Source organism: Mirounga angustirostris, unplaced genomic scaffold (genome assembly GCF_029215605.1).
Source record: "Mirounga angustirostris isolate CCGP_5_RB_7025 unplaced genomic scaffold, mMirAng1.0.hap1 SCAF_7, whole genome shotgun sequence".
In the NCBI taxonomy this organism is placed as follows: domain Eukaryota; kingdom Metazoa; phylum Chordata; class Mammalia; order Carnivora; family Phocidae; genus Mirounga; species Mirounga angustirostris.
Window position 1 is genome coordinate 139,047,565 of NW_026991715.1, and position 288,358 is coordinate 139,335,922.

At 35.7% G+C, this 288,358-nt stretch overlaps 2 pseudogenes; both read right to left on the minus strand.

The window, feature by feature from the left end:
• Positions 1-43,994: 43,994 nt before the first annotated feature.
• Positions 43,995-62,043, minus strand: LOC123835940 (keratin, type II cytoskeletal 8-like; annotated as a pseudogene).
• Positions 62,044-76,061: 14,018 nt separating this feature from the next.
• LOC123835951 (SWI/SNF-related matrix-associated actin-dependent regulator of chromatin subfamily E member 1-like) lies at positions 76,062-165,812 on the minus strand (annotated as a pseudogene).
• Positions 165,813-288,358: the final 122,546 nt, after the last annotated feature.

Below are 288,358 nucleotides of genomic sequence, written 5' to 3' on the forward strand. Positions count from 1 at the left end.
GTCCTGGGATCGAGCCCCGCATCGGGCTCCCTGCTCAGTGGGAAGCCTGCTTCTCCCTCTCCCATTCCCCCTGCTTGTGTTCCTTCTCGCTGTATCTCTCACTGTCAAGTGAATAAAATCTTTAAAAAAAAAAAAAAAAAAAGGAGACGCAGACTCACTTGACTGGAACATGGGCCACAGTTACCATTTTTATCACAACTCAACTCCCACATTCAAGCTCAAGAATATGATTCTTATACTTTATTTCTACATGCAGTTTCCTGATTGTGTTAGTCCTCAAACTCTTAGTTGTTTTGCACTCCAACTGCTTCTGTAACTGATAGTTCCACATTAAACAGGTGCATCAAGAAGAAAACAACACTTTTGAACACAATCTGCTTTAATTACTAGAATATTGTCTCCTCTACCAAGGACAATTTTATTTGCATGAGCCTGTCTTGGAATTGTCAGGGATGATGGCAATCACCTAATTCCACATCTTCTACAGTGCAGTTCCTCTCCAGCTTCTGGTTGTTCCCAATGCAGGAAAAATCTCCAAGCCCCAAGCCTCCTTTACCTAGAGATTGCTTTGGGTTTCAGCATACAGATGATTTACTTTGGGAAGTTTTCCCTGACTCCTCAAGTTTAATTTATGAACCCCTCATAAGTACTATCTGCTATATTTCTTTAGTAAAATCCTGCTTTACAATTAGCTCTTTCTTTCAGTGTTGCCTGCTAGATGGATTTCAGATTCTATAAATAAGGACATTTGTTGATCTTGTTCTTTATGATAATCTGCTTCCAGCACAATATCCCTCCTATAATAGATGATTAATAAATATTTTGACTTGGTCAATGAATAGTACTATAACCTCAAGTGTGACAAATCTTTTGAAGATAGTATTGAAGTCCAAGGGTCAAAATTATTTCTGAATTCTGTACCAAGAATAGTGTCTTTACACAGATGGCATGATTACTTGTATAATTAATAATGTTTTATATTTTAGGTTGGATTCTTGGAAGATTAGAATTAAACATTTGATTCGCACATGAAATATGATTGTACCCACCTTATTGATGGGCCCATTTTAAACCTTACCCTTGTTTAGTTTTCTTTTTAAAATTTCTCCTTTATAATTCTCACATTTCTCTAGTTATCTTGACATTAATGAATATTGCACATCACCATGAAGTGCCTGAAATTGATATCGAAATAAATTCGGAGTATGTTTTAAAAACTTAGAAAAAACCATAATGCCAGAAAAAATGCATTGACTTTTTTCCAGTAAAACTAGTCAGTTTCCTCTTAAAATGTAGAATTATTTATGAAGGTTTTTACATTGTTCCTAGGAAAATACTGAAACTAAAACTGAATAAAAGTTAAAATTGACCTTTGCAAAAGACATGAGCTAGATTTTGCAAACAAAAGGGAAAAAATCCTGTTTTTAGTTTTTTCTTAATTTTTTAAAAAGTTTTTATTTAAATTCCAGTTAGCACACAGTGCAATTTTAGTTTCTGGTGTACAATGTAGTGATTCAACACTTGCATACAACACCCGGTGCTCATCACAGCACATGCACTCCTTAATCCCCATCACCTATTTCACCCATCCCCCCACCCACCTCCCTTCTGGTAACCATCAGTTTGTTCTCTGTAGCTAAGAGTCTGTTTTTTGTTTTGCCTCTTTTATTTCCCTATGTTAATTTGTTTTGTTTCTTAAATTCCACATATGAGTGTAATAATATGGTATTTGTCTTTCTCTGCCTGACTTATTTCACTTAGCATACTCTCTAGCCTCATTCATATCATTGCAAATAGCAAGATTTCATTCTTTTTTATGGCTAATATTCCATTGTGTGTGTGTGTGTGTGTGTGTGTACCACATCTTCCTTATTCATTCATCAATGGACACTTGGGTAGTTTCCATAATTTGGCTGTTATACATAATGCTGCTATAAACATAGGGTGCATGTATCCCTTTGAATTAGTACTTTTGTACCCTTTGGGTAAATACCTAGAAGTGCAATTGCTGGATGGTAGGGTCGTAGGGTAGTTCTGTTTTTGACTTTTTGAGGAACTTCCATATTATTTTCCAGAACGGCTGCACCAATTTGCATTCCCACCAACAGTGAAGAGGGTTCCTTTTTCCCACATCTTCACCAACACCTGTTGTTTCTTGTGTTGTTAATTTTAGCCAGTCTGACAGGTATGAGGAAATATCTCCTTGTAGTTTTGATTTGCATTTCCCTGATGATTAGTGATGCTAAGCATCTTTTCATGTGTCTGTTGGCCATCTGGATGTGTTCATTGGAGAAATGTCTGTTCATGTCTCCTTCCCTTTTTTACTTGGATTACTCATATTTTCAGTGTTGAATTTTATAAGTTCTTTATATATTTTGGATACTAACCTTTTATTGGATATGTCATTTGCAAATATTTTCTCCCATTCTATAGGTTGCCTTTTAGTTTTGTTGATTGTTTCTTTTGCTGTGTAGAAGCTTTTTATTTTGATAAAGTGCCAATATTTTATTTTTGCTTTTGTTTCCCTTGCCTCAAGATACATACCTAGAAAGAAGTTGCTAGGGCCAAAGTCAAAGAGGTTACTGCTTGTCTTCTCTTCCAGGATTTATATGGTGTCAGGTCTCACATTTAGGTATTTAATTCATTTTGAATTTATCTATGTGTAGAGTGTAAGTGGTCCAGTTTCATTATTTGTATGTTGCTGTCCAGTTTTCCCAACGTCATTTGTTGAAGAGGCTTTTTCCCATTGGATATTCTTCCCTGCTTTGTTGAAGATTAACTGACTGTATAATTGTGGGTTCATTTCTTCTATTCTTTTCTATTGATCTATGTGTCTATTTTTGTTCTAGTACCATACTGTTTTGATTGCTATAGCTTTGTAATATAACTTGAAGTCTGGAATTATAATGCCTCTAGCATTGTTTTTCTTTTTCAAGATTGCTCTGGCTATTTAGGGTCTTTTGTGGTTCCATAAAAAGCTTAGGATTGTTTGTTCTAGTTTTGTGAAAAATGCTGTTGGTATTTTTATAAGGATTGCATTAAATGTGTAGATTGCATTGAATAGTATAGACATTTTAACAATATTTGTTCTTCTAATCCATGAGCATGGAAAGTTTTTACATTTCTTTTTTTTTTTTTTTTAAAGATTTTATTTATTTATCTGAGACAGAGAGAATGAGAGAGACAGAGAGCACATGAGAGGTGGGAAGGTCAGAGGGAGAAGCAGGCTCCCTGCCGAGCAGGGAGCCCAATGCGGGACTCGATCCAGGGACTCCAGGATCATGACCTGAGCCGAAGGCAGTCGCTTAACCAACTGAGCCACCCAGGCGCCCAGTTTTTACATTTCTTTGTGTCATCTCCAATTTCTTTCATCAGTGTTCTATGGTTTTCAGATTACAAATCTTTCACACCTTTGGTGAGGTTTATTCCTAGGTATCTTATGGGTTTTGGTGCAATTGTAAATGGGATTGATTCCTTAATTTTTCTTCCTGCTGCTTCATTGTTGGTGTATAGAAATGCAACAGATATCTACATTGATTTTGTATCCTACAGCTTTACTGTATTCATGTATCAGTTCTAGCAATTTTTTGGTGGAGACTTTCAGGTTTTCTGTATAGAGTATCATGTCATCTGCAAATAGTGAAAGTTTGACTTCTTCCTTACTGATTTGGATCCTTTTATTTCTTTCTGTTGTCTGATTGCTGTGGCTAAGACTTCTGGTACTATGTTAAATAACAGTGGTGGGAATGGAAATCCCTATTTTGTTCCAGACTGTTGAGGAAAAACTCTCAGTTTTTACCCATTGAGGATGATATTGGCTGTGGATTTTTAATATATGATGTTTATTATGTTGAGGTATGTTCTCTCTAAACCTACATTTTATTGAGGGTTTTAGTGTGGATAGATGTTGTACTTAGTCAAATGTTTTTTCTGCATCTATTGAAATGATCATACAGTTCTTATCCTTTCTATTAGTGTTATGTATCACATTGATTGACTTGTGAATATTGCAGGTAATCTTCCTGCCCTAGAATATCCTGCACAATCAGCTAAAAAATAGAAAAAAAAAGTACTAGTAAGAAGAAAATAGTGTTTTGATATGGTATATGGCATAACAAGGGATAGCTTTTTTAGACTATTGTGACTTCAGGAGAAATTTAAAATTTAAAGTGATAGTATGTGTGCATATATATGTACATGTGTGTGTTTTTCAATAATTTCATAAGCTGTTAAAGTATTTTTGTCTTGCTAATCATGATGAGAAGAAGATTCCTGTTCATGTATCTCTATTTTGTTTTGCTTATTTCCAGGTATTATGTCTCTTTAGCCACCAGATTTCAAAAGGTAAGTAATCTCCTGGCAAAGTATTTCCTATGACACACAAGATCTTTAGTAGTTCCCAAAATAGCCTAAATTTCAATGAGGAAAACATACTTCATTGATTTTTCATTTTGTGTGAATTTTCAATAGCTGTTGTTTTGTGTATGTTTTAATGTAACTTCTGTGACCATAGAGTGAATTGGGGGATGATAAGGAAAGTCATTTACAGTTTTTCAGCCTGGAAGTGTCTTATTCTTTAAAACAACAAATGGAAGGTCAAAGAAAGACTTCACATTGCCTAATTACTATTTATTTGTTATTATTATTATTATTAGTTTTTTTTTTTCTAGAGGGAGAGAGAGGAGAGGGGAGGGGCAGAGGGAGAGTATGAGAGGGAATCTTAAGCATGCTAGGCATGGAGCTCAGTGTGGGTTTGATCTCACATCACTGAGATCATGACCTGAGCTGAAATCAAGAGTCAGATGCTTAACTGACTGAGCCACCCAGGTTCTTCACTTAGTTACTATTTAAAACAAAACACTTTTTTAAAGATTATTTGACAGAGAGAGAGAGAGAGAGAGAGAGAGCTCAAGCAGGGGGAGGGGCAGAGGGAGAAGGAGAGAATCTCAAGCAGACTCCCCACTGAGTGTTGAGCCCGATGTGGGGCTTTGATCTCATTGAGCCAAAATCAAGAGTTGGATACTTAATTGACTGAGCCACCCAGGCACCCTTAAAACAAAATATTAAAAGTCAGTTGCATTACACAACATTGCCTAGTATGCATTCACTGTAATAGCTCTTTATTTCACATATCTGACTGTGTTAAGCTAAAATCATCACATAAGTTATTTTCTTGTTTTCAATACATAATAAGAACTTAAAAAAATAATAAATGAGGGGCGCCTGGGTGGCTCAGTTGGTTAAGTGTCTGCCTTTGGCTCAGGCCATGTTCTCAGGGTCCTGGGATCAAGCCTGGAGTCAGGCTCCCTGCTTGGTGGGGAGTCTGCTTCTCCCTCAGCCTCTCTCCCTTGCTCATGCTCTTTCTCTCTCTCTCTCTCAAATAAATAAATAAAATCTTAAAAAAATAAAGAAATAAAAACAAATGATATAGCAGTGAGCACACTGCATGCCCAAATTATGGTTCATATTACCATTCTTCAATGAAAGGAACTAGTGCTCCTTAGAGAAAGATCTGATTCTAGGACTGGTGTTAGAATATACAAGATAAGTAAAAATATTTTATAGTAACTGTAAGGAAGTGCTAGAATACACACACACTAATGGAGATATGTCAGAAGGACAGAGATACCAACCAAGAGAATTGCTAATGGCAAAAGAAGGAAAAATTTGAGCAGGAAAATTTATAAAAATCACATTGGGTTAACCCAATGTATAAAATAAACATCCTTAAGTCTATATTGTTATAAATGGATGAATAAACAAATAGGGGAGAATAGACTAATCTCCTGTGCAGAGAATTACAACCAATTTATGACAATCATCCTCAGGAAGGTGGCACATAACTCCCTACTCTTGAAGTGTGGCCTGCAAAGTGGTTTCCTTCCCAATAATACAGTATGGAAAGGGAGAACAAGATCTAACTACTGTGGAGAAACCTGGCAAACCTCATCAAAGGAATAATGGTTAACACTGGTCATGCATGATGATTCCTGTTGATAGTATATACCCTTGAGATGATGTGATAAGAATGGCATTTTCCTCTGTCCTTCCTCCCCCAATATCCCATGACCACAGTCTAATGATAAAAAGAACATCAGACAAATCCCAGTTGAAGGATATTCTACAAAACAACTGACTAGTAGTCCTCAAAACATAAAGTTATCAAAAACAAGCAAAATCTGAAGAACTGTCATAGCCAAGATGGGCCTAAGGAGACATGACTAACCATGTGTGGTATCCTGGATGGGATCCTGGAAGAGAGAATGAACATTAGGTTAATGATAAGAAAATAGGAATAAAGTATGGACTTTAGTTAATAAAAACATATTAATATTGATTCATTAATTGTGATATACATTCCCAGTAGTAAAATGTTAACGATAGAAGAAGCTGGGTGTATAGTATCTGGGAACTTTCTATACTATCTTTATCATTTTTGTGTGAATCTAAAACTCTAAAATAAGAAGTTTATAAAAATATAAATGATGAGATGGCATTTAGAATTATACATTATGTGTTGAGCTCTTAAGATTGGTTACTGTGGGCTACGAAAAATAGGCATTTTCAATATGACATAATAGTTTGGGTTTATTTAAACTTAAAATTATTGGGCGCCTGGGTGGCTCAGTCGTTAAGCGTCTGCCTTCGGCTCAGGTCATGATCCCAGGGTCCTGGGATCGAGCCCCGCATCGGGCTCCCTGCTCAGCGGGAAGCCTGCTTCTCCCTCTCCTGCTCTCCCTGCTTGTGTTCCCTCTCTCACTGTGTCTCTCTCTGTCAAATAAATAAATAAAATCTTAAAAAAAAAAAACTTAAAAGTATTAATAGAACAAAACAAAATGCTCAAAATGATTTATGATCTATACTAAAGATAAAATATGTGATAACACAAATTCATCAAATTAAAAAAATAAGATAAAAAAAGATTTTTGACAGCCATTTTCAAAATGAAAATTAGAGACAGATAGACATGGTACAACTGGGCAGAGATACATAAGAGATTAAATGGCCAGCCCCAAGCTGGATTTGATAATGTTGGTTTGTTAAAAATGTCAATACTCTATCTGCCCTGGATTGAAGAAGATGAGGCAGAGTACATATAGACCTACTAACATTTCTTTTTTTTTTTTTAAGATTTTATTTATTTGACAGAGAGAGAGACAGCGAGAGCAAGAACATAAGCAGGGGGAGTGGGAAAGGGAGAAGCAGACTTTCCAGTGAGCCAGGAGCCCGATGCGGGGCTTGATCCCAGGACCCTGGGATCATGACCTGAGCGGAAGGCAGACGCTTAACGACTGAGCCACCCAGGTGCCCCTAGACCTACTAACATTTTAACATCATAAATAAAAGTTTTACAAAGTTGGAAAATAAAAGAAGATCCACAGGGCGCCTGGATGGCTCAGTTGGTTAAGTGACTGCCTTTGGCTCAGGTCATGATCCTGGAGTCCCTGGATCGAGTCCCGCATCGGGCTCCCTGCTCAGCGGGGAGTCTGCTTCTCCCTCTGACCCTCCTCCCTCTCATGCTCTCTGTCTCTCATTCTCTCTCTCTCTCAAATAAATAAAATCTTGAAAAAAAAAAAAAAAAGAAGATCCACATTTCAGCATGAAAACTATGGAAAAATCATTTTTTTTAATTGTCAATTTTTTAAATGATAATTTATATCACCCTGACACAAAAAATTAATTTGAAATCAAATTGGTCTCTTCTTGACAATGAATTCTACTCTCATATCAAAGCTTTGTCTCCGATAAAAATAGGAAAAAATAGTGTCCCATAGGATTTTGTGGGGATTCGTAGTGCCTGGCTAGATAAGATTTAATAAACACATGCCTCACTGGATGAGACTAATTGCAAAGCAAAGAAGGAGTGTCCAGAAAACTGGGCTCCCTTTAAGGTTTCCTGGCTGAAAACAGCCGGATCCTCGTTGCAACTCAATACACTCATCCAGGGAGTAGATGGTTGACTTAGAAGAGACATTTATCTTTGGAGGTCATGCACTCCACGCACTCCCTGTCTGCACACCCATCAGGAGCTCAGCTTGTTCTATTCACACAATACTCCTTAGACCACTGTCCTGATTATTACAGTTTCACATTCCTTCTTGTTTTTCTTATTCCCTTGTTGTATTGTTAATCCTCACAATAAAGGTGGAGGCAGAATCTGGCTCAGTACCTTTCACCGCTAGAGCCTCTGGCCCCCACACCCTCTCCTTGCTCCTACTAAGGTGTCTGGAGTAATCTTTTCATTCACTGCCTCAGGGTTTGTTGGCCAAACCCGATAGTATTTGAAGTTATTTCCAAAGCAGAGTACCACAATCCTTCTGAACCTCGCACAATTATTGAGTTTACCTACGCTCCTTTATGGAGACTTTAATGAAGGTCATCATGTATTTGGAAGGAAAGATTATATCATAAAAATTTAGAAATAAAAGCTTACTGCATAGATATCCTTGTGCTTTGGTTGTGGAAATAGATTGCACATAGTAAAATTTGACATTAAGGCTATGTCCTTTATTTGCATGTCTTGCATAAAGTGAGAAAAAAGAATACACACTCCAACTAGTCAGCTAGTCATAACACCTTGGCTATTGTAAATACACTTTTATCTACTTTATTCAGAACAAGTGTGGGTAACTACAGAAACTGAGAAAAATCTCAACTGTTTTTTTGTTTTTTGGTTTTGGTTTTCCTGAGAACTATTTTTCTCTTATATTGGGATTTTTTTCATGGCACAAAGGAAGGTGAGTTTGATTATTTTGTGACCCAAGCAAACTGTCAAGGGCTCTTTCTATAGACCATTTCCCACAGTTTGCAAAATATAAAAATATATATGTATATATACATATATATATTTTAAGATTTTATTTATTTGACTGAGAGAGACAGCAAGAGAGGGAACACAAGCAGGGGGAGTGGGAGAAAGAGAGAAGCAGGCTCTCCGCTGAGCAAGGAGCCTGATGCAGGGCTCGATCCCAGGACCCTGGGATCATGACCTGAGCCTAAGACAGATGCTTAACGACTGAGCCACCCAGGTGCCCATATATATATATATATTTTTTTTTTTTTTTTACAGAGAGATACACTTAAATGTATGGGCATTAATATAAATGAGTACTTAATGCAGAATAGGGGTGAATTGGTCTTTATCATTTTCACTTTGTGACTCCTTTTATGCCTCATAGTTTATTGAACAATTTGTAACATTTGGTATGATTCTCAGGATAACAAAATGAGCAGTAGGTTTAAGGAAAATGTAATTGATTTCTGTCTGTGCTAGGAATCAGAGGATAGCAGCCCTCTACCACCGTTTGAAGGAGATGACAGTCAGGGTAGAAGGGTTCATGTGGAAAATGGAGAAGAACGGTCTTCCTACAAGGTCATGTTAAATCAAGACAATTACAAAGTAAAAGCCACTAAACATCCTACTGTATTTGCTCAGTGGGCCCTCAGTTGGTATCAGAAGCCCTGAGATTATTTTTCGTGTGTACATCTCCCTGCCACTCATCTGATTTGCATCCATAGAATAATCCTTTCCATCTTTATTTTTTAAGATTTTTATTTATTTATTTGAGAGAGAGAGATAACAAGAGAGAGCACAAGCAGGGGTGGCAGGAGAGGGAGAAGCAGGCTCCCTGCTGAGCAGGGAGCTTGATGCAGGGCTCCATCCCAGGACCCTGGGATCATGACCTGAGCTGAAGGCAGACGCTTAACTGACTGAGCCACTCAGGTGCCCCAATCCTTTCCTTCTTTAGTGAAAACTGAATATATATATAGCTTCCCTTTTAAGCTTTTGAACTAAGTTTGAAAATCTTTTTTAAAATTTCTACTTATAGTTATTTTTTTTAAAGATTTTATTTACTTATTTGAGAGAGAGAGAATGAGAGAGAGAGAGAGAGCACATGAGAGGTGGGAGGGTCAGAGGGAGAAGCAGGCTCCCTGCCGAGCAGGGAGCCCGATGCGGGACTTGATCCCGGGACTCCAGGATCATGACCTGAGCCGAAGGCAGTCGCTTAACCAACTGAGCCACCCAGGTGCCCTTCTACTTATAGTTATTTAAACAACTTTTAGGTGACCTTTGAATAATGTTTGGTTCCTTTATGATCTAGTAAGTTTCTTGCTAGGTTAGGATTCTAAGCACACTGCCTCCACTCTCAAGTTTTTGCCACCTAGACTTACTTTAAGGAATAATTTCATTTTTTTTATCTATTAATTTAAATTATATGGATTATTTGTTATTATTTGACCAATTTGACCAAATCAGCAATTTCATATGGTTCGGCTAAAATTTCCAATTACTCAAGTGTCCCATATCTTTTTTTTTTCCAAGTGCCCCATATCTAATAGACAGTTAAATACTGCCCTGTGCATTCTGAGTTAATTAATCTTGGTCTTTATTGAGAGAGCCTCAAGAATCTAAACTGTGCACAAACAATGAATCATGGAACACTACATCAAAAGCTAATGATGTAATATATGGCGATTAACATAACATTAAAAAAAAAAAAGAATCTAAACTTTGTCTAATGAGCTTGAGAGAAGTACTTCTCTCCCAGAGAGGTTAAATTACTTTAAGTGATTGAGGGGAGGAGCAGAGGGGGCTTATACACCTCACTTAATACACCTCCCTTGTTCCTGACTAGGTGTTTCAACTAGAGACAAACACATGTGTTTGAGAACCTATACAATTTCAAGCTATCCCCTGTATACCATTTTCATTTTTGTAAAAACCTATTTTACAGAGCAGGACCATAATAACAGAACACAAATTGAACGGGATGAGACTCCACTACTGGAAAGTAAGGTATCTGTGTGAACTTGATCTAGCCTAGGAAAAAGCAAAACAGAACATTAATTCTTTTTACAGAGAGCTGTAGATAAAATATTAATGGCAAAAGAGGGGTAGCAGAGAAGTATAGGCAGAACAGCTCAGTTTATGGTCCTGATAGAAAACAGTGTCTTCTGGACTGACTACAGTTCAGCTTCAGAGATAAGCTGTAGTAGTCTACACAAAAGGGAAGTAATACGGAGAAACAGAAGGTCAGACAAGAAGCCTGGAACCTTCATGCTGTTCTCCTCCTAAAATTCTTCTTGCTCCAAATGATATCAAGATCATGCTAAATTCTTAAGAAATAAATACTACAATCTCAACATTTAAAGGAAACTTCATCTTGTCTAGAATTCTGGATACAGATAGGAGCTCAGAGTGTGGAGATTTCTGCCTGAGGACTGTCTGCTTGTTTTTCTATTTTTTCTCTTTTCTCTCACTGATGTTAAGGTAACTGATGAAAGAAAGGAAGAAAATAAAGAAAGAGAGAGAAAGAAAGAAAAAAGAAAGAAAGAAAGAAAGAAAGAAAGAAAGAAAGAAAGAAAGAAAGAAAGAAAGAAAGAAAGAAAGAAAGAAAGAAAGAAAGAAAAACACTGTTGTAAATTTAGTCTGAGGTTTATATTGTGACAAGATAATGGGGCACCCGGCCCTAATCCTGTTGAAGAAGGAAGAGAGTGCATAGTAATCATCAAATATTTTGGGAAGTGCAGCAAGAGTCCAAATGGTTATCAGTTCAATTCTAGACCAGTTATTTAAAAAAAGGGAAAAAATGACAAAATTTTGAGGAGAAACAAAAAGTAAGGCACATCTCCATTAATCTCAAGGTGACCACTGGAAAGTGTAGAAGATATAGTTATTCTTTAAAAAGCGTTTAAAGCCAACAAGATTTATAAACTTAGAAAGATAGAAAGAATAAATATTTCTCAAAGGCTTTCTTGCTTTTTATTAAAATGAGAAAGACAAGGAAGAATTAGAAACATGACTGAATATGAAGAGAATTTCACTCACTGCAGTAAGGAAGAAACTACATTTAATATATTAGAATGGTTTATTCCTTGGACAGAAACTTCTAGAATTAATCCCTGTTAGAATATCTCCTCTGCATAACCTTAATACATTAGTTGAAATTTCTGATACCGGAACTGGAGACAAGAACAAGCACTAAAAGTACAAAACTCTCCCAAACAGTTATAAAAGAGTTAACATCTCTGTATGCTCATCTCTTTTCTTTACATTGTCTCATTGACTTAACGTACATTTTATTTACTGTTGAACAAATCTTATCTTACGAACTATATGTACACCTTTTAAGAGCAACAACTGAGCTTTATATTTCTTCCACAGTTTATTGACCATAATAGAACCTTCTTAAACTTTTCTGAAAAGCAATTTATTTTTATCTCTATAATGCTTTCTATAAATAACCAGTAGGTTACTGCTAAATAATATAATGTTGATATCAATTATAGCAGGAAGTTTACTTTATCTTATTAATAAATAGTTACAAGATTCTTAAAAATGAAGTAACAGATTGGAGTGCTCTTCAAGGGACTTGAACATTGGTATAAACATTTAGCAAGATTTTTTGGAATTCTAATGCTTTTCCAGATCATTTATCTTCATCCTAATCCATGAAAATTATGCATCAAGATGATTATAGGTACTAGAGGCAATTACATGTGCCTAACCTATTAAGAGTACTCTAAATTCCACATAAATTAAGTCTCTTTCAAAGTGTTAATTAAATGTATGAAAACTTGATTATAATTTGGCCTCTGGCATTTTGAAAATTATTAATCCCCTTAAATTATCTTCCCTTATTACTTCCCTTTTACTGAAATTCTCTAAATACAGTAAAAGTATAATTCATATCACCACCACCAACAAAAAAAAGACAATTTGCCTCTCTTGGATTTGGAAATTACACAGTTGCTTTCAACTAATAGTACTTATCGTCCAAGAAAATCAGTTAATTACCCAAAGCCAAATTTTAGGAAAACAGTGTATGAGACTTTTAAAGTGGAACTTATTTTCACAAAAAGGAAAGCACTGTTTATTTCCAAATTCACAATTATGAATTTTGGTCATACATTATGGTTTGAAAAAATTTCCCTAGGAAGGAATGTGAGAAGGTTTAGCCAATGGCAACTTACAGGAATATCTTTTCTCTTTTATAAAAGGAGATTCTGGGGAAATAGACCCTACATTCTCTCCATTATAGCTCTTCAATTTATGAGCAAGGCCATAAATTATCCCCCACTTAAGTAAGGGCACATTAAATAAGCATTAAATAATGAGGAGAGGGGGTAGTTCCTTTTCTTTTTTTGTTGAGTACTTGAATGATCTTCACCTAACTGACAATTCAGATTAATTGCATATTTGGTATATTTCTATCTCTATCCATAATTGAAAGCATCAGTGTAACTTTCACAAGTCAGTTACATATGATTAGAGTCATATTCAGGGGTGCCTGGGTGGCTCAGTCGGTTAAGCTTCCAACTTTTGGTTTTGGCTCAGGCTGTGATCACACAGTTGTGGGATCGAGCCCCACATCAGACTTCACACTCAGTGTGGTGTCTGCTTGAGATTCTCTCCCTCTGCTCCTCCCTCACTTGCATGCTCTCTCTCTCTCTCTCAAAATAAATAAAATCTTAAAAAAAGAATTATATTCAAATCATATTATGTGATCCCTTTAAATGTGTTTCTATTTGTTTTTAATTTTTGAAAGATTTTATTTATTTATTTGACAGAGAGAGAGAGAAAACGAACAGAGAGAAGGACAGAGGGAGAAACAGACTCCCCACTGAGCAGGGAGCCTGATGAGGGACTTGATCCCAAGACCCTGTGATTTATGACCTAAGCCAAAGGCAGATGCTTAACTGACTGAGCCACACAGAAGCCCCTTAAATTTGTTTTTAAATGTCCATTTTTAATTCTTACATTAATTTATATTTGTTGTAGACATTTGGCAAATCATGTGAGGTCCAAATAAGAATACAGAATACCCATAAACTCAATGACCCAGAAATAACACTTCTAACAACTGTTGTTAGTTGAATGTCTTCCCTGAAAAGAGCTATTGAAACCCTCACTCTCAGTACCTCTGAGTGTGACCTTATTTGGACATAGGGTCTTTGCAGGTGTCATCAAATATGAGGTCATTTTGGATTATGGTGGCCCCCAGACACAAAGGAGAGCATCCTCTGAAGATGAAGACAGAAATTTGGAGTGACATGTAAACAAGCCCATGGACTCCAAGGATTACTAGCAACCACCAGAAGCTAGGAAGAGGTCAGGAAGGATTCTTCCTTAGGATTCAGAGGGGTATGGGCCTATAGACCCTTTAATTTCAGACTTTTAACCTCCAGAACTATGAGAAAATCAATTTCTGTTGTCTTAAGCCACCTAGTTTAGGGTACTTTGTTACAGGAGCCCTAAGAAGCTGATACTTAGTGCATGCCCTGCTGAACACTTATGGACACTATTATCAATGCTATTTCATAACTTGATGTGTTTATACATTGCTATAGACAGAATGTTTGTGTCCCAAAAGTTGAAATCTAATCCCAGTGTGATGGCATTTGGAGGTCAGACCTTTATGAGTTTATTAGGTCATCAGGGTAAAGCCTTCATGAATGGGATTAGTGCCTTATAAAAGAGACCCCAGAGAGCTCCCTTTCCCCTTCTTCCATTTGAGGACATCAGACCAGGCACCAAATCTGCTAGTGCCTTATCTTGGACTTTCCAGCTTACAGAATGAGAAAATTGAATTTCTGTTGTTTATACATCATCCAGCTATGGTATTCCATCATAGCAGTGGAATGGACTAAGATGTAGGTATATCATAAATACTAGTTTAGGTCATCAAGTGTTTTCTGTAGAAATAAGTATTCATGATGACTACTTTTAAATAAAGAGGTCATCCTGTGGTTATATGGGCATTATCCATTCATAGAATTTTAAGATTTTTTTTCTTTTGTATGGTACTTTATTAAGTAGATTTTTTTTTATTATTATGTTATGTTAATCACCATACATTACACCATTACTTTTTGATGTAGTGTTGCATGATTCATTGTTTGCATATAACACCCAGTGCTCCATGCAGAACGTGCCCTCTTTAATATACATCACCAGGCTAACCTGTCCCCCCACCCCCCTCCCCTCTAGAACCCTCAGTTTGTTTTTCAGAGTCCATAGACTCCCATGGTTTGCCTCCCCCTCTGATTTCCCTCCCTTCATTCTTCCCCTCTTGCTATCTTCTTCTTCTTCTTCTTTTTTTTTTTTAACATATAATGTATTATTTGTTTCACAGGTACAGGTCTGTGATTCAACAGTCGTACACAATTCACAGCACTCACCATAGCACATACCCTCCCCAATGTCTATCACCCAGCTACCCCAGCCCTCCCACCCCCCACCACTCCAGCACCCCTCAGTTTGTTTCCTGAGATTTTAAGTATTTTTTTTGATATTGAAGAATGAGTCTTAATATTTGGGGAACTACTTAAAGCCTAATTAAATTGAAAAATATTGATTATTTCATTATTGACAAGTACATTTGGCTTTGGAATTAAATTTAGTCATAGTAGCATGTTCAAATTTATTGGAGCTGATTAATGATACCTTCTTGGATTATTTTATTTAGAAATTGTTGATTATTCCATCTTTCCAATTCTGAAAGAAGTTTATTAAAATATCTGACTATAATTATAATTTATTGACATTTACATATCAAAAAATATTTTACATTTTATCCCCTTTATGCATTTTCTATGTAGTTTTATGCATATATGATGTGATGCATATCTCCTTTCTAAATTGTGCTTAAAATTATATAATTTTAAGTTATATAACATCTATCTTGGACACTTTTTTTAAAATTTTTATGCTTTTTTTAGTATTTCATTTCGGTATCGTAGCCAATGAGGTTTATCCCAGGCACAATTATTGCTAATTGAAAGCATTTCATTTCTTAAAGTTCCTGTAAATAATATAAAAATGAGGCTTTTTAAAACTATCTGACAGGGGTGCCTGGATGGCTCAGTCTATTAAGTGTCTGCCTTTGGCTCAAGTCTTAATCTCAGGGTCCTGGGATCGAGCCCCACAGCAGGCTCTCTGCTCAGCAGGGAGCCTGCTTCTCCCTCTGCCTGCCTCTCTGCCTACTTCTACTTCTGCTTACTTTTTCTCTCTCTCGGCCAAATAAATAAAATCTTAAAAACAAAACAAAACTATCTGACATAACTTTTTAGGGGATTTTAACAAGGAGTACTTATATCTTATGTAACATTATTGTTTTTTGCTTGCTTTAGGTTTATTATTGTCTTCTGTTATACCGTATTATTGATTTGATCAACTTGCTATTTATGTCATCTCTCTCTCTCTCTCTCTCTCTATATATATATATTTATGTCATCTCTCTCTCTCTCTCTCTCATCTCTCTATAATTTCTCCTATATATTTCTTTCTAATTTGCATACTTTCCTTTCCCAATGGCCATGATGAAATATATTTCTACATTACTATAAGCAAAAGAGACATAATATCTTCCCCTACCTTTACTCTCCCCAGCACACCCCAAACCACCACATAAAATGAGCTATTTCCTTTTTTTTTTTTTTAAGATTTTATTTATTTATTTGACAGAGAAAGACATAGTGAGAGAGGGAACACAAGCAGGGGGAGTGGGAGAGGGAGAAGTAGGCTTCTGGCCGAGCAGGGAGCCTGATGCGGGGCTCGATCCCAGGACCCTGGTATCATGAACTGAGCTGAAGGCAGATGCTTAACGCCTGAGCCACCCAGGCGCCCCTAAAATGATCTATTTCAAATACTTCTCTTCAACACCTATTTACAAAGCAATTTTTAAGTTAATTTTCTTTCTCTTTTTTCTCTTCCCATATCCCATAATTCTAAGGTTTGGCTACAATACTAAGTAAGACAATTAGCTCTCAGCCTTAACTAGGCTTTACCTGATGATGTCTCTTCTTTTTTATACGTTAATTTGTTAGTTACACAATTCTATTCTTCCTAGCACTGCCTATTTCCAGTATCTCTATTGTTATGGATTGAATGTTTATATCCTCTCAGCCAAATTCCTATGTTGAAGCCCTAAACCCCTAATGTGGCTGTCTTTAGAGATGGGGACTTTAAGAAAGTAGGTAAATGGGGTCCTAAGACTGGGGCCTTGATCTGATAGGTGTAGTGTCCTTAAAAGAAAACACACCTGGGGTGCCTGGGTGGCTCAGTCAGTTAAGCCTCCGACTCTTGACTTTGGCTCCCGTCATGATCTCAGGGTCCTGAGTTGGAGCTCTGTGTTGGCTTTGTGCTGACAGCTGGTTGTGGAGCCTGCTTAAGATTCTCTCTCTATCTGTCCCTCTGCATCTCCCCAGAAGACACACCTGAGAGCTCTCTTTCTCCAACCAACAGTACACCAAAGGAAGGCAACTTGAAAACAAGCAAAAAGGTGGCTGTCTTGAAGACAAAAAAATAGCTTTCACCAGAAACTGGCCTTGCTAGACCTTGATCTGGGGCCCAATAACCTCTAGAACTGTGAGAAAAAAAAATTTTTGTTGCTTTAGCTACCTAGTCTGTGTGTGTGTGTGTGTTGTTGTTGTTGTTGTTGTTGTTGTTGTTGTTTTTCCCCTTATGGCAGCCCTAGGAAACTAACACATCGATGTTCCAGGCTCTGTTAAAAAAAAAAAAAAAAAAAAAAATTAGAGGACTGCTAGCTAGGCACAAGATGCTTCTAATTGAATTCTTTATCCTTTTTACCTCTCATTTAAGATGTTCCCCTTTCAAATTTCCATTGTTATTAATAAAGCCAATCTGCATATGCAGGCCTATCTTTGAGGAAAAAAAACTTCTTCTAATATTAGAGCTACCTCGATTCTACTTTCTGGAATACTTTTTATTAAGGTTTCCTGATTCTGGCTTCCAAAACTCTAATGTTTTGTTTTTTCTTCAGGATTGTTCTGGCTTTAATATATTCACTCCTTGTTCATCTAGTTCAAGGGTTGATAATCTACAGCTCAAGGGTCAAATCTGGCTCCTTGCCTGTTTGTGTCAATAAAGTTTTATTAGAACATAATCATGCTCATTCATTCTTGTCTTATCTATGACTTCCCCAGGGTTGTGAAGTCACCAAGAATTGGTGCACATTGGCCAGAAAGACCTCATTGCCAGAAAGGGCTAAAATATTTATTATTTGGCTTTTTACTGAGATATTTTCAACCTCTGATTAAAATCACTAATTAAATTGTGTTCAGTGCAAACAGAATAATCATTAGGAAATGAATTTCCAAAGCTCTCAGAAAGCTCTTATTATTTTAATTTAATGTTGTTGTTTTTCATCTGGTCCTATTTCACCATGTGCTGATATTACTGTCTGAAGATCCACTTATAATTTCTCTCTTCATCATTCAGCCCTCTTAAATGTCTCATTCTATTTTTTTGCCTACCCATGATGTTAGTCAACTTTGAGGTTCAGGTGAAATTGGTCAGGTAGCTTTACTGGTAACAGATATTGAAGCAGATGGGGATGTTGTGTGCATCAGATGCTGGTGATATGTTAGATGGTCGGACAAAAGGAGAATTTCTAAACGATCTAAGATAGGTGAAAAATTAGTAGTAGGTTGTAGGGTTTTGGGAATTCATAATTTGTGGTGGGAGAGCATACATTTCTGGAAGTCATAAAGGACTTTACTGTCTCTTTCATGAACGTGGTGTTGACTGTAGTCTCCTTCCTTTATTTCTGAAGTTTCTTTGAAAATCTGAATGTAACATTGATGTTTATAGAGTATTACATATAAGGTTTTGGACTTTCCTCCTTGGTTACAACTGGTCAAATCACTCCTTAATGTATTGCCACAATATATAAGACAGGCAGTGTCCATAGCAAACAGTAGCATACATTTTATTTATTTATTTATTTATTTATTTATTTATTTATTTATTTATTTATTTATTTATAAGATTTTATTTATTTATTTGACAGAGAGAGACACAGTGAGAGAGGGAACCCAAGCAGGGGGAATAGGAGAGGGAGAAGCAGGCTTCCCGCGGAGCGGAGAGCCCGATGTGGGGCTCGATCCCAGGACCCTGGGATCATGACCTGAGCCGAAGGCAGATGCTTAACGACTGAGCGACCCAGGCGCCCCAGTAGCATACATTTTAAATCAAGATATGTATGGTCAGGTTTTACGGAGTGTGAAGAATGGATGGAAGCAGAAGTGGGATATCAGGGCACCTGGGTGGCTCAGTTGGTTAAGCGACTGCCTTCAGCTCAGGTCATGATCCTGGAGTCCCTGGATCGAGTCCCGCATCGGGCTCCCTGCTCGGCAGGGAGTCTGCTTCTCCCTCTGACCCTCCCCCCTCTCATGTGCTCTCTCTCATTCTCTCTCTCTCAAATAAATAAATAAAATCTAAAAAAAAAAAAAATATATATATATATATATATATATATATATATGAGAACTGACACATTGAAGAGGGAGAAGTGGTTCTAGAAGGATGATTATCTCACTTTTATATCTCTTTCCCTAACCTCTATCTGTAAGTCAGCTACAGAATTCCTGAACTAGTAGAGAAGCTGTTGGGAGCAGGTGGAAATGAAGAATTGGTGCACATTGGACTGAGTATTTGGACAGACAGGGTGAGTGCATTTTCTTTGGTGTGAATGTAGAACTGGACCAGATATCCTTGGTGCAATGATCAGAATCCCACAATTCCTAAAGAGCACTTGACCTAAAGAGCTCCATGGATCCCAGACAAAGAAGGTACACCAATCTGTGTGTGTGATAATACATCAATCTGCTCATGATCTCCAGGCTCCCAAAGCATCTCCAGGATCCTATTAACACTGTGGTTCAGGGGCGCCTGGGTGGCTCAGTTGGTTAAGCGACTGCCTTCGGCTCAGGTCATGATCCCAGGGTCCTGGGATGGAGCCCCACATCGGGCTCACTGCTTGGCCAGAAGCCTGCTTCTCGCTCTCCCACTCCCCCTGCTTGGGTTCCCTCTCACGCTGTCTCTCTCTCTCTCTCTCTGTCAATTAAATAAATAAATAAAATCTTTAAAAACAAAAACAAAAACAAAACTGAGGTTCAAATTCCACCTTAACTCTTAGCCTGAGTTAGTGTAAGGCTTTGAAAAATATATATATATTGTAAACACAATGTAAGGCTAGCTTTATGCTAAATACCAGGGATCCAAAAGAAAAATAAAATAAAATTTAAAAAGATACAAATGTGACCTACAGATAACACAGGGAAAAGACATACATCTAGAGTCACTTTTCAATGTCCTATAATATGTGCTGTAGTAAATGTTTGCTTAGGTGTTATCAGAACATCAACTCAGGGCTTGATCAAGTCAGTAACTTTGCTGAGAAAAAAAAATCCAGTGGTTTCATCTATTTTATTTAATTTTCTTTGCCTAGGTTTAAAAGCCATGATAAATTCTCAACTACACAAAGTCTATCTTTCTAATAGAATAGAATTTAAAATCTGTCACCATGTATTATCCAAGATTTTATTTATTTTTCTTTTTATTTGATCTTGATGGCAAATTTCTGAGGGAAACGTCATATCCTACAATCTTTACTATCACCTCAGAAAACAAAACAGATCAATATATCAATTATAATTCACTAAATTATCTGTAAACCAGCTCTGAACAAAGGATCCAGTAAAGTTAGCTTTTGTAATAGAGAAATTATGGGCAGAAATAAAAAGGAAATTTCTATGACTGCCTGGAAAGCCAGAATTTTATTTAACTTTATGTTACTGGGTGAGACAGATCACATTACCCTTTTAAGTAAATGAAATTCTCATGTCTTGATTTGTACAAACTGACAGAAAAAAAGATGGAATTATTTTGATGGCTTTTTTTTCCTGCCTAGAAGGAATGAATCATTGAAAGTATGAGATCAAAAAGAAATATTGCAAATAGAATTTGTAAAGAATAGAAATAATAAGGCCATTGTTTCCATAAACTAGTGGAAAACACTCTTTTTAAATGTTATGAAGTTCTCAGTAGTTTTAAAAATAAAGTGAAAACTAAATCATATTGACTTCATAGCCTGCAGTGGAAAAACACTGAGCCTTAAATATTAACATTTGGTGCTTTTTCTTGTCCTATTAACGTTACAATGAAGACCAACTTCAACTAATCTGTCTTCACACAGTTCAATTTTACAGTATAATTCCAGACAAATGGACTAAAATAAACTAAATATCTGTACACCACTTCTTCTCAGCAATGATTTATTTCTCTAATAAAAAGTCACCAGTATTCTCTATTTTGAACAAATATGATATAAATAGCATAAAGTACGAAAAACAAAAAAAAAGGAAAAAGGCCAACATATTGTATATAGGAAATGGTTTTGGTATCATAGGTCTAAGAATCTGAGGGATTGAAGTTCATTTCAATCTACACTTGGGTGAATTGGCCCAAGAACCTTGGGGGTAAAACAAAAACTTATTACTGCTAGAAAATGGAATTGGCTGCACTATTTCATTTTAGTGAGAATTTGTTAGACATGATAAAGTATACACCATAAATGATTGTGCTATCCTGATTACCAAGACTGTAGTTCTGGTTGTTCTTTAAAATTGTAAAACAAACAGAATTATGTGTTCCTTCTATTCAATAGCATTTCTGTTATAAAATCATATTAAATTTGGATTATACTGTTTTGCATTATCATGCATTTTCATCATCACATATATATAAGCAAAATAGGAGTAGGATGTTTGCCAATTTGTTTCAGTCAGTATTCATATTTTAATTAATACTTTTCTCTCTCTACCACTTGGTATAACATATGCATAACACGTTCATACAAATAAATGAAATATAGGTATATTAGTTTTCTATGGCTGCCATAACAAATTGCCACAAACTTGTCTAAAACAATGTATATTTATTACCTTACATTTCTGACACAGTATTAGCAGCTAAAATCTAGAATGCAGGTCCACATTCCTTGTGGAAGACTCCATTTACATTCTTATTTCCTTGATGGCTGACAAGTGAGGGCCCTTCTCAGCTCCTAGAAGCCACCAACGTTGCTCAGCTTGTGGCCCCCATCTTCATCTTCAAATACACAATGGTGAGTTGAATCCTTCTCTCACTTCAAATCTCTCCTGCCTCTTCTTCCATCTTTGTATTTCTTTTACTGAGTCTTCTGCATTCCTCTTCCACTTTTATGAGCCCATGAGATTACTTATATTGAACCCATGAAAAAATCCAGGATAATCTTCTGCCTTAATTCTATCTGCAAAGTTAATTGTGTCATTTCAAGTAACATATTCACAGGTTTCAGGGATTAGGGTGTGGACATCTGACAGAGGGGCATTATCTTGCCTACCACAACAACTTTCTTGAAATTGTTAAGACTTCTTGAGAATCTAGCTTTAGATTAAAGAAAGGGAAGTTTGTCTTTTAATCACACTCTTTTAACAAGCAATTTGGGCAAGTTGCTTACTTTTCCAGAGGTTCAATTTGTATACTGATACAGACTTATAATGTACCTCTTAATGTGGGTTTGAATATATTAAGTACTTTCAAAATCTTAAGCACAAGATGGCAGCACAAAGGAGAAATAATCATTTTTTCCATCCCACCTATTCTCAATCTCTTTCTTTCTCATTCCTTAATGTGTGCTGTCCCCAGAAAATAGTATTTTCCTCTTCCTTTTTTTTTTTTAATCTAACAAATTCTTCTGTCTAAATTCATTAATTCACAAAGCTGGCTGGCCTCTACTAAATGGCACACAATTAGGTGCAATTTGATATCAAGCTGAACACATAATTTAACCTCCATCTTCCGCATCTATCTACCTCCTGCATTTGATGCTTAGTGAACGACATTCATCCCATGACCAAGGCTATCCGTGACATTTTCCCCTCCATCACCAGTCTCAGCCAGTTGTTAAATTTCCATAGATGCTACCAAGTAAGCTCTTTTTAAATCTGTGCATTTCTATGACTGTTGTCTTATACTGGACTTTATCCTGTTTGTCTAAACTCATACTATTATTGCTCACTAACACAAATAAATTTAAATGATGCTTTTTAGTACTTGAGTTATTTGACTTCTCAGGATTATTCAACACTTTTGATCATTCTGTCCTCCAAACACTCACTCTTGGCCTCCGTGTACCAAGATATCCTGCTTCCTTCATCTATCATGCTGTGCTCTTGTGATGGTTATTTTATGTGTCAACTTGGCTACATTATGATGGCAAGATTTTGGTAAAACACCAGTCTAGATGTTGCTGTAAAGGCTTTTTTTTTTTTTAGATGTAATTAACATTGACAACCAGTTGACTTTGAGTAAAGCAGATTACTCTCCACAGTATGGGTGAGCATCATCCAAAACAAGAGAAATTTCCTATTGAGGAAGCAATTCTGTTTTCAGTCTTCGAACTAAGACTGCAAAATCCACTCTGACCTGAATCTCCAGCCTGCTGGCCATAATACAGATTTTAAACTTGCCAGCTTGCAAAATTTGCTTGCATCATTTTTTAATTAGTCATTTTATTTTATTTTATTTTTGAATATATTTGCTTGAGTTGATTTCTTCTATCATCTATCTATCATCTATCTATCCAAAATAACCTAAATACAGAAATATATATTGTTATAGAATAAGATACATTAATTTCCCCAAGTAGGAAAAGAGACAAAGCTGGCTATACCATCTAGAGAAAAATAAATATAGTCTTGAAAGTTAAAAAGAAATTTTTTCTCATTTTTTCTCTCATTTCAATCACCAATTCCCATTCCTGTTGATTTGAACACCAAAATATCTAAAAATTCTTTACCTCTCCCATCACTTCTGACATAATCATTGTCTATCCTAGTCCAAGCTTTTAACAACTTGTTCTACATTCATTCATTATTTTTCTCCTTTAATTTATCTTTCCTTTTATAGTATCTCTTTGACTTCAGAGAAAATTCTAATTCTTCCCAGCCTGTTTTTCCAGCTTCATTCCTTACTATTTCTCCTGTCCCATTCTACTAATTCAGTCATTGTTCTTTATCCTCTTCTTAAGGTTTGCTTATGCTCTACCCTTTGCCTGGGGACTCTTTTTTCCCCTCCACCCACTTCACTTCTACTGAAATTTGTATCTCACTGTACACTTATATGTTTAGATCAGTCTTTAGGTTATTCTGTCATGCTCATTGTATTAATTTCTGTTCATTTTTAGCACTCATCAGACTTCATCTCACTAACTCAGTATTTCTCTGCCCTTTTAGACTATAAACCTCACAAGGCCAGGGGTTGAGTTGGCCTTATTCTCGCCTGTATTCCTGTGGCTAGCACAGATAACTACATATATTTGGTGCTCAATGAACTTTTGTTCGAGAATGAGATAATACATGCATGAGTGTGTTTCTCTCGATTTCTTCTATGTTGATTCTCTTCAATTCCGTCTTTGCTCTGTTATTAGATTCACTGTCCTGACTATAAAATTTAACTTATCAACCCCCTTATTAAAATAATTCTATGGCTCTCCATCAATTTATTTTTTTAACATTATTTATTTATTTATTTGAGAGAGAGAGAGTGCGCATGAGCAGGAAGAGAGGAAGATAGAGAAGGAGAAGCAGGCTCTCTGCAAAGCAGGGAGCCCGACGTGGTGCTCGATCCCAGGACTCCGGGATCATGACCTGAGCCAAAGGCAGACACTTAACTGATTGAGTCACTCACACGCCCCTCTCCATCAGTTTAAGAATAAAGTTTGCCTAGCTTACTATGGCACATTTGACCCTTCATGGTTTAACTTAGGAGAAGAAATATATATTTAAGTAATAAAGAGCCCTACAGCTTCATTTATTATTTTTTTTTAATTTTAAGATTTACTTATTTATTTTAGAGACAGAGAGAAAGAGAAAGAGCAGAGGGGCAGAGGGAGAGGGAGAAGAAGAGAAACAGACTCCCTGCTGAGCATGGAGCCCGAACTAGGGCTTGATCCCAAGACCCATGAGATCATGACCTGAGCTGAAATCAAGAGTCAGGTGCTTAACCAACTGAGCCACCCAGGGGCGCTTTTATAGCTCCATCTTTTACCTTGTAATTCCAATAAGGATAAAGCAGACAAAAGAAATGACAGAATTGAAATTATGAAAGTAGCAGGTTTCTTAATAGATTCCTCTGAACCTGAACAACTTTCCTGGGCACTGAGGACCCAGAAAAGTTCCCAGATCTGAGGAATCATAGAGTAGAGGTAGTTTTTTTGTCTTATTTCTTTTGTCTTTAACTTTTCTTCTCTATCTTGCACAGCCAAGCTTATCTGTCAATTTAGAGATAGGTAACCAGGAAGGCAACACAGACCTCAATACTTACATGGCCCTGTCTACACACCATCACCTCCTGCCTTCTTTTATCACACTGCTGCCTGAACACAGCAGAGCCAGTTCTTGCCCTACCTATTTCTTCTTCATTAGTACCAAACTGATTTCAGTTGCTCAGATTCACCATATTGTCATTCATTCAACAAATATTAATCAGATGCTTACTTCATATCAGATAATTTTGTATGCTTGAGATACTTTAGTGAATAAGAGATCCCTCCTAACTTGCATTCTAGTATCATTCATAAATATCTTACCTGGACTAATATCTTTTAATAAGATACAAATTCCCCAGTTCTGTATGGATAACCCATACCACCTTCAAAACTCAGCTTAAATATGATCTCTCATGGGATATCTTGCACATCTGTTCTTTCAGTTTGATGCAGAACATTATTACAACACATAATATGCAAAACTTTAATTACTGAATTACCTTTCCATCCAAGACTATGATCCTTCTGTGTGAAGACTTTGTTATCATCATCGTCATATCTACAAGCTCCATTCCTGCCTCAGATGAGGCTTTTTCTTAAAATTATAGACAACACTAAATCACCTTTAAGTTCTACATTTCTTCCTGATCACAGTCATGGAGAAGAGAGAGTAGTACAGATAGCATGGGTAATAGACTACTAAGGGAAATGTTAAAAATGTGTGTGTTGTTGTTGTTGTTGTTGTTGTTTGAGGGATAATAGTAATAGAAGTGTCTTTAATAAGACTGAAGCATGTGTTTTTAATAGACCTAATTTGAACAGACCTTAATTTGAGACTATAAAGAAGAAGAATTTTCCTTTTACACCTCATCTCTCAAAGTCTTTTTTTGTTTTTTTCTTTCCCCTATGGATGCTTACATTGGTATTTTTATCATAGACAATTAGTTCTTTTTATAGACTTATAGACATAATAGTTGTGATTTCTTCTCATGTTTGAAGGCTGAATGAAAGACTAAGTCCCTAGACATTTCCTAATGAGCAGGGAGATATATACATAAAATTTTCCTTTAGCTAACTCAGTTTCATAAGTTCACATCTTCATTTTTTGGTCTCATCTAGCAGATTAAGGTATAAATTAGCATAATAGAGTGGGCAGGAAGAGGATGAGTAATTTCAGGAGGGTTTCACTTTTATCTTCCCAAGGGTAGAATTAACCCATTCATCACCAGCTAAATTTTCTATGTCTACTATCAAAATATGGTTCAACTGGTAAACCCAAATAATGAAATCCATATTTCAGAATCTGGCAAAATTGTGTGTAGTTTAAGTATAAGAATCGACTCACTTTAGCTCAGCAATATCCATGGTTGAGGTCATTTTTTCCTACCTGTTTTGTGTAAAATAAACAAATATAAATGGCCAACTAGTTTCCCACCACTAGTGAAAGTACACAAAACTATTAGTGCTTTGCCCTGGTGATTATCCATCTCAAAATAAAAACATAGTGGAGTCACAAAGTTGACCTGTTGATACTAAGAACATATCTACATCACAAATAGTATAGCTGTTAAAAACACAGAGTCAAACTGACTGGGTCCAAATCCTGGCCCTACCCCATATAGACTGTGTCTCCTTGGGCTTAGTTTCTTCACCTATAAAATTATGAGATTAGTGAAAACTCTATGGTAGAATAAAGTGAGGATTAAATGAAATAATCGATGGGAAGTTTACAGCACAGTGCTTGTAACCGAAAAATACACAATAAATATAGAACTTTATGATGTAAACTGTGACTATTAAAACCGAATTGAAGTGAACTTGTTTATTCTGCCTAATCCTCCAATATATACTGGTGAAGTGACATCTCCTTTTTTTTGTCATTTCCAGACTTTGCTAATAAGGACCCAATAACTGTTGATATTAAATGTCTGTATGAGATCCTTTAGAGGAAAAAACAAATCTTATTAATGGTGATATAACCTACTTATATATAGTTATCCATCCTGGTCTAACTAAAGCAATCTAGATTAATGTCTGTTTTCATGGTATGATAATAGCATCTTTTTATATTCTAAATATGATTTTATTTGGATGACAAATTATATGATCACACTAATTTTAAAAGACATAAAATCATATTAACATTCTCTAAGCTCTCAATTAATTTTCCTTTTGTTCTAGCATATATTCCACAGATAGATTTAAACAAACTATAAGAAAAATCTGTTTAATAATCAACAATTCAATTGGTCATGTGACTACTTAGGTGGAATTGCCTCCAAATTATGACCTATTACATTATTATTGGCAGTCTAATTTCCATAAGGAGATTCCAAATCAAATATTCCGAGTCAACATAGTTCCAACTCATGAACCAACAACCCACAAAAAAAATTTCATTAATGCCATTCCACTAATAGGGGAAGCATTTTTGTTTGTTTTAATAACAGTGACCTGAATAAAGGGAGATATTTCAGAATTACATTTCTATGGTAATAAGGCTAACATATTAATGTCAAAAGCCCTATATCTAGGGTTGTTTTATTTATTTTATTTTTTTATTTTTTTTAAGATTTTTTATTTATTTGACAGAGAGAGACACAGAGAGAGAGAGAACACAAGCAGGGAGAGTGGGAGAGGGAGATGCAGGCTTTCCGCGGAGCAGGAAGCCCGATGTGAGGTGCGATCCCAGGACCCTGGGACCATGACCTGAGCAGAAGGCAGACGCTTAACGACTGAGCCACCCAGGCGCCCCTCTAGGGTTGTTTTAAATTCATGGGTTACACTGCTATTGCTATTAATGAAATCCTCATGTTTTCTTAAGAAAATTAGATGATTGTATTATGTATTTATGTGCATAAATGCACATTTCATGTTTTAAACTGGGGAGTTAGAGGACTATGATCTATGTTGGGAGGCAATTCTCCATGGTTCTCTTGCATTTCTGCATATCATATGACCAGAGACACTGATAGACTTTTTCTAGACTATATTTCTTGGATGTTTATATAATGACTAGCTTTATAAGACAGAGATAGTGTCTCCCTCTAGAGCAGAGAACAAGTATCTTAAAGTTTAATAAAGACAAGGTCTACCCTCTGGCAAAGTTTGGGAAGATTTGATGGCGTCTCATTAAAAGTTTGGTGTGTCCTAACCTCAGGGTTTCTCAGCTATGATGCAAATAATATTTGGAGCATCCATCTACACCAACCTGCATAGCTTCCATGGGATCTGTGGTGCTTGGGAACAGCATGAATATGAAGCTCATGTTGCCTCTTCTTTTTTTTTTTTTTAAAGATTTTATTTATTTATTTGACAGAGGGAGACACAGCAAGAGAGGGAACACAAGCAGGGGGAGTGGGAGAGGGAGAAGCAGGCTTCCCGCCGAGCAGGGAGCCTGATGCGAGGCTTGATCCCAGGACCCTGTGATCACGACCTGAGCCGAAGGCTGACGCTTACCGACTGAGCCACCCAGGCGCCCAATGTTGCCTCTTCTAATATAGTAATACAGTCCATTGTCCCTGACCCAGGAGTCTTAAATTTTGGAAACTGCAGTACTTGATTAGCTTACAAATCAGTAAGTTTCTCTCCATTGAGTCATAATAAGAAACATATTAATATTATGTATGTGACATTTAAATTTTTATGACAAGTACATTTACATATTCCTAGGGATACACACAGCACAAACATATCTGTGTGTGTGTATTTGCAATATATACTTTTAAATAAGTTATATTATTTAAAAATGAGTTCTATTCCACAACTAAAAAAATAGGAATTATGATCTTATATAAATATTGCAAGAAATAATTCTGATTAGATAACAGTGATTTTTTTTCTTTAAGGTCTAGCACAAATACAATTTACTAACAGCATTCTGAATAATTTCCTGTAATAAGCTTAAAAAAGAAAATCCAGACACCCTCCCATGAATTTATCACCATGCTATTAATGGATAGAAAAATTCTATGAAGCAATTTAAAGAAAATCGGGAAAGTCTATAAACTAAAAAAGATATATTTGTTAGAGACACTTAAAAAAGAAACTTGAATGTTAAAATCCTAATTTTCACAAAGATATTTAATTGTCCTTATTAAATTTTCTCTTACGTTATATACTCTGCCACTTGTACTACAAACTGTTGCCATTTCTTTGCGAATGCTTGTACCATTAGTCTGTACCAATTCTTAGGCTAATATATACCCTTGCATGCTTTTAACTCTCAAATGTCACTTCAAATTTTGGCAGACATACCTCTCTGGTATGTTAATCTAAAATTATAATTCCAAATATTGGGTTTAACCTTGGCATTAGATTTAATGAAGAAAGAAAGAAAGAGAGAAGAAAGAAAGAAAGAAAGAAAGAAGAAAGAAAGAAAGAAAGAAAGAAAGAAAGAAAGAAAGAAAGAAGAAAGAAAGAAAGAAAGAAAGAAAGAAGAAAGAAAGAAAGAAAGAAAGAAAGAAAGAAAGAAAGAAAGAAAGAAAGAAGAAAGAAAGAAAGAAAGAAAGAAAGAAGAAAGAAAGAAAGAAAGAAAGAAAGAAAGAAAGAAGAAAGAAAGAAAGAAAGAAAGAAAGAAGAAAGAAAGAAAGTAGAAAGAAAGAAAGAAAGAAAGAAAGAAAGAAAGAAAGAAAGAAAGAAAGAAGAAAGAAAGAAAGAAAGAAGAAAGAAAGAAAGAAAGAAAGAAAGAAAGAAAGAAAGAAAGAAGAAAGAAAGAAAGAAAGAAAGAAAGAAAGAAAGAAAGAAAGAAAGAAGAAAGAGAAAGAAAGAAAGAAAGAAGAAAGAAAGAAAGAAAGAAAAAAAGAAAGAAAAAAGAAAGAAAGAAAGAAAGAGAGAAAGAAAGAAAGAAAGAAAGAAAGAAAGAGAGAAAGAAAGAGAGAAAGAAAGAGGAGGAAGGAAGGAAAGAAGAAAGGAAGGCAGGAAGGTAGGAAGGAAGAAAAGAAGTTGTTGAAACAATTTATTTTGCAATCTCAAAGTACTGGGTTAGCTTTTACTCTTTGTTTAGAACCAGAAAACATGGAAAAAGCTTGAGAAACTAGAAATTATTTATATAACACCATAAAAGTAAAATTACCCTTACATGTTCTGAATCTTCTCATCAAAATTAAACTGATTCTTATTTATTAAATTGTGTAAAGTTCTTCTGCTTATTCAGAGTTTTCAATAATAGCTTTATTCTAGGGATTATCTGGTAAATGGAAGAGGGGTATCCTTTACCATTCCTTCCAACAATTGTGGGTTCTACTTCCCTTCCTTTTGAAGTTGGCTAGCAATGTGACAGCCTTCAACCAACAGAAAGGATCTAAAAGGATGCTCTGTAACTTCTGAAGCTGGGTCTTAAGAGATCTGCATCCTCTGCTATCAGCTTTCTTGGAATGCTCCATTTAAAAAACTCCACCATGCTGTGAGGAAGCCCAAATAGCAACATAGAGAAGTCTTAAAAGCCCATGGAAAGTGAGGAGTTTAGATCTACAACCCTTTTCAACTGAGAGTCACCAGGCTTTCCTGCTGGAAGAACCAGGTGAGCTAACAAGCCAAGATTAAGAACCAATTCCTGATCATGTGATTCGGGCCATTTAAGACCCTCTAGCTCCATTGTGGCCACTGCAGTCAAAGCCATGTGAAGCAGTGAGGAGCCATCCTGTCAGGCCCTGTCTGAACTATAAAATCATGACAAATGCTTGTGGACACTTGAAGTCAATGGCTACCAAATATTTATGGAAAGGTGCATATGTGAGCCACTCATGATCTTTGTTGCACATTTCCTTTTTTTGTTTTTTTGGTTTTTGGGGTTTTTGTCTTTCATAACCCTTTAAAAAACGTAAAACTTCTTTTCACTTACAGGTAATACATAAAGAACCTGTAAGCAGAGTTTGACCCATGGGTCATAGTTTGCCCTCCCCTGCTTTAAGCCACTAAATTTTAAGGTTGTTTGTTATGCAGCAATACATAGCCCAAACAGACTATATCATGTAACCTTTGGATTATTTATGTTCTAAATGATGCACTTGTTAAAATGTTTCTTGTAGAGAATTGATTATATTCACCTGAAGATCTAAACTGAATTTTTATAGCAGGTTCAATATTATCACCCACTTCAATCAAATCACTCCCACTTTTTCCTCATTCACCAAATAAAAATATTAAAATAATATAAATTCTTTTACTGGTTAAAGATGCTTTACCTTTTCAACAAAAATTTGTTGAAATTAATAAATAAGAAAATAAATAAGAAATATATAAATAAGAAAAATAACTTGTTATTCTAATAGATTTATTTTAACCATAATGCTGCGTATCATTTTTTCACCAATCTTCAACACAGCGTTTTTCTCTTTTGATTTTAATCATGTAGATATGTATATTTTTAAGCTATTATCAGTAGATGCTCACCACTTTTGCTTGTCCTCTTTTGTATGCTATCTCTGTTAATGACATCACCATCCTTGATTTTCTCAAGCTGGAAACATAAGGGTTAATTATCCTCAACACTTCTCTCTAACTCCATATAGTCAAATGATTTTTGTTTAGCTTGATATGATTTATAATTCTTCTTCATCATCCCAACTGCCATTGACTTTCATTTAATCCTTCATTATTTTGAACCGAATTTTTGATATATATTATCTCTGGCCACCAATGTAGATGCAACACAGAAATTCATGGGAACTTGCCTTAAAATTCTTAACATTAACTAATGGAAATCCCAGTCCTTATTTATTAGACATGGCTAAGACCAACTATACATTGAATAGATTCAATATCCCTTGCATGCAGGAAACTCTTCTTCTCTTTACTTTTTTCTTTAATTAAGATTTTATTTATTTATTATTTGAGAGAGGGAGAGAGGTTGAGAGAATGAGTGGGAGGAGGGGCAGAGGGAGAAGCAGACTCCCTGTGGAGCAGGGAACCCAATGTGGGACTTGATCCCAGGACCCTGGGCTCATGACCTGAGATGAAAGCAGACGCTTAACAGACTGAGCCACCCAGGCACCCTCTTCTTCCCTTTCTTTTTCCATCATTTTTGTTATAACTTGAGAGTCTGTTTATCAGCTACTCACTTTTATCTACCATCTCTCTCATATCATCCAGGAAGTCCTTAGACATTAGGCAATGACAACCATTTTTTTTTTCTTTACTTAAATTTCTCTAGATAAAAGTATAAATACCTACTACTTTTTATTTTGTCCCAATCTATAAATCCATTACCTTTAAAATAACTCCCAGCTAATTAATTGCCTTTTTAGTATGTAGACATTATCCAGCCACCACAAATCCCTGTTGCCTAAGGTATATAGTCCTACTCTATAGCTCAAACTGCATGCTTTTTATTGAATTGTCCCCAATGTAGCTTAACAATTAAATCAATTAGTCTTCTCTGATTGATTCCTAAACATCAACCATAATTACCTCTTTAATATACCTCAAGTAAGACATTTTCTTTCAATCTACTAGCCTTTGCACAAACTGATTCATTTCCCCACCCCCCTTTCTCCACTTAACCAATCCTGATATATTCAGTCTAAATTTCACCTCCTTTTATAAACTGTCAGGACACATATGAGCAGAATTTGTTGTTCCATTAGATTTGTTTCCACAATATTCTTTGCATTTCTTATATAAACTCTATATTCTGATTAGATTTTGATTTCCTCAGGGAAAATGGCAGTGTAGTATTTACAGATGTTTGCACTGATTATTATTCACAGGTTCTCTCTCAGTGAAAGAACCAATACAGGTTTGTTTGTTTGTTTGTTTGTTTTTTCCCTCAAATATCAACTTGCTTTGGTCAAGTTGTTAAAAAAGAACACTGCAAAAAAAAAAAAAAAAAAAAAAGAACACCGCATTTTTACTGATGTCCTATACAAGTGGAGTTAATAAATAAAATAAACCTCTTTGTACACTAAAGTCAAAAATAAAATAAAATATACGGTGAAATACTCAGGGATTCTTTCCTCATAAAGATTCTCTGTTTATACTAATGAAAGTCAAATACACCTCAAACTTGATTTTTTTTTCATTCAAATGTAATCAGATTTTACCTGACATCACTGGATACCTGTATGATTTCTGTTATTATAAGGTAATTTTAAGAAATTACAAAATCACTGCAAATCAATAATCTGCATACTGTTGTAGGGAGAATTCTAAACCGTTCCCTGGCTATCCTTCCGCTGATGATACACACTGTATAATCCTCTCCTCTTCAGTGTGTCAGTGTGGGGGGAACTGTGACCTGCTTCTAACAGTAGAATATGGCAAGGTGTTTGGATATTATGCCCATGATTAAGTCTTACATTGCATAAAACTGTTATCAGAATAAAGACAGAGAATCTCCTGCTGACCTGGAAGAAGTAATCCAGCATGCTGTGAATTGCCTATGAAGAGGGCCACATAGCAAAGAACTGAAACTGACCTTTATTTTTACTTATTTATTTTTTTTTTTTTAGAGGGAGAATGTGCATGCAAGCAGGGTGGGGGGAGGCAGGGAGAGAGGGAGAGAGAGAATCTTAAGCAGGCTACAGGCTCAGTAAGGAGCCTGAGGCACGTCTCGATTTCATGACCCTGAGATCATGACCTGTGCTGTAAATCAAGCCAGACACTTAACCAGCTTAGCCACCCCCACACTCCTGAAGTTGACCTTTAGATGTTGAGGGCCATAGTCATGCAGCCAGAAGGAAAATAATTTTCCTAACAACCTGAGTAGAACTGGAAACAGATTATTTTCCAGTTGAGCCTGCAGATGAGAATGCAGCTCAGTTGGCCACTTTATGACAACCATGTGTGACCTTAAGCAAAGGACCAGCTAAGCTGTTCCTGGATTCCTTACCCACACATAGTATGAGATGATACATGTATATTGTTTTAGGGCACTAAAATCTTAGCAATTTGTTACGCAGTTTTAGAAAACTAAGAGCAGTAATAGGATTCTAATACATATGCTCTTGGATGCTAAAGTAAGGTGAAGTGCCCTTCTTTAGACTTCACCTAATCTAGAATTTTTTAAATGCTGCAGTATAAGAACTTCAGGATACATGGAATCCCAGAGACTATTCAAAGTTTACTTCAATGACCTTTCATCCCCACTCAAAATGTTATTTAAATAAATTCATATTTGACCACATTCCTTTCAGTTTCCTGCTTATAAGATTTCCCCCCTTTTCCTTTGTTTTATTGCTTTTGACCCCTCATTGCTGAAGCTTATTTACTCTAAAGCTAAGTGATCCTAGCCATAGATTCACATAAGCATGTTCTTTATAAAATATGCAAGGGTGAAGATTTTAGCCACAATTGTTTAAGAATGGTGTCTCTCCATAACTTTGGCCACTAGTCTTCGCAGTCTCCTCTTGCAGGTGATTTTAAAATGGCTACAGTTATTTTTGGGATCCAGCTGTGGGAAGATGATTTAGGGCACAGTTAGTATTTAGCCTGATATATTTATGATCAGAGTAGCTTCCATATATTTTAAAGTTACTGCCAAACTTCCTTATGTTGGAATGTCCTCCAGAAACATTTTTATGGCCTGGACTTTTGACTCATACAAAGTGGTGAAAGAAAGGTTTGTACAATGGAGGCTTACACCACTCATTCTCTTAATTTAATCAGAGAAGAAGCTTCTTTCACAATACCTAAATTTGTTGACTCTTGCTACCTTGTAATTTTTTTTTTTAAAGATTTATTTATTTATTTGAGAGAGCGAGAATGAGAGAGAGAGAGTACATGAGAGGGGGGAGGGTTAGAGGGAGAAGCAGTCTCCTTGCTGAGCAGGGAGCCCCATGCGGGACTCGATCCAGGGACTCCAGGATCATGACCTGAGCCGAAGGCAGTCGCTTAACCAACTGAGCCACCCAGGTGCCCCGCTACCTTGTAATTTTTAATATATTTTTATTTCAAGTTCATCTAGCTGCCAATTTGGATTTTTTTTTTTAAGTGTAATGAGATTATCTGCCCACTATAAAGCTGTTCAGGCATTGCATTATGGGAATAAAACCACTTTAAGCATTCTAAAATGTATTTTCAAAATTTGAGAGATGAAACCCACACAAATGAAATGCTAAAGATTATTCCAAACGTTGATATGGCTCAAATATGTCTTTCAACTGCAATTCTAAAAGACATCTTGTAATCTTTAATAGAACCCATGAGAAATAACAGATGCCTGATTTGGACACTTTATGAAAGGTATCTCTTTTGTTGGCTTTATATTTGTTTATTGAAGAACAGAAAAATTTAGGTTAAAAATAAGTGGAATATGAAGCAATAATGATAAATATAAGCAGTAAAATAGGAAATATTTTGATTTAAGAAGTAAATTGTAACAAAAAATAGGTAATATTAAGTACAGTAATTCATTAAGAAGAAGAGATAAATTCTAAAAATAATTAATGTATAAGGTCTGGGTTTTGAGAATCCATTTATCTAAAATGATTAATCATAAAACATATAACAAAATTTAAAATGCATTGTTCATTTGGTGTACCGATATCAATGGCAGTAACATAAAACTAATAAAATGTTATCCCCATAAAGATATTAAAGACAAAGTAGTTAATGAGTGAAAACTTAAAATTAGTCACTGAAGAAGAAATTTTAAAAGACCCTGAAATCTTACAGTTCATAAGTCAAAAATGTTTGATAAGGATTTCCCCAAATTTAACAACTCTAAAAAATTACATGACATAAAAATTATTTGAGACCCAAAGCTACTTTTCTAAACAATAATATTAACAATAAAAAATATGTCAAGTATACCAAAGGAAAGACTTTTCTCTTTCCTTTAAAAAAAATATAAAACATTTTCATATTAGGAGGTGATCACAGTGTGTAGTTAACAATATTATAAAAAAAGTAATATAGAGGCATGTCAGGCAGTTCATTAATAAAAATATGCTATTTTTTCTAGCTTTTGAATGTATGAGCCTCTTAAAATTTTAATGTGTTGTGATTTCTTTTCTCATATAAAATATATAGTCACTTTCATAATACTTGTATAGCTTTTTCTTAAAATAGACCTCTTATATACCCTTGGAATCTATACCAACTTTGGTGTAGAAAGTGAAACCAAATGTTTTCCTTATAACTTCATGTTTTTTTCGGGTAGGAGGCAGTGGATGTTTTTCTGTTCACACTTTGAGCAAATACAGTTAGGAGTAAGGACATTCAGTCTGGGATTCATTCCCTCCTTCCAAGGCAGGTCAACTGTTTTCCAGCAATCACATTACACAGACACAGGGACAGTGTTGTTCAAAAACAAAAGTTTTTGAATAGAGGGTTCTGAAGGGAACTTCACAAGTTTTTAATATTCCATCTGTTGCAATAACATGAAAGGGAATGGATGACAGGCTGAGACAATGATTTACTTGAGCATAATACATAACAGTCATTGTTGGGATTATTTTTGTGTTATTTTTCTTTCTTTCTCTCTCTCTTTCTAAAGGAGGAGAATAAGTAAATTTCTGGTGAATGCTAGGGAAGCTTCATGTCTCTGAGGTGAATTTTGCAAAAATTCTCTTGAATCATTGATACCCTTAATTTAGTGCTAATGGATATGCTAGAGAATTCTGTGAAACATGCCATCAGAAAAGTCAGACCCAATTTCTGAAGAAGCTATCGATGCATGAATTCTTGAAGAAATAGAGAAGGCAACAGTTTGTTAGTGTTTACTGATTTCATGGTATTCACTAGTTTCAGCCAGATTTAGATTCAAAAGGAAATATTTACAATGACTTCTTTGGCTGTTTTCATCGGTATATAGTTTACATGTGATAAAGTTCACCTGCTGACATGTACAGTTCACTGATTTTAAGTAAACTTATGATGCAACCATGATCATAATTTAGCTACACTTCCCCATCACACACTCTCCCCCCAACCATGTCTTAGCCTTCATCAGCCATGGGCAGCAACTAGTCTACTATCTTTCCTGATAGATTTTCTTATTTTGGATACTTCATATATAGAGAGAATCATGCAATGTCATCTTTTGTGACTTCTTTCACTTATCATAATGTTTATCCTCACTGTAACATATATCAGTTCTGCATTCATTCTATTGCCAAATAATATTCTAATGTATAGATATGTTACAATTTATTAATTAATCAGTTAATGGACATTTGGGCTTTCCAATTTTCAACAAGAATAATGCTAGAAAGTTCCAACAAAAGTGTGGAGGCAAAAAAAAATAATGCTGCTATGAACATTTATACACATATGTTTGTGCAGACATATGTTGTCTTGTCTATTGGGTAGGTGCTTGGGATTAGAATTGCTGTATCACATGGCAACTCTATTTTTAAACTGCCAGTTTTCCAAAGTAGCTTGCACCAATTTATTCTTCCACCTGCAACATATGTGGGTTCTAATTTCTCTCCATCCATGTCAACACTTGTTACTGTCTGTGTTAGAGTTCTCTAGATTAACAGAACTGAGAGGCTATAAAAGGTGGTTTATTGTGAGGAATTTGTTCACACAATTATAGGAGCTGAAAAACCCTATGATCAGCTCTCTGCAAGCTGAAGACACAGGATAAGCTGTGATATAATCCAGTCTGAGTTTCAAGATCTGGAAGCAACGGGAGCTCATGATGTAAATCCCAGTCCATGAACAGGGGGAAAAGAAATGTCCTAGCTCAACAGTGAGTCAGGAAAAAAGGGACCAATTCCAACTTCCTCTGCTTTTTGATCTATTCAGGCCCTCAATGCGTTGGATTATGCCTACTTATATTGGAGAGGGCAATCTACTTTATTGAGACTATTGATTCAAATACTAATCTCATACAGAAACACCTTTACAAACACAATCAGAAATTAAGTTTAACCAGATAGCTGGGCATCCCTGATCCAGTCAAGTAGAAACATAAAAGTAACTATAACATTGTCTCAATTTTATAGCCATTCTGGTGAATGTGAAGTAGTATATCACTGTGGTTTTTATTTGCCCCACCCTAAGTAATGTTGGGCACCTTTTCCCGTGCTTACTGGCCTTTTGTACATTTTTGGATAAATATCTATTAAAATACTCTGACATTTTAAATTGGATTATTTATCTTTTTATTATGGAGTACAATACTTTAATATTTTTATTAATAGATTATATATTTTTAGAACAGTTGAAGGTTTACTGAAAAATTGAGCCAATAGAACAGAGAATTCCCATATATTCCTACCTCCCCTTGCAGTTCCCTTTATTATTAATACCTTATCTTAGTATGATAATTCTGTTACCATTAATAAAGAAATATTGATACATTATTATTCACTAAAGGCCATCATTTACTTGGACTTCTTTTTAAAATATTTTTTCCTAATGTATGCAATTTTTGACATCAAAATTAAAGTAAATTTTTCAACCATTTTATTTTCCTGTGGTTTCCCCACAATTCCATCACAAAGAAGGGAGCAGAATATATTTCTAAAGATAATAATATCAGGGGTGGGAAGGATGGGGTGACTGGGTGATAGACACTGGGGAGGGTATGTGCTCTGGTAAGCGCTGTGAATTGTGCAAGACTGTTGAATCTCAGATCTGTACCTCTGAAACAAATAATGCAATATATGTTAAGAAAAAGAAAAGAAGAAGAAGAAGGTAGCGGGAGGGGAAGAATGAAGCGGGGGAGATCGGAGGGGTAGACGAACCATGAGAGACGATGGACTCTGAAAAACAAACAGGGTTCTGGAGGGGAGGGGGGTGGGAGGATGGGTTAGACTGGTGGTGGGTATTAAAGAGGGCACATTCTGCATGGAGCACTGGGTGTTGTGCACAAACAATGAATCATGGAACACTTCATCTGAAACTAATGATGTAATGTATGGGGATTACCATAAGAATAAAAAAATAAATAAAAATAAAAAATAAATAAATAAATAAAGATAATAATATCAGCAGGACTTTTAATATATTTGGATATAGACCTATAGCAAATGAAGTTTGAGCTTTGTGGTCACTTTCATGAACCCCTACCTCTCAATGCCCTGAGTGAAGCTCTAGCAGTGTGTTCATGTGATCATAATTTTTTTTTTAACTTAGAAAAGTTAGATACATACATATTTTTATAAAGAAGACTCCAAGACCCCCAAAAGTTGGATGAGCCCCCCCAAATTCTTTATTATTCTATAACGTATGACAACACCAAATAGGTTTGGCATCAAATTTGCCATTGTGCATTAAAGATTTCCAGTTACCTATATTAACTGGCAGTAAAGGTAAGGGATTCCAATCAGAGAAATCCCATGATGTGGGGCTCAAAAAAGAGTCATAGGAAAATATGTCATCTTTAATTATCCCTAAGGGGAAATGCCATATGCTTAGGAGAAAATGGAGGACAGGACGGCATCAAATGCACTCTGCTTGTTTGGGTCATTCTGATTCTGTTTGAATATTATCACTTCTTATGATTAATATTAGTCCTCTAAGGAATAAAGGCACTTCATATTTAATATTTATCAATACATTTTTTATTAGGTCTTTTGAGCACATTTTTTCTTACATTATTCATGTCTACTCAAAGACTCTTGTGAGAAATTCCTCCTGAGTCTTAGTTTAAGAAAGTATAATGCTATAGGGCATATAATTTTATTTTTATCTTATGAATATGGCCAACTGTATGAATTATAAAATTTCTGAGATGGTTGCTAGACCAATTGTCTTAACCCTTGCTTGCTCACCTTCTGCACCTAGATTTACAGTATGTTATTTTATTTCATATGATAAGCTTTTTCAAGGCACCTTAAAATATATTTTAGAATATATTGGCATGACATAAATAGAAGTGTGATATAAAAAACATAGATAATAATTAAATAATGAATACAAATGAAATTAAGTCATGAAATAAACCTAGCTTTATGGGTATGTCTCACTAGTTTTCTGGCATAGTTTAGAAGTTGGGAAAATTTACCTTAACTCTATTATGCTATTTAAAATAAAGCTTCTTTTTTAGTGAGAAATTCCGTGCTATTTCACATTCTAGAATTTGTTTTACCTAAATACTACTTCCATTTCACCCAAGTTCTATGACCTTGATTTTTATTTCTTGATTGGTTGATTGATAATTTATTGTTTTCACATATTAAGATCTTTTCACTACAACTCAAGACTCACCTGTCCAGCACTAAGATTGATCTTGAATCAATCCTGAGGAATATTTAAAGCATTTTGCCTATATATTTAGTATGTCTTGATTTGTTTATGTTTTCAAAAATCTATCAGTATATCTAACATTGTTATATTAGCACTCTCTGTTTTCTTTTTTTTTTTTTTAAGATTTTATTTATTTATTTGACAGGGAGAGACACAACGAGAGAGGGAACACAGGCAGGGGGAGTGAAAGACAGAGAAGCAGGCTTCCCACCGGGCGCAGGGAGCCCAATGCGGGGCTCGATCCCAGGACCCTGGGATCATGACCTGAGCCGAAGGCAGACGCTTAACGACTGAGCCACCCAGGCGCCCCAGCACTCTCTGTTTTCTTAAAGTTTTTCTTGATTTTGTAACTCATTTAGTTTGTGCAGAAATTGAAGGCATCTCCTTAATTCAACCCTTCTTGGTGCCCTGTTCCACCCTTACTAAAACACTCACTCTAAACTAGATTGTTTCCCATACTCCCAGCCAGACATTAGATGGTTTATACAAAGCTTAATCCCAAGAGGTTCCCTACCTAGAATACCTTGTATGTCCTGTCTAGAAATGAGTTGTTGTCTTGTGTTCATTGAGTCCTTAAAGACCTGCCCCCAAAATAGATTAGTGCTATTGGTCCCAGCTTTCCCATCTCCATTGACCCAAGCCACTAGGTTACAATAAGCCCAAAGAATTATGACACTGTCACCAAATTGTCCTCTTTCTTGAGGAGAATAAGCAAATAATGGAATTTATTCCAATTGTATAAATTTCTGTTTTGAAACGAGAGAGTGTTTCCATGTAGGATGGCAAAGAACATTCACAAGTTTAGGGAAACTTGATGTTTCATCTCAAAACTCTAGTTAAGGGGCCATGGAGTTCATCAAGTTACAGGAAACATCCTGATAGTCTTTTTGTCATTGTTTTTGTTTTCCATTTTTGAGGACAGAAAGATGATGAGAAATATTTTTCTGAAACTCAGACTCTCTCTTCAAAAAGTAAAACTGTAATAGCAATGATCTAGTCCAAGTTCTTCTTAGCTTTTCTGTTAAACATGTACATTTGTACATGAGAGCTCTGCTTCTGTGGAATCTCTGTATCTTTTACACAAGAAATTTAGAAATGCTCTCACCACCAAATGTTTCCACAATTTAGACACTTTTTAAATTCTATATCAAACACTGATTTTTCAGAGAGAAAATGGCATCACTAGAGGCTTACTTATTACTGTCAGGTCAGATTTGTGTGTTTTTACACCAATGACGAAAAATCAGGGACCCTGTATTTTAGAGACAGTGATGAGTACTAGGAATAAAAACACTCTTGCCCATGAAGGCAGATGTGCTACAAGTAATAGATGACAACATTTCAAGACTGAGCAAATACCATGGAGTGGAGATTGATAGATACAAAACCTGTAACAGGCAGATCCTTTAGAGAGTTTATGTATTGAACAGTCCATAGCATTTTTATATCACAGATCGCTACAGTCATCATATTAGTCTGCTGCTATTATGGAAAACTTTCATAATTAATCATCAGAAACTATGCTAATAAATAGAAGAGGGAAAAGGATATTTTCTTCAAGGTTGTGAAGTATATGATAGCATGGTAAATACTGGAATGGCCACAGACCTGAAAACAATGTCGTGTCATGACCACAATTTGTTTCTGGGTGTTCCATCATAAAAACTGCCCTTTACACTTTGCACAGTCTACTTAGTAACAAAATTAGTACTTGTTGTGATATATTAAATCTTAAAAAGTTGAGGACCCAGGAGCATGCAAAATAAATTGTAAGACCTAAATAAATAATTTGTTCGTCGAGAGACCTGGTAATATTACAAAAGCAAGCATCAGTGGTCTAATTCAGCAGTGGTGTATTTCTTGCTCATAACGAGTACAGTCTGAGTTTTGTACCTTTTTTGTAATTTTTTTTCCAGGAATTCAGCTGCTTCTACCATATTGCTCCTCCATCTCAAAACATGGGCTCTTGGACAGCACAGGAGCCTGAGAGAGCACTTAGAATGCTCACACATTTTCTTAAACAAATCATCCTAAAAATGACACAGTTTACTTTTTTTTTTTTTTGACACAGTTTACTTTTGTTTACATCATATTGGTAAGTACTGGGCAAGTGTCCCACTAACTACAAGGGGGCTTAGAAATGTGGGCCACACAGATGCACAGAAAGCTGAGAGCTAGAAATATCAATGATACTCCCAGACAGAAACCTGAGATGGTTTTCGAAGTGAGGTCCTGTTGATAATATGATATCAATTCTGTCTAAGATATTGCTATTTTTGCTATCATGTTTTTAGATTTTATTTTGTATTATAATACTTTTTTTTTTTTTTTTTTGGTCAATCCTGCCAGGGACTGAACTATTCCCTGATTGAAATATATATTAACTTCTAGGTCCCTAAGTTTAGAGAAATTAATTTACTTATATAAGAAATCGTAAGATAATCTATGAGTGTAATACATGCTATCCAGATATCAGCATTTTCTGTGTAATTTCTACAGAAAACATGCTTTCTCACTGTACTTTCCCACCCATGGATTGCACAGAGATGGGACAGAATTAGGTATATAATAAAAAGGCAGTGATGGACAAGATTTAAAACCAGTCTGAAGCAACAGTTATTTCACTCTGCAGTATAATTTCCTCACCTCACCCCTACCACCAAAACAAAGGCTGCTAAAATTCAGCAATTCTACAATTCTGTCCAAGCATTAACTATGAACTGCACTGAGATACTTACATTAATTTCCTAGCCAAAGTTCTGCTTTCCTGATCACTGGTCAGTCATTCTCTCCGAACATAATAGAAAGAGATTTAACATTTTTAACACCATCAAGAAACATATAACTTTCATTCTTCTTAAATTGAATCCTTTCATAGTGTTCCATATCAGGAATCCGCAAGGTTACTTAAATTGAATAAGGTTCTTCAGGGAAAAAATAATCCGTTATAAAAATTTTTTAGTTTTTATTTCTCTTGTTTTTTCATGACTATAATATTAGGACTAAACTTATTTAATTAATCCAAGCACACAAATTTTTATTTCTATTTAATTATGGTGTGAAGCATTTTAGGTTTAACAGTGTTTTAGGATTTAAAAACTGAGTAAAAACTTTACTTTTCAAAAATCATTAAATATTAATTTAGAAATATCTCTATATTGGGGTGCCTGGGTGCCTCAGTTGGTTAAGCAACTGCCTTCTGCTCAGGTCATGATCCTAGGATCCTGGGATCAAGCCCCACATCCAGCTCCTTGCTCAGCTGGGAGCCTGCTTCTTCCTCTCCCTCTTCCTGCTACCCCATCTGCTTGTGCTCTCTCTCTCTTTCTGCCAAATAAATAAAATTTAAAAAAAGGAAATATCTCTATATCCAAGGAAATTTTGCTTTTAAATTGATGCATAACCAAATTTTGCTACAAAAAGCGTATCATGATACATTGAACCATGCTCTAGTTTCAATTTGGAAAATAACCTTGGGGGGAAGAAATGGGGAGATGATATTGGCAGAGCCATCTGAAGCTTTATTTGGGAAAGGACATTTGAATTGGCTTTTAGTTGTGGGCATAGGCAAGAAGGGGTAGCCAGGGCAGTAGACTCCCCACAAGGGTAGGTTGAGCACTGGGACTGAGCCTCTCAGGTGGGTCTCCTCTTCCCAACCTTCCCCTGCACAGCTCCTTCCCTCAGAGTCTCTGTGGCATCCACAGAAGCAGGAAGGCTGAGAGAGACCACAGAGGCTGTTCAGTTGAAGAGGACATCAGACGACTTGGACACCAGCTTCCCATTGAGGATGTCTATCTTCTTCACAACCGCAGCATGGGAGTAGCTGACGCGGCTGAAGGAACTGGAGCGAACCTGGGCTAGAAGGAGCTCAGGCTACAGGTGCGGCCAGGGCTCATGAGGCCCCCGTAGGCTGAGCTCAGTCCACCTGAGTAGCAGCTGATGGCTTTAGTATGGATACTCATGTTCTGCATCCCAGACTCCAGTCGAGTCTCCTCACCCTCTAGTGGCTTGTGGTAGTGGCGATCTCCATATCCAGGGCCAGGGTGACGTTCAGAAGCTCCTGGTACTGGCACAGTTTTCCTGCTGGGTCCTGCTTGGCTCACTGCGGGGGCGACCTCTATCTCGGCCAGCTTGGCATTGACGTCCTTAACAGCCAGCTACCTGTGCTGCTCAGTCAGCATCATCGATGCTGTCTCCAGGGAAGCCCTCTGGCCTTTGAGGTCCTCAGTCTTATCCTGGTGTTGGCTAATATTCTGGTTCATCTAAAAAATCTGTCTCTCTGCGATAGAGGTCATCCCAGTGCTTCCTAACCAATGTCTGCAGCTCCTACTACTTGATCTGGTACATGGTCTCCGCCTCAGGCCGGCTGCGGTTGGTGATGTCCTCCTACTGGTCCTTTGCCTCTACAATGATGCCGTCCATGTCCATGTCTATGGACAGCACCATGGACGTGTCAGAGATCCGGGACTGCATCTCACGGATCTCCTCTTCATATATGTGCCTTGAGCTGATCTCATCGGCCAGCCCTTCCAGGCAGGATTCCAGCTCTACCTTCGTTCACATCCTTCTTGATGAGGACAAATTCATTCTCCATGAATGTATGCTCTTTGATCTCCTATTCTACTTATTCTTGAAGTCCTCCACCAGCCCTTGCAAGTTGCCAAGCTCCATCTCAGCCTTTCCTGGCCCAGTGTGTCCAGCTGCAGCCAAAGGTTGTTGATGTAGCTCTGGAGCATGTTGTCCATGTTGCTCTGAGCTGTTTTCTGCTGCTACAGGAGGCTGCACTTGGTCTCCAGAATTTTGTTCTGCTGCTACAGATGCCGTACCTTATCGAGGAAGGAGACAAACTTGTTGAGGGTCTTGATCTTCTCCTTCTCCTGAGTATGCACAGCCTGGATGTTGGGGTCCACCTCCAGCTTAAGGGGGCTGAGAAGGCTCTGGTTCACTGAGACAGCTGTGATGCCCCCCATACCCCTGTCCCCACCATATCCCCCAACTATCTCATGCTGGTGCCCAAGCCACCCCTGAAGCTGCCGCTCCTGCCCACCTGGGAGAAGGCTGAGGAGCTGATGTGGGAGCCAGGTGTGCACGTGAACAAGCAGCTACTGAAGGCCTAGGGTCAGAGGTGGACACCGTAGGACTTCCGGGTCACCCTGATGGATGTGGTGAAGGCTGGAGTAGAGGCAAATAAGCTCAACCTGACAGAGGTTTGAGAAAGAGTCAAGAAGCTGCTTCTAGGTCAACTTTGGAAAAATTTTGAGCAATAGATATCAACATTATAAGTGATTTTTTTTTAATTTAGTAAAAATTTAAATTAAAATATATTCTTTATAACTGAATTTTTCTTAGTTAATTTTGGACTTGGAGTAATTGTATTGCACATTATTTAGCACCTTTTTATATATTTTACTGTTCTTTATTACTTTGGGTTTTCTAATACCACCTTTAAGTTTAAAAACAATAAAATCAAGTCTGATATTAATGTTCTAAATTTTCGTTCCATGACCATTGGTTTCTCCAATCCTCTATCCTGTAACTTATCTATTTGTATGTAAAAGTTTTCAGAGGACTCAGACTGTAAAATACAACACTACATGTGTCCAGAGTTTTAGAAGTAGTTTATGTGTAAAACAATGGTGATGTCAGTTGCTGATTTGGCAAAACTAGTTGTTAGTAAATTTATCAATCTCTTTGCAAAAAAAAAAAAAAGCTGAATTATAAACAAATTGATGCAATCACTAAATGTTTATGGTAGTACACTGTTGAAAAGGCATGTTTCCCCCCACGTCTTTGTGTCCATTTTTTATTAACACTGACTCCTCCCATGCATTTTACCAAGTGAGGAAGCATTTATTTTAATGCTAGATCTGAGAGGCAGAAATGGGAATGCAGATTAACATTAGCAATATCTACCTTCCCGAAGAAAATGAGATCCTTTTTTTATTTTAACTCCTTATGCGATAGATAATATAGGGGCATCCTTCTCTAGAGATGTTTGTGATTCATCTGCTTATAACTGGTAACATAATACTAGTATTAGTAAACCCAGTTACCTCTTTCTAACGCAAGGTAAGCATCAATAAAGGTGACCCATTGCCATGGATCTTGGAAATATCTCTATTGATCTCAAATTTGAATAAGGTCTTTTCCTTGAAAAACTGAGATTTCTGATGGAATTTTAGAAGTGTATTTATTTGTTATTGGGTGCCTGGGTGACTCAGTTGGTTAAGCAACTGCCTTCGGCTCAGGTCATGATCCTGGAGTCCCGGGATCGAGTCCCACATCAGGCTCCCTGCTCAGCAGGAAGTCTGCTTCTCCCTCTGACCCTCCTCCCTCTCATACTCTCTGTCTCTCTCTGTCTCTCATTGTCTCTCTCGCAAATAAATAAAAATCTTAAGAAAAAAAAAAAAGAAGTGTATTTATTTGTTCTTTCTGATATGCTACTATAAATGATTAATTTATTAATGGCATTTTTGAAAACATTATCTGAATGAACTTTCCACTGATAATTATTATAGGTGATTTTTTTCAACAAAAAATTTTAGGATATAAAGAAAACTTAGAAATGTCTTGAATACACCTCAGATTTTATAGAATGATTTTCTTTTCAGGGGATTCGTTTTATATTGCATATATTATGCTCATGGAAACATATACTAAGTTTGGCAAAAATTATTAAATGTTATGAAAATCTATAAAATTATTGAGGATTTAATGCATTTATTTTCTTATACAAAAACATTGATTGATGATAGATACAGATAAAAGCATGTGTTTTTTAACTAAATATGCTTTGTTTCTATGCTATTTCCTTACACTGGGTAATTTAAATATAAATATTTTAAGAATGAGAATATTTTTCACAAATATTAATGAGCAAATATTTTAAAAAACTTTTCCAAAAGTAAAAACCTGAAATGCGCAAATGTGCGGCTTTATCCACAAGTTGTAGCAGTTTTAGCAGTAGTAAATAGTTGCTGTTAAACCAACCATTATGGATATTGAATCAAACTGTGCCAAAATGTCCTACACTTAGAGTATATTGTTGGATTTAGTCTGCCAATATTTTTAGAGTTTAGTTTCACATTTGTTCATAAGTGTTATTATACTGTAATTACTTTATTTCAAACTGTCTTATTAGTTTCTGGTATAAAAGTTTTTGCTAGTTTTATAAAATGACAAGGAGCATGATTTCTCTCTTTCAACTATCTGGAATGATTTATAAAATTTTGGAATTACTTGCACCTTAAATGGTTGATAAAACCTCGTGATAAGATTATCTAAGCTGTATGTGTATGTTTGATTACTAATACAATTTATTTAATTGTAATAGGCTTATTACATTCAGGTTTTCTATTTCTTTTTCATCTGTTTTTGAAAGGTTTTTTTTTTTAATAGATATGTGTCTGTTAGATCTACATTTTCAAATGTTGGCATAATTTGTTTATATCCTCTCTTTTTTTAAAAAAATATTTTATTTCTTTACTGGAGAGAGACAGAGAGAGCAAGTGGGAGAGAGAGCACAAGCTGGGGTGGTGGTGGGGGGGGGAGAAGGGGCAGAGGGAGAAGCAGATTCTGCACTGAGTTGGGAGCCTGATCCAGGGCTCCATCCCAGGACCCTGGAATCATGACCTGAGCCAAAGGCAGACATTTAACCGACTGAGCCACCCAGGCACGCCTATATTCTCTTTTATTATTCCTGACTTAGTTTTTGTACCTTTGTTCTCTGTCTCTGCCTCTCTCTGTCTCTGTCTCTTATCTCATAAAAAATATGCTTGTCTTATAAATTCATCTCAATTTCCAATATTAAAAATATATATAAGGATAATATTAGCCAACATATTTTTATTTTGTAGAAAGTTGTGAGACAGTAGGATAAAGGGCCAAGCAACATTTGCAGATAAAAGGTGAATGCAAACCTCATACAAATTGTTAATCCTATAAATAGATGAATAGATGATAGATCAGATAGAATTTAAAAATATAATAAACTTGAAGTTAGAGTAATGTAGTTTTAAGCTACTTTAAATCAGTTTTATGACAATTAGCTTGATAATGTTCCTTTACTAAGATAATTATGTACATTTTACACGGGAACTCACTCCTGTATCCTAAACACTTCAGCAAAGATAAATGCATTTTTTAAATAAATTCTATTATTAATCTATGGAATTTTATCTTTCCATAAATTAAGTTGGTGATACTTTCACTTAAGTAAGTAGATGTTTCCACCAGCTTCTCAGTAGGAATAGAGCTAGGACTAAGAATAAGGACTCTGTTTTACCAGATGATCAGGAATGTGCTAGAATTCCTTCGGGTCATGAAGATCATTGAACTCTTAAAGGGAATTGGCTTTGTTTTCTTTTAGAGTCTTTATTTTTATGTCTAGCACAGGAGGGCTGAAGAGGGTGAAAAACATGGCTTTCTCTTTAACAGTCAGTTAGTTCACCATTCAAAATCATTTTGTTCCATTTTCTTCAGGCAATGATAGGCCTGAAAGAAATGTAGGGTTTTCCACCTAACTACCTTTATTGAATAGTTGGAATGATTGACAACTCAAAAAACTTTTTTCAAATATAGTAATTAACAGCAGTAATCCTTCCACACAGATGATCTGCTATCAAAAGCATCACAAAAAGGCTTCCCAAACTTGAAATGATGGCTTAGTTAAGTAAGGTATGAAAGTCAGAACAAGCCAGGCACTTTATCTCTCAAATTTTAATGATGGAGAAAACACACTTTGAGCTTTCCTTGAGAAATAGCAAAACCTTAAAAGAAAATTTTGAAAAAAGGAAACTTTGAGATGGTTCTCAACAGATATGCGATGGTTATGCTCAAAATACTCTATCTTATGTGATTAAATATTTCAAAATAAATAATGAAGCAAGTTCCCTTTTGTCTGAAGTCTTTATTTGTCCCCATGTTATTGGCTTTCCTTTTTCTTTCCTTTCTTTTTCTTTGGGATTTGCCAAGATGTCTGTTTGCCATTTTACTAAAGTTATCATCATTTTGTTTTTCCATATACTGTCACATGGACAAACTCTTTTATTTCTGTGTGGACCTTATAATCATTACAGTTTAGGAAATGAATTTACCTTTTTTCATGATGAAAAAAAAGAACTCTTCTCTTTCTATTAGGCCAACATTCTACTGCACTGAATGCTTGCACTTTCAAAATACAAGTTAAACTGTTCTTTATTTACATGGCTGTTTAAATGATGCATGGTATTACATATTGAAGTTTGTGGTGAAATTAATTGCATGTTTCTAAATATGTGATTGCTCTATCACTTTCACTCCTGTAAAAATGAGATGTTGATTTTTACCAAATTTCCCTTGATATTAAATCTTTAGCATAAATGAATATAATTGCTTTCTCATCTAATAGAGCTATCTCCATAATACAGAAGATATTCTTTGGTGTTAAAATAAGGTCATCTAGTGAACTTGGTCTAACACCTCTTTTCTTCAGTAAACTCTGACAAATTTAAGCTTTGGTGCAAGTAGGCTGTTTCAATTTCTTTCTCTTCTTTCAGTATTTTGCTGTAGTTGCTGAATAGTTTCTTAGCAAGGAAAGAAAAAGGATTAACTTGACTAAAACCCAGTTAAAATGCAAATGAAATGAATTTCTGGGCAATAAAGCATGCATTAAGCTGGAACTCTAATGAGCATAATAGTAAAAAGCCCCTGGAATATTTTATGCACCTCTATCTATTTCATCTTTATGTTCATTTAGATGTAAGTCTTCCGATAATTTTAGAGGTTTTCCATTTCTGTTTGCCACAAACATGATTAACAGCTTTATTGCTCCGTTTTCTCCAGAGAAGTCTTCAAACCTACTTAATTTCACTCTCCTGAAACCAAACCACGAAGCCCAAAAAGATTCTTATCTGACTTCTACGATTTATGCTTATTTCATAGGGATGACTGAAATTCAATATTAACGGCAGTATGTAATGTACAATAGTTAAGTGTAGTTAAGAGGCTCTGACATTTGTTTTGCGATGAAATATTTAAAACAAAAGAAATTTAATGTTTGTATTATATTGGTGTGTTAATTATTAGGGTAGAGATAAGAGGGAATGATTTCTTTACAGAAACAGAGACACTAGTTCCTCTTATCAGCCTGCAGATGGAGGATAGCCTATCCAGGAGGGCTGCAGAGGAGGGGTCATTTTGGTGATAGATTTTGCTGAGTTAGGTATTCCTTTGGTTGAGCTAAGCCCAAGTTTAAGCAAATGTAACTAGGTCGTTTCTTTTACCTCGTTAGGCCTATTCACATTGTTCTCAAAAGCCTTTTAAAAATTCAGAGGATTTTAATATATTATCCTATAAAATAATTGTATAATCTATTATTATAATAGATCATAAAAAAGTATGGTTATTATAGAGTAAGTACTATTCCAGAATCATAAAATGTTAATAAGTGTTCAAGGTCAAGAAAATATAGGATAGGTTGAGAGTTAAGTCTATAGAAGCTGGTACATTACGAGTTGAAATAGCTGCAAAAGATTCATGAAGTCTATTCTATGCCAAGAACAGTATCCCTGAAACTAATTTAAATGATTAGTTTTACTTTTTTCATGTTCATCCTTTAGAAAGCATATGGTATAGCCTCAATGATTACAGCAATAAAAAAGGACCATTTGCTACTCATGGCAATGTTGTGACTATGAGATATAGGGTCAAATAGAACAAAAGAAAAGCAGTCTTAAAACTAAAAGCCATAGAAATGTATTATTTAATGTGCATTATCCACTTTCCATACAGTATGCTTTTTGATACTGAAAGAAGGTATTTTGACCTCAACTCTATGTTCCCATATTAGATATATAGAGTTGGTGGGGCAAATGAGTTACTGAGTAGGTGGCCCTCTCTACTAATCCTATTTGATCGACTATCTCTGGACTCTTTCTTTCCAAAGCCAGATTATTAACTTTGCCAATGGCCCCACAAATGAAAGAGCCTTCATCAAGTATATGCTCTGTCCTCTAGGAAATACAAAATGCAGTGCTGCCTGGTGACTCAGAAAGCACTTTAAATACTGAGGAAATGTAACTCTTTTACTATCCTATTTAAATTATTCTTTCTACAGTTAAAATTGAACTGTTATTCTATCATAAAATATGTACCTGTATACTCATTTACTTTCATAGAGTCATGGAGTCCTTAATCTTCACTTCCTTGAAACAATTAATTCTATTCCAGTCATGCTCTGGGTACTGCTCTTTCCTGCCATCCCTATCTGGCTCCACCTCTGCATTCTTTTTGAGTTCTTCCCTATTATTAAAGAGAACAGAAACAACATGAATATGCACTTCCTGTGCTTATCTGAGGCAGCAGTGCTCTGTCTCCATGAGATGTTTCTTCTTCTAATTTGTAGTGTAGTATTTATTCATTAAGGTAATGTACTATTTTAGTCATTCATGGTGGTGGTCGACAGTCTACATTCTTGCAGAACTATGTAGATAGATTATTGGCTCTGACACAAGAAGTTTAGGTCACTTGACTAAACACCACCATTATCGTTTGGCTGTCCAACACTTTTCCCTCTCACATCCAAGTGTGTATAAATCACCCTGTATTTGTTAGAGAACTTCTATCTTCATTGAGTAGGCTATTCTTCTAGTAAACCTTCAGTCATGGTGCCAACATCCTGGCCGACATCGCCCACTGCTGTGATCAATTCAGGGATGAGCACATGATTGGTGGCTTGATCAAACCCTTCCTAGTAGCTATTCTACTACAAAGGGAAGGGATAATTTTTTCTTTGTTTTGATGTAATTTATTTGTATAACCCAATGTCAGAATAAGAAGTCTTTGTTCTCATATTTTTTCTATCTAGAAAAATAGCATAAAACACACTGTTGGTTTGAAAGTACCTAGGAGGTAATGGGAAATAGGTCCTGTATTCAGAGGGAGGGAGAGATGGAAGAAAGAGGTAGGCCACCCCATATTGGTAGGTTGCAGGTTTAACAAGCAAGGGAACTTACATACAAGGCTTGCCTTGGATGGCAGTAAGACAAATAGATCTCCCCACCTGCCTTCCAAATCTTAAAAGTTTATATAGAAGTCTTAACTGGGTTCAGTCACATATACTGTCCATATGGCCTTAATACCACATCACTATCACAAGGCTATGTCCTTGGAGCACTTTTCTGGGAGCAAGGAAAGCAACCAGAACCCACATTCCAAGGATAGGGTCAGGGTGAGGAGCCTCCAATTGCCCACAGCCAGCTCAAGGGTCAACTAGCTGTCACTTCCTCTCCTTCAACACTCTACCTCTCATGACTGGCTCTTATAATCCTACATGCCCCCTTTTCCAAAATGTGTCTTGAGCAGTCAGCAAAGGGATTCATTAGCATAGAGGTGGCTATCTGGCTACATTGGAGGCACATGCAAGAGAAAACTTGGATTAAGACAATGACTTCCAAAATTAGTGACAACTTTTTCAACCAAGATCCAGGATCTGAAACACTGATTTATTAAATTCCCTAGGCTGGGGGTTGGATCACTCATGGCTTTCATATATATCCTTATGTGATTTAATAAAGATAATAAATTAGCAGACTCATCAAGTAAGAATAGACAATATTAGGTTAGGGTGATGGCACAGGTGTCCCATTGTGAGCCCATCCTATTTTGGAGGACAGCTTTTCGCATTGGAGGCATTTCAGTGTTCAATAAGGACAGCCTTTGTTGGCTATTACTCAAAGCTTGATGAGTAAATTTGGTAACGGTTTTGTATGTGCTATAACATCCTCTACATCAATGGAGGGAACAAAGATGGCGGCCAAATGATCATACCAGTGAAAGACACAATGTGTGTACCTGGCTTTAAAAAGAAAGCTTGACATCCAATGTTATTGTGGAGCAGATTCCACCTCTGTGTCCAGGAAAAACCGAAGGTGTGATGGTCCAACCACTCAGGTGCAAACTACATTTTGTGCTGCACAAGCATTGGATTCCATTTAGAGCTACCAAATAAATATCTGGAAAGTGCAACCAGGCAGTGCCAAATGAGTCAGTTTCCCTTAATGTGACAGAATGACTACACAGTGATATCCATCCCATGTTTCCAGTACAACTGGGTTGATTCTGTTCAGAGGGATTTTTCTGCTCCCAAAATAGGAGTTCCCAAGGTGCTCAAATATCCATGACATGGAGTAAGCCATTCCCAAACCTGAGCATAGCCACCCAAGGTTCCAATGGCGTTATTTCCAGGACCTTTTTAGTTTCATTCCAAGCATCGCTTGTTTCAACAGGTCTGGCTATAGCAGGACAACAAGATGTGACTGGATACTGAGTAGTTTCCCCTCATCCAGGAGTCAGAAGTAACTCACCCATCTCGGCAGGACATCCCATTGCAATGCCAGTCGATAATTCCTTTTCCAAGGGTGATGACACTTGGGTGTTCTCAGCAGCATAGCATGTTGATCCATGTTGAACTGAGGCAATGGCTGTCCTCTGTGTCTTCCACACCTTAAAGGTGTTGTGTGCCTCGGCAAGGGTCCCCAGTCTAGCATATGGGGCAAGCGGGCCCTGCTGGTCAATCATTCAAAGCATTAAAGCCTGGGACAGTACTTTTGTCTGCCCAGCCAAGGTGGTTTTACCTGTTAACAATTTAATTTACTGCTTTAATATTTCATTTCTCCTTTCAACCAACCCTGCTACTTGTGGGTTATAGGGGAAATGGAACCTGCATTCCATGGCATGCTATTTTGCCTAGTCTTACACATTATGACCTTTAAAATGTAATTCCTGATCACTGTGTATTCAATGAGGGTATCCACACACAGTGTTCAGTTTCTCTAGTCCCCTAATGGTAGCAGACTAGTCAGCACGAAGGCAGGGAAAAACTTGCGTTAGGTTAGATGTTAGTGTCCACAACCAAGGCATATTTAGAAACCTCACTCAGAGGGAAGAGGCCAATATAATTAATTTGCCAATCCCACACCAGCTGGCAGCTCCAATGGATAGCCCCAGATGCTTTTGGCAGTTGCCTTGGGTGTTGTTTAGAATACACTAGACACACTGTTACTGCATTAACCAAAATACTGTACTTCAAGGACAATCCAGCATTGTTGGCAATATGCCATCTTACATGTGAACTGTGATGGTCACTCTTTCTATGCATCCAATCTGCAATATCTACTTCAGGGTCAGTAAATAGACTCATACTTGAGCGAAGGCATCAGCACCCTAATAACTAGGGGATGTCCAGTGCCTTATGAGCTGGGACATGAAAATGTGAGCACTGCCTTAGTCTCTTGTAGATGGACCCAAATGTCTTTGCACATATCTTGCCCCCATAAGGGATTATTTATGATCATCCACCCCTTGGCTTTCTCTTGCCCAAGCCTGAGGGCTAATCCTCTTAGAGCTGCTTAACTCTCAGCATATAGGGTTAACAGCCAGGGCTCATAAGTAGTCACCAGGAACACTGCTCTGAGCTCAGCCCATTGGCTTCAGCACTTGTCGCTATGTGAGAAGCTCTACATAAAGGAGCACCATGCACACTACTAGAAACTGTTGCTCTATGGGGGTGTGGGGTTTCCGCCCCCTTCCAGAGCTGAGACCAAAGTCCCAGGGTCACTTGTGTTTTGCCAATCACAGCTTCTGGGACAACAGGGTCTTGCCCAACCAGATAGCTCCCCAAAACTTCATGGTGGTGTCTGGGCCTTGAATTTTCTGTGGGTCCACTGCCCATCCTCTCCCTCTCAAATGCTCCAGCAAAGCCTGCAAGGTGTCCTGCAGCAGAGGCAATCTTCACATGTTAAATCTGATATGATCAATATAATGGGCCCATTTTATTGATGTGGGGACAGAGAACAGGATAGGTCACAGGCTACCATCGTATGACGTATGGTAGAATTATGCAGGTAACCTCGGGGGAACACTGAAAAGGTCCATTGTTGTCCCTTCATGTGAAGACAAATTGATCTTGTGACTCAGTGCATAATGAAAAAGGCATTTGTTGGGGCGCCTGGGTGGCTCAGTCGTTAAGTGTCTGCCTTCGGCTCAGGTCATGATCCCAGGGTCCTGGGATCGAGCCCCGCATCGGGCTTCCTGCTCAGCGGCAAGCCTGCTTCTCCCTCTCCCACTCACCCTGCTTGTGTTCCCTCTCTCGCTGTGTCTCTCTCTGTCAAATAAATAAAATCTTAAAAAAAAAAAAAGAAAGAAAGAAAGAAAAAGGCATTTGTTAAGTCCAACACAGCATGATACACTCCTAGGACCATGGTCAAGATACCTAAGATGGTGGCAATGTCCGTCACAGTCATATAGATGGGGAGAGGGCACTACCTTATTAGTTCTTGGTAGTCCACTGTCATCCACCATGAGCCATCTGTTTTTTTTATTTTCTAGACCAAGCTGTTGCAGTTCTTGGATGGTTTCCCTTATGTCCTCTAGGCAGTTTATATTATTTGTCAGTAACCACTCTACACAGGATTATTGGTTTTCAGTTGGTGTTTCCCCTCAGCACTGGTTTAACGACTCTAACCCAGAGGCAGAATTCACCGAGAGAGGTTTGCAGAATTTGACCTTGTGGGATATCAATGTCCAATATGTTCTCTGGTCTTGCAGAGATAAAAACACATTACTGGGGGGATGCCCAATTTTTTGGTGTCAAAAAGACCTTCCTGACTATAACTGTTTGTCCTCTGTAAGCACCAATGTCGCTGAGGGGGCCAGAAAGCTTCTGAAAGTTACCATGTATTAGACTACATTCAGCTCCAGGATCCACCAGAGCTATCACCTTTGTGCCCTCACCTGGAGACAATCTTGAACTGCATCCTATATGCAGGGTGTGGGAGGCTCCTACCCTGAATGGGACTATATCCCTGAGACCTCTGTGGGAGCAGGTGGGGCATCAGGGACGATAGGGGCAGGTGAGGAAGGTCTGAACTGTTTTTCAGGTTTTAAGGCTTTCCACAGGCCAACCGACACAGTGTTGTTGGTCATCTCTTCATGTAGGGTCACTGCAGCAATGAGGTCAAACCACAGTTTTTTCTGGGTTATTTTTACCAGACCCTTTACAAGTGATTGGGATAACCTAGATCAATAATGGATCGCTCAACATTGTAAATATCTGTCCCACAACTGGGCTCAGCATGGATACCAGCATCCCATACTGCCTCTTGGGGGTTAATAGGATAATCTTGGCTCTCATTCTTGCTGTGATTATGGCCCAATCAGGGCTTCAGAGGTGTAAACATCCTGCTTCATTCTCAACTCCCTAAAAATGTGTTGTGCCTCCTTTATATATTTCCAGGGAGATCCCACATGCTCAGGGAGATCCCCCTCATTGGGCCATGCCTCATAGCAGGCTAGAACGATCCATTCCATAAGGGAACAAGTATCTTGAATCCCCCAAGCACCATGCAGGTGCTACCGGAGGGCAGGGTGTGTAGAGATCTTTCTCACTTTCTCTGCCTCTTATTCGGTCAGAGAAATACCATCACCCCCAGTATCCCACAGCTGCCCTAACTGAGCCTGGATACTTGCCCTGGCCTTTTCTCTGGCAATTAGCAGCTATATCAATAATCAGTGGGAGTATATTCTCTCATCGTGAATGTTTCCTAAACTGAGGTCTGTCCCACTGGCTGGGGTTGCTATTGCTGTGCTTTTGTTTTCCTTATAGATCTGGGGTAGGAGGGCACAGGACGCTCTATCCCTCTCACTTTTAATTACCACAACATCCTCCTCTTCACTCTCATCACTTCCCCAGAGATTCCACTTCTTAGCGTCCCAGTCAGGCTTAACCACAAGTTCTATGACCTTACTCCCTGGTATATGTGCCCTCCTAGCTTTGCAAAACTCTACACTGAGGTCTCTGATTTGTCATCATTCCCACCCAACTTGTCTGCCAGCTCTGAAGCTAACAGAGTAGTTGGATACCTGCACGTCCTTCTCTAACTTCAGCTTTTCTTCCAATTTGCTAACTCAAGGGTCAGCCTCTAGCTGGGCATAGGTGGCTGCCGATCTACCCATTGTAGAGGTCAGCCCATTGTGGCAGCCATGTATTTCTCTTCTTTGCTGCAGGGTGCTATGTGTAGTTTCCTCCAACAAGTGGATCAAACTGGCTGGTGTTGTCAGGCATCCCCATACTCACGCTGTGGTCCACACATCTGACATAAAGACCACACCTCCCAATGGCCAACTCGGGGTCTCCCCAATAGATGCCTCATTCCCAAGGCCCATTTATTTGGTCTCCTGGCCAGCTTGCCAAATGTTGATTCACAAAAAGAAATTTCCCAGGTATAATCTGAAACTGACCCTGGAGAGGGTAAGGGATAGCTAAAGAGAAAGACCACTCCAGATTGGTAGGTGGCAGGTTGAATAAGCAAGGAAACTTACATATGAAGCTTGACTTGGGCAGCTGCACCTGGGCACCTGGGTGGCTCAGTCAGTTAAGCGTCTGCCTTCAGCTCAGGTCATGATCTCAGGGTCCTGGGATCAAGCCCCACATCGGGCTCCCTGCTCAGCGGGAAGCCTGCTTCTCCCTCTCCCACTCCCCCTGCTTGTGTTCCTGCTCTTGCTATTTCTCTGTGAAATAAATAAATAAATCTTAGAAAAAAAAATATGAGTAGATCGCTGCATACCCACCCACCCACCCACCAGAATCTTTAAAAAGTTTGTATAGAGGCCTTAGCTGGGTTCAGTCACAAATACCATCCAGATAGGCTCAACACTACTTTACTATCTCAAGGCTATGTCCTTGGGGCAGCTTCGGGGAGCAGGGAAGGCAAGCAGAACCCAAATTCTAAGGGGGAGCGGGGTTGGTGAGGAGCCTCTGATTGCCCAGGTCCAGCTAGCAAGTCAACTAGTGGTCATGTCCTCTCAATGACCTCCTCTAACACATGTAGTTTTATTTAATAGTATACCTGTTACACTTTGGAATGTTAATTTAATACGTTATAAGAAGTAGTACAGGTTATAATTATTAACATAAAAATTGATGCACACAGTTTGGAATAAAATATATCTCAAGAGGAGTTAAGGAGTGTATGAGAGTGAAGGAATGCATGATACTTTTCTCATAAACAGATAAAATATTACTTAAAATTAAGATATGGATCATTCTTTCGATTAGTGAAAACAGGGTGATAGTTAGCTGGAATGGATTCAAAATATTACAACAACAACAACTTATCATCCTGGCGATTCATAAAAACTTTTAATCAATATAATTCCTCTGTAACTAATGGGAGGAAGCTAAATTTAATTTAGAGATCCTTTTTCAAATATCTGATACAGCGTATCATGTTAATATATGCTTATTATGCTAATATATGGAATATAAAGCCTAAGAAATGTATTTAACTCAAGATTCCTTTTTTTAAAAGATTATTTATTTATTTGAGAGAGAGAGAGCAGAGAGAGCAAGAATGGGAGTAGAGGGAGAGGGGAAAAGGGAGAGGGAGAAGCAGGCTTCCTGCTGGACAGGGAGCTCATGCAGTTTGATCCCAGGACCCCGGAATCATGACCTGAGCTGAAGGCAGAGGTTTAACCAACTGAGCCACCCAGGCGCCCCTAACTCAAAATCCCTTATGAAACAACACCATTGCAATGAGCAAGGAATCACATCACCATTAAAAACAGGAAGCTTGCTGGGCTCTGTCTCATAGTGCCAATGATCACAGGGGGTCCAACATTGTCACTGCTGTCCTTTACCTTCTCTTTTTCACAACTGTCTTTTCTTCCTCCAAGTCCCAGCCTTCTACACAGAAAAGACCACCGTGTCCTAATTGCAGGCATCTCCAACTCTAATGCTTTTAGCTGGAATCTTCTTGGATTTGCATCAAATGGGAAATGGAATCTTTGCTCCTTGAAAACCACAACATGGGCGCCTGGGTGGCTCAGATGGTTAAGCGTCTGCCTTCGGCTCAGGTCATGATCCCAGGGTCCTGGATCGAGTCCCGCATCGGGCTCCCTGCTAGGTGGGGAGCCTGCTTCTCCCTCTGCCTCTGCCTCTCTCTCTCTCTCTCTCTGACTCTCATGAATAAATAAATAAAACATTAAAAAAAAAGAAAGAAAACCACAACATGGGGTGGATGACAGTCCTCGACAGGGGCTCATCTTCCCCCGAGTGTGCCTGGACTGTGTGAAAGGTCACTCAAATGAGGGAGTGACACAAGGGTGTGGATGTCAGGGAAGCCACTCATGGATGTGGAGGATGTAAGCAAGTTCTCAGTCCTCTGCGGGTAAGGATGTTGCAGGGCACTGACATATACAACCACGCCCCAAAGGGCAAAAAGGTGGGCTGTGTTCTCTGGCTGTGCTACCACTCCTGAGAGAGAAATTTAGACTGAAAAAGAGTAGTTGAGAGTCTTCAAATGTACAATGTGAGAAAGTGTGAGTTGTATATTAATGGATAATGATGAAATCTAACAGTGAACACTCTGAAGGAAAGAGAGAAGAAACAGAACTTAAACTTATTTAAATCACATAATTGTCAAATGGAATGCATTTGTTTGAAAAAAATTATTTTAATATGTGATAATAACACTCAGGGGAGAGAATCCAGGTTGCCCTGGTTGCTTTTCCATCTCCTGTTACCTATGCTTCTCACCTGCACTCACCTCCCCTCACTGTTGGGACTCGGCCAACACCGGCCGATGCTTTCTCTCTATGAAATGTGTCTTCTTCTAATGTTAATGTACTTTTGTTCTTTGTGTTAATATGTCACATGGCTGTATGAATGGTGGCAGTCTATATTTTAGATTCTAGCCGAAATATATGTGGGTTAGTAGCTAGAAGGTTGACAGGTTAAGTCACCTGACTGAACAACATCATGGCAATGGGCCATGAAAGCCTATCCTTAGACAGGTTTCACAGCAATGTGAATTGCTATTTAATGAGAATAAAAGAATAAAAATATTATTCTGATACACCACAGGAATTTACATTTATTTAGGAAAATCTTACATTGAAAAATATTCCAATTCCAACTGATACTGGGTCTGAAGTGAATGATAAATGTCCCCACTCTATCCTCATTATAAATAAGGCTGAGGCAGATTTGTCTCATAGTTGTGAAAGAGGGAGAGATGTTCTTTTCTTTGCTTGACCTACATAGAACAGTTATACGCTAAAAGACCAAATTAGGTCTGGTGAGGACTTCTCAATAATAAACAATTTTTGAAATTTTAATGGTAAGATATAAATTGTGGTTTACAGGATTTTCAAGAGAACAGATTACTTCTAACTGTTAATCATATAATGTTTTGCCTCTAAAGCAGGATGGATTATTTTATTTTATGAGCAAATTCATCAAGGATGTTGCAGCTGCTAAAAATTTGCTCCTTCTCTAGGCATTTCTCTTTTGTCCATAACTTTACACTGATTAAATTTAAGTACATCCTCTCCCACCAGTTGCAAGATCTGATTCTGTCCTTTAGTCCTCTGAATATTGAGAGGCTTAACTCTTGTCTGACATTACTCACTCACAAAATGAAAATTCAAATTAGGGGGCGCCTGGGTGGCTCAGTCGTTAAGCGTCTGCCTTCAGCTCAGGTCATGATCCCAGGGTCCTGGGATCGAGCCCCACATTGGGCTCCTTGCTCCTTGGGAAGCCTGCTTCTCCCTCTCCCACTCCCGCTGCTTGTGTTTCCTCTCTCGCTGTATCTCTCACTGTCAAATAAATAAAATCTTAAAAAAAAAAAAAAAGAAAATTCAAATTAGTAGTTTGGCTGGACTCCTCTATCTATTAACATAATATTGCTGGAGAATATACCCTACTCATTAAACCTTACTGCCATCATCCAAGCTTCCTGCTAAGGCCCTTCTTTTGTTCTGTTACTTCCCATCTTTCTTCCAGAGATCTCGTTCATGTGTTTGTGGACGCTATACTTTTTTAACGAACTCTTCAACATTCTTCACTTTTCTTCACAAGTACTTGTAATATTGAAGTACTTGTGTATCCCCTCAGAGAGATCTTTAATGACGCATTTATATAAGTGGACCACTCCACCCCATCCCAAATAGAGACTGCCTTGGGATGAGCTTTACAAATTTTACAAAGTGGTGCACATCGATCATAGTCAGCATGGGGTAGCCCAAATTCAATTCTTGGTTCTGCAATATAGAACTCTTTGACTTACACACCACCTGTAGGAGACCCCTCTTGCACCATTTCCGGTCCTTTCTTCCTCAGTCATCTCTTGTTGCAGATGTGGCCACAGTAAATAGCTCTGCATGACTGTGACCTACTGCCCCAGTCACCACCTGGCACGCCACACTGTGCTTCAGTGTCACAAACTTCTTGTTCCAGAATATCTTTTGGCACCACTGTGAGAACTTGCTTGGTGTCCACGCATGCACACTCTGAGATTGTGAGGTCTTCATGCCATGCAGGATGAAACTTGGATGAATAGGAAATGAGAACCAGAGGACAGACAAATCCTGCTCCTTTCTGTTCTCCAAGTGAAAGTCTTGAGATGATTTTATGCAGTTTCACTGGGACTGTGTAACGCTGTGAGCAGCTCAAATTATATCCTTGACCCTTACACCATGAAATTATACATCCAAGTAAAGTAATAGCACACATGTCATTCAGTTTAAGTTCTACTTAGTAGGTAACCTATGCAAAGACAGTATCAGAAATGGTCCTAGAAAGCAGATCCTCAGGATAAGAGTTTGTACCTGAATTAGTAACAAGCAGAAGAGCAATGAGGTTGTCTGTGAAGGAGGAGTGTGGTGAGACACCCGGCATCCGATGCCATCTCAACTAGTGTGGGTTTTACCTGTGCTTACACCAGGTGGTATAAGGAGGAAAGTGAACCATCGTGATGTCCATTTACTGTGCCCTTGGCCAGTATGGGAGAAACAAATATAAAGATGGCAGGCTGGCTTCAGTTAGCTTACTGAAAGCCTCAGAAATGAAAAATGTTCGGCTAGAAGCAGCAAAATTCAACTAAATGAGAAAGCCATAAGAATTGTTTTAAGTTTTTATTTAAATTCCAGTTAGTTAACATACAATGTAATATTAGTTTTCAAGTGTACAATTTAGTGATTCGACACTTCCATACAACACCCGGTGCTCATCCCAACAAGTGCCCTCCTTCATCCCCATCACCTATTTCACCCATCCCCCACCCACCTCCCCTCTGGTGACCAGCAGTTTGTTCTCTTGAGTTACGAGTCTGTTTCTAGGTTTGCCTCTCTCTCTCTTTTTTTTTTTTTTCTTTTCCTATGTTCATCTGTTTTGTTTCTTAAATTCCACATATGAGTGAAATCTTATGGTATTTTTCTTTCTCTGACTGACTCACTTCACCAGCATAATATCTTCTAGCTCCATCCATGTCATTGCAAATGGCAAGATTTCATTCTTTTTTATGAAAGCCATAATATTCTTTAAGGTAACTTTTAGCAGATACTCATCTTCTATAGTCATGGAGAAATCTGTGCTGAAAATCAGGCCCAGTTTCAGAATATAAGTGTACTTGACATGTAAAGTTTTGGCAGATCTCTTATGTCAAAGTCAGGCTACCCTGGAAAAGAAATGAGACTCAAACCTGGAATAGGCATGTGGATGACAATCCCAAGACTCTTAAATTCCAAGTGTCCCTTGAACACTCAAGAGTATTCAAAATATGCACATTCAAATCAGGGTAATGAAGGACTGTATTCTTTGAGGGATTAAGGTCTATATATCCTTAACAGGAATATATATTTGCCCTGGCCAGGCAAATTACCGACCAAGATTTAGGGTAATCTAGAACCTGTGGTGGAGGCAAATGGAGATGACAGATATTAATTACAGCCTGTAACCAGCTGAAATGCTGAGGAATGTAGCTTGCTGAAAGTTTTTTGGTTATTGCATATGGTTACTACCTTTGAAAAGACGCTGTGGTTAATTCAACTTTTACTTTCACTCTTGTAAAATAATTGTGAACCTCTTATTCTCATTAAAATGGTATCCAGATATTGTACCATGGGAGCCTAATATAATAAAGGAAACATGGTACAGGGGCTAAATTGCATCCGTCACCTCAAGTACAGCATTTCATATATACTCTGCCTTACCTGTCTTGTGACAGCTACCCCAGTTATCTTGTTTTGCTCTAGCTAGCCCTTTCTGGACACAGGGCAACCTGGCTGCACCTGACTTTTTGCCAGTTCAGCATGAGTCTCACCTAATTTCCTAGATCTCACCCTTGATGCTGTTATAGGAACTCCTAGGTATCCACTCCTATATTTCCTTGGAGGGTAGAGGAGTTAATGGCAAGACGATATGTCTTTTACCAATGGAGGAGCAGAGCCAGTGGATAAATCCTTCTCCCTTTCTTTCCCAGGATCAGTGTCCCTGAGGTGTACTTTACCATGGTACCTGCCTGTGGTTGGGACAATTGCTCACTTACAGTGGCATCCATTTTGATAAAGTGATCTTATATTGGGCCACCCTCCTCTTGTCCTTTAGTCTCCTGGTTATTCCTTATGTTTTCTGGGATTCTGATTAGTGAGATGACAGCACCAGAGATGTTTGCCTCAGATTCCACTTTCTGAGAAACTCAGGGTAAGATATAATTTAATAAATACAATTAAATACATTACCTTAAATTAGCAAATAATACTAGTGTGTAGAGAAGATATTAAATCCAAATTTGTCTAATTTTTTTTTATAATTAAGTTTTTGTAAGCAACTCTGCTGTTTCTGATTTCCTAATATGCTGCTCCCTTCTCTGAAGACTAATTTGAAAATAATTGTCAAACAACCCTTTGTTGCAATAACTGTACTAGCAAAAAATGTATCCAAAGGATTTACTCTAAGGAGCATACAAACCATTTTATAATTGTGATTCTTATCTCATTATGTATGATAGGAGGCAAACATCAGAAACAGATGTATAGAGTCAAGATAAATAATTTAAATAAATTATGATACACATAAAGGATGAGATGTTATATAATAATTGAAATTCACTATCTGGGAGTATATGTAATTATCTGTAATATGTTCCCAGGAGAAAGTTTGTTAAAACTTGGATATAGTGTGTGACTTTCATTTTAGAAATATACCAAAATATTAATAATAGGTACTTATGATTTTTGTACAATATTTTATTGTTTCAGAAATGCTTTTTTATGTTTTTCAGTTTTGTATGGTAAAATCATTACTTCTAAATCAGATAAGTAAATTCCTTATTGCCATAAATCATCTGATCCTTATATTTGTGACATTTTATCTTTGAATACATCAGTATTTTTTATAATAAATGATTATCTCTTTAAATATTTCACATTAAATAAATGTCCATGACCTTCATTAACCAAGTGGTCGCCAAATATTTTTTTTTCTCTTATCAAGGAATTCAAAACAGACTGAATCATAGAGCTCCAAAAACACTGGTATGTAGTTTAACCAACATTTCCCAGAATCCATAATGGAAAACAAGTGGCATATTATAAGCCTACAACAACAAGTTGGCATATTCTAGAAATATGTATGCAAAGATTATTAAAATATAAGGAATAATATCAAGACATTGGTTTTACATTTACTTTTCATATATCTATCTGTCTATCTAATCTTCCACATGGCTACTAGGAGACAACTTTGTAGGAAATTAGATATAGTGTTGTTCAGGGACAAAATAGAAAAAGGGAGGTACTTTTCTGATTTGCTGAAATCACATGTATAAAACATGCAAACTAGATTTAAAAAGGTTACTCACTTAATTGCCATATCTTCCACACCAAGATTATGGTAGGGAGGTTGCTTTAGCACATACCTTAGTTTCTACTTTGTAAGGAAATATCTACATGCCTTCAACTACCAAGGGTAAAATCCAGTGATAGAGATTAAGGTCAGTTTGCAGAAATTATAATGATTGCATTCAACTGTATTTGCTAGCATCTTTCTAGCTTTTTCTCAGCCAATAAGAAAACCATAATTAATAGCTGCCTAGACCTTTGACACATTATTTTTAGAAATGTCATGGTCAATAGCAACCAAACCCAGATAGAACATTTCTTGATGCTTCCTGAACCTCAGGCAATAGGAGAGTTAACCGACAATGGATCTGAAAACCAATATTACGTGCTTAAAGCAGTTATTACAGAAATATGTATCTTTTGTGCAAATATCTTAAAAAGCCAACTGAAGAAGTTACCACATTTGGCATTGATTGACATTTCAATACTACCTACTAGATTAGCAGAACCTTAACCCCTGCTATCTTTTCTCAAGGACTTTTGAAGTTCAGACACCTGACCAAGTATACATTTTAAGATTAGCATCATTAAAAAAAAAATGTATCCCTGGGTAATATATTATCAAAACAGAGCAGTGAAAGCTCTAACCTTAGTTTCCTAAGTAGGATCACAGGTTACAATATAATATTCTAACCAATCTGATTAGGTTTAGTGTTTTTGTTTTTAAGATTTTATTTATTTATTTGAGAGAGAGGGGGAGAGAGAGCACAAGTGAGGTGAGGGGCAGAGGGAGAAGCAGACACCCTGCTGAGCAGGGAGCCCAGTGGAAGGCTTGATCCCAGGACTCCAGGATGATGACCTGAGATAAAGGTAGATGCTTAACTGACTGAGCTACCCAGGCGCCCTGAATAGGTTTAGTTTAGTTAAGAAAGCCATAGTTTGGTTGTAGAGAATTGAGGTTTTTTTTTTCTTTTTTTTAATCCACTAAAAGAAAAAAAAAAAAAAACAACATTCACATATATTTCTGAAATGGGTGCAACACTTTATTTGGAATGTCTATGATTAGAACAATCAGTCACAAATCCCCAGCAATTGTAAATAATGGTATTAATAATAACAAGCTCCCAGAATTAAGCTAAGTGATTTTCAATATTTAAGACTATTAACAATCTTGTTAAAAATGTTGGCTCTGTAAATCTAGAGTAGGGCCTAGGAAACTATCTTTTAATCAGGAAAACAAGTAATTCTTTTTATATAAGTAGCTTAAAGATATCATAAAGAAAATTAGACCTAAGTTATTTTTTTGTGTATGGTTCCCAATTTACTATGATTATATTTTTCTTAACCAGATTGAAAATATTAATCTCTATTTGCATTCACAGGTTACTTTTAGCATAATGTTTGTAGAGGTGTGTAATGCTATATGGCTATTTATTATTATAACTCATCATCTATGTATTATACTTATAATTACCCAAAGTGCATGTACATATAATGGTCTTTTTCTAAAGTAGAGCTGATAGCAACTCTGCCAGGTTCATAAGGCAGAGGCCAACCTCACTTTTCATATAAAAATAAAAGTATAGGAACCTTAAATAATATACTTATAACTTCACTTGCACTTTTTACTACAGGGAACTACATTGTTAAAACAAAACCAGCTTATGTTACTGTGGTTTTATGTCTTCAATTATTGGATTCACACAAATCTTGGTTATTTGTGTGAGGGTGGGTGCTATATCCCTAACACCTAGAATTATGCCTGGTAACAACAAAAAATAAAAAGAAAGAATAAAAGTAAGAAAACAGAATTTAAAGGAAAGAAGTGTATCTATATGTGTAATGATAAAAGTGAAATTTTCTGGGGCGCCTGGGTGGCTCAGTTGGTTAAGCAACTGCCTTCGGCTCAGGTCATGATCCTGGAGTCCCAGGATCGAGTCCGGCATCGGGCTCCCTGCTCGGCAGGGAGTCTGCTTCTCCCTCTGATCCTCCCCCTCTCATGCTCTCTGTCTCCCATTCTTTCTCTCAGATAAATAAATAAAAAACCTTAAAAAAAAAAAAGTAAAATTTTCCAAGGATTTTCCCCCCAAAGGAGAAATATATTCAGTGTACCTCATGTGTTTAAGTAGTTATATCTTCTTATCCAAAAGTATTTTCCTATACTTAAACACCCTCAGATACCTATTTATTTTCCATTATAATCCAGTATGAAGCACTTTTCTTACCCTACAGTGAATTTGAATTAAAGTGTCATATGCTGTTCTGAAGAGCTTGTTTCTAGAAAGTATTTGCTACAATTATGGGCACCCTTTTCAATTTGTGTTGCCACTCCTATAGTAGAACTGGAGGCAAACCACATAAATGTGATTGTATGTGTTCATGTATATATGTGTGTGTGTTTTACTGACCTATATCTGTACCTTTGTATATGATTAATATTTTACCTATATCAAAGACGTGTTACTAAAGTCATCAACTTATTTTGTTCAAATGATTAATCAAATAAAATGAAATAGAAATGTAGATATATTTTAATAATCATGTTCATAATTTTAGAACATTAATTCTAACTATGTGTAAAAGAACAGCATAAAAATACACGTTTGAAGACATGTAAAATTTGAATTCACTACTCATCTTCTGCAATAACAAACTGGATTCTGTAGGAATTTTTCAAACATTCCTTGGTGTGCGTGCGTGTGTGTGTAAATTAATTTTCCCATTTGATTTTAAACAGGGAATATTGTGTTGTCATTCATTTGCTATTACACAGTCCCAAATCACCCTGAGTTATTTTTTTCTTTCCCGAAAAATTTTAGCAGATGCTCCTTCATAGTAAGAGGAGTTATATTAACATTGTTATGCTTAAAAACTATTTATGAGCCAAACTGTGGAAAGAGCCAAGATGTCCATCGACAGATGAATGGATAAAGAAGAGGTGGTATATATATGCAATGGAATATTATGCAGCCATCAGAAGGAATGAAATCTTGCCATTTGCAATGACGTGGATGGAACTGGAGGGTATTATGCTAAGTGAAATAAGTCAATCAGAGAAAGACATGTATCATATGACCTCACTGATTTGAGGAATTCTTAATCTCAGGAAACAAACTGAGGGTTGCCGGAGTGGTGGGGGTGGGAAGGATGGGGGGGCTGGGTGATAGACATTGAGGAGGGTATGTGCTATGGTGAGTGCTGTGAATTGTGCAAGACTGTTGAATCACAGATCTATACCTCTGAAACAAATAATACATTATATGTTGGAAAAAAAAAAAAAAGAAGAAGATAGCAGGAGGGGAAGAATGAAGGGGGGGAAATCGGAGGGGTAGACGAATCATGAGAAACTATGGACTCTGAAAAATAAACTGAGGGTTCTAGAGGGGAGGGGGTGGGAGGATGGGTTAGCCTGGTGATGCGTATTAAAGAGGGCACGTTCTGCATGGAGCACTGGGTGTTATATGCAAACAATGAATCATGGAACACTACATCAAAAACTAATGATGTAATGTATGGTGATTAGCATAACATAATAAAAAAGAAAAAGAAAGAAAGAAAGAAAGAAAGAAAGAAAGAAAGAAAGAACCTAAAAAAAAAAAAAACAACTATTTATGAGTCTTGTAAAACATTTACTTAGGGTAAGGAGAATGGCTTTTGGGATTTCATCTTACTGAATTTATATATTTTTTTAATCCACATAATCCAAATGTTTCACAACTTCATGATTCAAAGCTTTTAAAACAACTCCTATGAGTGTTTTGTCTCAGATAGAGTATAAATATTTTTGTAGAGCAGATATTAAATGTGCAGTACAGTTGAATAAATGTTTTATCTGGAGACTGTGTGTACCTGTAAATACATTTCTAGTCATGGGCTGAATTAAAGTAATTTGGAGTGGGTAGGGAAAAAGAGAAGAATTATACAGACTTGTACTACAGAAGGACGGTCCATTGAATTAATTTCTATGCCCTCTTCAAATCCACAGGCTGTCTTCCCAACACTTATTCATTAGCTAAGGATTTAGGTACTGCCTTACCTCAATATTTGAATGATCCTCTCTTCTCCAGAAACACAGGGGCACTTTTCCTCATTAGGAGTAATCAGAGCTGTCAATCCCAAAGTCCTGTGACTTAAACAAGAAGAGAACTGTTATTTTTAAGTGAAAGGATATTTCTTACATGCGTCCCTGAAAGACAGTTTCCAACTCATTACCAGACTGACATGACCCCGCTCCTTGGTGAGTTACCCATAGAGGCTACAACACGTGGCATTTTTGCACAAATAATCTTTATTTGCAGCAAATAAGGAGATGACAGGGAATAATTTCCAAAGTCATGACTCCCTGAGCAAGGTGAGTGGGTTCTTTTAATTCAGGGTTTAGGATGAATATTTAGAAAGGGGAACTCTGCCATCGCATGTAAAGGTGGAAGTAGGTTTATGCAGGCATATTTTGAAAACACACTTTGAAAAGTTCACCCTGTGCATCCTCTGTTAGGTTAGTAAAGCTTGTGGTCCTCTTAGGGCAGAGACTTTAACATTATAATGAAGCAGAGGTAACTTCAGACATATCTTGGTTCATGTATGCAAATGTTGAGTTGGTGACTGGGCTGGAGCTGGTTTAGGCTGGCCTAGGCTGGCCAGTTCTTGGTCTGCCAATAGATAGTCTGGGGCTAATCTGTGGCCTAAAACCATTTGGCCTAAGGAATGTAGGGCCTTGCTACTTATAGGCTAGAACCACATCAGTTGACCTTCAATCCGGGCTCCTGCAGAGACTGCTAGTGTATTTGTTAGTGGGGCCTAAAAAGAGACAAGAGCTGTTTAGGGAGAAATAGTTCTCTAAAAAACAAGCTTTACATTTTCTGTAGTTTTACCCTTATTAATTCTTTTTTTTTTTTTTTAAGATTTTATTTATTTATTTGAGACAGAGAGAATGAGAGACAGAGAGCATGAGAGGGAGGAGGGTCAGAGGGAGAAGCAGACTCCCCGCCGAGCAGGGAGCCCGATGCGGGGACTCGATCCCGGGACTCCAGGATCATGACCTGAGCCAAAGGCAGTCGCTCAACCAACTGAGCCACCCAGGCGCCCTACCCTTATTAATTCTGTCAGGCATGGTTTCAGTGCCTCAGCTCTAATAGTATCTTTTTGTGTACTTTTTATTGCTTCTAATAAAGTAGAAATTTGCTGGTACAAAAGAGCCATGGCTATATAGTCAATAGATTATTCTTGCAATGGCTAACAATTAAAGAGCTAGTGGTAAAATGAGATTTGTAAAAATATGAAATAGAAGGTAAATTCCTGTATTGCCTGCTGACTTTTATTGTGAAGTTAAACACTGATTTAAAATATGGCGAAGTATGGGGTGCCTGGCTGACTCAGTGGATGGAGCATGCAACTCGATCTCAGGGTTTTAAGTTCAAGTCCCACACTGGGTGTAGAGATTACTTAAAAATAAAATCTTAAAAATATTCAAGTTAAAAAAAATAAGAGGTAGAAGGGTGTTTTGTCCCTCCTCTGTGTCTCCCTCTGACAGCTACTAAAGTAAAATTAATATAAAGCACAGTTAAAGATAACATAGACATTTCAATTAACTAATGTGAAATATGGAATGAAAATGATATTATTTAATATTTTTCTATCCCAAGCTAGATGGACTATACCATATATATTTAAGACAAGAAAAGGGAAGGGGATAGTCACCAAGAAGAAAATGTATGAAAAATGTTCAGAAGAACTATTATTTTGATAAACTAAAACTATTAAGGCAAACAGTTCTTAATTTTTTCCCAAATTGTAAAAAGCGTCAAAAATGAGCAAAAGTTTATTCAATGTCCTGTCTACTGTACTCTTTTAAATTATCTCTGCTTTTCACTGTCTTTAGACATGCAAATCACGACCAGTGGTACTCAGTGGATTATTGCCCTATGAATACTAACACATTTTGTATTAACTTGTAAATTTATTTATTTTTACTTTTTTTAAGATTTTATTTATCTGAGAGAGAGAGCAAGGGGGGCAGGCGGGAGTTGTGCCGAGGGAGAAGTAGACCCCCCCACTGAGCATGGAGCCCCACTGCAGGTCCTCAAGGACCCTAAGCTCATGATCTGAGTCAAAGGCAGACACTTAGCCGACTGAGCCACCCAGGTGCCCCCATAAATTTATTTTAATGCCACTAATGGGGTGTGTGTATGTGTGTGTGTGTTTTGAAATTGCCTTTGAACCAATTATAATATCTTCCTGGTTCCTTCATTCATAAGTTAAATAAAATATTTGACATTTATTCAACTTCTATAAAAATTATTATTTTACTTTATCTTTAACAAATATCATAGACCACATAGACATTGTAAAGTAATCTTTATTATGATAAAACCACAAAAAGATATGACAAATGATCTGAAGAGTATAGGAAAGAAATTAAATAATACCAAAAAAACTGTAGTGACATAAACTGCGGTAGAAGCCCACAGAATTGAACCAATAACACTGAAGTCAGAGTCAGTAACATGGAGAATACCTTGAGAAAGTAATGATGCAGAAAAGGAGGAAAGCATTAAATAGAACAAATGAGATATTTGGAATGGAAAAATTTTTATAAAATAGAGATATCACTGAATTTTAGAATGGAATTAAGTAAATAGGCCGACAATATTTAAAGAATATTAATAATAAAGAGGAAGTTTTCTGCTGTTCAGAGACAGAAATCACATCTCTTGTGTGAGGAAAAAAATCAGAGTGACCTGAGTTTTCACTGGGGAAAAAAAAAAAAAAGCAGCAAAAGACAATAAAAGAGAAGTTAAGAGAGTGATGTAAAATATAGAGAAATTATTAAATTTCAGAAGAAAATGATAACAGTTTTCCCAATGAAAGTAATGACTTGAGGATATAAGTGCAGATGTCAGTGGAGTCAGCCCAGGGCAGAGGAGCTAAGATAATTAAACAAAGTAACTCCCTGACAGATGACTGGATATGCCAACCAAGATCTTTGTGGTATCAATATCTGTGCAGAAGAAAGCAGACTTAAACAAATGGGCCACATATACACCTGTGGCTGGGAAACAGGCCACATATACACCCCCAAAAGAACTAAGAGGTACTCACAGGAAAGTGTGGGGTGATCAATTTAAGATCAGCAGCTGATAGGGTAAAGGCCTTTGCATACTCCAATCCATGGAAGTGGGTGAAGGAAACTTGGGGATATCATAAATATGACAACTAGCAGGATTTTTCAAGACAGGACTAAAGAGAAAAGACAGAAAATCAAGTTCAACCTAAGCAGGACAAGGACCATAAGGGCAAAAGAAATGGAACTTTCAAATAAAAGAGGATAGAAAGAGAAGAGGACCTCTCCCAGTGCATTGAGCTGTCCCTTTGAGTATTGATGAGCCCAACAGAGGCAGCTCTAGCATTGTGGAATTGAAAGTCTATCCTTACCCACACCACTTCCTCCTGCTACAACATATTTCTTCTAAAATTTGGGAACATCAAGTCCCTGTGAAATAAACAACAGAAAAGGATTGCATTTAAATCCCATAAAGATTTTCTTTTGTTAGAGAAATGTAATTAAAACAAAATCTCTCCCCAACCCCCAAACCTCTCCAAGGGTAAAAGAGAAAGAAAATAATTTCATTATTGAAGAAACAAGCCAGGATGTGAAGCACATCTGGGCAATCTGCTCAGAGAAGGCAAGGCAGAAGGAAATCTCACCCTTTTATATCATCAAACAGCTGCAACCCATTACACACATGTCCTCAAGATGAACAATAACTAATCCTAAAGTAAGAGGACTTGACAGCACATTTTGCCACCCATAGGTCCTCTTGGATTTTGGGTAATCTGGGTGGACCATCTGCATTAAGTAATTGGCCTTATGCAAGGGAAAAAATACAAACAAAATGCAGTACTGTAAGTTGGAGCAAGGCTCCCACAGAAATCAGGAACTGAGAGAGAGAGTCTCTATCTCCCTTGATGATTACGTATCAAAGAGATGATTCTAAGTTCTTGAAGAAGACATTCCTGTGTTCTAAAGCTGGGAAGAGGTTTATTTAGCTTTTAAAAGGTTTACATACATTTCAAAGACACAGAGAAAATGATCAAAGAAAAAAGAGGAGGAGAGTATCTTCCCTTTATTCACCTGGGAGAATGAAGTGTCTTTTTCTGTTGTTGTTTGTTTTCTTAGAGCTTTCTACCTCCTACTCAATTTTTAAATCCAAACAGCAATCACCTACATGTAGAGAATCAATGATAAATGGGTGTCATCTAGGATTTTTTTTTAAATAACTACATTTTCCAAAACATACAAACAAAAATGATGAATGTAATGTCACTGTTTTACATTTTTACAATTCTTTTCAATGCCTGGCTTAACAGAAAACTGCTGCATTGCCATGCTGAAGAATTTGAAGAAAAATACATGTATTGTATATGCTATATATTAGAATGGGGTGGCATGTTTGTCTGGCCTTGGATCGTGGCAAATGTCAGGTTGGGGACCCAGGCTTCAGTGCCAGAAGCCCAAAATGTTGCCCCTTGTGGCTCCTGGAAGGCTAGATTGAAGCCCATGCAGGTGTGGTTTACCCCCACGTTCTGGTCTCAGTGTTTGTTCCCTACCCTACACAGTCTTTAGGCCTACCCTCGGAATCAAGTCTGGGGCTCCCAGGTGAGTCACCACAGGACTGTGACTCTGGGAGGAGGGATGGGGAGGCACGGTGTCCAAAGCATTGGGATTCATGGGTGGTGTGAGCCAGACTCCTTACAGGCAAGTCTTGGGAGGAGGGGCCTTCAGAAGCAGAGGCAACCAGATATTTCTCATCCCAGGACTCTCCTGTTAGCCTAACAGAGTTCCTAAGAGCCCATGAGATTGGGCTTCCACTGGGAAGAGGAAAAAAAAAAAGCTGTATATTATATAATATATATGATATAATACTATATAATGGATAGTGAAGGTGGTTCTCTTGATTACAAAAACAAAACAAAACAAAAACAACACACGGAGAAGTTATTTAAGCCAGAATAGGTTTGTATCCAGGATAGGACCATGAGAAAATAGGGTAGGTGTGTGGGTTCGTGAATGGGAGGAAATAAGGAGAAAAATTGTTTTACTCTAGGTATTTGAGTGTCCGGAATGCTCCTCTAATTTTGTTCAAATGCAAAGAATTTTAAAACTAATCACAATGCACTACACTGTGCTAGATTGTTTTCCCAGGGTACTGATAAATGTAAGTGTTTAGCCGATAATCAGAATGGCAGTTCACATCCAGAGACTCTTCTGCTGTTCACAGCCAAGAAGATAGGGGGATACATGAAGTGGGAAGAAACTGGCATTGACCTTAATACACACTTGGAGGTTTCCAAATAGATCCAGGATCACGTCAGATTGGGGACAATGATTAACTGTAGAATTTCTTTTTTATTTTATTATTATTTTTTTAATTTTATTTATTTATTTGACAGAGAGAGACACAGCGAGAGAGGGAACACAAGCAGGGGGAGTGGGAGAGGGAGAAGCAGGCTTCCTGCCGAGCAGGGAGCCCGATGCGGGGCTCAATCCCAGGATCCTGGGATCATGACCTGAGCCGAAGGCAGACGCTTAACGACTGAGCCACCCAGGCACCCCAACTGTAGAATTTCTTGATTTGGCTTCCAGGTGGTTCTCCAGTGGATGAGGGGGAGAGTCTTCCAGGAGCAAATCTCCCAACCGATTGATTTTTTTCCAAGTTTCTTTCTGCCATTATTCTATCTTCCTTATGAAATCTCAATGATCAATAACATATATTTCTGTTTTCTTTTCAGTATGTTATAATGAATAGGTCTTGAAACAGACCACTACTAAACACATTTTAAAGACTAATATTCAATTTTTACATCAGAGACTGTGTATCTGTGTGGGTATGCGGTTATGTGTGCAGAAATACAATTTTTACACTTTGACATAAAAACACAACAATTTGTATACCTCTAGAGAGGAAGATGACATCACTTTAAAGAAAATAATGAAAGCAAGTGTCTTAAAATTTTCAAGATGGGACATATAATTACCATTGTCATCCACTAGAAATATTATTGATAGATATAATTTGTTTACTTTGGAAACTGGGCAGTGGTTATGGAATTTAATGTAGGGGAAAATATTTCAGAAACAGACAAGAGGCATTAAATATTATAGTGTTTAACAGTGAAGTACTCAATATCCTAATTATATAGTGATTAACACTCCCAAAAATCATCATTGCAAAGTGACATTTCTCATTACATGTTGGCTTCTGTGCATGTGTATTTCACAGAATATAATATACTGATTATCGTAGACTACTCTCAAATTATATTTAGTTTTATATCTTTATTTAGCCAGCATTTAATAAAATGTTTTAATTTACACAGTTAATTTGAAAATATCACTCCACTGAAAATAAAAAAAAAAAGCTATATAAAAAAATAGAAACTATGTTTGATCCTATCATGTAGGTACAACCATTGTTAATAGTCTTCTATTTTCCCTTTGGGTAAAGTTTACATGCAGTGCCAATTGCATTTTATGAGAATTGACTTATGCCAATTTTTATTAGTATATTATAAAATCTCAATCACCTCTCTAGGCACAAAATTCAAAATAATGTGAATCCCTGCAAATTAAAATTTTGTTAAAATTAATTAATTTTGAAGTAGTCAGCCTCAACAAATTGCAAAATTTTTTAGATGTTGCCATGTTACACCACTACTTAAGCTGAAATAGAGAAACACCCGGCTTTGTAGGATAAACCTTGAATTAGGGAAGGTTTGAATTGAGCCAAGTATTCAGACTTGCATTTCTCACAAACATGCCACATTCCTGAGGATATTTCCATTTCTTTGTTTACATGTATAGACTATGAGGTTCCCAGTGGAACCTCAGTCAAATCTCCCTGAAGATCTCCTGAGACTTACCAAGTATTTTTTTTTTAATTTATATAATGCATAAGAAGGTATACTTTAAAACTATGACTATTATCCAACTTACATAAAAAATGATTATAGATATTTTAACAAGGTAGTAGATATCATGTAGTATTTAACACAATATCTGTGAAGACTCACTTTTTTCTAGAAATGCTACTTACTTGTTTTTACTATTTATATTGGAGAATACAGGGTGATGTGTCCATTGAACTTGCCTCAAGTGATGTAATAGAGTTGTGATTTTGGATGGCTCTGTGATCCACAGTTTACAGTCTCATTGGAAGTAATAAATAGTCTCAAAACACCATTTACAAAAGCTACCTGTTGGTGAGCAAAGAGCTTGGCTATTGGTCCTAGTAAACCTGTTAGAGAAAGAAAAAAAACAAAAAACAAAAAAGCAGCTATGCTTTGTTGCCCTGAATTGCTTTGACATGTGAACAAATCCTATCATTAACTGATGGATGAAAAAATTATAATGTCAACATGTCACTTGACATTTTCATAGCAAAGGAAAAAAGAAAGAAAATATACACAAAAATCCTCCAGTAGAGTTTGTTTTCTGATATATGAAGTAATGTTCATGTTATTATGCTTTGAATTATGTACACATATTTCTTATGCTTTCAAGAAGCATATTCAAAGTGTATTCCAGCTTAAGGAAGTAAGTCTTACTGAAATTTGACAAGGTGCTGATCTGTTCTATCATCTGTTTTTTTCACTTTACACGATGGCATGAGCGTTTTCTTCTGTGACAACCTGATTTTTGGAACACCACCACTACTCCTATGGCTGGCTCCTACCTCTGTCATCACCCTTCTCCCTCAGTTCAGGATAAAGACACTGAGGCACAGGGGATGTATGACGTGTCAAGCTAACATATCTAGTAAGTAGTGAACCCCAAGATTTCAGTTCATGTGAGAACTCTCAGTCATAATTACTAACGGTGTCTCACTAATGACTCCTAAAATTCTCCTATAAAGATGTACCATAGGGCGCCTGGGTGGCTCAGTTGGTTGAGCGACTGCCTTCAGCTCAGGTCATGATCCTGGAGTCCCAGGATCGAGTCCCGCATCGGGCTCCCTGCTCGGCAGGGAGTCTGCTTCTCCCTCTGACCCTCCCCCCTCTCGTGCTCTCTCCCCCATTCTCTCTCTCAAATGAATAAATAAAATCTTAAAAAAAAAAAAAAGATGTACCATAATTCATTTGAATGGATATTTAGATATTTTTTCAAATTAACCTTTTGTAAATAATATAATATATAATTATACATAATATATCATATATATATACATAGCATATAGCCTTTCTTTTGTTTCCCTTTTTTTAAGTGAAACCAAGTTAATGCAGATTTATATTCCAGGATGATAAGCTTTATCTCTATAATAATGTTTATGTACTTTACTTAATATATGGTTTCTTTTAAAGTGATAAATTCTCACCCCATGCTGAATGCTATTTTTGATGAAATATGTGCAAATGGTTTATTTTATATACTTGTGAAAATAACACTGATTGCAGACTAAGTACTTTAAATATGATGAGCATCCTACTGCAAAAACAGGAAATGTGGAGTTAAAATACTTCACAAAGTAAACATAAGAGCTGGAAATTAAATAGGTAGAAAATTCATATTCTTTTTATACACATTAGATTTTTGAGTCCACATTGGTCTTAAGCATTTTGACAAAGTACAGCATAAAGGATGATTAAAACTCTCCACAGTGTAGGTATAGAGGGTACATACCTCAATCTCATAGAAGCCATCTATAGAAAACCTTCAGTGAATATCATTCTCAATGGGGAAAAACAGAGCTATTCCTCTGATGTCAGGAACACAGCAGGGATTTCCACTATATCCACTGCTATTCAACATAGTACTAAAAGCCCTAGCCTCAGCAATCAGACAACAACAACAACAAAAATAAATAAATAAAAGGCATCTGAATCGGCAAAGAAGTCACACTCTCACTCTTTGTAGATGAAATGATACTTTATGTGGAAAACCCAATAGACTCCACCCCAAAACTGCTAGAACTCATACAGGAATTCAGTAAAGTGGCAGAATATAAAATCAATGCGCAGAAATCAGTTGCATTTCTATACACCAACAAGAGTGAAGAAAGAGAAATTAAGGAGTCGATCCCATTTACAATTGCACCCCAAACCTAAGATACCTAGGAATAAATCTAACCAAAGAGACAAAGGATCTGTACTCAGAAAACTATAAAATACTCATGAAAGAAATTGAGGAAGACACAAAGAAATGGAAAAACGGTCCATGCTCATGGATTAGAAGAACAAATATTGTGAAAATGTCAACGCTACCTGGAGCAATCTACACATTCACTGCAATCTCTATCAAAATACCATCAACTTTTTTCACAGAACTGGAACAAATAATCCTAAAATTTGTATGGAACCAGAAAAGACCCCGAATAGCCAAAGGAATGTTGAAAAAGAAAACCAAAGCTGGTGGAATCACAATTCCAGACTTTGAGCTCCATTAGAAAGCTGTAATCATCAAGACAGTATGGTACTGGCACAAAAACAGACACATAGATCTTTGTGCCTTAACAAAACACACCTTTGATGTTGTTTTTTGATGTGTTAAAAAAATTTATTATTAAGAATAAGTTTTAAACAATGGCTTTATTGGGGCGCCTGGGTGGCTCAGTTGGTTAAGCGACTGCCTTCGGCTCAGGTCATGATCCTGGAGTCCCGGGATCGAGTCCCGCATCGGGCTCCCTGCTCGGTAGGGAGCCTGCTTCTCCCTCTGACCCTCCCCCCTCTCGTGTGCTCTCTGTCTCTCTCATTCTCTCTGTCTCAAATAAATAAATAAAATCTTAAAAAATAAATAAATAAATAAATAAAATAAACAATGACTTTATTATGTCTGTACCCTCATCATTCAAAAGACAAAATGATATAAAAATGTACAAAGATGTAGACAATTTTATTAAGAATAAAAATGTATAACTGTAAGTTTATAGATTTTAGTAATAATGTAACTTTTTTGTCTACACACACACAGAGACACACAGACACACACACGCACAGCCAGGTATAATTTGTACTCTCTAACCTTTTTAAATATTTTTCATCATTCTCCTATTCATTCATTTTGTGCACGTTTCTATTTCTTGCCTCCATCTCATTTTTTTCTGTTCCAATTCTAATCTCTCCAATTTCTGCACATATTTTTTAATTTTTGTATGAATTTTTGAAGTTTCTCTGAATTCTTTCAGAACAGATGGAGTATAAATCGAAGTTTAACTCTGATGGAGGAGTTGTCAATCACTGTCTCCATTCTGAAAGTCCCAAGACTAATTCTGTTGCATCAATTACAGGTGCAGGTGCAGGTATGAGTTACCCATCACCCTTCCATTAGGTTTTCAGGATACAACTCCCTCTTACTTGATAATAAGGGGACCCTGAGGTATTGTGTGAGGAAGCAAGTATTCCAATGGTGAGAAAAATGGTAGGACAGGAGGTATCATTAACATTATGGTGAGAAAAATGGTAGGACAGGAGGTATCATTAACACTATGTATTCAGATAATGAGCTGCTGATGCTTAGAAAGGAAGCAATAATGTTAGGCGCAGCTAGCCCAGTCCTTGAATTTTGGCAGTGTCTTTTTCTTGTGGGAATAAGATTTGGGAGATTTATGTGTGCTGACTCAACCATCGCTTTGCTCCTGGGCTATCAAATACCAGACTCTACGTGATTATTTGCCATCCTTTCTTCTTGTGACAACATCTTGCTTCTCCCAATATTTAAACCCTAGAAGTTAGCAAGAAGAAATATATATACATTCATATTTCTACAGAAGTAAATAATGGGGGGGGAGGATATATGTCACTATAGCAATACAGTCTGAATGTACCATATTTTACAGAGCTGTCATCTGTCACTATAAAACAATCATCTTCTAATTTTTTTTTTTTTAAGATTTTATTTGCGAGAGAGACAATGAGAGACAGAGAGCATGAGAGGGAGGAGGGTCAGAGGGAGAAGCAGACTCCCTGCTGAGCAGGGAGCCTGATGTGGGACTCGATCCCGGGACTCCAGGATCATGACCTGAGCCAAAGGCAGTCGCTTAACCAACTGAGCCACCCAGGCGCCCAAAACAATCATCTTCTAAGCCCACCTCACATTAATTTCTCATTCAAACTTCAATATTGGGGATTTCAAGAGATATATGGATATTTTCATTTGGGAACTCAAAGAATGAGACATTATTTTCTATACAATAATGTTTTTTTTCTTGTTCATGTACTGTATGAGCTCTGTATACCTTAGAAAGATGTTGTTCCCCTGTGCCTTGCCCAAACACAATCCCATTCCCTTTGTGATGAACCAAAACAAATTATAATATTCCATAAATCCTTTAATCATTATTTCCTCTGGGACCAAAATAAAGGGTGCTGGCTGGATACGTGTGTTTTAAGAGATGTAAACACAATAAAAATACTATTTCATATGCTCGGTGGAATTGATTTGAGTGATCATAGTAAACCAGAAACCTGAAAGAACCTCAAAGTTATAATTAAAAAATACATTTGCAAATTCTATTAAGTTAATTTGTTCTCATGGTTGTGTCATTGATCACATTATCAGAACCTTATCTATCAAAGGACAAGGCAAAGTCACCAACTGCAAAGACTACCAACACAAACATTTGTCTGCACATGAAAACTTTCCAGTATAGATTATGTGCAAACAATGGATTTCAGTGGAATTCCCACAGAGCTGCCGTGTGGCAATCATGGGTCAAATGCAAGCCCAAAACAGATCCCATGCTGTAATAACAGGATGGCACAGATCTTTAGTTAATGTTGGCTTTCATCCTGCCCCCAGGTTCCCATATAGATGTAGGTGGAGGCAAAGCTGTCAGTTATATTCATGTTAATGAGAAATCCAAGATGAAACAGACACTAACTTTTTTCCTTTGCTTCTCTATATCACAACTGAAAAAGCAAATTCTATCACTAAACAGAGAACTTATGAACTAATGATGAAAGTTATCAAGAATAATCAGCTTATAATTTTACATAGGGCATATAAAATGTATTAAACAGGTATTACTCTTGTTTTTTAAAGAATGTTATATTTAAAATGCAAAAATGTAACAGAGTTTTAGTTCTTTATATGAAAAATGTTAAAATCTCTCTTCCCTAACCCATTTATGGGACATGAGATTTGACAAATTTTTTACTAGAATGTTACATAATGACGATACTCTAGCTTCCCATAATAACAATTACACAAAACCTGGTTTTAGCATTATGGTCTTTGTTTAAATGTTAAGAGTCTTGTGACAATTGTCTGTAGGCGCATCTTGACACGGAACTTTTGATGACACTATGAGTTGTGTTGTTTCGGGTCCCTATATGAACATCTCAACTCAGGCTTTATTACTCCATGAAAACGCTGTCTTTCCCTAAAGGTTTGGTAAGCATCTTTTTATAGGATAATTAGACTCCTGAAACTCAGCATGTTTATGTTCTTGCTTTCCCTGTCACGGAACCTAGCACAAAGATCTCTGTTCATTTCCAGTTCCTCCTCTCGGGCTAGGTTCTTCGGAAGAGTTATTTTCTTCTCACTCCATAGCTTTTTTTTAATCATCATTGGATTTTTGCCTCAATTGCTCTATGATTTTATTATAATTGTACCCTCTGTTACACACTTCCTCAAACAGTTTGACAGTATGCTCACTCTTTGCTGGTCTTATCTCATTTATTTATTTATTTTTTATTATGTTATGTTAGTCACCATACATTACATCATTAGTTTTTGATGTGGTGTTCCATGATTCATTTTTTGTGTATAACACTCAGTGCTCCATTCAGTATGTGCCCTCTTTAATTCCCATCACCAGGCTAACCCATCCTCCCACCCCCCTCCCCTCTAGAACCCTCAGTTTGTTTCTCAGGGTCCATAGTCTCTCATGGTTCATCTCCCCCTCCGACAACCCCCCTTCCTTTTTTCCCTTCCTGCTATCTTCTTCTTCTTTCTTTCTTTCTCTCTTTTTTTTTTTTTTTAACATGTAATGTATTATTTGTTTCAGAGGTACAGGTCTGTGATTCAACAGTCTCACACAATTCACAGCGCTCACCATAGCACATATCCTCCCAAAATCTATAAAGAACTTATCAAACTCAACATGCAAAGAACAAATGACCCAATCAAGAAATGGGCAGAAGACATGAACAGACATTTTTCCAAAGAAGACATCCAAATGGCCAACAGACACATGAAAAAGTGCTCAACATCGCTCGGCATCAGAGAAATCCAAATCAAAACCTCAATGAGATACCACCTGACACCAGTCAGAATGGCTAAAATTAACAAGTCAGGAAACAACAGATGTTGATGGGGATGCAGAGAAAGGGGAACCCTCCTACACTATTGGTGGGAATGCAAGCTGGTACAGCCACTCTGGAAAACAGTATGGAGGTTCCTCAAAAAGTTGAAAATAGAGCTACCATATGACCCAGCAATTGCACTACTGGGTATTTACCCCAAAGATACAAATGTAGGGATTCGAAGGGGTACATGCACCCCAATGTTTATAGCAGCAATGTCCACAATAGCCAAACTATGGAAAGAGCCAAGATGTCCATCGACAGATGAATGGATAAAGAAGATGTGGTATACATATATATATATATGTGTGTGTGTGTACACACACACACACATATACAGTGGAATATTATGCAGCCATCAAAAGGAATGGAATCTTGCCATTTGCAATGACATGGATGGAACTGGAGGGTATTATGCTGAGTGAAATAAGTCAATCAGAGAAGGACATGTATCATATGATCTCACTGATTTGAGGAATTCTTAATCTCAGGAAACAAACTGAGGGTTGCTGGAATGGTGGGGGTGGGAGGGATGGGGTGGTGGTGTGATAGACATTGGGGAGGGTATTATCTCATTTAATCCACAAAGCATTGCTTTGCTACAACTATTATTATTTAGGTATTCATATTATATACATTTTAGAGGAAATTGGTGGTAGCAAAGTTAAGTAATTTGTCCGGGATTGCATGGCTAATGTTGCTTAGGTCTCTGGCTGGATTCAAAAGCTGTGACTGTAAATTGTGCTCAAACTCTACTGGAAGTCAGGAAAATAGCATGTATTCTGTTGTAAAGGAGAAACCTGCTCATTTTCTCCCTCACTCTTCCCCTTCCTTTCCTTTTTCTCTTTCTTTTCTACCTTTCTTGTTCTTTCATGTTTCCTCCTTTCTTTCAAGAAATCTTATTGAACCAACATTCATATTATGTGTCATCACCGTAAGTCCTGGGGGAAGAGTAGATGACAGAGAATGAACTAGGAGACTGGGTGTTTCCACAAAAGAGAAAGGCCTATTTCACCCTATTCATCCTCATCTTCAAATAGGAAAGTTAAAACTTAATACACACCCTCTTATAATTTCTTTAATTTTGCATTTCTAAAGTATGGCAAACAGCTTTTCTGTTTTACCCTTGAGGGCATTTTGGTATTTATGAAACAGTTTTAGAAGATCTAGGTAAAGAAATCAAAGATCCAACCTTGCAGTGAAAACATTTCCCATGTGGACATGTCTAACTTACAACATAGCAGCCAGTGAATTACATGGTGGGTAGAATTTTTGGTTGTCATATGACCCTTGCCATTCTTATCTTTTTACCCCAAGCCGAGAATATAAAATGTTCAAGTGTCATGAAGGCTTATTGAGTAACAGGAGAGCTATAGGTTTAATGTTCCATTTGCGGCCTATTCCTTCTGCAAAATTCTGACAAATGTGGCTAAAGGACCTTGCCCTACATTAATAACTCTGGTTGAAAATTCACTGTCATCTTGTGATTATGCATAAGCTCTTGGTTGCTGTTTTCTCTCCCTCTCATTTTCTTTGTTACTTACTTTGTTTCAGAAAGCATTATTTTTGAAAATTGTTCCTTCAGAATTTCATTTAGCCACTGACAGCTCATCTCTAATTTTTAGATTCCTTCTTAGTAGTGATAATGTGTCTTCCTGGATATTAATGAGAATATTCCTTTGAGTGTCATTTCACAATTTAAAAATTAGTGGCCTGCTGCACATGCCTAATCTCTTCATTCAAAACATTGACTCAGTGTTGTGTATTTTTTGGCTCTCTCCAGCCTTTGGCACACTATTTTGTATTTTTAATATGGGATTTTTATCCCCTTGAAATTGTACATAACTGACAAAAATGATACCCAAATACATTTATATTTTTTACAATATATCTGATAAAAATCTATGATTACTCATATATGTATCATTAAAGTGATCTATTTTATTGAACTCCGTGTAAGGGTCATAATAGTTACAGTAATAAATATTTATTGAGTTTTTATAATTTTTATAAAGTTTTAAGTGTTTGTGTTTATTAACTCGCGTGTTAAGCCTGTGGTGTAGGTCTGACACCTGGTTACATTTTACTGATGAGGACTGAGTCAGAAAGAGATTAAATAGAGAGCAAGTCCCAAAGTTGGTAAGTCAGAGACCTGGTTCTAATAGGCTCCACCTCACTGCTACACTATGCTGGGTCTTTTTTTTTTTTTTTTAAGATTTTTATTTATTTATTTGACAGAGAGAGAGCGAGAGCAGGAACACAAGCAGGGGGAGTGGGAGAGGAAGAAGCAGGCTTCCTGGGGAGCAGGGAACCCGATGCAGGGCTCGATCCTAGGACCCTGGGATCATGACCTGAGCCGAAGGCAGACGCTTAACGACTGAGCCACCCAGGCGCCCTACACTCTGCTGGGTCTTAAGGCACTGAGTTATCCTACTCCAAGACATATGCTTACTCTACACAGTGTGTTGCCACACGGAGTGAAGTCAGTCACTAGCTTAAACTAACTTTTGAAAATTCCATGTTGCAAATGATTTAAGGAAAGGAAAGAACACCACTATTCTCATTTCAGAAATGTTAAGTGCTCAGTTTGCTTCCAGATAGCAGATACATAGGATCATATGTAAACATGACTACATAGAATACTTGCTTAGTTAGATCTTCCTTTGTAATTCTGTAAGATTTTTCCATTGAATCTTTCTTCTTTCTTTAATGTTAATGATCTTTTACCTCAGGAAAGGCCTGACGAGATTAAAATAGATATATGGCTCCACAGAGGAAGTTTCTATAGTAACGGAAAATACATAAAAGAGAGAAGCACCAAAATGTAACATTCAATTCACACTGAAAGATGCATTTATTCTATTTATAAATCTAATACCATGTTGGATTCAATGTTAATTCCCATCTTCAACAGTCTCTAGTTAATTTGTCTTAAAAGCCGATACATTGTTGGTTCTTGAAAGATAACTGATGTGAATACATTTTCATTTTCTACCATGAAAGGGAAATGTGGAAAACTAAAAGAAACAATGTTGAGACATGCATTTACATTCTTCATAAGGCTCTCTCAACACCCCTGCTGAGCCATCTATCCTCCCCACCCCTCATCCCCTACTTCCCCTCTACCCCAATCCCCCCGCACTCATACATCAAGCTCAGGAGTCTACTTTAAAGACAAAAAAAAAAAAAAAAAAAAGGAGTCTACCTTCCCTTCTGCCCTTAAGCACTCTGCCTATGAGGACATTTAAGCTCATTTACCACATTTCTGACCAGATATGCAAGATTCTCTTCCTTGCAGAGCACTTACACATCCTAGTTTGACCCAATCTTACACTCCTTTTTTTCCTCAAATAATCCTTCTATTTTCTGGAACTTAAAATCTGTCATAACTACAATTATTAAAGTGATCTCCATCTGTTTTATAAATCCCCCTTTAACTTTTCCTTTAATTAGAACCTAGTTATGCCCTAAGAGCAAAAATTCCCTTTTTTTGAAGTCTTAGCTGGTGTGTGGGGGGGGGTGTGTGTGGGTGTGTGTGTGTGTGTGTGTTCATTCTCCATGTGGCTGAAAATGGCATAGGTAAATTCCTTACAATGCATTGCTACTTCTTGGATATTTTTCGTCTTCAAGAATACCACTCTCTTTGAGACTATACTTGAAACTATGTATGGACTACCTCTCTTTGCTGTACTAATTAACAATCTTTCCAGGGATTTCTTCATTTTATAAAATATTTTCTCTCTTGATTTACTGTCTTTATCTTTATTTCTCCTGCACACTTGGATTACAATTAGGAATGCCTCCGTAATTGGTCCAACATATGATCTTATATACGTGATACTCTCCTCTAAATTGGTTATCTTGATCTTCCACATCTCAGTTAAGGACCTTATCATTTATCTAGTGAGATCACAATCTGGGAGCCTTCCCTGACTCTTCCTTTACTTACACCTCATTACTTACTCATCAGCAAGTCCTATAATAGGTAGACATGTAGACGCTTTCAGCCCATTTTAAGCAGTTTGTATTTTATTCTGAATATGATTATAATCCACTGGAAATTTTTGAATAGGGAAAAGGATTTGCCTTATTAATCCATAGAGAATTGACTGAAGTGGAACCCTCATGGAAGCAGGAAGGATTCAGGGAGGTTATTTCAATATCAAAGTGAAGTAAAATATTAGTACAGATTTGGGTAGATTTCAGTAAAATAGGAGAGACCTGGATGCCCTTCCAGATGTCCATTCCAATCTGGCCATCTGGGTTTTCATGACAATCCTCAAATACAAGGAGCTCACTCTTGCTTTAGGGCTTGTCAGTTTGTTGTTCTCTTGCCTTTGAGATATTCCCTAGCTCTTTTGCAGGGCATCAACGCACTTCATACAGTCTGTTCAAACATCTCCTCAGAGAAGCCATCTTAATACACATTTAAATACTCCCCATCTGTCACAGTCTGTTTCACAACCTGATTTTACTTTATCCCACATATATGATATATGTAACATATACATATAAAATACATCAATCATATACATTTGTGTATACACACCCTTATATATTATTAATATTATTATGTAATGTATTTATTTCTTTCATACCATTTACAATCAAATGACTCATAAACTCTGGACTTCTGATTGTCTTTTCAATCACGAATCTTTAGCACCTACAACATTGACTAAATAAATGGAAGGTTTGTCAAATTTAGAGCTTGGAGAAAAGGGTAGAATATATTCAAGTGGGTGTAATTTATACCAATTTATACCAATTTATTTCTTTATATACTAAAATAAATTTTCAGTTCCAAATCTATACTACTTTACAATGCATTAAGCAGATGGACATTTTATATATGTTTCAATGGGAAGATAATTGGCCATGAAATGAGATGCATCTGTCTCAAAACTCTGTAACCATCTTTTATTTAAACTATGAGATCTTGGGAAAATCATTTAAATATTTTGAGTTTTAGTTCTTCAATCTGTTAAATGACAGTAACAGAATTTCCCTTGCAAATTGGTGGCAGGATTTACCAACTTTCTATGGGAAGTGCCTAATAGTGGACACATGTCACAACAAACTTAAGTGATAGTTTTATGGTGGTGTTGGTGGGGCTGATGGAGTTGCTCTTGATTATCACTGCTACTTTGAGCCCAATTTGAAATGGTCAAATGTTTTTATTTACAGTAGCCCCTCCCCCCCCCCGATCCACAATTTCATCTTCCTTGGTTTTAGTTACCCACAGTCAACTGTGGTCGAGAAGCAGATAATCGTTTCCAATGCACTGCAGAAGGCCAGTCGTAGCCTAACACTACATCACAATGCCTATGTCATACACCTCACTTCATCACATCACGTAGATATTTTATCATCTTGCATTATCACAAAAAGAAGAAAGGTGAGTAATAAGATATTGTGAGAGAGAAAGAGAGAGACCACATTCACATAGCTTTTATTACAATATATGGTTATAATCATTCTATTTTACTATTAGTTATTGTTGTTGATCTCTTACTGTGCCTAATTTACAAATTAAACTATCACAGGCATGTATGCATAGGAGATAACATAGCATATGTAGGTTTCAGTACCATCCACGGTTTTCAGGCATCCACTGGGGGTCTTAGAATGCATCCCTTGTGGATGAAAGGGACAAGTGTAGTTAGCTCTCTAATAATGGACCATACTTCTCAGCATGGCTATCTTGTAAAATTGTGCCGGGAATGAATGACATATTACTCATAGAAAAAGCAGTTTCTGTTTTATTATGAATAAAATGTGTTTCTATTTATAAAAAAAAATTGTATCTTTGCTTCTAAGTCAAATAATCCTTCTGTCAAGAATTTAATCAAATCATATTCATCCCTTTTCATTTGAATTTTATGCTATGGATTTATTCAATCATATTAATGTCTAGTCTATTATTATCTAATTCTGACATTTTTCACTAACAAATAAATTGCCTAAGAGTATATATACTCATATATATATATGTTTTTTTTTTTTTCACAATTTCAGATGTGGAATTTAATTTAAATTAATCTCAGATTATTTTTCCTGGAAGTATCTCCTGTACAATATATTTAGGGCATTTGTTTTAGCCTTCATGGTGCAGAGCTCTCCCCACACAACCCCAGCTGTCAGAAAGCAGCCATTTCATTGTATGTGGGAGTGTTGTCTGACAGCCTAATGGGTAAATGACATAATTAAACAATTTTATTATATTAAAGATTTGTGACTAAAGTGTTTTAGGGTTATTTTATTCCCTGTAGTAAATGATATATTTTAGAAACTTGGAGTTGATGTTCCTTGTTTAACCTGCCAATTTTAGTCCCAAAATCTACAGTGTTCAGAAGTCAATGCCATAAGCAAAGCTCTTTACATATTTTGTACATTTTTTCTTGAATTAATAACTTCCGGGATTTGATCACACACTCGTGCCTAACTTAAAAATATTGATTAGTGATATTGGATTTCTCATTAAAGATATCCTTAAGAGGGAGTCAAGTTAAATATAGCCTGTGATTGACATTCTTCATTAAAAACTCCTCTATTTCTTTTTATTCTCTGGAACTACATAGCTTTCTTCCCCTTCAAACCTCACAACTAACTCTTCTGATTGGCTTTCTCTTCCTCTTCCTTAAAGATTCAGTGTTCTTTTCTTATGTTCTTTATTATCTGCATTCCCTCCCACCTCCAGAAATTATATTTGGGCTTGAATGTTTAATAGTCACCTCTCTGTGGGTGAAAAATTGTACAATAATAGGAAGACTAGGTTTTACTTCCATCTCAAAATATTTTCCAGTGCTCCATATATGAATAACTCTTGTTGAGAAGGGATGAAGTCCAAGGAACATTTCCGGGAGCAAAACAATTACCACCACAGCATAAGAAAAATTACCCTAAGCATTCCTGTCCACTGGTAAAGTAGTATTGCTGGTAAATTCAGGAAGCAGATGCTTTTGTTATCTGTTATCAATGTGTCTGCATTCCTTTAGTAAACTCTCTTTTCTGAGGACACAAACATATGTATGTATATGTGCATATATACATATATCATCATGCATGTATTCATTATCTATTAAATACACATTCATACTCATACTGCATTTCATTAAATGTAGGATGCCATTGATTTTAAGTTGTGCCATTGTTTTATTTAGCATTATAAGTATCAATGTATAATATTAATAAATATTTATTATCAATTATAACATTAATTTATAATATGAATACATAATAATATACTACATTATGTAATATGGCATATATACACACTATATATATTATATGTACATGTATTATATGTAATATATACATATTTATATATATATTATATATAAATACTAAACTATGTATGTTAGTGTAGATAATTCTACATATATAAACACTATATACATATATACTATCAATATATATAAATACTATATATTCTATTTCCACAGACAGTTGGGAATTCTACAAGCACTGGACATTTTTCTGGCTGGAGGTTTTTTTTTTTTTTAAGATTTTATTTATTTATTTGAGAGAGAGAGAATGAGAGAGAGAGAGTACATGAGAGTGGGGAGAGTCAGAGGGAGAAGCAGACTCCCCGCCGAGCAGGGAGCCCAATGCGGGACTCGATCCCGGGACTCCAGGATCATGACCTGAGCCGAAGGCAGTCGCTTAACCAACTGAGCCACCCAGGCGCCCTGGCTGGAGGTTTTTTGTTTTGTTTTGTTTCGTTTTGTTTTTTTAACAGGAGCTTGGGAAGATGGGATGATGGAATTAGGTAATAGATAAAAGAGCTATGTAGCAATTCAAAGTATATACTATTTTGTGGAAAGATGGAATTCTATGCAGTGTATTGGGGAGGAGGATGGAGGGAGAAGCTGATGTCTTTCAGCAAGATACTGGAAAAATTAAAGGATGTCACAATACATGTAAAGTCAGAAAGAGAGAGGAATAGTAAGACAGATTTAGACCTTGAAATAATTACTTAGGTTATGGTCAAACGACACTGGATGGATATTATATTCATTTTCTATTGCTGACGTAGCCAGTTCTCACAAATTTATTGGCTGAAAGCAACACAAATTAACTATTTCACGGTTCTGATGTTCAGAAATTCCAGGTGAATCCAGGTGGGCTCAACTGGTACCTCTGCTCAGGGTCTCTCAAGATTAAAATCAAGGAATTGTCTGGCCTAGAGTTTATCTGGTAGCCTGAAGAAGCTACTTTCAAGAAAATTCAGGTTGTTGGCACAATTCAATTCCAAGCAGTCGTAGGACTGAGGTCCTGTTCCTTTGCTGGCTCTCCACTGGGAGTTGTTCTCAGCCATTTGCATTACCTCATTTATGGTCTCCATCTTCTTAGTCAGCAACAGCAAGTCACTCCCCTCCTGCCTTATCATTCTCACCTCCTGCAGGAGAAAGTTCTCTGCTTTTAAGGATCATGAAATTAGATTGGGCCCAAGGAAACTGTCCCTATCTTTTAAGTTCCATAAACCTAATGGCAATCTTCAAAGTACCCCCTACATATTTGGAAGGACCATTCTGCCTATCATGTGCATATACATCCTGCCAAAATTGTAGAACCAGAATTTACTGAAAAATGCTAGTCTAGCTTGACGTTAACACAATGAATTTGAGTGCTTTATTTCTTCTCATCACTCTGTCATTTGAGTCCCCTCCTCATTCTCTAATGCTAATATAACTGAAATTATAATTTTCTGTCTTCTACACTTCATTTTGCTCTCAGGAAGACTGGAGGTAGCATCTTGTAGAATATGAATCATGTTTGCATATTTGCCTGAAGGGAAACCATGCCCTCAACCCACACTCTATTTACATAACTATTAGAGTTCTGCACTTTGGGGATGTTTGTCATTAAATAGCACTAGTGCATTGATAGAATATATCAGCACCTTTGCATTTTTGTTTGGTAAGTTCTTACACACTTGTGGAGCTAAATGAAAAATATATCTTTAAAAATTTGGCATATGTTTATTCATTTTTGAACAAATACTTATATATAGCACCTGTCATGGTTTCTACCCTGCTCTAGCTATAGGAGGTTCAGCAGTTAGATAGATAATGTGTCTGGTCATTTGGAATTTACATTTTAGATATCAATTTTTGATAGATTAAAGCAGTGAGGGAGAACAAAAAGGTTTGTGGTTTTTTTTTACTTCTTAAAAATCAAACGTTTGATGTACCAGCTAATAAGTAAAATTAGTTTTAGAAGCACTGCTTTTTTAAAAGTGCAATTAAAGAAAAAAACTGGCAGTTTTCCCTCCACTAGCATTTCAGAGGCTATTGACTTATTGCTTGAGGCTACAAGTAGCAATTTAATGATGCTGAAGGTATTTTGTTGTGGCGATTAAATTGTATCAGTCTAATTGGTGTCTATTTAATATTTTCACCCAGGGTTTTACATACTGGTGGAGGAGCCTAGGTCACGAGCCATAGTATAATATCACAGGTAAGGGGAGCCTAGGTGGCTCAGTCGTTAAGCGTCTGCCTTCGGCTCAGGTCATGATCCCAGGGCCCTGGGATCGAGTCCCGCATTGGGCTCCCTCCTCGGGGGGAAGCCTGCTTCTCCCTCTCCCACTCCAGCTGCTTCTGTTCCTGCTCTCGCTATCTCTGTTTCTGTCAAATAAATAAATAAAATCTTTAAAAAAATATATCACAGGTAAGTCTTTAAAGAAGAGCAATGTTGGACAGCACATGCTACCATATATCAAGCTTTATAATTCAACAAGAATTTTAAGAAATTTGCATTGGTATAAGGGTAAAGAGATTTTTTATTTTTTATTTATTTTTTTATTTTTTAAGATTTTATTTATTTATCTGAGAGAGACAGCACAAGCAGGGAGGGAGGGGAAGGGAAAAGCAGACTCCCCTGCTTAGCAGGGAGCCTGCCTGATGCAGGGCTTGATCCCAGGACCCTGGGATGATGAACCAAGCTGAAGGCAGATGCTTAATTGACTGAGCCACACAGGCGCCCCAGATTTTTAAAAATTAGAACTATTAGTCCACAAATAGACCCATACTTATGTGAGCCCTTGATTTATTAAAAAAAAGAAAAGAAAAAGATGGCACTGCATGACAGTGGTAAAGGATAGTCTCATCAATAAGTTGTTTGGGTTCATCCATACCTATATGAAAGAAGAGAGATACTTTACCTCACACCACACCTGCAGACAAACAATAATAAATTCAGTAGACTATGGGACAAAATATGAAATATAAAACAGTAAATTATAGATATTTGAAGATAACATACATTTCATGACCATAAGACTGGCAAAGACACCAAAAGGAAGAGATTGATAAATTGAAGATTAAAGATAAGAACTTCTGTTCATGAAATTACACTACTAAGGGAATAAAAAAAAGCCCCAGGGTGGAAAAATATTTTTGGAATAAGTATTGCCAACAAAATACTACTATCCAGATCATATTGAAAATATATGCAGAATGTCTTCAAATAAATTAGAAAATAGAAAACTAAATGGTCAAAAGGATGGAAATGGCAGTTTACAAAATAAGAATAGCTAAAATGTCAATGAATGTATGAGAAGAAAAATGAAACTTGACATGACGTGTCACTACGCAATCACTGGAACGTGAACACATGGAGTATGTGGGGTAGTGGGGTTGGGGCTGAAAATACCAAGGGTCGGTGAGGAAATGGAGCAATCAGAACTAACAAACATTACTGGTGTTAATAAGTCAATAGTTTGACAACTCCACTCTAATGAATATATGTATAGCCTGTGACTCAGAAATTTCACTCTGGATATAATAGCAATGCATACAGACACAGACCACACAGACCAATAGATATGTACAGGGATACTCATAAAAGCAGTATTTGTATCATCCCCCATCTGGAAAAATATATTTATCATAAGTACACTTGATAAATACATTTTGGAATATCCATTCAATGTAATACTAAATAGATTTTAAGTGGACTAACTAATCCAACTATGGCATGAATAAATCTTGTGAAAGATCTTGATACACAATAATAAATATTGTATGATCTAATTTATATAAAGTTTAACAACAGGCAAAACTAAGGCATGGTGGCTATCCCAAAGGAGAATTTGTGGCAGGCTACATAAGGAATGCTTTGGAGTTCTGGAATGTTCTATTTCTTTGTAAGGGCAAAGGTTACATAGGTGTGCTTACTCTCCATTTAGAAATTGTTACTGTATACTAATTTGCGTAAACAATGGTACATATGATTTGTTACTTTATATGTGCTTATGTCTGTGTGCCTATATTCATGCCTTAGTTCAAATTAAAGCAAACAAAAATGTACAGATTTGGGGCTTGTATGAGCCAAGTAAATTTTCAATCCCTAACCACTTACACATTATTATAACATTGGAGAAGTTACTTTAACCTCTCTGAGCTTGTTTCCTCATGTGTGGAATCAGGAATATATTACTTAACTAAAATATCTGTGAATAATAAAATTACTAACATCTTTACATCTTCTCATCTTTTCTTGTGTATTATGTGCAGAATTCCATCTAACACTCATGATGATACCATGAGGAAAGAGCTAACATAGCCTCTACTTTAGGCATGAAGACATGTAGGCTTCAAAGTAATTGATTATCTTGCTTACAAGTCTTACAGTGAGCAAGTGAAAAAGCCACGATCTTTTTTTCCTATACTGTTTATCATACACCTAAATCTCATATTAAATGGTGCATGCTTTTGTATTACCAAAGTGATCAGGAATCTTTGGGTGGCAGGTAGTAGAATAATAGCTCAAATTGGCATGGGCAAATGGTGGAGATTTTATAGCTAGTAACGAAATTTGCAAAATAAGCAAGTGCCTACCTGGGATCTAGCAATGCCTGGAATAAAATAATATCCCACTAATATGTATCTCACTGCTTGCTGTTAATCCACAAAGAAGAATTCTAAGCACATTGGTTTGGGTCCTAGACGCACAGCATGGTAGTATTATGACTAGCAGTCTCTAGTGAGACAATAGGGGGGAGAAACAGCTCCTTAAATGTATACGTGTGTGTTCCCTGAATTGTATTTGTATATTGGGGATGGGTTCTGGGAATATAAATCATACATGCCCACCACAAGCACTAGCATGGAAAGAGTCAAGAAGTGTCAGCTTTTACCATTATTTGCATCGTGTTCAGAAGAAGATATCCTTATCTTTATCTTCTAAGCCTTTTTCATATTTTATTTAGTATTTCATATGTCTTTTCTTCCATCGTATTCTGTCACTTCTCTACAAATGCTGTGGATACGATTTTTATTTCTGGAATTCCCAGAATTTAAGGGTCTTTTAGACATTTTCTTTGTGGTCATCTGTCTTCAATTGAAGAATACAGAGAAGATATAGATGGGAAATTATACATCTTAGGAGGTAAAATTGTGATCCTTCCCCCACAGACTCCATTTTATCCAAGATGAGTGAAAGTGACACTCACCTGGTAGTAAGGACGCTAAATAGGGCTCATCTCTGATAACATTTTTATAAAAGATCTATGGCTTTCTCACTCTCTTTGTCATTAAAATGTGTTTCAAACTGCTGACAGTAGGGCTAAATCAGGAATGGAAGTCAGATTGATCATATAATTGCTTTTATATAGAGCTCCTTGGCATGTCTCTGTTTGAATATGAATCTCAAATTCAAAATCCAAAGACAAATACTCTTTTGCTTATTCATTATCAGAGATTAGGCATGTGGGTTTAGCTAATCTACAGCTGTCTCTAATGTCCTAATGGCCTAAGGAAATTAATGACTTCCTAAATAAGTCAGAACAGTAGGGGGATGTGTTAAAATAATTGTTCTCATCCTTGGCTGAGCAGTAGAAATGCATTGGCAGCTCCTAGAAATATGATGCTAGTCTTCATAACAGACCAATTAAAACATAATCTCTGAGAGCATGTCCTGGAAATAGCATTTCCTAAATTGCTCCCTAAGTGATTGAAAATTTCCCCAAATATTACCTAAATTTTAAGAGAAATAGGATATCTAGTTATAAACCACTGCATTAATGCCAGGAAGAATTGAGCTTAATAAATACTACTTTTTTTTTTTTTACCCGTGTACTCTAACATAATTTGGAAATATTTTTATTTTATAGCACTTGAATTTTTAAGCAGAGAGGAGAAATGGTTTGGATTTCCCTCCTCTTCAGTTCATGACACTAATGAATCTGAGCACAAATGCTGAGTCAAACCTCTGTCTTTCCATCATTTGTCTCAGCTGAGTAGAGAGAAAATGGACACCAGTTAGGGAAAGGAAGAAAAAAATTCCAAAATGCTGAACTTGCTTCTGTTAAAAGTAGAACTGATTACTGGCTTTCCTACACACATAAATGGTAGCTGATGCTCAAACAAGTTTCAAATTACAGGCACGAGCTGGTCTTACACGTGAGTCTTAATCACCTGTGACGGTGTCATTCCCAGGTCATAAACATGCTTTGTCAGCAATTACTTATTTATTTTTTCTGAAGAGCCTGAGACTATCATTTACAATATGCCTATAATTGAGAAAATAATAGAAGAGACAAGAAAGGAGAAATTCATGGTTTATCTTTGGATCATAAATCTTAGTGTTTTAAAAATGCTGGCTTTTCCTATTTAATCTTAAAAGCATTCATTGATTCCTTGAATTTTCCTTTAGAATGCAAGCTCCATGAGAATGAGAGCCCAGTCTCTGTTCACTACTGTATCCAGTGCAGATTTGGTGCTTAGTACTTGCCGGGACTGAATGACACTTTAAGATGGTGTGATTTTGTTGTTTGACGATCTAAGATTTACCTAGGGACTAACAACTATGGAATAATTCATTAAGTTTATTTGTTAGACTAATTCACCCTCGAATAAATAATAGATATTCTGTAAGAACATCAATAAATAAATGGTGTATGGGCGCCTGGGTGGCTCAGCTGGTTAAGCAACTGCCTTCGGCTCAGGTCATGATCCCAGGGTCCTGGGATCGAGTCCCGCATCGGGCTCCCTGCTCAGCGGGAAGCCTGCTTCTCCCTCTCCCACTCCCCCTGCTTGTGTTCCTGCTCTCGCTGTCTCTGTCTCTGTCAAATAAATAAATAAAATCTTTAAAAATAAATAAATAAATAAATAAATGGGGTAAATAATGGAAGAAAACTGACAGCTGTAGGTCATGAGGAAAAGTTATAAATGTTAGGAATAAATTTAGGTGCAGAAACCATATATATATATTTTTTTAATTTGAGAGAGAGAGAGAAACAGCATGAGAGGGGAGAGGGTCAGAGGGAGAAGCAGGCTCCCCGCTGAGCAGGGAGCCTGATGTGGGACTTGATCCCAGGACTCCGGGACCATGACCCGAGCCGAAGGCAGTTGCCTAACCAACTGAGCCACCCAGGCGCCCAGAAACCATATTTTTTTATATTAAACACTCAATTAAGGATCTATTAAGAGAAATGTACAAATGGAAGAATGGACCTTACTCTTGCTTAAGAAATCTCAAGGTTTTAAAGGTGTTTTAAAATAATGTATAATTTCAAATCCAGCCATTCAAAATACCAGACCCCCCCCTCACATTTATATTTATATTTTACATAGGAGTTTATATACTTATTTTGTCTGACAGAATGTACTGGGAAGGAATAAATAGGGAGGGGGTTACTTTTTATCGTTTGGCTGGCTGATTAACTCAATTTTCCTTTTAAATGCTTTTAAAAATGTCTAAGTATACATTTTATTTTTTTTAAAGATTTTATTTATTTATTTGACAGAGAGAGAGACACAGCGAGAGAGGGAACACAAGCAAGGAGAGTGGGAGAGGGAGAAGCAGGGTTCCTGCGGAGCAGGGAGCCCCATGCGGGGCTCGATCCCAGGACCCCGGGATCACGACCTGAGCTGAAGGCAGACGCACAACTGACTGAGCCACCCAGATGCCCCTGTAAGTATACATTTAAAAAAAAATTAAAACATAGTATGACATATAAGTCCAATGCATACTTTTATAAACATCCAGTTGCATCAAAAATATCAGACAGTAGCATATGATTTTCTAATTATAATGAATATGCAATTTAATTTTTTTTTTCACTTTAATGCCTCTTCATGGTAATTTAATTATGAGAAACTGGGTATTCATCTCTAATTAACAAGGCACATTTAAATTGATTTAAAGATAAAAATGGATGATATTAACGTTCACCAAGTTCATGCTTTATACCTGAATTCAGATCCAGATAACATATGAGAAATCTTTCAGGGTAGCCATTTGTCTGAGCTTTTAACTGGCCTTGAATTATCTTGCACAGATGGCCAGGTTGTTAAGCAGATAACTGTTTCCTTGACCTTTAAAATCTTTGTTTTTCTTTTCATAATTACCTGTGATTTATAATGGACCAAATTCTCCATTTTCTATAACTAGCTTTTCTATTTCCATCATGTGTTTGTTCTAAAATATTACCTAAACAAGGAGAAAGAGCACACATATTTATAAGTAGATTTCAATAAAATGCATTTTCTATTGGGTAGGGAATTTTAGAGTGGAATAACTTTTCAGAGTTAAAAAACATATCCATTCCCTAGCACAGTGTGTGGCTGGGACAGACACCTTTCCTCTTCCAATTTCCTTAAACTAAAATTTATATGTGACAAGAAGGGAGAATAAGAGGGGTCATAGTGAGAATAAATACCTTATTTTTCATAATGAAGACAGAGGACTTTTTATAAAGGATCTACGATTTGATCTGGTTATATAAAGGATTGTTTTGAACACTTATCTAGGCAGTGTGTCCAGGTGTGTCCTAACATTTCACGGAACGCCTGTGTTTGCTCACTGATTGTGCAATGCTCAGTGACCATGTCAAGTGAAGTCCGAGAAATAGATTGGTATTTCGTGTCAATTAGGTATTCCTTGTCTACATGTTGATAGAAGTATTTGAAATTTCACTCTAATGAGTTAACTTTTGCAGATTCTTGGGTGATATCTAAGCAAAGCAAAAGGTGACAAAAACTATGACTTCGAGGGATTTGGGAAATTTTCTGTCATGAAGAATCTAAACTAATAAACTCTCTCAGTAATGTCTCCCGATCCCAGGTCCACCATTTCATATGACACTGTTGAAGCAGGCCGTGAGACTATGAGAATCATAAGGTCTACATGAGTCACTTGGCAGCTTGAAAGGACACTGTGGATAGGATCTACCTCACTAAAGTCCGTGGGGAATGCAGGGGAACAATGCAAAATAAACCCGTTAGAACACTGGAAATACACCTGGCAGAGCATGCCTCGGTATACCCTTTGACTCTTATTTGTGCAGTCCCAGGCCAGACTTATTCTTTACTCATCTTTACATTCTGCACCTTGCCATCTCCTCATGCTAGTGCTCACATCATCTGTTCCTGGTCTGTTCTATGGTGGAGACTGGTCCCTAGCTCTTCCAATCCATATACACCTCTTCTGCTCTGAATCCTGGCTCATAACCCAATTATCTGTGTTCTTTCCTTTCAGGTAGCATCCAAAATACAGCAGACTAATTGCCTATTTCTCAAGTCGTATGATATAATTGTTTTCTCAAAATTTGATAAGCCAAAACAGTTAGTATTAAGATTTTTACATTTTGCAAGATATCAAATTAACCCTTTCAACCTTAGTTGCCTTATCTTTAACAAAATACATATAAATACTTATCACCATCTTTTTAAAAAGATTTTATTTATTTGACAGAGATAGAGAGAGAAAGAGCACAAGCAGGGGGAGCAGTAGGAAGAGGGAAAGGGAGAATCAGACTCCCACTGAGCAAGGAGCCCAATGTGGGGCTCAATCCCAGGACCCTGGGATCATGACCTGACCTGAAGGCGGACAAAAGCCACCCAGGCGCCCCATCACCATTTATTTAGCTGCACGCTTCCATATAACTTAATTTTTTAGAAATGGACAATTTGTGGTAAACATCACAAACATAGTATTTTATCCTGAATGATGTTGGGTTGCTTAAGTAGACCCATTTAAATGTACTCACCTTATGGTGCCTGGGTGGCTCAGTCGGTTAAGCATCCAACTCTTGATTTTGGCTCAGGTCATGACCTCAGGATCATGAGATCTAACCCGAGTCAGGCTCTGTGCTCATCCAGAGCGTGCTTGAGATTCTCTCTCTCCTTCTCCCTCTGCTGCTTCCCATGCTTTGGAGCTCTCTTTCTCTCTCTTCTCTAAATAAATAAATAAAGTCGCGGGGCACCTGGGTGGCTCAGTCAGTTAAGCATATGTCTTCATCTCAGCTCATGATCTCAGGGTCCTGGGATCGAGCCCCGCAGCAGGCTCCCTGCTCAGCCGGAAGTCTGCTTCTCCCTCTCCCTGCCCCTCCCCCTGTTTATTCACGTTCTCTCTCTCTCAAATAAATAAAATCTTTATTTATTTATTTATTAAGATTTTGTTTATTTATTTGACAGAGAGAGACACAGCAAGAGAGGGAACACAAGCAGGGGGAGAGGGAGAGGGAGAAGCAGGCCTCCCGCGAAGCAGGGAGCCCGATGCGGGGCTTGACCCCAGGACCCTGGGATCACGACCTGAGCCAAAGGCAGACGCTTAACGACTGAGCCACCCAGGCATCACCAAATAAAATCTTTAAAAATAAATAAATAAGTGCACTCACCTTCTCAATAAGTAATATCACAGGGTGGTGAGGGTCAGAACTTGGGAGTCTGTCTGGGTTTATATACCAGTTCTGCCTCTTAGTAGCCGGATGACTTTTGGCAAATTATTTAACATTTCTGCTTTCAGTTCCCCGTCTGTAAAATGTGGACTCTAATAGAGGCGACTTCATATAGTTCATGTGATGATAGCATTAGGCATGAGTAAAGCACTCGGGCCGATACCAGCACACAGAAGGTGCTGTGTTTACAGTAACCGTATCCGTTATTCAAATTCCTTTTTGTTTAATGCCTACTATAGATCTACATTATCTCTTCTCATACCACAATCTATCAGATAAATTGGGATTTTTTGATTCACAGATACTCAAGCCCAGAGATATTAAGAGATGTTAAATGGTGAACTCCAAAGTCTGCCTTTTGTCTTCCCATTTATATTTATAAATTTGTTTAGTTTCGAAATAGTTTTCAAGTCTTCAGTAAACTGTATTTTCCTGCTTTATTAAGTCCACTGCTGAAAGCTTTCAACTTTCTAAGAGTTAGTATTTAACTTGCTGGTGAAACCAGATTGTCTTGCACACTTCATGCTGGAAATGCAAAGGTACTTTTTTTTTTTTTTCCTAAAGCAAGTTAATCCTTATTTTGATCTCAGTTTCTTCAATTGTATAATGAATTACTTTGAATGGATGATTCTTAGATCCTTTCTAAGCCTAATTATTTGTGCTGATATAACCTATATTTGTATGTGTCCTCCCCTATGGTCTTTGGTTAAGCTCCACCTGCAGTTTGGGTGGACTCATATCATATCAGTAATCATAGCATATCAATGTGTGATAATTGGCAAAACATTTCCACTGGACATTATAAGCATTATTTATGTTAGCCTTGATCTAAATGAGGTTTAATCTTTTATATAGATACTAACATATATATTAATACATATATAGGATGGTTTTTAAAAAGCTATTTTATTAAATATACATTCTTGGAATTTGCAAAGAAAAAAGGTAAAATTATTATCATTACATTCATTCTCAATATATGCTTTTTAACTCACTACAGAGTTGTTTACTCATCACTGAATTATAATTACCTCATCCAAAATAGTGTAGTGTACTATAATGCTATAATGTTATAATATGGACTTTTAAGTCATTTACCTCTTATACATTTATAATGTGATCTCTCTCATCTAGTTGCATGGTTTTAACAACATATATGTGGTAATGCTTCCTAAATCAAGAAAAGTATGAATATATATGTATATATTTTTTTAAGATTTTATTTATTTATTTGACAGAGAGAGAGACAGAGTGAGAGAGGGAACACAAGCAGGGGGGAGTGGGAGAGGGAGAAGCAGGCTTCCCGCAGAGCAGGGAGCCCGATGTGGGGCTCGATCCCAGGACCCCGAGATCATGACCTGAGCTGAAGGCAGACGCTTAACGACTGAGCCACCCAGGCGCCCCTATATGTATATTTTCTCTATCACATACTCTTCTCTGGCTTATATGTCCTAATGCCTAAAAAATATGTCACTTGGATGTATGAGAGTGTCCAAACATTACAGCCAAAATTTTGATTCCACCTCAAAACCTGTTTTTTTACATTATTTCCCATTTAAATAGTAGCACCATCTTTAGCTCAGGTAAAAATCAATGGTTTTTGTTTCCTTCTCCCCCCTTCTCATACACAAATGATCAGAAATTTCTCACCTCTCTCTCTCTTTTTTTTTTTTAACAAAACCTACCCTATTATTTTTAAATTCTGGTTTTTTTTGGGGGGTTAATCATTTTTTAATTTAAATTAATTAACATAGTGTATTATTAGTTTCAGAGGTAGAGTTCAGTGATTCATCAGTTTATATAATACACAGTGCTCATTGCATCACATGCCCTTCTTAATATCCATCACCCAGAAATCTCTTTTCTCATGGTCCAACAACATCTGACCCCATCTTGCTACCTCTACTGCTGTTATTCTGGCTCAAGCCACTATCTCGCACTGGGACCATGGCAATAGCCTTTTACCAGAACTTCCCGATTCCTCCTTTGCCCATCTCCAGTTCCAAGTTCTCTATAGAACAGCCAAATCAACTTACTGAAATTGGGAGTTCTTTGCACCAAGCATGCCAAATTTCCCCTTTAAAATTAGAATGAATTTGAAATGTCTTACCATAACCCGCCAGTGAAATCACCTAGGATATAGTCTCTCCTTCTTCAACAACCTTGTCCTCCATCGCTCACCATCGTCCAATCATCCTTCAATGCTTAATATGACAAGAAAGTTCGCATCTCTGAGTCACAGGTATTACCCATTTTTCTAGCATGCAACACTTTGCCTCTGTGTCTCCTCACGGTTACTTCTCATCACATATTCTTTTAAATGCTCCCCTTCCTAAACCCAGTTTTATTTATGTCCAAGATTTCTCACAATGTGAAGTTCACTTAATTTATCTCTTTGTTTACTTGGGTGTTTTATATCTTCTGCTAGAGAAGGAAAGTTCACTAAGATCAGTGATTATCTTTGTCTCAACTTTAGCACTTTATCTCCAGCATCCAGATTAGTGTCTCACAGAAAACAAGCACTCAAGATATATTTATTGAATAAATAAACCACTAGCCTTTTATTTCTGTAAATTTATAAGCTATTATTCGGTTTCTTTTTCCAGATAACTGTCCTAAGAGTACTTTGAATTTCTAGGTGATTTGGGCCATTTTCTAAATTATTGTGTTCATATGGAATCAAAATTCTATTATTCTAATATGATGGTTGCACTAATATTATGATGTATATATTTATGATAAATTTTATTTTTATCTCATGACTCAAACATTTGTAATAGTGCCATTATAAAAAAATAATAGGTGATATTTATCTTCTAATTATGATCATTTTGTCTATGGGAAGAACATTCTAAACACTAATACACACCTAGATTTGTTATGTTGTACACAATTATTCTTCTTTTCAGATGAATTTTATTATATGCAGTAAAGTTAGAGAAAATGAAATCTATTTCGGGTGCCTGGGTGGCTCAGTTGGTTAAGCGACTGCCTTCGGCTCAGGTCATGATCCTGGAGTCCCGGGATCGAGTCCCGCATCAGGCTCCCTGCTCGGCAGGGAGTCTGCTTCTCCCTCTGACCCTCCTCCCTCTCATGCTCTCTGTCTCTCATTCTCTCTGTCTCAAATAAATAAATAAAATCTTAAAAAAAAAAAGAAATCTATTTATACCAGAAGATTTCTCATTAACTTAGCCTTTTGACTTTAGAAATAATAACAATATAATAAAACTACAAATTTTATAATAGTCCCTAAAAAATAAAAGTTGGCTTTTCTCCTCCATAAAAAGAGGAAAATGAAAAAAAAAAATTAGTTGTAACATTATCTTGCATGTTTCATGAAAGCCACCATTAAACATTGGGAATTAAATGGCTTAGACAAATGTTGTTGGCAAATACATACATACATATCAGGACAATGCCTTATTTGGATCTGAAAGACTAGGATCCATTTCTATATCAACCAGCTTCTAACCATGTTGAGTTCATGCAAATCTACTTAGCTTTTCATTGGTTAAATTGTAACAACACAACCTGTAAAGCTCTAGAGAGGATGAGGGGGCGCCTGGGTGGCTCAGTCGTTAAGCGTCTGCCTTCGGCTCAGGTCATGATCCCAGGGTCCTGGGATCAAGCCCCGCATCGGGCTCCCTGCTCTGCGGGAAGCCTGCTTCTCCCTCTCCCGCTCCCCCTGCTTGTGTTCCCTCTCTCGCTGTGTCTCTCTCTGTCAAATAAATAAATAAAATCTTAAAAAAAAAAAAAAAAAGCTCTAGAGAGGATGAATCATGGGCATAACACATGTGACACTCTGCCTATCGCAGATATTTAGTAAAGATCCAATTTGTATTATCTATTATCATTAGTTTACTTTGCTGGAGGCATCGCCTGTCATTGGATGTATGCTATTGGTTGTACAAAGATCTCATTAGATTCTCATATACAAATGATCAGAAATCTCTTCTCAAAGTCCAACATCACGGAGTGACCCCATCTCACTCCATCTACTGCTGTTATGCTGGCTCAAGCCACTATCTCATCCCGGGACCATGGCAAACGTTACCTTAAATAAAGTTCAGATCAAAGGCAAGCTTTATGGAACCAATGCCAATCATCACTAGGCAGTACATATGACACATGGACATAAAAGACACTGGGCGGTTTGTTAGCAATGAGCAACTAAAGAAAACAAAATGACCACCTAAGGTAGTTCAATTCTCAGCTGAAGTCAGAATCTGAAACCCTGCAACAATCCTGCTTTAGAGAATTTCTGGTTGTTATCCCTTTACTGAAGCAAGTGAATACAGTTCCTGATACTTGATGTGCAACTTGAGAACACAGGAAGCAATTAAACATAGGTCACAGTACTCCTTTGCTCTGTGACTTAAGTTGATATCACTCTCCGTGTTTTATTAAAGAGAGAGATTGATTATCTTACCTGAATGTCACAGAATCCACTTCATAAATGATATTGTGCTTACAGGACCTGATAGGCAAAAAATATGAGGTATTCCAGCTACCTTCCTTGAGTATATGCTTTCCCCCCACCCCCCGAATAAATGGGCCTGTTACCAAGTTGGAAACTGACTTGTCAAGCCAAAGGAAAAATCTCGGTGCTACACTCTGTGCTGATTCTCCTACCAAAAAGAAAGAACGATTATTTGAGGGCCTCACTGATTTTTAGGGGAATGTTTGCAATGTTTGGTTGTACTGCTCTGACCTATTTAAGGCTTTGAATAGGTCCCAGAGTAAGAAAAAATTTATTTAACTGGTCTAGGGTGCAATTCAAAGAAATTTTTCACTTGGCCCTTGTGACCAATTTGATCCAGTTCTACTCAAATTGTATGTGGCAAAATGCCAGGCAGTATGCAGTGTAGAGTCTGTAGCGAGCTATGATAGAATATGCACAGGTCAAGTGCCTGGGTTTTTTGGAGAAAATCCATACCCTCTTTGGTAAAAACAACAATACCCTATTCTTATAAGAAACTGCTTCTGGCTTGTGCTTTGGCTCGGATAGATAATAAGCACCTGACCACCAGAAAACAAAAATTCATGCAACCTTATCTTTCTACTGGGAATTGGGTTTTAGCTAACACACAAAGTCATGTGTTAAGTATATCTAACAGAATTCTATCACTTTGTGGTTGTTAGTCATCCTGTGTGTCCAATTATCTCAACGTTAGCTGAGGGGACTCAAGAACAAAGTGCCATGGTCCCAGGAATAGAGGTGTCAGACATGATACTGAGGTACCGAGCCTTCTCCAGACACTTCCTGAGGTGTTGATTGGTCTTTCAGTATACCAGTCAGTATCCAGTAAGGAAAACACAAACTACTCTAGATATTTTAAACAGATATGGATTCAATATAGGTGCTGGGAGCCAAAATATTGTTGATTTCTATGGTTTGCAAAGAGGAAACTTGAGTGGTAAATGTGTATTTTAGGGATATTTAGTGTCTATTAGATACAGGTACCATTGGCATACATTTGTTTCATCTTGTATACATTTTTTTTTAATTTGTGATTCAGTATTTTTTTTTTAAATATTTTATTTATTTATTTGACAGAGAGAGGCACAGCGAGAGAGGGAACACAAGCAGGGGGAGTGGGAGAGGGATAAGCAGGCTTCCGGAGGAGCAGGGAGCCCGATGTGGGGCCCGATCCTAGGACCCTGGGATCACGACCTGAGCCGAAGGCAGACACTTAACAACCGAGCCACCCAGGCGCCCCTGTGATTCAGTAAATATTTTTGAATATGTACAGAATATATTTCAGGATCTGTGCTGAATTGTATAAATGCAGAAGTGAACATGATAGACACTGCTCTAACTGTATGCCTTTCTGTCAGTTGTATTAATAGTAGTAGTACTAGCAGCTGTTTTCATTGTCATAAATTTAGAGTAGGTTTGAGGAAGTAGCTACTATTTTGGTTCCAGACATGGTGAAAACGCAGAACTTTTGAGACAGCATGATCCGGAGTCCTGAGCCTCTTAGTATGGAGCTTAGCAAAGCTGGACTAAAAATACAGATTTGAGGGTATAGACTTCTCACTCATGTTTGATGGCCTGATTTGGGATCAGAGCAACCAGGGAAAATATAGAATGACTTTCTCTCACTGAATGAAAGCAGGGGGAGGACTGAGTCTTACAGAACACTAACATGGTATGGGAAGGAATTGTGGAAAAGTCAGGACATAACCAGGGAGAGGGGTGTCTAACTCATATTTCAAAAGCATATCAGAATTTTAATCTCCTGGAAAGCATTTCTGATCCATCAGATACCAAAAATTTGATTTGACTCAATCTGTGCTAGTATATAAATATCTCTGTTGGGGAGATGGTATAACATAATGATTAGAACATGAGTTCTGGAACTAGATTGTTAGCCTTACCATTAACTCTGTGATACTGAGCAGCACATTTTGCTCTTCATATCAGCTTCCTCGTCTGTGACATGGGGATGTTAGAATGCCTACATAGTAGTTTCTTTATAACAGTTACAGTTAATATGCAAAACATGCTAAAGGTCATTTTGATTCCAAGTAGATTCTCAGCATGTGTTAGTCATTAATTTTGCACTTTTACCTACAGGCGTTGGCTATAAATATCTACCTTTAGATTCATCTTCTCTAGTGTAGTGACTTATTTATGGTACTTGTTCAATAAATCCTTGTGGGATTAGGTGATTTATAATTTTAAAGTTTATTTCACCATGCCATTTAAGATTCATGGAGCTAACATTTGGAAGAAGTCATCATGGAACAGCACCATTAGCTAAATTACCAGGAAAGTGGATTTACAGTAGATCATTATGAATCCAAAATAAAGAGGAGCTCTATATCCCACATCATCACCTCTAACTACAGTTGTGATTTCTACATCAAACAGCCACAAACTTCCGTTTGTTCCTGAGTTGTTGACTGACTATAGGCAGAATTTCTTGAGAATGTTTTACCTTTATTCCTGGTAAGTGCCATACTGTACTTTGAGCTTACATGTTTTCAGTCTAGCCAACAGAATTTATATCTGTTACATTTATGTCTGTTACCTTGTCAAATTTAGCTTGTTCCTTATGGCTATGAAGATCATGGGGTATACTAATTCTGTCAGAATATCTTTGAAATAAAAGATAACCTCATAAGAATTAAGGTTCTTTATCAGGTTTACTTTCTTGACTGCTTTGCTAAGAAACATTTCTGAGATTATAATTTATTTTCAATACCCCAATATATATGGTAATACAACTGTTACTGATAGGAGGCCTGAAGTCATAATCTTTTTTTAAAAAGAAGCTAGTATTCTCCATGTAAAATTATAAATCAATATTGTGTTATATAATTATATAATTTTTATTTCCTCTCCCACATCTTTTGTCTACCCTTGTCCATTTTTATCAATGCCCAATGCCCTGTAGACTGACTTCTATAGACTATATTACCCAGATACCTGTCTCTAGCTTCCAATTGGATTGGGCCAATAGAAGGCAGTGGCAGGAGATTGGAGGGAGAGAGAAAGAGAGAATGAGAGAGAGAGAGGAAGAGAGAGGGAACAAATTAGGTATTAGGTGTTAAGGGAGAAAACACAGTATTAATCTCCCATGCTTGCTCTTATCAGACCATTATATTCATACTGACTATGTTCGTCCATCTCCATCTCCATGTATGGCCAGAGATTCCAGAGCATCCCTTGCTCCTTTAGACCTAGTTGTATTAATGGTTTCCTCAGGTATTTCCACAGGTATTTCACCATCTTCTTGTTGGCCTATAATTCTATAAGTGGTCCCTTTAAAAACTGTCTTAAGTTACAATTTTTCTGCCAATAATCTGATTGCTACAACCACCAATTTATGTAGGTGTATATATACGTATGAAGATATTTCTGTTGAGGATCCTGGTATCCTGAATTTAAGCAATATATTATGTGTCCTGTGAAAATGTCTTTATATAGCATTACATTTTTGGAAAGGAAAAAAGAACTATTATGTAAATTATATTTTACATAATATCCCATTTTTAGACAGTTTAATAGAAACAAGTTTGTTATTTGTATTTTACATAAGGTCTCATATGGTGTGGTGACATATTTTGATTACCAAATCATTTTTTTGGACTCTCTATTCAGTAGACTTTAGAGTCTTTGCTAAAGACATTTTCCTACAAAAGAAATATAATCTATATGGATGTATAATTTAGGAAAAGAGAGTTAATATTTTCACAAAACTCAAGGGAAACAGGAAAAGTACACGTGGACGAAGATAATAAAAGGAAAAAAAATTAACTTCCACCAAGAAAAAAGATAGCTGAGTTGGTTTAGAATGAAATCATATTTCACAGCTGAATCATTGGCAGGGGAATATGAGATAGGTCACGACGACTCCTCATTACTCATTCAAATTCATATGACTTAAAACTAGGCTCACACTTCTAACTGGTGTGGGATAAAGTTCTCTGCACAATTGCTAATTTATTTTTATTCTAAGATTTACTCTTGGGTTTTTCTACTTTTATACTTTTAATAGAAATAAGGAGATGAAATCCACAGAACTTGTTTTATTAACCAAAAGTGACATATTCTACTTATAGGGAACTGAAATGATCTTCTTCTACAAATTTTTTTTCTCAATTCTACCATTAATTAATTGTATACTTTTCAAGAATATGAGGTAATGAGTAGATAAATATGTTGTAAAAATATATACATTTATTAATATAAACATATTCATCTGTTTCAATATTCCCCTTTCATTTTTAAAATGTGAGAGAGATGGGGAGGGAGAGAGAAAAAACTTAAATATTTTATCGAACCAACTTTAACCTCTAAAATAGACTTAAATAGATTAAATTATTGTTAAAATCAGTAGTATGACTTGTATTACACATAAACTGTGGGTCCTTTCTAGTATCCTGAGTACCTTTCAAATGGGATTGTCTCAAAAATTTAAAAAGGGAGGGATATATAAGTTTCATCTTTCATTCAACTTCCTGAAATTTTAGCCACATAAATTTTCTAGTTGATGTCTCTTTCAATAGATGGGAATAACCCTTTCAATACAACATAGAGTGAGGGAGATAACTGAAAAAAACACAACATATCTGAAAATATTTACCTTGCAATTAGATCTTGATAAAAATGCATGAGGGAAAAAATGCCTAATTTTTTTTTTATGTCAAAGGTATTATGGTGATACTCTAGCAACAGTATGTGAAACCCTAAATTAAGTTTAAATACATGTAGAATGGGATTAAGAGTACAGAGACTGGCTATAGGATAGCATCATTTACTTTGCAGAGATGTTTGAACTTAATAATTAGATCCACTTCATTTACCACTGTATATCATGCAAAGACTGACCAGATTTTTTGAGAATTTTTAAATTAATTTTTTATGAAGAGGGTACAAATAAAATCATATAGGATGGCTAATGTTATTATGCCAAGAAATTATGCTTTTTTATTGTATGGGCCTAATGAAATATTTGTTTTTAGAGTAATTTAATATTACATGATAGAACATAACAAAAAAAATGCTGCAATAAAAAATAGACGAAGAAAAATTCTCATAACAAAAATTTCTAGTAACATTTATTTGCATGAAAATATATTCATTTGTTATGAAAACCATATCATTACATTAAAACATGTTTTTATTTTTTTTAACAATTTTATAACATGTTTTTAAGTTTTGAGCTGCATGGCATGTAATTACATTTATTGAAACCATTATATACACTACGATTTATAGATGTGAAAGATACTGGCACAAGAAAGCTCACTTTCTACAAAACTATCTTCGTGTATAAAAGAACCATCCGTTGTATTCTTCTTAAGTTTTTCATCATCTGCAAATAGCTTTAAAATAGAAAGATTCCTAGCAATTAATTCTCTTGTACTCCAGAAACAAGCAGTCTAGGAGTTAATTTATTCTAAATGACACACTGGGCTTGTTCAGTGGAAATTACTACTGATATAATTCGCCGTGTGTAATTATTTTATTAACATGGAATAATGGGGAAAGGCAGGGGCAAGCATTCTTTAAAAAACAATTTAAACAATACAGGTTTCTGTATTTATTCTTGGTATTGAAAGAGCTAACCTTTTCAAATACTTTAAAATCCCACCACAGGAGAGAGAGAGAGATTTCCACAAAAAGAAGTTCCAATTTTGACTGGCTGTGGACCAGCTCAAAATAATAGTTTAAGCCAAGAGCAACATGAACTCAGCATAAAATATTATGAAAATATGATATATTGGCTCCTTCAGTTTTTTTCTCTTTTTTCTTTCCAAATTTTTATTAAAATATCATTCAGTTAACATGCAGTGTGAATTTAGTTTCATGTGTTGCATTTAATGATTCAACACTTACAACACCCGCTGTTGGCTCCTTTCAATATCAAGTGATCATAACAAATCCTCAAATCTACCTGCTGCTCCCTTACCTGTTAAGTCTTGAATCTTTCCAGAGTTCTGGAGGGTTGAAATTTCCTACTGTGAATTTCTCCCTATGTATATTTAATTTATGATTCACTCTTTCCGCACCTTCAATCTGATAAAAATTTGTATTAATATTTAAATCTCATCTACTGGACCCAATCATTCTTTTTTTTTTTTTTTCTCTTTGTAAGTATGTGATTGTTTTCATTTTTATTTGGGTTGGTTATCTGGGACTTAGAAGGAATAAGCAATTGTGTTCAGTCTTCCCTTTTTAACTCAAAGGCCAAAAATATACTATAAAATATGTAAATTAAATTCTAGTTAAATAAACAGTTCAAATAATTGAAAGTTATTTTAATAATAATTTATTATTTGCTACTGAAAAAATGACCTCTTCAATTTTCCCCCATATTTCAACCTCAATGCATACGTGTTTAGTGAAGTAGAAATTATATAGTTATATAATTTTTCTTTACAATCCTCCCAATTGTAACACCAAACTTTATCATTAAGTTAAGATACTGGTCAATAAAAAGACCTTAAAATGAAACCATTTGCTCTAAAATGATTGCCATCTGAGCAGCACTAGAATTAAACACCTCAGATCTTCCCTATAGACTTAAATCTAATAAAAGACATTGACACCTTAAATAACCATCACCTGCACTTTTCCAGTCTTGGTACAAATCCTACATACCATATATGACTTTTAAAATTTTATTTACTTATCTGACAGAGACAGAGACAGCGAGAGAGGGAACACAAGCAGGGGGAATGGGAGAGGGAGGAGCAGGCTTCCCACTGAGCAGGGAACCCGATGTGGGGCTCTGTCCCAGGACCCTGTGATCATGACCTGAGCCGAAGGCAGATGCTTAACAACTGAGCCACCCAGGCGCCCCTCATATATGACTTCAAACAGAATAATTAAAAAAAAAAAAAAAACAACTTAGCCTTCTCCAATATTTCATTTCTAAAAATCAGTTTCTATTCCTTAGAAAATAAAAAAAAAAGTTCAAAAATTTACCTTATATATTAGATATAGCTATTAAATTGCAACAATAAAAATTTAAAAGCCTTGTATTTGGTAAAATATTTGCCCTGTGTTAGGCTAGAACAACTATATAAATAAGATTCATTGCTAGATCATATATCTACCAGATAAATCCTAGAGGTTCAATTTTTTTATCTCAGTAGTTTAGAACTACAGCATTTTTTTATGTTGAAATTACAAATGTAGAAAGAAGAAATCTTTTAATTTGGAGTAAATCAAAGATAAATTGGTTAAAGCATTTGGACTTTGAAAATTCTCATTGCCTTGGACAATTTTATCCTTTGAGGGAGACATTTGGCCCAATCCATCCTAAGTGGTTCTCTTTCACTGTTCCTCAAACCAAGCCATCCTATTATAAAATTCAAATGTGTATTTATGTCTCTAATTATTAGTCTTAACTGACTTACTAAGGATTTTTCCATTTGTCTCCATGGGATCTATTGGTAAGTACATGGTACCACTATGGTAAGAATAATAATTTATTAAAAAAATTTCACAGCTATCTAGAATTCTAATCTCTAAAGCATTTTGAGTAAGCTGTATTCTTATATTAATAAGGTCACATCTTCTATTAGTCAATCAATAACCAGTTGATTAGTTGGCCAGTGTTGTGAGGTTAAACATTTTACTCAAACTATATTCAGATACTGGAGAACATGTAACTTATTCTTCATAATTGATCTAATATCCTGTATAGTCACCATCACCAGCACAAAAAGAGAAGAAAACATTAAGTTAGTACAAATCACTAATAGTAATTTTGAAAAGTATTTGCTTGGTTAACTTATTGGCTCTCTATTCCAATTATACTATGCAAGATGATGTGTAACACATATGAGGTTGAATGTAGCTTATGTGATCTTGTGACACAGAAGATAGGGTCTTCAGAAGCAAAGGATATGTCCTTGCTCATTCTGGTCTCAGATGATGAATAAATAATTACTCGGTGTTTAGAACTGTAGCTACTAATCATGACCGTGTCCTCGTAGATCTCTGGGTTTGTTGGACTTCTTCTCCCTGTTGCTCTGTGACTTTACCATATTACCTGTGAACTTGAAGTCCTTACTCATCAAGTCCTCTTCATTCTGACCCTGAATCCTCTTGCTAGATACTGGAACTTTTGGCAGTTGACCATCTCATTGTGGTCATATATCAGAATCTTTGTTTCTCTTCTTATTGAACTCAGGCCATAGGCCAGTCATATTCATATACTCTCACCAATAGCTATTTATAGCTATTAAACTACAATAATAATCATTTATTATTGGTCACAGGGAGTTTTGCTAAAGTCTCCCAGCCTCCTTCCAGAGACCCATGGAGCCACACTCTTAACCATAATGTTTTCATTCCATTCCATTCATATCTTAAGATTCTAAGGTGTCTCTTGACCCTACAACTACCTCCCACTGAATAGAAGGAACAAGGAGCTTGACATCTGGTATATTTTATTTCTCTCTTTCTTTTTCTGCCTATAACCCATCAAGAATGGAAGAGGTAGCTTGTCTTCCTTTTTCTTCATGCCTAGTAGAAAATTCTCATCTACAACAGTGCATAGAATATCAGGTTTTTAGGGTTTTTCTTATACTAAAATGGGTAGCAGAAGTGATAGTTAAAAAGAAGAAACAAACATTCTGCTTGTTTGTTTTTTTCTCAACAATGTCTGGATATTATGTCTTCTTTATCACTAAGGAGGTCAAGAATGCAAGCTTCTTTCTGAGCTGTGGAAAGGAGAAGGGACAGGGCAGGAAAGCTGTGATCTGTGGAAAGCTGTGTTTAAGAAAACATGGCTTAATTAGAATATTAATATGCAAACATTTAATATTTGCAAAACTGCAGTTTCCTTGCATTTCTTCCCTTAGCAGTTCCTTTATTCACTCAATGGCTATTTTGCAGAGTTTACTGTTGTCAAAGCATCCTGCTGGGCTTTGTGGAACATACAAGTTGAATAAGATCTAGTTCACCTTCTCGAAGAGCTTACATTTTTTTTTTTCATTTAAATTCGATTAGCCAACATATGGTACATTATTAGTTTCTGTTGTAGAGTTCAATAATTCATCAGCTGTGTATAACACCCAGTAGAGCTGATGAGGGAACAGAAGGCAAGCTGAGGACAAAGCAGAAGCTGATACCCCACAACGACCCCCCCCCATGGGTTATATGTGACATTCCTCAGGTACTTCTGGCTGCCCTAAAGCTAAGGAAAGGAAAAACAACTTATAGAGATCACAATCCTGCAAAACATGAGTCTCTCTCAGTTTACAAATGTCTTAGCGATCCACAAGAACAAAGCATTTCTATCAATAACCTAGCTTCCAGAGGAAATGTAGATATAATTAAATGTCCTTATAATCTGCCGCGCATTGACAGATACTTGAAGCCAGTAGAGTATAATGCTCCTCCAGGAAGTTCCCAACTATCTTCTTGTTAATGCCTTGCTAGAGGGAAAAACAACCTTAACTTGACAATGGCAAGGTCCAGGTATCCTGTGAGCCTTTAACATATGAAAATCCTTTTGAAAACCTTCCTTTTCCTTACCCCTCCCAACTCCCAGTATATAATCAGCCACCCCTCACAATCGCGGTGCAGCAACCCTTTCTGCTCATGGGTCCTGTCCCAGTGCTTTAATAAACCACCATTTTGAACCAAAGATGTCTCAAGAATTCTTTCTTGGTCGTCGGCTCTAGACTCCAACCCACTGAACCTCACCTATATTCCAAAACCCTATCAGAGCTTACATTTTAGAATAAATATACAATCTAGAAAATGCATACAAATTTTATTCTCAGAAGAAAACTAAATACAAAAATTTGTTTTTCATCAACTCTATATGATCATATATTCCATGAATTTCTTTTTATATTCTTATTATAATCAAATTTGTGAATTATCACTTCTGTAACTCCTCGATGACAAAAGTGATATGCTAACAAACCTCATTTTGCATATATTTTTCTAAAAAGAGAAATTAACTTTAGAGTCATTAATTAGAACAATGATCTGTGTGTGTGGAGAGAGAGAGAGAGAAAGAAAGAGAGTTGTTTCATTGCTTTTTTTTTTTTTTCTTCCCAAATGTGGCAGTGAACTTCAGACACCCCCTTAGGTATCAATTAGTACTTGGCAATATTTATCTATGTTTCTAATGCTACTTGACTCAGTTTTACTTAGTTATATTCAGATGAGGACCAGTAAAGAGCCCCATGGGCAGAAATTCTTTGAAATACTGAAAAGACAGTTTCTTATTATACACAGCAGAGGAAGCTTAGATAAATTAATATAGGATAGTGCTGATGAATTAAACTTGGTTATGGTTTTGTCTGAAAATGTTCATTCAGTTTTTCAAATACTTGAAGAAATAACATAGTCAATATGACATTTTCAATATTCTAGTACCTTAATTGAAAGGAATTAACTAAGTACATTTTAATATGTATGTGTTTCTAATTACTTTTAAAAGCTCATATGGATTGTCTATATGACATTTTTTTCCAGAGGGGTATAGAAGCTTCAAGAACTTATCTAATTTGATTACAAATGAAGATGTTATATTCAATATACACTATAGAATTTCTAAGAGAACCATCTTGTATATTTTACTTTCTTCAATAAAAACCTAGTGGAGGGGGCAGTCTATGATGGCTGAGTGGGAAGATCATAAACTCATCTCCTCCCACTTTAATGTTGGATTCTGTGATGTTCTTAAGCTTCTTCTTGATTATCTTCTACCACTTCCTTATTACACAAACACATTCTTTACTTAGAAACAATGATATATACATGAGGCCATAATGTGCGGAAAATAGAATTAACGTAAGCCACTGTTACAAATACACATGCTGAAGGAGCCACGGATTGAATTTCAGCTGAATACCCCAAGAAGGAAATAAGGTTTTGTTTTAAACACAAGAGGAGACAGTTAAACTGAGAGCTTTAGCACCTTTCTCTACCATGGATATGAATACTAGTTTCCTGCCTCTTACCGGCATTTAGGAAAGGGCTATTTTGTTTTAGATTAAGCTGGGAAATGGTACGCTCTTGAAGAGGGGTGAATTGGCATGTATTCTCTCTTTGAAGGATAGTCTTTTTATTACTATACACAGCCACGCGAGTTGGAAAGAAAAGGAAAAAGAAAAACACTATTTGGATTAGCAGTAGTCAAGCAGAAATAGGAAAAAAAGATCCCTCAGTAAATCTAAATATGAATACTCTGAGTTTATGATGATTTACCAACTTTTGTTTGCAAAAAATAACATGTATCTGTACAAATTATACTAAATGTTGGATCCAGGAAAAGTGCACAGCAGAGAGGTAATAATAAAGCTCCCATTTTTTTTTTTTTAAGATTTTATTTATTTATTTGACAGAGAGAGACACAGTGAGAGAGGGAACACAAGCAGGGGGAGTGGGAGAGAGAGAAGCAGGCTTCCTGCTGATCAGGGAGCCCGACGCAGGGCTCGATCCCAGCACCCTGGGATCATGACCTGAGCCAAAAGCAGAGGCTTAATGACTGAGACACCCAAGTGCGCCCCATAAAGCTCCCATTTTGAGTCCTTACAGTATCACATTAATAAATATTAAGTTATACATGAATGCACATATATAAATTAGCTATATGTAGGTCAAAAGATAAGATATTTACGTGTTCTAAATTAATTAAGCTATGCAAGATAAAAATTAAATTATTTGTGACAAAGTAATTGCTGATGTCAACATATTTAATGTCTTAGAAAGGTTTGGAAATATGTTTGATGTAGCCTGAAATACAATTTACCCCTTTCTCTCCCAGGGTATTACACAAAAGTAACAAGGAAAATAGAAAGGGGGAAAAGAGGAAACAGAATTTTAAGAAAACCTAGATTCAAACATGTATTATGGCTTCTGGAATCAATTGAGATTTGTGAGAAACAATAAAGATAAATACTCTTTAGGAGAAATAGTCATATGTTTACATGTATTTTGCATGCTGTAACTAGCAAATATATACAGATCTATATAGATGCTTAACATGGGTCTATAAGCTTTTTATATACCAAGGTATTTAATCCTTGTATCCTCTCTATGAGATAGGTGGCATCTTGCACATAGGGAAATTGAGGCATAGAGATATTAAGGAACTGGATTAAAACCATATAGTTCAATGGTAAGCCAGGGAAAGCAGGATTCAAGCTCTAACAGCTTCACTCTAAAGGCTACGCTTGCAACCACTGAACAGATTGTCCTTCCTAAGGTTGATGTCAAAGGTTATCCAAATACTAAATTTAATGATTTTAGTAGCAAAAATTAGCAAAAGCATAAATGTTATTCCTAGACAATTTGTTTTAATCAATCATGCCACACTGATTCAATGGGAAACTGTGAAATAAAATGAGGTAGATCGACATGTACTAATGAGGACTAACCCACGAAGTATATAGTTAAATAGAAAAGCAAGGTTCATAACATCGTGGGGTAGCATGTTTTTGGGCAAAAAACACATCTGTGTGTGTATGTGTGTGTGTGTGTGTGTGTGTATATATATATATATATATATACACAAATATATATATATATATATTTTTTTTTTTTTTAATGTGAGAGATCTCCAGAATAGTTTAGAAAGGACTCATATCCATGACTGCCTCTGAAGAGGGAAACTACTTATCTATATATAAGAGATTGGAAATATTGTGAACTTTCAAAAAAGAATTCTAATTCTGCACATGATCAAGTATTAGACCAAATCTTTTTATTGTTTTTAATTAATAGATGTTATTTTTAAAGCAGGTTTCAGTACATGGAAACAAGGCTCCACATTAAAGAACAAATAGACTTTAATTCTCACAAAAGAAAGCCCAAGTATATGTGATGAATTCTATCAAATATTGTAATAAGAACTAATACCAGTTCATCATGAATGCTTCAAAAAATATATGTGAGGGAACACTTCCCAACTCATTCTGTGAGGCCAATATTATTAAGATATCAAAACTATGCACAGTCTTGTAAATATACTAAAATCACTGAATTTAACATTTAAAAGAATGAATTTTATGATAGGTAAATCATATATCAATTTTTAAAAATGAGATCAATTAGAAGCAACCATAATATGGGAAGTAAAATAAAATTTAAAAAATCTTCATGCTCAAATATGGCTTTAACAAAGGAAGAAATTAGTAAATAGCCCCAATATTGACAGATAAGATAAATATTTTAATTTAAAAGTACTATAGCATATTGATAAAGATTTAAATATTTATTGAGAAATATATAAAGAAATAATAGAAAACTACATCTATAAAAATCAATTGCTTAAGCAATAACATCAAGTATTAAGAATCAATAAGTACTAGAGACGGAAAAAAATCTAAAAACTTCCCACAGAGGAAAATCCAAGCCCAGATAACTTTACTGATAAGTTCTGCTGTATATTTAAAGAAGAATCAATACCAATTCTTCACAAATTCTTCCAAAATACAGAAGAGGAGGGGGACATTTCCCAACTCTTACTATGTGGCCAGTATTATCCTAACAGCAAAACTAGATAAAGATAACATAAGAAAAGAAAAATAGTTCTTAACAAATAGCTAACTGAATCCAGCCACATATAGAAAGGTTTATAGATCATGATAGTAGGATTTATTCCTCGAATGCAAGCCTGCTTCAACATTTGAAAAATCAATGGAATCCACCATGTCAATTAACTAAAGAAGAAAAATCACATGATTGTGTCAGTTGTTGCAGAAAAAATTATTTGACAAAATTCAATGCCCACTGATCCTAAAAAATTCAGCATGCTAGAAATCTAGGGGGATTACTTCAAATTAGTAAAGACCATCTACACCAAAACTTGAAGCTAACATCACGCTTAATGTTGAAAGACTGAATACTCCCCCCCACTAAGATTGGGAACAAGACACGCATGTCCACTCTCACTATTTATTTTCAAAATAGTACTAGAAGTTTTAGCTTGCAGCAATAATGCCAAAAAAAGGAAATAAAAAGCATACAGTTTGGAAAAGAAGAAATTAACCTGTTCTTATTTGCAGATGACATGATTGTCTATGCCTAAAAAAAGAGGTCTCTAAATAATAAATGGGTTCAGAAGAGAATTTTTTTTCAAGCTTCCACCATATGTCTACCCATCCTTGAGCATCTACACCTGTGTATTTTACTTTCCCTCCTGATACTATGATAAATGTGCCTCCTCCTCTCTAGGGCCAACCTATTTCTTGCACACCAAGTCTCATGCCCTGCTGCAGTTATGAGGGGCATCACCAGGTTGTTCTGTATTTTAAGTATGTTCCTTTCTACTGATTCATTCACCTCAGCATAAAATCATGACATTTTGGTCTTCAAATAGCCTCTCTTGTCTCTACTACCTCTCCAGGCACCAGTCCATTTTTTGGCTTCCTTTAACATGCAGACACCTCAAAAAGTTATTTATATTTACTGTTTCCAACTCTTCTATTTTCTCTAAAAGTCTCTTAATTGCAATATTTTGCCTCTAGCATGCTAACAAATATAATGGTCACGAATGCCAATACCGTGAAGCCCTGTAACCATTAAGTCTCAACATTTTTGTCTAACCAGCAGTATTTCTTGAGTTGAAGATTTCATTTGCCTTGAAGAATTTTCTACATTTGGCTTCCTGGATATTACATTTTCATGATATTTTTAATCACTGGTCTCTATTGTTCTCTCTTTTGCTGGTTCTTCCTCATCTTTCCACTCACTTAATTCTAGAGTCCTCAAAATTCAGACATCGAACTATTTTCTTTCCTTCATCTTCTTTTTTTTTTTTTTTTTGGTCCACATTTATTGCTGAGTGATTTCATCTCATTTCCTAGCATTAAACACTATGCACACACTGGACTCTGCCTTTATTAGTATTGGTTCCCCAAAAAGAGATCTTGAGGAAAGGATTCAAGTACAAGTAGTTTATTTGGGGAACAATCCTGGTGGTGGTAGGGGGTGGGGGACATTAGGCAAATAGAGAAGTTAGTTAGGAAAATAATGGAGGCAAATAAACTTGTCATTAAACAAGTTTTCCATGGAAATAAAAATCCCATTGGGGAAACCATGAGAATCAGAGAAGCGCATATGCCCAGGTTGTCCCACTGGAGGGGTGAGAGAACAAGGGAGGATTTATTCACTCTGATCTGTCAGTCCTTGACTGAGGGCTCCTCCAAGAGGATGTTAGTTCCTCCACAGTTTTGACCAATTTGGGCTTCTGCCTCCATCTGTCAAAGAACCTAAGGCAAAAAAATCATAGCTGCCAACAGTTGGAAACTGTGCGAGTTTGCAAGTATATGAAAAATGTAATCTCTACTAAGATTTCTAAGGCATCTCAACAGTATGTTCTTCGTGGATTTCCTGATCTCATATATGCCCCACATTTATTTCTCCTGCAATTCCCCCATTTCATGAAATGGTAATTCCAACCTTGCAATTGCTCAGGCCAAAAAGATTGGAGTCACCCCTGAGTCTTCTCATTTTCTCACACTACCTTTCCCAACCCCATCCAATCTGTCCACACATCCTGAGGGCTTCTCTTCCTCTGTCTCTCCCTTTCTCTTCTCTCTCAATCTCTCACCTTTCCTTGGCTACCACCCAATCGGAGCTAGCATATGGTGACAATTTTCTAACTCATTTGTTTCGTTCTGCTATAGCTTCCTGTATAGCATCCAAAATGATTCTAAAAACTAAAACCCATAGTGTAATTCCTCGGCTCAAACCTTCTAGTAGCATTCCATATCACTCATAATAAAAACCAATATCTGCAAAATGCCTACAAAAACCTTAATAGACGTGTCCCCAGGGTAAACTCCCTAAACTCATCTACCACTTACCTATTTGCTTGTTCCAATCCAGCCACGCTGATCTCTATGTTTTGCCTTGTACAGGAGAGCACAATCCCTTTTGGTACCTTTGCATGTGTCAATCTCTTCTCAGAATATTCTCACCCCCATCCACCAGCTCCTTCACCTCCTACCTATTTGATTATAATACTTTCCCCAAAAAACACTTAAAAATTCTAAATCTTCCCCAGTTCCCAATTCCCTTTCCGGTATTTTATTCTCTTAGCACTTACCACTGAATATAATATTATATAATATTTAAATTAAATACTTTATGTCCTTCTTCATCTTAGAATAAATGTTGCAGGCAAGTAGTTCTTTTTTCTGTTTTATTCATATATTTATTCTCCAAACCTAGAACAGTTTTTAGTGCTAGTGGGTCCTCAAATAAATATTCATTTTGGGAATGAATTCACTGAATTGTATATTTATTTGAGGATTAACTGGAGGACTCTTGAAAAACAAATAATTTTATTTCATCCACCAGAAGAAAATGCTTTATATTCAAAGGTGTTTATAGAACACACAATAATCTTAACACCAAAAAGCATATGAAAACAAAAACACCTCTGCAATTCATTTCAAATTCAAAACAATTTTGCATCTTATTATAACTCTTTTATATTAGTGTGTCTGGTTTCCTTACACTTTCCATTACTATTATTGTGGTTTTATAAGCAGAGATTATACCTAGAGTGAATTCACAACACATAAAAAAAGTAGGCAGTAAAGGAAATCAAATGAGGGAAATTTCATTCACTGTTATCATCTGATCCTGACTAGGAAAGAATTATAAGTTATGTTTAGTGATAGTAGAAAAATATATTTAATATATTTGCTTAATAGAAATATTAATCATTATATTACATCTCCTTAAAAATTTCTCTCAGAAGTAAATGTGCCTTCCCCTCCCCCCTCCATTTTGTCTGGATTGTGTTGGATAGCTCTGTGTAGTGGAAAGCAAAAAAAAGCAAAATATATATGCCGATTGATCTCTTTGGGTGAATATCTTTTTAAAGTAACATGCCTTTAGAAGAGCAAATATATACTCACACCAGTGGCACTTTTATTATAGAATAAAAAGCAATTTATTCACTAGTAAGTGTAGGTAACCACAGTATCTGACCCATGGTAAGCTTGATAAACATGTAAATGCATAACTGAACAAGAATTGTTAGATGCTAAAGACACTGGCAAGGAGGGAGGAGAATGACATTGCCTATTCTATCAAACAAAGATTTATTTAGTTTAACAAAATCTAGCTTGAGTGAATTAATTCAATCAAATAATCTGATCATTTATTTCTGTTCATAGGACACTGACTTCTCCATTATAAACCTATCAAAATAGCAAATAAACAAGAACACTTGCTTAATTATTTAATACTATTTCTCAGCCCCTAGACTATATGTTTGTTCGTTTTTTTAACCTTTGTTTTTACCTTGGCAACAGGCAGACTATTCTGCACCTGAGAGTAAATACCCAGCAGAGCTTTGCACAATTACAACATGAATAGGGCATACAAATTTGTAGAAATGTGAGTTTTGATAAAAGGAAGAGTGGTATGGATAGAAATAAATTTTGTGTGGTACTAGAGGGGCAATTTTCAGTTTACATAGACTGCAAACAACAACAGCTAACCCTGGGAATGAGGAAAGGTAAAATTGGGGGCAAAAAGGGAAGCTCAGGTAATAAGGAGTAAACAACAAAAAGGTAGAAGAAGACAAAAATACCTAGAAAGAACTTTGCAAATGTGCCTATAGCGACATTGTCAGCAATCATTAGGAACACTTCTGACATCTATAATGCAACCCAGAGAATCCTTGAGCATACTCATGTGTCTGCTTCATCTATCATGGGGTAGTCTAGAAGCTCTAGGTGGTGTAGGTCCTCTGAAATCTTAAGACCCTATTTTGTTACTATGTTTGTATTATTTCTGGAAGTATCTAAAGCCATTGAATACTAGTGGGAATGATTTTACTAGTCCCCAAATCACATCACAGTTCTTGTACTAACTGGACAGATTAATAAAACAAAGTGAATTGCCTACTTACTAGTCCTAGTGATAATAAATTAAGAGGATTTTTTTTCTTGCAGATTAACTCCATAAAATTGAAAATTCCTTGAAACAAAAAGCTTGTCATTAAATATTCTCTGGATTCATGTTAGGCACAATTTATGAAATCAATGACTAGGCTCTTGAAAAAACAATAAATACCTTACTAAAACATATTTCCTTTTTCTTTTGTATGGTCTCATTATCTTTAAAAAAATGTGTTGAAGGAGGTGGGATAGTGTTGAGTTTGTACACAAGATCATCCCACAGAGCACCTAGTTGGTTAATAGAAACGTTGCTAAAAGTTACAGTAGTGCAGGATTTTCCCTTAGGCTATAAATAATAGATTACTTTGGTGTTTAATCCAATGCTGACAAGAAGAGGAATGAGTTGGCATCCATATGGTGAATATTAACTACATTTCTAGCTATTGTTGCACTTAAATATTTAAGGCCTTATTTAGAGATTGCAATAAAATGAAATAAGGAATTAATATATTGAATATAAAATTGTAAAGAAGATCGTGTGCAGTAAAGGCATTATAAAACATTTCTTCTCTACAAACCCTGCCTTGCCTGATTAATAGAGAACCTGCAAAAGCATTGCTTAATTATTGAAAGCTTGAATTTATCTCTTTGCAAACAGTTGGGATCCTGATGTAAATATTCTTTAGGTGAGAGGGCATGGCATGATATCATGGAGTCAAAAAATTGTTTTGGTGTTCTCGGTTCTGCCACTCTCTGTGTCCTACATGGAACCCCTTTTGCAAAAGCTTCAGTCTTGTACATACAATAGGGAGAGTAATATGTAGTCTACATTGATGGTACCCTTATAACAATTAAAATAAATATTTTTCTAAAAGAATATGTAGATTGTAAAACATTTTAATAGTATTTTTTTTCTGCTTGTTTTCTATGGACTGTAGTTCCTTAGAGAGAAAGATCTGTATTCTTTCCATCTTTATATAGCTTCCTTGTGCTTTATATATAAGAAATTCTCATTCAATATTTATTAAATGAATAAATAAATGAATGCACAATTTTGATCAATGTGCTATGTTTTCCATTGTCTATGGTAGGAAAATTCACTATTGCCAGTGAAGCCCACTGAAAATTTTATTCTCCATAATAGCAGTCATAGAATTAATTCTGATTTCCAACAGAAACAAAGTTATCTCTGTACATCCTATTGTGGTTTTGAAATTGGTTTAATTATATCCTGCTCTATTTGTACTTCATTCTTCTTTGGGGCATTGTCATGTGAGAGAGGCTGAAGAAAAGTTATAGCTTCACAGAGATTCTCATATTTCATCTCAATTTTCTACACTATAGTGAACTACACTATATATATATGTGTGTGTGTGTATTTCACTAGAAGGTGTACTCTATGTGGATTCATATGAATTCGGTATTACACCTGGACCTGCCACATACTAGCTGTGAGGTGTAGGTGACTCATCCTTTATTCATTAAGTTAGGATATTACTAACTCCTACCTTACTCACTGAGAGTGGTAAGTACCAACTGGGCCAATGTACATAAAGGGACATTGCAAAAAACAAACATTTCTAGAGATAAAACCAATTACTGAAATTAGACACCACATGATCTCTAGTTTTTGATTTTTTTTAGCATGCTCTTTATTCTTTTTAGTTTATTTCAAATAGTGTATTCTTCATGCAATGCCCAATATAAAGCTCTACATGAGGCAGTGATCAATATTAATTCTTAGCTTACTATATGAATGATTAAAAATAGTCTTGACTTCAACAAAGATTAAACAAAAATGTCATCATGGGAAGAGCAAGCCATCTGAAATGTGATTTTTTTTATTGAAGGACAAAAATGTAACAAATACAAATGTAAAAAATATTATAATGCCAGGCCATTCTATTGTAAAAAAGAGTCGCTACCTTGTTTGTGACCTAGTATAAAACTTATAGTGATGGATACTTTTTTTTTTAAAGATTTTTTTAATTTATTATTTATTTGAGAGAGAGAGAATGAGAGAGTACATGAGAGGGGGGAGGGTCAGAGGGAGAAGCAGGCTCCCCGCCGAGCAGGGAGCCTGATGCGGGACTCGATCCCGGGACTCCAGGATCATGACCTGAGCCGAAGGCAGTCGCTTAACCAACTGAGCCACCCAGGCGCCCGTGATGGATACTTTTAATTATTTTATTGTATTTTCTGATTATGTCTTAAAAAGTCATTGAGTAGTTTCTCAATTAATGCTCTATTAAAACTAAGCTAATTTTTATATTAAAACAAGGAAGTTCACAGTGAGTCTATCATCTAAGTAAAACTCAGTATCTTTGAAATGTTACAGATTTACATATTATTATTATAAAAATTAAGATATAAAAATTTTATGGCTATGAATATTTTCTTTTTATTTATTTTACATGACACATAAAAGATTCTATTAATGTCTTTTTTTTAAAGATTTTATTTATTTATTTGACAGAGAGAGACACAAGAGAGGGAACACAAACTGGGGGAGTGGGAGAAGGAGAAGCAGGATTCCTGCTGAGCAGGAAACCCCATGCGGGGCTCTGTCCCAGGACCCTGGGATCATGACCTGAGCCAAAGGCAGATGCTTAACTGACTGAGCCACCCGAGTACCCCTATTAATTTCTATTATTTATTCCACTTAAGGCAAATAATTTGAGATATAAAAAACACAATACAAAACTTTTCTATTGGTTGTTTTTTTTTAGTATACATTCCCAGATGAAGCAGGTTGCCTGTGAAGGATGGTTGTTTTTCATTTGTTTTTGGTTTTTTATTTGGTTTTTTGTTGTTGTTGTTGTTATTTTAGTATTTAGTTTTGGGTTGTTATTTTAGTTTTGAGTTGTTATTTTAGTATTACATTCCCAGATGAAGCAGGTTGACTGTGAAGTATGGCCTATAATGAATAGTATTTAGGCTTCCAAAGTCATCATCATCAAGAAATATTTCATTTATGATGACCGAGGCAGGAACATCATGAGGAATAAGGCATGTAATTACATACAATGGTTTCAGACACTGTTTCTATTCAAGAAATAATATCAGAAACAGACTTTGTTCATTATCAATGATATGATGAAGGGAGGGAAAAACAGGGCAACTACCCCAAATGGATCAATTTCTGTGGTTCGAAAATATCTCCTGAGCACTTTCCTATTAGACTCACTACTACACTTCTCCTCTTTCAACGTATTACTCTGCTAGGCAATGTTCATTGGGTGGATTTGTCAGAGCATGATGTCAGACAAATACTTCCATCCTGACACGGTCCATATCTTTCAACCTAGAAACAGAAATTGGACCATAATCTTGAAGATTTCCCTCATATATGACACTAGCAGACTGTATTGGTCACCCTGCAAAAGCAGGGAACCCATCACCACAAAATTTTAATGATATCACACCTGAATTAAGAGGGTATGAAGAGATTTATTACTCACGTAATGAAGCTTTCTGAGGAGAGTAGGACAGGTCCCCAGCAGTCCAAAATAGCTTGGCAGAACTGGGAGGGGTGACTTGCTTGGGGTTTTATGGTTTTTAACAGATGAGACTAGAGTAAAGATTCCCTTCCATGGATCATGACTTTTGTGGTTTGAGCTTCTTATACCAGCACCAAAAGAAGCACCCAGTCTTTCTTATCTGCTTGTTCAGATGTGGGGCAGAAGGGAAACAGGAGTGATAGGGCTTAGAAACTTTAGTCAAACATCAATAATAGAGTCAGACAATTTATTAAATTTAACCCCCGATATTTAAAAGAAAACTGAAATATGTCATGTTTCATTTAATTTAATTTGAACTTGCTTAATTAAGCCATTATGGTGCACTATGAGGCCTATAGCCTGATGCTGGTAAAAGAGACAAAAGTTCCATTGAATGCCTCATTTAAGAGCCCAGCATTTTGTATCTTGAGAATTTAAATGAGTGTCTTGGTAACTGTCAATAATGCCTAGAACTCCAAAAGGCATAAGTAATATCTTGAAGAGGACTTGTACAGGTGTGTTAGAATGTGTAGAGACTTGTATGACCTCGATTCATATTTTGAGTAGCTGTAAGGCAAGAGACTTTTGGAGTTCTGTACCCCGGAGGTAGCAATCTTGAATAAGGAATTATTGTTGCTGCCATTAGACAGACCACCTAGCCAGACCATTGGCAATGGTTGAAGAATATGTAAAAATTTGCAAATGGATTGTGCTTTTTGTTTTGTTTTGTTTTGCATGGGCATTTGGGGCTAAGATAACTGCCTAAAATCTGAAGAATTTTGCTGACCATTGGTTCTTATTTATCGGGGACATCTGATCTGGTTAAGGCAAGAAAACCAACAGCTCTTCAACAGACTCCATCACATGTGATTTTGGTGCTGCTGTCCACTAAGTATACAGATTCCTTTTGCTGTTGATTTAGTTGATCTCAAAGGACTACCAAAGAGTTTGGGAGAGGACTTACATCCACAAGTACCACACGGTAGGAGATACCCTGCTCTTCTGGAAGCAGCATGGGAAGAGGGCTCAGGTTTGGCTCTACCCTCTTGTTACAATTTACATGTTAACAAAGAGGACGTGATGAATGCATCAGCTTGCAGGGTTCTGATTTCAAGTCCCAAAATATAAAGGGAAGTTAAATATGGAAGTTCAAGGTCTCAAGGCCTGGGGAAATCTCTGTTCTAGGAGGATAAAATACGAGTTCCCTTGTCATTCTCACAGCATATAGCATGGGACAGTGTTTTGACTAGAAGTTCTTGAACAACTTATAGCCATCATGGATAGTCAAGAAACTCCTGAGGGTATGAGTGGAGTTTGCCAACTCTGTGTCATGAAGAAGTCTCTGGGATATTAATGGAAGTGACAAAAAAGCCTAAAAGATGTTGGATTAGTTTAATATCGTAAGTGCTGAGTGGGTCAATAGTTGTTTCTTAACAACGTCTTGACAAAGCTGCTGAAGAGCTAGGAGTTTTTTGTATTTCTTAATTTCTAGCTTGAAGAAGACCTACATAATACATAATATTATTCTGATTCTTCAGGTAAGAAATCTAAGTTATACTTGCATGCTTTTGATTTTTCAGGTCCAGCACTCTCTCATAGGCAATAAGGCTCTTCCTGAGCCTATGATTTCAGCCTCTAAATTATGCCATGTGGAAAATCTTTGATAGATGGGGAAGAAGTGATGAATTCATAAACAGGGCAATACAATATTGTATAGATTTTAGTAATGTACACAACTTAGTACAATATAATTCAGTAATATTAGTGGACTTGATTAATAAAACTTTATATTCACTTGTCTGAAGTCCACTTAACTTTATTAGAGTTATATATGATTTTGATTAATATATATTCCTAAATCCTTATGGGTTAGTTGCCCTCTTGACATATAGATATTTTTAAAGATTAATATAATATGCTTTTGTTTCAAGCAGCTTGGGGTAACCTAAAAATCTTACCTCCCTCTGTCGTTTCATCCAATTTCATCCAATTTCATCAGAAAATCCTATTAGCACTACTTTTTTTGTTTCTATTATCACTACTTTTTAAAATATGTTCATATGGCTTTAAATAAATAACTACAAAAGCTAAACATGAATAAAGTATTATATAAATTCATTGAAGAACTGAAAGCTGAAACTGATTTGCTTATTTGTCATGTAAGGAAACACACACTAACAAAGAAATTCACTGAGTGGACCACTAAGGGAGAAAAGCCAAGGATTTTATGGGTAGGAAGATGAGGTTCATGATCTGTTAATTAGGGTTGAGAAGTTTGTAGTCTGGATGAGGTGGAAAATGTACCTGTCTGCACCTGGTTGGTTCAAACGAATCCCGTTGTTCATCGGCCAGGGAAGACTATTTGCATAGGTCCGTTGAGGATCTGGTGAATGGGCTAAGTAAAAGTACCCAGTCATTGCTCAGCCTCATCTGGTAGGTTGCTCAAAGTTCAACATCGTTTAACAGTTTGAGTACACTAAGACAACATTCAGTTCTGTTGCCCCCTAGACAACTGCTACTGTACATGGACATTAATCTTGTTATAAATCTGAATTTCTCACTAATTACTCTGCTGTTGCCCTATATAAGATATCATCATTATCACCTGGATAATTACAATAGCCCCCTAACTGGTTTCCTAGCTTTTGTCTTTGTTCCCTTACAAAAGTGATCACTGAGAAATGTAAGTCAGATCCTGTCACTTTTCTGTTCAAAACCCAGATTTAACTACTCATTTCAGTTGTAGTAAAAGCTGAATATCTTACAATGGTTTATAATACTCCAAAGTTTCTATACCACCCCCTATATATCTGAATTACATTCTAATATCCCCCCATCACTTACTTGTCCCCATGCACATCTTTTTTACCCCTATAATACTGCCACTCTTAGGCTTTGAACTAGCTGCCCCCACTGCTTGGAACTTATACCCTAGATATTTACTGGCTTACCCCTTGACCTTGCCAAGTGTTTGCTTAGGTATTATCTTCTCTAAGGGGGCTAACTTGGCCACCCCACATAAATTTGCAAATTATTCACTGTGTACTCAATTTTTTTTTCTTAAGAAACTCATAATAGTTATCACCTTCTAATATACTATATAATTTACTTATTACATCTACTTACTATGCATTATACATTTCTTATCTCCCCACGGAGGAACTTAAACTACACAAGAAGTATAGACATATGCTTTCTGTTCAAAAATATTTCTCAAGCATGCAAGTGATTAACAGATGTTTCAGCAAGCTCTCATAATTTAGCAAAACAGCATAGATGAGGTCATATTGTAAGTCCCCAAATTTAAATAATTTAAATTATATTCTCTGACAATAAGCAATAAAACTGAAAGTTAAAAACAGAATACCAAAGCGAACTTCCCCAGATGCAAATTTATTAAATAAAACAAGTCTTACTTAAATGAATAAGAAAAATAAATTAGTAATATAAACTTAATATGTATGTTAACCTTTTTTTCCCTTTGAGATACTTCTTTTTGTTGTTGTTATGTTTTTATATTTAAAATTTGCGGTTACTTTTTTGTGAGTAAACTTAACTACATCCAGTTTCATTTTTTTTCCAGATATTCTGATATGTTTGATTCACTTTTAACTTGATCCAAATGTTGCTTAACAAATTTTTAAAACTTTTTGCTGGAATATATTTTTTTAATATTTCAGCTATTAATTTCTACAAGTAGTGTACCATGATTAAATAATCTCTACTGTTTCTGCTTTTGATAAATATTAAGTCTTTTGTGGCTTGATACCTAGCTATTTTTGAAATAGATATTCTAATGGTCACTTGAGAAGAAATAGTGACTTCTGCATGGTAGAACTGTGGAGTGGGTAATGGGACATGTGCTTGTTGTATTTAATGCATCTTATTTGGTATGTTTGAAAAAATGCTAATTTGGTAATCAAATGACTAATTTTTAATTATGAATTTTAAATTAAAATCCAAATTAAATTAGATTGAGTTAAAAATTATCCATATTAATTATAAAAAACTAAGTCATTAATAGGAAAAAACCCCAAGTTTGTTGAACATTTCTTGTTGTTGTTTAGCATTATAAAAACCAATGCCTGTGATTTATGGAAATATGAATAAAAGGTATTAAACTTAGCCTTTGAAACCTAGGACCTTTATGCATATCAAAGAAAGTTACCATAATCTCTTCAGATTTTTTTATTTATACAAATATGTTTAATAAGGGGATTAAAGCTTCTTATATATAGTTTTAGAGTAATATGAGAAAAATTTTCTTTAACTCATTGTTATTTTGTTCCCCAACTGTAGTAAATTTAAAAATTCATAGCATGGGGGCTCCTGGGTGGCTCAGTTATTAAGCATCTGCCTTTGGCTCAGGTGATGATCTAGGGTCCTGGGGTGAGCCCTGCGTTGGGCTCCCTGTTCAGCGGGAAGCCTGCTTCTCCCTCTTTCTCTGTCTTCTGCTCCCCCAGCTTGTGCTTGCTTTCTCTCTAATAAATAAATAAAATCTTTAAAAAAAATTTAAAAAAAATTCACAGCATGAAAATAATATGTATAGTTAATAAGAAAGTGTATGAGCAAGAAAATCTCTAGAAATAAAATTCAAGTCTTGGGGCTCCTGGGTGGCTCGGTCAGTTAAGCATCTGTGCCTTTGGCTCAGGTCATGATCAGGATCCCTGTTCAGCAGGGTGTCTGTTTCTCCCTCTCACTCTGCCTCTCCCCCCACCCCACTCATGCTCTCTCTCTCTCTGTCTCTCTCATACAAATAAATAATATCTTAAAAAAAGGAAATAAAATTCAAGTCTTAATTGTTCAATAGAACCTGACAATATAAATATAAAATTATGTTTTAAATGGTGTGTGTGTGTGTGTGTGTGTATGGTCCTATATTGCATTGTATACATTATCAGCAACATGAACAATTGACAACTGTAATTTGTTTCATCTCTTCTTAAAATTAAATGATCACCATATATTACAATAAATTATCACCACATAGTGATTTGCAATGGCACCACTGAAAAATACTTTGTTAGAATAATTATATTTTCCTCAAAATTAGCCCACAGCTTGATCAGGTCTATATTACTTGTATCTTTCTAGAGCTAAAATACACTCTCCCTTTCTCCCAGATGTGTAGTGGAATATATTTCTGCTTTGTTACTTCTGGTACCATCACTGAAGAGGCATAGGAAATAGTTATTATCCACCCAGGAGATAAACAAAATTCTTGCTAGAAAAATATTGATTTACTTAAGTGAATGAGCTAGACCTGAGCACTAAGGGGTCAGCATTGGAAAAATCAATTAAATGATTATGTACAAATGAAAGAATTGATATGATAATAAAAATAGTATTTACTCAGCAATTTCCACACATTTTCCTAAACTGTTATGTGTGGATTTGAATTATATTCTGTCTGAAACTTAGCATATGCAATTAAACTAAGATATTACCTTTTATTTGTCTAGGAGCCCAAATTGTCAAGTAGTTCACTTTTCAAATAAAGACTGCCCTGGATTTCAGTTTCCATTTATAATTTGAATGATCATTAAATGTAACTAGATTGAGTGAATAAGAGAATCAATAAAAAGAGGATCCCTTCTTATATGAGCTTTTTGTTCAGAATTAAATTCATGAAGAAAAATCACTGATAATTGAAATTCTCATTGAATATGAGCAAGCCATATTAAAATAAACTAAAAAGTCTAATCCATCTAGCTTTTCTCTAGTATTTAAATAGTTTGCTGTATGCACATATATGTGTGTGTGTGAGTGTGTATATTTTTGCTTGATAAATAGATGAAGTTATTGTTTTGTTTTGGGTAGCCTTACTGAATTGGAGAAACAATAACTAAGGCAAAAGAATCAATTATCATACTCATGATGTTTTTTTCTGGTTATTACATATCCCCAGGGCTAAGATCAGCTGAAGAAACTACTGACTCTTTTTTTTAATTAATTAATTAATTTATTTTTTAAAGATTTTATTTATTTATTTGAGAGAAAGAATGAGATAGAGAGAGCATGAGAGGGGGGAGGGTCAGAGGGAGAAGCAGACTTCCCGCCGAGCAGGGAGCCCGATGTGGGACTTGATCCCGGGACTCCAGGATCATGACCTGAGCCGAAGGCAGTCGCCCAACCAACTGAGCCACCCAGGCGCCCAAAACTACTGACTCTTGAGTCTGAGGTCATGTTTACTTTCATACAACTCTCATTACGATCGCATACAAACTCTCATTAAAGGGTGCAGTGAGTGAAAGTATTTGCATATTATTTTATTTCATAGTATGTTTGGCCTTTTCTCCTCCATAATTCCAGGATGACATTTTCATCAATTAAAAATATGTTGAGAATACTATCAGGATTTACAAAACAATGTAGTCTGTTAACATTTGGCCTTCAAGCGTATACGATACCTGTTACTGTAATACACTCCTAAGTGTGTAGAGACTTAATCTATTTAATAGAAATCAATCTGTGATTTGGGAAGGTGGGAAAATAAAGGAAAGGATTAGTTCATCTATGACAGAATCTGAAGGGAAATTACACCAAGGGACACAGTAATAAGTGAGTGTCCCAGTACTAGAACACTGAATTTGTGTTGGGAAAGAATTCTGAATTTAGTGAGTTCTCATGGGAGAATTTTGGAAGGGGCCAATAGATTGGGAGATTTAGTTATTAACAGTATTATTAGAAAAGATGGCAGGTGGCGAAAAGGATAATAAATCCTGGTTGGTTAGTTTCAAGATTTCTAAGGACTTCCCAGATAATAATCATCCATTTAGTTATGGAAAATATGCAAACAAATATGTCTTGAGACACGACACAAGGGTCATGCAATATTCAATCAAGCTACTAACTTCAGCCAAGATTCAATTGAATGCAAATTTGCCTCCATCTGTCATTAAGGGTGATTAGCAAAGATTAGCACATCCCTCTTCACTAAAAATCAAGTACGTAAAGGAGACACTGTCGTTTAGCTGCCTCCTTTCCAGTTTCCTTTATTTATGAAAATAGACCAAAAATGCTAAAAGAAAGAAAAGCAAACTTGACAATGTACACAATAAACTGTCACATACTGTTAATAACCACTCTCCCTGACTCATCCCCAGGCTTATTTGTCTGTCAAGTCACACATTCGTCTGTAAAGGAATATCTTCTATGTAAGACAGGAGTCACATTTCCTAAGTTTTACACATTTCCTTACCAAGATGTGATCACAGTATTCATATCAGTTGGCACTTTGCCTTGTCTCCCCCCAAATTTATCATAGGATTTTTTAGATTAATAAATATAAGCTGCCTTGTTTTCTTCCATTGGCTGCCTAACATTCAATTGTGCGGATAAGATTTGATTAATGAAATTATTCCTCTTCTGAATAACACATAAGCTTTTTGCACAGATTAGCTATTATAAAAATACTGCATTGGCTCTATTTATACATATATCTCATGTTCTGTTCTACACAAAATAAATATTTCTAAGGGGAACTGTTGAACACTAAGAAATACACATTTAATATTTAATGAATAATAGTAAGTTATTTTTCAAAGTTGTGATTAAATTATACTCTCATCAGCAATGAGAGATACTTCCAATCATTTCCCTAATGTCTTTCCAAAAGTATGTTCTAAGTACTTTTTTGAATTTGCCAGTATTTTCACTTAAAAGCTTTCTCTATGTATTTACATTCTAATGTTTAAAATAGTTGAGAATAATTTCAAATATTTATTGACCATATGTATATCTTCTTTGACAAATTGCCTCCTGTTTTATTTTTGCTTGTTCTTGATAGTTCAGGCACAGTATGCAAGGGATTGTCATTAGAAATTACTTTGCTTCTAAACCAGAAAACATTCTCTTAACTATAGAGAACAAACTGATGGTTATGAGAGGAGTGGGGTGGGGATGGATGGGTTAAATGGGTGATGGGTAATAAGGAGGGCACTTGTAATGAGCACTGGGTGTTGTATGTAAGTGTTGAATCACTAAATTCTACTCCTGAAACTAATACTACACTGTATGTTAACTAACTGGGACTTAAATAAAATCTTGGAGAAAAAACAAAAACTAAAAAGTAATATGAAATTACTCTAAAAAAAAAAAAGAAATGTACTTTGCTTCTGAATTAAAGGGAAAGAATTCAAAAATGGATGGATTGATTGGGACATTCAGTAGAGATACTGACTGTAACTCCAGGTCCATAATCTACATTAACATTTTGGTTTCTCATGGTACCGTACACTCAACCTTCAACCAAATGTTAATAACTTTTGCAAAGAATAATAGGCTAGAGAATTAAGCAGGGGTCAAACCAACTAGTACTTTGTAAAGCACTTTAAATCATACTAAGGACTTTAGTTACATTATGTGGAATATCAAAATATATTCAGAAGAGATATATCATGAGTAGGTGACTAATTTTAAAAATTCATATGTAAAAAATAAATAGATGGTATATGATTTAGAAGGAAAATATACTTGCCAGTGAGAAAATTTTACCTATGCAAATAAATTAGGCAGGTGACTTGGAGTCTGCTAAAGGCAATGGAGATCAAGGGAATTGGACTGGGTTTGGACAAACTGAGAAAAAATTGATCAGCAGAGTTTGTATATGGGATGAGAGGAAGAAAAAGAATTAGGAGTGATACCTCGCTTTATGGTTACGTAACGGTATTATTTACTAAACAGGGCAAGTTCAGTAGAGCATATAAAACAAGTTAAATGGGTAGACATTTGGATAGGTTAATGTGAGCTATATCTAAAACCTATTTTAGTATTCTGTAGGGAAATGATTAAATATATCAATACAGATTATTTCTTAACTTCACAGAATCACTGATGGTGAATTCATTATAAGTCATAAGATGTAAGACAATCTAATTAATTAGGTATATTTATAGATTAAATTACATTGCTGACCCTGACTTCAAAAATGACAAGCATTTTCCATTAAACAAATTACATTTTCAATATATATCTATCCATACATATATATATTTATAATGCCACTGTCCAAATAATTTTATCAGATATTTTAATATGAAGGACACAAAAATGAAAGCTTACAGAATTCCAAGTAAATAATTATCTTTACAAAAGTTTTACATTTTTTCTGAAGTCTTTTGTTCCTTGGATTTTTTTCTTTTTTTTCTTTTGCAGTTCAAGTGACTATATTTACTTTGTTAAAACAATTATCTTTCAACAAAGATGTTAGGGATATAATCAAAGTGATTTTCTTCTGTAATTTTATTGAGTATAAAAAATGTTTACATTACCATTTAGTCACCAAAAAATATTGCAATAGGAAAGAGAACACATAACATGTCTGCATACCTGGAAAAATAATGGCAAAGCTTACTAAAATATTTTAAAGGTAAAGAAGTAAAGATAGGAGGAAGAAAAGAAGGAAAGGAAGAATGGAGGGAACGAAAGAAAGGGATATATATAGAGAGAGAGGGAGCAAGTGCAATTGTTCTTTAATATTTCTTTAATAGAACTTTACTTCTTTATGACTCCTCTTGAACATCAGCTTTATAACCCAGGGTGCAGTTAAATATTTTAAAAGGATATAAAACAGATCAAAAAGGTTCTTCCTGAAATTAAAATGGAATAGATCAATGAACAGGATTTCTTCTTGCAAATCCCTTGCTTTATAGTTTATCATTTCATTTTGCTATAAAATTACAGTAGCCTTTGAGAATTTGATGTCATTTATGCCTAGTCTCTCATTTACCCTTGGTTTTTAAATTCTATTAATCCTATTTTATGCTGTGTTCTACCCTACACATTATTTTATTCTCAGCAAATTTTCTCTGTGTAAAATTATGTATTTGCTTTGTTGTCAGTATCTTTCTATTTCCTTTTCTTTAATGTGTACTGATAAGTTTGGGTTCATATTTATTTAAATAATGAATACCTTTAGTGCTTAAATCACTTATTTGAGATATTAAAAGGATCCGTTTACTTATAATTACTTATGTTCTGTTTGTACTGACTCACCTTTGGAACAATCTTGGACTGAAGTGATTAAATGAGCTCACAGGATTTTATTCTCAATGGATTGTCATTTAACTATTGACATTGTAGTTCACATCTTTTTAATAAGTCATGGTCTCACTATTTAGTGTGATATGACATGTAGGGTTGCCCTAATATGACCATGGACATTTATCTGGACTGCCTGGACAAGGAACTAGCTGGAAGCACTTCAATTCTCCCAGCAAAAAAAGGGCGACCCCCAAGCTAGTTTCCCACATGACTAGTGACTTGTCCCCATTGTGTGTACCTAAATCCAACTCCCAACAGATTCCTAGGTCCATAGAAAGCAGGGCAGCTGTCACCTAAAGCTTTAGTTGCTTCATTAGTACATTTGTCCTCCCTACAAAGTCACTGTCCTTTTGAACTAAATAAAGAAAGGAAAGGAACCAGAGGCTGGGTTTCTTTTTCTGGAATGCAAACCCATGCCTTTGACCATCAGCACACCCTGACCCTGGCTTATGTCTTTCTGATTATAAGGAGAGTCTAAGACCTAAGTCATCTCTATTTTACTACCCCTGATTTGTAAGTTTCTTCACTAAAGCCTTTTTTTCTTAGTCCTTCAATACAGGGGAATCTGACTTGTGAAATACACAGGATCATAGTAATTGGTGTCACCTGAATGATAATTTATGTAAAGTGAGTCATTACTCATCCTGTTAATCTATTACTTTCCCTCCAAGCATCAACACTTCTCTCCATGCTCAGACCTAGCCATTCCCTTTCATTTTATTTTACTGAGTAAACTGAATTATCAGAAAAGAACCACAATCTGTGCCTGTGAACTTTGCTTTCATTTCTATTGTGAAAACTTTCAGTGACTTCCATCTCCACATAGCAAAATGCCTATGAGTTTCCAATGGCCTGTAGGGCCTATAAGATCTGGCTCCTGTTACCTGGCTCAACAGTCATGGGATAGATATCTACCTTTATTGTGCCCTTTGCTTGGAATATCCTTCATCAGATATCCACATGCTGCACTTTCTCATGTCCTTGAAGCCTTACTCAATGTCACCTTCTCAATGACATATCTGACCCCTTTCTATTGAAAATTATACCCTTCAGTCTTTCTCTCTCCATATGTCTTCCTCTCAATTTCTACATAGCACTGAAAAGCCTCCATAAATATATACATTTCCTCTTTCTCTTTCTCTTTACCTGTCTCTCTCTCTCTGCCTAGTTTTCTGTGTAACTCCAAAGGGATCTGTAATTATCAATTTATCCTTGGTCCTTTTATAGAATATTGCCTAGTACTTAAAAAAGATCCTCAATAAATACTTTTGATTTTAATGTTACTATTTTTTCAACAGAATAATTCAGCATTTTTTTAGTGACTGATACAAAATAGCAGTAAGCATAAAGGCTCACACTAAATTTTATAATTGTTCTCATATGATGATTTCATATGTTTGATAATGTCACTTATTTTCAAGTTTTTTTAATTATTTTTATTTATTTATTATTTTTTAAAGATTTATTTATTTATTCATGGGGGGGGAGAGGCAGAGGGAATCTTTAAGCAGACTCCCCACTGAACACAGAGTCCAATGCAGAGCTCCATCCCACCACTCATGAGATCGTGACCTGAGCCGAAAACCGAGTCAGATGCTTAACCTACTGAGCCACCCAGGTACCTACATATTTTCAAGTGTTTAAAAACAATATTAGGAACATGAAAATTTTTATTGAAAAAATATATTTTACAAATACATACAAAATATATTTAACAATAATTTTGTACCCAAATAAAATATTCGAACACACATACAGAACTCACTGATTCTTCATATGCCTAAGCTAATAGGAACCAAGAGACCAATAAAATGTTGTGAAGATATAGTAACTGAGTAATTTATATTTGCCGATACCAGTCTTGTGGGATTTTTCTCTTGTTAATGCAAAGTAAAAATGTAATTCTTAAAAAAAATATTCAACTATTTAAAATAATTGATCAGTTCACTCATTAATTCAACTAGACTTTGTTGAACACAACTATATCTACTCTGCTAAGGAAAATAGCAGTACAAAACTGAGTAAGACAGAGATACTTTCCTCTGAAACCTTAAAGTCATCAGTTATTTGAAAGACACATTTTTTAAGGAGGAGCTATTACCTGATATAAGTGACCAGGAAGAAGCTTTGCAAGATGGCATTAAACTTAGTTAATCTGATATAGTATAAAGTTAAACCTTCTGTCTTGTAAATTGAGTGTTAGTTTGTTTGTAAGTGCCCTTGAATTGATTGGATTTGAGAATCTGACTCAACACTAAACACCTACAAGAGATGTCATATGTAGTCCATATGTCACACTTATCGTCTGAAGTATGTCAGCCTGGTGGTTGGAAATTTGCAGTGGCATGAACAACATAGTAACTTCCTGAAAGAGTTATCTGGTAGAGCAAAAAAGTCTTTTTTTTTTTTTTTTTTTTTTAAGTAATCTCTATGCCTGACATAGGGCTCAATCTCAAAATCCTGAGATCGAGAGTCACAAGCTCTATGGACTGAGCCAGCCAGACACCCCAAAGGGACTTTAACTTTCTATCTGGATAATCCTTTTAACAAAAAAGGAGATGAATACCCATCTGTCAAATTCACCTAATATTGCAAGGAAATAGGATGAAAATGAAAGGAAATAATTACAATTATTTTTTTAATTACAATTATTTTTAATGCAAAGACACAAGGTCTTCAATGTAAAAACAGGAATTTAGCTTTTGCATTGAATTCTACAGCAATTATTTGAACTATTTCACCTAAAATGGTGAAAGAAAGTAAATGTGAGGATTTTGTGTTTCTAATAGTTTCCTATTGCTGTATAACATTTTTTTCAACAACGTGGTGGGTTCAAAAAACACCCATTTATTATCTCATAAGTTCTATAGGTCAGGAGTCTGAGCACAGCTTCAGTGTGTCCTCTGTTTAGATCTCATAAGACTGAGATCAAATTACCAGCTTGGTTGTTAGTTCTAACCTGAGGCTAGAGGTCTTTTTCTAAGATCGTTCAAGTTAGTGACAGAATTCAGTTATTGCATTTGTAGGGCTGGAGTCCTTGTTTTCTTACTATCTATAAGAGGGCCAGGGATGCTATTGGCTCCTAGAGATCAACCCAGAGGTTTTTGTCAGATATTTGAAGGCTCTCAAGGAAAATATTCTAGGGAACAGAAGAGTAAATTCAAAACACCAGAGACAGAAAATGTTTAAGGCCTTAGAGAGGGGAGAGGTGGGTGGGGGAGGAGAGGCCCTTGTAGCTAGAGTCAAGTTAGTGAGGGAGAACTCATGGAAATTGACTGACATTGCGAATGGAAATGAGATTGATATTATTATATCAATTAGAGAGGTAAGGTTTTTTTGTTTTGTTTTGTTTTTCCTTCTATGTTAGTAAGTAAGCTGCAGGAATATTTGGGCATCATGTATATACAGGTTTGAATCAGGGAAGCAGTTTTATGGAATGAGAATTTATTATAAAAATCATGTATTGCCTATTTTGTGAACGAGCTGGAAAAGTAGGTCCAGAAAAAGGATTTGGAAAATCGAGGAAAGTCACAAACCAGTTTTTCAGAAGTTCCAGGATATACGGGACAAAATCTAAGTTAGGTTAAATCCCTTATTACTGACATTTTTTTTAAGATTTTATTTATTTATTTGACAGAAAGAGACACAGCGAGAGAGGAAACACAAGCAGGTGGAGTGGGAGAGAGAGAAGCAGGCTTCCCACGGAGCAGAGAGCCTGATGCGGGGCTCGATCCCAGGACCCTGGGATCATAACCTGAGCTTAACCAACTGAGCCACCCAGGCACCCCTATTACTGACATTTCAAGCACAATCAGCATTTGCTTCAAAGAATGTAGACAGGTTGCCATTTTAAATTTACTCATATGATTTTTAAAAATAATGCCCTTCTTCTTTACTCAACTGTAGGATTCATATGGGCAGAGGACATAATCATTTTTTTAAATATATCCCTGAGTCTTAGCACAATATCCAGAACTTACATTGTACACTGAATAAATTAAAATATTTAAAATTTCTAGGCTTCATTTCATGCAATGTAAAATAAAAAATAGTTAAGTCATTTTCTTTTTTAAATTAAGTCTCACTTTTAAGTGTTGATATAAGAATTAAATATAATAAGGATTAAGTAACAACAATACCTGGCCCATAATAAGTACTGAACATTGTGAAATCAGTGAAGATCTCAGAATGATTATCTTTTAAAACATCCAGTCAGCATGTATTTAATGAATACCATGTCACCGCATTGTGCTAAACTTTGAAAAATGAAATCTTTTAAGATATCCAAAGCACATAGTGTTATTATCATGCAGAGCTGTGAAAATCGCATGGGATTGGATTTACAGAGTTTTAAATTTTCCCTCTCTGACTTCACAGGCATCTGAACTTGGTAAGTTACATCTACTGTCTGAACATCAGTGTTTGTATAAATATTTTTAAGTGGTGACAATAATCTGTATTTACAAGAGTTGTGAGGATTAAATGATTTAATATTTATAAAGTCCCTTGTCTAAGGAAGACACTCACAAGTATTATTTTTATGTGCTATTGAGGATAAGACTAATCTTCAGTGAAAACAGACTCAATGACATTCAGTACGTTTCATATTTTGTGTTTCCTCAGAAGATAATTGGTTACAAGACAATTCAAATTTAATGTCTATACTACCCACACATCATTTTCTAAAGTGCCCCCAAAAAGCCTATTTCTCAAATCCTGCACCCATAGACTGACACTGACTTAGTAGTTTGAAACTAAAATAAAAATAAATCCAAGAACAGTTTTTATATAGGGAGATAGATCTGTTTTATCAACTAAGAAGCAAGTAAAATATAACACATCAAATATTACCACCCCAGGAAGTGGAGTCTGTATATTCCAATTAATTTTAATGGAAAAACTGAATATTTGAAAGATTGCACAAAACTTTATGTGCAAATGATGACATTTCACAACTCATTCATAAATACTTCTTGAAGAAGAGTCCATGTATCATTTGAAAGTACATGTCAGTGCAATCTCATCTAAACCAAATGGCATTTTCAAAAACTTTTATATTTTTATTTAATGGTTTCTTCCAGCCCTGTAAGTATTAATAGATTATCAAATTGAAAGATGTTTGTTCTGACCTTCACATATCTCCATTTCTCTGGTGGTTTAATGTCTCTTATGAAGTACCAGAAGTGCATTAAGTCATTTCTCATTTCTCTATGATTCCATGATGCCAATGTCAAAAGACAAATGCTGAATCAATTGATGGGCAAAACCCAAATAAAAACACACAATAAAATATTTCCTATTTTCCTCTGACTCCTTAATTCAAAATCCTACAACGGAAAAACATCTAGATATTTCAAATTTACACTGTTTTCCTGAGAAATTTTGTTTAGTTGATTGTTAGACACTTGGTAGAGAAGATTAAGCTATATATTTGTATACTATTTGTGTATATATACTTTAGAAAATGAAAATAAGACATTAAAAAAATGACCAAGGAACAGAGGTTTGGCACATAAGAAAAGATGCATGAGGGATCTTTGAAGTATATGCCACAAAGTTATATTTGTAAAACAAACCACAGCTCGTTATCTTGGAGGCATTTTTAATTAAGGAAAACTTGGAGGATGTGCCCCCACAAAATGAGGAAACTATAGAAAAAGAAGTAGACATGTTAAGAGGCTAAAGAAGTTCAACCCAACAGAGTAGTCATGGGAAGTACTATGAAGTTAAGTTTGCACTCAACCAGGGAGTCAAGAGTTTAGATAAAGTCAGAAAGGGGGAGGGCTATGAGAAGTCTACAAGAGAAAAAAAAAAAAAATCATGTTAAGTAAATTTTTAAAGAAATCAATTAGAACATAATGTGAGAATTAATATAGGAATAGGCTTACAGAAAACTAACAAACTGGAAAAGAAAGATCAAGTATTAACATCAGCAGCATAAAGAGTGAGAAGAAGAAAAGTCAATAACGGAGTCAAACTCAGCAGTGGACAAATGTTTACATACATGCAGTATGTCAGAGTACATGTGAGTACAAGTCATGGAGCTAGACTGATTGGGGTTGAAACTCAAATCTGCAATTTACAAGCTCTATGACCTTGGACAGATTCTCTGGGCCTCGGCTTCCATATATGTACAATAATAGTAACTTTATCATTAAGTAAGTTCCTAGATATGTTTAGAACAGTGCTTGACACTGTTTTTTCGTGCTGATACCTAATGGATTAACTAAATTTATAAAATAACTCATACAAAGAAGATAAAATAAAAGGCATATATCTATAAAAGAAGTTTCAGAATTAGATATTTAATCACATTGACAAACAGGCAGTGGATTATTCCTTAAAATTTTTGAATTGATAATTTAAAAAATTATCAATATTAAACCAATTTTAAAATAAAAGGGGATATATTGATATTAGGAAGTTTGCCACGGGGCACCCGGGTGGCTCAGTTTGTTAAGCAGCTGACTTTTGATTTTTCCACTCAAGTCATGATCTCAGAGTCTTGGGATCCAGCTCTGCGATGGGACTCTGTGCTCAGTGGGGAGTCTGCTTGAGGATTCTCTCTCTCCCTTTCTCCCTCTGCCCCTCCCCTTACTCTCCCTCTAAAATAAATAAATAAATAAATCTTAAAAAAAAAAAGAAAGTTTGCCACAGACTTTAAAGTTTTGTGTGTGTGTGTGTGTGTGTGTGTTTTTAGTATTTCTTTTTTTTTGGGGGGGTTGTATTTTTTTATTATGTTAATCACCATACATTGCATCATTAGTTTTTGATGTGGTGTTCCCTGATTCATTATTGCATATAACACCCAATGCTCCATTCTATATGTATCCTCTTTAATACCCATCACCAGGCTAAGCAACAGGCCTAGAAGGTACAGAGGATTGTGTTTTTATTAGAGACCTGTAACTTATCTGATAATTATTAACCTATGTCCATGAGTTATATTTATAAACAATTAAGATATACTTAAGATATATATTTTTGAATCATTATTTGTAAAGAATTTTTATGTCAGATTGATTCCCAAACACATAACGAGACTAAAGAGAAAAAAATAGATGAGGAGAATACTGTATATTTATTCTTGGAATAATTCTCCATGAGATTTCCACACATCTTTTAAAAACATTTGTTCCAGACCTTTCAAGGATACTTTTGTAACAAACAGCCTTGGATAACAGAAGTAGGTTTCTTTCTAGGGCAGAGGACAGATTCATTTTTCTGACTGGGATTAACAAAGATAACACATCCCTTCAAGGGTAAAAGTTGGGCAGGTTTCTAGCTACATTCTTACAAAATTGTGTTTTTTTCTGAGTTTGGGATTCTTCAGCTGTGATACAAACCTATTATTTGTACAAAATCCACTGAGGTTTCTCAGTGGGAAAAATTCCTGTGGGAATTGGGAACACGGCAAAGGTATGCAAATATGAATGGCATGCAGTGGCAGGGCAAGCTATATTGTGAGGAATAAACTATATTGTTTCTGACCCTGAGATCTCCTCTTCTAATAATATCTATGAAACTATGTCAGGCTAACCTGTTAGCTTACTCACAGGATAAAAATCTCATTCTCTTCACAATTCTTGACTTTTTTTTTTTTTTTTTTTTTAGAAGAGGAAAGATTGATTAAAAGATTAGTTGTATGTATGTAGCTAAAGCAATGAAACCGGTCACTGCTTGGGTGACAACAACTTGACTTCATTGGACTTGATTGTTGAAGTGGTTTCAGGCCATCCTGAGTTAGGCACAAACTCTTATTTTAATTCTGATATAGTTCATCCTGTTTGTGATAGGGTACATGAGATTTAGAGTAGTTTTTAGAGAGCACAGGAATATTTGGATGGTGCTATTAAAGAGAAAAGGGGGAAATAGAATATTTTTAAGATTAATTTTAATTTTGTAATCAAATTATCACACATATAGATAATAGTACATAAAGGTGCATAAAAAATTATAAAAAAGAAACTGCATTACTACCACACAGACCATCCCTAACATTCCAGAAGCCCCTAGCTTCTATCTCAATTAATCCCTTTACTCTCCAAACCAAAGATCAACACTATTATGATTTCATACATCAAGAGTAGTATGAATGTAAAAAAGAGACTTTTGAGGGGTGCCTGGGTGGCTCAGTCAGTTAAATGTCTAACTCTTGGTTTTGGCTCAGGTCATGATCTCAGGGTCATGAGATCTCCCACATGGGGGTCCACACTCACTGGGGACTCTGCTTGAAATTCTCTCCCTCTTCCTCTGCCCCTCCCCCACTCCTGCTCTCTCTCTAAAAATAAAACAAATAAATCGGGCGCCTGGGTGGCTCAGTTGGTTAAGCGACCGCCTTCGGCTCAGGTCATAATCCCGGAGTCCTTGGATCTAGTCCCGCATCGGGCTCCCTGCTTGGCAGGGAGTCTGCTTCTCCCTCTGACCCTCCCCCCTCTCATGTGCTCTCTCTCATTCTCTCTCTCACAAATAAATAAATAAAATCTTAAAAAAATAATAAAAAATAAAAATAAAACAAATAAATCTTTAAAAAAAAGAAAGATTCTCTCTCTCCCTCTGCCCCTTTTCTGCCCCCCTCTCTCTCTAAAAAAAAAAAAAAAAAAAGAGAGAGAGAGAGAGAGACACTTTTGACCATTCTGGGTATTTTAATCTGACCTATATTCTATTTTATGTAATCACTCTTCAGTAGAAGTTAATCAATTATTAAGCATACCTATTATATTCTTAAGTAGAATATTGTGCTTATAAATTCTAGAATATAATTTTGCTTATTACTATTTCTGCAGATTTTCTTAATCTCCTTCTTTCATAACACATAAGACAACGTTTTTTAAGTCTCTCAGATAAATTCATTATCAAAGTTCATTTTGAGATCAATTCAAGTCTTTACTCATTCTTTTGTTTTCTTCTTCTGTTATTTTATAATCTCATATCCCTGATTATTTTTGACTGATTAGTAATTATAGTAAAATGGAAGAAAAAATTAGCCAAGGATCATGCTTTCTCTAGAGAACATTTAGGATTGCTTTAGGCAGGAGGTAAAAGACTTTAGCAATCCCTGAGCACTTCAATCTTACTGTAGCATTTGACATGTTTTGAATCTTGGCTTTAGTCCCTCAGAAGGCCTTACTATTTCTAATATCTTTATCTTAATGGGCATCACTTGGAGTCCTAATCCGAAAATATATGGTCTTTACTAAGAATCCATTCACTTGGTAATATCTGAACTCCAATTTTTATGTCTCTATATATGACACACTCAAAAGTTCTATTCATTGACTTAATCTCTCAGCTACTTCCTCCTCTCTTTCATCTGTGTTTCCTGGAGCAAGCTACCAAAATGTTGGACTAATTTCCTTCTTTCAAAATATCTTGATCCCATAATTCATCCCTACTTTTCAAGTTCTCAGAAGATTTGTTCTTCTGTATTCCCTAATCCAACATTACTGGAAATAAAAATTTGAGGTAATTTTTCCATCAAGGACAAGGGATGAAAGACAAACAGAATAAAAACTTTGTAACTATGATATTGCTTTCCTATGACTGCTGTAATAATTTCAATAAACTCCGTGGCGGCGGCAGAAGTGTTCTTCTCATAGTTCTGGAGGCCAGTAGCTTGAAATCAGTTGCAGGACCATGTTTCCTCCCAAAGCTCTAAGGGAGAATTTTTTCTTGTCTCTTCTAGCCTCTGGTGGTTCCAGGAGTTCCTTGGCTTGTGGCTGCATAACTCCATTTTCTGCCTCTATCTTCACATGGTCTTTTCCTCTTCCAGTCTGTTATGAGAAAACTCGTCATTGGATATAACACCACCCCAGGATAACACAGGATATATTCATCTCAAGGTCCTTAATTATATCTGCAAAATGCCTTTATCCAAATAAGGTCATAGCCATAGCCTCCAGGAATTTGAATGTGAACGTATCTTTTGAGGGGTCACCATTCAACCCACTACAAATATGGTGAAACTTCATCCAAAACAATCTCAGGGTATAAAATGTTTTGAGGAATGTGGGGTTTTAGGATTTAAAGTCAAGACATGAAACTTAACCACAGTGTTAAATGAAGGATTTTAATTACATTAATTAAATATAATGCATTTTTTCTAATAAACTGAAATGGAAAAACAATAAAATGGAACCAGTTTTCTTCTTTCATTTGGATATCAATCAATATTTAGTTTTCTTTATACATTAAAAAATTCATAAATGTAAACACAGTAAATTACATACATTGCAAAAAGTTATAAAATGCATAATTTGGGTGGGCCTTGTGTCTGGGCCTGTGGGAGATGGTCTGGTACTGGCGAGGGCTGGAGCGTGGTTTCCCAGGAGCTGGCCTACAGGCTGGAGCCACAGGGGCTGCCTTACAGTGAAATAAGCCCACCGCTTGAGCCTATGGGGGGTGGCCTGTAACCTGGAGCCTCAGAAGCCAGCCTGTAGGTGTGACCTACCAGTGGGGTAGGTGGGGAGCCTGGGTCTAAAGGAAACATCCTGGGGGCTCAGGCTGCAGAGGCTGCCCAGACATTAGGGTATACCAGGGGCCCTTGCAACTGGGGTGGGTCAAGAGCCTAGTGTTGCTTGTCAGCTTTGCGCTGGGCCTGTCTGGGAACCTGGGTTTGCAGGAGCCTGTGGGCACAGGAGACATCTAGGACACAAGAGCTGGCCAGTGCTGCGGTGAGCCATGAGCCTGGTATCACCAGAGCTAGATTCTTTAGAGTACCAGGAGCCTGGTGTCTCAGGAACTGCCTGGGGCTGTGGGAGTCATCAGGCACCTGGAGCCAGTTTCATGGGAGCCCTACAGTAGTCATTTAAGGCTGGGGGCTAGGCCTCATCCTGGGGTCCATGGTGAAGTCAGATTCTCATTTTACTCTCTTCCTCCCTTGGGGCAGGTGTCTCTCTCTCTCTCTCTCTCTCTCTCTCTCTCTCTCTCTGTGTCAGGCTGCCTGGGTTTGGGTAAGGGGTGATGGGGTAATGTGAATCTATTTTCCTACCCTCCTTAATGCGCCTTTTTTTTTTTTTTTTTTTCTGTGCTTCACCCAGGTACTACAATCCCTCACATGGAATAGATCCTGTGAAGCTATTTTCATGTGCCCATGATTGTTCAAATTAATGTTTCTGGGAAAGACAGGCACTAGAAATCCCTATATTACATTTTGCTCTACCCTTTTGTTTTAAAATTTCAAAAGCAAAGTAGCATTGCCCCACAATGGACAATGTTCTATCAGTGCTTCCTAAAAATATTTTACTTTTGAGGGAAGAGTCATTTATGAAAAGTCAGCATCCCACTGCCTCACTCCAGGCTTGCTGTTTACCAGTGTTTGACATATGTTAAAAATGAGAACTTAATAGGTTATAATTATGCTCTAGCTGTGTCTGTGAGTAGGAGAGTGGCATATACAAAGTCATACAACTGGCAATTCTCAAACATGTGCAAAAACAATTTGTAAAATGAAATTTGGGAACAAGATTTAGTAAGGGAAATTCACTAAAGCATATCAGTAAGCTAAGGAAAAATACTGAACAGCCAGCTTAATTCAAGACAAATTCTCATGAACTTACATTGCCAAACTTTGTAGACTTATTGAAGATGAACACATACTACTTTGAGGAAAAACTCCATTTAGGAAAAATGTCTTTTTCTCCTCTTCTTAAAAGAACTCACTGCTGCAAATCATGAAGCAAAACATTTCAAGGTTGTTTTCTTTACAGATGTAATCAGAATGCCTCATTCTTGGACATTTTTCTTGTCTTTTTTTTTTTTTTTTCCTTTTTCTTCCCTGAACTTAACGCACCTTCAAGTTCTTAATCCACTTCCAAAGTTTCATGACCATGTTTTCTAGGTCAGATCTCCTTCCTGGGTTCTACATTTTCTTTAAATTGCATGTTCTATACCATTTCCAGATACCTAGATGACATAGTTACATCTTACCTCATCCTCCTCTGCTGGACTCTCTTCTTCCTGAGTTTTCTTCTTTTTTTTTTTTTTTAAGATTAAATTTATCTACTGGACAGAGAGAGAGAGAACACAAGCAGGGGGAACAGCAAGCAGAGGGAGAAGCAGGCTCTCCGCTGAGCAGGGAGCCCGATGTGGAGCTCAATCCCAGGACCCTGGAATCATGACCTGAGCCAAAGGTGGACACCTAACCAACTGAGCCACCCAGGCACCCCCAGAGATTTCTTCTTCTGATTAATGATATCCTCTTCCACTAAGTAACTAAAAAGAATGTGTCATCTAAAGTAGGTTCTTCACCCAGTCACCCCATCCCTCCTACCCCACCCCCCACTCCAGCAACCCTCAGTTTGTTTCCTGAGATTAAGAATTGCTCACATCAGTGAGGTCATGGTGATAGACACTGGGGAGAGTATGTGCTCTGGTAAGCACTGTGAATTGTGCAAGACTGTTGAATCTTGGATCTGTACCTCTGAAACAAATAATGCAATATATGTTAAGAAAAAAAAAAAAGCAGAAGAAGATAGCAGGAGGAGAAGAATGAATGGGGGGAAATCGGAATAGGAGACGAATGATGGGAGATGATGGACTCTGAAAAACAAACAGGGTTCTAGAGGGGAGGAGGGTGGGAGGATGGGTTAGCCTGGTGATGGGTATTAAAGAGGGCACGTTCTGCATGGAGCACTGGGTGTTATGCACAAACAATGAATCATGGAACACTACATCAAAAACTAATGATGTAATGTATGGTGATTAACATAACAATAAAAAATTAAAAAAAATAAAAATAATAAAGTAGGTTCTTTCCCTTGCCACTGAACCTGAGTCCATGACTAAGGACCCAAGGGATCTCTTCAGAGTGTGCTCTTGTGCGCACTCTCCCTCCCCTTCTCTTCCTCTGCAGCTTCCACATTTCCAGTAATCTCTCCCACAAATCCTAACCTTGTTGACCTCTCTGATCTTCAAATTTGATCTCTTCCACTCAGCATTGCTGTCTGGCTCTGATGGAGAACGTTTACCTGTAATAATCACATCCCGAAACATTCCAGGCATGAAATGGACATTAGCAGCGTTCATCCCTTGTATTTCCCTCCTCCCAAAAATTATTATCCTTCGCTCCTTGTTATTTCAAACCTGAAAACACTTGTGTGTGTGGTACATGAGTGTGGTTTTCTAGTTGTTCAAGGTTGGATGGTAAATCTAGTTCTTGTTATTCCATCATAGCCGGAAATGTTTACTACTTAGATATGGACATATAGAGATTTTATTGTTTCTTTTTAGAAAAGCAATAAACATTTTAAAACAAAAGTCTGTTCCACTATGATAACAACTTTTATTTATTTATTTCCTTTAGCTCAGTGGCAACTATAAAGAAACAGGAGGAAAAAGCATTAAAAGGATACAGAACATATTGAGGGATCCTGGCCAGGGATTTAAGACTGTTAAGACCCAGCACATGCAATGATCTCTGTTTTCAGATGTCATTGATGTGGTCTTCAGCAGGGTAGGAAGCATCCTAGGATCTCTATGTTAATGGTACTCAACAAGTTTGGCATGCTTTGGAAAGATGGAAGGAATTACTGCCCATCATAGTCTGGTTTGCTAATCTCATCTACTAACTGAGGGGCCTGAATACTCTTGACGTACCTTCTTTTTTCTTGGCTTGCAGTTCTATCAGATTATTTTGAATGTTTAAACTCAATGTTACATAAATTATTATATTATCATATAAATCACATAACATCATATCAATACATTCTAGAACTTTATAATACTTTCCAAAACTTGATAACAATTTTGGGATATATTAGGGGTTTACTTCCTTTGAGAGTGTTAGTCATATGCTTAACTGCCAAGGGGGTAAATATAATTACAATATTAACTATATTTGAGAAAAACATTTTTACAAGAAAAGACATTTTCTTGGTGAAAAAGATTGTTTAACTTCCTTCAATGCATGACAACTTTATACTCACTGGCATGTACATGGAGAATGAGGCATCCTTAAGAAAATTTCATTTCACACATTAGAGTATGAAGCAAAGTGCTAGAACTTAACAGGGAAATAGATGCACAATTATAGTTGGAAATTTCAATACCTCATTCTGCGCAGCTGATATTGAAAGTAGACAGATGGTGAGCAAGGATATATATAGAACCCTATCAACCTGGTTAACCTCATGGACTTTTATTCAACATTTTGCCTAAGAACAACAGAATATAGGTTTTGCTATAAAACCAAGAAAAAAAGGTTAAACAAGATAGACCATATTATGGGCCATAAAACAATTCCCAGTATTTTTTTTAATTAAATTATTCAAAAGTATATTCTTCAAAGAAGATAAATGCAAATTTGAGAATAATAACTGAAATATATCTGAGGAATCAATAAAACACTTCTAAATAACAGACTTCAAAGAATAAATTACAAGGAAAATTAAGTATATTTTGAGCAGAATAAAGAAAAATTTTAATGTATACAATTATCTGGAACGCAGCTAGAGCAGAGTGTTGGGGGAATTACAGCACTGAATACTTGTATTAGAAAAGAATGCACATATCAAATGCTTTAGTTTCTACCTTAAGACAAAAGAAGAATATTTTAAAATAAATCAGATGGAAAGAAATAATAGCAGACATCAACAATTTTAACAGAAAAAAATTGAGAATTACCAATATCCAGAATGATATAAGAAACATCACCTCATTTCCTACATATTATAAATGACAATAAGTATTTTGGGAATAATTTTATGCCAATACATTTTTTAAATTAAAAAAAATGGAAAAATGCCTTGAAAGACACAAACTACCATACTCCATTTGAGAATAAATAAGTAATGTGTTTCCCTATATCTATTAAGTTGAACTCATAATTATTTTTTTCAATAACAAGTGCAACAAGAAAAACTTGATTTAGAGATGGATTCACTAATGATTCTACAAAATTTTTAAGGAAGAAAATGTAAAACTTTATACAAATTGGTTGGAAAATAGAACATGAGGAAAAACCTTACAAATCATTCTGCTATCAAGATTACACCGACCGTAAAACAAGACTCCACAAGGAAAGTAAAATACTGACCAATATTCCTAATCAACATAGACACAAAATTCCTTAAGAACGTTTTAGAATATAAAATGCAGGGCTACACATCATGACCATGAGTTTATTCAGCTAGTGAATGCAAAGTTGACTCACCAATTGAAAATCAAGCAATGTAACTATTTTACCATAATGCATACATTATGCACGTAGTAAAAGGACACAATCATCTTAAAGTTGAAGAACAAGCATTCAACAATATTCAACATTCATTCATTAGGAAATCTCTTAGCAAACAATGACTATAAGGAAGCTTTTTTTTTTTAACCAGATAAATGGTTATCAACAAAATTCAACACCTAAGACCATACTTGATGGTGATTATTTTACGCTCTCTCATTAAGACTAGAGGAAAAGCTAGGATACTCAATCTCTCCACTTCAGGCTTATCCCGACATTCCTATGCTGTGCAGTAAGACAATAAAAAGAAAGAAAGCTCATCCATATTGGAGAGGGAAAGTGAAACTCCTGTTATTCACAGACGACATGAGCATGTATATAGAAAATTTTATTTTAAGATTTTATTTATTTAGTTAGTTAATTAGAGAGCATGAGCAGAGGAGGGGCAGAGACAGAGAGACAATCCCAATCAGACCCATGCTGAGTGTGGAGCCCAACGTGGGGCTTAATCTCATGATCTGAGCTGAAATCAAGAGCTGGATGCTTAACTGACTAAGCCACCCATGCACCCAAGAAAATTCTAAGGAAAATATAAAACTTATGAGTTTTATAAGATCAAGAGATAAAAGATCTATAAACAAAAGAAAAAATCAGTTTTATCTTTATATACTAGCATTGAATAATCTATTCAATAAAGTAATAATAAATATTTAAAAATTGGGTTCACAACAGCATCAAAAAGAATAAAATAGGAGTAAATTTAACAAAGAAAGAGCAAGCATTATACAATGAAAACTATAAAAATTGATGAAAAAGCACCAAAATATAAATAAATGGAGAGACACTCCATGTGAATGAATTGAAACAGTATTATGTTAGTTGTCAAATTAAACTGTAGGTTCAATATAATCCCATCCAAAATCACATCATTGTGTATGTGTGTGTGTGTGTGTAGAAACTGAACAGTGATTTTAAAATATACATATAATTCAAAGGTCTAGAATAGCCAGAACAAATAGAAAAAGAAGTTTGTTCTAGTAGGTATGTCTCAAATTTTCTACCCAGGGCTTAACCCAGTCTTGATGGATTTGCATTCCTCTCCCCTTACAAGGTTTTAACTCCTCAAACTTTTTAACACTGATGTTTATTTTATTGAAGTAACAGAAACAATTAGAAGAAAATCTGTATACACTCTCACCATCAGAGATACTAATAAACTTGTGTCGTTAACCTTTCTTTTTCTTTTCCTATTTCAATGCGTGGGCTACCCATAGCTAAAGCCACTCCCGCTTGTCCACTGGATCCTGTCTCCTCTTCTACTTAAGCAGTGAGACCTTTCCTGATCACCTCATATAAATAAGCAAACGTGCACCATTTAAAATCAAACTCTACATTTTTATAGCATTTTAAACCAAGATAGTGTATATTTAGAATGTTGAGTTACCTATTTTACTGAACTTTATCTTCAATTTACCATTCCATTAAGTGGAAACTTTGTCTTTTTACTGTTATGTCTTCACTGTCTAGACTAGTTCCCAGCATCTGGTAGTCTCTTAATATCCTTTTCAATGTTATCACTCCATTAATTGTTCGGTTTTTCATTTACATCATTAACATCACCCTCTCCACTAATTATCACCATCTCCATACACCCATGTTACACTATAACTCATTTTAAGCAAAAAATACAGAACAAAACATAACATTAATTCCATATTATAGATATTACCCCATTTCTCAGATCCATTTATTTTCAGCTGAACTCTCTTAAAATGTTTTTGAATACCCTACAAATTCTATCATCTCAAATACTGAAAACTATTTTGTGTTTCTTTCACTGCTTCTACTTTTGTCCAAGAGATAATATTCTGTTATCTGGATTATTGTAATAAATTTTTAACTGGTCTCTGGCTTCCATGCCTGGACACACTGAAATGCTAGATTGATCCTTTTAAAATATAGTAAGTCATTCACTTGCTTGAAATTTTTTGATGTGTTTTCATCTTACTTGTGGTAGAGGCCAAAACCTTCATTAAATCCTCCTAAAGCCATATGCAATCTATCCCCCCACTGGTTTACTGACTTTTTTCCAATCTTACCTTTTGTGAGATAGCAAACACACAGCATCAGTGTTGGCCCTCAGGTGTGCTAAAATAGCTTGAGCTTCAGGGCTGTCTGTTGTTAAGAAATCCCAGTGCTTTAACCTGTAAAATACATAATTAGCAACATTATTTTCAATAGACCTTGTGTTAAAGGCACCAGAATTTTTGTAAATTAACAGAAATTAGGGATACCATTGACATTGAGAAATTATTGTTGAACATGTCCTTTAAAAAAAAAAAAAAATTCCCGGGGCGCCTGGGTGGCTCAGTCATTAAGCGTCTGTCTTCGGCTCAGGTCATGATCCCAGAGTCCTGGGATCGAGCCCCGCATCCGGCTCCCTGTTCAGCAGAAAGCCTGCTTCTCCCTCTCCCACTCCCCCTGCTTGTGTTCCCTCTCTCGCTGTGTCTCCCTCTGTCAAATAAATAAATAAAATCTTAAAAAAAAAAAAAATTCCATACCTTTAATACCAAAGATTTATTTTAAAGGTCATGGGAGGAAAACTTAAAAATTGAAAAGTGATCAGTTTCTGTAAGTTTTTGAGGGAGATGCAAAATAATTTTTGCTACTTTGGCACCAGTGAGAATAATGTGGTTAGTTGGGTAGTGGTTATTCATTTTAAAAGGTTAATTAAAAACTGCAGTGTTTCTAAAGGAAATTTATTTGCTATATGGGGAGCAGCTAAACCACCTTAGCTGATTTGAATTTCAGAACGTGAAAATAAGAAGAGTAAATATTTTATAGGTTCTAAAAATGATAGGCATGGCAACAAGTACCAAAAATTTGGAAGACAAATACAGTTCAAAATAAGGAAAATTTTCTATTAATGGGACCTGTCCAAAGTTGACATGACATCACAAGGAAATGGTTTTATTTTACCGGTTGTATACTAGAAGAGTCTAAATGACTATTTGGCAAAACAAACAAACAAACAAAAACATGCAATTATCAGTTGAGTAGTCAAAATAGAACATCTTTAAGGATAATATCAAACTTGAAGTTATTTTATTCTCAGCATTACAAGTATCTTTAGGCCTAAAGCGTTTAGTAATGTGCCCTCATCCTTTCCTTACCATGCAGTCTTTATAAATCATACTGAACAGGTTTCCCTTTGAGATAATAAAACTACTGACTTTTTGAACTATTAATTAAGTTACACATAGCACAGTTTTAAAACACATAGGCCAAATGAACATCATCAAATAATGTTTAATAAGTAAAATTTAAGTGGAACTAAAATGCAGGTGTTAATTATGCTAGCCTAAAGCAAGGTAAGCAATAACAGTTAATATTTTTAAAGCTTGTAAATATTTAATAATGTATTAGAACTGTAAGGGAAGTCTAACTCAAGAGCAATCAAACTTGTTCCATATACATGAACTAAAATTGCTTTATGTAGTAAAAAGGAACTATTTATCCTTACTTGTTGGGTATTGCTTCTCCCTTTTTAATAATTGTTATTAAGCTCAATTATTTCATATACATTCATGAATATATTTCTTGAGAGAGAAATGCTGTGTACATTTCAAGTTATATCAATGATAGTCTCCTACTGTTTGAGCTTTCTTAAGTCCTAAAATCCTAAAGAAATTTACCAACATGAAAAGATTATCTTTTTTCCTTAACATCTAGCTTTTGGCTGTGGAAGTCAACTTCCTCTTCTCAAATAATTTTATCAAATGAATATTTTAGCATGAATAGCCTCATTTTAATAACAATTTGGATTTAAATGATGATGAATGTTTTGAAGTGAAGTCTAGTATCTCCATTTCACTTCTGAAACTGTCTTGCAGAGAGATTGGGACCATGCCTAGTGGTTTTAATTTTATGGCATCATTAACCATCCATACTGGATTCACACAATCTGATTTCAAATATAGACCAATCATCTATAGCTCTGTGGCCCTAAGTGAATTTCTATATCTAATGAGTTAAGGATCTTTATTTGTAAAATGAAAATAAAAATGGAATGTAATTTTCCCAGCTTATACATCTTGAAATATTATTGAAAATTAAATAAGAGTACAGGTAAAAAAAAAAAAAAAAAGAAACCCTAACAATGTCTTTGAATTAATTTTGGCCAATTTCATAAATTTTATGAATTCTAAGTCTTTTTCTATCAGGCCCTTTTTCTCCTACAACTTCATGTAGATAATCTAGACCAGGAATCAGAAAACTATGCAGAGGAGCTTCATGTAACACTGTCTGCTATTGTAAATAAAATGAATGGAACACAGTCATGCTCATTCATTCATTTTTAATTTCCCATGGCTACTTTCATACAAAATTGGGTAATTGCAGTAATATGGCCTACAAAGACAAACGTATTTACTATCTAGTTCTTTAAAGTAAAGGCTTTCCAATCCCTGATATAGAGCTCTACAGAAATCCATGAATATGCTTTTATTTTACCCAAACTTCTGATGAATTCATACACAACAATTTTTTTTTTAAGATTTTTATTTATTTGACAGAGAGAGACACAGCGAGAAAGGGAACACAAGCAGGGGGAGTGGGAGAGGGAGAAGCAGGCTTCCCGCCGAGCAGGGAGCCCGACGCGGGGCTTGATCCCAGGACCCTGGGACCATGACCTGAGCCGGAGGCAGACGCTCAACAACTGAGCCACCCAGGCGCCCCCATACACAACTATTTTTATCATAACTTCATTTCCTCTGTTTGAAATGGTTTTGGAAACAAGTATATTTACAGTTTCTGATTTATTACTACTACTACAGTTATTAAAACTAATAAGACTTCAACAAGTTAGCAGTCTACAATTGATTGTAAGTGTATAGTATAGATTTGTGATTTTCTAAGATTTAAATTGTACAGATATAGTAACATTTTTACAGCTTTCTCAGTTTTCAAATGTTTTGGAATTTTGGCTATTATCCAGCTATCAGCTGCTAACCTACTTGTCCCTCTTTCAAGGTTATTTTACATTTATTCTATGGCAGTTGATCTGATTTAATTTTGAATCTCCTCTAGATCAAAAAAGAAGAATGAAGCCAGATCATCCTTTTGCAAATACAGAAAATTACTCTTCTCCTTTAGATGTGTGGGAACCCTACATAGTAGACATGAAGAGACTCAGGCTGGGGCCTTTGTGCAGGATATAACTTACTTAGATCTGAACAGTAATTCTGGATAACATTATTATTATTATTATTATTATTACTATTTTTATTAGATTTACTTTTTTCCTCAACTTTCAGCCAACTTAGTGAGGTGGTCAAATTTATTCGCATGTGGATAAGAAAAGTATTTCTTTATAATTACTCTACTCTCTTCTATATTATTGCAGCTCCATTATTATTATTCTAAATAATTTAACAATTTTACTACTAGTATCTTTTCAATTAATTTTGCTAATTCGTTTTGTGGGTTTTTTCCCCCAAAACTCAAGATCTAGTTTTCTTTAGTTTTATATTTTAGTTTATTTTATAATTAATTTAGTGATCTTATTTTTAATCTCTTTCTATATAGTTTTATGTATGGCTCCCTTTCCTTTTTATCTTAATGCTTAGTTTCTTTTTTGAAAAAATACTGTAATTTTTTTATATAATTTTATCTATGTTGATACTATCAATTCTATTCTGAGCATCATTTTAGCCAAAATCCTTTTGTCTTTAACACATAGTAGTCATTTCAGTGTTATATTCTTGAAAGTGTTTGCCGATTATTGATTTATTCAAGCATTAGTTATAAAAGACTTATTGATAAATATTGATTTAAGGTGAGAGGATTTATTTCGGTTATGAATTTTAAGATACATACAAAGTTCTATGGGTTAGACTAAGCTAATATCTTACACAGAAATACTATCAGTAGTTTTTGATCAGTTGGTTGTCCATTGTCAAGATAGAAATATAATAAGAAAGCAGATTGCATTTCTAAGTAAGGAAAAACATACAGATTAGAACCATATTAACTAAAATCGATCCATACAGTATTCTATCACTTCTGGAATTCCTTGTATTTCAATATTAAAATCTTTATAATTTGCAGGTCTTACTTTGCAATAATAGTTTTATTGTAAGATATACAAGAAGGCTTGAATAAATGATGGCACACAGTATTTTCCTAAGTAGATTCATTAGTGTTAAGATATCATCCTCCCATACTACGTGTATACTTCAGAAAATGCAAACAAAATCTAAATTGTACTTTTGTAAACTTGAAGTTAATAATTTAAATGAAAACTTAAAACAAAGCAAAAATAAAATAAAATTCATGTGGAATAATAACCACGTGGTAATCTTTTAAAGAGTGTCTTGTGTTAAAACAGATCCTTGGATTATAACAATGAATTTTTTTTTATTTTATTATGTTATGTTAATCACCATACCTTACATCATTAGCTTTTGATATAGTGTTCCATGATTCATTGTTTACATATAACACCCAGTGTTCCATTCAGTATGTGCCCTCTTTAATACCCATCACCAGGCTAACCCATCCCCTCGCCCCCCACCCCTCTAGAACCCTCAGTTTGTTTCTCAGAGTCCACAGTCTCCCATGGTTCGTCTCCCCCAATTTTTAAAAACTATTCCCTCTGTATAGATAGATAGATATAGATTAGTATACAGAACAACTAAATGACATATCTATCTATCTATCTATCTATCTACTTATCTATTCAGTTTATACTAGCATAAGCAGTTTACTCAGTAATTTGTTAGGTCAAATGGAACAGTTTGTTAAAAGAAAAAAGAAAACTATATCCTTAACTCTTTACTTATTCAAAATGAAGCCCGCTAGTCATATATTGAAAGGAAAAAGATTTCAAAGCATAGAATTCTTAAAAAAATAATTGAATATCTTTAGAATATTCAAGAAAATGTAGAATTTCTAAGTATGAATCCTAAAGATATACTCAAAGACTAAATACATAGATACACACATATATTGTTCAACTGAACTACACTACTAAGAACAAAGAATTTCAATATGGAGAGATTATATAAACAAAACCATAAAAGGCAAACTGTAAAATAATTACCCAAAAGATACATGGTGGGTAAATAATTTTAATACAAAAGCTGTATGAAAAAAAGTTAGCATTTGAATTATAAGATGCTTAAGATGATGTGATACCCCTTAAGTTTTAGCTCAGCATAGGGACACGAGCTGGAGTCTATTTTTCTCATCCCCTACTGCTGAGTGTGGTAGTATAACTAATAACTGGATGATTAAAAGCAAGCAGAAGTGATATCTATGGGTCATGATCTGATAAATTAACGTTTTTCCTCTTCACTTCCTTTTTCTTCCTTCCAGCTGCCTGGGAAATGGGAGGAAATGGAACAGCATCTCGAGCTTTAAGGTGAAGCCATGTAAAGGGAAAAGCAGCACCAATCCCATCAACCCTGGATAGTCCATTCACTTCTTGCATTAGAGAAAAATAAACTCTACCTTATTTAAGCTATGGCATTTTGAAACCTGTTTATCTACATATTTATTTTGAAACCTCTTTATTTATCTTACACTGAACCCTAACAAACACAAATAATAGAATCCATGGGGACACAGTTCTGAAATGATGAGAAAATGTTTCACCATTTGTGGAAGGAAATTTTATAGTATACACAAAAAGCCTTCAAATATTAATTCTATTTGAATTAGCAATTTGAGTTTTAGAAAGTAATGCAAAAAAACAAAACACAAACAAACAAAAACCCCATAAGTACCCAAAGATGGTTGTGCATAATAGGAAAAAGAAAAGAAAAAGTGTCCATCAGTAGAGAATTGACTGAAGTCATTTTGCAGCATTTGTTAAGGTGTAGTGGACAGCTGTTATTTCTGCCTTAATAGCCCCATTCTCCCTTCTGGTAGAAATCCTTTCCTCTAGGGATTCATTTTTCTGTTATAGAGCTGCAAACCTCCTGTTTCTAGAGTATTTTGGGAATATAAACAGCTTACAAATTCCTTAGGAGCAAAGTTAGAGAATCATTGCTTAATTAGAGCCATAGAACACACATACACTATTTTATACTCTTAAACGTATTTATTGTTTTGGTAGGCTTTTAGGAAAAACAACTATAAAAGCTAACACTCCTGCTGCAATTCAGGATTATTAGTTCAGTCTTTTCTCTTTTCAGTAATTAAATAACTCAGTACAAACGAGAGCAACTGAAATTTCTTCTGACATACAGTCTTTTGAATGCCATCTGAATGACCAGAGGGATCATTTTGCCCTTTTTCTACAGACTATTTTAAAATTTCCTATTTCAAAACGTGATATTGTCAAAGGATAATATGTATGTGTTGAAAACAAATATACTATTTTCCCTTTTGGGTACTTTTGTTTCAACTCTGTGCCTACTTAAAGAAACATTAATTATAATAATAACCCTACTTCGGTTTGTCATAGTCTCAGAAGGATGTTTTGTTTCTATTTTAAAAGGAGACTTTCAGATTCTTCAGGAACTTTAATTTTCACAGGACTTGAATTTTTAGTAAATACAGGTGATGCTAACTTACAAACACAGATAAATTAAATGATGGGACCTAGTAGAATTCTTCTATTCAATTCACTGGAAGATATTTTCTGGTTTTTGTTTTTTGGTTTTTTAAGATAACATTTGTTTCTTTTTTTTTCTTATCGATTGATTGATTGATTGATTGATTGATGTCGTGTTCTATGATTCATTGTTTGCTGGAAGATTTTCAAGAGAAATACAGGAAAAAGTTCTTACTCTCATTCTGTTTTTCAATACATCTTACTTGATCAATGCAAAAATACTTTTTTTCCGTTTGAACACTTCGAACTGGGAAAAAGTCTTAGAATGTATCCCATCTGTCAACCATGAGACAGTCATGAGAAAGGTGCCATTTCCTGAATACATACAGATGTGGTTATAGCTGTTCAAATTGTTGTCTTTACAGTTAACTCATTTACATTGTTGGCACTATACATGTAGAATTAATTACCTCTGAATGTCTTCAGAAAGATTACAGTATGACTTGGACATAAAACTAACGGTGACTTTTATTTATCTCTAGCAGGAAACTAGAGGAGGGGGTCATTGCATTCAAACAAAGAGAGTGGCATAAATTTGACATTACTGGAATAAATATTTATGGCTGGAGGAAAGACTGCAATTCTTTTTTGCAAAGCACAAACTGGGTGTTTTGTGGAATCGAAGAATGGAAAATAGACACGTGTAAAAGAAGCTGGGCCACAAAAGGATTGCTTTTGTCACATGATGTGAAATGTAAGTGAGGGCTTACAAAATTGCAAGATCTTTCATATGAAAGCGGTTCACACCCATGACGGGCTGGGAAGATAACAAAAGAAAAACTTTGCGTCACAATTCCATTGTTAATATGTTTTCTTATTAGAGGAATAAGAAGAAATGGTGTAATTTATAATAATGTAATCATAGTTTGTAAAATAGGGCCTTCAAATCACAACGCATAAAAAATAAGGACAAGAAGAAAAATTCAGAGTGGCTTCAGAATTCTCCCCAGTGCCTCTCCAGTTTCAAATTTATTTCTGGGAGCTCAGGCATGCCATCTAAAAATTAGATTTTTAAAAAATGCAATACATATATGCACACGTACCTGCACATATATATGGTTCTAGGTACACACATGTACATATGCATATAGACACATAGAGTGTGTGTGTGTGTGTATATATATATATATACACACACATACATTATATTTTATTTTTCCAGATGATCGTTTCTTTGATTTAAGAATAAATTTCCCATCACTCTTGCTAATTGAAAATGTTTGAAGCACAAAATGAAAATATTCAACATTTCAAGGCAGAAAACTATAGCAAAGCATTTTATTTAGAAAAGTTTATCAAAGGATGACACATTTCATTTTATAGTAATCCTAAGTTTTGTATTTCCACCTTTGTGTGAGGAAAAATGAGTTAAATTTAAGAGGTTGCTAAGTACATACAGTAACAGAGAGTGCTTATGAATTTACTTCCTGCACATCACGTACTATGAGATGGAGATGGCACCTGAATGCTCCCAAGCTGAACACACGGTCAGTTCGACATTCTTAACATATTAGAAGTGATAGGTCCATGGCAGGCCTAGTGCTTTCATGAGCTGAGGAAGAGTATGCTGGGGTGAAATAGACAGGAGCTCAGCACTGAATCTGTCTCAGGAACATATGCTTAATTTTTAAAATTAATGTCATGTTCGTTCTCTATTATTTAACAGTTTTCTTAGCTTTTAAATATTAATCCTATTTTATCATTTTAATTCAGCAATGTTTCATAAGCTCTGAAGAAATTATTTTAATGAGAGTCATAAGATTGTTCTTATTCTTTAACATATTATTTTTAAATGGTTGATGTAATGGACATTTTCTATTTTGTGCTTAATTATAAAGAAAAATAAACCAAATGAGAGGGAGAGGGAGAGAAATTTAAACTAGAGTTGGAACAGAATAAGATCAAAATGAGAATAAATAGTAACTATATTAACCCATGTCTGTCAGCATAGGATGGTCATGATGAGGCTACAAATGATCCCCTAAATTTCAGTGGTTTACAACAATTTATTTCTCTCATACTACATTTTTGTCATGGGCTTTTCTCATATTGTTTCCCAGTTTCAAGCTGATGAAATTGTTTCTATTTTGAACACAGCCAGTATGGAGAAAAAGAGAAAAAGAACATGGCTCTACACACAACTCCAACCACTGGTTCAACGTTCTCTTAAAACCTCTGACAGAGTGTGACTATGGTTCTCAAGTCCAGTTTCACTGACAAGTTACATGGCCAACATGGTTTCCCCAGGAAGAGTTAATGGATATTTGTGGACCCTCATATAATCTATCACACTCAGCCAAAACAGAAGATGGGCCTTGAAAAGAGTAGTGACAGTGAAAATGCTTTCATTCATTCATTTAACAAATAATTACTGGCCTCCTATTGTAGTTAAGACAATATGATCAGTTCTGATGATAGATTGGTGAAGACAGTCATGTCTGAAAAACGTGTATTGTCACAAAGAATATGTACATTAAATGAAAATTAGAATAATGCACGATGAATGTAGTGATAGACTTCATTACACAGCTGGGATGGAGTCAAGTAGTGGATTCAAAAGATACTCAAAAATAGAATGTTGATGCCTAATGATTGACTGGATTTTTCATGTAAATGACAGACAATGTTCACAGCAACTTTAAGATTTCCAGGTTGGAAATCGGTTATACCATGACACTTTTTAGTTTAATAGAACACAAGGAAGTATAATTATTGTAGACAAAGGGCAAAATCATTCTGTATATATTAAATTGTAAATATGTTTGAAACACCAAAGTAGTATTGGAGATTAAATCTCAGATTGAAACTATCTTATTATGATGAAATTGATACTTTGATATTCTAATTGAATATTTTAAATGCTAAATTTGAGATTGCTAGCCTGAATTATTTCAATGATTCTAGTATACCTGACAGAATTGGGGATTTCTAGGGCACAGTGGTTTGATAGGTAAATACTGAATCTTGATATTATGATAGTTTTCCAATTGTACAAATTTGGAATATTCAGGTAGAGTTACATAGTTGAAATAAAATATAGAGATTTAAAATTTGAAACCATGAATTTAGAAGCAATATCTCATGAAAGGGAAATAGAATGATCTAAGAGCAAAAGGCCTGAATCTTGACTCACACAGAAGAAAATAAGTCAGTGATGGAAAATAAATGCAAGGTAAGAAGGACTAGAAAAATAGAACTAGAAGGTTAATAGAGATGATCAATAATATGAAATATGAAAATTCCTTTTTATTCTCCCAAATCCCATAAAACCTAAAAAAAATTAGAAGTGTCATCACAGGATCAAATCATTTCAAATAATTTGAAATATTTATTAAAGTTGTGCCAAAAAAATCTGCACAAATAATCCCTGGATTCTTAATATAATAAAAAATATTTTTTCTCATGCAGACCCCTGTAGGAATTTTTTTTTAATCTTTTTTTTTTTACTATGTTCAGTTAGCCAACATATAGTAGTACATCATTAGTTTTTGATGTAGTGTTCAACAATTCATCAGTTGCATATAGCATACAGTGCTCAACACATCACATGCCCTCCTTAATACCCTTCACCTGGTTATCCCATCCACCCATCCCCTTCCCTTCTGTAACCCTCAGTTTGTTTCCCGGAGTCCAGAGTCTCTCATTGTTTGTCTCCCTCTCTGATTTCTTCCCATTCAGTTTTCCCTCCCCTCCCCTGTGGTCCTCTGCACTATTCCTTATATTCCACATCTGAGTGAAACCATATAATTGTCTTTCTCCCCATGCAGGAATTTCTATCCTGAAGTTTTCAATGGGACTCTTCAGGAACCCAGATTCTTCTGTTATGAATCTACTTTTATCTGGATCATCATGGATCTCCACATCCAGTGCGTAGATGGAAGAAGAGATAAATGGAGAATTCCAAGGAATATTTTATTGCAAGGATAAAATGAATAATTTCTGTCACATTTTATTGTCCAGTATTCTATCCTGTGGCCTCACCTAGATGCCATGATAGCTTGGAAATGTAGTCATAACCTAGGCAGCCAATTCCCAGCAGAAACTCTACATCATGGAAAGAATGTCCAAATCTTTGGTGATAACTGCCCTCCCTTTCATAGGAAATAATAAATTAGTGTAAGTACAAGTACAATAAAGCCACAGTTCAAAACAGAGTAAGGGAAATATATACCTTTCAAAAATGAACCTGAGCTGAACACAAAGTCAATGCATAAAGAGATCTAGAAGGATAGTGAGTAAAATAAAACACAGATTAATGTGGAAGTATGTGTAGTGGTAACAGAGATAATCACACATACCCACATAGGCACACACACATGTGCACACACATACATATAAATGCAAGTATAAATAAACTGGAAACAAAGAAAGAAAACTAAATAGTTGATAAAAATGAAGAGAAAAAAATGTAGAGCCAGAACAGTAAGTCGATCAATCATTTATGCAGTTGACAAGGTAGTCAGGAGGAGATCTTAGCTGAATATGGTTTCCGAAGGCTGCAGAACTGGGATTTAATGGTTATTTGGGAAAAGAGATGTGGTCTTCTACCAACACCAAGGAGGGAGTTGGAATTGAGAGCCTAGCATGTTGGGGCTTCTGAAAGGGGTTGGCATTCTATGCAAGGATGAATTGTGAAGCTTCACAAACCAGTCTACACTGTGAAAGAAAAGGGTGATTTATGGGAAATACTATCTTATCACTGGATATGAGATGAAATTGAACAAACAGAATAGCAGGTATAAACATATAACTAATCATTGTTCAATAAAGCATTTGAGTCGGAAGTAAATTCCAAAAACTGATCTTAAGGAGTACATCCATATGTCACAAGAAAGCCAATAGGAGGTAAATAGAATTCATTTGGCCAATGATGAGATTACAATAAAAAGTTATCAACTTTTTTTTTTAACTCAGAATTTTTTTTTTTTTCTTTCATTTAAAGAAGTATTTAGAACACATAAAACAAGGCAACATTTATTCTTTCTTCTCGTCTTCCGGTGTGGGCCCCGCGGCTCTCTGAGCCAGTTACTGTCACTGGCCCCTTCCTCAGCCATACTGTCCACCCCCTCCTGCCCGCTCTCCTTGTCCTCAGGAGTAGATGTGCCTTCTTCACCATTCTGTTGGCTTTCCGTCGCTTCTTCAAGGTGTGTCTCCTCTGTCCTCTTCGGGATGCTCTCGTCCTCCTTCTTCTCCTCGTTCAGCTTGCTCTGCTGCTGCTTTCTCTCTTTGCTCCTGCCTTTTTCGAGCCTGTTTCCTCTGCCTGTGCAATTTCAGCGGCAATTTTTTCCATATCCACTTCTACTTTCAAACCGCACAAACTTTTAAGTTCATCGTTCAACGAATCTGTGCTTTCCAGGAATCTCCTCTTCTTTCCCTGGTGTCGCTCCTCTATTTGAAGAAGTTCAGCTTCTAGTTTTCGCTGATAAACCATTAAGGGCTGGAGCTGTCGTCTGAGGACCTGCATTCTAGCTGTTGTGACAACTGACCGGACGTCTGGCACCACACTCTAAGGATTTCCCTGATGAGGCAGTGGTTTCTCTGGAAACGGGCAGTGGCTGTATGCTTCATGGAGAAGCCATCATCATAATCATCTGGATCTTCAGCAGGCTGGATGCTCATGCACGGTTCTCCTTTCTCCATGCGAGACTGTCTCTGTCGACTTTCTTCCTCTAAAGCAGCTTCTGCACGACTTTTTGCATTTAGGTGAGCAAGGTATGCGGGGGGATTATGATAGGCCTTCACAGAGTCCTTGTACTCTACCTTTTCTGCTTCGTATTCGTTTAAATATTGTTTTTCTTCATCAGTGAGATCTCGCCACATGCCACCCATAATCTTGCCAATCTCCCACAACTTTAGGTCAGGGTTGGAAGCTTTTAGTTGGTCCCAGACCTTTCTGCTGTACCTCATGTAGGGCATCAGCAGCTTATCTGGTGGTTTGGGGGCTTTTGGACTCATAATACCAGAGGATGCCGTGACCCGGCTCTTGGTGCCTGGGCTCCCTCCCAGCCTGTAGTTGTTGTAGGTGAGATGACTGTATGGCTTGCATCCCACAAACCCTGTTGTGCTGGGCATTTGTGTTGCAGGAGCTGGGGTGGGAGGTGGGGCATAAGATGGTCTTTTTGACATTTGGGAAGATTAAGTTCTCAGTTCCTTAGGAATGAATCTGAGACACCGCGGGCAGAAAAGCCGCCCGCAGCTCGGGCCTCGTTTGCCTTTGTCCCACGCACGCCCCACCCCTCGCGTCCGGAGCCAAAAGTTACCAGCTCTTAAAAGAAATAATGAACCGGGGAGATGTAACAAAAATCTAAATCTCATAATAATAACACAATTCCTTTTAAAAGATTTGACCTTCTAGAGAAAACGCATTAATGTACACCAATAGCTGTAGACAGAAATTTGCATGCCTTTCAGTATTAACCACATCTAGCTAACCCTTTAAAGATTGTATATCTGGATGGAATGGAAGAAATTGTTAAATGTGCTCTGCATTCTGAAGTTTAGTTCCACTAATCAGTTCTCTCCCTTACCACATTCTGAAGCTTATTCTAGAAACACTTGCACTCAATAATAATAATGGTAACAACAACAACCATAAAATGTAGCTTTGAGTCAGGCAGATCTGGCTACAAACTTTACCTTCACATTTTCCCAGCTATAGTTTATGCTTATGTAAAATTGTATTAATAGTAAATACTATGCAGGACAATTGTGAGAATTGATAAAGAGGCAAAGAACTTCATGTCTATTCAATAAACACTTGAAACAACTCTGTTAAAACTGATTCATAGAATTTGCTCTTTGTATATACTCATAAAAATAACACAATTCCTTTCAAACATTTTTGTAATGTGGAACAATGATTGTTTTACCTGGAATTAAAATTCTACTGTGTTCGGTCTATTCAAAACTGTTATGTATTTACAACTTCTCTATGTAAGGGTTCATGGGATGACAATTTATGTATCATTAAAATTGCCACACTTATTATTAGTACATTCTACAGGATAGAGTAGCAAAAAAATGTTCAAGTTTTCTTTGTTTCCAGCTAACAGAACTACAAGTTTTTTTCTTAGGTTAAAAAAAAAAAATATTTAGTCACATCTTAGGCTCTGGAGTGGAGTAGGAAAATCTTATAGTAGGACACTAGGTTCTGGGAGGAGTATGACCACAATTACATGTGTTGAGCAAATATATCGGTTAATCTCTCTACTTCTTGGTTTCCTTATCAGTAAAAATAAGAAGGTCTTGGAGAGCCTTCTAATTAGACATTTAGAAAAAAGAAATATTGTGTTGATTTTCACTGTTGAATAGTTTGGGGACTTCCATGCATACGCTGACAGAAAGGTTAGCATGAAGTCCATTAGGAAATGGAATATTCATATTGTATATAACAGCGAAAAAGAACTAAATAATGTACTCATAGATGTTTGTCTTATAAAATGTTCATGAGAATAAAGCCTATTTATTCATCTTTAAGTACAGAGCAGGATGTGTAAGGAACGGGCAACAGCTCCTCAAGCTTATGCAAAATGCATAACTAAATTTTTCACTGAGAATATGTAGCTACATACTCACAAGGTGAGTGAAACTTAGCCTCATTTAGCTAATGAGAGCTGTAGCTGCATATTTCATATGAAACAATGTAGGCACATTCTCATAGAGGTTATTTAAAAGAGCAGATATACAAAAATATAGAACACAAGTTACCCTATGTGACTCAGGAATGACTTAAATATCAAGAGAATGACTTTACATCTAATATACTACTTACTCGTCGGAGTGTTTAATTGTATTTTAAGAAGCTAATTTATTCAATATAACTCACCTTTACATTATAAAATCAACACTAGTTTGCCTTCTGAAAAGAATATGATTTTATTTTACAAATTGTCCGCATTTACCTGATTTTGATTTTTAAAAAGTAGTTGGCTTTCTAACTTAAAAAAAAAAAAAGTTTATACCTAAGATTAAGATACTTTTATGTAAAATTACATCACAAAAAATACTAATTTTAAAACCCTCTGCTCTAGCTTATATAATAAGGTAGATAAATTCAGGTAATGTATAGCTATTCAAAATATTTGTTCTTTCAGCCTCCTTTGGACATGCAAAACACTTGTAAATGTGTTCAATCTTACAACTACTGCCCTGATACAGAACAGATACAAAATGCAAATTCTCTGTGGAACTAAGTTTTCCTGAAAAGGAGCAAACATGCACAAACTTTCAGTTATGCAAGAGGAAGAAGTCCTAGAGATTTACTACGCAGCATAGTGCCTAGACTTAAAAATTATTTTGTATGCTTAAAAATTTGCTGTATGTATAGATCTTATATGAAGAGTTATAATAATAGTAATAATAATAGGGGGAGGGAGAAAAAGGAGGCAGGGGAGGAAGAGGAGGAGGAGGACAAGGAGAAGGAAGAAAAAAGGGGAAGAAGATAGAGGGTGGGAGGAAAGTTTTAGGGATGATAGATGTTTATGGCATATATTGAGGTGATGGAAATAAAGTATATACTTATCCCCAGCTCATCAGTGTATTACATATGTACAGCTTTTTGCATTTCAATTACACCTCAATAAAGTGTTTTTTTAAAAAAGAAAAAAAAATTCTAAAATCCCTGTAGCTTCGTTCACTTAGTTTACTGACCTGGAATAAAAACTACTCAAGAACCGTGGTTCTAAATATGGTTCCTGAAACATCAGCATTGCCTGAGAACTTGTTATAAATGGATTTTCAGGCTCAGTCCAGAAATACTGAATCAGAAGCTCTGGGCATGTCTACAAAACCCTCCAATTGACATAGATGCGAGCCAGAGTGAGAACCACTATTCTAGTGCAGGATGGAGAAATAGATCTCTATATAAGAAGGGTATCTCTATCATTCAAATAATAAAGGACTAAAGAGTTAGGGAGTTTTCAATCTTGTAAAAATAAACTAATAAATAAATTCACTTTTCCTCACTCAATTTTTCAGAAGTATGTGGTTGGCCCAACTTTCAGTAAGGAAGTTCTAGATCCCTCTGAAATTACTTGAGTTTGTGTCTGTTACTCAGAAAAATTACAACTGGATAATTGGAAGAATACTGTCCTGGGAAATTGGATAGAAGAGAACTCATCAACATGTGTGGTCACTATTAGTTCAAACCTTTATTAAAAATATTGCAGGATGAGGGGCACCTGGGTGGCTCAGATGGTTAAGCGTCTGCTTTCAGCTCAGGTCATGATCCCAGGGTCCTGGGATCAAGCCCCGCATCGCGCTCCCTGCTCCGTGGGGAATCTGCTTCTCCCCCTCCATCTGCTTCTCCCCCTGCTCATGCTCTCTCTCTCTCTCTCTCTCTCTCTCTCTCTGTATCTCTGTGTCTCAAATGAATAAGTAAAAAAATCTATTAAAAAAAAAATTGCAGGATGAGAAGAGTTCAAAATGACAGTTTTGGGGAGTAAAAGGCCCAAAGCACTGACATGGTGGATTGAGGAGCTGTAGTTAAAGCTCAGTTTTAACTGTCCAGATTTCAAAAGGATAGAGAACATGAGGGTTCCTCATTATACAGGACCTGCTAGACCGAGGCTGTGGTTTCGGCATTAGTTGGTCCAACTGGGCTTAGCAAGACTGGAGGAGAAACAGAGGAGCCTACAATTTTACCAAGGCTTTCAGTCCTTCACCATCTTTCACACTTGCATAAAATCTAACGTGAAAGAATTGTAGAAATAAGTCCCCATTATTTATTTTCAATCACGTAAGAGTTACCATAAGAATTTTATATCATTATTATTGGTTTTTTGAAATTTTAAATATAAGGTAATACCACCATATGTTGTGGGTAGATCAGCACATTTAATCTTCCAAGTATTTGTAGTATGATTTCTCATTCCATATTTTATAAACATAGAATGGTTAGCTACAAGAGCAGTTTCAAACTAAAGTCTTAGGCCAAGAACTTCCTCTTAGCAGTTCATCTAAACATCTTTTTCATAAATTGAAAAAAATAATTTTAAACATGCTTAGAAGTGCTTTATACCAAAGGTAGGAATTAAATAACATTTATTTTATTAATTTAATTATCTTGTTCTGTCTCCATTTCTACTAATGATCCAAATAAAAATGATCAAATAAAAATCAGTAAAAATAGAAAACCAACTACAATCCATTAAAAATACCCCTGATTATTATGTGATGGGGAAAAAAATCTTTTGGTTTTCTAGAACAGCAGATTCTTCAGAATATATCATGTGTCCAAGCTTTTCTAATCATATGGAATATATAATATTGAAAATGAGCTATTCTTTCCGTTTTAATTTTAGAAATACACACACACAGAGAGAACTAATTTAAATACTTTTTCTCAAGATATTTCTTAAAATATTACATTACTGGATTACAGATGACCAGTAACTAAGATATAATGCTATAAATTGCTATACTTAATCTGGTAAGGGTAAGTGTTTTGTACACAATTACTTAATTCAAAGAATGTGATTTGATATGGGCAAAGAACAAAGGTAATCACCATGATCATCATCATATCTTAAATAACATATAATTAACACTGTATTGCTTCTTCTCCAGGTGAGTATAGATTAATGTAATACATAGCCTGCTACTAATTCGAGAATGTCTATAGATGAAGTAGCTTGGAATATGACTTTCTCTGTCATATTTTCCCTGGGCAGCTGGAGAGCAAGAGTCACTAAAGTGATTTAGCAGTCAAGCTCTCCATTCTCCCAGCCCTTCACTAGACCAAAAGTAGAAAGATGCAAACCACTCTTCTTGGAGAGCTCAAGTGAAACTATTTCTTTCTTCACTCTTTCAAGTCCAGAGGAGAGCGTATGATTTACTCCAGGGTTAAATCAGAATTTTACTGGCAATACATGAGTAAAAGCTTAAATACTGTTAAAACTTCATTGCAATATTTTCTCATGCATCAACCTATGTTAAGTAACATTTTCAGGTTTCTTGACTCGTTAAAATCCTTCAATGCTACTTGCAACTCTCCTAATAATTAATAATACTACAGAAGAGAGAATGAAATTCTGTTATTTCTTTTACCACTTTCCACTCATTTTTAAAATTATCCATTTACTCATGTATATGTTAGATGATTCCATTGTTTCTTTTCCATCTCTCCTTATACTTCCTTAGTTAAGGCACATATCAATTGGCATTATGTCAAAGAATCTGCTCCATGTCTCTCCCTTTAATTCATTTTGGAATAATGTCCAATCTCCTTATTGCAAACTTTAAAATATTCAACATTTTCACACTGTCACACATTTGCAGAAAGAGTGTTTTAACAAAAAACTTATTCCTCTGCTCCTTAACTATATTGCATGTTCTTTATTTGCACATGGTTGGGAACCTCAAGTTAACATACTAAGACTCTGTATTCAGAGTTGAAGAGTCTAATGTATGTATGTTCCATCAAACTCTTCTGTTTATTTTTCTTCTCTTCTTCCTCCTCTGATTAATATTGTAACAACCAATAATATCTATGGATCTCCTAAGTTATAGGCAATGAACCAACTAATTTATATGTACAATACAACATAATGAAAGATGAACAATTATTATTAAAATGTGTGTGTGTGTGTGTAGCAATGACGTTTTTAGGAACTTTTCTTGTATTTACAGGAAAAGTGATCATTTCTCTAGTAATAGGATGAGCTTTTAGTTGTTATCCTCTCAACATTTAATTAGCCCAAGTAAATGAAAAGTTACAAATAACTACAAACAAAAAAAAATTCCAAAGAGCTTAATTAGTTTAAAAAATATAAATGAATAATTCAAAATTTCCAGTGAATTTCCAAGCATATGATTTGTTTTGATAATGCCTAGTTACTTTGTGGTATAGGTGGGACATTATTAAATTTAAAAGTTTATTTAGCTAATATGGAAGGAGTTGAAAACTGAATCCAAGTTATCTGAAACTTGATTAAGGGACTGATTATTCTCTGTCAAGCAACTTCCTGGACAATAATGCTGTAATATATATTTCCTAAAGTTCGCCATGAATTTAATTACTGAGTGCAAACATGAACTCACGATAATACTTAAAAGAGAATTTATCTCTGAAGGACCTTATAAAATCTTAAACCTCTTCTATTTCACTGACAGCATTAGGATAATAATATAAAGGGAATGTATAGTTCTAATCCTTACATTAATTCTGTAAATTGATATTCCTTATAACATTGAGAAAGCAACCCAGCTGTCCTAGACCTTGGTTTTCCCATCTGTGTAACAGAACAGTTGATAATTCTCAAGAAATGAAATATTGACTACTCCGTTTGGCTGAAGGGACATGGAATTATGATTTGGCAGATGGCAAAAGAAAGCTTGAATCAAAAACCTCTGGCTTTAGATGATGGGCTTAAGGTCATAAAGTTATAGAAAACTTCATAAAACTGAAGCTACTCTTCTTATTTGTGCAAAATACTAAAGCCATCCTGAGAGACTCATAAACTATGCTTGTCCTTTATGAATTTCCTCTCATTTCTTTTTTCATTATGGGAGTTAAAAAATCACACTGTTGAATAATGATAATTAAAATTAGCATAAAATCACATGGCACTTCAAAGCAATGTACAAAATCAGTTGAGGAATAAAGAAATAAGCTCAGAGTTACTAAGAGTCATGTTTTTTAAACCATTTTGTTTGATGCTTTCTTAGGTCATAAATTTTCCTTTTTGCAAAAGACACTATATTGTTTAAGAGTGTAAATCCCTACAGAGCCCCATTGAGAACAGGGAGAAAACTGCTTCTAAATGAATTACTCAACCTCTGCAAGTATTTCTTTTTAATTTTAACATTAGGTAGATGATAAGAATACTTATCTTTTGTTCTAATCTTTCTTTAAAAATGTCTAATTTTGAAATATAGTGAATATTTTCAATAAATATAAATTTATATGTATTTTTAAACATTGTAAACACCTGCCATCTGTCATATTTAAATTAATTGTATTTAATTATAATTATGTAATAAATTATAGAAATATTTTAAAATCTTCTACCTGTAATCTGATTTACATACTTCTCTAATAAGCAAACACATTAAATAGAGCTCCCTTGAAAATGATAATTTCAATGATGCACATCTGGGGAAGAAATTGGCACTGAAGATTTAATGATTTTCTAAAATAATTTCCAAGCTAAAAGAGAATATAACATTTCTTGGCATGCCTGTTAGAATTGTTTAAATGTAAGAGGCATATGATAATATATTGTATTTTCTTTGGTTTTACCTCGTAAGGAAAAGCATCAGAAGAGCAAATTAACACAAACTAAAAAAAGCTATTTTGGGGCACCTGGGTGGCTCAGTTGTTAAGCGTCTGCCTTCAGCTCAGGTCATGATCCCAGGGTCCTGGGATCAAGTCCTACATCAGGCTCCCTGCTCAGCGGGAGGCCTGCTTCTCCCTCTCCTACACCCCCTGCTTTTGTCCCCTCTCTCGCTGTCTCTCTCTGTCAAATAAATAAATAAAATCTTTAAAAAAAAATTAAAAAGCTATTTTGATATCCCTGAGTATAAATAAGAATGAAAAGGTCATTGTAAAAGATTAGCTTCAAATAATAGTGTTAAATAAAATAATATAAGGTGTCTGTAGGTCTTGTTTTATTGATGATTTTATTTCCAAAACATTAGCCATAAATGATGGAATTAAATAATGTAATCACCTTACACTACACACACATATTAAGGTCAATGCATAAAAAAAAGAAAAAAAAAAAGAAAGAAAAATCAGGGCAAGATTGAGAAACAATTCAGAACAGAAAATCCCATCAAGGACATGATAATGTCTCCTAAGATCTGATCTTTGATTAAAATGAAATACCTCCATTCTGAAAGGAAGGTGAATCATTTATTTCCCTTTCTCTTTTATTTGAATCCACCCAACTATGGTTATAATGCAAAGGAAAAATGCCTAAAATAAAGATAGTTTAGCTAAAATAGTAACTTAGAGAAGTTGCATAGCAAGGGTATGCTATACATTTTACAGCTAAGGAAACGTAACCCTAAAGAGTTTATACATTTATATAAGATTGCACAGCAAACCTCAGAGTCAAAGCTAGCATTGTGTCCTGGAGACTGGTGTTCCTACTATATATTAGGTTGCTTTCTGTACAAGTTAATTAAGAGAAATTTAAAATTGGGACTCTTTCATACTAATGACAACAGGTCTTAGAGCTGTAGCTATAAATCCTGGTTCTGGGTTAACTACACAAGAGTTATCTGGAAGCGGGAGTGGATTTTATGCAATGAGTTTCTGGAGCCCACCTAACATTTCACACACAGCACAGGAATCCCCACCTTTAACACCCTCCCAGGTCCTCGCTCTCAGACATGATGGGAGCCATTATTCTGGAAGACTGTTCAGTGGAGAAGTTTAAAACTAACCATAATAAAGTTTTTGTTGTTGTTGTTGTTTGTTTTTAATTAGAAAAATTGGTCTAGGTTTTCCCGGAAAAAGTCCTGAAGTGAGGATTTGAGTGCAAAACTTTGAATGGGGTTATTTGTTCCTGAAAGTTCAGAGAGAAAGAATCAGATCAGTAAGAGAAGGGAAGGAAAACATAATAGTGGTGCAGTGGCCATTGTAGACAACGGGAACAAGGATGCTGGGTTATTGATCTATCAACTCTCTACCATTGATTAAGAGCTCTTTCCAGGGCTATTACTAACATTTCCTCTCTCTCTCTCTCTCTCTCTCTGTCTCTCACTCACACACACACCTCTGACTCTCCCTGAACTAAGAGGGTTACTATGGTCACAAATAAAAGCCCTTTGTCAGAGCCATCAGCGTTTGAAGTAAAAAGCTTTTGTCATGCAGAGGAATTTGTTGAAGGTATATAGGTGGGGCATTGACAGTGTTTGCTACAGAGAACTCACTGTAAGTAATTTGATGGTTCACATAAAAGAACAACTGCAATTTGTGTATGTGTGTGTTTATCCACTGAAATTCAATATAAATAATCTATAGTATGGTGAGTGTGTCTTTGGTATAGTATTCACAAATTTAGCAAAATAACAATCCAGGACACTCAGTTAAATTTGCATTTCAGATAAACAATGTATCCTTTTTTAGAAAAAGTATGGTCCAAATATTCTATGAGGCATATTTGTAAAAAAAAATATTCATTGTTTATGGATCCTCTATTCTATCTGACAACACTACTTTGGCTTTAGTAAGGAACTGACTTTGCATGATTATTAGAGCTTACTGTTACATTTAAGAACGTTCTGAGAATTCTTTGACCCCAAATCCATTTTTACCAAAACAGTTTAAGTGAAGATTATGTAAAGCTATCAGATATATTATAAAAATTAAAGGAAGCTCTCTTTCAGTGCCGACTACCTCTACAGTAGAGGTGAATGCAAAAATGCACTTATAAATCTTAAACATTTCAGAAATATTTGAATTATAGTTATTTATCCAATTGCTTTCTGGTGTTGCTCTAGTAGAATTTTGCCAATTTGGTGAGGTGGCTAATTCCTTTTATTGCATCAAGAGTAAGGAAGACTGGCCTGTGAAGTAAATTTCAAACCCATGAGTTTCAAATTTACATCTACCTACTATGAATATGCATGCTCCTTCAGGAAATAAAGATAGTCAACATTCAAAACTGTGGAAGAATTCTGTAAATAATTCATTTCACATAGATTTCTAAGTATGACGTTATTTTCTTTCAAAAATTGATCAGCATCTTATATGTAAACCAGAAACATAATCCAGGTAGAATAACATAGCATATCAGTCTGTCTTTCAGTTTGATGGAAACATATGCTTACACCGAAATTGCTAAGAGCAGTAGCAAAAAAATCAAAGGAACAATTTAAAATCATTATTATTCATGGTGGACAATATTGATTGGGCATCCATTTCTGCTCCATGGGCTAACTCTATTTCTCCAACCAACTTACCTCTCCATTAAGTACAAAAATATCTTGAAATCTATTATAGTCTCCTTAGAGCTCTACGTGCTCCAACTTTCCTAATCCTCTCAACTAAGTAGATAAATTTGACTCATTACTTATGGAAAAAAAAAAAAAATTCAAATGGAAATCTCCAGTTTCCCACCACCAGATCTATATAAATAATTCTACATTCACATTTGTGTTCTTCCATCCCAGTACCTCCACTTTCTAAATCTGATCACACCCTTCCTTACCAAGAACATTGCCCAAGAATTGTCCTTTCTTCTGTGTCAACATCTCTTTTTGTACTGGATCATTTATATTTATATTGGATCAATTATACTGGATCGATTATATTTATATTGATGCTCAAACTCAAGTTACCCTATCTTAAAAATATTTTAAAAAATAAGTATTTCTCCCTTGATTCTTCATTTTCATCCAAGGACCATCTTAATTCTCTGCTATTCATTGTCTATATTCTCCTGACTTACCTGTCCTTGCACTATCCATGTCTTAATTTATTTCCCATTTATGATCCCTTTTAATCTTTCTTCCTTACTATGCCATGGTTTTTATTTTATTTTTTTATTTTATATTTTCACTAATCACTGGTGACCTCTATTTGATTAAATCCAGTAAATACCTCTCATACTTTATCAGTCATTACACTGTTGATGGCACTTCGGTTTTTTATTTGCTTGTTTGTTTGTTTGGTTGTTGGTTGGTATTAACTTTCTATCCTTGGTTTCCATGATATCATACAAACCTGAATTTCCTTTTACTTTCTGAATCCTGGTTTTCAGCCCTATATGCCACTGTTTCCACATCAGTAGATGTTACAAGTTACATAGGAAGATATCCTTGATCCTCTTCCTAATTCTAAAGAATCTTTCTAGAAACATGTGTTTTCTACCATGTTTCTAAGTTACATTAGTATGCTGAGAGGAGCCAAAAATATATGTCCAGCAAAGACTGTCTTCTAGGCTTCAAGCTTCAATTTCAATATGCAAATGTTACAGATTTGTTTTGATGTCTTGTTGGCAGATCAATGTCAGCATAGTCATCCATCCATCCATCCACCCATCCATTAAACAAATACATATTGAATGATTACTATACATAAAAAGGATAAGGCAATGAACAAAACAGAAAGAAAAACAACTAAATAAAATTCTGTCTTATGTGCAGTTAAGGCACTATTTTGAAGAGTGGAACAGACCAAAAATTATTAGTATGTTTATTAATTTTTTATTAGTAACATAATATTAGCTGGGGAAAGGGTGGCGATGTTTGGGTGATGACTGAAATTTTAAATGAAGTGTCCAGTGTGTAAAAAGTGTAAAAAGTGAAACAGTGTTGAGGCTTCCTGGGGGAAGGCCAATCCAGTCCAAAGATACAAGTGCAAAGACCCTGAGGCAGACATATGATAGTTTGTTTGAGAAATTACTGGGAGGCCAATGTGCCTGCATTAGCATTATGAGGATGAAGACTAAGCAAGGAAGATAGAAGAAAATGAAATAATAAAGTTAAAGGAGTAATGGGGGGCCTGACTAGTGGTCCTCCCCATTATAAGTTTGGGTACTATGTAAGATGAGAAGTTAGCAGAGTTGAGTAGAGGAATAGCAAGAATTAATTACATTTTAACATGATAAATTTTTGGTTGATCTTTAGGATTGAAGAGGTCAAGGGAGAAAGTAGGCTGAACAGTTAGAATGCTATTGAAATAAATCATTTAAAGAATGAAGTGCCTCAGATTAGGGTGTTAACAATGGAGGTGCTGATAAGTATTAAGATGTTAATATTTCTGAAGATTGATCTATTAGTTTTGATGTAGGTATAAGAAAAAAGAAGAGTCAAGGACAATTTCAAGATTCTGTATGTTGCTATGTATGCTTGAAAAATTGGAAGACTGACACTAACTAGATTAAAACTGAAACCTGACATGAAATATTCAAATTATTCACCAAAACTTGTCTAGTGTTTCTTTTTTTTTTTAAAGATTTATTTATTTATTTGAGAGAGCGAGAATGAGAGAGAGTACATGAGAGCGGGGAGGGTCAGAGGGAGAAGTGGGCTTCTCACTGAGCAGGGAGCCCGACGCGGGACTCGATCCCGGGACTCCAGGATCATGACCTGAGCCGAAGGCAGTCGCTCAACCAACTGAGCCACCCAGGCGCCCCGTCTAGTGTTTCTTTTCTTAGTATATTGTATAAATCAGTTACTCAATCCAGGAAAATTAAATCATGCTGATATCCCTCTTCCTGAGAAAAATATTTAAAAATTCAAATAGGATTATATAAATATTTAAAGATACACTTGATATATAAATGTATATTGATAAGTTAAATATATTAAATATTTGATATCTATATCTCATCAATCTATATAAATATGTAAAATATATTTGAATATATAATATAAATAATACATATTTTCTTATTTGAATGCAGAGACCAAACACTGACAATATGAAACCAACCCCCTATTATTATCTTTAGTCCAGTCTATTACAGAACGGACTTAATCAGATTCTCCACATCCATTTTGCCTTCTTCAAATTTATATTTTAAATCAAATAAAGAAAATGTTTTGAAGTAGAAACTTAGGTCCTTACCTGAAAACCTTGTGATTATTTCCCCAGTTTCCCTTAAATTCAAAAATTCTTAAATTGACCATAAGAACCCTGAATATTCTCATTGCCATTGCCTCTCCAGCTTGATCATGAACCAAACTATCCTTTTGTTCATACATTCCAACCATGATAATTTCCTTCCGGTTTCTCACATACGGTCTACTCTCTTTTGCATAGTAGGCTCTTCGCATGTGCTATTTCCCCATATCTTTCAGTCTCCAATATGGTGTTTTCTTTGTATGAAAATGCAATTTCTGAACCCACAGAACAAGTTAAGTTCAATAGTCAAGTATGTTTATAGCATCTTAGGTTATAGTTATTTATTTACCAACTTGCCATACAGACAGAGGCCCAAATTTCTTGATGAGATATAGATCACTTATAACATATAATTTGTTGGGGCGCCTGGGTGGCTCAGTTGGTTAAGCGACTGCCTTCGGCTCAGGTCATGATCCTGGAGTCCCTGGATCAAGTCCCGCATCGGGCTCCCTGCTCGGCAGGGAGTCTGCTTCTCCCTCTGACCCTAACCCCTCTCATATGCTCTCTCTCATTCTCTCTCTCTCAAATAAATAAATAAAATCTTTAAAAAAAGAAAACATATAATTTGTTTATTAAATTAATGAAGGGGTAGATTTTATATTGATTTTTGTTTCTCCCATCATATCAATTTTAAGTGCTTTCATGTGGTTATGCATTAAAATGTACATGTCTTAATTTAATGTATTATTGAATATATGCATTAATTCAGAACACATTCATTAAAATATCTACATTTTTATATATGCATTAATTTAATGATTACTTTCTTTTTTTTAAAGATTTTATTATTTATTTGACAGAGAGAGCACAAGCAGAGGGAGAGCGAGGGAGAAGCAGGCTCCCTGCTGGGCAAGGAGCCCGATGTGGGACTCGATCCCAGGACTCTGGGATCATGACCCAGGCGGAAGGCAGCCGCTTAACCGACTGATCCACCCAGGTGTCCCTAATGATTACTTTCTTAAAATTATATAGTTTTTGTTGTTGCAAGGTAGCAATATTTCCCAAGTTGTGTTTGGAAAACTTTGGAGGATTATGTAATATGTTTACAAATGCAAATAAATTAAGAAACACTGAATTAAATAAGTTTTAAAAATATACATTTTTAGGACAAGGGTTCTCACTGTCTTGATATAACAAAATGCATTATGAATCTCTAAAAGGGAAATAAAACATGAAAAATTTCCCCAACTAAATGCCCATGGAATTTCTAATACTAAGATTTTGTTTGATAAGAACTTACAATAAACTGTAGACTGGCTAATATATGAACATAGAGCATCAGAACAATCTGTTCATTTATTTCAAGGGCTAAATCAAAATTATGAGGATACATTCAGTCACAAGTGTTCATTTAATGATATATAAACCCATGTTGATATAGCCTAGAAGGAAAAAATGGAAAATTCAAGTAAAGAGATATAGGACCAAGAGATAAGAGCTAAAACAGTAATGAAGTCTCCTTTTCATTTTCTATATGAATAGTTCACTATGAAATTTCCTAGTAACCCATAACCTTGATACATGATGAATTTATCTGATTTTTTTAATGTCATATTCCTTTACAGCAATTTAAACCATTAAGGACTAGAGAATTACTTCAGATATTTTGGATGTCTTTAAAGAGAAGGTAATTTCAAGGAACATATATTCTTTGATTACAAGCTGAATTCAAAAATAAGAAAATGCCCTGGGAATATGGCTCAGATCAATCCATTAAATTGTATAAATGAGTTTTCTTTTTTTAAAAAAAAAAAGATTTTATTTATTTATTTGACAGTGAGAGAGACACCGAGAGCAGGAACACAAGCAGGGGGAGTGGGAGAGGGAGAAGCAGGCTTCCAGCTGAGCAGGGAGCCCCATGTGGGGCTGGATCCCAGGACCCTGGGTTCATGACCCCAGCCAAAGGCAGACACTTAACGACTGAGCCACCCAGGTGCCCCATGAGTTTATTTTCTCACAATGTACTTTAAAATATTTTGCCTTCTACCAGATGCTTTATGTTCTTTACATGGGGTGGAGGGTGGAGTGGGGAGGGAGTTGGAGGGGAGCAGAAGAATCTTAAGTATATATATCTAGTGCTTGAGAAATGCATTCCATATAAATATTTTTGTAAATCGATAAAAATAAGTACCCCAAGAAAATAAAAAATAAAAGCATTGTAAATTTACTATACTGTACTCAGCATCTGATAAGACACCTGAAAAATTCAAACTTACATCCTGATAGATCTTTTAAAACACTGTGTGAACTATCTTTGAAATTTACTGAAATGAATTGATCCTCGGGGAGCTAAGAGCAGGACCTTGAATGAGAGCCAACAAACGCTCTATAAATATCCATAGGCAAGGTTAAATCTGAATATTATTTCTTTTTAAAAAAGAAACAAAAATCACAAGAATCCCTACCTGTTAAAATATTTTCCTTGTTAACTGTTCATCTTTGACCTAATTTATACGTAGGATTAATTTTGCTTTACGAATTCCTAAATGTATAACTTGCACACATACCTTGAATGCCATCCCCTTCTCTTATGGAGAGCACCTCTCCAGAGAAACAAGTGTATATCATTTTGCATTTCTATGGCTTTCTTAAGGTTATTCTATAAACGTGCTTTTTCTGTGCATAAAATGTCAATTAGGATCAGTCTTGCCTCTCCTACTGACAGTTCTTGATTTCTCTCTGCAGGAGTTTTCCCTAAAGATCATCCATTTTCAGGGAGTTCCTCAATCTCATCATTTCATCTGGACTTTGGTTTGCTTATGTTAGCAAAATATACAAGACTCATATTATTTTTAATTGAGTTTTTCTTAATAGGCTATGTTTTATAAAATCTATTTTAAAGTGCTTTTAATATGTTTAAAATATGATCCTAGAATGCTAATTATTGCTTTTTATGGTATTTTTGAGTCAACAACTTTACAGTTGTTCCCAGTCCCCAAGGAAGATTTGATGACCAGTTCAAAACCATACACCATAATTTATGTGATTTGTTGCTCCTTTTTTTTTAAGTACTCAATACATTGGACACCTAAGTTTATATGATTTTTTTTTTTTGCAAGAATAGGATTGTGAACATTAAAATTGATTTCAAAGTTGAAGAAATTTCATTTTTACAAAAAAAAAAAAGTGATGAGATCCTCAATGTTATAACCTAATGGGATAAAAATTAAGCCTTAATATGTAAAAAAAAATTGAAACATTTATACTCTACCATGGAACAGGAAGTCTCTCATGGTATTTAAGCGAATGACAGATAATTACTTGGCAGCTGCATTATAGGACAAACTCTGACACTAAAATAAAATGTATTCCAATTAATTATTGAGGACCTTTTGACTCTGATATCTTACAATTATTTCAAGAGTCTATGTTAGAAAATGAATAGTGAAAATTCTGTTTCTAGAAATCCCACATACTAAAAAGCAAAAACTATCACCATAAAATTAAGCAGAAAATCACTGTAAATACAAAAATATTTTAATTATTATCTTATATTAAAAATAAGAGCAACAACCAAGATTCAGAAACAAAGAGGGAGAAGGAAACTGGACTTGCAAGCTGAGATAAAACTTTAAGCTCCTAAAGGAATTTGCTAATTTCAGTAGACTAGAGGATAATATATATTTTTTAAAGATTTTATTTATTTATTTGAGAGAGAGAATGAGATAGAGAGAGCATGAGAGTGGGGAGGGTCAGAGGGAGAAGCAGACTCCCCGCTGAGCTGGGAGCCCGATGAGGGACTCGATCCCAGGACTCCAGGATCATGACCTGAGCCGAAGGCAGTCGCTTAACCAACTGAGCCACCCAGGCGCCCTAGAGGATAATATTTTTAAAGTTTATCCCAGGGGAACGAAAGAGGCATGAACTGTAACAATGTTAGTATTTGGAAAGAAAAAATCCACTACTAGCAGCCATAGAGCCAAAAGGACAGTCCTATTAAGAATTATGTGCAAAAACCAGGATGACCACAAACAAATAAGTTCTCATAGAGCTACACAATGTCTGACGAAAAGTCACCCTGAGAATTTTAATCACAGAATTACTCTCTAACACATCTAATTTTTGAATTTTTATTACCTATTAGCCCCAGACTCAAAAAATCACAATTAACTGAAAGTGGTCCAGAGTATGTAGCAAACTTAGTACTTGTCATAAAAAAAATGCAATACTCTCTGAGGAATAAACTCAACAGGTTCCATTAACTGAGCTCAATTGAACATGAGCTCACAATAGAAAATTAAAAAACAAAAGGAGAGGAGCCAACAGAAATACCACCGGTGCAATTAAGTCTTTGGGCTCCAGACAGTGAACTTATAGAAGGTAAAATAAATGATGGAGTTAGACATGGCAGATATATTGATAAAATGCCCATTAGAATGAAGAAAATAGGGCACCTGGGTGGCTCAGTCAGTTAAGTGTCTGCCTTCAGCTCAGGTCATGATCCCAGGGTCCTGGGATGGAGCCCCGCATTGGGCTTCCTGCTCAATGGGAAGCCTGCTTCTCCCCCTCCCTCTGCCTTCTGCTCCCCCTACTTGTGTGCTCTCTTTCTCTCTGTCAAATAAATAAAATCTTAAAAAAAAAAAGAATGAAGAAAATAAACACTACAAAATGATATGTTTCTAATAATTCAGTGGATAATAGTACTGTTTATGAAGGAGAGAAAGAATGGGGATATCAAAGTTGTAGAGAATGATACTGTGGCTTTTCCTAATTGAAGAGGAGCATTTCACAGACTCAAAAGATAAAATTGCTGAATGTTCCAGCAACTCCAGTTTACAAATTCTGACCATTCTCTGCTTGGACAAGCCTGTGACAAGCTCTGATCATTCTGTTTCTTTGGAGTAGTCTTCCTTAACTCCCCCTTTTTGAGAGGTCTCATGGTTTTCCATGCTGTAGGTCTTCCCTTGCTTCTGCAAGTGAATAAACCTAACACTGTTTCATTACAGATGTGTTTCTATAGGTCTCTGGGCAATGGGCTTTAACAATTACCAGTTTGTGAACTATCAGGGAAGTTCATAAGCCTGGAGCTTGAAGAAGGGTTTGACCTGGTGATTATGTATAACATTATCACACAGGTGGTAATTAAGGCCTTCAAGAAGGAAATCCCCATACAGCACAACAGACAAGTGAAGAATGTTGAGTCCTGGGGATGAAAAGGAAATAATTTCAAGAAGGAGAAAGCCATCGGCTGTGTCACATGCTAATGCAAGAGTGACAAATATGAAGGAAGGGAAATACTCAAAACCAGGTTTGATTGAGTATATGCACGGGGACCAAATTGGAAGGGTAGGCAGTGAATGGGGTTGTGGGGGTATGGACAGCATGTAGACAATATTTTCTAAGATGCTTTGTTGAGAAATAAGAGAATAGCTTATAGGAAGGAAGAGCCATATGGATAAGGATTTGAGTATATTTGTATGCTGCAGGGGATAGCTCAAAACTTAGGAAATTAAAAGGATTATACAAGGAGCCACGTTTCTTTAAAAGGTAAGAGTTGATGCAATCCAGGGCACAAAGCCGGGGTTATCTCCTTGTGAGAGGAGGGAAGCTGCTTTAGGTGTAAGAGAAGGTAAAGGTTGAGACAAGTGCAATTGCAGAGAGTTTAGAGGTGGAGAGAGGGCATGGGGTTGATGCAGTCTTAGTTGTTTCTTTATTTTCTTTCCTGAACACATTAATTGTGTGTACAGAAGGGTAGAAGTTAAAAGGCAACAGAAGTTTGAAGAAAAATATGGAAGAATGTGTTGAGCTTCCTATTGAAAGTAAATATTTCCAGGCAATGTAAAAAGAATATTTGAGATTTGAGATTATAATATTAAATTGATTATAATATATATATATATAAATTGAGATATATATATATATAAATTGAGATTATAATATTAAAATGAAATCAGTACATTCAACTTATTTTTTCATGAGGATCATTCAACTATTTGTACATATTTCTAGGGAAAGATGACAGGAAACCCCTCAAGAAGAGAATATCTTAGAGCTTAATTCAGTAGTCCAGGTGAGGGAGGATATGCTGCAACAATAGTGACTGCAACAGATACAGGAGAAGTGAAAGATTTGAAAACTTGAGGCAAATTTAGCAACAAGAATGACATATGATAGAGGAAGGTATATGTCACCAGACTTTCAGCTAAATCTACTTCTTGGATGGCTGTGCTATTTATATTGATGGTGAATTAGATAAATGGAAAATGTCAGTATTTGGTGAGTTCAGTTTTATTTATTTGTTTTTTTAATTTTTTTTTTTTTAAGATTTTATTTATTTGAGAGAGAGAGAATGAGAGACAGAGAGCATGAGAGGGAGGAGGGCCAGAGGGAGACGCAGACTCCCCGCCGAGCAGGGAGCCCTATGCGGGACTTGATCCCGGGATTCCAGGATCATGACCTGAAACGAAGGCAGTCGCTTAACCAACTGAGCCACCCAGGCGCCCTCAGTATTTGGTGAGTTCAGTTTTAGAGATATCAACTTTTAATGGAATGTGTTTCTTAGACACATACATGTTTAGCTTGAGTGTTTGTTTATTCAACAACTACTTAATATACTAAAGCTAAATTGTGTCATTTGCACTGAGGACATAATAGAGAACAAAACAAGTAAATATATAAGCATATATACAAACAAAACAAGCATATATTCTGGTGGCTTTGTATTTTAAAAGAGATGTCTGGATTACAAATAAAAATGTGAGTGATACCAGAACAAAATCATGGAAAATTCCCATGTGAAGGAAGGTAATATCCAAGGAAGAAGTTGTGGAATGCAAAGAGAAGAGGATGCCAGAGAGAATCTTAAAAATCTCCAATACTTGAGAGTAAGGAAGATGAAGGGGTGCCTGAGATATTTTTTAAAAGATTTTATTTATTTATTTGAGAGAGAGAGAGCGAAAGAGAGAGAGAAACAGAGCAAGCATGAGCCGAGGGAGGAGCAGAGGGAGAGAGAAGCAGACTTCCACTGAGCACAGAGCCTGCTCCATGGGGCTCAATCCCAGGACTCCAGGATCATGACCTGAGCTGAAGGCAGACACTTAACCAACCAACTGAGCCACTTAGGTGTCCTACAAGATATATTTTTTAAGATAGTGATTAAAATAGTTGGTTATTGGGGTGGCTCAGCTGGTTAAGGGTCCAATTCTTGGTTTTGGCTCAGTTCGTGAAATCAGGGTCGTGAGATCAAGCCCTGTGTCAATCAAGCTCCATGCTCAGTGCAGAGTCTGCTCAAGATTCCTCCCCCTCCCTCCCTCCCTCCCCCTCTGCCCCCCCAACTCACACTAGCACACATTCTCTCTCTCTCTCTCAAATAAATAAAATATATTTTTTTAAATAAATAAAATAGTTGACTATGGTGCCCATGGAGATGAGAATGAAATGTGAATAAAGAAGAAAGGGACAGGGGCTCCTGGATGGCTCAGTTGGTTAAGCGTTGCCAGCTCAGGTCATGATCCCAGGGTCGGATCGAGCCCCACATCGGGCTCTGAGCAGGGAGCCTGCTTCTCCCTCTCCTTCTCCCCTTTCCCCTGCTTGTGCTTTCTCTCTCTGTCAAATAAATAAATAAAATCTTAATTTAAAAAAAAAAAAGAAGAAGAAAGGGAAGGATGGATGCCAATTAAAATCCTCTTTTAAAATCCAAAGATCATCAAAAGAAAAAAAGAAGAAAGAAGGAAAGAAAGAAAGAAAGAAAGAAAGAAAGAAAGATAAAGAAAGAGAGAAAGGAAAGGAAAAAGAGAAGAAAAAGAAAGAGAAAGAAAGGGGGAAAAATGTTCTAATATAGGACTTACCATGTATTTCTACTAGTCAGGATAGGTTAGGTTCTGCTTCAGTGCTAAAAGCAAGCACACAAAAAAATCTCCAAACTCTTAGCAGCTTAAGAAATCAAGGTTTAGTTCTTGCTCCTATCATAGTCTGATTGGTGTTTAATGAGTAACCATCCACACTGAAACTAAAGAAGCAGGGGCTTTTCCAATTGGTGACTCTCCTGCCCCAAAGGGCCTACTCAAAGTCCTCTGCTGGATCCTGCATTCAGCAATCATTTTTAAAGAAAGAGTGAACCATGGGTTTTATGGGAGACTCTAGGATGGAAAGTATTATATATCAATTCTGATCATATTCCAACAAACCCTAGAGCACTAACCCAACTATAGTTCTCCCGGGTACCCAGGAAGAAAAGATAGCAAGATGAACATGTAGCCAGTCCCCATCATGATAGAGTAAATTGAAGTCACCTGTGTCTATCATTACCTTGACATTAAAATTCACAAGGTCAATAACCATATCTATTTATCTTTAAGGTGATCATTATATCAGAAGTGAGTGGGAGGAAGTGACTTTACAACTCTAATAAATAGTGATGTGGCGTAACAAAGGTATAAATTGCTAAAGTAGCAAAAAAGGAGGTAGTAAGCCAGCATACTGCACTTGAGATACAGCTCAAATTAAAGGGGAATTTTGATAAAAGGTGGCCTTAAAGAATAGGGAGTCTATTAAGGAAGGACAAATCTGCTTTAAAAAAAAATGATTATCCTAAATAATAGTTCATGTATGACAGTAAAAATCCTCCAGGTATTATTTCACTTAGCAGGTACAGGATTAGGTAAAGAAAATGTTGATATGTATGGCTTTTTTAAATTATAAGAACTGCCAAATTAAAAGAACATATTAATTCCTTATAAAATCCATGAATAAAATTAATAGCATCCATGAAAATACAATTTATGTGGAAAAAAATCATGTCACAAAAGAAAATAAGACCTTGTGTTAGCCATTAATCCTGTACTAGACTCCTGTGGTATAAAATCTGTTGCCCTAACTTTGAAGACTTGAACTTAAAATATATTAGCATTAACACTGACAAATGACAGAATATATGTGTGTACTACAGAAAAAAAATATATGTGTGTGGGTCCATAGCTCTATGCTCCCAAAAGGAGAGTTTTAGCTTCCATTCATTTGCTTTAGGCATGCTGACTTTATGCACTATGATAAAAAAAAAAAATGCTAAATAATGTATGGGATAGAGTCAGCACACACCACTTCATCCTTAGTCTTCAAAGTATTGCTCTGAGTTATGCTGCTTATTAGAGTATCAAGGGAAGCCAATTTTCAAAAGTGCCCACATAAATATGTACACAAATCCTAAACTGGTGTTGGTAATGGGTCCTTAGGAGCACAAAATGGATAATGGCACCACAGATGCCTATGTACATATGTGAATGTTTGATTTAAAAACCACTGTTGGCTATTATTTCTAAAATCTAGTTGTACCGTGTTATTGGCCAATCACACTTAGAACTGACTCTTGTATACAATATTTTAGACTAAATAAATTATAAAAAAATTCTCACTTCCTTTATTATTATATTAGATTTTATGCAATTCATATTTGATATAAAGTGACATTATTATTGACATTGCACACTTACATATGGCTAACAGATTATTATTTTTGTGACTGTGTTACATTGAGTCAAGTTAGGTATCAATTTTGATTAAAAAGACTATGTTAGATTGTCATTTTGCAGATTATGAGAACAAGGATGTGGCAAAATTTTCCATTGGGATTTTTCTTTTCTTTTGCTTTGTTTTTAAAGGCTTCTGTCATAAAGTAATGTATTTAAAGCCATCAAACAATTTCAAAACTGACATACTATTTTATGTATCATAAAATGTTATGATTTCCAGCAAATTTAAGAACACAATGTATTTTATAATCTATGAATAAGAAAAAGCTACACCTAATATTTCTATAAAAGCTATAGAATTATAACTTAATAATAGTAACTTCAAGACGAGATTTTTCTTGCATACTCAAAGCAGTAGAACTATCTTTGATGAAACTAAAGTACATTTATTTTCATGAAACACTGAATTTACTGTTCATATCTCATGATGTTCTCTCATGTAGATAACAACAAAAAATATTCTGTGAAGAGCAAGAACAACCAGTCCTCTGATGTTGAGCTGTTATTCATAGCGATTTCCTCAAAAATGAAAATTCTGAGTAGAATATATGTTTATATCTCTCGTGACTACATTTCAATTACATTTGAAAAATTACTAATTGACCATAGAAGAGTAATTTAAATATAGAATTGATATAACTAAATATATGGAGGTTCACATCATGGATCATTAAAGATTGTTTTCAATTAAAAATGTACTAAACTAGGCTCTCTGATATTTGACAAAAATTTCCAGCTTACCTCACAGTGCTGCTCTTAAATTATATAAGTTAACAGATGCAAATCATTTAGAGACCTCCAAAGGAAACAAAATTATTTTAACTATTTCAGTCCCACTGATTCATCCACACCTACAAAGCATGAGTCTATCTGCTTCATACTTGTCTATGCATTCTCTTATTTAAATTTCTAAAAGTGCTGTACATTCTGATGCTAATTTTACTGGTGCCAAAATGGGGCTCAGGCTTAGATAGTTACATAAATTACTCAGTACTAAAAAGCAAGCAAGACATACTGAGGATCTGAATCAAAGCTCTATATTAAAAACAAACAAACAAACAAACTATATTTCCAAGGGAAGCACATTTTTTTCTTCCACCACAGTCCCCTTAGATTCCTTTCCCCAGTTCTGCACACTCATACCTCCGGTTCTAGATGCTTTATTTCCAACAGCTTCATCCTGAATTCTTCTTCAGAGGATTGCTCTTGGGCTCCTGGAGCTGCCTCACTAAGAATTCAAAGATCGCAGATAGTGCAGGAGCAGGCGTGAAGGGTCACACCTTGTAAGAAAGCCTAGAAGAATTACCCATTAAGTGCAATTCCTACTCGAGGCCTGTCCAGGGTCAGGCTAAGGCTGAAACTTCACATAAAACTGGGCTCCTGCCTCTGTCTTCTGCTTCTTGATTCTGTTTACCAGGCTCCATTGATTTCTCCTGATGGAACTTCCTTTAAAAATCACTGGCACCTGGACCTTTATCCCAAGGTCTACTTTCAGAGAATAAGAATCACCTGGAGAGGCTGTTAAACCCCGGTTCCTGGGTCAAAGGTTCCTGGCCCCAGATTCAGTAGGTGTGGAAGGGAGATCTGAGAATTTGCACTTCCAACAAGCTCTGAGTTGATGATGATCCTAATGGTCTATCACTCACAGTATGATATCTTCTTTGTAGACAACCTAACCCAAGATAATGTCCTAACAAAGTGGTTCCCTACCTTCCTTGTGAATCCCAGTCCCTGGAGGGCTTGTTAAAACACCATGTGAAGGCCCTTCCTCCCAGTTTTATATGTGTTGCTAAGCACATTGCATTTTCTAGCAAGAGTATCATGCTTTCAATTCCAAAGAAATTCAGTTTCAGTTATTGAGATGAAAAGAATTACCTTTTCATTGCTGATAGTAGAAAATGAAAAGTAGTTTTATAAAATTAAAATATTTTCCTATTGGGGTACCTGGGTGGCTCATTTGGTTAAGTGACCGACTCTTGATTTTGGCTCAGGTCATGATATCAAGCCCTGAATCAGGCTCCACACTCAGTGGGGTGTCTGCTTGAGATTCTCCCCCTTCTCCCTCTGCCCCTCTCCTGCTCAAATGCTCGCTCTCTCTCATTCTCTCTCTCTAAAATAAATGAATAAATCTTTAAAAATATATAAAATAAAATATTTTCCTATTAAATTTTATTTGAGGTAATTGTTTTTCTATTCTAATTTTTAATTATCAGTTACTCCAAAGAAGAATAGCTTACTTCTCACTAGAAGGATTCTGTATTATCATGAGCTCCCCGGTGGTGTTGGGCTAACTGTGGGTTGTGTGAAGAAGAGGAAGGACAGAAGGGAACTTTTGAACTCCACCCATTTGTGGCTCAGATGAATGTCAGCTTTTGACAAAAAATGTGCAGCCATCAACAGAATGATAGCATTTTGGGTTGTAATGTATATCTTGTTATATTCATTCACATCACTATAAAAATTGGTAGTGCATTTTGTATGTGTTGCTCATTATGTGGTATTATTTTTCTTATTACTAAATAATAGTCCTTTAGAAAGGCACAAGGAAAGACTAAACACACACACATATACACACACAACAAAAACAAAAATCAGTGACTTTTGCTAATAGAAAACAGGATTCATCTTGCACATTCAAAGTTAAAATGTTCAGTTGAGTTTATTGAAATAAAAATGTTTACTAAAGTGCCTAAGACAAGTAATTATTCATCATGGTAATAAATTAATACCATACTGTAAATGTATATGTATATAAAGCTGTCAAATTCTCATGGTTATTTCTGCTTAAAGGCATTTTTTTTTTTTTAAAAGATCTATTTAGTTAGTTTTAGGGAGAGACAGAGAGAGCACGAGTGAGAGGAGGGGCACAAGGAGAGAGAATCCTCAAGCCAACTCTGTGCTGAGTGCAGAGCCTGATGCAGGGCTTGATCTCACGACCCTGAGATCATGACCTGAGCCAAAATCAAGAGCTGGTCTGTCACTTAACTGACAGCCACCCAGGCACCACTCCTTAAAGACATTTTTAATACACAAAACATTTCATTGTAGTTTACTCTCACCCTCTATGTCTGTATAGAAACACTGCTATGAAAAATGCCATGACCACATAATAGCTTTCTAAAAAATAGTCAGTGACTATGAAACTTCCATGAAGAAACCTATTAGCTAAAAGATAGCCCTAGTGTAGCAGTAATATGAGTTTTATTTGAGTAGATACGGAAATTTATGACCTAAGGATTATAAATTTAACATCAGATATATTAATATACTTGAGACTGTCAATGTCAAGGATCATATAAATGCTATTATTTGTTTAGGATAAGTAGAGTCAGTTTATCAACATTCTTTTTATCCATCTAGTATAATATCTCTATATAGACGTATTGGTACAATCCATCACAGGGTTCCATACACATACAAATAACTTGCAAGAAATGAGGCCAATGGAAAAAAAAAAAAAAAACAGTAAAAACTTTACCTTAGAATTTCAATTTTTGTACAAGTTGTGCCATATGACTCCTTCTCTGCTTCATTTAGACATTCAAATGTGACATTGACATTTTATATCCTAAGAAGCAATATTTCACTTTTAGTACAGGTCAAGGGATAGTAATGATAGATTTATGGCTGTGCCAAGATCATTATATGGATAAAAATAAAGCAGAATCTCAAGAAATCCTTAGTCAGCTCTTTACATAGCCTGAACCTTACATCTTTGGAGGTGACTTTGATCTTAACTCTTGTCCAGGGCATCTCACATCACAACTACATCTGTCTTGTTTCTCACATAACATTTCAGTTTGGGGAAATTTTTGCAAAACCCTTTTGTGAAAAAACTGCCTTGAACACTAGGGACAAATGAACCATTTGTGTCCATGTCCCATTTAGAGTCAAAGACCGTGAGGAATACATCAAAGGAGACATGAGCAGCTAGAATAGTCCAAGCTAGGAAGTACTACACTATGGGGGTGCCCGGGTGGCTCAGTCGTTAAGCGTCTGCCTTCGGCTCGGGTCATGATTTAGCGTCCTGGGATCGAGTCCCCACATCGGGCTTCCTGCTCGGCGGGAGGCCTGCTTCTCCCTCTCCCACTCCCCTTGCTTGTGTTCCTGCTCTCGCTGTCTCTCTCTCTGTCAAATAAATAAATAAAATCTTAAAAAAAAAAAAAAAGGAAGTACTACGCTATGAAGCAGTGGTTGAAACACATTTTCCCCCAAAACTATTTATTATTAGTCATCTTGCACTTATGAACCAGTCTTGATGAATAGGTATATTTTTATTTGCAATATGTATAATTTTGAAATGATCCATAAATATTAATTAACACCTTTGTATTTTCTAAATGTGCATTGTATGAGTGAGAATATTTTCTGGAAAATACAATATAAATATATCAACCTCAATTAGAATGAGGTACAATGATCAATAAATTAGATATTCACACAAATCCACAAAGCATTTCTGCTTAGTTATAGGCTGCTTTTTTTTTTGCATCACTAAAAACTATCCAAATTTATGAAATGAATACACTATTATTATTATTTTTTAAAGATTTTATTTATTTATTTGACAGAGAGATAGACAGAAGAGCACAAGCAGAGGGAGTGGCAGAGGGAGAGGGAGAAGCAGGCTCTGCACTGAGCAGGGAACCCGATGTGGGACTCGACCCCAGGACCCTGAGATCATGACCTGAGCCGAAGGCAGATGCTTAACCATCTGAGCCACCCAGGCGCCCCGAAATGAATACATTATTAAGAAAATATTTATTCATTTTATACATGTATAGAAGTGCATATATTTATCCACGCAATGCAATCCTGGTGGGTACATGTGTCACATAAACATAGGTTGAATATGGATTTTATGCTTGAGGAGCTAATCAGTTAGCAAGTGTAATAGAGCATGCCAATAAAAAGACAAAATTAAATAGAAGAGTGATCATTGTCCTAAGATTTTCAAAAATAAGCAGGGTATAAATCTTACTCTATTATTATCGCAAGTGTTGGTTTTCTTCATTTTTCTCCAGTACCCTACATACAATAAACATTTTATACCAGTGGTAGTCAGATTGTAAAATATATACTCGTTGGAATGCATTTGTTGTTTGTGAGAAAGAAAAATCATATGGAGCTAACTTTCAAAAGGAGGAACTGATTTGTCATCAGAGGAGAAGGGGTCTCAGCACCAGGAAGGTGGGGTTTTTTGCTCTGCAAAAGAACTAGAGGCTGGGACTGAAATGCTGATAGCTGGGGTTTAGCCCCCCTCACCATTCTCCTCTCTATTTCTCCCCTGAATCTGCATTGTATCTCTCTTTCTCTACTCTCTTTGGCCCCCTTACCTCTGTAATATTCTGGTTACAGTAGTTCCCTCTTATCCGTGGAGAATGAGTTCCAAAACCCCAAGGGGATGCCTGAAACCACAGATAGTACTATAAACAGATAAATGATTAGATAGATAGATAGATAGATAGATAGATGATAGATGGATAGATAGATGATAGATAGATGATAGATAAATAGATGATAGATGATAGATGATAGTTTTTGTCTAAGTATATATATATATATTTTTCTAAATATACATACCTATGATAAACTTTAATTTATAAGTAGGCACAGTAAGAGATTAACAATAACTAATGATAAAATAGAATAATTATAAAAATATGCTCCAATAAAAGTGTTGTGGAAGTGTTCTCTATATCCCAAAATACCTTATTGTACTGTTTTTGCCCTTCTTCTCATGATGATGTTGAGATGATAAAATGCCCACGTGATGAGTTGAAGTGAGGTGAATGACGTAGGCACTCTGATATAGGGTTAGGCTACCATTGACCTTCTGACTATTTGTCAGAAGGAGGATCATTGGTCTCTGGACCTTGGTTGAGGACTGGCAACTAAAACCGCAGGAAGAGAAATCATCAATAAGGGGGTAATAGTGTATTGGAAAATGTACCTATCGAAACATTTTGAGAGAACATTATAGATCTCTATGTCCACATAGTTTGGCTGGGATCAGGTGCTCATATCAAGTCTGAGCACTTGTACCTGAGGTGGCTAGGAATATAAAATGATAATTTAGTTAAATGGTTGCATTTATGAACTTTTAGAGGCTTGTCTTCTTTTGATTCTTTTAATTTACATCATTTTGAACTTATTTATTATTATTGCTATTATTTTTAGCACTAATAATAATATTTTATATAGTATGGTATACACATTGTACATAATTCAAATTATACAGAAGAATATATATGAGCCACACATTCTCCTCCCATGACCACTGCCAACCAATAAGTTCACTTGGATGGAAGCAAACACTATTAAATTTTATGAATATATTTCAACTATACTATAGATTATTATGGACTGAATGTGTCCTCCCCAAATTCACATGGTGAATGCTTTATCCCCACTGCGATGATATTTGGAGATGAGATCTTTGGGAGATACTTAGGTTGAGATAAGGTCATGGGAGTGGGGCTCCAATGATGGGATTAGCCACCATATAGCTCTTTTTTTGATTTTTGCATAAAGAACAGTGAACCACTTATATCATCCCAACCCTTGACACTTGTTAGCCATTTACAATAAAGGTTAAAAAGTCTATCTTATCAATACATAAGATGTTGACTTACTCTTTTTTTGTGTTTCATTATATGGATAAATGATTAGAAAAATCACCTATCAATTTACTTTTCTATTTTAACCAATACCATTATCACCAACAACATTAAAATTAATGCTGCATACTTATGATTCTTCATATATATGAATATGTCTCTAGGATAATTCATATGAATTGAAATGTTATGATTAATGGTAAGCAATTTAAATTGGTATACTCTGTCAAATTGCCCTTGACAGAGATTTTACTCTCATGAGAGATTTTATTTCCCCAATCCTCCACCAGGACTGTATTCTTTTTGACATTTACTAATAACTGAAAATATTCATTACATTTATTTTATTATGACTGAGGCTGAGAATCTTTTCATATGTTTAAGAAGATATTTTCTCTTTTGATAACTGTTTGCTCATATTGTCTCTTTTTCTATCATGCATTACTTTATTGTTTTGTACTATTTCTAGCTTAAAGATATTAGTTTTTCTCCTGTTAAACAGATGCACTTATTTTCCCCTTAGTTTGACATTTTTGTTTTAGATTTGTTAGTGATAAGTTTGAATTTGGTCATGCAAAATATTTTGTATTTAGATAGCAGATGTATATGCTCTTATTTTTTAAGACTTCTGGAATTTTTGTTATAAAATCCTTCAGAACTCAAAAAATATATATATACGTATTTTTTAAATGCAATCATACATTTCTTCCATTATTTCTAATTTTACTATTCAATAATTTTATTTAGATGTTAATCCAAATAGTTTATTTTGGTGTAAGATGGGAGGAAGGGTTTCAACATCTTGTTTTATTATTTATTTATTTATTTATATATACATATATTTTTAAAGATTTTATTTATTTATTTGGCAGAGAGAGAGCAGGAGAGCATAAGCAGGGGGAGGGGCAAAGGGAAAGGGAGAAGCAGGCTCCTGTCGAGCACGGAGCCCGATGTGGGGCTCCATCCCAGGACCCTGGGATCATGATCTGAGCCAAAGGCAGTTGCTTAACCAACTGAGCCACCCAGGTGCCCCTCAATATTTTATTTTTTTAATTAGTGAGGTTTGTTACAAAATTGTCTTATCTTTATTGATTTGAAATCACATATTTCCATCTGTAGCTATATCTGTTTTTAGATGTTCTTCTATTGAGTTTTATGTCAAGAATGCACATTTAAATATACAATTTGTAGTGTCAGGTGATATCTTTTGGGGCCAGTGCCCCTCATGACATTCTTCTTCTTCCTCTACTTCCTCCATTTCTTCTCCTTCTTTACCTCCATAGTGTAATTATTATTACTTTTTCTCATTATTCTTAGTTTATTTTTTATTTCCACAAGATCTTCAGAGGCAGTTTGCCATTTTTCCCAGACCCAGATGTGCATTTATTAGGAAAAATTAAATTCACACATTCATACAGGATGCTTTTTCAAGCACAAAATTCATTTCTTGCTCACAGCAATATTTTTTCTTTGTACTATTTTTGCAAAATTATTGTTTAATTTATCCTTCAATATTTAAAAACTTATCTTCAATTATATCGTCAGTATATTTTTGTTATCTTATGCATTAAATATTTGGTAGCCTTTCTGGTCTGAGTTGTGGAAATATTTATAAACATGAACTATTAGAGTAGTAAATTTGCTGTGTCCATACTTCGTGGCAATTTGTTTATATGTATTATTTCTTATCCTCACAACAGTTAGTAATGCATAGCTTTACTTAGCTTTGATCTCTGTACACCCTTCCTGGGGAATTAATTGGAAGTGATAATTGCTAGTGGACTAGTCCTTAGAATAATCTTATGCCTTGTTCCAATATATTTGCAAAGGATTCTCAGACCCGCATTCCTAGAGGTTTTTATTTTCCAGCACCTACATAGCCTTAAACCATATCTACGAAATTCTCTCCTAAAAAAAATCCATGGATTCTACTTACTTCTATTAATTTGTAGCCTCTGTTTAATTAATGTCTTTTATAAAAAACAAAAACAGAACCATGTAATAGAGGTGGGGCAGGGGAAAACAAAATATTACCTTACCAATCAGTAATGCAGAAAATTTTATATCTGTCATCCAACATGTATATTCAAATAGAAGCATTACTCACCAGAAAGGTTAATTTCTCTTCAAATATTAAAATTCTATGATGATTACTATATATACATAGATTCAGCAAAAAAAAATCTTTTGCTAATGATTTTTTATCATTAAAATGACGTTAAATAAAATGCTTCTTTTGCTTGTATATTTGAGATTTTGATTTAATTTTCCAATAAATAACATGTTTATGCACAACCGATCTATCTTATTTTATTCGTGGGTTAAATAAGCTAACTAAGAAAAGTATACATTTCCAAAATGACACTGATTGTTGCTCCTTCCCAAGATAACATGTTGAGAAGAGTCTATACATTAGCTGATATGAACAATATGGTTGGGAGAATTTCAAGGAAAAGTTGTAACACAAAACCTGCTTTTACTTGAGATATTTCAGATTTACATGTATATCTTGGCATGAAATGTTAATATCTAAAAACTGATAACTGAAAATGAATAAACATAGCTATCATCTAGTAGTTTATTTATATCTATTAACTAATGAAGTCAAATTGTGGTCCTAAATAGACATTAGTGAATCAAAGCAGAATGTCACGCTTTCACTTAAAGAACATACGATTATAAGATTCTCTCTGGTATATGAATATGTGCCATATAGAAATAGAAACAATAGCAATACAGATATGTAATTGTGTATATATTTGAAAAAAAAAAACTTGTTTTACTCACTTTTATTCAGATTATAGCAAAAAGAAACATAAAAAGTATATATTACATTTAGTAAGAATAAAATTTGGAGACATTTTAAATAAATTTTTAATAAATTCATTTAATTTAAGCTTGTAACTATTCTTAACATCAATTTGTTTCAAAATATATAGATTGACAAGCTGATGGCTGACAGAATAAATTACACATTAAATTTAACTTGATGACCAAATATAACAGCAAGAGAGAGCCTATCAGTTGGGGGAGAACATGTGAATAAATTACATTTTTGACAAGCTCTCACAAGGATGAAAACACATAAGCACGCTCAAGAAAATAATGTGTACTTAGAGTGGATAGTGACATTAGGAAAATGAATGCAGGTTTTCAATTATGGTCTACTTTATTTATTTTTATTAAAGTTGGTGATTCAAAGCTTAAAATATAAGCCAACACAAGTTCTCAGAAACAATTTTGCTGTATTACTGCAAAATTTGCTCTGGAAACTCTTCTTTTTTGGGGGGGTTATCAAATAAGACAAGCACTCAGTTCTGGGACAAAGTTGAACCCCCTAGTATTTAATAAAATGAAGAGAAAAAACAAAAATATACTAAAAACATTTTTTAAAAGAAAAAAAAAAAAAAACTCACCGAGAAAACCAAACAAGAGAAATGGAAGAACCCCATTTTCAAAACGTAAGGAGGAGAAAAGTAAGATTTTGTGGATTTGAGAGAATTAGCACAAGTTTTGAGGCATCTAACTCTACCACCTTTTACCAAGCTTGAAATTAATAACTTGGAAAGTTTTGAGAATTTCCACTAATATTCCCAAATGTTCTCAGCGGGGAGAAGTAAGGTAAAAGGAAAGGAAGCTGTATAATTATGTTTACCTTTTCCTCTGCTGGTAATAAAATAGTAGAAATATTTTACTGGGGACAATTAAGTGAAACAGGTATATACACACAAAAATGAGCCAGAAATTTTATGTCCAATGCTATAGCTATAGATTATATACCATGAATATCCCTGTAAGTGAGTAAGGATTGGGTTTGTAGTGAAGATGGGTTAATGTGTAAGTGAACCAGTGAAATTCCTCATCCTTCTACCTCCAGGTAACATGAAACAAACAACAAAAACAAAGGCATCATGTCAGGGAGATACTACTTTCTCAATGAAACAAGCAGGTCTCTGCATGTCAAGGGGTCACCAGTATAGTATTGGAGTAAGAGGCAATCTCCACAGACAGGGCTAGATCATGAGTGAGATTAAATCTAAAAGGAGGTAATGATGAGACACAAACAGAACCAGCAAAACACAAAGCAAAATACATCCAGATAGCATGCCAAAGACTGCCAAAAACCTACTCTAGAATAAAATGTAACTGAAGAATAGGAGGACCTTCCCCACAGCAGCACCCACATATGGATCGAGTTAATAAGAAAAAGTGTCAGGGCTCCTGGGTGGCTCAGTTGGTTAGGCGACTGCCTTCGGCTCAGGTCATGATCCTGGAGTCCAGGGATCGAGTCCCACATCGGGCTTCCTGCTCAGCAGGGAGTCTGCTTCTCCCTCTGACCCTCCTCCCTCTCATGCTCTCTGTCTCTCATTTTCTCTCTCTCAAATAAATAAATAAAAACTTAAAAAAAAAAGTGTCAAATAAGAAGAGAGATGAGAACTAATAATGAATAGAACGGCGTAAGTGGTCAGTAGCAGGCCTCGGGAAACAAGTTCAGTAACCAAGAACATTTATTCCAGAAATCACAAAAACTTAAGAACTTTAAGGAACAGAATAGATACAGTGGGAAATCAAACCAAAACACAGAGATAAAGCTTCATATAAGTAGAATTAATTCTTATAGAAAAGAAAATATGGCCATATATAAATATACATATATAATTATGAAAAAAGATGACTGATAAAAAAGATAAATAGTGCCCCTAAATTGGAAAAGAAAAACATTAAAGAAGAGTATGCTACATTTAAGAATGTTTGGTTAGAAATGTTTCTCTTCTTTAACACACACTAGTAAAATAAGAAAATTCAAAGATAAAAAAAAACTAAGTAATTTTTTTTTTTTTAAGATTTTATTTATTTATTGAGAGAGAGAGAATGAGAAACAGAGAGCATGAGAGGGAGGAGGGTCAGAGGGAGAAGCAGACTCCCCGCCGAGCAGGGAGCCCGATGCGGGACTCGATCCCGGGACTCCAGGATCATGACCTGAGCCGAAGGCAGTCGCTTAACCAACTGAGCCACCCAGGCGCCCCCCCCCCTTTTTTTTAAGATAAAACTAGGTAATTTTTGACTAGGTATTCAACTAGCCAAAAAATCAAAAACGTATCACAGCCAAATGATGAAAAATCAATCACATATCAGACTTTTCTCTATAGTATAAACCCAGGAGAAAATAGTGCAACACCTAAAAAGCTTTAAAGAAAACACATTTGTTAAACATTAAGATCGTATGTATTCAGAGAAGAATACGTATGTATTTGAATATGGGCTAGAAGGATGGAGAAACTCAAGATGTAAGACCTACAGTTAATGGAGGGTACAGAATACTCTGGGGAAATCCAGAGCTCTTCCTTTAAAGGCCTATTGGTGAAGTGAAAGGTCATATAAAAAAAATAATATATTAAATCAGTTATGACAACTATGTGTTATCCTCTATTGATTATAAAATTACATATAAAAATAACAACTCTTAGGACCTCACTCTGTTGCTGGGAAAATTGCTGTCAGACTCTAAATTCAGAAGGAAAATAACATTTGATGGATGTGTGGGATATGTACAGAAAGCATATTTTCCTGCAGTGGTTAAGTCAAGAAAAAGGTTGTGTTAAAAAGGGCCATGTTCTCTAACTTGAACTTTTTCTTCCCTTGGCTGACACTGTGCTATAATTTTTTCTTCATATTTCTAGAAGCTACTTTTTTTTTTTTTTTTTTTTGTCTAGCTGCTAAAACCACAGAATCCTAGTAACATTTGACGTCTGTTTTTTTCTGCTGTAACTTCTTTGGGAAGAAACTAGGTTTGTTTTTTGTTTTTTTGTGTTTTTTTAAAGATTTTATTTATTTATTTTAGAGAGAGAGAATGAGAGACAGAGAGCACGAGAGGGAAGAGGGTCAGAGGGAGAAGCAGACCCCCCGCCGAGCAGGGAGCCTGATGCGGGACTCGATCCCGGGACTCCAGGATCATGACCTGAGCTGAAGGCAGTCGCCTAACCAACTGAGCCACCCAGGCACCCAAGAAACTAGGTTTTAAGTGTGATTCTCTATAATTTAAAAATATTTTTTCACATAATGGTAGATAATTATACAGATGTTCTAACATTTGAAACAAAACATCTATTGATTACAATGAAAAAATTACTTTTTGGTAAGAAATAGATTAGCATAGTGGGCAGAAAACTTAATAAAAGTAATGCTTCCAAAATTTGTTGCAAGGATACCAAATTGATGATTGTTTCTTTTTTTTTTTAGATTTAATTTATTTATTTGTCAGAGAGAGAGAGAGCATAAGCAGGGGGAGTGGCAGGCAGAGCAGGGAGAAGGAGAAGTAGGCTCCCCACTGAGCAGGGAGCCTGATGCGGGGCTCGATCCCAGGACCCTATGATCATGACCTGAGCAGAAGGCAGACACTTAACTGACTGAGCCATCCAGGTGTCCCTCGATGATTTTTTCTATTCCTACACGTGTGAAGTATACTAAAAGCATTTGCAAAATATATATATCTTTTTTTTTTCTAAGTCACTGGTAAAATCAATATGAGGTCATAAACAAAAATTAACCCCTATCATTAATCAAAGATATACTTAGTTCCATGTCCATGAACCAACCAAAATAATTTTATAAACAGTTACTCATCCCATTGTATGGAAAATTTAGCTTAAGGAATTGGGGTGGAGTTCAATTTAAGGGATACCTAGCAGCTTTCTTCAATGAAGCAATGAAGAGGGATTAATCTATGTATCTTTCCATTCTATATTGCCTTGAAGGAGAAACACAAATGAACAGTAAAACCTAATAAGATGAGATTTTACCTTACCATAAAAATCCCAAAAGCTATCAAAAAGGGAAGCATCATTTTTTTTCATGTAACCCCCTATACCAACTACAAAGGAAAACAAATACCGCACTTCACAGGTGAAGAAATTAGAACTAGAAATTACTATTTGCCTAGTGTTGTGAGGTTTAAACTGATAAAGCTTATAACTGAGTCTGGACTGGACTAATAGCAAAGCCTAAGATTTTTTTTTTTTTTTTCTTTCCTTCCTCTGCCAGAGGTGACCCATCATGTTTAGGCACTTAAGGAGGATAGAAGGACACCATTACAAGGAGGCTCAAATGACCTTTCCAGATGCCTTCCAAACTGAAGATTCTATAGAAGAGTTACCGATCAGGATCAACTCTATAACGGTTTTTAAAGGGCATCAAAAGACTGAAAACTAAAAGAAAGAAATAGCCAGAGACAGCAGAAGTATTATTTTATTGAACAGGCATTAGATAGGCAAATATAGCCAACTCCTGATTTTCTGGCTTTTGGGTTGAGGCTCCTGATGACCAGCAGTCCAACTCTCCCATGAGGACTCCATGACTACTACAGGAAATACGAGCAACGTCAGTACCTTTTTTGCAAATGACCAGTACTTTCATCGTTTTCATGCTATGTGCCACAAAATTCCCAAAGCCAGTATGCAACATTTACCTTTTTTTCTTGTTATTCTCATAATTAATATTGGTCATCCATATCAGCCCCTTGAACTGCTTCTGTATCTATTATCAGTGCTTCTATGTTTCTACCAATGTACTTATTTTTTTAATGAATCTTTTTCTTTTTTTTTTTTTTTAAGATTTCATCTATTTATCTTAGAGAAAGTGCATGCATGTGAGTGGGGCGGGGGGCAGAGGGAAAGAATCTCAATCAGACCCCATGCTGAGCAGAGAGCCTGACAATGGGGCTCAATCCCACAACCCAGACCCTGAGATCATGATCTGAGAGGAAACCAAGAGTCCAATGCCAAATAGACTGAGCCACCCAGGCGCCCCTAATGTACTTAATTTTGACACATTCATCTGATTGGTGTTGGATTAATTTATTAGGTCTCCTTTTAACAACCCTAAAATTTATGAGGTCTGATGATCAATCATCATGACGCTACCTCTTTAAGCAGTGGCCCCAGCATGCAAATATAAAACTGACTTTTAAGAAGTTCACTGACATTTCAGACAATCCCTTCTAAGTCTGAAATTTACAATATATGCTAACTTTTTTTCAAACATTCCTAATTATTTTGTCTGTCTGTTTTTTTTTTAAATACCAGTTTTTACATGAGTCTGGTCAAACCAGAAAGTGAAATCAAAAAGTGAATTCCAACATTACCTTAATGTTTCCAGCTCCATCTAATGTCATTCTGCTAGTCAATAAATAAAGATGCACTCAGTATGCACCGGGATGGGGAGCATTTGCCATTAATCTGACACCAAAGAAGTAAAAACTGAATAAAAACAATTGAGTAAAAGGGTGCCTAAGTGATTTAGTTGGTTAGGCCCCGGACTCTTGATTTCAGCTCAGGTTGAGATCTCTGGCTTTTGAGAATGAGTCTCCTGTGGGGCTCCACGCTCAGTGGGGAATCTGCTTGAGAATTCTCTCCCTTCCATCTGCCTCTCGTCCCACCTGCACTCTCTTTCTCTCTCTCTAATAAATACATAAATAAATCTTAAAAAAATCAAGTAATTTAAAATAATAACCAGACCAGGTTGATTAGCTATGTTAAGTTTATCATATTTAAGTTTCCATTCATAATTTAAAAAAATCAATGTTCAAAAATATGTTATGATGGGGGCACAATCTGGACAAAGATAAATATAAAGGTAACTGAATTTGTTGAATGTTTTCATATTGCATTATTGTTATGTTACATTTCAAAAATTTTACTGTTTTTCAACTAGAAGCCTATGAAGCTCCCTGTTAATTTTTTTTATTCATACAGGCTGATAATATCGATATCTGTAACTATAATTTTAAGTTTGTTACAAACAAAATAAAACTAACATTTTTATATTTGAGGGGAGCTGAATAAACTCTTAGATAAAAAGTCTGTCCACCATCTTTGATTAACATGGATTCTAGCTGTCTTCACTTTAGTTCTCTTGCAACCTCATGCACTTGAAAGAGCCTTATTATTATGTTTTCTTGACAGTTGAGAGTAGACTATCTGACACCAGATTTTGAGCAAAAATAGAATATTCTATCATCTGTCATTCTCAGTATGAAATTGTATGTCATTAGAGCATTATTAAAAATGAACTGAGTTTTTCTGTCCAAGAACATGGAATTCTTTTCTAATCATTGTCTTTTTTACATCTTTCAATAAAGTTTTATAATTTTATAAAGGATTGAGCAACATTTGCTAGATGTATTCCTAGGTACTGGGTATTTTCTATCTCCTGTTTTGTAAAAATACAATGGACTTTTGTATATTCATCTTATTTACATTTGATAAATGTAATTTTTGTTAATTTTCAAATATTTGCTTTAAGTTTAAAATCGCTCTCATTAGGTTTACCATTTGGACAATCACCAGGCTAATAATTTTCAAATTATGAAAATTTAATATCTTCCTTTTTAATAGTTGTTTTTTGTTTATTATTTATTTTCTCATTTTTGCACTGGAATATATAGTTCCCTTAGAATGTTGTAACAGAAGTAGTAAAAGCAGATTGCCTTGACATGTTTAAAAACATGCTTTTAACATTTCAGGTTTACAATTTATTTTTTTTAATTTTTTAAATTTAATTTATTTTTTTTAATTTTATTACATTATGTTAATCACCATACATCACATCATTGGTTTTTGATGTAGTGTTCCATGATTCATTGTTTGCGTATAACACCCAGTGCTCCATTCAGTACGTGCCTCTTTAATACCCATCACAAGGCTAACCCACCCCTCCACCCCCCTCCCCTCTAGAACCCTCAGTTTGTTTCTCAGAGTCCATAGTCTCTCATGGTTTTTCTCCCCCTCTGATTTTTCCCCCTTCATTTTTCCCTTCCTACTATCTTCTTTTTTTAACATATAATGTATGATTTGTTTCAGAGGTACAGGGCTGTGATTCAACAGTCTTACACAATTCACAGCACTCACCACAGCAAATACCCTCCCCAGTGTCTATCACCCAGGCATCCCATGCCTCCCACCCCCCCCCCCCCCACTCCACCAACCCTCTAGCTGGCCTTGAAAAAAGCATGGAAGATATTAGAGAAACCCTTTCTGGAGAAATAAAAAAAATAAAATCTAACGAAGTTGAAATCAAAAAGGCTATTAATGAGGTGCAATCAAAAATGGAGGCTGACTGCTAGGATAAATGAAGCAGAAAAGAGAATTAGTGATATAGAAGACCAAATGATGGAGAATAAAGAAGCTGAGAAAAAGAGAGATAAACAAATACTGGATCATGAGGGCAGAATTCGAGAGATAAGTGATACCATAAGATGAAACAATATTGGAATAATTGGGACCCCAGAAGAAAAGAGAGAGGGGCAGAAGGTATATTGGAGCAAATTATAGCAGAGAACTTCCCTAATTTGGGGAAGGAAACAGGCATCAAAATCCAGGAGGCACAGGGAACCCCCTCAAAATCAATAAAAATAGGTCAACACCCCGACATCTAATAGTAAAACTTACTAGTCTCAGAGACAAAGAGAAATTCCTGAAAGCACCTCAGGACAAGAGATCTGTAACCTACAATGGTAGAAACATTAGACTGGCAACAGACCTATCCACAGAGACCTGGCAGGCCAGAAAGGACTGGCAGGATATATTCAGAGCACTAAATGAGAAAAATATGCAGCCAAGAATACTATATCCAGCTAGGCTGTCATTGAAAATAGAAGGAGAGATAAAAAGCTTCCAGGACAAGCAAAAATTAAGGAATTTGCAAACACGAAACAAGCCCTATGAGAAATATTGAAAGCCAAGAAAGAGCCTAAAAGTAACATAGACCAGAAAGGAACAGAGACAATATGCAGTAACAGTCACCTTACAGGCAATACAATGGCACTAAATTCATATCTTTCAATAGTTACCCTGAATGTAAATAGGCTAAATGCCCCAATCAAAAGACACAGGGTATCAGATTGGATAAAAAAATAAGACCCATAGACATGTTCTCTGCAAGAGTCTCATTTTAGACCCAAAGACACCCCCAGATTGAAAGTGAGGGTGTGGAAAACCATTTACCATGCTAATGAACACCAAAAGAAAACTGGGGTGGCAATCCATATAAGAGACAAATTAGATTTAAAACCAAAGACTATAATAAGAGATGAGGAAGGACACTATATCATAATTAAAGGGTCTATCCAGCAAGAAGATCTAACAATTGTAAATATCTATGCCCCTAACATGGGAGCAGCCAATTATATATGCCAATTAATAACAAAAGCAAAGAACCACATTGACAAGAATACAGTAATAGTGGGGGACTTTAACAGCCCCCTCACTGAAATGGACAGATCATCTAAGCAAAACATCAACAAGGAAATAAAGACTTTAAATGACACACTGGACCAAATGGACTTCACAGATATATTCAGAACATTCCATCCCAAAGCAACAGAATACACATTCTTCCCTAGTGCCCATGGAACATTCTCCAGAATAGATCACATCCTAGGTCACAAATCAGGTCTCAACTGGCACCAAAAGATTGGGATCATTCCCTGCATATTTCCAGACCACAATGCTTTGAAACTAGAACTCAATCACAAGAGGAAAATCAGAAAGAACTCAAATACATGGAGGCTAAAGAGCATCCTACTAAAGAATGAATGGATCAACTAGGAAATTAAAGAAGAATTAAAAAAATTCATGGAAACAAATGAAAATGAAAACACAACTGTTCAAAATCTTTGGGATGCAGCAAAGGCAGTCCTAAGAGGAAAGTATATAGCAATACAAGCCTTTCTCAAGAAAGAGGAAAATTCTCAAATACACAACCTAACGCTACACCTAAAGGAGCTGGAGAAAGAACAGCAAATAAAGCCTAAACCCAGCAGGAGAAGAGAAATAATAAAGATCAGAGCAGAAATCAATGAAAAAGAAACCAAAAGAACAGTAGAACAGATCAATGAAACTAAGAGCTTGTTCTTTGAAAGAATTAACAAGATTGATAAACCCCTGGCCAGACTTATCAAAAAGAAAAGAGAAATAACCCAAATAAATAAAATCATGAATGAAAGAGGAGAGATCACAACCAACACTAAAGAAATACAAACGATTATAAGAACATATTATGAGCAACTCTATGCCAGCAAATTAGATAATCTGGAAGAAATGGATGCATTCCTAGAGATGTATCAACTACCAAAACTGAACCAGGAAGAAATAGAAAACCTGAACAGACCTATAACCACTAAGGAAATTGAAGCAGTCATCAAAAATCTCCCAACAAACAAGAGCCCAGGGCCAGATGGCTTCCCAGGGGAATTCTACCAAACATTTCAAGAAGAATTAATACCTATTCTTCTGAAACTGTTCCAAAAAATAGAAATGGAAGGAAAACTTCCAAACTCATTTTATGAGGCCAGCATTACCTTGATCCCCAAACCAGACAAAGACCCCATCAAAAAGGAGAATTACAGACCAATATCCTTGATGAACATGGATGCAAAAATTGTCACCAAAATACTAGCCAATAGGTTCCAACAGTATATTAAAAGGATTATTCACCACAACCAAGTGGGACTTATCCCTGGGCTGTAAGGTTGGTTCAACATCCACAAATCAATCAATGTGACACAATACATTAATGAAAGAAAGAACAAGAACCATAGGATCCTCTCAATAGATGAAGAAAAAGCATTTGACAAAGTGCAGCATCCTTTCTTGATCAAAACTCTTCAGAGTATAGGGATAGAGGGTACATACCTCAATATCATAAAAGCCTTCTATGAAAAACCCACAGCAAATTTCATTCTCAATGGGGAAAGACTGAGAGCTTTCCCCCTAAGGTCAGGAACATGGCAGGGATGTCCACTATCACCACTGCTATTCAACATAGTACTAGAAATCCTAGCCACAGCAATCAGACAACAAAAAGAAATCAAAGACATCCAAACCAGCAAAGAAGAAGTCAAACTCACTTTTTGCAGATTATATGATACTTTATGTGGAAAACCCAAAAGACTCCACCCCAAAACTGCTAGAACTCATACAGGAATTCAGTAAAGTGGCAGGATATAAAATCAATGCACAGAAGTCAGTTGCATTTCTATACACAAACAACAAGACAGAAGAAAGAGAAATTAAGGAGTTGATCCTATTTACAATTGCCCCCAAACCATAAGATACCTAGGAATAAATCTAACCAAAGAGGCAAAGAATCTGTACCCAGAAAACTATAAAATACTCATGAGAGAAATTGAGGAAGACACAAAGAATTGGAAAAACGTTCCATGCTCATGGATTGGACGAACAAATATTGTGAAGATGTCAATGCTACCTAGAGCAATCTACATATTTAATGCAATACCTATCAAAATACCATCCACTTTTTTCAAAGAAATGGAACAAATAGTCCTAAAATTTGTATGGAACCAGAAAAGATGCCGAATAGCCAGAGGAATGTTGAAAAAGAAAAGCAAAGCTGGTGTCATCACAATTCCGGACTTCAAGCTATATTACAAAGCTGTAATCATCAAGACAATATGGTACTGGCCCAAAAACAGACACATAGATCAATGGAACAGAATACAATTTATTTTTGACAAAGTACCAATAAATATAATTTATCAAGATAAGGATTTGTTTAATCCTATTCTGAGCTTGTTAAGGGTTATTAACATAAATAATTATTGAATTTTATTTTAGTTTATGGAAATTATATTATCTCAGATTAAAATGCATTGAAAGATCTTCTGTTGTGAAGAAAACTTGTATTCCTCAAATATCTAACAATTGGGATTAGTTAACTTCTTTATCTGTTTAAGATTATTGCATCAATGTTTATGAACCAGGAATTAAGTAATTCTGACTGGGATCAGAAGCCCATGTTCTTTTTTTTAAGATTTTATTTATTTATTTTTGAGAGAGAGAGTGCATGTAAACAGGGGGAGAGAAGAGGAGGAGACAACTCCCAGCAGACTTGCACTCAGCACAGAGCCGACACCTGGCTCCATCCCAAGACGCCAAGATTATGACCCAAACTGAAACCAAGAGTTGGCTGACCAACCCATTGAGCCACCCGGGCACCCCCAGGAGCCCATGTTCTTAGTCACTGCCTCATGGTGCCTCTCTGTTACCCAGGGATCACACTAATATGTGTATACCCGGAGATACTTGTCTGGTGTATGTATGGATGTGTATATATAATATTATATTTTATATCATTATATATCATATTATATTTGTTATGTAATATATATTATAATGACATAATATAATAATATATATCATATTGTTATAATATAATATATAAATTATTAAATTCAATTTTATATTATTGAAATTAATACAACTATAAATCAGAGGAAATGAATAAATCAAATGCTTATCATAAATATATGTCATAATATTGGACTAATGAAAAAAACACATCCTCATACATCTACATATATGCATACATTTACCTCTACATCTACACCTATGCTTACATGGATATGTGTGTATATCCATCTATGTGTCTATATGTATGTTAGCATGGGTATAACTTAAACACATAATATTGAATTCTGCAGAAAAAAATAAATATATAGATAATCACAGCAATGGAAATTTAAGCATTCATGTATAAATACTATGTATGTTTTATAAATATACATGGATGAATGCACATTAAAAAACAGAATTCTGCTCTGCCCCTGGAGAACAGAGTAATGGAGTAAAACAGGGAAAGCTGACAAAAAGAATTGATTTGGTATGTATTTCATAACTTTATATGTATTAATATGTATAAATATATGAAGTGAGAAGATGATTAATGACAATAATGGGTAAACTATGAGTGTGTGGGTGTATTCACTTGAGTATCAAAAGTTTATATTTTAAATACAACTACAAAATAACTAGAATATGAAACATGAACTTTTGAGACAATTGGTAGTTTTATCTGTCCTCCATTCTTTAATAATCTCTGAATTGTGATTTAATCTCAGTGTCTGGAATAAAAAGTTTAGTAATTTAGACATCTTAAAAATTAGTGACACCAATTATTTAATTGTCTCAAGATAATTGTGTGTAAATTATCAAAATGGTGCCATGTTTCAGTTTAATGCATTTTCTATTTCTTGGCTTCTTATACAATACTTTAAACACTGAAAAAAAAATGCTTTAAAATTAATGTAATCATAGTTTCTTCCCTGACTCAATGTATTCTCCTTTCTCATGGATACAACACAGGTTTTTCCTGGATTGCATTTAATTTAATTTAGACTAAATTTAAATTTAGATTAGACTCTTAATTTATGGGGTTCCTGGGTGGCTCAGTAGGTTAAGAGTCTGCCTTTAGCTCCAGTCATGATCCCGGAGTCCTGGGATCAAGTCCCACATCGGGCTTCTTGCTCAGCGGGGAGCCTGCTCCTCCCTCTCCCTCTGCCTCTCCCCTGCTCATGCTCTCTCTCTCTCTGTCAAATAAATAAATAAATCTTTAAAAACAAAGGCTCTTAATTTAGGCTTTCTGGTTTGGGGGTTGTTTTTAAAACTCATGAAAGAGGGGCACCTGGGTGATTCAGTTGGCTGGGCAGCAGACTCTTGATTTCAGCTCAGGTCATGAACTCATGGGTCCTGGTATCAAGCCCTGTGTGGGGCTCTGCACTCAGCAGGAAGTCTGCTTGAGGATTCTCTTTCCCTCTCCCTCTGCCTTTCCCCCCAACTTGTACATGTGCACAGGCTCTCTCTCTCTCTCAAATGAATAAATAAATCTTTTTTAAAAAGTGTTTTTCTTGGGGTGCCTGGGTGGCTCAGTCGTTAAGCGTCTGCCTTTGGCTCAGGTCATGATCCCAGGGTCCTGGGATCGAGCCCCGCATTGGGCTCCCTGCTCTGCGGGAAGCCTGCTTCTCCCTCTCCCACTACCCCTGCTTGTGTTCCCTCTCTCACTGTGTCTCTCTCTGTCAAATAAATAAAAATAAAATCTTAAAAAAAAAAAAAAGTGTTTTCTTACACATGCAGACATTCTTATTTTGTACATTAGTATCTGGCACTTTCAGCAAAAACTGTAACAGTCTCCTAGAATCCAGTTGGATTCGTTCAGACTATCTCTTCACCTTACAGTGAAGGAGAACTGTGAGGAATTTAAAGGAAAAAGGAGTGAGGAGGGGGCCTACAGGTGAGTCTCAGGATAAATGGCTGAGTCACTGAAACTGAAGTAAATGATGAGTTCTTTGCCTCACATCATTTCCATTTTAATCTGCTTGAATACAAATAAAACACTGAAATAGAACATGTTCGGGGCACCTGGGTGGCTCAGTTGGTTAAGTGACTGCCTTCGGCTCAGGTCATGATCCTGGAGTCCCGGGATCGAGTCCCGCATTGGGCTCCCTGCTCGGCAGGGAGTCTGCTTCTCCCTCTGACCCTCCTCCCTCTCATGCTCTCTGTCTCTCATTGTCTCTCTCGCAAATAAATAAATAAAATCTTTAAAAAAAAATAAAAATAAATAGAACATGTTCTAGAGAATGTATATTTGGGTATTTTATTTCTAGTCAGTTGAATTTAATTCTATTTATGGTTTAAAATTCCAGCTGAAATATGAGGAGTGGTGATAGCAAAGTGGTCACTAACTTGCTGATGAGGTACATTCTCGCATTCTTCTGCTTCATTTGCAAACTCTGTAAAATGAATTCTGTTCTCTGACAGGCCACTTGTCATTCTTTCCCATTGTATTAGAATACAGAACACTTGAACTCAGCACTGGGAATAATGCAGCTATCTTATTTTACGTTACTTCTTGGTAGTTTATACGACAAAAATCTAATCTACAACACATTTCAATATGTCACTATTTTAATGAAAAAGGGCTACCTCAAGAGCATTAATATAGCTGCAGCTAGTAATCGTGGGGCACTGGGTTTAAATGGGGAGCCAAGACATGTGACCTGAAACTGTAATATCACCACAGATCAGTAATCATATGTAGTATACGCCGTTCATCCTCAGAGTTAATTTAAATCAGCAAAAGTGGAGCTTCATAAAATCACACTTTAGAGCTAGGTGAGCTCTTATAATAACAATATAATCCTTTCATTTAATAAATGGGAATGCTATGATGTTCATAAAAGGTTATTAACCTTCTCAAGACCATTCACATAGCCATCCATAGTAATATATTATAATGCATAATATATTTTTATTTTATAATATCTGTATTTAACAGTACAATTAACAATAAAGTAAATTTAATATTATAATGCATTAGTTTTCCTAGGCTTTGAGAAGACACTTCCCTTTGGGTGGGCTTTTTATCATTCTCAAAACAAATTTAAGAAATAAAATTTCCATTTAAAGCATAGGACATCAAGTTAAATTCAAATTTCAGATAACCAATGACTTATTTTAGAGTAAGTATACCCTATATAATATTGGTAAGATACTTCCACAAAAAAAAAAAAAAAAAAAAAAAAAAAAAACTAACCCTATATCTAAAATTAAAATTTAGGGGTGGTTGGGTGGCTCACTTGGTTAAGCGTCTGACTCTTGATTTTTGGCACAGATAATGATCTCAGGGTCCAGAGATGAAGCCCCGAGTTGGGCTCCATGCTGAGTGGGGAGCCTGCTTAAAATTCTCTCTCTCCCTCTCTCTTTGCCCCTCACTGCTCACACACACACTCTTTCTCTTTAAAATAAAATTAAATGAAATAAAGTAAAATAAAATAAAATTCAAATTTAACTGAGTATTTTTATTTTCTTAATCTGGCAACCTTAGCCCAATCTCCAGCTACCTTTAGAACCTCAGAACAAGGGCACCTGGGTGGCTCAGTCAGTTAACTGTCTGCCTTCAGCTCAGGTCATGATCCCAGAGTCCTGGGATCAAGTCCTGCTCAGCAGGGAGTCTGCTTCTCCATCTGCCCCTCCCACCGTTCTCTCAGTCTCTCTTTCTCTCAAATAAATAAATAAAATCTTTAAAAAAAAGAACCTCAGAACAAGAATGAAAATCTAATTCATAAGATAGTTGTTAGGTTTTTAGTAATTTGTAGCTTCTTATATATTATACCCACTAACCTTTGGTTGGTTTTTGTATCGTGAATATATATACACCTACATTGTAACTTTTCTTCTATTTACTTAAGTTATGCTTGACTATTCATATATGAATAGTCAAATTTTATTAATCATTTGTTTTATACTAATAATATTTGTGTCTCATCCTTCTCTTTTGAAAAATCTAAAGAATTTACATATATTTTCTACCAACAGTTTGAAGGTTTACTTTTTTAAGATTTACATCATAATCCACATGACACTGATTTCCATATAAAGTGTGAGATAGAAATATAATTTTTCCTTTTATATAAAATAATAATTTTTCCTAGCTCACCTCTCCATTCAAGCGGCATGTCATTTCTCTCACAAACTCATGTATGCACAAGGGTGATTGTAAGCTCCGTGTTTTGTGCAAGTTTAGTTCTCCCATGAAGAACTGTCAAAATCCCAGATGTAAGCAAGACCTGAGATTGGAAATAAATACTTCCATCAAAAACCTTCGCATAAACTGAAGTCTTTATCCAAGACACACATCGTAGCAGGAAGCAGGAAATATACCTCCAGGTAGCAAATGCAGTCAGACCTGGCTGAAGACTTAAAAAGAACAGGAAATGGGTGAGATAAAGCTGTCTTCTTGAAATATAGTTATTTGGTCATGTAAGTGTAAATAGCAGGTAGTGGACAAAATCGTATCTTGCATGCAGTTTAATGTTGTTCTCCATAGCTACTAGGGTGTCCATCATCACTGGAACTTTCTGACCTGGGGTGGGAAAACAGTCACTTCGAGTGAAAAATTATAAAAGATAGTATTGCGTCAATTTTGAGGAAGAAGTAGATGCTAGTAGACCAAAGATTGATTATCCAAAAAGCCAGGTTCTGAGGTTGAGCTTGAGATGAGATGTTAGAAGTCTACACAGTGAAATGTATGATATTCTGCGGAAAAAGTCGCCACTGAAAAAAGTGCAGGAAAAGTTCATCTTCCTACAACATAATGAATGTGCTCTAAAATGGCTGTTGCTGATGGGTGTTGTGTCTGGAAGCAGCTGTTCCCTCATCTCTTTATCTTGCGATAACCCATGTCTGGTGGCGCAGAGCCAGTGACTCAGCAAAATCAGTCGTGTTGGAGGAGAGGAGCCACAGCCTTGATCTTTCTTATAAAGCAAGGTTAAGAATGCAGTGTTCGTTGTGTCCCTTAAAAAAAAAAAAAAAAAGTAAGAAACTATAAAATACTAAAAAATAAAATCTATTAATGTGCGGAGGAATCAGAGATTTCATAAAATAATCTAGCTGTGGCAGATGACAGATCAAGCTGCCTTGATGGGTATTATGCTTAAAGAAGCAAATTACTGTTTACTTCTGGCATAAGAAATAATTCACAGATATCTTGGACTATTTCCCTGTGCTAACTAGTTTTAAATTTGCCTTCAGATTTCAGGTAAAATTGATGCTCTGTAAGAAGATGTGCATGTTTAGACTCTCAAATGCCTAACATTGTACACCACAAATAAAGAAAAGCAGCATGAACAGCTACTGAGCAGTGAATTTAGCCTTTTATTTATTTCAGCTGTTTCAGGATTGCTTTTAACTGGAGGTTAACACTGAGGCAAAAAAGGCAGAGTGAAATTCTTCAGTCTTCATCAAGAATCACTATGCACACCAATAGCACAAGCAACAAAATGAAAATAAAAAGGAATAGATAAATTGGATTTAATCAAATTTAAACTTTTGTGTCTCAAAAAAAAAAAAAAAAGCCATAAACAAAGTGAAGAGACAATCCACAGAATGGGAAAATATATATGTACATAACATGTCTGGTAAGAGACTTGTATCTAGAATATATTAAAAAAAATAATTCAATGATAAAAACACAATCCAGTTGAAAAATAGACAAAGGATTTGATCAGGCAGTTCTCCCAATAAGATATACAAATAACCAGTAAGCACATGAAAAGATGCTCAACATCATTAATCATTAGACAAACACAAATCAAAACCATAATGAGTTATCCCTTGACACTCACTGGGACAGCTGTAATCAAAAACACAGATAATTAAAAAAATGTTGATAATGATGTGGAGAAATGAGAACCTCATACACTGCTGATCAAATGTGAAATGGAGAAGCTACTTTGGTAAGGTTGGGCAATTTCTCAAAGGTTAAACAAAGAATTACCAGATAATTAAGAAAAATGAAAACATATGTCTACACAAAAACTTGTACACAAATATCCATACCAGCATTGTTTGAAATAGTTAAAAAATGTAAACAATCCAAACACCCATCAACTGATGAATGAATAAATAAAATGTGGTATATCCATACAATGGAATGTTACTTAGCAATAAAAAGAAGAAAGTATGAAACATGCTACAACATGGATGAACCTGGAACATTGCACCAAATTAAGCTAACGTTAAAAAGAAGACCCAGGCCCAAGGTGCAGTACAGCAAACTAAGACTTAATTACAGTTTCTAACTCTCCAGGAGTGGAATTTTGAACCAATCAGTCTGGAATTGTTCTGGTCATCACCAATGAGGTTATATGTCACATGGGATGAATTTGCAAAGAAAGATGAATTTGCAAGCTGAGATCCCTGCATTTCCCCCTATGGGAAGATGACCTGGCCTGAAACAATCCATGCTTTTTCTTTTGCTAGTAACTCTTGTCCCCCCTTTCCTTCCTATAAAAACCCATTTTGTACAACTCCTCAGAGCTCCCCCCTCTACTTTGCTAGATGGGTTGCTGCCTGATTTATGTATTGTTTAATAAGGCCAATTAGATCTTCAAACTTACTTGGTTGCATTTTGTTTTTTAACACCAGTCACAAAAGACCATATATTGTATAATTCCATTTATATGAAAGATCCAGAATAGACAAATCTATAGAGACAGAAAGTAGATTAGTGGTTGACTGCAGAATGGGGTTGAGAGAAGTAGGGGTGATAATGGGCATGGGATAATTTTGGGAGGGAGTGGTGATGGAAATGTTTTATAACTGATTACGGTAATGCTTACATAATGCTTACACAGCTCTATGAATATATGAAAAATTATTGAATTTACCCTCCAAATGGATGAATTTTATGGTATGTGAATTCTATGCCAATAAATGGGTTACAAAAAAAGTTAAAATAATAAGGTCACTATAGTCCCATCCATAGTGCCCACAGGCTCAGTGGAGCCCAGAGGCAGAACCTCTAGGGTTATCTCCATCAGCTGGGAAATAAGCATTCTCAGTAATACCTCATTCAGTTGCAGCAGGTAAGTGCGGGCTGGATTCATGATGAGAACTTGCCCCATTAATTTCAGGTAATGCCCTGTGACACAGGAAGAACACATTCAAATTCTTTTGAAGGACACTCTAGAACATTGGAAGCCTATCTTCACCCAATGTGGAAGATCTGTCAAGACTAGTTTGGGGTCAGTATAGAGAGAAAGATGTGAGCCATCATCATCCAAGGTTTAAAAAAAAAAAAAATCGCAATTAAAACAGCCTAAATAAAGACACTCTCTAAGTGTGTAATCAGGCCACAGTCACCAGATGTGAATACAGGAAAAGGAGTTCAGCAAGGGGATGACAAAGGCAAAGCACCACCTGAGATAGGGGATTTTAATCACAAGGATCATGTATGGGATGCATGGGGCTTTGGCTCTGGATTGAAACAAAATTGATTAAATAAGATACTGAAAGTCAAAAGTCCATGAAAAACAAACAAACAGGAAATCCACAGGAAGTATAGAATCAGCATTCGAGTTTGTCCAAGATTGAGACAAAGAGTTAACAAGATCTGCAGAAAGGAGCAAGGCAAGATCAAAGCCAGTCTGAACACCAACGCACCTTAACTAGCTGCAAAAGTGCAAGCCCCGGACTCTGGCAGGGGGTCATGTTGTCCCAGGCGTAGTGGCCAACCTTGGAGGTACACCTGAGCTGCCAACTTGGGGGCCTGCGGGTATTGATCACTGAAAACAACAGCCTGGCTTTTTAGTCGAGGTGGAGAAACAGCAACAATTCTGTTTTCAAGCTGAAGCATTTCTCTGACCACAGTCAATAAAAATTTCCATACTTAATTTGGCTTTCAAGTGTTTTTCTTCTGTTCGATATTCTGCAGTAACAAAAAACTTCTTTACTATAGCAAAACAAATAGCATTGAATGCTAACTATGCTTCTCAAGTGAAAATATTTTGTGTGCGGAGGCTTACTACTTTGAATAGTTTCATCCTGCTAGTGTAATAGCAATTTTCTCAAGATCTGTAGGAACCCAATTGGTTTCGTCTGAGTCTATTAATTAATTCATTAAAAAAAAAGGAGCAAAGTGTTTTATTTCTGATACATTCCACACAGTTAAGAAAAAAAAAATCTTTTTGGTTTAAATGTTTATTGATGGATTAAATTATTCTTAGAATGGCTATATAAACTGAAATATATCATTAACCATTTTTTGAATGAATTTATAGGATGAGCAACAGGAAAGGAACATAAATTAGAATTTTAAATGAATAAGAATGAATATTTGCACCTTTTTATTTCCAAGTTTATGAATATTTGTGAATCGGAACTTGAGAAGGAAAATGTCTGCCTCTCTTTTCCTTTAATAGCAACAATATAATTTTCCTTGTTAGCTAAATGCCACTTCAGATATAAGGATGAAAAGGGATAAAGAAGGGAAAGAAGATAAAAGAAAGAAGGTAACAATAAGTAAATGAAAGCAACCTTTCATGCAGTTTTAAAGAGACTCATAAAGAAACTCTAGGTGCTTTTCTGCATTTCTTTCTCTCAGATCCTTGCTCCTATTTCACCTTAAACATAAGAAACCATATTACAATGAAATTCAACTTGAATAGAAGCTTCCTCACTATTACCATTCTATGAGCTTACAAATGTTGGAAATATGCAGAAGAGCTTCTATATTACTAAAGAAAAATTTCTGATATTTTCTAAACATAATTACAAGCGTTTTAGAGCCTGTGTAATCAGGTCTCTCACAAATAGCTGGGCTATTTTATTTGTACTCACAGAATAGATAAGCAGAACATTCATAAACCTCAAGGAGAGGGATCCTCTAACATTTTAAGGAGTCTACTCAAATTAAACATCTTCAGTAAACAACATTTATTAACAGGGAATGTGAATTTTTTTTTTTTTTTTTTTTTTTTTTTGAGAGAGAGAGAGAGACTGAGAGCTTGAGTGGGAAAAGGGGCAGAGGCAGAGGGAGAGAGAGAATCCTAAGCAGGATCCATGCTCAGAGCAGAGTCGATGCAGGGCTGAATCCCATGACTCTGAGATCATGACCTGAGCCAAAATCAATAATCAGACATCAAACCAACTGAGCCACCCAGGTATCCTGAAATATTTCTGCATTCTTAAACCAACTTACCATTTTAAGTCAGAACTTACAGTCAGTATCTGCAATAGTTTTAAAAGAGGGATTTTCAGTTTTCCCTGTGAATCAACAATTTATCATTATAAGTCTCCATACCAGTATTGTTCCTGGAACATGAATATCAAGAGAAAAATATTATAAAAAAAATTAACACACTTCTCCTGAGGGAAAGAACTGCTTCTTTATTCAGAAAACAAAACAAAATAAAACAAAAAACAAAACAAAATCACAACACTACAGTGAGTCTCCACTGTGCATACATAATAAGGAGAGGTATGAACCAAAGGCAGTTAAATTTGTTTTTTAAAAATAAAGTAATGGGGTGCCTGGGTGTTTCAGTCGGCTAAACGTCCAACTCTTGATCTCAACTCAGTTCTTTATTTCAGGGTGGTGAGTTCAAGCCCTCCATTGGGCTTCACACTGGGTATGGAACCTACTTTAAAAAATGTAATAATAATAATAAAGTAAAAAAATATGAAGTAGCCTACTGATACCGCCTGTAAGGTGGTAGAAAGACACATCTAGAGAAGCAGATCAGGAGAAAGATGACTAAAAAAACAAAGCAAACAAACAAAAAAAACCCACCACCACCAAAAAAAACAATATAGCATTTTGTGATATTATAACTACCATGGGCAAGAAGCAGTGACTTAGTTGTGGAAAATGGCCAGTGGATTTGTAAACAGTGTTTACGAAAGTGTTTACAAGTGTGGATATAATCACAATCCGATCAATCAAAATCCTGAGTAAATGAACGTTATGTGCAAAATCTTGCGATACAAGACTTGAGGTAGAGAGTAGGTTGAAAATGCAGTGCCCTCAACTTGGATAGGAGGCCTTTAAAATCAACCCTTCAGTCCCATGGTTTCCTGATGTCATCATTTCCAAGGTGAGTTCAAGCATGTATCCAGCAGGCTGGAGAAGAAATGATGACAAAGTATTCTGGGTCACTTGTTTAATTCTAGAAGCTTCTCTCCAAGGTTGGCTCTTTGTTATTGGACATGTATATAAATAGCATAAAGATTGAATGTGTGATAAAGTTATTGTATGTGTTTCCAGAAGAGGTTGTTCAAGATGTGTGTGTCTTTAATATCCCAGTATAAGTAACACGATAGGCTTACAATAAAACTAGGTTCTTAGCAACAGACCATGAACTAAAGTAAAGATTCCAGGCAATTTAAGAAAGATTTCTCTCTCCACAAAAGCAGTACCTGAATTCTTCAATCCATGGCCCTCATTTCCAATAGCATAAACTGTCTACAGTTTGTTGTCATTATGGAAGATGGCTATGTCATGAGTGAACTATGCTTCATTACTAAATATCAAATCACATAAGCAGCAGCGAAGGGGAGCCAGTGGTTTAGGTAAAAAGCAGGTGGGGCCAGAGTGTGGGTTGCCACAGTTTTTGGTGAAGTTATTTCAGATCTTAGGGGCAGAGCTTTGCACTTAACTAGACAACCTATTTCAATTTTATGATAAAATTTTCTGAGTCTTTCCACATCTTGGAAAACATGGGTTCCATTGCAGGATACACATTTCAGGTTGAACATATCCTTTGTTGGGATACCCTGTCTGTACCAGGAGCCAGTAATGGTCTAGAAGTGGCTACTAACTGTGTATGTATGTATTCAGTACCTGCAGAAAGTCTTAGTCCAAAGCCCAGAGACCAGAAATTACTAGCAGCATCTTATTACCAAAGTTTCACACTTGTTGATATTAAGACACCTATTAATTTCATAGCACCTGAGGGGAAAAGCAAACTAAATTTAAACATTTCTTTCTGGCTACTTAAAATGTATTCAAACTTTCTTATTACAGATAACCTCATTTAAGTTTGCTAAATGTTAGTTTTGTATAGGTACTTTCATAGAGCTCCCTGGTGTAGCTTCTTCCAATATCCAAGGTGCCCAGTTATCTGCTGGGCCTCCTTCTCGACAATGAGTACTGATGGGGCCAACACTTTATCCATTAAAACTGTTGAATGTCTTTGGGGCTGCTAACAAGAAAGTCACTACAGTACCAGAAACCTGAACTCCATCCTCTTTCAATGCCTTTTAAACTTTGAGGAGCTGAATTTGGAGGGGGGAAAACAAAACAAAACAACACAAAACAAGAGCAACAACAAAAAACATCGAAATGGAAAAATTCTAAAGATACCACAGAAGACATAATCTAAAGGTATAATTGCCCACTCTTCATGTTTTGTTTTGTTTTGTTTTGTTTTTCTATGAAATTCATTTAGTACATGAGACACTTCTGGCCTTAATCTCCTCTTTCATATTCTTTCCTTGGAAAACTGAGTGGTTTATTTGATTGGAAAGTGTTAGAAAAGTAAACTGAGTGTTCCTGACTCAACAGTTTCAAAGAACAAGGCTATTGGAACACTTTAGGTGGGAGATAATCCTTATCATCTTTTTAAGATAATTATTTAAAATTGAATAATAATCATTATAATTATTATCTCTTATTGATGTAGATGAAGTAAAAATTTTAAAAAGAACATTTGAGAGAGATCAAACATGCATAATCAACTAAAATTTGTCAGAATTATGACTACGATAGGAAAAATAATCAACAATTCCTTCACTCAAGAAATCTTTATCTATGGTCTATTGTATGCTAAACTTTGTTCACAACACTGGGAATACAGCTGTACTAATATAAGGGTAGTAAGTGACCGTAAAGAAAAGGAACCTACACATCATAATATGCTAGGCAGTAATAAGCATTATCCGTAAGTACAAAATGGTAGGGAGGAAAATTTCAGGGTTAAGATGTTAAAGCAAAGACCAAAGATATAATGAAGACGAAGCCATGTATTGGGGGTAGGGAGCAAAGCTGAGTGAAGGAACATTAGCAAAAACATGTTTTTCCTGTGTAAGGAGTAGCCCAGAGGACCAATGTAGCTACAGAGCAGTAAGCAGAAGAAGGTGACCCGAGCTACGTCCGTCAGCAAAGTGACTGGGGCAACACTAAAATAGAGTCGTGTGGACCCACATCACCATTTATTAAATCACTTATGTTTTCTTATATTGTGTCGTGTGTTGCTGAGCATTGGTTGAAACCAGAATAACTCGTTCTATAACAAAGGTGGGTTTTTTGTTTGTTTTTGTTTTTGTTTGTTTGTTTTTTTAATTTTTATTTATTTATTTGACAGAGAGAGACACAGCAAAAGAGGGAACACAAGCAGGGGGAGAGGGAGAGGGAGAAGCAGACTCCCAGCTGAGCAGGGAGCCCGATGCGGGGCTCGATCCCAGGACCCTGAGATCATGACCTGAGCCGAAGGCAGACGCTTAACGACTGAGCCACCCAGGTGCCCCTGTTTGGTTTTGTTTTTAAGATTTTATTGATTTATTTGAGAGAGAGAGAGTGTGTGAGAGCACACAAGTGGGGGGGAGGCGCAGGGGGAGAGGAAGGAGCAGACTCCCCCCGTTGAGCAGGGACCCCCATGCGGGGCTCAATCCTAGGACCCTGGGATCATGACCTGAGCTGAAGGCAGATGCTTAACAGAATGAGCCACCCAAGTGCCTCTCAAAGGTGTTTTTATATTGTTTTGTTTTGAAGCTTTCTAAAGTAGTTCCTTCTACAATATCCTTCTGGCCATTTAAGTAAAGTAACACGTGTGGAAATACTGCAATGGAGCAAAGTCTGCTGGGATAAACTGTGACATGTTGACACTGAACAGTATATTTTAAAGAATTTGGTAAAACATCTTTTAGGCTATCTCTTAGCCAACTGGAATTACCTAACATCTTCCATTCTTTCTCTGAAAAACACTCAGATGGTAGTGCAGGTATATCTTTAAGATCCTGATTTTACTTGGCAGCATTATTCACCGTAACCAAACAACGTTAAGTGTCCATCAATGGAAGAATGGATAAATAAAATGTGGTATACACACACACAATGTATTTAACCTTAAAAACGATGAAAATCTTGTCATATGAGACAACATGAATGAAACTGGAAGATATTATGCTAAGTGAAATAAGCAGGTACAGAAGGACGAATAGGTCATGATTCCATTTATATGAAGTATCTAAAATACTCAAACTCATAAAAACAGAGAGTAGAATAGTGATTGCCAGGGACTGGGGTAGGGGGAAGTTCGGGAGCTTCTGTTCAAAGGGTGTGAAGTTAAAGTTATGCAGAATGAGTAAGTTCTAGAGATCCATTGTACAACATTGTGCCTATAGTTTGTTAACTATAATACTGTACTGTGCACTGAAAAATTTGTTAAGAAGTAGATTTCATATTTTTTTTACTATAATAAGAAATAGTAATAAAATGAAAAAAAAAAAAAAAACAACAAGAAAAATCCTCAAAAATGCCGTGGCTCACTGGGACTTGCGCTGGTAGCCTACTATCTATGACCATCTACATACCTTTGTTTTCACCAACTGAGTTGTTGGCTTACCAAAAGTCGGTTGTGTTATTCTCACACTTGTTCATGTCAATTGTATTTTTTATTATAATTATTTAATGTCATTTTTTTACAGTGTGTTCCAGAGGAAGGGCTTTTACTCCATGTAAAATTGTTACTGAATCAATATACAATTATAAGTTTAAACCTTAAGTGAAATGTTTAAAGTATCTATGTATTATTTTAATTTTCCATTTTATTTAACTTTTGAAATTAAATTAGTGTTTATTGGTCTCAAAGAAAAGGGTTTCCACCACATAGTGTCACTGTTTGTCATTTCCCCTGATTATTTACCATTAACGATTTACTTCCTTTGGATCTTCAGAACTCTGTTTATTTCTAGTGGTCCATTCAATCAGTACAATTGCTGAGAGTCTGAATATCTTAAACAGTATCAGCTAATATCTTAGGAGTGACAAGCCTCCCCAAACTGACCTCCAGCTAGAGAGCTAGACCCTGATAAGATGGGCCATGCTGCAGATGCCTGGAATGGAAATGAGGAAGAAAAAATATTATAATATCACCATTTCTCCTAAGGCCTGGTGTTGAAAGAGCAAAATATTTATGTTTAGGAAAAAGAAATAAGGCTTCTCAGTGGGATGATAAGAAGGATGTTTTATTTCTAACTTGTTAAGTGCATGTCAGATTTGAAAAAGAAAAAAATGAGGAGGGGAAAAAAAAAAGCTGGAGGATAAAGAGGCAATCAAGCCAAGAAAAGTCAGGTCCAATTAAATTATGTAAACCAACAGCTAACTTTTGTGTGTGTGAGCTCACAGCTGGAGGGCACCGAGTTCACTCAGTTGTTCCCTCCTGCTCAGGCGCAGGCATTGGCAAAAGGCAACTCCAGGGAGGTTACAGTTTGAAAATATTTGAGCAGCTAAATATCGTTTATTGGCCTTAAAATGTATTTCCTATTAGTTTCTTGGGAAAGGAATTTCTAAATTAAAACTGCGCCTCTGGTCTATATACAATAGTCATTAAAGTTTTAAAATAAAACTTTTCTGAAGTCTAATTAACATGTACAACTTCGTCACACCATCTGCCCCAATAAATTAACTGTAGGGTCCTCTAAATTTCATCTTATTCAAGTATTATCATTTCAGATATTAATTTTCAAAAATCTTATTCTGGATGCTAAACCAAGCATTTAGAATAAATACGCTTTTTAGGAAATGCAACATTTGAAAACTATCACATGGTTTCTAAAAGTAAAGCAAACTATGCAAGTATTAACATGGTATGTCATCAAGGAAATAGAAGACTCAAATAAATTATAAATGTCAGGAGTGTATATTGTCAAAGTAAATATTAAGGACAATTGCACTATTTAATGGGAACAAAGTTTTCATTTAGAGGCATTATAAATTTATTAAGAATAAAATTTTACTTACTCTTGGTGGGCAGATAATCAGAAAAGGAATTTAAAGAAAGGAACATAGGTTTTAAATATCTGTATGAATTCTGATGTGGTTTTAGTGAAGTAAAGACTGTTTAAGTGTTTACAAGGGTCAGCATCTTGAAGCCTTTATGACCGTAGTGTGATATATTCTTTGTTAGCAAAGGAAACAAGGGAAAAGCAGCAACAATAGTGACAGCAAAACCTCTAGGAAAAATGGCATACTTGGGACTTTTGCTCACATATATGTGACTTATTACATTTTCAGCTTGCCTGTGGAGCCTGTAAAAGACCTTTATGTTTAACACAGAAGATAAACATCCTTAGAGAAATCCTAGAGAAGGAGGAGAGTAAGAATAATATAAAAAAATAAAGAAAGTAAAGAAAATAGCAGAGATCAGTCTCACAAAGAAAGTGATAGCCAGAGCTTCAGGCTATGATTGTGGAAAAACTAGAAAACAAATCTCAGAGTTTTAGAAAGCTGTTTTAGCTAAAGATGAAACCATGACTCAGTTCATAACACTAGATGACACACATCTCCTCTATCTCTGGATCTAGATCCATAAAATCAATAGTCTTGGGTGTAACTTACAATTACAATTTACTCACCAAAATATTACTATATTAAGAAAAGAGTTTGTTGAATGTCTACAATCTGGGTTCCTTGATTTCCTCCCTCCTAGAAATAGCTGATATTGCTGATGTTCAGGAGAGACTTGGATATTATAGAATATGCACAGTTCAGTTGAAAATTTCATTCACAGTGGAAGAAATTATTTTGTCCAGTATTTAACTCAATAGTAGCAAAATTTAATTTCCCATTTGGAATCAACTTTCACCTACTAAATATAGACTTGGAACATATGTATGTATACACATACCTATAACTATTCACATATGTGTATAAATACATATATATGTATATCAATATATAAAAATATGGTTCTTTACAGAAGTATGGTGTCTGTTGTGTGTTATTGTGTGTATATTTGTTATTTTTAACTTGCTACAAATAGGTCTTTTCATGTGTGGTGTTAGTACCTACTAGTATTTGTATATACAGCATATATGTGGGCAAAATACCTACTAGTATTTGTATATACAGCATATATGTGGGCATACAGCCTGATCTTTTGTTCTTGTTAACCTCCCCCAATCTGCCTTGCCATTATTGTGTGTGATTATTATATATATATAACCATATATCTAGGTAAAATATTAGGTTATCACTTTATCTATATTCTTATTTCTATATAGTTCTGAACTTCCTCTTTTTTTTTTTTTAAGATTTTATTTATTTATTTGAGACAGAGAGAATGAGAGACAGAGAGCATGAGAGGGAGGAGGGTCAGAGGGAGAAGCAGACTCCCTGCTAAGCAGGGAGCCCGATGTGGGACTCAATCCCGGGACTCCAGGATCATGACCTGAGCCAAAGGCAGTCGCTTAACCAACTGAGCCACCCAGGCGCCCTGAACTTCCTCTTTCTTGACCCACTATACAACTGCCCCATCTCCTCTCTTTATATTTGTTCTCCAGAACACCCGTTCACTTTATTCAAGAAAGATCATCTTCAAATCATTTTTCATATTCTACATTAAATTTGGAAAAAGACTAAGAAAGAGAAGATTCATCAGTCAAGTATCATCATGTTGGAAATATTCAGTGATTCTTCCAGGATCTCTCACATTTTCTATACGATTTCCATGTAGATACGCTGACTGCCCTTGCCTTTCACTCTTTTCCAAAAATATCTGTAAAGTGAATAACCTTGGTAGGTAGAGATAATGGCTTCTTTTGAAGCAAAGGGCAGGTGTGCTTCCCATTTGGTTAAATAGATAATGTCTTTCTCCAGAACAAAAGCAGGGAAGCTGACTGCCCAATGTAAAACATTTTGGAACTCACCAATTCTTTCCTGTAACTCAACACACTATATGGGCAGGTAGCTTTGGAGCTTCTTCATATAGACCTGTGAGAATTCATTCTCAGGAGACCAGCATAGAAATTCTGATAACTCTGATGACTCTCATTGCTGTGAATGTTAAGCAGTCATTTATGTCTCTCCCAGAAATCTTGTGTTCTCTTCTAGAGGCATCCATGAAACTTGACAGTTCTCAGGTAAGGTAAAATCTCAGACATCTCACAGTTCTTGGTGTCTTCATAGCCTGGAGTCCATTGCTTTAGCAAGGCTCATAAAGCCTTTCCTGATGTAGCATTGCTTGATTATCCAGCCTGATCTTTTGTTCTTATTAACCTCCCCCAATCTGCCTTGCCATAATTAGACCTTTATACAACTATATTCCTACTATTCTGGCTTATTTTTATTTTGTCTCTTCTTCTATACTACTCCCTTTTTCTTTAGACATGCTCCCTGATATTCCACTTATATATGGATAAGAATTTCATAGGATATATTCATCTTTTATAGGTACTTCCTAATGCTGATTAGATTCTCAGCATGTTGGCCATTTAGCATGCTCTTTGGTCAATGAACATTTTTGAACTCCTTCCCCACATTTTGAAGAATTTCAAATTATGAGTGCATAATTTTGCAAGACTGAGACCTATAATTCAGTTTTCCAGTCTCTTTTATAACTATGCCAATTAGATATACCTAATTCATAAGTTAGTGAACCTGCAAAATTAGGCCACATAGAGGTTCCATCCTGATGAAGAAGCAACAGGGATATTCAGCTTTTAGATTCAACAGTGGCAACAATATTAGTGGCTGGGTCCAGAGTCTGGTACCGGTAATGGGGTTTTAATGTTCATGCTCCCTGACAATAGAAATAGAAATGTGTCACATGTATCACATTACAACCTGTGGATACTTACATAACATATATTAACCCTCTTACTTCCAATTTTGATTTTCAAGACAAACTAGAACTTCAGTAAACTTAAACATTTTTAAATAAATAATTTCTGTTTAATTTTTATAGAATTTTTTCTATTTTCAGTAGAGAACAGTGACAGAAAAAAATAATTAGTACCAATAGTGCTGTGGGTAAAAGACTTTCACAGAAAAAGGGAATGAAGAATTGGTTATTGGACTTGCTTGGGCGTGGTGATGATGAAAAGCATGCTTTTATTACAAAAGGGAACAGTCTGGCCTGACCTCATTCAGAGTTAAGCAGTGAAATTATCACCTGTGCCATTTAGAAAGGTGCAAAATGAAGGCAAGACAGGGAATTATATATACCAAATGATAAAAAATATTATCAAGGACATGAAGAATTAAAAAAAAGCTGAAGAGTTGTTCTGGTCGTTTTTAACTGTATGGAGGAGCTAAATAAAAAGAATGGAAAGACTTGAATTCTGAGTTCAAAACAAAGTCAAAGGCAAAGACATTACCTCTCCCCTGAAAGAATCTTATCTCTTTCAGATACAATATTCATATAGCCAAAATTCACACAAAGGATTTGCTCCTTTGGGCTGCCAAGTTAAATCAGCTCAATTCCTAGCCTTGTTGGATTTACTACGTGGAAGTTCAGTCATTTATCAGGAAAGATGAGACAAAAATATTGTAAAGGGATCATAAGAAAAGATTCATGGGACTCAAACCCCAAAACCCCACTGATCATATTTTGCCAGCCAAAGCAGTTCTGTGTGTACATACTTTTAACTATTTGATGGAGTCATTTCTGCATTGCTTTAGAATGCTGAACTAACTCATTACAGCCGCTGCAGGTAACTTGCAAGGAGAATCCAAATATCTTCATTTTACCACCCCCACGGTCTCATTTTTTTTCCGGTCCTATAATAAGAGTAAGATCAGCATTTACCTTGGGGTCCAATTGCAAAGTCAAACCCAGGAAAAGACAGCTTATTTACAAAAAAGAAGAATTGGAAGATTTCTTTTTCTATATCTATACATGTGTGTGTGTCTGTGTGTGTGTACTAAAAAACAAAATATGCACTCTGTGTGTGAAATTTATAAATTCTAAATAAGCTTAACCAGGAAGAAAAATATAATTTTATATTAGACGAGACATTGATTTTAGTGCAGTAGGAAACAGCCTTTACTGATGGCTGATCTTCAAAATTCTCCGAAAGATTGCCTTTGAATGGTACAACCCTCGCTGCTCAATTCTCCTGGGAGTTAAATACTTTACCCCTCAGGCCTTAACCATGACATACTATGGACTGGGAAGAAAGTTCTGGCCTCTTGTGTCAAGTTGGAACAGAATATGATGCCATTTTCACTCCAAAGCTTGCTGCAGAAGTAAGCTAAAGCTGCATCTCACCCAACACCCCACCCTTGCCTATCCCTCCCCCCTTCTATTTCACTTTTCTCGCCTGAGCATTCTGTCAATAAATACATGTATAGAAAACCCAACCGAGGGGCGCCTGGGTGGCTCAGTCGTTAAGCATCTGCCTTCGGCTCAGGTCATGATCCCAGGGTCCTGGGATCGAGCCCCGCATCAGGCTCTCTGCTCGGCCGGGAGCCTGCTTCTCCCTCTCCCACTCCCCCTGCTTGTGTTCCCTCTCTAGCTGTCTCTCTCTCTCTCTGTCAAATAAATAAAATAAAATCTTAAAAAAAAAAAAAGAAAAGAAAACCCAACCGAGGTTCTGCTTCTAAAGAACCCAACCTAAAACAATGTATATGAGGAGAGGTCCTAGGAAACAGAGACACAGTTTGGGTTTCCAGAACTTGGTCATCTTTCAAGTGGTGGCAAATAAGGATTCCATCACTGATGGTCAGGAACATGTTGGTAATTCTAAGTATGTGATCGCAATGCAATTGCTAGAATTTTCAACTATGACCAGGAAAGAGAAACAAGTGCAAAAATGGCCTGCAATGGTTGATGTAATGGTGTGGCATTTGAAAGATACAGTGGAGCTAGCAATTAATGGAGATGTGGAATCACTGGGATGTTGGAGATCACTGTGGATACACTGAAGAGAGAAAATGACAGGCTCCCTTCAATTCATCATGAATTTAAGGCAAAGTATTAAAGTCAGTGGAGTATTAGCCATCAGAAAGGATGAATACTTACCATTTACACTGACGTGGATGGAACTGGGGGTATTATGGTGAGCGAAATAAGTCAATCAGAGAAAGACAATTATCATATGGTTTCACTCATATGTGGAATATAAGAAACAGTGCAGAGGATCATAGGGGAAGGAAGGGAAAACTGAATGTGAAGTCATCAGAAAGGGAGAAAAACCATGAGAGACTCTTAACTATAGGAAACAAACTGAGGGTGGCTGGAGGGGAGGTGCATGGGGTTGGGTGATGGGCATTAAGGGGGCACATGATGTGATGAGCACGGGGTGTTATATGCAGCTGATGAATTATTGAACTCTACATCTGAAACTAATGATGTACTATATGTTGGCTAATTGAATTAAAAAAAAAACTGCCTTCAGATTTTGCATTTGTAATAAGAGATAATTTGTTTGCAGTGAATACATCTGATTTTAAAAAGCAAATAATAATAATTATTATTATTAAAGTCAGAGGCCCTCATTGGCAGTGTTTGAAATGACCCTATCAACTCTTGCAATCAGAGGGCTGATGATGCTGAAATATCAAGCTCAGGATGTAATAATAACATGGATTTTTAGTCCAGATGAAGTTTCTATGACAAAGTCAGGGTCTTAAGAAAAAAAAAAAAAAAAGTGGAATGAACAGATACTGACACTGATATGGGGAAATCTGGGTAGAAAAACTTGAGAACTTTGAACACTGAAACCTCTGGTCAGGCAGAAATGAACCTCCTGCCCCGACACACACACTTTATTTGAGGACTGTACTCTTCTCCCTTGCTTAGAGATTATGCAGAGGCTTTAAATGAGGCAAATGATTCACATGGCAGGGATTGGCACGCCACTTTTCCTGCCACTTATTCTAATAATTAAGATTTTTCTTTTCCAGGCTTAGTCAGGTGTAATTGACATTTAACATCATGTTAGCTTAAGGTGTATAACGTAATGGTTTGATACATGTATATATTGCAAAATGATTACCAAAATAAAGTCAGTTAACATCTCCATCAGCTCACATAATTGCCACTTTAATTTTTTTTTTTGTGGTGAGAACGTTTAAGATGCACTCTTTTAGCAACTTTCAAATATATAATACAGTATTAACTATGAACACCATGTGGGATATTAGATCCCCAGAAGTGATTCATCTTATTACTGGAAGTTTGTACCCTTTGATAATACACCCCCATTTCCTCCACTTCCCAACCACTGATAACCACCATTCTACTATGTTTCAATGAATTGGCTTCTATAGATGTCATATATAAGTGAGGTCATAGAATATTTATTTGACTTATTTCACTTAGCATAAAGCCCTCAAAGTCCATCTATACTGTCACAAATGGCAGGGTTTTCTTCATTTTATGGCTGAATAATATTCCATTTTATGGCTGAAGGTATATAGATTAGATAGATAGATAGATGATAGATAGATAGATAGATAGATAGATAGATAGATAGATAGATAGATAGATGATAGATAATCTCATATTTTCTTCATCTGTTGACTAACACTTAAGTCGTTTTCATATCTTGGCCACCATGAATAATGCTACAATAACCATGGGAGTGTAGCTATCTCTTTGAGATAGTGATTTATATCCTTTAGATATATAGTCAGGAGTGGGATTGTTGGATCATATGGTAGTCCTATTATTATCTTTTTAAACAAACTCCATACTGTTTTCCATAGTAGTTGTTCTAATTTTTATTCCCACCAACAGTGGACAGGGATTCCCTTTCTCCACACCCTTACCAGCACTTGTTATTTCTTGACGTTTTTTTATAACAACTATTCTAACAGGATAGAAGTGATATCTCATTGTGGTTTTGATTTGCATTTCCCTGATGATTAGTGATATTGAGCAGATTTTCATGTATGTCTTCTTTGCATGTGTTCTTTGGAAAAATGTTTTTTCAGGTCCTCTGACCATTTTTAATTACATTATTATTATTATTATTATTATTATTATTATCATCATCATCATTATCATTATTATTGCTATTGAGCTGCATGAGTTATTTATATATTTTGAATACTAACCCCTTATCAGATATATAGTTAGCAAATGTCTTCTCCCATCCCGTAGGTTGCCTTTTCATTGTGCTATTTTTTTTTTTTTTTTTTTTTGCTGAGCAGAAGCTTTTTATTTTGGGTAGTCCCATTTATTTGTTCTACTTTTATTGCCATTGCTTTTGGTGTCATATCCAAAATAAAAAAAAAAAAAAAAATCACTGCGAATGTCCCCAGTGTCAAGAAGCTTCTGCCCTATGTTTTCTTTTGGAGTTTTATGGTTTACCAATAAGTTAAGTTTTGTTTGTTTGTTTGTGTTCCCACAGAGATCTAACTAAGGAACAGCTGGGCTTATCAAGGGAGGAGTGATATTATGTATACGGGTACTGAACCTGACAAATAGGTATTACCAGAAACAAAGAGAACACGCCTAAGAGTGGATCCTGAGGAAGCTGGATAAGGAAGATGAAATATAAAGCTGGAAAAGAAAAAAAACTTTGTTAAAATAAAGCACTCTCTAAAGATACAGCATTTGATGTTCTGGCAAAGTCTTGGGGGACAGTGTTGATAAAGTGCTGGAGTGGTTCTTGGAAGTTTGACAAAAATGAAATGCATAAGTAAGGAGGGCTACATTAGAATATGAAAGAAGAAATACAAAGGTTCAGATAATTGAGAATTCTCTAAAAGATCCAGTATGTAAGATCTGCAAACTCACTGGCCGGTAGTGGTCCTTAGGAATCCCAGAGCAAAGCCTATTTACCAAGTGATAAGAAATGTTCAGTACAGCTTATTCCTTGTGAGCCTGAGCTGATGGAGTAAATAAGAAACTATGTCAAATCCCAGGTGAGATCCCAGAAAAACTTGTCCTCCTCAAGGACTTCAGAGATGGTGTTTCCCCTCAGCCACCAGTCTGGCACCATGGAAAGTGGCAATGGACTTCCACAACTTAAGAAAGCAGCAGCTCCAATCCCAGCTATTATGCCAGATATGGCATTTTTACTGAAACAGATTACCATGGCATTTGATACGTGGTATGTAGTTTTTGACCTAGTCTGTGCATTCTTTTCTATTTCTGAGAAGAAAGAGGGCAAAAAGCAGTTCACAATCATCTCATTTGGATGGCGGTATATATTTACATGTTGCCCTAGGACTCTGCTATTTATCTAGCTCTCTGTCGCAACATAGTCTAAAAATGCTGAAATCTAGAAATTCTGCAAAATACCACCACTGGTCTATTCTAGTGAATCTGGTGTGTTAATCAGACCTCATGTTCTGAATACCTTTGGGAGACATGTGCATGGTAGAAGATGAGAGATAAATCTTACAAAGTTTTAAAGGCTTGCCATATTGGTGAACATTTTAGCATTCTAGTGTTCTTGTGCATACTACGGACATCACTTCCATATGAAGTACCAGTTATTAAACTCCGTACCACTAAAAAAAATAAGTACAAACATATCAGCTCCTGCAGTTTGGAGGCAGTATATTCTACACTTGGAAATACTCTTAGATATTTTCATCAAGTGACATGAATGTCTGTAGGTTTTGAGTAGAGTCCAATGCAAGTGCAGGCAGAATGTCACTTTGGCCATATGACCTATCAGATACCACGGTAATAGCCATATCCATAATAGAAAATCATTTTGTGCAATGCTCTCAGCAAGAGAAAAAGAGGTTTTAGTGCAAAACCATAGAATTCTGTTACCATCTGCAACAGAAAACTATGCACCATTCAAAATCAGACAATGGCATGTTAATAAGAGTTGGTAGAGACTGAGCAACTGACCATGGCTTGCAAATGACCTTGTAACTTGAGCTTCCTATCATGAGCTATTCGCTTTCGGATTCACTACATTTTTGAGTTGTTGAGTAGCCATGACAGCATCCATCCTAAGATGATAGTTGAACATTTGGTACTGGGTATATGTAATCTGTATAAATAAGTGGTCCAAATACTCAAGTCAATCATCACTATCATACCAATACTGTTGCCATAACTATGGACTCATGGAATATTCTTTATGTGAGCTAAGGGTACAATAAAATTACTAGATTTGGTTCCTGAATGAATTAGCCTGTATGTTGGTGTGAACTAAAAATGGTCTGCTATGCTACAGACATGCATAGATATGGTGTTAGAACCACTGAGAAATAGATTATTCTCCAGAGGATGGCCTTTTAGTACTGCACTTGGTCATCCCCTTGACGTAGAGAGAAAGTGTCCTCATAAGGATACACATGGACTCATGTGCATTTTCACATGGTTTGGCTGGCTGGTCAAGGGGTCCTGGAAGAAGCAAGATTTAAAACTGGACCACATGTTTGGAAAAGAATCATATAGACAGACCTATGGCATAATATACCAATTGTGCATGTCTTTGTTTAACATATTCCAGAAAGCATCTACTGTAGAAAATTCACTGAAAAAAAAAAAAAAAGTGAGCAGAATTATTTGGCCAAGATATATGAGGCTCATGATTTTTGAGTCTCTTTCTTCAGCTACCTCACAGATTGTGCAATGGAATATGCAGGTGGCAGAGATCAAGTCCATGCCAACACTCATGAGTGTGGACACCCTCTCACCAAGGCTGATCCAGCTATTGCTGCTCTTGAATGTCTGACCTGCTTGCAAACAAAACAAATACACAAAAACACAAAAAAACACAAACACACACACACACAAACCCAAACAAACAAAAATACCTGACCTCCCAACAACCTGTACACTTGCAGAGACTGACAAGACACTTGTTAGCAAGTTAGTTACATCAGAACAGTTCTAAATTTTACTTAAAGTTACATTTTTATAGCTTCTTGCCCTTTCTTATCTTACTTCATTCCTTTATCATTTTTCTTAAAAGTACTCCTTTAATAAATCAACTATTCATAAGTTCCCATCTCAGACTCTGCTTCTAGTGTATCTGACCTAAAACGAGCACATTTAACAGAGATTAAGATTACAATATGTTGTTTAATACACAGACAGATGTTCTAATTGTTTGCTTGGTTGATTAGCTGAAATCTCTACTCAACTGTGGCCTTCTAGAAATGAAGTTGAAAGACAGAAATTGCTGATAGAAAAAGAAGTAATCTAAAGACTTAGGGAAATTGTAATGTTATGAAATCCCTAAATATATCTCTTAAACAAATCCAGGAGATCCTATTTTCACCTAAGATTTATAAATATATTGGTGAGAAGAGTGATTCCATCTTTACCATTGGCCACCATGATTGTTTTCTGTAAAATGTGTTGCAGCTGAAACAAGATTCCTTATTTCAGTAAAGACAGAGAATTTTTGAGCTGTTGAATCAAAGTGATAGTAGTTAACTTTCCCAGGCAAGGTGAGCATGGCATCCATAATCAGGTTGACCACTGCTAGAATCTTTGGTGGTGGATAACAGATCATTAGGTTCCTAATTTATAAATGTGTGAATAACCCACAAAGTAATACTTGATCTACTTAGCAAGGAAAACAACCCTGACCCAGATTTGAGTTGCCTTGAGAACGACAATAATCTTTCACTTATTTTCCAGACCCACTTCATTCTCAAAGGCAGAGTCATATGAAGAAAGGGAAACTTTGGAGCTGGGAAATTTTGAAGAAATATACTCTAACAGCAGTAAAACTGTGCACTGAGTATCTACTCAATAGATGATATGCTTTCAGGATATTCCTGGGTGAAAAATTCATCAGAGAAAGAAAACGTGCAGATACTATGGAGATTACTTTACAAAGACCATGACCTAAAGCTAATCCCTTGGGATACAAAACATCATAGTAGTTGAATGATTAGGGTGGGGATTTAGAAAGTTCAAGTGAGAAATGGAGTTTTGAACCGAATATGCAATAAATTAGGTCCATTGGAAACCAAAGCTCATGTTAAGATGATTTCCCCATTAATCCTTTATACTGAGAGTTAAGCTGTTGGAAAAGGATTAACCGTATGTCTTGGATAAAGGGGAGCCAAGGAGTGGATGATCATGATTAAGCCCTTGCGGGGTCAGGATTGGTGGAAAGACATTTGGGTTTATCTGCAACAACCTGAGACAGTACTCACTGCCTTCCACGTTCTGATTCATAAGGCACTGACACCCCTTCACAATCTGGAAGCTGATGCCCTAGCTTGGTTACAAGCCCTAGAAATTTAGTCTTCAGGTGATAGCATATTGGATGCATAAGAAGAGTGGCCTCTGTAGCACCCAGGTGAGTTGGAGTATTACCAAGGATGTAGGATTGCTCTTGAAATACAGTGACTTATTTAATGTAGTAACAACATGTCCTGTGTATTCTAAACAAAGTCCAAGGCAACTGCCAAAGAAGTCTGGGGCCACCCACAGAATTCCCAACTGGTGAGGAACTGGTAAATTTATAATATTGGCCCCTTCCCTCCACATGCAGTTTCTAAATATGCTTTGGTTTATGTGGGCACTGCTACTGGCCTAACCCAAGCATTTCCGTCTCATTACACAAACCAGGCTGCCACCATTAGGGAATTAGAGAAGTTAGTACCATGTATGGATACATCCATTGAAGAGACGGTGATTGGGGGTCACTTTTCAAAGATCATTATGTGCAAGACTGGGCGAAAGAACATGCCATTGAATGAAAGTTCCATCTCCCCTATAACCCACAAGCAGCAGGGTTGATAGGAAGAATGGAATAATAAAGCAGCTAATGAAGTTACTAATTAGTAAAATCACCTTGGCTGAGGTTTATATACATATAAATGATCAATCAGGAGGGCTTTTTACCCCACATGGCAGACTAGGGACCCCTGCTGAAATACTCAGTGCTGTAAAGGTATGCAACTCTCTACTGGGGATCAATGTACTTATGCTGCTAAAAACACTAAGCCCCATCACACCTGGGAAAGGCACTATCTACTGGAATTTGAAATGGAATGTCCTCTGGGATGGGTGAATTACTTCATACTTCTGGGTAAGGGGGAATTACTCAGTCTTATTGTGATGCAAAGCCAGTTACCTGAAGGCAAAATTAAGTTACATGAACATGTAGTTCACCTTTCTCGTGTACCTACTCCTTCCAAGATGTCCCCATTGCCAAAGCTCACACCTTTAGCTTCTTGGAAATTTAACTGGGAAGGAACATTTTTAAAAACATGGTTACACATATAAGATAATTTTGCGTTATTTGTTGACATAGTTGGAAGTGAATCTTGGGACATAATAATTACAGTAGAGGTAATTATTCTTGGAGGGGTGAAGACAGTAGGGGAGGATGATTTTATTTTGCATTGAATAAAACTTACCTGTCCTTTTCACCTGGAAGAAAAGACAATCCAAGGTAAAGATTTATGGGAGTTCATAGAGGAAGATTAATGGTTTTGTCAATAGTTACGAATTTTTAACAAAAGCAGTTATGGGATTAGTTAAAAGAACATTTTTAGAAAAAAAAATGGCATCTGTCCAAAGCTTTCTTTCACACAGGAAGCTTTCAAAAATTAGATCAGTAAGATAATCTACCCTGTGGAGGTCTGTCAGTCTTTTTCCCCATCCTTATTGCTTTTGAAATGGATGTACAAACAGAATGACCTTGGTGTCGTATGTTCATCAATATAATTTTCCTATCAGCAATTACTGATCTGGCTACCAGTCCTATTGAGTGCTCAATATTGCCAACAGTGAAAGAGAAACTAGCCACTATCTTAGTACCAAGAGCCAATGGGGCCAGTTGATTCCATTGGATCCTGTCCTTCATGGAAAGTACAACAGATACTTATAATATTGTATTGTAATTTGATTTTTGTCTTCCCTGCTCATGATAAATTCTTTATAATGTCATTCATTAAGCTACCAAAATGTCATATTCACTACACATTTTTATGCCTAACTTTTAATATTTCTAAAATATTTATTTTGTGGTGGAGAATGTTGGAAATAGGTAATTTCCTTGGGATTTGATGATCTTAGTGTATACTGTATCACCTACAAGAAGCTGGGTTTATGAAATAGAAAGATATTTTTTGAAACCTTGTAAGTTTGAAGTCATGTCCTACATGATATGGCACATGTTCTGAATCAGAAAGTAATATGTTTCACTGGCATGCATATATATATATATATAATATATACATACATATATATATATATATATAATTTTTTTTCTTTTTACTTCACATTTGCCCCATTATGGTCTCTACTGGATTAGAAATCTTAAGTTTTCTTAAAGAAATAATTCCACAAAAGGAACAGAAAAGCATTTATTGAATAAGAAGTTCAGACTGACATTTGGGTATCTTTGCCAGTAAAAAAATAAGACTATCTACTTCTATTAGTCATCCATCTACCATTTCCATCTACCCTACTGTCTGTTCAAGCTGCTATAACAAAATACTACAGACTGGTTAGCTTATAAACAACAAAAATTTATTTTTCATAGTTCTGGAGCTTGGGGATTCCAAGAATAAGCCCAGAACCCTATTCTTGGTTCATAGCTGATACCTTCTCACTGTATCCTCTCATGGTAGAAGGGACTAGAAAGCTCTGTGGAGGTCTCTTTTTTAAGGCACTAACCCCATTCATGAGGGCCCCACCCTCATGACTTAATTACCTCCCAAAGGCTTCAACACATAGGGGCATTAGGATTTCAACATCTGAATTTTGGGAGACACAAACATTGAGACCAGAGTACAATCTCTACATATAGATATAGATACCAAATGATTGCTCTACATGTGTGTTCTATAGGGTGTGTATGAACCCAAGATCCCTAGAATGCTTCACAAACTCTCATATTCACTATGAGGGAGAAGTTAAAGGAGTTGTACCACAACACTGTGGAGGGATGCAAAACTAAACAAAGGTAGAAATGTATTATAACACCCTGAGATAAGGATGCTGAGATGTTCACTGAAGATATTCTTTCCCTGCCAGTATAATAAATTATGTATGTATTTAAACTGACATCCGCCCCACCTTCCAGTATTTTTTGGACACAATATAAGCACACTTTCATTTTTTCAGAACTAGTTAACTCTCAGTTAATTAAGAACATTCTAACTTTTTTGTTCTTACGGCTTTGCTGTCATTGCTGCTGTCTTGCATCAGTTTAGATGAGTTCTCTTGGCAAGCTAAGAAGTAGGCAGTATTGTCCATATAAACTGATGACCAGCATTACATACATTTTTCTCTGGGAAAAATTTATGAGATTCTATGACTCTCAAAAGTATAAAGCAGAATCTTACTTTTCCAATATTTGGCTGTGTCTCAGGCAGGTCATGTAAAACACTTCCGTTAGGCACTTCTTCACAGAACTTCCATTCAGAAGCTACTGCCATGTAGAAACAAGTCTTTCACTAAGTTTATTTGGAGAAATGTAGCAGCAGTGGTATCACATTCTAGGCCCACCTTGAATGATAAAAGCAATGGTGTCTATGCTCAGAAGAAGCAACAAAGATTCTTCACAGTAATAATCCTGCGATGCAATTTAGACAACAGTCCTGGCTGAGCACCTGACAGACTTGATTCTTTTGGATTTGCACGTGACTTAATGCCATTTAATAAATCTCTTTTCTAATAAAACTAGCTAGTGTGGGTTTGCTATATTCAATTCAGAAATGGTAATAGTGTTACTCTCTTATGCCCCATCAAATACGTTGCCCCACTCCTAAGATCCCCTTATTGTATTGTATTATAGTTTCCTGTCTCTGTCTCTGTCTCCCCACTAGAATACATTTAAACAAAGGCAGGAAATAAATCTAACTTCTTTTACAAAAAAAATTAATATTGGCACTTAATACAGAGACTGGCACAGATTAGGCTCTGAAAAATATTTATTAAGTGACATAGATTATAAAGTTGCTAACTTATATATAAATATTAAATATTCACACGTTTGATTTTTATTTGCTCCATCATAATATCACATTATGTTTTCTATTGGATAATTACCTTATTCAATATATAATAGGACAATAAATAGAAACGATGCCATATAAATGTTTCTGTAAGTGTTGCATTCAGCAAAATTTACTTTAAAAAAAAGAGGGTTGGGCGCCTGGGTGGCTCAGTTGGTTAAGCGACTGCCTTCTGCTCAGGTCATGATCCTGGAGTCCCTGGATCGAGTCCCGCATCGGGCTCCCTGCTCGGCAGGGAGTCTGCTTCTCCCTCTCCCACTCCCCGTTTGTGTTCCCTCTCTCGCTGTGTCTTTCTCTGTCAAATAAATAAAATCTTTAAAAAAAAAAAAAAAAAAAAGAGGGTTGGGGTGCCTGAGTGGCTCGGCCGTTAAGTGTCTGCCTTCAGTTCAGGTCATGGTCCCAGAGTCCTGGGATTGAGCCCTGCATCAGGCTCCCTGCTCCGCAGGAGGCCTGCTTCTCCCTCTCCCATTCCCCCTACTTGTGTTCCCTCTCTCTCTGTCTCTCTCTCTGACAAATAAATAAATAAAATCTTTAAAAAAAATTAAATTGGGACGCCTGAGTGGCTCAGTCGGTTAAGCGTCTGCCTTCGGCTCGGGTCATGATCTCAGGGTCCTGGGATTGAGTCCCACATCGGCGGGCTCCTTGCTCAGCGAGGAGCCTGCTTCTCCCTCTGCCTGCCTCTGTCTCTCTCTCTGATAAATAAATAAAATCTTAAAAATATATATATATAAAATTAAATTAAATTTTAAAAAATTTTAAAAAAAGAGGGTTTATGGAGGAAATTTGACTCAGGGGAAGACCACTATAGAATAAATGCAAATTTGTAACAGAGCACTAAGGAAAATAAAATAACCCTAATAAAATTAATAGGAAAACATGTTAATTTCCCAATAAATAAATAAACATTATAATACATAAAGGATGTAACCTTTAAATTACAGGTGACACGACTTGAGATTTCTGAATCATGGGGAACAAAAGCACAAAATGCACAAAGATAGTATAGATCCATGCAAAGCTTGACGTCGATGTGGGCACAGCAGCAGGAATACCAGGTGAATGGACATGTAAGTGACTGGATTTTACTGTGGCTATTTGCATTTTGTTGTTTGATGTACTCTGAATCCACCTGATGTTACTTAATTATGTGAAACATTAATGAATTGGGAAAAATAACACGCAAATTAATGCAAATTTTGCTTTAAGTTGACATCTTTATGTTTACCATTCACATTCAACTACTTCTCAATACTACAAAATAATGTGTAAGTTATATGACAAATGAAATAAATACCTGAAAAGTCTTAAATATCCTATAATGGATGCAGTTTTAGATTACTAAAATGACTTTCACTTATGGACTGCCTGCTATGTTCCAGGTATTTTGCTAGACTTATTTTGTATATGATTGATAACCATACAAATAAATATGTATATTTACTATTACCAATAGAACTATTCTCAGACTTAAGGCTATCTCTCATTCTACAAATTACTCAGCATCCTATACTCACACATCAGAAACTAAAAGATAGGACATAGTTGGCAAGACACTCCAGAATTTCACTCCAGACTCCTGTAATACCAAACTGCACGTGTTCTTATGTACCCTTTATACTGAAGCAGCAATATTTAAGAACCTGACTATTCGGAGGCAATAAAGAGATATATCCAAATCTAAGAATTTCCTAAATTGAAGGCAAAACAGGTTACCTATTTTTGCAAGATAATTACCATCTCTATGCACACATGCCACTGAGATACCATTTCGTTCAGTTTGTGTGGAATTTGAATTTATAAATTCCTCAGTGATACCTCCCAAAACTTAAATATCAATCAGTCGATGAGTTTACAGCTGTTTTCATTTCCCTGTTATACATTCTGAAACATGAAATTCTGTATTTCCTGAAACATAAAATGCAGTATTTTCTGAAAATATGAAATGTTATGTTTTCTGAAATATTAAAAATTTATGTCTTCTGCTTTCCTTTCATGGACTCAGACTGTTTTAAATCCACACTCCAAACACATCATTTCATTAATACCATAAAGTCCACACAGCAGAAGAGTAAAATTAGTTTTTCTCCCCATAAAATTGCACCTAGTCATAGAAACGGGGCAATAAAATACAAACTGCACCTAAGTGTTAGGCAAGACTAGAAAAGAATTTCCCATAGAATGTAATGATAATGAAGGGCTTGTTTAAGCATCAGTAACCCGTGGGCTTTGCAATAGGAAAGATTTTTAGATGAAAATACCCCTCTACCCTTTATTAGTTACAAGATCATAACAATGTATTTAATTTCTCAAAATTTCATTGTCTTCATGTGTCAAAACTAGTAATTAATCATTTAATTGTTTTGATTTTACCTTATGTTGGATGTGCTCAATATTGTAATATGTACGCACATGCGCATTGCGTGCACGTGCGGACACACACACACACACACACACACACTCTTAAGTAATTTTCTTTGCCTCTTTCTCTTATTCCTCTTCCTATTATCTATTCCATTGGTTTATACTACATGCTAATGCCTTCCCATGAATTAAATAATATCTCTTTACTATTTATCCAATAAATATATAATTCATTCTTAAAATATACTGGGCTTTGTGCTAATTTTCTATTAAAATGAATAATTTGCCTCAGATAATGACACTTTTAAATTCCAGGTAGGTAGAAGCCTAAATACCATATTATTTCACTCAGATGTGGAATTTAAGAAATGAAACAGATGTACAAAGGGGAAGTAAAAAAAAAAAAAGAGGGAAACTATAAGAGACTCTTAACTATAGGGAACAAACTGAGGGTTGCAGGAGGGGGTGGGTGGGGGGGGATGGGTTAAATGGGTGATAGGCATTCAGGAGGTAACTTGAGATGAGCACTGGGTGTTACATATAAGTGATGAATCACTAAATTCTACCCCTGAAACTAATATTACATTATATGTTAACTAACTGGAAGTTAAATAAAAACTAAAGAAGAAGAAGAAGAAGGAGAAGGAGAAGAGGAAAAAGGAAGACGCATTAAAAAAAAAACAAACAGCAAACCTAAGACTCATGGGAACATGGAAGTTATATTAACAGATACTCATGCCTTTTGTATTGAAGGAAGTGGCTTTTTACCCTGGTTGCATATTAGAATCTCCTGAAAAATACTAAAAATATTATACTTTGGCCACATTACCAGAAAGTCTACTTTAATTGGCTGGATTGGAAGTTAATGATTCCTATATTTTAAAGCTTAACATTTAATTTGAATAGATACCAGTTTTGAGAATTCCTAAGGCCATTAATAGAGTATTAATACAGTTCTTAATTATTGAAATATTGTTGACATTAAGATATGTTTGTTGAATTGTTAGACAAATTTCTAAGGTGGCTCCTAATACTCCCTGTGTCCTAAAATAAACATCCTGTATATTCCTCTGCCCTTGAGTGTGAGCAGAACTTGCGAATCTTATGAGATTTTCACTCTCTTGAATAGCTTACATTACATGAGACTCCAATTTAGGATATTGGGTGGGGAGATTTGAAGCAAGTGGGATTCTCCTTCTAGGTGTAAGAACACAAGCTTTCATGTTTTGAGAGGGACTTATGACTGGGATTGAAGGTAACTTGTAGGACCTGAGAGCAAACACTTGCCAAGAGCCCACAAAACAACAGAACCTCAGTCCTCCAGCTTCAACGAATTGAAATCAGCCAACAACTTAGCTTGGAAGAGACACCTCAGCCTCAAAGAAGAACACAGGTCTGACCAACACATTCACTTCTTCCTGGTGAGACCGTGAGCAGAAGACCCAGTGAATCCCTGCCTAGCCACCTGATTCAAGGCAATTCTTGGATAATACATTTGTGCTGTTTAAGCTGCTAAGTGTGTAGAAATTTGTTAAGCTTTAATAGAAAATGCGTGGATCAACAAATACCCATTTTTTAAATTGTGATGACATCCAAGTGATTTTGCTGTCATCCTTTTTATTCAGACTGAGATCATTATCCTATAAATCCCTTATTTTTTGTTCAACTCCTAATCTCCCAGTAGTTATTAGTCAAGAAATGGTGATGAAAGAGAATGTGATGACAGAAGTTATTATGAATAAAATGAGTGGGTAATTTTCAATTCAATTTTAATGAAGACATCCAGAGGATGTAGATCTTTCCTAATCCAGTGTAGGTACAAAAGACTTTGAATTTTAAAATGGGGAAAAAGTGCTTATTAAGAACTTTAGTCATACAAGGACAATTTTCTTCCAAGTAATCTCTACTTGTGCTAGAATATTGCAATAAGTAAGATGATTACATGGAAACAAAGCTGATCAAGCACTGCTTAGTAATAGCTATCACTAGACTAGAGTTTTGACATATGATTAACATGTATTGAAGCAACCAGAAACGTTTGTTTTCCGATATGCTTTAGAAATACGAATATGTATTAATCTGAATATCCCATTAAACATAAAATTACTGCATTCCATTATAAGTATGCTCTTGACCTTCCACTATTATGCATTAATATTTGTAAGAACTCAGGTGACTCACCTCAGGGTTCCTCTATAAACAATGTGTATGGGAAACATGCACCATTTTACTGATTTTTTCCTTATGGCATTGATGCTAGAAATGTTTTATGTTTTTGTTGTTGTTATTTTTCTCCTAAGTGTTTAAAAATAATAACCTCTGATGTCTTAAAGGTCAGAGGTTAACAATATAAATACTTCCACTCACTGCTCTTTACCTGGTTTTCCTTTATAATCTGCTTGCTTTATCCTAATGTTTCAAAACAATGTGAACTAAGGCATTATTAAAGACCAAGGTAAGTTAATAAGATCATTTTATATTTTAGTATTGTTCATATCACTTGCATTTCCTCCCCCTATATGAGACTAAAATAAACAGTGTTGTGGTAAATTAGTTTGACTAATGTGCTCGTATTAGAACTTTCCTCTGCTCTCTAGTAATGAAAGTATATTCAATACATAATAACTTTAAACACAACCTCTATTCTCTAAACATGTTTCCACTTGAAATATTTTATAATTTGGAAACTAAAATATCATGCATGTATATTTTTCTCAATAATGTCCTTAGTATTAGTATCCACATTACTTAAAATAATAAGGCAACTTCCTCTCTGCCCTGCCTTCCATTTTGCCAAGCCCCATTGCCTTTATTCTCCTCCAGTGTGAGCTGGTTACTCTATTCATTATGGCCACTGTCATGGATGGCACAGTGGGGCTTCCCTCATCTGTTTTCTCAGGCTGACTCCACTTATTCTGAACATCTCTCTTTCTTAAGTTACTCTCTCATTTTCCTGGAGCAAATGCAGTCCTCATGAAAGGAAACCTAGGAAGGACATTGTCTGAGTCCCTTCATGGGAGCAAATAATTTCATAATGCTCTTATAATCAATTAATATTCTAGGATACCCATTCTACCTTAAAAATATTTATTCTTCAAAAATGTGGAGGCACTGTCTGGCTGTTTTCTAGTATCCAGTGTTCCTATTGAAAAGTCTGCTGCCATTTTGATTCTTACTCCTTTCTTTGCCAAGAGGTGTTCTTGGCACTCTTGATAATTACCTTGATATTATATTATGATGCTTAAAATGGATTTGTAAAATTTTCATAAATAAAGTCTCAATTTCCAAGATCTCCTAATTGTTCCCAGATTATTTTGTATCAAAATGTCCAATTCTAATTTATGTATGAATATTTTCATTTTGATTCTTTTAGTTCCCCAAAGTATTAATTGTTTTTATCTAGATCCCTCAACTTATGTTTGTTTGCTTAGAAAATGGTACTGAACAGAAGTATTCTAGCTGTGAGTACAGGTTTAGTGCTTCTAGATCAGCAGTCTTTTCTCTAGGTTGAGAACAGACAGGAAGAAAATGGTATGCTAGGGGCAAATGAAAATTGTAGCTGTTGTTTCGTTCTCCTTATCTTTTTTGTCTTGCAATGGTACTACATGAGGTCCCTTGTTTGCATCAATTGCTCGATAAGCACACTAACCTGTCCCTTCATCTTCAGCTTCAGGTACCATCTCCTTCTCTGATTTCTGCCCTTCACAATTTTGGATACTTTTTTTTTCTTTTCAATCAAAGTTTTATTCATTGGTATCTCCTTTTATTTATTCATTGGTATCTCTTTTTGCTTTGTAATTGTGGAGTTCCAATCTGCTGTCTTTAACTAAAACAGTAAAATAGCAGAGGTTTTTTTCAGAGTAGGTGATACATTGAAAAGCTCTAATTAACACTTCAATTGTGTTTTCTGTCTTTTCAATTTAAAATTCCATATTTATTTTTAAATTGGCTTTTACATAAATTGACATTTACTAATCGCAACTCTATTTTTGTGAAATATTGCCTTTTATTCTTAATGCATGTTCCTCCTATTCATTAAGCTACATCCCCTTTCTGTGGAGTCATATAATGGTACATTGATTTTTATATGATTCAATTTGAAATAAAATAACAGTGTTACATTTTTGTTCCTGATATTAAAAAAAAAAAAAATAGTCCATGAAGTGATGCATTAAATAGTAATGGAGAGATCAGGTTGATATAGCAATTATCGGAATGTTATTTGTTTTTATGCCTCAGTATTGAATAGATTATGTAAAAACTCTAGAATGTAAGCTCTTTAAAAGCATAGGCCATGTCTTTATTCATCATTTCCCTATCCCTGGAGGAAATATTGGATAGGGTATCAATAAATATCTACCAAATGAGTAACTTTACAGAGAGTTCAGGTTTAAAAGTCTATCTGTCACCCCCTCTCTCTCTCCCTCTCTCTCTGTCTCTCTCATAGGTACAAAGGAAATTAAATAGTACCCCCAGGGCGCCTGGGTGGCTCAGTCGGTCAAGCGGCTGCCTTCGGCTCAGGTCATGATCCCAGGGTACTGGGATCGAGCCCCACATCCGGCTCCCTGCTCAGCGGAGAGCCTGCTTCTCCCTCTCCCTCTGCCTACTTGTGCTCTCTATCTCTCTGTCAGACAAATAAATAAAATCTTAAAAAAAAAAAAAAACAGTACCCCCAAAATAGAAAAATAGGTCTTCCACCTCTAAATATAAGAGATTTTACATACAAATGAAATGATTAGAGATGAAATTCTAGTTCAAGGAAAAGGATAAGCAGAGCAGTTGGGAAAAAAAACATGGAATCCCATAAAATTAGATGGCTGGCATGATGGTAAAACTTCAGTTTCTTAAGTACCCGCAAGAAAAAAAAATGAACAATTTTATTTTACTTAAAAAATACTTACATAACAATGCCTACTGTGAGTCAGTCACTGGTCTTAAGTATGTTGCAAATATTAACTCACTTAGATCTCCTAACACTATGAGATTGTTAGCTTCATTTTCCATATGAAAAAAACTGAAGCACAGAAGGTTTAAGTATCTTGTTAAAGATCATACTGCTAGAAAGTGGTGGAACCATTACTGAACTTAGGTGATTAGACTCTAGCTTTCACGAGTTTAACCACTAATCCACACAAGTGTAAATATCTAAACACAAGGATATTAATGTGAAAAAAACCCAATAGTGTTGACTGCTTATATGATATATAATGGACATCAGTAAAATTTAACAAAATAAGTATCCAGTGTATTAACTGGTGAATTGGAATAACGTCTCTGAGTAAATCTGCCATGAGGAGGGTAGTAAAGTGAAATATAGATGTATTTTATCGTGCATTGTTTCAGAATGATGGTTCCTTGGTCAGCACTAAAAACTGCTATAAAATTATGCATATAGATACATATCTATGCATATATACAAACATATGGGTATGTGTCATTATATATCCAAGTGACATAAAAATAAAACTTCCGATAAGCAAATTTAGAAAAAAAAAGGCAAATATTTAGTATGTACCTTAATCAAAAAGTCTTAACTACATACAGTTGCCCCTCTTTATATTTAATTTATATTCACAACCAATCAGTAAACTTATTCAGAGCAAGAATCTTATTTTAACACACAGACACTTGCATATGAACATTTATAATTTTGCATAGAGCTATGGGAATTATTAGAGAAGACATAGTTCTTTCTAAATTAAGTATTTTCATTCACTTGAAATATGCCTACATTTATTCTTTCAAACTATGGTTCATCATCTATATGTTCTTTAGTTTCAGAATAATATCTAGACTTGTTTCCATTCAATGACTATGAAATTAATTATATGGTATAGTTATCAATTAAGGGTTTCTTTGACTTCAGGAGCTATAGTTTGAGAACTCAGCACAGTATTCTGAGTGCATTCTGAAGTTCGTGAATCCAAAATGCATATGTAGATGCTTAAAAATCTTCACACAACCTCCAATCCCATCTATAAAATTTTCACGTATGTGAGTTTTGTGTATACACTAGTGTGTTTGAGGGAGAAAAAGAGTCTCATTAGATTTCATCTTTTTAAAGTTACCATGGCAAAGGAATTTTTAGTAACAGCTTTGCCTAGAGTTTAGGATTTAGACTTTAACTATTAACTGTCACAAATATTCTTTGCATAACTTACCTAATTTCCAATCTCCTTCTAATTTTTAAATAAATTTTGATGCATTCATGGTCACAGAGAATTTTTTACAGTTTACTGTTAAAATGATTATTATTTACATTCAATTCATTAAATAATGACATTTATAATATTGTAATTATTGTTTGTTGCAATAATCATTTACCAAACATAACTCTCACATACAATAAATGTTTAATAAAATTAACTTTAATCTAAATGCAATTTATAATAGTTAAATAAAAATAATAGTAAATATAATAATAGTATAGTTATTATTTACTTATTTCTTAACTCAAAAGCCTCTTAAAATTGTAGATTTGATATTGCCTACGTCCCTTCCTGGTTAGTTGAAGGAAACTACTATTTACTTTGCATTACAAATGTGCCAGAATCTTTCAAATGAAGACAAAGTTAGTTTGGGTTCATTCTACAAATAGCACAAAATGCAGTATAATGAGAGCATAAGGATATGTAGGGATGAAATGGAAAGATAAAACAAAGAATATTTTTTGAACCATCTTGCAGAGATTTTAAGTGGCAGGATAAGATATCTGGGTTTAGTTAGGTCAAGTGGTGAGAGACTATCAAGAAAAATTTAGCAGGGCGATAATAGGATTAGAACTGTGTTTTAAAAAGATAAAACTAAGAGCTAGGCAAGGAATGAACTTGGAGCACAGGAAGATTAGAAGATTTAACCAGTCAAGAAACTTTCAGCAGAACAACGGAGAGTTAGGATAGTGGCAGAGAAAATGACACTTTGTAATTGCACAATGATTCCTAATTTGACTTATTCCTTGTTGTATCATTTGATTTGCTGAGCAATCTCATTAAGCAGGACAGCACTGATTCCAAAGCAAATGCAATTTTATTTTATTTCCATAGTCTGAGAAAACAAGTGAATTATTTGTCTGTAAGGAATTGATGAGTAGAAACCTGTCTTTGGAAATCTAGATACATTTTTCTCAAAAGAAATATAAGCAAGTATTTAATGAAAGGCAAAATATTGGTCATGAGAGAGACAGACGTCAATGTTGATCAAAAGAAGAAAAAAAGGCATGGTTCTGTGACTTGGGAAGAACACTTCTACTAAAACCAAAAATCACAGTGAGGAGTTGATCTATGGGGTTGGGGGGTGGGGGAATAGAGGAGATTGCTTAGTTTTTGTTTGCTTATTTGTGTGTATATATATGTGTGTGTGTATATACATATATAAAGAATTTTTTTTTAATTACATTTGTCATACTTATGTCTCTACCTCAAATATTTTAGTCATGGATTGCTAAATCACATAATAAAGGGCTATGTACAAGGAAGCCATGTGGGAAAGGATCAACTACTCATGACAAAAAAAGCAAATGTCACAACAATATAAAAATGATTGTAATATGTCAGTATTTTTAGCATCTTACATGTTCACTCTCTCTCTCTCTCTCTCTCCATATATATATGTATATATTTATACACACACACATTTTTTCAATAAAATTAGAGAATTTTGAATCCACTTGGAAGTTCAAAAGAGAATCAAAATTCTAATATAATTTACATACTATCTGATTTCATTTGTATGACATACTGAAAGGCAAAACTGTGAGAACGATTTTCAGGTTCATGGTTACAGGGTAGGTGTGGGAGGAGGAAATTGAACAAAAGTGACACAAAGTACCTTTGTGTAGGAGGGGTGATGGAAATATGCTATATCTTAATTATGGTTGTGGTTACCCAATTTTATACATTTGTCAAAACTGTACATCTAAAAAAAGTCTCATTTTACTGTGTGTGAATTTTACCTTCTAGGAACCTAATTTTAAAGAAAATTGTATAATTTATTATGCCCCCTCACCTTGGAGGGAAACCAAATTAAACTCAGGTGTAAACAATTGTTTTTAGAAATTCAACCGAAAGTAAATTATCTGTACATCCAGTTTCTTCTCTTCTTGAAAACATAATTGGCATTGGTGGCAACCCATCACTTAAAAAGAACAAAAAATTATAATCAGTAAAAGTTAAACACTCTGATAAATTGTTGGAAATTCTCAAGTCAAACAAATTTTTACAGGTGGAATCTTTACTGGGAGGTTGTCTATAAAAAGCTGGTAAGTAGAAAGAGTAATTTACTCACTGATTCATGAATTTAAAAATATGGTTAACATATATACATCAGACAGTATTCTAGATACAGGGGACACAGAAGATAAAGTTCTTGCCCTCTTGGGCTTATATTCTAGTGGGGGAGATATGTGATAAACTAATAGGTAATTAATATACAATAATGTAAAACAAGCTAGTGAAAAAATTAAATCGGAGCATCCAATTCAACTATTGCTGATGGACTAGGAACTGGCTTTCATCCTCAAAAGAAATGCTCAGGGTAGCAACAGAATCTCTGGGAAGTTTTCAACTTTTACTGTTACCAGTTCCTCACCCCTAAGTTCAATGGAATTTTTTCTTTACCGTGTTGTTGAAGAGGAAGTGACGGAGGCTCCTGTTTATCTTATTTATGGGTGAAAAGTGTCATATTTTACATATTCATCTATCATTCCCAAATACCCAAAGGGAGATTTAATAATACTATATGCCAGGCACTGTTCCCAGGGCTTTCACATGTATTAGATCATTTATTGGACATTAGACCATTAACAATAGGCTTCACTCACATCATCAGCCACAGGTGTCAGTTACCAAAGCCAGAGATTGGTAAAGGGACTTGCCAAAGGTCTCCCACCTTGCAGTAGTTGTGTCTGTACTTGAACCCAGGTAGCTTGGCCCTAGAGTTGATGTTTGCCTGCTCTGGATCTTCTTTCTATCTCGTTAGCAGGAAGGCTGTCTCCCTATAGGGCACAACTCAGTGAGCCCATCTGGGATGTGGTTATAAAAAAATTAGAGAACAGAATTTTGGATATACCCCTTATCCTTTTAGTCACAAGAAAAATCTCGTGGAATTAGTTGGGGATGCCTCTTCCATATCACAAAAAGCCAGATTCTTTTTTTTTATTTTGATCCTAAATAAAATATCCAACATTAACAAATGATCTGTAATGTGAGAAGCACCTGGACTTTGTGTCTCTTTTATTCACTACCATCTCCGGGCCACGCTAGGACAAGGTCTGACACATACTAATTGTTCCATAAATATTTTTTAATTGGTCTCTTTGAGTTTCAATGCCAGATACTCATATTTCAGATTGCTATTTGTCCATCTCGTACATTAAAAGAACCAGATTAAGGCTCAAGATGGAGTCACTCATGCTAAGCCCCATATCAGCAAACCAAAACTTCACTGTTTCTGTGCTTGCCTCTCAGAAGAGGAAGGCATAGGTCAATGAATCAGCACATACCAGCTCAGCACAAGTTATCTGATCCAGCTCCAAGGCTTCCCTTTGCTCCATATAAGGAAAGTAACTCGGCTTTAAGCAATCAGCAAATGCCCGAATATAACTTCCTTATTCCTGCTCACTTAGGTCCATACAGATCTGTCATTTTGTACAGCTCTTCTAGAGCTCCTTTCTATATGAGACTGGATGTTGCCCAATTCATGAATCGCTGAATAAGTGCCTACTAGATCAGTAAATTGTGGAAGTTTTTATTTTTAACACTTACAACCTGGTACCTTTTCATCATGCGGATGTATTTATTTCTGGCCAGATCTCCCCATGGATTGAGATGAAGTTGGAGAAATATCAGCACATTTCACACATTTCACAAAGTTGCCATTGTTACATTCTTGTATATCCCACTGCATTATTTCCACTTCAACATTTTCCTATTTTACATTTAGGATTTGATTAGTGAAAAATCCTTTCCAATTGCTAGGTCCTTTATTCATATGCTTGGAAATAATTATGAAAACATTATACAAATATTCTTGTTCTTTCCTAGGAATGTGATAAAATTATACTTTTCCATGCTCTTTGAACTTGGGTATGCTCCTGGTGATGTGTAGGCCAATAAATTAAGATTGGGAGTAATATGAATAATTTTAAGGTGGAGATTTTAAAATCCAGAAAACAAGTCACCATATTCTTATCATCCTGCTTCAAATGACATGTTAGTGGCATTGAGTCTCAACTTCCAACTAACTGGGTTCCTGTGGCCCTAGAGTGACCTTTCTGAGAAGAAGCTATCTTGGTACTCCACATTGGGCTTGTAACATGAAAAAAAAAATGCCTTTATTTTGCTCTGTGCCTGAGACTTGGACATTGTTACTGTAGCCTGTCATGACATAATGAAGAGTTTTTTATCCCATAGCTAATAAAATAATAGCTACTGCCTAAAAAAAAAAAAGTCTTCCTCATCCAATTCCCCTAATCCCCACCCCTGAATGAAGGTGATCAAAGGTACAAACTCTGATATAAGTTAAGAGAGAAATAAATACTGGGAGTATAATGTATAACATGATAACTATACTTAACACTGCTATATGGTATATTGGAAAGGTGTTAAGAGCATAGATCTTAAAAGCTCTCATCACAAGGAAAAACACCTTTTACTTTTTTTTTTTTTCCTATCTATATGAGATAATGGATGTTAACTAAATGTATTGTGGTCATCATTTCACAATATAAGTAAGTCATTATGCTGTATGCCTTAAACTTATATAATGCTGTATGTCAATTATATCTCAATTACACTAGAAATCAAATCAAATCAAATCAAATCAAATCAAATCTCATACCAGGCCTTGTGCTAGGCTATTTATACACCTGGGCTCAATAATGTTAAATAACCAACATTAACAGATGGATGTGGAATATGATCCTTTATAGATCACCAGGTGCATTGCCTGGATAATTACACTGATTTTACGGTTCTGGAAATTGAAGCTCATGAGAGTTCTGTGATGTCCAAGGGTCCACGGCTAATGGTCTGTCTAACTTCAAAGGCTGTGCTCTTCCACTCTGCCATCTTGCCCCCTGGCTCACCTTACACTTTTAAAACATCCTTCTGCCCTTTGCCTTCAACTTGTGACAAGTTTTTGGCTTCTTTTAGAATGAACATTTCAAAGAAAAATGAGTTGCTTGCACTGTGCCTCTGGGAATTGACAAAATGTTACATGGTGAAGAGTACCAGATATGGAGAAGAAGCAGGCTGTTCATTCAGGCAGGAGTGATACCTTGGTAAGTAGTAAGGAATTACTGCTGAAAGTGGCAAAAAAAAAAGGTGACTGTAAATATTTTCAGTTCCTAAAGGAGAGCGGAGGAAAATCATTGGTTTTCATAATGAAGTCAACAATTAAATAACCATTCCCCAAACCGATAATAAAATGTTGACTTTGGCATAGCTTCAATTAATCAAAATCCAACATAACAGTATATTGTATGACTATAGATCCATTTTTAAAAACTAACTTGCAGCAGAATCAGGAAAAATGTATAACAATACATAGGATTATAGATTCATTACAAAAAGCTAATTGTATTCATTAGTTTTCATTTACTATTGTGTGAATATACATAGCTTGGTAGGCTGAACTGTAGCCCAAAGATACGTTAGCATCCAAATCCTCAAAACTGGTGAATATTGTCTGATATGGAATAAGAGTAAATATTATTTTATGTGGGAAAAAAAATGTGACTAAGTTAAAGACCTTGAGAGGAGGAGTCTCCCTTGAATTATTATGATGGGTCCCAAATGCACATTCTAGGATACTGACACTCACAGAGGAGAAAGCTTTGTAAAGGTGGAGACAGAGATTTGAATGATAGGGCCACAGGCCCAGGAAAGCCAACAGCCCCCAGAACCTGGAAGAAACAGGCAAGGAACGGAATCTCCCCTAGAGCTCCCAGAGGAGTACATCCTTGCAACACTTTGGTTTAGGATTTGGTCTCCAGAAATGCAAGATAAAAGATTTCTGTTGCTTTTAAACCAAATCTGCCGTAATTTGTGCCAGTAGCAATAGGAAACTAATACAGATTTGGTAGGAGGAAGTAGGGTGCTGCTATAACACTTAAAAATATAGAAGTAGTTTTAGAGTTGGTAATGAGGAGCCTGGAAGAATTTTGCAGGGCATGAGAGCCATAAGAAGTTAATACACCTATTTAGATGTCGTTAACCAAAAGATTTATACATTTCCATCAACATACACTGTATTTACCACTGCTCCATAGGAGACCTTGCTGAGAATATTATAACTTAAACAATAAAAGTAGAAACAAGCACCTAGAAAAAAAATGGGGGGGGGGGGCAGGAAAAACAGCAAAATAAAAGACCTACATGAAAGTAAATTAATAACCAAACCATTCATTCATATCAACTACTGTCTTAATATGACCACTTTCAAATACTGCATAATATACAATCTTGTCCTACCAATATAATACTTACATACAGATATATATATTTTTAAGATTTCCTAATAGCTTTCTTTTCTTTTTCTAATATTTTTTCCAGATGTGTTAAGGTATGATTGACAAATAAAAAATATATACATTTAAAGTATATAATGTAATCCAGCAATCCTACTTTTGGGTATATATCCAAAGGAAATAAAATCACTATCTCCAAGAGATATCTGCACTTCCATGTTCACTGTGACATTATTCACAGTGGCCAAAATAAGAAAAGAACCTAAGTATCCAAGTGACAGATGAATAAACACAGAAAAAGTGGTATATATAGATAGATAGATGATAGATAGATAGATAGATAGGTAGATAGATAGATAGATTAGATGATATAGATACAGATATACTTTTCTTAATTTCAACTTCCAAGTTGATTATCTGCCTCAAATATATTATCCATTTGTTTAATTGGAATGTGGTAGAATTTTAAGAGTATTTTATATATTCTAGATATAATTCTTTTATTAGCTGTGGGTTGGGAAATAATTTCTCCCAATCATGTAAGTTGTATTTCACTCCATTGATATGTATTCCTCAGAATAAAAGTTTTTACTTTTGTAAAGTCCAATTTGTCACTTTTCATGGATCATACTTTTGGTGTTATATTTCAAAACTCATTGGGGCACCTGGGTGGCTCAGTCATTAAGCGTCTGCCTTCAGCTCAGGTCATGATCCCGGGGTCCTGGGATCGAGCCTCACATCGGGCTCCGTGCTCGGCGGGAAGCCTGCTTCTCCCTCTCCCACTCCCCCTGCTTGTGTTCCCTCTCTCGCTGTGTCTCTCTGTCAATAAATAAATAAAATTAAAAAAAAAAAACCAAACTCATTAATAACCCAAAGGTCATATAGATTTTCTCCTATATATACTTTTATGATTTTACATTGTATGTTTAGTTATGTGGTCCATCTTCAATTAATTTTATCAGGTACAAGGTATGCTTCAAAGTTCTTATTTTAACATATGACATCTAGTTGTCCTAGGATCCTGGAGCCCACTTGTCACCTGTAGATTTTGCATAGATGCCCTCTATAAGATTGAGGAATATCCCTTTTATACCTGGGTTGCTGGTGAGTCTGATCATGAGTAGATGTTGAATTTTGGAAAATTTTCTGCATCTATCAATATGATCTATATTTTTTCTAAATTAATATGATTAGTTTATACTCCCTGATATTCAAATATTGAACCAGGCTTGCATTTCTGTGATGAATCACACTAGTTATTATGTATTATCTTTTCATATATTTTTAATTTTTCATAAAATATACTACCCTAACCATTTTTAGTGTACAGCTCAAGGATATTAAGTGTATACATTCATACTATTGTATAACTATCATTACCATCCACTTACAGGACCCTTCATCTTGTAAAACTCAAACTGTGTACCCATTCAACAATAACTCCCCATGACCCCTTCTCCTCAAGCCCTCGCAACCACCATTCCTGTCTTTCTTTGTCTTTCTTTCTTTCTTTTTTTTAAGATTTTATTTATTTATTTGACAGAGAGAGACACAGCGAGAGAGGGAACAAGCAGGGGGAGTGGGAGAGGGAGAAGCAGGCTTCCCGCCGAGCAGGGAGCCCGATGCGGGGCTCGACCCCAGGACCCTGGGACCATGACCTGAGCCGAAGGCAGACGCTCAATGACTGAGCCACCCAGGCGGCCCTTTCTTTCTTTCCTTCTTTCTTTCTTTCTTTCTTTCTTTCCTTCTTTCTTTCCTTCTTTCTTTCTTTCTTTCTTTCTTTCTTTCTTTCTTTCTTTCTTTCTTTCTTTCTTTCTTTCCTTTCCTTCCTTCTTTCTTTCTTTCTTTCTTTCTTTCTTTCTTTCTTTCTTTCTTTCTTTCTTTCTTTCTTTCTTTTCTTCCTTTCTTTCTTCCTTTCTTTCTTTCTTTCTTTCTTTCTTTCTTTCTTTCTTTCTCTTTCTTTCTTTCTTTCTTTCTTTCTTTCTTTCTTTCTTTCTTTCTTTTCTTCCTTTCTTTCTTCCTTTCTTTCTTTCTTTCTTTCTTTCTCTTTCTTTCTTTCTTTCTTTCTTTCTTTCTTTCTTTCTTTCTCTTTCTTTCTTTCTTCCTTTCTTTCTTTCTTCCTTTCTTTCTTTCTTTCTTTCTTTCTTTCTTTCTTTCTTTCTTTCTCTTTCTTTCTTTCTTCCTTTCTTTCTTTCTTCCTTTCTTTCTTTCTTTCTTTCTTTCTTTCTTTCTTTCTTTCTCTTTCTTTCTTTCTTTCTTTCTTTCTTTCTCTTTCTTTCTTTCTTTCTTTCTTTCTTTCTTTCTTTCTCTTTCTTTCTTTCTTTCTTTCTTTCTTTCTTTCTTTCTTTCTTTCTTTTTTCTTTCTTTCCTTTCTTCTTCCTCTTCTTTTTTATTCTTAATCTCCCCTTTACATATATTACTAGAATCAAATAGCTAATATTTGTAAGGATGATTAAGTGTATGTTTATAAGAATTATTAGTCTATAGCTTTATTTCCTTGTCATTCTCTGCTTTTGGTATTTGGGATAATGCTACTATAAAATGAGTAGAGAAGTACTGCCTTGTATTTTATTACCTGGAGGTGATTGTATGGAATCGGTGTCATTTGTTCTTTAAATGTTTGTTGGATGTGACCAGTGAAAGCCCCATGTTTAGATGTTTTGTTTTGCTTTGTTTTGTATTCTTTCTGGAAAGGAAATTGAAAGTGGCCCAGTTCTTAGCCATTTTACTTTTCCTTAATGTGAAAAATAAACTCTTATTTCTGTTGAACATAATCAGAAAACAATTACTGAAAGTTTATAATCCTCAAGCACAACTGTAGGAATGGTAGCTGATTTTTTTTTTTTAAAGGAAAGAAATAAAGTTTTCCCCATTCCATTTTATATAAATGTGATTTTGGAAGTGGCATTCCTGCAAGAGACTATGCTTCCCAGAACAGGGATGGGACCATCTGACTCATTCTTGCCAATGGAATGTGAGTGAAAGGAATGGCTTTCACTTCAAGGCTGAAGTGGTTAACATCAAGTGTGCTTTTTTTCCATTTTGTCTTGTCTTTTTTGGAAGCTGAATACTAATTCCAAGTTATTGTGAAAGCCATGTACAAAGATGGAACAGTATCCCTCAGATACTACCTGAATTTGTAAAGCAGAAATTATTCACCCTCAAATTGGCCCCAAATTTCTATTTTAAACTTTTAAGAACATAAGAAATAAACTTCTACCTATTAATCCACTGAAAGTTTGGAGTTTGTTACAATTGCTTGTGTTATCTTTCCTAATATAGACATTGTTACAAGAAGTGCTTACCAATTCACACAGCTGGTGGCAAAGAAATATTTATCAAAGGCCTAGGACATGGATACTCTTGTGCATTTGGTAAAACTGTTTCGTCAGATAATGCAGAAGACAGATCTAGCCTTTATAGCCTGCAGCTAGGGGGAAACAATGAAGTACAATGTTATTAGATGCTGATAGTTACTTGCTGGATTCTGAAAGCTTTTACATTTTGTTCTGTTAAAACATGTATCTCTGTTACACAGATTCTTTCATACATAAATGATGAATAGGGGAGTGATATCAATATAATGCAGAAGACACGTTGGATTATGATTTTTATTTTCTAGCATGTTAATATTTTGAACCACCTAGTGATAGCAAGTGACTGCACATATATTAACAATGCTGAGTACAGCGGAGATGCATAGTTATTCATTATACCCCTTCAGATCACTTTCTTCCTCTTCACTTAGTTTAGCCACATGGTCTGTATTGAAAGTGCTTGTCACATTGAATGTGGGATCTTTGTGTATTTGTCACAGTCAGCTTATTCAACCTTTCCTTGCATACGTTTTCATCAAGGTACCTTCACCAAAAGTTTAAAGATAAACTTAATATATTTACCAGAGAAAGTATAAATCTTCGTTAGTACTTTAGATCATTTTAAACTTTGCTGTTCTTTTCTTAAGGAATTAAAAAAATATATTACTATAACTGCTTTGTTTACAAAGCCACAGAGATTTTGACTGGCCTATCTTTTCTGTCAGAGTTCATTCATGGCTCACACTTTTGAAAAATATAAAGTTTTTCAGGAATATATTATGTTGCATTATAGCATAAATTGCCTGTATAAGAAAAAAGAAAACTCACAAAATAATTGTCTAATTGATGGGCAGAATTGAAATAAGTAGAGAGATACTCAAAGCTTAAAAACTCAAAGGTTTTGGAAAAGCAAAATCCTTATAGATCCCAAACAGTCTGAGACAAAGTTCTACAAAAACCCTTGAACAAAGGTCTATTCAGACTTCTCAGTCAAATATACAAATTCAAACCAAATCCCAAATCCATATATCCCTATAGATTATATATTTTAAACATATGTTTTCAAAGTGGAAATTCCATAAATTTACATAATCCTACATTACGTTACTTAAAATACACCTCTTTTTTTTGTTTGTTTTTCCAAAAGAACAAAGAATGATGGGCTGACACAACAAAATACCACAGTTTGGGTGGCTTAAGCAATAGAAATGTATTTCTCACAGTTCTGCAGTCTGGAAGTTCAAGATCAAGGTGTCAGCAGGATGGGTTTCTCCTGAGGTCTCTTTCTATGGGCGGTAGATGTCTGTCTTTTTGCTGTGTCCTCAGATGTGCGTGCATCCCTCATATCTTTTATTCTTCTTATAAGGATACCAATCATTTCAGATATGGGTCCACCCACATGACCCCATTCTTCCCTAATTATTTCTTTAAAGACTCTATCCCTAAATGAAATCATATTCTGAGGTTCTAAGGATTAGAATTCCAACATATGAATTTAGGGGCTACTGGTAGAGAGACACAATTCAGTTCATAACAGATGGATATGTATGTTTTTGTTTTAATATTTTTAAATGTAATGATAAAGTATAAAGGAAATAAGAGACCAAGAACTAAGGGGGATCAATAACACAACAAAGCAAAAAAAACAAAAACAAAAACAAACAAACAAAAAAAAAACTTTTAAATAAAGGTGGTTTTCACCATAAGAAAATTCAAGTTGGGTTTTCATGGCTTTTCAAGAAGCAGGGAACATGAAACAAACTGTAAAGTACATCCAAGTTCTGCAATCTAATAGAAATATGATTACCAAATTCTAACTTCTCAACATAAAACATGTTAAGAATATAAGTTTATCCCCTTATGGGAGACATGGAAATTTTGATTAACTTATTTGGAGGCACAGAATAGGTAACTAAAAATAAGAAAGAGGAAATAAAGATATTAGGCACATTTTGAAAAATGATTTTTAAAAAATATCCAGATTAACAATTGCATTTATACACAATATAATGTACAGATCATATAGTTTGATGAATTTTTACATAGTTATATACCCAACAACCAACACTCACAATAATTATATAGCACTCAAAGGCCCCTTGGTACTTATTCCTAACCAATGCCACCTTCTTAAAAAGTAACCAGTATTCCTTTTTCTTTTTTTCTCAACTTAGTTAACATATAGTGTATTATTGGTTTCAGGGGTAGAATTTAGTGATTCAGGGGCACCTGGGTGGCTCAGTCGTTAAGTGTCTGCCTTCGGCTCAGGTCATGATCTCAGGGTCCTGGGATCGAGCCCCACATCGGGCTCCTAGCTCTGCAGGAAGCCTGCTTCTCCCTCTCCCACTCCCCCTGCTTGTGTTCCCTCTCTCACTGCCTCTCTCTGTCAAATAAATAAATAAAATCTTAAAAAAAAAGAATTTAGTGATTCATCAATTGCAAAAACACCCAGTGTTCATTACTTCAAGTGCCCTCCTTAGTACCCATCACCCAATTACCCCATCCCACACCCACCTCCCCTCTAGCAACCCTGCTTGTTTCCTAGAGTTAAGAGTCTCTTCTGGTTTGCCCCCTCTCTGTTTTTATCTTATGTTAGCCCAGATGTCCATCAACTACTGAATGGTAGTTCAAGAATGAAATCTTGCCATTTTCAACGATGTGGATGGAGTAAGAGAGTATGCTAAGTGAAGTAAGACAGGCAGAGAAAGACAAATACCATATGATTTCACTCATATGTGAAATTTAAGAAATAAAACAGATGAACATAGGGGAAAGTAACCAGTATTCTGACATCTATTATTATTGATTGATTTTGTCTGTTTTTGAACTTTAAATAAGAGTTGGGATTTAGATGAGATAAGGTGTTCCTGGGGGCTCTAAAAATTTCAGTGATCAAGATAAGTAATATTTTAACACAATATTTTTAAGAAGCAAAACTAATGGAGAACTCTGTGGTAAACAAATATTAAAATGGAAGATCCTCCCACACACAAATATGGAAGTTCCAGATTGTGTATTGACAATTAAATAACTAAATTTTAGCTAAATTTGTGAGTATATAATGTTATCTCAACATGGAGTTGTATTTCCCTGATGTCTAATAATGTTGAATAATTTTTATTTATTTCTGATTTAAAAATATATTTTATTGAATGATTCATCCATGACTTCAGCCATTTTTAAATATTACTTTCTTACTAAACTGCAAGAGTTCTTCATGTATAGTGACTCTGAATCCTTTACAAGGTGTATGTTCACCCTGCCTGTTTTTCTTTCTTCTTCATTCACTTTATGATGCATTTGATTAATAGAAATTCTTAATATAATGAATTTGAATGTATCTGTCATTTCTAGCTCATGATAATTTTAATAATAAGACTGTGTTAAAGACAGAATAATGCCCTCTCCATTAAAACAAACAAACAAACACAACCACATCCTAATCCCTGGAAACAATAAATGTTTTACTAAATTAACAAAAAAGACTTAGCAGATTAATTTAAAAGTCTTGAGATGTGAAGATTATCTTGGGTTATCTAGATGGGTCCAATGTAATCACAAACATCCTTATAAGATATGAGTCAGAACATAATACATAATATGATCAGAAAAGATTGATACAGTAGAAGTGAGAGACCCAAAGAAGTTACATTGCTGTCTTTGAAGAGACAAGAAGGGGGCATGAGTCAAGGTTGCATGAAGCCTGTAGAAACTGGAAAATGCGAAGTAACTGATTCTCCGTGGTGCCTCTAGATAGAAGGCAACCCTGCTGACAGACTGATTTTAGAACTTCTGACTTCCAAATAATAAATTTGTGTATTTTAAGCTATTGCATTTGCAGTCATTTGTTAAGCAGGAGTAGGAAACTAATACAGATTTTGGTATTAGGAAGTGGGGTGCTGTTTGTAACAAAAACCTACAAAATCACAATTTGCTTTAGGACTGAGTAAAGGTTAAGGCATGAAGAACTTTGAGAAGCATAACAGAGAGAGGCTAGTTTGCCTTGAACAGAGTGTTACTAAGATATGGATTTTAAGAACTTTGCTAGTGAGAACTCAAAATGAGAAGCACGTAGAGAAAAACCTACATTGCCTAAGAGAATATTTACATCATCATAAACTGGCATTTGGTAGGAATATGGACATTAAAAGAACAGTTGGAGGGGCATCCTGGTGGCACAGTCAGTTAAGCATCGGACTCTTGGTTTCAGCTCAGGTTGGGATCTCAGGGTCATGAGATTGAGCCCCACTTCAGATTCTGCACTCAATGTGGAGTCTGCTTGAGATTCTCTCTCCCTCTCTGCCCTCCTGCCTGTGCACTCTCTCTCTCTAAAAATAAATAAATCGTTTTTTTTTTTTTCATTAACATATAATGTATTATTTGTTTCAGGGGTACAAGTCTGTGATTCATCAGTCTTACACAATTCACAGTGCCCACCATAGTACATACCCTCCCCAATGTCCATCACCCAGCCACCCCATTCCTCCGACCCCTCACCACTCCAGCAACCCTGTTTGTTTCCTGAGATTAAGAGTCCTTATGGTTTGTCTCCCTCTCTGATTTCATCTTGTTTCATTTTTCCCTCTCTTCCCCTATGATCTTCTGTCTTGTTTCTCAAATTCCTCATATCAGTGAGATCATTTAATACTTGTCTTTGTCTGACTGACTTATTTTGTTTAGCATAATACCCTCTAGTTCCATCCATGTCGTTTCAAATGGCAAGATTTCATTTTTTATGGCTGCATAATATTCCATTGTATACATCTATACCACATCTTCTTTATCCATTCATCTGTTGATGGACATCTAGTTTCTTTCCATAGTTTGGCTATTGTAGATATTGCTGCTATAAACATTGGGATGCACGTGCCCCTTTGGATCACTACATTTGTATCTTTGGGGTAAATACCCAGTAGTACAATTGCTGGGATGTAGGGTAGCTCTATTTTCAACTTTTTGAGGAACCTCCATACTGTTTTCCAGGCTGGCTGCACCAGCTTGCATTCCCACCAACAGTGTAGGAGCGTTCTCCTTTCTTCACATCCTTGCCAACATCTGTTGTTTCCTGACTTGCTAATTTTAACCATTCTGACTGGTGTAACGTGGTATCTCATTGCAGTTTTGATTTGTATTTCACTGATGCCAAGTGATGTTGAGCGCTTTTTCATGTGTCTGTTGGCCATTTGGATGTCTTCTTTGCAGAAACATCTGTTCATGTCTTCTGCCCATTTCTTGACTGAATTATTTGTTCTTTGGGTGTTGAGTTTGGTAAGTTCTTTATAGATTTTGGATACTAGCCCTTTATCTGATATGTCATTTGCAAATATCTTCTCCCATTCTGTCAGTTGTCTTCTGGTTTTGTTGACTGTTTCCTTTGCTGTGCAAAAGCTTTTTATCTTGATGAAATCCCAATAGTTCATTTTTGCCCTTGCTTTCCTTGCCTTTGGCGATGTTTCCAGGAAGAAATTGCTGCAGCCGAGGTTGAAGAGGTTGCTGCCTGTGTTCTCCTCAAGGATTTTGATGGATTTCTGTCTCACATTTAGGTCTTTCATTCATTTTGAGTCTATTTTTGTGTGTGGTGTAAGGAAATGGTTCAGTTTCATTCTTCTGCATGGGCTGTCCAATTTTCCCAACAACATTAAAATAAATAAATCTTAAAAAAAAAAAAAAAGAACAGCTGGAGAAGGCTCAGAAAGAAATGAGGAACATGTTATTAGAAACTGGATGTGAATTGTATAAGACTGATGAATCAAGACCTGTACCTCTGAAACAAATAATACATTATATGTTAAACAGAAGAAGGAAGAAGAAGAAGAAGAAGAAGAAGAAGAAGAAGAAGAAGAAGAAGAAGAAGAAGAAAGTGAGAAGGGAAAATGAAGGGGGAAATCAGAAGGGGAGATGAACCATGAAAGATTATGGACTCTGAGAAACAAACTGAGGGTTCTAGAGGGGAGGGGGATGGAAGGATGGGTTCGCCTGGTGATGGGTATTAAAGAGGGCACATATTGAATGGAGTACTGGGTGTTATATGCAAACAATGAATCATGGAACACTACCTCAAAAACAAATGATGTACTGTATGGTGATTAACATAACATAATAAAATAAAATTAAAAAAAGAAACTGGATGAGAGGGAATCCTTATATCGTGGAAGAAATCTTACATAGCTATATTACATCCTGTAGCTATTAAGAGGTGGAACCTGTAAGTGGTAAACTTTGATATCTAGCTGAGATTTCCAAGCAAAGTGTTAAAGGTCTGACCTAGTTTCTTCTTGCTGCTTATAATGAAATGTTGCTTATATAGGAAAGGAGGGAAGAACAATACAGCAAAAAATAGCCCAACTTGATGATTATGAAAATTCTGAGTTTATCCAAATTGTAAAAATGCTAAATTTAGGAGATTCATTTTTAGAAAGCATGTTCTATAGAGAAAGCTGGGGATGTAGTTGGGTAATCTTTGACTAGTGCCCCGGAAGAATCAGTTTATTCAGTCATAAAACATCTTTTTTAATAGATTGAACATATGATTTATGGATCTCCTTAGCCATATTAGCACAGGAACTAGAAATAGAGATAAGATTCTCCAGGAAAGATTAATAAAGGAAACTTTTGTCTAAACTAATGAATTCCTCTGAAATACAGAGGAAACCCAGAAAGTTATTGCAAATGTTTTACCAGAAGAGATACTGCCATCATGGATTAAAAGGGACAGAAAGAACATAAAAAAAGGCTGGAAGAGTCCCAAAATTCTACAGGAAGGAAGGATATGGGTGCATAACATTTATCAGATATAAACATGTAATATTCTTCATGAAAAAAGAACGATGATTCGCAGGGTGGAACTATGAGCTAGACGATGGGACTATGAACCACAGAGAATTATTCCTAGACCTTGAAGCATAATGCTGTTTGCCTAGCCTGATTTCAAAATTGTTTGATAAGTGACTCCTTTTTTCCTTCTATTATTTTCACTTTTCAAAGGGCATTGTTTATAACTCTTATACTATAGGATGCCTGTCCCACCATTGTATTTTGGGAGCCACATGACATATTTTATAGTTTCACAGCTATGAATGGAGTAGATTTTTGCTCCAGGGACAATCATACCAGACTCATCCACACCTGATTTAGATGACAAGACTTGAAGCTTTTGAGCTGCTAGAAATTAAGTGAAATCTGGACTATTAATTGATGCTATAATGGGTTAAGATTTTCAGAATTTTAGGATGGGTGAAAGCTTATGCGTGGATGGACATGAATCTCTCAGGACCAGAAGTCATTCCCAAAAATGTCCACAGCCAAATTTCCTGAATATACGAATTTGTCACTATATGGGGCCAAAAAGGATTTGCAGGTGTGATTAAGTTGATTAAGTTAGGGATCTTGAGATGCAGAGATTATTCTTGATTGTGCAAAAGGTCCAATGTATTCATAAGTGCCCTTATAAGGGGGAATCAAGAGGACATAGAAGAGAGAGAGATTTGACAGTTCTGCGGTGCTGGCTTTGAAGATGGAGGAAGCTGCCTTTACCCAAGTAAAGCATGTGACCTCTAGAACTGGGAAAATTCAAGAAAACAAATATTTCCCTAGTGTATCCAGAAATTTGGTCCTTCCTATATCTTGATTTTAGTACTTTTGTCCTCCAGATTTGTGAAATAATGTATTTGTGTTGTTTTGGGACCTTATATTTATGGTCATTTTTGTAGCAGCACTAGGAAATAATACTATCATGTTAAGAGACAGTTATTTTCCCCGCTAATTTTGTCTGGAAGGTATACTGTTTTACCTTTCATGTTTAGGAATATAATCTAACTCAAGTTACATGGATAATCACATAACCCAGAACTATATGTTGCTTCCCCATTCAATTGCAATGGTATCTTTGTTAGAAACAGTTTATTGTACACTGTTGATCTGTTTCTGGACTCTCTATTTTGTTTTATTGATCCATATTTCTTTTCTTACACTGTATTCATTATTGTTACCTTATCTCTGATAGGAACTGTTTTTTAGTTTCTATTTTATATTCATAATTTCCTAATTTATTCTAAGTCCTTTGCATTTTCATATAAATTATATATATATGGTTAGGGAAAAAAATGGACAGTGTTTTCCCAAAATAGAGCCTATTCAAAAACATTTCAAAATACTCTTCCTCAGGCACAAAGTTCTGAGCTATAAAGAAATAATGAACAAAGAAGTGGTAAATATGTCGCTAATTCTAAGCAAACATTGCTGTATTAAACAACACTATATAAAGACAAAATACAAATAAATGCATCAATACAGTACAATACAATGGCATACATATTATGGGAAAATAACTAAGATAAAGTATTCTAAGTCAGGTGATGTGATCTACCTATGCTACAAATGAAGATTCATTTTATTTGGTATGCTAAGTATGCCTATTAAAATTTGTGGGCTAAAACTGTGGAAGGAACCTGGATGTCCTTCAACAGATGAATGGGTAAAGAAGATGTGGTTCATATATACAACGGAATATTACTCAGCCATCAGAAAGGATGAATACCTACCATTTACATTGACATGGATGGAACTGGAGGGTGTTATGCTAAGGGAAATAAGTCAATTAGAGAAAGACAATTATCATATGGTTTTACTCATATGAGGAATATAAGGAATAGTGCAGAGGATCATAGGGGAAGGGAGGGAAAACTGAATGGGAAGAAATCAGACAGCAAGACAAACCATGAGAGACTCTTGACTCTGGGAAACAAACTGAGGATTGTGGAAAGGGAGGTGGGTGGGGGGATGGGGTAACTGGGTGATGGACGTTAAGGAGGGCATATGATGTGATGAGCACTGTGTGTTATGCACAACTAATGAATCATTGAACACTACATCAAAAACTAATGATGTATTATATGTCAGCTAGTTGAACTTAAATTAAAAAAATAAAATAAAATAAAGAAAAAAAAGAAAATTTATGGGCTAAATAAATTATTAATAGCAATGCATAACTTTTTAGCAAGTAGAGGTAAACATTTAATGTAAATAATAATCCCAATAAAGGGAGTAAAACAGAATAAGACAAAGAGAAAGATGAAATAAGATAAAAGCCCAAAATAATGAGATATTAAAAAAACAAACAAAAAACAAAAAACAAACACTAAGATGGATGATCTAAATCAATGCGTGGCTGGCTGATATCTGAGGAACACAGACCTTGGCTCCACAAGGTAACTTCCTGCATAACCTTTACATATTTTCAGTGATGTAGCCTCTGACCACCATACTTCTCATTGTCTAAACCTCAGTGACTATTAATTAAGCTTCTTAAACCTTTAACCTCTTAAATTTGTAGATTGATTTTAAATATAGGTCCATATTTTGCTTTTGCCAAACAACATGTAAACGTGAAGAATAGAAAGTGGGTATCTGTAGTATTCCAATACTACGCTTCTTAAAAACAAACAAACAAAACCAATACGATGCTTCTTGAGGTTAAATAAACGATTGAGCAGTATTAACATCCATTTAGCATTCATTTAGTTTTAAAATATCTACCGTTACTTTTACCAACATGTTTTGTATAAATTTTGTGAGAATAACCAAAACAAGGTTGATGTAAAACTCTTGATTTTGTAAGGAGCTGTGAGTTTCAATTTATGTCCCTCTCGATACTCACATTTTGTTCTACCATCAAGGGAAATGTTCTGTACTTGCATGTGTGAAACACCCACAAATGTTAATGCCTATAAAATTAATTTCAGCCTCAGTCATCAGAATGTCCCATTTGGATTTTTCTACAGAGAAAACAACATATGTTCCAGCACTGTTTTCCTTGATTAGTCTGGCATCAGCATCCATTAGTTCCCTTTCTTAACACACTTGTGGCTTCTTCTGAAATATTCTGTTGAGTCATTCAAAACCCCAATAGGACAAAGTGTATGTATTTTAAATTTGTTCCCACAGAACCACTTACTATGGAAACAGTCTAGTTTTCCCTAAGGTCTGATCATTAACTTTTTTTTTTTTTCTAATGGAATTTATAAGGATGTGTTTTTAACAGTCACTTAATGATATATTACTCTGAGAATAAATTATATTCAGTTATATTCTTCACTATCATTAACCCTTGAATTATCACTATCAAAATGACATTTAAAATTAATAACATTTACATTTCAAATATGAGGCAGGCCCAAACTAATGTCACAGTGACATAAAATATTTGCTTACACATAATTTTTAATAGACAATGATAAAAAAAAAAACATAAAAACAAAGTACACAACAGTCTTCATTACCAAATAGAGTAGAAGGACAATAATTGCCCATCTGGGATAAGCCCGTTGATTATGAAAGACATTTTTCAAGGCTACTTGCTATGAGAGTCTCAGTTTGTTGTTCTCAGGATATATTAGGATTAGTGAGGACATCAGAGTATGGAATGCCATGAAAGGAAATGGCTTTACAAACTTCACAAAGAAAAAATAAATACACAAATTATCTTATTTAAAGTCTTAGGCACACAGATTCTGTGTCTATTTTGGCTGTATATCTCTAGAGTGATACACAGTGAATAAGGAAAGAAATAACATCATATAAGATGTGAAACAAAGTATTTCCATTGCCACTAACCTTTAATCAACTTGAAATGCCTTATTTGACATTGACATATATCTAAATTCAATTTATTTATTTATTTATTTTTAAAGGTTTTATTTATTTGAGAGGGAGGGAGAGAGAGAGTACAAGCAGGGGGGAAGTGGTAGAGGGTTAGGGAAAAATTGTGGTTATTTTGTAGAAATGAAGCTTTGGTCTAGGTGTACATCATTGGGATCCTGCAGCCCTACTACTAAACAAGGGCAAAAGCATTATTTAAATGGAAAACTCTCAGGGTGGAATTGACTTCAATTCTCTATATGACATCAGTGGAATATGCCAGGATTTAGAGCTCTCACAGCAAACTGTTTCATAAGACTGATTTAAAATAATTCTATAAAATCTATAAAATACTTTTGGGCCTCAAGCCATATAAATGACATTGGTAATTTCCTATTAAAATGTGCATGGCAATGCTGAAAAGGTAAAAAGAATGCAAAAGTACCAAAAGATAAAATAAAACTGAAATGATAAAAACACAAAAGGGTAATGGCTTGGCAGTGCTTGATAGTTGATAAGTGTGTGGATAGAGGTGAGGAATGTGCAAGGGGCTGGTGTCAAAGGGCAGTCCTTTTCTCTGAATGTATTGTCCACAGAAATTAAGAGGAGGCATATTGCTGAATCGGAATAAAAATAGTATGGCCATCTGCTGATAAATATTATACACTATAACATAGATAATCTAATTATATATATAATATTAAATATATAATCTAATACCATAAATAGATAGATATTGATATAGATATTAAAGGTACTGGGTTAATTATACTATTTTAATTAACCTGTGTTCAGAATCTTTACTGTCCAGGAAAATAATTAATAAATAAAGTAGTCATCCCCAATTTGTGGGACTATATTCTAAGTCAAAGTTCTGACATTTTTTATCATCATCTACTTACTCTAAATAATAATATTTAAGAAAATAACAAAAATAACAGATCCAGAATATCTGTAAGTTGTCCATGTTGGGGTCAGAGTAATGGGAATGCAGCCTCTTATATCTTGATCCTTGCCCTTTCGGAATCTCTAAGGAAGCTGGAAGACCATTGAGCCTAAGGGGAGATAATCTACCATCAGACAATCAGGTCCATGGAATAGCACTTTTGCCAGAGATAAGAATTCCTAAATGTGTCTTCCAAAAGAAGAAAGCTGGAATACCTACATGGCAATATAGAAGCAAAGGACACTTCATCCACACTCTCATTGGGAATACAGACTCTTGATTTTGGCTCAGGTCATGATCTCAGGGTCGTGAGATCAAGCCCTGCGTTAGGCTCTGCACTGGGCATGGAGCCTGCTTAAGATTCTCTCTCACCCTCTCCCTCTGCCCCTCCCTTCTGCTCCTGCATGCTTGCTCTCTTTCTCTCTCTCTCTCTCAAAAACAAAACAAAACAAACAAACAAAAAAAGGTAAATTTAAGGTACCAAAAAATAAAAAGGAAAAAGACTTTTAAAAATAATTTAGGTGTATGAAAAATAATCAATGCATGTGAGTGAAACAATGAAGACTCCTTCCTACTCTGTAAAGTTCTTATCCCCCTCAAAAAAAAAAAAAAAAAAAAAACGGAATTTTTTTTTTTTTAAAGATTTTTATTTATTTATTTGTCAGAGAGACAGAACACAAGCAAGGGGGAGAGGCAGGCAGAGGGAGAAGCAGGCTCCCCGCGGAGCAAGGAGCCCAATGTGGAACTCGATCCCAGGACCCTGGGATCATGACCTGAGCCGAAGGCAGCCAGCCACTTAACCGACTGAGCCACCCAGGCGTCCCAACAATGGAATTTTTGTTCTGTCATTTTTCTAACAACAAAGGAAAAAAGTGTATTTTGGATATGAGCTGTACATGAAAGGGAATTCAGATAGAATATCCTTTACCAAAACTTTTTATACACATGTAAAATATTGTTCATGTATAAAGACCGCAAAACCATTTTGGTATATTGGCAGTTAATGTGGCCATACAGCTCAGTGGTGGCAAAAAGAGGCTCTGGAACTCCAGCACCTGGGTTCAAATCTTAACTCTGCCCTTTGTCAGCTGCATGAAGACATGGTAAGCCTCTTTACGAGCAGTTTGGAGACAATTAATGAATATATCAGTAAGAAAAACATATTATAAAAATCATGCCATTCACTCATAAATAATAAAAGTAAATTAAAATGGGAAATTTGGAATAAATAAAAACTTAAAACTTAAAAAAAATTAAAATCAATGGGTGTTAAGTGTAAAAGAATGGTGCAAATATGGGGGGAAAAAAGTTACCTACCCTGAGGGGTGACTTATTGTTAAAATACGGCACATACATTGAGTGGCTCAGTTCACCCAAGGAAATTAATATAGATTAGAAAAGTGGAAAAACAGGGAGTTGGAGAATAAAGAGAAATAGCAAAAAGTATATCAGATTCCATATTACATAAGAAATCATAGCACTTTGTTTTTCTATATAACATAGTGAAAAATACAAAAATGAAGAAAACCATTTGCATTTTAAAAGTAGGGATAAATTTAAACAAAAATAGGCTTTTTGTTAAAAATATGAAACTAAAATATGAAAATAGCTACTGAACCATAAGATAAACTGAAATAAAATGGAAATATGGTAAACAAAACAGAAACAGTAATAATATATATAATAAATTACACGGTCTTAGTAAAGGGAAGGACAAAACATGGAGCTTAATTTAATCTATATGGTGCTTAGATGAGGCACACAAAAATACACTGGCAAAAATGTTTGAAGGTAAACATATAAAATAAAATGAATTGAAATACATCAAAACAACTACAAAGAGCTTTAAATCTGAGTGGCAAAATTCATAGCAAAATCACATCCAATTATATATGAGACTAACTGAATAATTCATATTATTTTATGACCTATATTTGAATAATCCACAATGAATTTAAGAAGCTTTATACATACTATAGCACAAGCATCAGAATATATGATGTAATATCAGCTATTAATATAAATAATGAACAGGTATAAAAATTGGACAGGTTTATAGCATTTTAATATAAAAGACTAATAATACTATCTGACAGATGAAGTAGAAAAAGCAAATGATATGGAATTTCAATAATAAAAGCATTAAAGTTATTAAAGGGAAATCAAGGTTAAATGTTTTCTCCTAAACAACTTTACTGTTAAACATAAACTTTAAAATAGTGTTGAGACCTATTTAGAAGATATGAATATGTTTCACTAACACCTGACTTCCCTTAGTTCTGGGCAGTCAGGTATACTGCATGTTCCTTCAACCCTGGCAACAGAATATGGCCTTGTAACTGAGTTCTGGCCATTGAAATATGGATCTAAATGATTTAGCTACTTCTAGGTTTCACCCACAAAAACCTCCTAAGTGCTGTCCTTTCTTTCCGTGTCCATCACCTGAGATATACATGGAAACAGAGCCACAAGAATGAAGCCTCGGTCTCCATAAGTAAGTTTTTCGAATGCTTTTAACAATAATACTTTATATTTTGTGATATTCATTCTTTTACTTATCTTTTCCCAAAGTAAATCAATTTTATTTATACTAAATGTTTGTTTAATTCTTTGTCCCCACAATAGCCTCTTTGATAAATCTCCAATGCTTCTGGAACACCTTGATGATAATAGTATTTGCCTTTACCACCAAAACAGGGAAATTGTGTGGATTACAATTAAGTTTTATACCTATAAAGCCATCTGGAGCAAGTTTGCAATGTTATGTCTCCTTTTGCTTCTTTGATTTAATGGGTACTAAGATTTTGTTTTGCTTTGTTTGATAAAAGTCTAGGGCTCAAAAAAAAAAAAAAAGTCTAGGGCTCATGCCTATTTATAGAGTGTTCTTTTTTTTTTCTTATTTTATATCTTCTTTTTTATCATATATTTGCCTTGATAATCATTGTCAGTTGCATACTCATAGCACTTTCTACATTCAGTATTATTTATTCCTTGTCTTTCAGCATCCTTCCTACTCTATAATTTGTTCCATTCACATGGGTACATTTAATCATTTTTTTCATCAGTTTAATTTATTTTACTTTCAGTATAATCATAAGCCTCGGCTTCTTAGTAGTGCTTTCATCTTTGTCATAGCATCTGCACTTTTTAGAAATGATGGAATAATTTTTTTGAAATCTCTCAAAACTCAGAGAAACATATCAAGTACTCAAAGAGATAACAACTAGATGGCTGAGACAAAAGTGACATTAAAACATCACTAATATTTGTCAGTAGTAAATGGAATTGACAAGATTCTGTTCTGGAATTTAGCTTGGTTAGAATGTAGAAGAGTCAGTGAACTAAATGTATAGAAATCATGGGGTATATCAGTCCTGTTATTTATGTTTGTATCTGTATCCTGTGATTTCTTTCTCCCTCCTTCCTTTTACCATCCATCCATCCATCCATCCATCCACCCATCTATCCAACCATCCATCCATCCACCCATCCACTCACTTATTTACCTGTCTATCTAACTGGAATGCTTTATTTCTCCAAATTAGATACAAACATAGGTTGTATTTTAGTTAATGGTCAAACTATACTAGCTCTGACCTTGCATTACTTATAACAGCATGAAATTCATGTCTTCATCTCTGTCTGAATTAGCATCCTGAGGTTCTCTTGGGACTGTATGTACATCAGTTCCATGTACATCAGTTTGCCCTTCCTTATCTTTCCATGTAGTCCAATGATGTATACTACTCTCTTTATCATCTTTCACCATCTCATGATTGCATGCCCATGGTGCTACACTGTTATCACTTCACAGTGCTCTTCCAGTGGTGGTATCTCTTCCTGGTCTCCAAAAGGCTCCCTTCCTGCAGAAGCTAGATACTTCCTCCAGAATTTTAGGTGCTTTGCGAATGCTCTCTTTTTCTGAGTGGGTGCTCCCCTGGCTCCTGTTTTATATCCTGTCCAATTAAAATCATTTATTTAACATCACAATATTTCATACTGATATTGTTCCCTATCAATAATGGCCACTTTGTATATAAAGCATAAACAAACAGAGAACTACATACATACATACATACATACATACATACATACAATAACATAAATATGTGTGTATAAATATATAAACACACAATCAGGTTTTTTGTATGATCAGAACACTGACCGTATATCTTTTTTTTTGGCAAAATTGGGACACTTTTGGAAGTTAAAGTCATGGTATTAACAATTACACTAGGGTTATGTTCAAATCAAGGCTGACCAGGATGCATGGAGACATATGGTCATCCTAGTTATGGATAGATACTTATTTTATATAAGCTTAACTAACAGCCTCATAAAAAGAAAAGGGTGGTCTCCATGGGGACACGACTTCTACTCTTAAATAAAAACACTGCTGAAAAGTTCAAAAAATGCTACTGTTCTAGGGGCGCCTGGGTGGCTCAGTCATTAAACATCTGCCTTCGGCTCAGGTCATAACCCCAGGGTCCTGGGATCGAGCCCCGCGTTGGGCTCCCTGCTCAGCGGGAAGCCTGCTTCTCCCTCTCCCACTTCCCCTGCTTGTGTTCCCTCTCTTGCTGTGTCTCTCTCTGTCAAATAAATAAATAAAATCTTTAAAAAAAATGCTACTGTTCTCCTTTCAAATATTTTAAATTCCAGCCTCAAAGTTAAATAATAGAGGAAAAAGAACTTTTGACATTTGTAGATAATTTTTCTCAAAATATACGTGATTGTATTTGAGGACACTAACATGTTATTAAAAATGTTGGGAAATATTGATATATGTAATTGAAATTGTCTCACATACACTACACTCTTTTCCATTCGTTTAAATTATGTCATAAACATGATGCCAAAGCAATATAAATCCTACATCTAGAGGCTCAAATTCTTGTGCCCTAATCTCTCTGATTTCCCTTTGGCCCTGCTTTAAAAAGCATGTTATCAGTCAGGGTCTTCCAGAAAAACAGAATTTACATCACATCACATCACATCACATCACATCACATCACATCACATCACATCACCATCACATTACATTGTAGCACATTGTTATGTTACATTATATTACGTAATATTGTAATGTCATATTGTTATATTACGCTATGCTATATTATATTATATATAAGGAAAAGAGAGCGAGAGAGAGGAATTTTTAAGGAATTGGTTCACAAGCTCACATGATTATGAGGTTTGCAAGTCCCAAATCTGTAGGACTGGCTGGCAGGCTAGAAACTCAAGTGAAATTTGATGTTGCAGTCTTGAGCCTGATATTTGTAGGGCAGGCCAGTGAACTGGAACCTCAGGCAGGATTTCTATATTACAGGCTTGAGAAAGAATCCCTTCTTTTCTGAGAAACTTGTAATCTTAAAGACTTCAACCAGTTAAATAAGGCTCACCAACATTAGCTAGAGTAATATCCTTTACTTAAAGTCAACTGATTTTTTTATATTACCCATATAATATAACTTATTTATTTTTTTATGTTTCAAGTTTTTATTTAAATTCTAGTTAGTTGACATATAGTGTAATATTAGTTTCAGGAGTAGAATTTAGTGATTCATCACCACTTACATAGAACACCCAGTGCTCATCACAACACGTGTCCTCCTTAATACCCATTTAGCCCATCGCGCCACCTACCTCCCCTCCAGCAACCCTCAGTTTGTTTTCCATAGTTTACAGTTTCTTTTATGGTTTACCTCCTTCTCTCTCTTTTTTTTCCTTTCCCCTATGTACATCTGTTTTGTTTCTTAAATTCCACATGTGAATGAAATCATATGGTACTGGTCTTTGTCTGCCTGAAAGTCAACTGATTACATCTATGAAATTCCTTCACAGCAACACCTATATTACCAAACATCTGGCCCCATAGACTAGCCAAGCTGACATACAAAATTAATCACAGGATTCATGTGATTACATTGGGACTACTCAAATAATCCAGGATAATCTCTCTGTTTTATTTTTTTATTTTATTTTTTTAGAGATTTTATTTATTTGACAGAGACAGAGATAGTGAGAGCAGGAACACAAGCAGGGCGAGTGGGAGAGGGAGAAGTAGGCTTCCCGCCGAGCAGGGAGCCCGATGTGGGACTCGATCCCAGGACCCCGGGATCATGACCTGAGCCGAAGGCAGATGCTTAACAACTGAGCCACCCAGACGCCCCAATCTCTCTGTTTTAATGCCAACTACTCAGTAATTTCAATTACATGTTCAAAGTTCTCTGTGCCTTAACTGACTTTGGAAGCCATGCTTATGCTTAATAGAATACAGTACTTAACATAGTGTCCCCTTTCACAAAGATCAGAACACAAACAGTACTGAAACAGGATAGAAGCATGCTTCTTACGCATGTAAGGGTCAAAGCATAAAAGGGTCAAAGGAAGTTATGATCCATAGTATCAGGTTCCAAAGTGTAAAGATGTTTTATAAGATTTAAAGTATCTTTTGATGTGGGAGAACAACACGATGACATTTGGTTAGATGAAAGGCAGAAATCTTTCCTATTCACAGCTTTAAATAAGAGGTCTGCCAGGGTGGGCCACACAGAATGTTATATGCAGGGGCAAGGTAGCAGGTCCCAGGAGCTGTGACGGGCAGCTTCTATATGGCACATGGAGTAATGTTAGCTAGGTATCAAGGGATCTCTGTGGATTGGCTGAATTGAATAATTTCAGTGGGTTCTGATATATAGAGATTGTCCCCAGTAGTCTGGTACCTGGTCCTGGGGCAATTAGGCAGGTGCCTAGTGGTCCTGGAGTGTGAGAGCTCCAGAGAGGGAATAGTTGGGAGTGTGGACTTAATCATCTGCTCAAGAAGGGGAAATGACCAACATCTCTCTGTGTCAAGGTAGTACAATAAAAATAGAAAATTAAAAATAACTGTATTAGGGCGCCTGGGTGGCTCAGTTGGTTAAGCGACTGCCTTCGGCTCAGGTCATGATCCTGGAGTCCCGGGATCGAGTCCCACATCGGGCTACCTGCTCGGCGGGGAGCCTGCTTCTGCCTCTGACCTTCCCCCCTCTCATGTGCTCTCTCTCATTCTGTCTCAAATAAATAAATCTTAAAAAAAAAAAATAAATAAATAACTGTATTAAACAAAGATGCAGTGCTCCATGTTTATGTCTTTTCTAAGATGTTCTTGTCTGTGCTGCCCAAAGTGATTTACCACTGTTATCTTCTTTCTAGGAAGCAAGACATGGACAAGGGAAGAAGGGGCACGAGACTTTTTTGGTAGACATGGCCTATGTGTTATAACATCACTTTTCCTTAGAACATATGGAACAGATTTTAATCACATGTCCAGATCAAACTATAAGGGACGTTAGGAACTCATGGTCTCATTATGAACATTTATATGTACAGCTAAAAATTCTATTACTATCAAAAATTCAAAAACATAGCAGAGGACAAGTAACAGTCTTGGCTAGAGTCATTTAAGAGTGGTGATAAAGACAAGTAAGTAGATTAAAGAAATGTATTTTTGTGGTAAAATCATTGGGCACCAAAGCTTGAGTGGGTAAAGGGTAAAAGATAGTGCCCCAGTATTCTGAGTCATGCAATGAGATGGATGGTGGATCCTTACTGAGATAGGAAATCTTGGAGAGAAATAAATCTGTTCATTAGACTTGAGAAATAGTATTTAGATAAGGAGTAGCACAAAAGGACTTGACAAAAGAGGTTGAGAAAACCCTGCCAAAGGCAATTTACAAAACCAAGAAATTCTAATGTCAGAGAATCTATGAATTTTTTTCTAATATGAAATAGAAGTCAATGATATTGAAAACTGAAGAAGTATAATCAAAGAAGTGGAAATTATTGATGTGTTGAAATTACAAGAAACCAATGGGACTACAATGATTATTATAATTCTTTTCACAGTAAGAAGTTTAAGTTGATTTTGTGACTACCACTGAGGCTACACTGCAAGCAAACAGCAAATGAATAGTTGTTTTCATCACTGAGCAGTGATGGCACTCTTCTGGGACCTAATCAGAACAGGCTCAAAGAGTCTCCCCATTTAATCATTAGTAAGAGTGTTCATAAAAAAAAAAAAAAGAAAGGACGCCTGGGTGCCTCAGTTGGTTAAGCAACTACCTTCGGCTCAGGTCATGATCCCAGGGCCCTAGGATCGAGTCCCACATCAGGCTCCCGGCTCAGTGGGGAGCCTGCTTCTCCCTCTGACCCTCTCCTCTCTCATGCTGTTTCTCTCTCGCTCGCTCTCCAATAAATAAATAAATAAAATCTTTAAAAATAAAAAAAAAAGAAAAAGAGGCAATTTTAGATTTCCACCCTATTGTTAAACTGAATACAGTAATAAAAATTTTCCAAGAAGCATAGAAATGCCCTTTTGAAGTATCTTGTTTTCTAATGAGCCCCAATAATCAAAGGATAAAATTAGGTGAACCATTAACTCATTTTGGAAAAAAAAAATTTTAAGTAACCTCAGAATGAATTTTAGTATTTTCTTCAGTTATAGAGGGAAATCACAGTAATGGCAGAACCTTTGGCTTTGTAACAAATTGAAACCACAAATATTTTCATATTAAATACTGTATAGGTAAAAATATAGCTTATATGTAATCTCCGCTTTGAGATTATGCTGTTATTATACCTGCCACTATTTTTACTGCATTTATAAGTACTTATATTATGACATCATATGTAAACATTTTGACACCTGTATTTCCATATAATTACTTTCCTTTGTAATCTTTTATATTTTATTTGATAGATTTAGGATGAATTCATACACTTTGAGGAGTCCATTCTGCTTTAGCAAACTGCCAAAGGGATCTATGTCGCACAAAACAATTAAGGACTCTTGATTTAAAGGACTCCACAAACTAAAAAGAGCCTTTTGGGCCAAGAGTGAAGCAAGTGTTTATATCTTTAAAAAGAAGTGTTTTTTGTTTGTTTGTTTGTTTGTTTGTTTTTAATAGCATTTTCCATCATAGTATACCTACCTATTTTTTTTTTAATAAAGAATTTGACAGAATCTATGATGGATATTTTGTGGAAAACATCACTTGTAAATGTTAATATATCTACTCACTCTGAATTCTTTATTTCTTCCGAAGTACTACTTTAAGGGCTAGAATCTCCTTTCCTCCAAATTATACTGGATAGTCTCATTTCCATAGGTAACATTAAATTCCAGAAGATAGTCTCCATTTCTCACCCCATGTTTTTCCTAAGGCTGTGTACATAACTTGAACGCTAACCTCTAAATTAGGTTTCTCCGAGGATGACTGTAGTTTCCACACAGTAAAAATGTTTTAAAGTGAGTTGCAAGCTATAACTAATATAAAGTACCATGGTAACTTTCAAAAATATTTCACTTTATTAGAATGCAGATATTAAAACATACCCAAATAAGATATATATTAAAATCTGTGCTCCTTTCATGTTTAGAGATCAATCAAAAGTAAACTATATTCAGAATTGCATTTTAAAGGTAGAAAACTCTGTTAGAATTTTTGTTTTGAAATTTATTCTTTAGTGTAGGTCAGTGGTTCCCAAATAGGGTGACTTTGCCCTCATCCAGGGTAGATTCGCAATGTCTGGAGATATTTTTGTTGTCACGGCGGAGGCGGTGCTATCAGCATTGAGTGTGTAGAAATCAGAGATGCTGCTAAACATTCTACAACACACAGGAACAGCATCCGATAACAAGGCACTGTTTGGCCCCCAAATTCAATAATACCGAGATTGAGAAACTCAGGTTCATATGTTTGAATCAATATAATGATGAAGAAATCAGTTAGAGAAGTCCCAATGAATTAACACACACTCCCTTATATGCCATTTCTATGCCGCCTCTTAATATCTCTTAATTATTTTCCCTCATGTCAAAAGAGCATTTAATCCTCTGTCTTGTTTCTCAAATTCCTCATATCAGTGAGATCATATGATAATTGTCTTTCTCTGATTGATTTTTTTCACTTAGCATAATACCTTCTAGTTCATAGGGGAAGGAAGGGAAAAATGAAACAAGATGAAACCAGAGATGGAGACAAACCATAAGGACTCTTAATCTCAGGAAACAAACTGAGGGTTGCTGGAGTGGAGGGGGGTGAGAGGGGTGGGTGGCTGTGTGATGGACACAGGAAGGGTATATTTTATGGTGAATGCTGTGAATTGTGTAAGACTGATGAATCACAGACCTGTACCCCTGAAACAAATAATACATTATATGTTAATTAAAAAAAAAAGAATACAATGGGTATGGCATGGGGTGGTAATTTGAAGGAAAGATATGATGGATGAAAATCTTAGGGGAGACACACAAGCACATTCACATATTTAAATGCTTTTTTTAAATTAATACTCTTTCATGAGTATTTTATAGTTTTCTGAGTACAGATTCTTTGCCTCTTTGGTTAGATTTATTCCTAGGTATCTTATGGCTTTGGGTGCAATTGTAAATGGGATCGACTCCTTAATTTCTCTTTCTTCTGTCTTATTGGTGTGTAGAAATGCCACTGATTTCTGTGCATTGATTTTATATCCTGCCACTTTACTGAATTCCTGTATGAGTTCTAGCAGTTTTGGGGTGGAGTCTTTTGGGTTTCCACATAAAGTATCATCATCTGCAAAGAGTGAGAGTTTGACTTTTTTGCCGATTCGGATGCCTTTTATTTCTTTTTGTTGTCTGATTGCTGTGGCTAGGACTTCTAATACTATGTTGAATAGCAGTGGTGATAGTGGACATCCCTGCCATGTTCCTAACCTTAGAGGAAAAGCTCTCAGTTTTTCCCCATTGAGAATGATATTCGCTGTGCGTTTTTCATAGATGGCTTTTATGATATTGAGGTATGTACCCTCTATCCTTACACTCTGAAGAGTTTTAATCAAGATTGATTGATTTGCAGATGTTGAACCAACCTTGCAGCCCAGGGATAAATCCCACTTGGTCGTGGTGAAAAATGCTTTTAATGTACTGTTGGATCTTATTGGTTAGTATTTTGGTGAGAATTTTTGCATCCATGTTCATTGGGGATATTGGTCTGTAATTTTCCTTTTAATGGGGTCTTTGTCTGGTTTTGGGATCAAGGTAATGGTGGCCTCATAAAATGAGTTTGGAAGTTTTCTTTCCATTTCTATTTTTTGGAACAGTTTCAGAAGAATAGGTATTAATTCTTTTTTAAATGTTTAATAGAATTCCCCTGGGAAGCCATCTGGCCCTGGGCTCTTGTTTGTTGGGAGATTTTTGATTACTCCTTCAATAATTTCCTTAGTGGTTGTGGGTCTGTTCAGGTTTTCTATTTCTTCCTGGTTCAGTTTTGGTAGCTTATACATCTCTAGGAATGCATCTATTTCTTCCAGATTATCTAATTTGCTGGCAGATGGTTGCTCATAATATGTTCTTATGATTGTTTGGTGTTGATTGTGATCTCTCCTCTTTCATTCATGATTTTATTTATTTGGGTCCTTTCTCTTTTCTTTTTGATAAGTCTGGCCTGGGGTTTATCAATCTTATTAATTCTTTCAAAGAACCAGTTCCTAGTTTCATTGATCTGTTCTACTGTTCTTTTGGTTTCTATTTACACATTGATTTCTGCTCTGATATTTATTTTTTTCTCTTCTCCTGCTGGATTTAGGTTTTATTTGCTGTTCTTACTCCAGCTCCTTTAGGTGTAGAGTTAGGTTGTGTATTTGAGACCTTTCTTGTTTCTTGAGAAAAGCTTGTATTGCTATATACTTTCCTCTTAGGACCACCTTTGCTGCCATTGTATTCTTAAGACAGCTTAGTACCCCACTGTCTTTACTCTTAAGACCATTTTATCCCCTTCCAAATGGTCTATAATTCTAGAATAAGCCTCAACCTGCCAATAAAATTTCTTTTGCTGATATTAGTGAGCTTCTTTTACTAAATCTGAGGGGCACGTTTTCAATACTTTTTCTTACTCAACCACTTAACACATTGATTTTATTTTATTTTTTAACATGGCCACATGATATTTGTACTGAACTATTTTCAAGTATCTTCCTATCCGTCTTTCATGGTAGAGCGCCCTCCTATATATTCTTCCACTCATTTACACGCTCCTTCTCTGCCTCCTCACCCATGTCCTCTTTCTTACTGAGCAAATATAATGTTGACTTTTACAGAAATGAGATGTATGCCTCTACTTTTCTTATTCTGCCAATAGCTAGAGTCAATATTACTTACTTTGGTGACTTCACATACCATTGCCAGAAGGATAAGTCCCAAATCCTGTCTCAAGCTTTATTTGCTATTTTAGAAACAGACCTGATTATTCAATCACCTACGTGATACTGTCATATAAATGTCTCACGATTAACATGTACACAGGGGGGCCCTCAATTTTCTACCCCAAACACACACTTCTGCTCATGTTTTATGTATTAGTAGAAGCCATTATGATCTGATCAGTGATTCAAAGCAATCACCTGGGAGTTTCTATTGAAACTCGCTCAATTTACATCTCTCTCAACCTCATACTTAATCAAGTACTACCAATTAGACGTCTTTTATAATAGCCTCTCAGCCCTGTACAATTTCCTGCATTCCCCTTTGCCATTGCTCTGTTGGTACCTATATATAATCATTGTTTAATCTCGAGTTATACAAAATCCTCTGAGTGCTTTCTGTGCCTCCTCTCTGCTGAAAAATTTTAATTGCCTTCCATCAGATTCACAGTTAGCTTCTGCCTCTGGTTTGTAAAGCCCCATGCCGTACCCCTGATAGCCTTAGCAGCTCAGCTTTCTCTACCTACCTGCCTCAACCCACTACTCCTGATTTCTGGATTGAGGAAGGAACCCACTTCCAGGTGACAGACATAGAATTCTATTGTCTTGGAACATTATTTTCCTCCATTGCCATACTAATTTTAACTCATTCTTTAAGCCCCAACATAAGATTAAATTGTCCCAGAGGAGATACTCTGTTCTTGCCAACTTAAACGTGACTTATCTGCTCTTTTCTCTTTCTAAAGATTTTTTTTTTTTTTTTAAGATTTTATTTATTTATTTGAGACAGAGAGAATGAGAGAGACAGAGAGCACATGAGAGGGGGAAGGGTCAGAGGGAGAAGCAGGCTCCCTGCCGAGCAGGGAGCCCGATGCGGGACTCGATCCCGGGACTCCAGGATCATGACCTGAGCCGAAGGCAGTCGCTCAACCAACTGAGCCACCCAGGCGCCCTGCTCTTTTCTCTTTCTAAATATCCATAACACCCTCTGTCTCTCCACTCTTATTTTTTATCATATATTTTTTTTAAGACGTTATTTATTTATTTGAGACAGAGAGAATGAGAGACAGAGAGCATGAGAGGGAGGAGGGTCAGAGGGAGAAGCAGACTCCCTGCCGAGCAGGGAGCCCGATGCGGGACTTGATCCCGGGACTCCAGGATCATGACCTGAGCCGAAGGCAGTCGCTTAACCAACTGAGCCACCCAGGCGCCCTTTTTTTATCATATTTTTTATAAATATGTTTTTGTTTTTATCTAGCTTAACTCTTTTTATCTAGCTAAATCTTTTAACTAGCTTAAAATAGTTGGTACCACATACGTATATTTCCGATTTTGTCCTCAGAATCTAATACACTCTGCCTCCCCCAAAATAAATCCTCCAAATCAATTTTTATTTCATTCTTATTTATGAAACTTCTATCAGATTGTTTCTACACAAATTGATACTACTTGCATCTGGATTCACAGCACTAATAACCTTTTTCTACATTTGTTCAAACCAACTTATGATGTTCTATTAGCACTCATGTAAAATAAAATATATAGGGAAAAGTCCTAACACTTTATATTTGTTTATAAATATATATTTTTTCAGGTAAATCCCCAACGCTTATTATTTTATTTTATTTTTTTGAGCAAATTATGGAAATGAAATGAATTCCCTAGCTGTTTAATGAATTTGATCAAAAGCATGCCTGGTGGAGAAAATTGAAAGACTATAGGTTGTAGCAATGACTTTGTCCTCAAAACTTCATAAGATTTCTAAAACATATTGATTTTATTAAGGTATTTTTAGGATTTTGCTCATATAAATGATAGTTTACCTATGATAAAAAGTTACACATAAAGAAAGGTGAAGGAAATGTTGAGAATTTTGAATGAATATGGCAGGAGGATGGAAAAAAAAAACAAACAAACAGCTTACCTGTTGTCATGAATAGAGAAATAAGGACTGGAATATTACAGCTCTTGCAGATACAGAGATCTATAATATTTCGAATTATTATTTGCCTGACTAGGAAAATTTGACTGCATGGTGCAAAATTAAAGTCGGTTTAACAATTACAGTCACATAGTTGATGAATTACATAAAAATAAACAGGCCTTTGAATTTCATGCTCAAGGACAACACAATTACTTGCATGACATGCTTTTAAAATATCTGTATTTTTGTATATTACATATTGTCAATGGGACAAATTGTAGGAATGAGCTTACTTTTTACATAAACATTTTGAACATTTAAAGATTTTTCTGAAAATATTAGCAAGATAGTACAGCGTTTCCATATATCATACACCCAGTCTCTCCAATTATTATCTAACATTAGTTATTCTGGTATATTGTTACAATTGATGAACCAATACTGATAAATTAAAAAGCCCATGCATTATTCAGATATCCTTAGTTCTGTTCTGGGATTCCATCCAGGATTCCATATTCCATTTAGTTGTCATTGTTCCTGGGCTCCTCTTGGCTGTGACAGTTTCTCAGACTTTCCTTGTTTTTAATGATCTTGACAATTTTGAGGGCATTTTATAGAATATTTCTCTGTTAGGATTTTTTGGATGTTTTTTTCTCATGAGTAAACTGGGCCTATGGATTTGGGAAAGGAAAAGCACAGGGTTAAAATATCATTTTCAGCATATCATATTATCAGCATGATTTTCACTGTTGATGTAGCCTCGGTTACATGACCAAAGTAGTTCTTACCAGGTTTTTCAATTATGAAATTACTTTATTACTCCCCTCTTTATACTTTACTTTGTAGAAGAAAGTCACTACGTGTAATCCACACTAAGAGTGGGGAGTTGAGCTCCATCTTGAATGTGTAGCATCAACATAAATCATTTAGAATTTTTCTGCAAAGGAATTTGGTCTGTATTCCCCATTTATTTACTTAATAATTTATGCATGTCAATATAGACTTATGAATATTTATTGTATACTTTGAGTATACTCACATTGTTATACTTATTAGTTCAGGAGATTTTTGTCTGCTCTTTGGAATTCACTACATCACAATCATGTCATCAACAATAAAGAAGGTTTTCTTTTATTTTGATCTGTATACACTTATCTCCTTTTTTTGTTTTATTACCCTACCTAAAACTTCTAGTACAATGCTGAATAGTAGTGGTGGAAGAGGACATCTTTTTTAATTCCTTGTTTATGTGGAAACCCTCCAGTCCCTCACCATTAAAAATGATTTTAGCTGTGCATTTTTTTTGTTAATGTTCTTTAACAAGTCGAGGAAATTCCCATCTATTCCTAGTTTTAATCATGAATAGGTATTAAGTTATTCAAATGTTTTTTTTCTGCATCATTTGATACACTCATATGATTTTTATTCTTTAGCCTAGTAATGTAATAATGTTTTTGTTTTTCAAAGGTTGGCCATAGTATATACCTTGTTTTATATATTTAGGTTTGCTCAGGTTTGGTTAAGTATTTTTGCATCTGTGTTAACGAGAAACATTCATTGGTAATATTCTTCTCTTGTAATACCTTTTTCTTGATTTTCATATCTTATAATATGAAATAATATGTAACATTAGGAGTAACATTAACCTTTTAGAATGAAATAGTTCTCCTTTTGCTTCTATTTTTTGAAAGAGATTGAAAAGAATTTTTCAATTGTTTCTTGTTTAAATGTTTGGTAGAATTCACCAGTGAAAACATCTATACCCAGAGATTTCTTTTTTGAAAGATTATTTAGTATTAATCCAAAGTCTATAATGGAAAGAGAAATAGATTATTAATTTCTCCTAGTATGACTTTTGGTGTTTATGTCTTTCAAGGATTGTTTTTTTTTTCCTAAATTATCAAATTATAGGACACAAATTTGTTCACAGTATTAATATATTATCATTTTAATATTTATAGTTAGTTAAAATGATGACCCCTCTTTCATTTATGATACTTGTACTCTGTATGTTCTCTCTTATTTCTTATTTAGTCAGGCTAAAGATTTATCAATATTACTGAGCTTTTCACTGTAGTAGCTTTTGGTTGTTGATTCTCTATATTGTTTTCTGTTTTAAATTTCATTGATTTCTGCACTAATTTTTATTTATTTTCTTTTGCTTACTCTTGGCTTATATCACTTATATTTTTCCAAGTTTTCTAAAATGGCAGATTAGATTATTGATTTTAGTTGTTTTTATTTGCTAATATATACATTTGATGCTTTAAATTTCTTCTACGCTTTTTAAATTTCTTATTTTTGTTGCATCCTACAGATTTGAATACATTGTATTTTTTAAACTTCTCAAGATCTTTCTTTGACTCATATGTCACATGATATATGTTATATGGTTAGGTCAGTGCTGATCATTTTACAGCAAGATTTCTGTTATTGGCTTCTAATTTCCATACAGTATAGTCTGAATATACATTTTTATAATTTTATTCTTTTATATTTGTTATGTCTCATGGGTCAAAATATGGTCTACCTTGGTGAATATTCCATATATGCTTGGGATGAATGTATGTTTTGCTTTTTTTGTATGGAATATTCTATAAATGACAATTACATAAAATCATAGTGCTTTTTAGAAACTGCCAATAAATCAGCCTAAATCTTTACATTAGATCATAGCTTATTTCCATCATGAATGGAAATTCCTTAATCTTGGAGAGTTCCAAATTCTTTCATCTTGGAGAATTTCTCCCTTCCATTGTCCTCCAGTGCCTTCCCAGGCTGAAGCAGACAAAAGAGCTTGGGCTGAATCTTACAGATTCAGATGTAAATTAGCTTCAACATTAAGTTAACTGGTCATAGGAGAATGTAGATGCTGATTGAGAGAGAAGTGGCATCTTAGCCAGAATAAGTACACTGAGAGACTAAGTAAGGTATTCATGCAACTCAAATCTCCAGGAGTTGGTTTGGCATATTGCCACCTATGCTTGATTTGTAAACAATGGTTGTATCTTATTTTTGTGCTAGGTACAAAGATAGTGTCTGTTTCATGACAGACAACTCAGATCACATAGCTACCTTTTCCCCAGTGTTTAGATATTCATTCTTCACTTAAGCTACCGATCCATGAGCTATGTGTCAAAAGAAAAATAATTACTTTCCAGAGAGCATAGCTTCAGAGTAAAACCTTAGAGGACTATTTTTATGAGTCTTATGTCATGACTTACCACAGGATCCACACGCATCCTATTCTGCCTCAGATAACCTATGCAACATTGGATCTCCTAAATCAGACAATAGAATGTTGAAACTGAATGCATTTCCAGTTTAAATAAAGAAACTTCTCTATTTTCAAATTTCATCAAGACTCAAAATCTTGTAACCATTCAGTAAATTTATGAAAGCAGTGTATCTAATTGTGTATGTCATTTCTAAAATCTCAAGTCTTTGCAAGCATTGCATTTCTAATTTAATGGCAGGGGGCCCAATGGTTAGAAAAGCATGTTACTTAGAGCACTGCAAATTACCCAATATAATATTTTTAAAGATACTATTTATTTATTTATTTATTTATTTATTTATTTATTTATTTATTTGAGTAGACTTAAGTTTACAGCAAATGAGAGAGAGAGGTACATGGATTTCCAATATACCCTATAGCCTCAAACATTCATAGACTCTCCTATTATCAATAACTCCCTCCCTCCCCTCGCCCCCTTGTTATAAGTGATGAACCTATAATGGCATGTGATAATCACCAAAAGTCCATAGTTTACATTAGGGTTCACTCTTGGTGTGATACATTCTGTTGGTTTGGACATATGTGTAATGACATGTATCCATCATTATAGGACCATACAGAGTATTTTCACTGCCCTAAACATCCTCCGTGTCTTACCTATTCCTCTCCCCACCCCAACTGGTGGTGGTGTTCTGCTGCAATTATAAATGGGATTGATGCCTTGATTTCTCTTTCTGCTGCTTCATTATTGGTGTATAGAAATGCAACAGATTTCTGTACATTGATTTAATTTGTCCTGCAAATTTACTGAATTTATGTATCAATTCTACCAATTTTTTGGTGAAGTCCTCCAGTTTTTCTACATAGAGTTTTGTGTTTGTGAATAGTGAAGGTTTGACTTCTTCCTTGACAATTTGAATGGTTTTATTTCTTTTTGTTGTCTGATTGCCAGTACTATGTTAAATAACAATGGTGAGAGTAGTGGACACCACCATCTTCATCCTGATCGTAGAGGAAAAGCTCTCATTTCCCCATTGAGGATGATATTAGGTGTGGGTCTTTTGGAAATGGCCTTTATGATGTTGTGGTATATTCCATCTATCCCTATTTGTTGAGGGTTTTTATCAAGAATGGATGCTCTGCTTTGTCTAATGCTTTTTTTGCATCGACTGAGAGGATCATATAGTTCTCATCCTTTCTTTTATTAATGTGGACACACTGTTGCTGATTTGAAGACAGGAGAGAATATAATGTTGATTGCAGGCAACCTTAAGAAAGTGAGAGAAACTCATGGAACAACCCAGCAAGGAAATGGGAATTTCAGCTCTACCACAAATAGAAATGACGTTTGCTACAACTTGAATGGACCTAGAAGCATATTCTTTTCTAGAGGCTCTCGTAGTGAGTTTAGGTCAGCCCATACCTGGATTTCAGCCTCTGAGTCACGAAGCAGAAAAAATAATAGAGCTAACTTATAGAACTGTACTATAATAAATATGTGTCATGCTTAGTCACTAAGTTTATTTGTGATAATATCTTACAGCAGCAATGGAAAACCAATATAGTTATATAACTCCATGCTGAGATAGGGAAACTGTACTTCTTTGCAAGACTTTGGGGGGAAAAGGTATTTCTGGAGGTTTTTTGCTTATTTTAGTAGAAAAAAATAGACATTCACTAGCTACAAAACTATACATTATGTACCAAAAGCTGTACTGCTGTGAACCATAAAAAGATTACATCTGGCAATAGCTGCATTTTGTAGTAATGATGTGATTAAACTTATAAAAATATGTTGTAATTTATATTTTTCCTTAGAAATATTTACATTTAAAAATGAATTCTTATTTTTAATCAAGACCCATTAATTCATCTTAGTAGAGGGGGATCATTTCTTTGGAAACTCTGTCATATGGTATTGATTTGGGTTTATTATTTTATTTTTATTTTTTATTTTTTTAAAGATTTTATTTATTTGACAGAGAGAGACACAGCAAGAGAGGGAGCACAAGCAGGGGGAGTGGGAGAGGGAGAAGCAGGCTTCCCGCTGAGCAAGGAGCCTGATGCGGGGCTCGATCCCAGGACCCTGGGATCATGACCTGAGCCAAAGGCAGATGCTTAATGACTGAGCCACCCAGGCGCCCCTGGGTTTATTATTTTAGAAAGGAGGAGAAAGTTAAAGGATTTAATATGGTCTTTCCTATCAAAGTTTCTTTTAATTTTATGGCCCAGAAAGATAATAGATGGATTCATCTTGTTGCTATGATATGTATTCTAACTCCAAACTTAAGAACTAAGAAACAAGCAGGGATCTTAAAATAGAATACCATCAAGTTGTACTTGTCAAAGGTCCACATATCACCAGAACTTCACAAAACTCCACTCTGATTACTAGACCACTTTGGGATACCCTGTCTCCTAGAATAAGTTCAAAATTGCACCCTTAGAGCTCATTTTCCTTGTAAAATTGCCATAATTCTGCTGAGAAATCTAGTGGAGATATTAACAATATATGTAGAAATATACATTTCCAGAAGGTTGCTTAAGCCCTCATTTATTCATAAATTGATGAATATGTGAAGGCAAAGGTCACAAATTAGGTGACCATTACATTGGTTCAAAACACTGTTGGAATTTTCATAGTTATACACATCAGGAAGGACTTTAGATTATTTCTATTTTGTTGTAGAGGCACAGTAATGTATTAGTCAACATCAAAAATTGTATCAATTATATTGGTCAGATAATTTTGAATCCATACTGTGATAACTTTATCCATCTTGTTCCTTAAAACTTTTGGTTTCTGGGGCGCCTGGGTGGCTCAGTCGTTAAGCGTCTGCCTTCGGCTCGGGTCATGACCCCAGGGTCCTGGGATTGAGCCCCGCATCGGGCTTCCTGCTCTGCGGGAAGCCTGCTTCTCCCTTTCCCACTCCCCCTGCTTGTGTTCCCTCTCTGGCTG